This window comes from Agelaius tricolor, unplaced genomic scaffold, assembly GCF_023055355.1.
Source record: "Agelaius tricolor isolate 1412-34295 unplaced genomic scaffold, bAgeTri1.0.p SCAF_2, whole genome shotgun sequence".
Lineage (NCBI taxonomy): Eukaryota > Metazoa > Chordata > Aves > Passeriformes > Icteridae > Agelaius > Agelaius tricolor.
The window spans coordinates 78,656,679-78,945,036 of NW_027269262.1; the positions used below are offsets into that span (position 1 = coordinate 78,656,679).

Below are 288,358 nucleotides of genomic sequence, written 5' to 3' on the forward strand. Positions count from 1 at the left end.
ATGACTGTTTGAAGTGGTCAGATTAGCTGACTATGCACTGTCATCTAGGGAGCAGATGTCTAACCATGACATTTTTTGGTGCACCAGCCAGGAATCGAACCCGGGTTGCAAGGGAGGCAATGCTAGGGGGAGGCAATGCTTACCAAAAAATGTCATGGTTAAACACTGGCACAATGCCAGTGCCTCCATGAGAATACTCTGTCCCTGGTTTCTGCTGTGAGATGTGACCAGGAATAAGCAAAGCAGGCTCCCACTTAGGAAAAAAAAAATTATTAACTAAACTACAAGGGAAAGGGAAAAAAAAAGAAACACACAAGGAAAATGAAAACTTCACAAATACATCTCCTCCTCCTCCCCACCAAATTCCCAACACAATACATCACCCAAATCATCGACTCTTGGTCTGGCACCACCCTTCAGAATATTCAATCCTCAGTTCATCAAGAGGAGAAGGAGTCCTTCTTGTGCCAATGGTGACCTCTTCCTTTCATGTCCAGCGCTCTCACCACTGAACACGGACCAGAGCTGCTTCTAGGGTCAACTTTTAAGGATGCTTCATCTCACTCCAAAAAGGCACAGTCTCAACTTTGGGACATCTGTCCCCCCCATATTTTTCACCCCCTGAGGCTGAGGGGCACCAACACTGAACCCTCTTGGTCCTGAGGCATTGCCTCCCCCTAGATGCAGTCTCTGTATCACAAGGAAACATGGCTCTGTCCATGGCTACACAAAGAGTCCAGCATAAGCTACTCTATCATCTCTTCCACCTGAGTTCTTCTCTATTTCTCTCGTGGCCCATTTCCTCTTATCTCATCTCTATCTCTCTTCTCATTCAGCTCCAGGAGGATTAGCATTTGTAAGGTTTCCATCATCCAAGAAAAGGGTTAAAAATCTGAGGCTCTGTCTGTCCAGAACTCCCACGGCTGCCCTGCCGGACACCTTCTCACACCCCCCCTTCTCCTTCTCGGCTGGCCACTATTAAATTTCAAGGTGGCACAAGCACAGGCACAGGCTCTCTCTCTGTCTCTCCTGGGGCAGGGGAGTGGCTGCCCGATGCCTCTCAGTGCTCCTCCACCCTTCCATCCTGCAGGGGCCTTCCCCTCCCTTCTGTCCAGGGCCCGGCCTACCTCACCCGGCCCCATGGCTGCCCCTGGGCCTACCTCACCCGGCCCCATGGCTGCCCCTGGGCCTACCTCACCCGGCCCCATGGCTGCCCCTGGGCCTACCTCACCCGGCCCCATGGCTGCCCCTGCCCCGCCCAGCCCACAGCCGGGCAGGGCAGCTCTGAACCTTTCCCTGACCGGAACCCAAGAGAGCCTCCCAGGGGAGAGCCCTGCTTTAACCCTGTGTTCTCAGAGGCGGATCCAATGTCCCAATGGCCACATTAGGTGCCAATATTAAAATCTGAACATCCATTGGCCTAACCACAGCATCCCAGAAAACATATTTCCTGTCAAACCACCACAGATTACTATTTGACAAGTCCATACAAAAGGCAGTAGGAGACTTGTACTCAAAGTTCAAGTGGAGTTATGGTGACACAGGATGAGAAACCTTTGGGTATATGGCAGCATCTTTGTAGAAGAGGCATTACAATAATTTGTGCTACCTAAAGTACAGTGTCTGCTTCAACCCCTGCTCTTAAAGGTAAGCATTGCATTTTAATTGTGTGCTTATAAAACTTGAGTTTCAACAGTACTGGAAATTCAGAGCTCCATAGCCAATATGAGAGAGGATACCTAAGTGTAAAACAACAGCCATTTTCCTAGAGGACATTCAGCTTGACAGTTATAGCTGCTCCCTTCTGAGTATTTCAGAATTTTCCTGAGGATTTGCAAGTACAAAGATTATGTAGCTATACATGAAACATTGTCTGTATGGTATAAATTAATTGTATCAATGATTCCTGTGACATCCTTTGACATTCTTAAATTGTCTCTTGCATTAGTGGCTCCTTTTAAAAATTAAGCTATAAATATTTATTTATGTACACGTTTGTAGAGAAATCCAATGGTTTAAAAATCACTCAGCCTCTCTGGAATATTAATGATATTTTTATCTGCACTGTGAGTATACAAAGGGAATTACTGAATTGGCAGGTACTAGTTCTAGTTTTGTAAGTAACACCCGTAAGTGAAAAATAAAAGCCACATCACTCACCAGTTAAAGACATTTAAAAAGGGTGATCTATGAAAACCTTTAATGACAATTTTATTGTAAAAGGTCAATAGTTCACTTTATTTGAAGAGTGGTGTGGTCTAACTGTATTTATGTATGTGACATACAGATGATTTTTCACTTACACAAGTGGTCTAGCTCCAGTTACACACTGGGAAGAAAATAATTGCAACACTTGATTTCTCAGTCTGTCTTGCATTAGACAAACACTTTTGCAAAACATATTGTTTCTGTTTCTCCTGTCTCTAAAATTAATACTTATCTTTAAAAATTAACATTAAAATTAGTATTTGATTCCCAGAATTATTTGAAATTATTAGAGCATTACTCTATAATTTGATAAGAAAAAGGAAACCTCCATGCATTATAGCTATCAGCACAGAAGAAAGGAGTCAATTGCCTCTTCCTAAACCTCAGACTATTCTCATTTGTTTATGTCTATATTAGTACATCAAGTCAGTGTCTCAGGTCTGAAGGCTAAGAGGAACCAAATTCAGATCTCATGTTATTCTCTGAACTACATGGGGCAATTTTCTCAGAGATCCAGACCATGCCAAGGGAACAAGCTGACCATTAAACCAGTAATTCTGGGACAGCATTTGACACATCCCTAGCACTCTAATCATTAGTGAGGGTATGATCAGAAAATGGAGATAAAATTAAGAAAAACACTTTGAAAAACAGTCCAACTGCATGGCCTTTTCATTCCAAACCTCTTCTGGAATGTAATCTCATAGAAGTATGGCAGGCTACACCCACTCATATTTCAGATGCTGCTATGACAAAATGTCTTTTTAATTCTGAAAGTTTTATTTTTCAGCTTCTATGCAGACCTAAAATGCAGACAATTAAGTTCTGATACATCTGAAGTGGATTATTGCATCATTGTGTGAATGAAATGCCTTCCATGGGACTAGTTGTGGAACCAGTTGTGTTCAATACCATACACAGGATATTTGATCTTGAAAAAGATAATGAAAATAATTTATCATTAGGGAAATATAACAGGAAAAATGTGATAAATATTGCACTGATTTAATGCTCCAATTAGCTTAACTGCTACTTGAATTTAATTAAATATTACATTGCTTGAAGATGTCCATGGATGATTTGCAAATGTACATGTACAGAGGAATGGCACTAATTTGAGTGATTAAGGCTTAAAGATTTATTAGAGGATCTTGCAAGATCTACAGTAACCAAAATGAGATCACAGAAGAGGGTAAGTCTTACAAAAACACCTGTCTTTTTAATGAAGCTATTACTGCTGATGCCAGGGTTCATCTTTTAATTTCTGGTTTCTTGCTTCATTCTACACTGTGATATTCATGCATCTCTTGAAATGCCTCACTTCCATGAATAATCTTACATTTCCCCTGGCACTTTGCAGGAAGCAAGGTGCTCTGTTATGTTTAAAATTCTGTGCCCTCTGAAGTGCATGAGAGTTTGACTGCTGTGGGATGTCTTGGAGCATATGCAGGACCATGTGCAGACAAACTGCAATTTAATTGGAAATTATACATTTCATAGCTTAATTGTCTACTTTTCATCCTTTCTTCCAAAATACAAAATTTCATTGCAGACACAATTTGAATACCTTTGTCACGCTGAAGAGGGAAAGAATTAATTAAATCCCGGGTTGTCAGTCAAGTTGAGAACACAATATGGAAATCCCTGTTAAACAGAAGGCAAGTAGCTGTGCTCAAATTGTGATAGAGACTAATGTATCTTGTGAATCAAGATGCCATCTCCAATCTGTAACATAATGAAATGCACAGATTTTTCCCTGCCCCCATTCCCACTCTTTTTGCTCCAGTCTGAAGTGCACTCTGTAATGCATTATTAAGCCAAATTCTGACCCAGTTTCTTAATTATCTGTAAGCTACGGAGAACTTCTAGCAGAATATTAACTAAGGCAAGAGATGTAATACAGACAAACCCATGATGGCATTAGAGAGAATCATTAGCATTTTGCTAAGAAAATCCTTCATTTGTAATATTTAACTTAACCTAACATGCAGAATTTATATTTTAAAGGGGTTAAGCCACTAAAACAACCCAGGGGGAAAAAAAGAAAAGAAGAAAAAAAAGAGAATTAAAAAATAAAATTAAATAGAAATATTTGGAGAAGCATTCCTGGATTCACAAACTCAAAATACTTATAGCATACTGAAACATTTCTGGAACAACAAGATTGTATCCACTGTTCTCAGTGGATACCATGGACAGTTATTACAATCTAATATAACAATATGTACCCTGCTATTTATTTTGGATGATCTGTAAAATGTAACCCGCTATGGCATATACATGTGTACCAAAATTTTGGGGTGTACAGTCAGGATTCAGAACTGTCATAGATGACAGTTTGAACAAACCCTCCAAACACTCTGGTGCCTGGTTAGTATCAAGTAGCTGCAGTTTTATACCTCCCTGCACTGCTGCATATTAGTGCAATATGAAAATTTTTCTTGGTGAAAATACAACCACAGATATACAAAATGAGAAACAAAGAACACATGGACCTCTTCCTACAAAGCTGCAGGAGTACATGAGTTTGAAGACTTGCTGTATCTCTGAAATTAAAGTGTTTGAGTGAATGAAAAACATACTGAAAGAGCAATTTATTTAGTGAGAACAATTTTTAATACAAAACATGTTGCAAAATTATTTGAGGAAAAATACTTTCCCCATCCCAGAATTGGATGATTTGTGGTATGTGCATATAGAAAGTCAAGCTTTAATTGTAAAATTTAGACAGCAGAGAAAGCCTGCAAAATGTATATATAATTTTGTGGAACAGGATGTATTCATTCAGTTCGAAGATCAAATAAAACCCATGCAGTCCCCTTAACATTGAATTAAAGAGTCACCTAACTGCAGAATATGGAATTTTAATATATGTTTTTAAAAATATTTCTTTCATGAATTCACCAATGAAAAAATCCTACTGTTTGAGAAACAATAAGAGTCAGTTAAATACAATGTTTTATTTGTAACAGTGTCAAATGCAGCTCATGAGGGAAGTTGGTTCTTTGCAAAACATCAGATGATTGGAAAGTGCTGATAAACTTCATGTACATTCAAGTACATTGCTTCAATTTGAAGTGTGCTTTTGCTACTGGAGAATCTGAATATATCATTCCTTATGCTAACACTGTGAATTTCCCACTACAACCTTCCAAATATTCCTCTTCTGGGAATTAAGGTGTCCAAAATTTCTCCAAAGTGATGAATAGTAAGACTGAGGCACCTTTCCTTTACAGGTATGGAAAAAACCTCAAAATCAATATTTTGTACTCAAGCATCTAATCCAGCACACAAGCATTGAAACCAAAAGACCAATTTTTAAAGGCGATTTTTGTAAAAGACCACACGTTTTTCCCTTTTCTTTCTAGACTAACCCATGTAATCAGTAAGGCCCAAGCATTCATACCAGACTATCCTCTACAGAGCACAGACACCTTTTCTCATGCATTTGCAGTTCATTTGTGTTTGACTGTAATCAAGCCAGGATTTCATCAGCTGTCCCTCAGCCCAAGGAGAGAGCAACTGTGACCGCCCGTGCTCCAGGGACAAAGCTGGACACCAGGACAATGTTTATCAATGTCAGTATCTCATGGAAACCACCTGTGACACCCCGACCCACAGTGCTTGGCTCTTTCACCTCCTGAAGTGCTTTGATCCAGGAGTGGACTGTGAGGAAATATGCATGGCCTCTTAGGCTGGAACCCATTCTGACTGATACAGCCATGGCTGGACAGACCACCTGAAGGCCCTGATCTTGTCTCTGTTGGGGACAGAGAAATCCATAGTGAAAATAAGCTGGTATCTATTGTTCACATCGTAGCATAATCACCAGTGCTATTATTGTTAAAGGAAAGAGAGCCCCCTCCCCTAAAAGCAAAATCATCTCTTTAGACACAGCAACATTCTGCTGCCTTGTGTCATGACACTCCATGGCTGTTGCTATTTGTCTCACAAAAATGTCCAGTAATAGGGGTTTTGTGCCTTCTCAGGCCTCCACTTCTTCCATCACTTCCATCACAATTGTTCGAGGGCCAGTCAGGATGAGGTTGCTTACTGTCCTGTAATCCACATGGAGAACATTGAGGCCATTGACAGACACGACAAATTGGCAAACCTGAGGAGAAAGCAAGCAGCAAAACGAGTTATGCATTAGACTTTATTTTGTTAGGTCAATTACACAGATGTACTATCAACTCTTGGGCAGACAAAACCTCCAGAACTCTTCACATCATCTGATTTGGTCCTCTTAAAAGCCCCCACATTCTTAGAATTAATCTGGCAAGTTAATTTTCCATAATTTTTTTTGAAACATTACTTCAACATACAAATCAGTGGAATTCAACTTTCCAATCTTTTAACTTTTGAGATTCATCAATCATTTATCAATATCAATCATTTTTTCTTACAGCAATGTTATTTTTTCTTGTATCAGTGATATTTTACAGTATCAATGGTGCTTTGCAAACAATATGGTATCCAGCTAAGGGGTCCCCAGCAGAGGAAGGACAACTGTTGGAGCAAGTCCAAAGGAGGCCACAAAGATGGTTAGAAGGATGCAGCACTTCTTCAATAAGGAACTAAGGCTAAGGGAATTAGCTTTGTTCAGGCTGGAAAAGATGAAATTTCTGGGTGACCTTATTGTGGCCTTCCAGTACCTAAAAGGAGCCTGCAAGGAAGACAGAGAGGGACTATTTTCACAAGGGCCTGGAGTAACAGGTCAAGGGGGAAAGGCTTTAAGATGGAACAGAGTTGGTTTGGATTAGATATCAGGAAGAAATGCTTTACTATGAGCGTGGTGAGGCACTGGCACAGGCTGATCAGAGAAGCTGTGGATGCCCCATCCCTGGAACTGTTTAAGGCCAGGCTGGATGGAGCTTTGAGCAACCTGGCCTTGTGAAAGGTGCCCCTGTTGACAGCAGCGGGAACGAGATGGTGTTTAAGTTTCCTTCCAACCCAAACCATTCAATGATTCTATGAAGACAGCTCTGGCAATTGCAGTCTTTTATCTTTAGTTTGTCTTAAATGCTTTCTTAGAAATCATTTTAGTCAGCTCTTGGTAATCACAGTAAAAATATGCACAATGTTTCCAGGCTCAGGGCAAGGTCTGGATGATGACTTCACTAGATTCAATGCCAAAACCTCCAACGGTGTAACATCAACCAAATGGATCCAAATTTTGAGAAATAATATCATGGAAGATGAAGTCAGTACTAGGACAGATTAAAATGTCACTTCCATGTGATTGGTTTTGATTTCCCTCATCAAGTATGGCTTATTAATTAATTTCAAATATGCTAGTATTTTGTTTGTAAAAGCTATAACAAATTTGGAGGTTTTGTATGATCATAGGACATTTTCAAGCAAAATATTCTTGATAGAAATATACCGACCAACATCACTGTATATCTTAAAACATTGAAACAGAGAAAAAGTCACATCAACATTGTAAAAAATGCAGGAAAATAAAGATAATACTGATTCCTCAAGGATGTTAAGACTTCTCTGTATCTAATCATAACATTACAGTGTTTGGTAAAAAGGTCAAAAAATGTGTGTAGTGTCTAGATCTGTATTTTTAATGATAAAAATATGGAGCCTAAGTGAATAATAATATTGTCCTGATGTTTCAATGGAAACAATAGATTCACTGGAAGGCTATCTTACCCATAAGTCACCTTGAATCTTAGGAAAGAAGCTATGAAACAAGTATCACCAGAAATTTTCATGCTTTATTTTGTATGGACACTCTGGATCAATTGTGGGGTCAATTTTATGAGGTTCATCAAGGCCATGTCCTAGGTCCTGCACTTGGGTCACAGCAACCCCCTGCAGCCCTGCAGGCTGGGGAACAGTGGCTGGAGAGCTGCCCTTGGGAAAGGACCTGGGGGTGCTGGTCAGCAGTGACTGAACATGAGCCAGTGTGGGCCCAGGTGGCCAAGAAGGCCAATGGCATCCTGGCCTGGATCAGAAACAGTGTGGCCAGGGCAGGGATTGTCCCCCTGTACTCAGCACTGGTGAGGCTGCACCCCAAATCCTGTGTCCAGTTCTGGGCCCTTCACTACAAGAAGGACATGGAGGGGCTGGAGTGTGTCCAGAGAAGGGCAACAGAGCTGGGGAAGGGTCTGGAGCACAACTCAGGTGAGGAGCAGCTGAGGGAGCTGGGGGTGTTTGGCCTGGAGAAAAGGAGGCCCAGGGGAGACCTTGTCACTCTCTCCAACTCCCTGAAAGGAGGCTGCAGCCAGGTGGGGTTTGGTCTCTTCCCCCAGGTAACAGTGACAGGGCAAGAGCAAACAGCCTCAGGTTGCACCAGGGGAGGGTTAGTGCCAGGGCTACTTGACACAATGGTGTTCGGTCATAGCTTTGACATGATGATCTCAGTGGTCTTTTCCAAACTATTTGATTCTGTGATATGAGAACAAATTTCTTCACAGAACAAGTGGTCAGACATTTGAACAGGCTGCCCAGGGAAGAGATAGAACCACCGTCCTTGCAAGTGCTAAAAGCCCTGTGTGGATGTGGCACCTGGGAACATGGTTTAGTGGTGAGCACAGCAGTGTCAGGTTAATGGCTGGACTTGATGCTATTAGACCAACCAGTCTTTTCCAACAGTAACAATTCTATCAGTCTATGATTTTTCACTTTTCCTATTTAGGCAGAAGAACAAGGCAGAAATGGGTGTGGGAGAGGTGGGAAGCAGCTCTGGTGTCCTCCAATGCTAGCTCTAAAGCAGATTTTCTCACATGCCAAGTCACTTGACTTTTGTGTGCCAGCAACTTCCCTCTCAAAATGTGTAGTGAAACTCAGTTTGTATTTCTGCAAAATGGATAGAATGTAGCTATCAATTTAAGAAAAATTATAGAGGAAGCGAACCCAATCCAAAAATGTAACGTTTAATTTAAAATGTCACCAATTACTTTAATCTCTGCTCCTTAGAGCCTCTGCAGAGGAAGAGTGGCAGCAGCAGCTCCTGAAGGGATGGTAAACTCTTGCACCTTACTCCTTACCCTCAGAACTCCTCTGCAGAGCTGAAAATCCTGGCAGTAGCCTTACTGGCAGCCTAAATGATACCAAAGTATGGCAATCAGTGATACAACTCCCATGGCAATAAAATTTCCTATATATGAATAGTTCAGCTGCAAGTAGCATTGGGAAAATGATTTAGTTTTTGCATGCAGACAAAGCCTTCTAAATGTGAAGGATTTTTGTTGAAAATGTAACCCGTCATTCCTCTGCAATATGTCCAATTAGTATTTAACTGGCATGTCTATTTAGTTTAAAATGCAGATTATTGCAGTATCTGTAGGTTTCAGCTTCCAGTGGTATTTTCTAATACCTTCTATGGCTTTCCAAGATTGTATCAAGTTTTACTGAATTATAGCTCTGGCTCTAAAATAATATTTGGGTTGATTTAAAACAGACCAGCAGAAACAGCATTGTCTCTTCTGGCTTAAAGCAATTTTTGGAAGTTGAATGACTGATCTTTGTTTTACTGTTGCATATTCTCAGTCTTCTTGACTTACTGGAATCCCAGTGTATGGGACTCATGTTTGGCTAGGTTCAATGGATAAATCTGCATGGCAGGGGCATTCAGGGGCCTTTGGGCAACGCCCCTGAAAGAGGAACAGAGTTTCAGACCAGCCAGTGACCCACACCAGGGCTGCAATGGTGTAAATGCAGATGGTACAGGCACAACGTGAACAGCAGTCTGGATGCCAAGGAGTGAATTTTTTGTGGAAGACAAGAGCTGACACGTCTGCATTCTCAGTGTGTTTGTTTTATCGCATGCCTTTGGCAGCACGATTAACCAGCAATGTGCACAGCTGAGAACAGCCCCCTTCGTGCCCTCCTTTGCAGTGGATCCACATGGCTTATTAATTTCATCATTCCCAGTGGAGAGGATTAGATTCAAGAAGTCCACCCAGGCCAGATGAGATGAGAAATGCAGCGGGGAGGGCAATAGAAAAGCACAGTCTCATCCTAAAGCTGCAGGAAAAGACCCATGAGGAACAAGAGATGGTAGTAAAGAGCCAACTACCCTGGGGCTAGAAAGCTCTCTCCATAGTAATTGCTTGACCAGTGCTCCTGAGGGCTGAGTCTCTGCAAATTCCAGACCTGGCTCCCTCAGGGATGAAGAAATGAGGCACCATTTGCTGTGTCCTCCAATCCTGGTGAGGAGAAAGAGGTTTGCACAGTCCTGAGGCCTTTGTTATGCTGACTGCCCTCAACTCACTCAGTCTTCCTCTCCCCACTCTGATTTCCCATTCACTGCATCCAGCAAGGGGAAATGAAATGCAGTGCTGCTTTGTGCATTTTAGTCGCTATCAATCCTGCCCCAAAAATCCAAAAATGCTCATATTGTGTATTGCTCTACTGAAGTTAGAAAACAAGCAAGAGCAAGTGAGCACCCACTCACCAGCCCTGACTGGTGAGTCAATCCATATTTTATTATCTGAGGAATTTTTTTCAGGAGACTGGTTTACAAAAACACAATGATTTAACATTACATTTATAAAAACACATTTGAAAAAGCTGTAAGTGCTCAGCTCATAGCTGCAGCTGTTAAAGGCTTTGTAACTACAAACATGTAAAGTATTTCTGTTGGTTTCCACACATCAGTGACTATAATAGATGATAAACTACAGTTAAAGGAGCCTCAAAGAACCTTTTATTGTTCATTTCCTCATTGCTCTCCAAGGAGCTTGACAAGAGATAACCATCCCTTTTCATCCCTCAGACTTCAAGAAATGACACAGCCCAGAATAAATTCCGACCATTTTGTTGGTCAGGATGTGGTGATCTAAAAACCACAGAACTAATAATAGATAAATAAAGCCACACTCAAATGAAAAAAAACCCCTCCCTTAACTGATTTCAAATATTTAAGTATTACAGCAGTAAGCATTTATTGTTGAGTATTTCAATTTCCCGCCATTGGAAACAGCAGCTCATGGAAGCAGGGACAGCAGAAAAAGCACCTCTGTCTTTCTGTGAGTTTTCCATCATGCATACAGAAGGTTTAACCAAAACCAGGTGTCCCCCTAAAAAGATAAACTTCAAGTTTGGGCTTACATTTGAACAAAAAGGATCTGGAAGCCTGTAGTTTAAAGAAGTTAGCAAAGATTCGTCATGCCATTTATCATTGGACTGAAGATGGCAAGAAGAGGCGAGAATAATTTGTTACCGTAACATTTGCTGGCCAAAATCGGGATTGTGCTGTACTTGGAACTGTCCAGCCCTTCCTCCCCCTCACTGGTAATTGCTCTTTCCTCCACGGCAATCTTTGGCTGCCTGCCCCTCCTCGGTCCTGCCAAGCTGCCCTGCAGATGTACATCCACACCCCTTGATTTTCCTGCTGGGACAGCTGCCTGCTGCCAAAGCAAGGCCCTGCCCTCGCAGGGGGCTGCCTGCACCAGGGCTGGACAGCTGAGCTGTGTTGATCAGGAGCTGGGCTGAGGATGACTGTGGGATCCTTCTAAGGGATGTCAGAGACTGGCTGCAGGCACGGGTGTGGAACTCTGCAACTGCCTTAAAGCCAATCATGAAACAAAAACATTGCATACCTGTCAGTAATTCTTTGTTAGTTCTGCCTCAGGATGACCTTCATATTTATAAATGCTACAGGAATGGTAGAGGATAGGCAGCTAGCCTAGATCCTTGGATATTCAGATGCTGTTTGCACTGTGAGCTTTAGTTAGCTTTCCCTGCGGAGCCAAGCCTTGCTTGCTGGACTTTTTTGAGTGCAATATACTTAAAAATCCTTTAAAAATGTTCTTTTCTAGGCACACTTTTTAGAAAGGTGTTGTGAAAGTTTATAAAGAGCTGGGAATTCCTAGTGTAGACTTTGACTTAAGTGATCATTGCTGTTTGGGACAGCCCTAAAATGACATTTTAATTTATAGATGCAGTGAGTCCAACTGTTCATCTCTGGTATAAAGTAAGTAACAGCCATGCACAGTCAGCAGATAATATATCTCAAAACAGTAGGATAAGACCATGATTACATGGCCACCTTAAATTGAGATAAATTTTACATACCTGCCCAAATTAAGAGGAATACAACTGCCACCAGGCAGCATGGCTGGGATGGCCAGGGACTGTCCTTTACTCCAGCAGCTGCTGGGGGGTGAGGTGCTCATTCTCAAAGGATTTATCATTTACATTTCAGGGCCAGCATCAGTGTCTGGAATCCACTCTGGTTTTGTTTGTTTGTTTGTTTGTTTGACTGTGGGATTTTAGTGGGTTTTTTGGTGTTTAGTTGGTTAACTGCTCTTTAGGAAAATACAAACACTACTAAAATTGCAGATCAAATAGGTACCAAAGCAATCAATGTTACCAAATAATGCAGGCTTGAAGTTCTCAAATTCAAAGCTAGATTATGCAATGACACAGTAAAGATAGTGGCAAAAATACTGTTTTGCAGCAGTATTGATACTTCACCTCATTCTCTAGGCAGCAATGGGAATATTCAGGGTCTAAAACTGCAAAGCACAAAGTCTATGCCAGTGCACTTGAGTTTTCTCCTTCAACAGCAGCAAGGTAAACCAAACAAAAAGGTTTGATGGGCTGTTTGATAGCAGCTCTGACATCAGCAATTAACAGCATAAAGAGATGTTGAAAACACTGCCACCAATTAATTTCCACTGAAAGTGTGAATATTACTGTACACATGGCAACTGTATGAAGGAAAATTTTTAAAAATGCTGGAGAGAGCATGAAATCCAGTCTTGCACTAATCTTTTTACTCTGGAGTAGCCAGGATTTCACTCCTGGACTCTCTGTGGATCCAAACCAGATTTCTAGCAGCTGACAGCACAAAGCAGGCCCATGTTCTGCAGCAAAGCACATCCCTTTGAGACCAAGGTAGTTCAGAAGTTCTTAGCACATTGCACAGAAACAAGTTGTCCTCATTGGGAAAGCTGTGTCTGAAATGAGACAGGCTCAGTCATCCAGCAGAACACAGACTGGATTTAACCCCTTGCTCTTTTCATCATTTGTATCCACAGTGATTTACATACACTTGGATAGTCTGGGACATGCTTCCTTGAGTACTATTTCTTCTTATCATCTGATGTGAAGCCAAAGTCACACAGATAATTCCCAGTCACACAAACCATTCCCAAAATGTATGAAAAAATGTATTGCCTTCTTTTCAGTTTCTTTAAAAAAAAAAAAAACAACCTTATTAACATCAAATAAAAATTATGAATTAGGCAAATGTAGGAGTTATTTTCAACCTTGGAAAGTTGTTCAGTAATTTTCCTAAGAATAAAAATAAAAGGTTCTAAGTATAACTTCTTTCAGAGATGTTCAAACAAAAGTATATTTGGCTATTTTATAGAGTAGAATTCATACCAGAATTGACAATATAACTATTTCAAAAAGAAAAGTATATCCCAATGGTAATATTTTTGCTTTTCTTCTTGCTAATGAAAATTAAAATTAAATCCATTACAGAGACAGCCTGCTTACATTTCTGTTATACAGATACCCTCAATAATTATAAATAAATGCTTTTTTCATGTCCTACTAATCTGGCAGGGACAAGGATCAGCTGGGAGGCCTGAATAGCTCAAACTCATAATTGTTTCATTATTGAAACAATTCTGAAATTCACTGTGATCTTCCAGAGGAAAGTCCTCCATATGTGGTTAGCAAACCCATCTGTTTTCTGTGTGCATGAGAGACCCACAAGATCCTGATTTCTATTAATTATCAGGCCATGCTCTCAATAAGAACCCTTCCTTATGGGCACCCATGAAATCAGGGCTGAAGGGTTAAAATTTTGCAATTGTCAGTGACCTGGACATGTCATCAGCAGGATACCCAACAAATCAAACTTTTCATTCTTCAGATACTTTTGAAAGCTCTGGGCCAGTTCTACAATTGAAAACATACTGGTTGATTCCTGTGATAAGGCCACAGCTCTCACCTGGGAAGGTTACTAAACTCCTGAAACTGAGAAGGAAAACACAAAGCAAAAATAAAAACAATGCAGCCTTTACCATTGCTTGTTTCAAGAGTCAATACAGCTGCTTTGGCTTTTCCTGTCTTGCTGACAGATTTCAGCAAAATTTGGGCAAGGCTTAGGTGCTACAAGAACATAACATCTGAAACACAGCTTTCCAGCTTTCTGCAAGGAGGAAGGGGACATCCAAGCTTCCCACATTGTAAAAGAAGAGGTATCTTTCTAATGGGATCCTTTCCCCCTTGCATGCCCCTTGCTCCTCTGCAGATGCTGGGAAACATTCCTCCCACTCCTGCCTCCCAAGCACCACTGCCCTCCAAGCAAACAGATGGAATTCAAGATGTCAGTTTTTAAAATCTAATTTAAATATGAAATGTGAAGGAATTGAGAAATGAGTGAAAGTAAAAACTTCCATTTAAGGCTGTTATTTTGTCACAAAGGAACAAAAAACTACACCATTTTCATTGCTGTCACCAGCTAGAAAGGAGCTATTTGTAAGTGGAAAACCACGCAGGTTTGCCTTGCCAGTTGTTAGATCTCTTGAATAAATCTTCCCAAACAATTACCACATCATCACCTTCTACCTGACATACCATATCATGGGTTTGGCTACAAGACCCTTAGTGACAACACCCTTAGTGACAATGAGGTTTTCCTCTCTTTAGAGTGCAAAAAGATAATTTTACTTTTAAAAGAAATGTGGAAAAAAGTGTTTGCTTATTAAAAGCTGGACCAGTAATCTGATTTGGGACCTCTGCTCACAGAGAGGGATACACTCAACCTGAGTTGCCAAGGAATCTGTGGGTTCAGATGTCAAACCCCTTTCAAATGGGAGGAAGGTTCATAGCAGGACTTGGTGGCTGCAGTCCCAAGAGATGCTCCTGTCCTTTGTGCCGGCTCTGGGAGCAGCACACCAAAGCCAGGCACCGCTCCCTTTTCATCCTTTTCATCCTGTGCCAGCAAAAATAAATAAATGAAAGGACTTGTCTCCAGGCAAAGTAAGTTCCTTGATGTGCCTGACACGGATGGAGGAAGGAGGCAATAGACACATATCTGGTTGAAGGCAAAGGGAAAGAGGGAGATGAAAAGGAGGTGAAAATAGGATCAGCCTTCCTGGCAGAGCTTACACAGACCAGTAAACTGCAGCCTTAAGTTTTCAGATAACTTAAAGTCCCAGTGAAATCAATGGCAAAAACAAGTGCAGAGAAATCTGAGGCAGGAGAACAACAGTGGAGGAGAGAGAGCACAGAGCTCAGCTTCTTTTACACACTTACACACACAGCCTGCATTTATACTGATACAGGATTTCTTCTGTTTTAATAGGTCACCCATAAAGCAAAGGAATCCCCATGCTCAGCAAAGAGGCCAGGCTACAGAGATGCTGGATGTGGTACCACAGAAGAGCCTAAGGTCTAAGACTAACTTCTACTCAAAAGTAAACACAGGCAGCACTGAATTTTTTGTTCTCACTCTGCTAAGTTTTACACTGTCACAATGGAATGAGGAAAAGAGATGAAAATCAGAGGTCCTAAAAGTTATGTTTCCACTTAGATTTTTATCTTTGGTATTTTCTTTACAGAGTTCATGCAATCTTGATAGGATTAATAAAGTAAAGCTGGAACCTCACAATTCACAACCAACTGCATGTTGCTGGAAGGTTAAAAAAATCATACCATGGCCTTTCCCCCACAACTGAGGTTACTGGATGGAACAGAATAAATTGCAGATGTGTGTTCAGTTCTGTAAATATCTCCAGCGAAAGTGTAATTGGCTGTGCAGTGGGTGGTGTGGGAGTAGGCAAGTATCCAGGCTTTGCATAAAAAAGATTTTGTCTCTCGGGGGATGTGTTTCATGTTCATTCTGTACAGCAGTGTGAAGCTGACCCACTGTTCCATCAGGGGGCTAGAAACTGGGTATCTGCAGAGCACACTGCAACTCACAGCAGAGAGAATGAACTCCATTTACAGAATTAAAATATAACTTCATCATTCTTGTGCTCCATCTTGATCTGTGACTGCAGAGTGGCGTGGATGGTTTGCCTGAGCAAGGCTTCATTACACATTTTCATTACATATATATGACATATTTCTTTCCATTTTAAAAAAGAGGCTGAATTTTTTATAGTAATCCAAACAAATTTGTCTCCAACTGAAAAAAAAACCCAATGTGAATTAAACAACATAATTCTTAAACTGCATAATACAAAAAAAAAAAAAGAAAAAGCATGTAATATAGTAATATCTATTTTATAACATAATACAGTAAGTCACATAATATAAAAAGTCATAGATTATCAAGGGCTTCATCGTTGGTTCAGACAGCCTCTCCCTTCTTTCCTCCCTTCCAAATGATGGGAATCTCTGGGAATTCAAATCCTTTTTTCTTTACCAGAAAGAGAATTAAACCACTGCTGAGCAAACTCCACAAATGGAGTGGACAAATTAGAGAAGGAAAAGAGCTGACCTAAGAGCCCATGAGAACAACTCTTGCTTTGGAGCACGAGTCTCTTGGGCTGCCCAAGTCTCAGCTCTGCAAGTGGTGGAGTTTTGCTGACAGATCACTGAGCAGGAATTATTCACAAAGGTAAATTAATGCTATCTGTACATATCTGGAGAGTAATAACATAAGAACATAATACCCTGAAACACAAACCATCCATAAATATGGAGTAGGGGAATATAGGTCACTGCTTTCCACGGCCCTAATTGGGAATTGGTGTGTAAAATCACTGACTTAATGTGAGTCCCAGTGAGAAATACCCACAGGTAAAGCTGGACCAGGCTGGGCCACATCAGGAAAGCAAACCAGTGACTGCATGTCTAACTTTATAAGCATTTTTATTGTATAGTGCAATTTGATACCTACCACAGAACAGTTCTGAAAAAGTTAAATAACTCAAATGGCTAAAGATGGCTTTGGGTAAAATACTGCATCAGTCTCAGAAGAACAGAGTCTAAGCTTAGAAATAATGTCTTTTACTGCTTGGGTTGACCTTTCGGGGTCTTTTTTTTTTCTGGTATATCTGTAGCTAAACCATATTTGCTAAAACAAAATTGCACATAATGAATAAAGAACTTTAAAACTATGTATCAGTTTACTTACATGGTCAAATATAATTATGATGAACTGTAGTTCATTTAAGTCCCATATTGAATAAAAACAGTGATGAAGTGCAAGCAAGGGAATTGCAGGGGCAGGCAGATTCATGCAAGGCACCCTCAGCACCCTCTGGTATCCAGCATGTTGTGAGCAGGAACAGTCTGCACTGTTTGAGACAAACAGCTGCTCTCTGTTTGCACAGACAAAAGTGCAATTGTTTTTCCATGTGTTTGGCTAGCTAAACAGAGCCTTGGCTTTAATGCAACATGCTTCCCGAATCATTCCCTTACACCATGAAAGGAAGCCACTCTGTGTCTTGAGCAGCAGCAAGCAAAGAGACGGAGAGAGAAGTGCAGGCAAGAGTCTTTAGAGCAGCAGCTGGGGAGCAGCAGCATCCTTGAGGTGCTCAGGGCAGAGAGCTGAGATAGCCTGGACTTGTAAAAACAACATCATCTGAGGAACTCTCCAAGTAATCAATTGAAATGAGTATGGCAACTAAACCAAGTACTACAAAATGCTTTTCATCCTCAGCTGAGAGCAGAAATAGTTCAAAATGATAGTTTTTTGCTGAACTGGCCTCTAATTCTATGTCTTTCTCACAGACACTTAGGATAACCTTTTCAAGATTTCAGGCATTCTGCTGATCAGTTTTTCAGATGACAGCAGTCTCTTTAGAGAGGCTGGGCTACCTGGGAGTGAGCTGCAATAGCCCATAACAGCTCAAGCATGGGGAGATCCCAGCTGCTCCATCAGGATCTTGCCATTCAATGGCCTATAGACCACACAGGAGCTTGGAAGCTGTAACAAAGCACAAGCACAGCCCTGTTCTACAGTGCTGATGTCTCTCTTTCTGAATGGTTACAGCTGTAAGACTCCAGAAAAAACCCAGAAAACACTTTGATAAAGGCAGGGTTTTCAGATATCTGGGTTATCCTGTCATAAAACACCACTTACTTGAAAAGAAATTTTAAAACTATAATTTATTAAAATAATGTGACTAAATTTAGAAAATTCACTGGTCTCCAATAATGAAGCTGCAGATTTGGGGGTTTTTTGTGTTTGTATTTGCTATTGATGAGAAGGAGCCAACACACAGACACAAGTATAGTGGGTCACTTGTTGCCCAAGACCATTTTTAGGTGACAGGCCTACAAACAAGTTCAGTTCTAAAGTCAACCACACCACTGTGAATGTGGAAAATGGAGCTCTGAGATATTATGAAACTTGCTGTACTCACATAAGGTTTCAGTTGTTGTAAAGAGAAAAAAAAATTATTTTATTGCCCAGTAAAACTCTCTCTGTTAAAAGTGTTTAGGAAAAATCACATAGAGGCATTGGAAACCTAATACTTCTATGCAGGCTAAAATTTGGGTCTGGGATAAGCAAGTAAAACCTTGTTAAACCTGTGTCCTGTAAGTTTGGCAGAGGGGAAGATGTTAAAGGAGAAATTTAAACTCAAAAAGTTGAACTCACTATTTTTATATTTCACCTGGGAATTCCCACTGTCTTAATTTCTTTCTCTATAGTGAGCAACATGGATCCTGTTGTTCAAAAGCAGGTCTGACAATCATGAAAATATTTTTTCTGTGTTTTCTTTTGTGTGTGCAGTTTGCAGTTCACATCCTGCTGGCGTGATGTTTGCGTCAATGTTCCCAACCGCATGGTGGGGGGTCTTTCCCCTCATACCTCAGTGTGTGACTTTTCACACGCCAAGTTTTGATTTCTTCATCATAGAACAGTTCCAGATAGTCACAGCAAGCACCTGGTCTCTAGCACAAGATTAAGGTGGCTGATTTTTTAGTCAATTTTATATCCACTGGCTCAGAAGAACAGAGGCTCATGATCCACTGAAGCAAGCACAGTCCCAGACCCAACTACCTGGGGGTGGCTGTGCACTCTGAGGCTTGTGCACAAGGGTGGGGTTCACTTAACCTTCCAAAACTGCTTCAGAAGTTCTGCAGCCTCAGAAGAAATTTCTTCAAAACAAACTTATACAACTCTGTGGACAAAGAAGCAAGGCAAACCAAGGAAACAAGCAGAAAAAAACTGAAATCCACCAAAAAAAGTAGGAATGTAGGATGAAATTCTGACATGTCAGAAGATAACAGTAGCTTTATTATGGCTTTAAAAGAACTAAAATTTCACAATGAAGAGTCTACTGTTTTATTACTGAAAAATGGAGCAAAACAGGAGAATTTTTGTAAAGATCAGCAGAGACTGGAATGTGGTAACATTGGAAATAGAAAGTGTCTGTCTGCAGAGTACTTACAACCTGGGCAGGGATGGCAGGGTGGGATGTCACAAAGAAAGTATCTGGAGTCAACACAAACACAAATTTCAGGAGGGGGAGAAGGATGGCTTAGAAAGATGAGAGCTGTACAAACTGACATTTGAAACCTGGGGAGCTGTAACTTTGCTGTATGGGAGTCACTGGGCCCAGTCTGCAAAATCTCTGAGACTGGAAAACCTGGATCTTATGCTGTGAACCACACCTCCCACAAGGAAACAAAGAAACTTTAGCAAACTTATCTGTACAGGTGCCAAAACAGATCTACTCATCAAATCTTTTGGTTATGTTTGAGAATATGTCAGATTTTCTGAAATTTTCCATCTCTATTTAAACCCAAATCACTTCACAAAAATTCTGGTGGGAAATGGTCAGTATTGCACAGAGGGTTTGTGACAGGAAAAGAGGAGAATCCAAATCCAAACTGTGACTTCCTTGTGGCCACCATGGGGCAGGTTCACCAGTGGAACAGTGTCTCCAAGAGTTTCTCGACACAGGGGTTCAGCAATGACAGGGCTTCCAACACAGAGAAGGAATAAAATGGACAGAGTAGCTGGTGCAGTGAAGGGGCATTAGAGAGAGATCTAATCCTGCACTGGGACTCCCAATACTGAGGAAAACACTTCCATTATTTCAATCAACCTGAAGACACTGTGCTAATGCAAAGGATGGTCAAGGACATAAAAGACTCTGTTGTTGCACTTGTAGTAGCCTGCAATGAAAGCAAAGGAGAAATTTGCCAAGCCTTGTCTCCTTCTGGCAACTAAACAAAGTTCTGGCAGTGACACACAATGCAGCTTTCAAAACTACCTTCTTCTTCGGTTAGAGAAGCCTCTGCTTTGGTGAGAGGGCTGAATTCACAGAACTCCCAGACAAGAGGATGTGCAATGCAGTTTTCTGCCAAGTCCTCACAGAACCATGTTACTGTGGTAATTTTCATGGCATTAATCCCAGTACAGTAAGATTAACATGGTTCTAGGGTAGGTCCAACCTGTGTAGAACTGGTAAAAAGATTCACTCTAAAAATTTGGGAACTGCTCTTTGAGTTTAATTAAATACACACAGGGAAAGTGGAAACCTTGGGACAGTTAAGGAGGCATCACCACAGCTCATCAACAAACTACATGAGCAAATGATGGCCACAGACAAAGAAGAGAAGGCAGACACAGAACAGGAACACCCAGGCACAGACTCATTCACTGATCAGGAAAGCACAATGAGTGCTATACATGTTAAAAAGTTGTCAAGCACAACCAGTCAAGAACTCATTTTTAATGGCAGAGCTTATTATTTTCACATTCACAAATATTTGACCTCTTCCAACTTCTGTTGAATCATTATGCTACTGACTAGCACAGCCTTACTGACTTTTTCTTTAGGGTCTTTTAGAAAGATTTCCACTAAGGATTAAATAAATAATAATGAAAAAGCTATCCAAACTGTTCATCAAACTGTTCTACATTGTGTTCACTGTTGCTATGCTCTTAACACGTCCTAATGTCCTGGTCCTGCACTTGAGGAGGAACAACCCCATGCAGTAGAGAGTGGGGGCCAACCTGCTGGAAAGCAGCTCTGTAGGGAAGGACCTGGGAGTCCTGGTGGACAACAAACTGTCCGTGAGCCAGCAGCATGTCCTTGTGGCCAAGAAGGCCAGTGGTATCCTGGGGTGCATTAGGAAAAGCATTGGCAGCAGGTCAAGGGAAGTGATCCTGCCTCTTTACTCTGCCCTAGTGAGGCACATCTGGAGGGCTGTGTCCAGTTCTGGGCTCCTCAGTACAAGACAGATGTGGAACTCCTGGAGTGGGTCCAGTGGAGGGCTACAAAGTCAGTCAAGGGTCTGGAGAATCTTGCAATGAAACGTTGAGGGAGCTGAGCCTAAGCCTCAAGAAGAGATGACTGATGAAGCTCATTAATGTCTAGCTAAATGGTGGGTACCAAGAGGATGGGCCAGGCTCTCACCAGTGGTTCCAAGCAATAGGACAAGAGGCAAAAACTGAAGCACAGAAAGGTCTACTTGAACACAAGGAAGGACTTTACTGTGTAGCAATCATGCACTGGAATGGATTGACCAGGGAGGCTGTGGAATCCCCCTTACTGGATGGGCCCAGTCCTGTGCAGTGTGCTCTAGGATGAGCCTGCTTGAGATGGGAGATTACACCAGGTCACCCACTGTGGTACCTTCCAACATGACCCATTCTTTGATACTATGTCATGTAACAACCGCTCTTCTCAAGCATGGTCTCAATGATGTTCGAGGCTAATGCTACCCGACTCGGTTCACTCTCCAATCTCTGTGATGGATAATAGCAGATAAAACCTGAGGTCCTGGTTACTGCTGCATAAAGTGAAAGACAGAGTCAAAACATCTTTGAATTTTCTTTGGTTTTGCAAAACCAGACTGATTTTGTGGTAAAAAATCAAATTTTCTTAAAATTAGATTTTTCTAAAGTCATAGGTGCTTAAATACAGCTTCCACAATTCTGTAGAGGAGAATGGACCATTATATCATAGTTTATAAATAAATACTATCAAAAAATGAAGCACTTACAGACATGTGTTTGAAACTTATATATACATTTATATTCAAGCCCTACACAGTGGCATTCATTGTGAGTAGTGCTAGTGCATGTTTAGCTCTGCTGCTTCTCTATTTATGGACAAGCTATGAAAGCAGTTTGTCAGCAACTTCTTCTGAGTGTTCACATTACCAAATACATCCATTCTCAACTCACTCTAATGTAATTATCGAATTCGGCAGCAAGCTGATAACACAGCTAAAGGAAAATCCCAACCTGCCTCAGTGTTTTCATGCTGTAATTGAAAACAGATGGCAACTTGTGTAATTTATGCCTTTCTACAATCAGTAACATGTAAGTATAAGATAAGAATTCTAAGACTGAATTGCATCTGCTTCAACACCATATGCTAGTGCACAGCATAAATATTTATCCACGCCTACTCCATCTTCTCATTTAAAGCTCAATTCCATGAAAAAATGAAAGTACCCTTCAGATAGCTTCAATTAGCACTGAAGCATCCCTGGAGTGCTTTGAAGGGCTAGAGTCCCAGCATCAAACACTGAGGTATCTTCTCTTTCCTCAACTTCACAGAGAGGGTTAAATGGAGGCATGTACCTTGTGCCTTATTGATACAATATAAATCCCAGCTTTCAAGCTCCCTCTAGGGTGCCTTTAAGAGTCATGAAGAAGTTTCTCACCTACAATATCCAACATATCTCTTTCCCACTATCCTGTAAAAGCTGGAAATTGGACTTGGGATACTTTTTTCCTGGGGGAAGGGTTTTTTTCTTAGGAGTTTTAGACTGATTTATCTTGCTTGCCAAACAGTTATGCAATCCTCATGTTTGAGGTCAGGTTGGCAAGGACCATCTAACGAGTTTTGTGTTTCTCTGTAGCTTGAGGTACATTCAACTTCATGAGAATCTCACTGTTCAAATTTCTTCCAATTGCAGGAATATAAGGCATTGGCAAGTCCTCTGACATCACATCGTTTTGGGCTGGTTTTCACCCTGCTGGACACTTATAATGTGTGCCTTTTAGTCTTCCATGTTACAAGTCTATAATATGCTGTTCTTGTGGCAGTACTTGAATCCTTTGGAGCAATCAGATAGTACAGATGTCCTTTGACTGCATGAAATGGGCTTGATGACCCTGATGAAGTGACATCCCTTGGCTTCTTGATACAGTGGCAACTCAATTACACTTGAGGGTTGGTTCTTATTCTGCTAGTGAAATCATTTGAGAAACTGGACCTGAAATGATCATTTGTGAATGAAGACAACAAATGCACAGGCAGAAAATGTATAAAGCTGATCTGCTCCCTGTGCCAGCTTTTAGAGATCAGGAGAGCAGAACCATGCTGAAAGGGTCCTGGCTGCACATTACAGTTCCCAAGCTGAGATCCAAACAGAAGGTGTGGTACCAGTGACAACATGTGGTCCCTCAAACTCCCTGCTGCTGAAATGAAGAAGAACTAGGCTTGAAAAGCTTAAACAGCCACTGCAATTTGTATGATTTGAGGACCTTAGGTGTCACAGCTATAAATAGTAATTTGCTAAGAATCAATTTAAGGCATCAGACAGCTTTCTATTAACAGTTTGAGTAGGGCACTGATTTCTCCAGCCAGTGGTAAGAACAGATGATCAGCAAAATGAGTGATTAATTTGTCTCTCTCACAAGCCTCATACTTAGCTAGGTCTGCTTGTTCCATCACACTCTGTTGCAGTTATGTCACACTAAATAACAATGTGATGCATAATTTAAGTCACTAGTTTGAAGTCAAGTTGTAACTTTTCAAATAATACTTGCACCTTAAAAGCAGAAATGAACTTACAGAATAAATCACTAAAAAAAGAGAAAAAGAGTTTTGCTGACAATAGCTGGCAGTATTTAGCAGTGTCATCTGCAGAGAACAGATTTTTTCAGCCAGTCAGTAATGAATATTAAAGCAACCTGGGAACTTCAAAATCCTGCTGCTCCTGTCTGCACTGCTGATGACAGCAGACAGCTAAACAGAGCTGCAAATAACTTAGAAGAATGCACCACAACACTGACTCCTTTCATAGCCTTGTGTCACCTCCAGCTCCCACTAGTTAATGCACTTGCAGCAACCACTCTCCTCACAACACTGTCACAGGCAAACACACTTCAGCAAACCGGGTCCAAAAATACTTTAATAAAGCTAATTGACTAGATATTTATTGAATTATTTTCTCAGCTTCACACCTGAAACTTCAGACTGTGAGTGGTAAACCTATTTACCAGCCCCAGAACAGGTATCAAATCCTAAAGCTTATAGCCTCTCACACATCTTCAGCAGATCATGCTGGTAGGGATTTTGTCAGAAATAAATTGTCTTAAAATTCCCCCAGAAGAGGATGTCACACATAAGGAGATGGCAAGTGGTGCCACGCTGAGGAGCACATGTGTGACAGAGCCCAGGTGTCCCAGTGCCATGCCCAGGCACGGCCACTGCCAGCAGCCGGAGCTCTGTCCCCAGCTCACTGAGCTTTCTGCTCAGACTCCCAACTCACAGCACTTCAGAGCAGGCCAAGAGCCCAGACAAGCTCAAACTGAAAGCAAGCCACCACTAAGTGCAGCAGGCAGGTTGAGCCTGCAATGTTTACTGCTTTCTGTGATACATGGTAGAATTTTAAATGCACAAACCAAGGTCCTACAATGACACCATGGGCAGCAGTCCTCTCTCAACAGTATGTCCAGCATAATGCAAAGACAGGAAAATAGTGCTCTCCGAAGCAGGCAAGTGCAAAATCACAAGCTTTACAAATAAAGACGTTCTAAAAACAATTACAGTGGATACATCTCCCTAGGAGGAAAATCCCTGCTGCTACTGCCAAGAACTTTTCTACAAACTGCAACGCCAAGGCTTGGCTCTTCTTCAAATTCTTGCCCTTTTCATCATAGCCAACTTTCCTTGTTAGCGCTTCTTTGGTGCAGCACTCTTCTTGCACACAAAAGCCTCTTGCACCAGCCCACCAGAAGTTACCATGCCCAGCCTGTTTTCAAAGTGCCCTTCCTGCAGTTTCCACACAGGGGAATGTTTAATTTCAAGGAGCTGTCATCTAAAGCCTGTCATTTGATTTCTTTAAATTTGACAGATTGAGGAGTTCTGTAAACAGATGGATTAAGTGACATAGATTTTTTTAAAATTTCAGATACTGCACTATGATTTACATACTTATTGCTATGGGAACATCTAACAAAAGCCCTTATTTTCAAAGAAAAACACCATCTCTTCACTAGGCTAAAGGTATTCAGCATTTCCAAAAATGGGGCAACAATTTTTGTGTCTAAAGAGGAGCTCATCTCATATACAGCTATAAATTTTTATGTGCAATTCTGCTCTGAAAAACCATTTCATGTAAAGATAACAGCTTTGAAAACAATCAGATCTGTCCTTGCGTAAAATCAAGGCAATATATCCCAGTTTTACAACACTACTTGTTCCTCTCAGGACAGTGAACTATTTGTGTTCTTCAATCTTGAATGGTTCAGGTAGACCTCTGCAACACCATGGGATTACACATATGATACCACAGTGTTGGTTTTACAACTCAGGTTTCAGAATTGCTCCACTGTACTGCTAGTTTCTATATTCAAGAATAAAAGCTGCTGTAAAATACTAAGCTCCCAAGTTCAGGATCTAGAATATACACATGAATTAATAAATTATTTTTGAATTTAGGCCCTTTACATTTTAGGCAGGATCATTATTTGAAAATAACACTCTTCATAAAAAAATGTAACTGTATTTTATATTTAGGTGTTGTATAAAACATATTAAAAAACTTCCAGCTCACTCGGAACTCAAGCTTCTTTGCCAGCAGGATGTGTCTGGGTGCTGCATGTACCAACAAGCTCTGCAGCTGCCATTCCCTGTCCCAGGGGTTTTGCCTACCTGTTCTAAAAAAAAAGTTTCAAAGACAGTATGTTCTTGAAAGTTCCATTGAAATAAAGAATCAGCAGCCAGAGAGCAGAAACCCCTGTCCTGCACTTGCTAAGGAGGGTCCCACGGCAGGGCTGGCACCATGCAGCAGGCAGGATGTGCATCCCTGGAGCTGTGGCCTCCAGCTTGGTGGGTGTGAATAGACAGGTGAGAGGCAACTGGGGTGAGTGTGATGGGAATGAGAGATGAATTAGAAGGCTGGACAAAATTCATGGCAAAGTGGGGTACATGAGGAATACACCTGAAACCTTCATCTGTGTTGCTGCTATAAAATAAAGCGTGGCATAAATGGGTAGTTTAATCTTTCTGGCCATTGGAGCAGGTGTAGCAGCTAACTTAATTTTCTTGCTTTTATCAGTACTTAACATAATACTTGGCCTTTATTTTTCTCTTTGTACAAGGCAGAGATTAATTCACAGATATATGCAGGATGTGATCCAAGCCCGCAGGTAAGTCAATGGGCTCTGCATTACAGTGCAAAAGCTAAAAGTGGAATGTGTATTTATTGATTCTTAAATCACTTATGAAGCTATTTCAGCTCTTTATGAAAGTATTATCCATTGTTCTTTCCAAATTGTCTTGAATCTTAACTGCTTTACACTGAACAATAGGCTATGCTAGCTTTACTTTTACTAGGTATGTCTGACTTTGCCTGTTCCTAAAAGGCAAAGTCCAGAAGGTGCATAACAACAGTCACATAAATTGTAAAGAGGGAAGCTAAAATTGTGCAGAGTTGAAAAAACATTGCAATTTTTAAAAAAAATCCATCAAAAAATAACACCACCACCACCACCAAAACCTGAAAACCACATGAATGAAAACCCACCTCAAAAAGGGAAAAGTTCAAGAGAACAACTTGGAAAGGATAATTGAGTCTCATGTGAAAAAGAGACTTCAAGAATCTCAAGGACAGGAGAAAATAAACAGGAGGGGGTTTAAAGACAGCAGAACTCACTGTTCAGAAATGCCTGAAACTGAGACAAAGGCACTCAAAAGAACCTCTCCCTCCCCTAATACAGGCAGCCCAAGACCTTCACTAAGCAGCACAAATTTCCCTGGGAAACCATCCCATTTTGAGAACCCACCTTCATCCCAGCCGCGGCCGCTGGCCCGCTGGGGTCCACAGCCTGGATGTGGCAGGGTTTGCTGCCCCGCACCACAAAGCCCCAGCCCACGGCATCACCAACGATCTGGAAAGAAGAAAGGACATCATCACTTTCAAGCAGCTCCATGAAATTCAAGGGGGCAACCTCTAAATGGTCCAAGATGTCATTTCAACATCTCTGTACTTCCAACACATAGTAGAGTACAGGCTGCTATGTCACTCATAGGAAAGGCTCTACCCAAGTGATTCCTCTTGCTTTTAATGAAGTTTCTTTGTTGAACTAGAAGACTGTAAAAGCAATGCTCCCAATGACTAGGTTCAAGAACATTTTTAAAGAAGGGCTCCAAAAATTTATGTTAGTCAAATTTTCTGTCCCATCATGTAGAAAGACCCTGCTAGAAAAGTTCAGTTTGGGTAGGTGATCTAGTCCTGCAGAGCAGGAACACCAAGTCCAGATGAGTTTGTGTAATACAAATCTTATTGGCTTTATGTAATTTTACACCCCTTTTACGTATCACACTGGCATAAAGACAGAACAAACAAGTGCTGAATCAGACCTGAAATTTGTGGAAGTACTGATAATGGAGTTTGGGATTTTGAAGTATAAATCTCAGCAAATAAAAATAAGCTCTAATTATCCCACCAGAAAATGTCCGTTTGAATTGCCCATATGCATATAACATGCAGAAAATAAAGAAAAACACTGGAGACGTACCGTAAAAGTTTTTCTAACATATGGGGCTCCAGGCATCAAGAGCTCATCAGCAGTCACAGGTCTCTTTAATACTGTGGAGGTACAGAAATGAATATTCAATAAAAACACTCCTCTAGAATTTCTCCTAATAAATCAGATACATTGTTGGGATACATCTTTTTGGCCCCACTTCCCATACATGCTTTCCATTCTTGCTGGCTTGCTTGAAAGCAGTAAAAGAACCAAGGAAAAGCCCACAGAATAACACTGAGTATAAATGCTGAGAACTTTGGAAAACTGGGGCGTTTAGCCAACAGACTTTGTTGTCTGCAATAAGAATCCCCTAAACACTATCACAAAACTCAGAAGTGGCTTTTCCTGTGTCCAGTGTTGAAACAAGTGACCCACTTTCCTGGCACAGAACAGCTTTCCTTCACAGCTCACTGTGTGCTTGTTAGGTGCTCTCTGCTATTTCATCTGAGTTGGGTTTGAATCACAGAATTGAATAGCAAGAAAATCCTGCTTGAGTGAGGAATTATCTCAAGAGACTTCTGCAACTGTAGGCACAGACCTACTACTCCCATCTTATCCAGGGACAGACAAGGTAACCTACAGGTGTCTGGGATTTTAAATGAAAGGAAATACCAGTAAGTTTCTGCAGGTCCCCATTGCCTTCCCATGTAATGGCATAATTTTCCTCCAAACAAATTAAATTTGAAGTTCTGCCAGATCAAATCAATACCATCCTGTGTACCACTTCTTATCTGTCCATAAATGCTTCAAAGACAAAGTACAACATAAAGATATATTCTGTTCCCCCCATTTGCCTGCTTCACCCTTAATATTATGGCTGTTTTTCTTTTAGTGATAAATAATTTTGACGGTGTCTGTCTTTTCAGTCACAAGTGGGAGACAAAATTTCTCACAGATGGTATTTGAAGATGTTCTTGAGTTTCTTAATGACATTCATGGGAGCAGGGAGAATTCTAGCAGACAAACCAATATCTTTGGGGTTTTTTTTAACCTTCCCATGCATTTTGATGAACTGTCATTTAGCCAGTGCTGCACTTTGCAGAGCATGTCTGGTCAATGTGAAAAAACTGAATGATTGTGCTCATTTGACAAGTCAGAATCTGATAAATCATCCATGTACGGCTCTCTTATGTGTCTCTCTTCATTATACGTCCAGAATTTTTTTTTTTTTTTGATGATTGTTTTTCTACATGATTGGTCAAGTCATGACCTGGGTGTTTTTTAAGTGCTTGCCTGCAAGCAAGCTTGTCTGACAACAAATACACCTCTGCATTGTGTTTATCAGCATGTAGTTCAGTAACACACTCTGGGTCTGGTTAGCAGGAAGCTATTTGTGAACAAAGTCTCCTTATAGTGAGCAGAGGATTAAGAATTACTTGTAACATTTACATCTGACAGCTTTATATTAACCTGTGCAAGCTGATGTGTGGATCTGTACTTGTGCTCTGGGAGAAATAGCCCTACATTGTCAGTAATTCTCTAATTCTTAAAAATCAGTCTGTTTATAAGCCCACTGCTGTCTTCTTTCAAATATGAGTCTGTTAAAGCTATTCACAGTTTGAAAATTAGTCCTAGGGGAAAGTTTCTTCTAAAAAATTCATGCAAGGGCAACGTCATCCTATTCTTTTTCTTCCAGTATTGTGTAATCAGCTGCATTAAAATAAACTTGTTCTCACTACTCATGGGCTGACACTTCATATAAAATCAGAACCATAAATGAACAGAATTGTTGGCATACTTTAGATAACACACACATTTATGGATAGCACATGAATGCTATTTTATCTGTCCCAGAAAATTTTCCAGGATGTAATTAATGTACTGGGGAAAAAGAGCTCCCCATACAAAAGCTACCAGAACATTTCTGCAAATTATACCTGAGAGATATTCTGCCAAAACATGATACTGTAGCACCCTTTCTCTAGGGGCAAGCCCCTTGCATGAAGGGGTGAGCATACTGGAAGGTGGTGCTGAGCACCCAACAATAACACATTCTGAGGATGCAATGGCCACTAGAACTGACAGCATCTCCTCTGCTGGGCAGCAGGTCTGCTGGTTATCCTACTGAGTCCTTCCAATTATTTTAGTTCAGAGCTTCATACTGAATTCCCAGCAGAGCTTAAGCAGAGGGAAGGAAATGTGCTGAAAGGAAAGAGAGGGAAAATATCCTTCCCTTTCTGATGGCCACTCTGCTCAGCAGGAATGAAATGCACTTTAGTTCACTCATCTCCAGAGTAAATGGTCGATGTTTTGAACATCATTCACCTCGTGCTTGAGGCACTCTCCTGTAATCACTTCAAATGCCAGCATCCCTCGGAAAGCAAAGATTACACATATCCACTGAAACCTTACCCCGCTGTACAGTACTCCCCACACCACTGGCAGGGACTTGGTGAATTTGAAAAATAAGGAGCTAAAAGGGCAGCAGCAATCCTGTTTGATATTCAGGGCTATTTCTGAGGGAAACAGAGAAGCTGAAACAATATCTATCTTGGTCTGTTTTTCCCTTCCCAGATGTACAGTAAGAAACAATTTTAAGTGAACTGTGGAAGAATGGGTGTGTTTAACCTTCCGGCGTGGGATAGGAAATCCTTTCAAAAGGAAAATAAGCTTCAATACTATTTCTACCTTCTGAAACAGATGAGTGTAAGACTTGAAACAAATTAAAATATTCAAATTGTCTCTGACAGGCTGAAACAATGCTGCCTCAGTTTTTTTTAGAGCCTGCTGTTTTCTGAGGGTGTTATTCCATAGCAGCTCAAGCAGTCACTGGATAGTTAAACTCTCCTCTGACTTGCACCAAAGGAATGTCTCTAGGAGATTTGAAGTGGTTCAGAGCTTGGCAGTGAAGAGGCAAATCTAGGCCTCTGACTGCACGTAGTCCTAAGAGATAAACTGCAGCTCAAACCACAATTATGGACTTGACAGAGATTACTGGAGGCAGACGTCTGGCTTGTGTTCAACAGGACTTCAGGCTAGAAGATGATAATAGTTCCCTCTGGCCTACAAAACCTGTGACACTGTGAATTTTTAATGTATTCTTGGAAACAGAGGCTTAGGCGTGACGATAGGCATTCTTCATGTCACCTTCTCCCCACAGAGATGTCTGCACCCTGGCTGCTGTGCATGGTAAGCCATGCTGGTGCTCACCAGATTTGGGGTTGCAGAGCACAGGGGGACTGCTGCTGAGCGTGGGGCTGCTGCTGAAGTATCCACTGCTGCCACAGCTGCTCATGCTGCTCCTCCGCACTGCCGACACGATCTTTATCTCCTTGGTGGGACTCACTGCAAGCAGAGAGAAAACACAGAGAGAAAGGGAGATAGTAGCAGTTATTAGGCCATTTCCCTGTTTCTTTAAAAAAAAACCAAAACAGCAACAAGCCATGCTTACACTGACAACACTGGGAATGGGTTAGTGTGTCCTACATTGTTAGAAGTCACTGCATGAGAGTAATGCTGTAACTAACAGTATGGCTGAACTGTTCCCATTGCAGTGCCTTCTAAGAGGCATTCCAATATAGGGAACTACATTTTTCCAGTTTTCCTTTCCATTCTTTCAGTTCTTACTAAATATTACTGTACACAAATGCTGCAGGGCTCCTTCCTTCCCCTCACTTTTAATATTCTTGAAAACTCCCCATAGAATGTATGACAAATTGTTTTGAGTCTGGGGGACTTTAACCAGTTCAGTTTGAACACGGACCCCAAATTTTGATCAGCATCTGAAATGCTGTTGATACAGATGCACCCCAGGGAGCTGTAGGTTTGGTAAAATGAGTGAATGGACAATCCCTATGAACAGGGACATATAATACTCAGCCCTACTTTTTTTTAACACTGAAACCCTTTGTCCAAAACCAATTTTTTAATACTCCATGGAGTCACTCTACCGGCAGCAGTATAATTAATGAGTCACCTGAGAGAAAACTGGTGTGTTTCCTGTTGTCATGGTTCTGCTTGCGCAGGCAAAAAGGGCTGTCATGGCTCTCTGGCATCAGGCGAGATTTCTCAGTGAGGAGCTCCATTAATCGCCGCCGCCGGCGGAAATTCATTCTGCACTGGTAGAGCAAGTTGCTGTCCATAAAATGGTGCTTGTTGGACACTAGGGAAAGAGATGGATACAAAGTCTATGCCTGGTAGGCATAGAAAGAAATCCAAGCCTACCCATGTGCAATTTGTGCACTAGAGACCTTGCTGTAAGGATGCAATGCTCAGAGCTCTCCTCTTCCCCTGTGCAGCCTCAGAAAGAGAAGGAAGGTGGCCAACTTCACACAGGTGGCTTCAATATACACCCTTTACAGCAGCAATAGCAAACTAGGAATTGTAGTGGCAAATGCTTTTACATTACTTTGATTAATGATATGCACTTCTTATTGCCCAGTGGAAATAAAAGTACCTCTCTGGGACAGGTTGCATAATGGCCCATCTCTGTGCATGATTCCTCTGTAAGCCTTGCTGCTGCTGGCCCCACAGACCAGACTCAGCTCCTTACAACAAGTTTTGTGTAAATTCATCAGTAAATTCATTTATGTCAAGTTTTGTGTAAATAAATCAGTCTAGGGCAGACCCCAGAGATCTGTCCAACTACCTTGTCCAGAGCTACAGGGCAGCAAAGAATCAAGACCTGTGTATTTCCTCTGTCTTGTTCACCACAGACACTGTGTCCCAGACATTTCCTGCAGGCCACTTCCCCCCTTCGCACGGATACACAAGGTTTGGGAACAGGCACCTGGCCAAAAGTCATTTCTTACATAATGAAGAAAAATCTTAATTGCAACCTGTATTGGCACAGAGAGCAAACCCCAGGCTGCTGGTGTCAGAGCAGGAGCACCAAGTCTACTCTCAGAGTGCAACATCACTATAACATCTACGTCTTCACTCCCACCAATGCTGTGATGAAAAATGCAGTAGTTGGATGGAGCTCTGTGCCAGGTCCTGAAAGTGCTTTGACTCCTGCAGGTCTTGATTGCAGGAAATCTCTCCAGAGTACTCTGCATGTAAAATAGCTGCAGTAGGTGTTTGGCAGCATTTTTCTCCATTTTTACCCAGCTTCTGTGATCACATTCTGCAGAAATAATTTCCCACAGTTGACCTTTTCAATGAAGAATCCAGATTCTGGATTTTCCTTGTTTATAAATTGAATTTCTTGCAATACTGAATTTTAAGAACTGGTGGGCTGTAGATATTTATGTTTAAAGTGTAAAGAACAACACAGGTGTGCACTGAGGTCAGCCAAGTCTAGGATTACTTGTCTCAGTCACTTGGCCTTCTACTGCAGACACAGAACTTTTGCCTTGCTCTTTGCTCTGCCCAATACATGGGGTCCAAAAACCAGCAGAGTCCAAGGTTCTACACAAGAACCAGAGCCTGGAGCCCTGCTGGCTGCTTTCCTTTCATTCACATCCCCAACACAGTCTTCCTTGCCCTCATCCCTTCTGAACACTCCCTATGTATCAGGTTACTCTCTATGGAACTACAGAACTACACCACACATGACAATCTTCCAAAATAGGCTGTATTTACACATAAACTGCTGGTAAGCTGTTTGATGTTTGTGAGCTCCAAGAGGAAAGAGTCCAGTCCAGTCACCTCCAGGGATGTCAAATCACCCAGACAATAAGGAAGATGCCAGTCCTAGATATGGTCCTCAGGGCACTGTCTCCTATGTGGATGCAGAAACTGCCATATGAGGTCAGACCATCTTGCAAAGAAGTGTGTCCCTTGCCTGCCTGGGTCACTGTCAGAGAGACCACTGCCTGTACAAATGGACTTCTACCTTTGGGACAAGGAATAATCAGCACACAAGAACTTTCTGAACTGCACATGCTGGTGCCCAAGCTGCCACACAGGCCACTGCCCCAGTTGCATGGCATAGGCTGTAAGGCATCCCTTAGATTGCCTGGCTCTGTCAAAGATCTTTGGAAGAGCCAGTGCCACTTGGCTTTTGTCTGCTCCCTTTTGATGCTGAATCTGTTGGGTCCTCAGGGATGCAAAATGGCTTTGTTAAGTCAAATTTAGCACCACAAGTACCTCCTAACGGTGTTCTGACACATTAATTATTGCAGGCACACACTGCTGCTGTGCTCCCCATTTTGGATACATATCATATGCAATACTATTAAACAGCTCTTACTAACAACCACTATTTTTGAAGAACGGAAGTAGAGGAGGAGAAATCTGGCAATCTGCCTACATCTCCCAAAGGATTTGCTATCAGAGGCAGAGTTAGTGCGTAGGTGTTTGCAGCTACCAGTTTCATTTTAAGATCACTGACATAATAAGTAAAAGTAGCAATATCTTCAATATCTTACCACATTATTAGAATAAACTAATTTAAAGACAAAAAAAATTTTTGAGGCCATCTCAAACTCAGTCTTAAAAAGGCAAGCTTTACTTATTCAGCACTATTGTGATTCATAATCTTAAATGAAAGAGGACTCCACAAATGCTTCCTTGGAAATAGGGCTGCTGTGGCCAACCACTCGCAATGTAAGAAATATCAGAAGGGTTTCTGAGTCAGGTTAAATATTATGACACCACAGTTTTTAACAAAAATTATTCTGTTGTTTGTATCATTAACTGAAGTGCTCTGACAGTACTCAGAAATTATGATAATCAGAGATAAACACACACTCGTGCTGCAGACATTGTAAGCACTCTGAAATTCAAGAATTACTGACCATGAAACTAGATAATGTAAACCTTTTTATGCCATGATACTGAACACATCTTAGAATAACAATACTTGTTTTGAATTAAATATTGTAATATTTATATAATTAAACTAACAAGGCTTAGGTTTTCCACTGAAGTAATTAATCTCTGCTGTAATTATTTCAGTCCGTAGAAGGATAAATTTTTATACAATAGATGAGTGCAAGTGGAAAAGCTAAGTCCAATGACTGTGTGTTGGAGAAGATTTGTATATGATTTACACAACAAAGAATTTCTAGCCAAAATGCTTAGGACATGTAGCATCAGTATAGAATTTGGTGTGCTTCTTGACTTTCATATTTTAACCTCCTCATTTCTAAGGATAGTTCACATATCATGTGCTTCTAACATCATGAAATTTTTTACATATTTAAAAATAAGCTAAAAATATATACAGGAGCAATATAGCTCAGACTGTCTCCTTGTGCATACATCCTCAAATAAAGTCACCAAAATTATTACTGTGCCTCATGGGGCTTTCTTTTTTTGTTAAATCATCTGAGTTATTCATGATTTGTGATTAAATGTCCAGGCTGTGACTCTGCCTAAGGATGAGTGTATATGGAAAGGTGTGGAAAAAGGAATTTCCACACCATGGATCAGAAGGAAGAAGTTGAGGAGGGGGAGGCAGATGTGTGTGCTGGCTGCCGCTGAAAGCACTCCTCAGGTGCAGTGGCTGGCTTTAAGCAAGAGGAGAAGTGAAACATGCCCAAATCAGAGTTCTGGGACTGTTGGATGCAGAGCACACACAGAGGTTGGGTTTGTTACATGGCAGCTGCTGGGTGAGAGGTACAGGTGCAGTCACGGCTGCTCAGCCCAAGTGCTTCAGCAGCCCACACTGTGCTGCAAGCAGCAGAGAAAAGGGGGAGTGACCAATTTCCAAACCAATGGCACAATGCTGAGAGGGTTGCACAGACTTGCCCAGGAGCAGCTTCTTTAAAGGTAATTTAGAGGTTGTTACCTCTGGATGTTGACTCAGAGGCAGTAGCAGATAAACTTGTGGCAGCTGACAAGGCTCTTGCTCCAGGTATCTCTCATGAAATGTTCTAGAGAGGGATTAACATTACTACTCCTGAATTAGTTCACTGCCCTTCATAGTGCAGCATAGAAAAGCAAACTGGCACCCAATTCAGGTTGTTTTTAAGAGCCAAGCCATGGCTGATGAGTGTCAGGACCCCTACATTATGGATGATGCAAAGAGCAAGGTGGGGTGGCTTCATGTTTCTTGCTCCAGTTTAATTCAGGGCTGTTCAGGTGGCAACATGTTCATGTTGCAATGTGCATCTTATGCAACAGAAAGAAATGCACCGAAGAGAGCAAAGTAAAAATATGGCAGCTGGAAACCTCCAAAACCATCCAAGTATACAAGAGCATTTACTGTCCTGGAAGGAAAGGCACCAACACTAACATATACTCACCAATGTCAAACTTTGGAGGTAGAGTCATAACCCCCCAGCCTGATCTCCCACATACACAGGCCACAAAATTTCTCCCAGAAAAAGAATTTAACAATTATCTTTTAATCTTACAAAAAATTTAGTCTACTCATGCTTTAAAGAATTTATTGACCACTTTATTCTTCCTTTTACAACCTATTCAAGCCTTCAGTCATTTGCCCTGACAGAAAATAAAGTTTCAACTCAAAGCTGAGTTTGTTTAACCTTAGCTGCTAATCCCTGGATTTTGTCATGCCTTCATTAGAAAGTTATGCACGATCTGGTCAAAAATCTTAGCAAAGAAGTTTATGAAGAGGTGAAGCCAACTCTCAAACATATCTTTTATCAGCTAAATCAATGCTACCCCCTAAATTCTGACCTTTTTTAGCCCTTCTGGAGACCTCTTTGGAACTTCTAAAAATCCACATATCAGAACTGCATACCCACAATTACAGCCTCACTCCCCTTTTCTTACTGGGTATTGTTCTTTTTGTACATCCCAGGCCAATCATTATTACTGCACTGTACTGCACAAATAGCATAAAATGGGAATAATTTGTGCCCTGCACAGCACAGCTCCACAGCAAGGAGTGGAGACTTTATTCTCATTTCCTAGATGCATTGCCTTGTAGTTATAATATTAGCTATGCAAAAAAAAAAAAAAAATCTCTTTTGAGGTACTCACAATTTAATTAATAGAGTTCAATTAATTGTTTCCTGTCTCATATATCCTCAGAGTTTGCAAATTTCATTGTCAAGGATTTTAGCTGGTCATTCACCATTTATGTGACTGTTAAGATGAGAAAAATCAGAATATTTATTTTGGATTTCCTCTGTTTGGGAGCATTTAATGTTGCAGCTTTGGTGCTTCTACTTCCTGGCTGCTTCACAGTTTCTGTTCAGATACATAAAATATAAATAGTAACATTCATGCAAATCTTCTTTCAGCTTCTGATTCTGACATAAAATCCCAGGATCTGCATAGAGCTCAAACAACCTTTTCTTTTCCACTTTTTCAAGGAGGCTGATGCACAGCAGAGATAGAAATATTAGCTTTACACTGATTACATAGGACTGAGGGAGCTTTAGAAAGTACAAAAGCCTATTTTAATAAATGGTATGACTCATGCCTGAAAAATCAGGCCATTTTCATAACTGGCTTTTCCCCCAAATCCCTCCCACCACTTCAATTCCCCATGATTTTTAGCGCTGATAATCTGTGTACATCTCCACCGTGATGATTAATGCTTTCTCCCAGCTGAAAGCTGCAGCCCCAGCAGGACACATCCAGTGAGGGACTCCAGCTGCTCTGCACGTCCCCACAACCAGCACTGTCACCAAGCAGGCTCCTGGCTGGAGCCAGGGAACGGCTGCTCCATGTTGAGGGAGCAAGGGAAGGAGATCAAAGTCATGAGGAGCCAGATGAGCAGCTTTTCCCAAGAGAGCAGAGGACACATTGAAGTGTGCGCTTGTTTGTGTGACAGTGTGCCTGTGCTAGGGTTAAGAGGAAGAGGCCATAAACATGAGCAAAGTGCATGGATTTTTCAGTGTGGATATGTCATATTTTTCTCCACTTAAACACAAAAGCAGCACTGATCTCTTTCCAGCAGTGCACAACACATTTCCAAGTCTTTGCATGAGGCAGCAGCCCCAGTCTATTCAAAAGTACACTTTATCTTTTTAATGAGGTAGTTTCTTCTATTAAAATGATGTGAAATGCAGTTTGAAGTTGCAGGAAATCATTCCAGACCTTCACTCTTACTGGCTGCAATAGTCTGTGCCTTCATACAGCTACTCACAGATGACCATATCAGTTTTGACCTCTAGAGTGGCAGGATATTACCCCAAAAGAGCAACATCATGCCAAGAACAAATGCAGGATGATGAGACATACACTGACAGGCTGCAGGGGCTGGCAGGGGCTCGGGGGTTATCTGAAGGAGAGCACAGCTGGAGCTGCTTCCACCTGCACCCAAAGTGTGCCCAGGGAAGGGTCTGGCTCCCCCTCCATGTAATTTTGCTTTCTCCCTCCCCTCTCCAAAGCAGAACGAGTGTTTAAAAGGGAAGGAAACAAATCACCACATAAAATACAAGTTCCTTAAAAAAATACCTCTCTCTATGGATAGCACACAGCTTGCTGAGCCAGCCTCCTCTGTGCCTCAGGCCTTTGGCCAGCATAGTTTTGGTCCCTTGCCAGAGAAACAGTGGAAGTGTGTGTCCACTTTGGCTTTCACAAAGCAGTGGTGAGTCCGCGGGCTTGGCAAACAGCGACGCTGCTGAGAGCTGCAGGGCGGCTGCGCAGTGTTCAGCCAGGCCCAGTGCCCACCCCGACACAGTGCCCACCCCGACACAGTGCCCACCCCGACACACTGCCCACCCCTGACACAGTGCCCACCCCGACACACTGCCCACCCCTGACACAGTGCCCACCCCTGACACAGTGCCCACCCCAGCCCCAGTGCCCACCCCTGACACAGTGCCCACCCCGACACACTGCCCACCCCGACACAGTGCCCACCCCTGACACAGTGCCCACCCCAGCCCCAGTGCCCACCCCTGACACAGTGCCCACCCCAACACAGTGCCCACCCCGACACAGTGCCCACCCCTGACACAGTGCCCACCCCGACACAGTGCCCACCCCAACACAGTGCCCACCCTGACACAGTGCCCACCCCGACACACTGCCCACCCCTGACACAGTGCCCACCCCTGCCACAGTGCCCACCCCAGCCCCAGTGCCCACCCCGACACAGTGCCCACCCCTGACACAGTGCCCACCCCAACACACTGCCCACCCCTGACACAGTGCCCACCCCGACACAGTGCCCACCCCGACACACTGCCCACCCCTGACACAGTGCCCACCCCGACACAGTGCCCACCCCAACACAGTGCCCACCCCAGCCCCAGTGCCCACCCCGACACAGTGCCCACCCTGACACACTGCCCACCCCTGACACAGTGCCCACCCCTGCCACAGTGCCCACCCCAACACAGTGCCCACCCTGACACAGTGCCCACCCCGACACAGTGCCCACCCCAACACAGTGCCCACCCCTGACACACTGCCCACCCCTGCCCCAGTGCCCACCCCGACACAGTGCCCACCCCGACACAGTGCCCACCCCAGCCCCAGTGCCCACCCTGACACAGTGCCCACCCCGACACAGTGCCCACCCCAACACAGTGCCCACCCCTGACACAGTGCCCACCCCAGCTCACAGTGCCCACCCCAGCCCCAGTGCCCACCCCGACACAGTGCCCACCCCTGCCACAGTTCAGCAGCCCCAGTGCCCACCTCTGCAACCGTGCCCACCCAGTTCACAGTTCTGCCAGCCCCCAGCCCCAGTGCCCACCTCTGCCACAGTACCCAGCCACCCCTGGGCTGCCCCTCTCCCACTGCCCTGACACACGTGTGCCTGGAGGAGAGTAACTGGCGCTTTATTCAGCACTGGACAATGCTTTTCCCACTCCACTCAAAGCCTTCCTGTTTTCCTGCTAATCTGGCACTGCAAATGCATTTTAATCATGGCACCTATTCAGATTAGTTTCCTTGTACACATTGATGAATTCCACCTGCTTGGATCTCCCACAAATCCAGGGAGAGAGACTACAGATGTTCAGTCAGCACAGGGCCCTGGATTGGGTCTTGGATTCTCTGCACTGTATAAACACAACACTTGCATTTCCACCTTTTAAGAATGTTTATATGCAACACAGACCATAGATAAGCCCACCTGTGCATGTATTCAACCATCACGTTAAACTCTTGGCAGTGCAGCTGTAGTAAATTGTATTTTTTTCTTATTTGGATTACAAGGAATTCACTTTGAACAGACAATGGATCTAAGCTTGAACTGCTCTTGTTTCCACTGATCCTCTTGTATAAAACTGCAAGGCAGATTCTGGCCCTGCAATACAAAATCCAGAGAGCTGTTCCAGCTCATCCTAATAAGGGTGAAGTCAGTAAGCATGTCCAGAAATAAATAGGTCCAGGAACTGTAAGTGGGTCCAGAAAAAAATGCTGTGCTATAACTGCAGCTGAGCTACAACTAGGGAAGGATTTCAATGAACTGTAGCATATTTATGTAGTCCAAAGAAAGTCTAGACAACTTTTATACTGTCTTTAAAGCATCAGGATTACAGTAAACTGCCAAAAAGTTCCTTGGGAACTGAAATTCAGAGTATCCTGTTTTTATTGAGGGGGTATGTTCTGATCAGTGCATTAACATGTTATTTCTGCTGCCTTAAATTAGGTATGCAGATACATTTTTCTATATACATTTTGTCTTTCCAGCCAGTTTGCCATCTATTTGTAGTATATTTTCAAATACACATTACTTACTCTAGCATGAAAAGCCAGTGTTGAATCACACACATTTAGCAGTCTTTTTGGTTTGTATATGAGGATTTACCATCTTTAATTTAGTAAGTTTACAGAACATAGCCAACTGCTTTTCTTTGCTTCCAAATAAAGTATGGAAAGTACAGTCTGTGGCAAGGGAAGCAGAAGATGAAAAGGCCCATCTGGGTATCTTTTTTTTTTTTTTTTGATGCAGCTGTTAAAAACTGAAACCCATTCTCTGTCAGAAAAATAAAATTCAATAGTTAATATGAAAAGAATTTTTTATATGTTATTTACATAAAGCATGTGGCTCTTTCAAAAACCAAATCCATTCCTGCTGTAGATAAAGACAACAACAGCAAGAGCACAATGAGAAGCTGACATACTAAGGATCTAGGGGTTTATACAATTACAGTCAAAGTGCTTATTCTTTGACTTCTTAAGGGGCAAAATCATGAAAAATATGCAAAGTGGTCTCCAGATTTAGCATAAGCAGCTGAATTACTGTGGCTGAGGTTACTGTCCCTGCACATGGGAACTGTCACACAAACGAGTGAGTGCTTCTGCCTGGCATCAGCACGGGGGCAACAGGATTTAAAAAAACAAAGTTGTATTGCAGGACATCATAGACTAACTGAAGGCTTGTGTTTTACTGAGATAAATCAAGGCATCATCTGTAAAAATGTGATGTTTTATAATTTTTATCATAATGAAAGCTTGCATATATCCAAGAGCTGATGTGATTCAGGTTTTAGATTAACTAAAAAAATGTTTTAAAAAAAATATGTGTTGATTTTGGAGAAGAAAGCATATGATCAATTAAGTCAAGGATTTATGGTATGCTTCAATGATACTTGTAAGCTTCTATCTGCAGTTGATATTTCCAAGAAAGGGGTTCAAAAGAGAAATCTGGAATTAAGGAAGAGTACATTTCACATACATGGCAAGTTTTCACTTTGTAAGTGAATCATAATCAGCTAATCATAACCAGTTGGACATCTAAGGTAAATATAGCAGCACAGACTTCATTATTCACAGCAATTTTAGAAGAGAAGGAAAGCTTTTCAACAAAAGCAAGAGAAATAATACTTTGTTAGATATATAATCCACTTCCACAATTATAACAAACTTTCAATTGCATCATGTGTCTTGATGTTTAAAACAAAATGCACTGATCATCTTCAGAAAGAAAAATCTGCTGTATAAAGGTATAGAGTCCTTGCAAAGAATAGGGACAATTAAATATAGATATAAGACTTTCCTGCAGAGATAGAGACACAGCATGTGTCAACATTTACTGCTCTCACTAAGTCACTGCAAAGTGCTGGTTTTCATCTCAGAAAGTAATTTGCACAGTGAAGTTTGCAGATAAAAGATTAACTCTTGAAAGGAGATAAGCACTTGCTTCTGTGCTAAGCCAGCAGAACACGTCTACCTTGAACTCCCCAAGTCTGATCTAGTGAAATTACCTCAATAAAACTTTATAAAGTTGAAAGATATTTTAAAGGAGGGTGGAGGCCAAAGATGCTGATACCATGTCTAAGACATGTTACCACATATTTCTTACCATCAAAAAATCCTAGCACTGACAAAATCATATAATCATTTAGGTTGAAAAAGACCTCTAAGATCATGAAGCTCAACCATTCACCTGACACTGTCAAGTTCACCACTAACCCAGGTCCTTAAGTGTCACATCTACACATATTTTAGATTCCTGTAGAGATGGTGACTTCATCACTTCCATGGGCAGTTCTAATTCAAGACAAACGTTTCAGAGATGAAATTTTTCCTAAAACCCAACCTAAACTTGCCCTGGTGCAATCTGAAGTCTTTTCCTCTTCCCCTCTCACTTGTTTTCTGGCAGAAGAGACAGACCCTTACCTGGCTGCAGCCTCCTTTCAGGGAGTTGGAGAGAGTGACAAGGTCTCCCCTGAGCCTCCTTTTCTCCAGGTTAAACACCCCCAGCTCCCTCAGCTGCTCCTCACCTGAGTTGTGCTCCAGACCCTTCCCCAGCTCTGTTGCCCTTCTCTGGACACACTCCAGCCCCTCAATGTCCTTCTTCAAGTGAGGAGCCCAGAACTGGGCACAGGATTCCACATGTGGCCTCATCAGTGCTGAGTACAGGGGGACAATCCCTGCCCTGGTCCTGCTCGCCACACTGTATCTGATCCAGGCCAGGATGCCATTGACCTTCTTGGCCATCTGCGCTCAGCTTCTTTTCCAATGGGCACCTTTCCAGTCACTCATCTCCAAGCCTGGAGTGCTGGATGGGGTTCCTTGCATGCGGTTGTTGTGACCCAAGTGCAGGACCCAGCACTTGGCCTTGTTGAACCTCACACCACTGGCCTTGGGCCATCATTCCAGACTGTCCAGATCCCTCTGTAGAGCCCTCCTACCTTCCAGAAGATCAATATTCTCAATCAACTTGGTGTCATCCATAAAGTCACTTTTGCTGCCCTTGATCCCTTGATAAAGATCTCCTTAACAAAGATAATTAAGAGGGCTGGCCCCAATAATGAGTCCTGGCCCCAATACTGAGCCCTGGGGAATACTCCAGGCCTGGCGATCCGACCAATTTTTTGCCCTGTGAAGAGTGCTCCCATCCACACCATGGGAATACAGTTTTTGGAACCCATGGTCTACCTGGACTTCAGTAAAGCCTTTACCAAAGGGTTCCAAAGAAGATAGCTGCTAGGCTGTCATCTCTAAAAGAGACTCTTAGACCCCTCAATCATTCCGGAGAGCAAAGCCTCACCAGACCTATTCTGCTGCTGGTCTGAATCTGGGAATCCACATCCCAACCCCCTGGAGCAGAGTGGACAGCCATTGCAAAATGCTTCTTGCTGAACTGTGCTGTGGTCACTGCTCAGGGAAGATGCTGGGGGCACGTCAGGGAAGAAATCACACCAAGCACACGGACTTGAAGGTCAGCAGCAGCTTGGGAAACCACAACTACAAAAGAGACAGAATGTGATGTGGCATGAGAAGATGAGTTCGGCTGCTCAGGCCCCCATTTCTCACAGGCTCAACGGGCAGCACACACGGTACCATCTGTGGTACAAGGCAATCCCTGTGTGTTTACATCCCACAATATATTGAAAAGTATTAATAAATGAGCTATGGTTTGGTTGCTGCCATGGAAGAAATGCAAATATTTATCTTGCAAGTTGTAGGTGCTATCCTAAGACAGCACTGGTTTCTCTTAACAGTATTAACCAGATTAAAATTTAACTTATTTAGCACTGGAGATTCCAGACTTTAAAAGTTTCTGCAAGGCAAGCAGATGTTTATCCATCCTTCAGGCTTTCATACCCAATGAGTCCTTGGAGGAGGACAGGAAGACTTTGCCTGTCATGTCAGCAGTGCTCTGCTGTTGTGGCTGCAGGTGCAGGGTAAGCTCTTTGGAAAGGGTTATAAGCAAGTATGAGCCAAAAATGACTCCATAAAGAGCTCTGTGAATATCCTCTTTTGTCCTTGGACATCTCAGTATCTCTGTTTTTCAGACTGAGAAAGGGCTGTGACTATGTGTGGGTGCTCACACTGTCCTCCACCTGCCCCCAGACCATCCTTGCTTTGGCCTGATCTACCTGGCAGCTAGCAGAGAAATTCTCCTGATGCATGTGAATTTTGACCACAGTAGCTAATCTGTCCCACCATGCTCATATGGAGAAGAACTAAGAAAGATCCAGTCTCCTGGAGGAAAATTTTATCTATTAACATTACCAAGCTCTACATACCTCACCAGATGGGCTTTTCTACAGCTGAGAAATTTGTTCTGCACACCTTTTGTCCCAGCCTTTATGTGCATCACTAAACTTATAACTCTTCCCACAGTCTTTATTTCTATATCCTGGATGAAGGCCATCAGTGCTCACAAATGCCAGGTAACTACTGGCAACTACAATCCCAACATTAGCCTTCAAGAAATGCAAAATGCAAAATTCCCTGTTACTTATGGGGGCTTTATTCCATATTACATGGGATACCAACACACAGCAAAGGAAATCTGGGTCCTATTTGTGAAAATGGTGGTAATGGTGTTTTGTGGGTTATGATTTCACAGATTCACAGAATATTCTGAGTTGGAAGGGACCCACAAGAATCATTGAGTCCAACTCTTAAGTGAATGGCCCATATGGGGATCAAACCCACAACTTTGCATTATTAGCACCATGCTTCAACCAATGGAGCAAATCTCAGAGATTGGTGTGGGCCAGTGAGATTTTGGCAGGAAGCAATTCAGCACTTAAATACATTTCATCATTTTCATGCATGGCAGGGGAAATATGTATAGTTACATAGGTCCAAAGAGATCAGGAGGATTATTTTAAAGCTGAGAATTTGATGCTTTTGCAACATTTATGCAATTCCTCTTAAACCACTGTTTTCCTTTTAAAATTAGCATCGGTGTTTGTTTCCTGTGTGAAACCTGGTTGGTGTCAGACCAATTAAAGTGAAGAAAAATGTGTCAGGAAGCCATTTTGAATACAGTGCCTCAGCTGCAGAATACAGCTTCTCTGAGTAATTGAAATGAAAGTCAGTATTAGAAAAAAGACATTGCGTAATTCAGCTGTGGCTGGAAAATTACTACTGAGATTGGCAAATTGATGCAACTATTTCTATTACTTTCGGTGGGGTAGGAAATAATTCATAAGAATAATACAGCAAGTTTTATTTTATTCCATATTGTGGATATCAAACAATACTGCTAGAAAAAGATTGCCTTTAGGACAGGAAATGTTTTATTCTCCACTGCTGTTCAGTCAAGAGTCTTTCTGCTGATTCTGCCAACAAGGATGCCAATTAGTGTCCAGTAACATTTTGGTATTGCTGATGAGAGACAAAACAAAGGAAACACAGTATGGTGAAATGAATTTATGGTACTAAGCCACAGAAAAATAGCTTGGATCTAGAACTCTGTAAGATAGGGTGTGGGGAGAGAATACCTTTCCTGCTGTTTTACAATTTATATCCCTAATTCTGTACCAGAAGTTCTCATTTTGAGCTCCCTTCTCAGAGGAAGCCAGCATTACAAGACCTTCAATGTGCACAGATCATATCCAGTTGCTAAGATGAACCCCAAACCAGCTCTATGTTAATTCTGCCAGTACTTTCATAAATATTCCTAACACTATCTAGACAAATGGCTGCAGTGAAATGAATGAAATCCCCTTCCACAAAGGAGAAAGTGTGCACAAAGATGTTCACTCATAGAAGACAAATCTCAAGGACACCATTCAGTTTTACTTTACTCCCAACATCCCCATCAAGTCCTTGTGAAATCCCCACTCAGTTATGTTTGTTTTATTAAAAACTGGGTGAGGAAGATGACAGTACCTTGCAGCAATGACCTGGTGACAAGTGAGAAGACCACTTCCTCAGCAGTCAACTAATTCCCAGAACCCCATCTTTACTTCATGAGTTTCAAATCTCTTTCTAAGGAGGAGCTTTGCACATGCTCTTGCCTACAAGAAAATGGTGGGCAGGGGACAAACCTGCAGAATGGCCAGGGCTATCCCTACAGGAGCAGGGCCAGTGTCACTCAGGAATGACCCCTAAAACCTGGCTTGACGGGGCAAAATTATTTCCCTGCAAATGTGCCCTGCTGAGCATTTGTCTTAGTTAATGAAACAATGGTTGATCTGCAAGAAAAGCCACATCCTGCCTTTCTTAGCTCTGCAAAGATCTCAGTATCTAAGAAAACCACCTTTGCAGCAAATGTTAGGTCCTGACTTTATTTTCTCTGCAAAAAACATCTTTATCAGCATAAATCTCACTTATATTTTTTTTAAACTTTTTTTCTAAGTGTCCTGGTTTGGGAGCCCAGAACAGTAAGGAAAATTTACCACATATGTAATACACAGAAAATGTTCAGGTAAAAATAGGAATGAAATCATGGCTGCTGTAGAGAGGAGGGGTAGCATACCTTTCCTGTCCATCAAGCTCTGAGCAGTTGGCACCCCATAAATCATAGGAAGCACAGGAGTAATTATAGAACTGGAAGTTGATCACTGTAAACATTCAGAAGTAGCTTCTAATAATTGAAGTTAACGTGAACATGATTAGAACCATGACAGAACTGTGCAGGTCACTTACATGCCCACTTTGCTCTATTCATTAAAACCAGGTTTTCTCGTGAAGTAACAAGCAACATAGTCAGTCCAGCACCTTTGTACTAACAGCCTGCTGGTATCATCTGTTTGCTCTCTGTCAGAATTAGGTTTAATGCAACAACACTTGGACCACCAGGATATGATTATTTTCCCATTTTGCACTAAGTAATGTAGGTAACAACTTCTGTCATTCTGTTGTCATCTCCTGGCACCCCTTCATTGCTCCAGAGGTACTGCCACTTCTATGGTGGGAAATGCCTGGTCACAGAAAGGCAACGTGCATTGAGAACAGATAATGACAACACGTAAAATGGGGCCAGGGGTGTTAATTTCTTCACCCTTGTGGCAGTAGAGAGAGAAAATTCTGTCTCCTCCACCCTTAACAGAAGGAGCTTCTTGGTGAAGGTGTATTTGCCAGACACATTAATACTGGACCATGAAGAAATATTTGTATCCTGCCTCAAAGAAGTTATACCACCAGGACAAATACAATAACACTTCAGCCAAAAGTGACGTCCTCCTTCCTGCTAGAACAACTCTGCTACATGCCCAAGGGGTAAAGCTGCTTTTCTAGCATCAGATATGCTCTGTTCTGCCTACAAGTAGGGAGATACACAGACCCTGAAATTTTTATCCTGCATACAGAAATTAGCTTATTTATGGTTCTAATCCCTATTTGATCCTTACAAATCTATTTACCTCAATTATATACATTGCAGATGGCAAGTTCTACAGGTTAATCACTACAAGTGTAGGAGTGTTGGAACCCAGGACATGCCTCTGGCTGTCCTGGATGGCTCGAGCCCCTGCCCAGGGGACTCAGACACCTTGGCATAGAGCCCAGGACACAGGACACCTGTGACTTTGATTTTGATCCAAGGAGCAAATTACCACCTTTATAAGAAGAATTATAAGTCAAGAGAGTTTAAGTAGATTAATAGTTAGTCATGGGGTGAAAAATAGATTTTTGGGGTTTTAGAATGGGGGCTCAGGGTCCCAAGATGGAGGAATTTGGGCATGCCTTGTCCTTCTTTTTTCTTCTCCATAGCCTCCATGTTCTGGGTGATGTTGGCACTTTTGGATTGGTTTAAGATAGAAACTCACTGTCTAACATAGGTGATAGGTATTGGGAAGTTATGGTAAATAATGTACATGTAGTTTTTAGTATAAAAAGATAACCCCACCCCGAGGGCGGGCAGTGTGCCTCAACCCAACGGGCCAGACAGATCTGTGGTGGGTCAGGGAAAGAATGTTATAGATAAGAAATAATAAACAACCTTGAGGACAAGAACAGAAAAATCTTGACTCCTTATTCGACTGCCAGGCTGGGAAAAAGAGGCTTGTACGTATCTCAGGGTCACTCTGACTAGCAAAGATTCTGAGATAGGAGTACTGATTTTCATCCACATCCTTAAGTTGTCATTACACAGTTTCAAATTCCTGCTATATTCTGCATTTGAGGAAGCATTTTCAGAATACAATGCACTTTTGAAAAAGCCATACTTCTACTGAATAAAGTTACTTAGACTCCTATCTGAAATGATTTAGAACCTAAACATATCGTGATCAGAAAGACAAGGGCCCCTCTGTCATATTTTATGAAAAATCCCTTGGCCAGGATTTTTCACCTGAGAAGCTGAGAAGCCTCAGAAAAGAAATGTAAACAATAGTTATCTGATTGCTTGGAATGTGGTTTGGAGGTTGCTTACCTACAGGTGCATCTATGATTGGTTTAATGTGAATTGTTTTAACTTAATGAGCAATCCCAGTCCAGCTATGTTGGGACTCTGGTCAGTCATGAGTTTTTATTATTCATTCTTTGCTAGACATCTTCTGATGTCTCCTTTCTCTTTCTTTAGTATGGTTTTAGTATATCATTTTGATTTAAAATAATACAATATCATAAAATAATAAATCAGCCTTCCAAGAACTTGGAGTCAATTCCCATCTCTCACTCCGCCCTGGGGACCTTCACAGCACCGCTCCGTGTGATCTGAGCTGCAGGCAGGGCTGCAGTGGGCGCAGTTTCCCCGCCTGGCATGGGTTTCTCACCGTGCTGGATGATGCCGTGCTCCAGCAGCCTGCGCCCGAGCTGCTCGGCCTCGCTGCGCGTCGCCGCCTCGCCCTCCTGCACCAGCCACTCCACGAACTCCGACGCCACAAAGCTCCGCTCGTACTTCACTCCTTCCTCTTCCCTGGCTTGCAGAAGGCTGTTTTCAGAGCTCATCAGCCTGGTATGGTGAGGGGGAAAATTGGTTCTTCAGAAAAGCAGTTCCAGATCTATTCTGGCAAATCTCATTTATATCGAGCAAATGCATATGAAGCTTTCACTGACTTACTAAATCTTTCCTCAAGCTATCAATCTACTTAGGAAGTGAATGAAATCTGCTTAGTAAAGAAATTTACACTTAATATCCCTGTGTGAAGTTAATGCTTTCTTGTTTTTTTCCCCTAAAAGAAAATTAGTTTGGGTTTTGCGTTTCCCTATTTTGTGTTTAACATTCTCTAAGAGTTACTGCATAATCAGCTTTGAAAAAAAAAAAAATTAGCCTAAAAGCACCAGAATGTAACTAATGTGTTCAAAGCTTCTTAATTAATATTTACAGTTAGGAGGACTATGCCCCAAAGTCATTTAGATGACTTTGAAAATTCTCACCATAAGCTCTAAAACAGCTGCAGAAAAATTCAAGAGAAGGAAAAAAGGTAGTTCTGTGGATTGGGGGTGGATAAATATTGTGCATCCAACATTTGATGATGCAGCTGCAGTCAGCGAGTTGCACATGAACCTGAATGCATTTTAACATCTGAGGCTCACAGTTGTCTGTGCCCCAGCTGGCTCTGTGTAACACCAGTCAGAGGAACATCATGGGATGTCCCAAAATCTCCTAGCAACTGGCATGTGAGTAGCTGAAGGATATTAATAAAACTCTTCTCTATTCAAGATACCTATGCAAATGACACAGTCTTAAAAAAAAAAAAAGCCTCAATATTTTGTTAATGCAAAAAGCAGTTTTAAAGAAGAAATGAGAATAATTTCTTTGTAATACAGAATTCCACTTTTTGGGGAGAGACTTTTGGGGAGAGACAGTATCCTTATTAACCTAATATTTTTCATAACTATATTATTTATTGTAGGCTAATAATAGGACTAGTGGTAAGACTTTCAGAGTAATAGTTCAAGAACTGTTCTTTCCATGTAAGAGTAACAGGTCCCCTCCCTTCAACAACTATTTTGAAATAAGGGCACATCTGAACTACAACAGTCATATTCTGGAAGTGCTGAATCTTTGCCCTTCTGATGAAGGAATTGAAATTCAAGTAAATCCATACATGAGCCATCTGCTTCTTAAACTGACAGCATATCCAGAGATTATAGAATATAACTTCATCTCCTTTGGAAAGCATCAGAAAAATCTGTGCCATAGGAGCACAGAGAGAAGTTTCATTTGAAGTTACAGTGAAGAGGTTTGACATGGTCCGACCTCTGTTATTTAATCTAAAAGACTCTTCTCTTGACTTGAATGAGCACTAACCTGAGGCCTGAACCTACAGGATCTGACCACCAGGTAGCAGATCATCAAACCAGGCCAAGGCTGCTCAGCCACAGCTGTGTGTCAGTGGCAGCACAAGGAGCTGCTCGTTTGGATGGTGTGTCATTGCCAGCACCTCTGAGCTGAGTAAGAACTGAGAAAGCCACATTAGCTGAAAACAACGTATTGACTCCAGAATTCTTGAAGAGATTCATTATGTTTTAATATTTTAATTTACAAGCATTTTTTCCCACACCATTTTGTCCCACACTCACCACATCTAATACAGACCTACTATGCTCTAAGGGACTATCTTTAAATGTTTCTCATTCACCAGGCTTTCCCCCCCACAGGAAAGAAATGGAAACCCAAGGCTTGTGTCTTTTTGTACCATCTGCTGCATGGCTACCCAGAACTGGCTACCCAGAACTGGTTACCCAGGCTCTGCAGGCACCAAATAAAAAATCCTTAGGATTACGTTAATTGTTCTTTGATGAGACTATAATTAGTTGGCTGCCTCATTGAAATCACAGATAGAAAGGTCCTTGAAAAGGCAGTGCTAATGGTTAGATTTTTACAGAGACACAAAAGAAATCTGGAAAAATATCAAGTGGAAAAACACTCAGTTTGACATTTCACACCCTTCTGCATAAGCCCAGAATAGCACTGCAAAGGATTTGGACTTGTGAACAAACAGACACGACAAATTGCCAGTTTAAGAAGCCCAGACATAGCAATCCATGGACTTACGTCACTCACTGAAGTAAATCACTGTAAGTCCATGGCTGTCAACAAAGCTGTACCAATTTACATCAATCAAAAGCCTGGCCTTTCATTAGGCAGAACTGGAAACTTCCTTTTACTCTTCCATTTTCTCCTTGTTCCAAAAAAACATGAGGCTGTTAATGCCAAAACGTATTATTTGCTAAAACTGGTGTTGTCCTGCATTAAAGGAATGTATTTATCCAAACACCAACATTCAAACTCCTTTTCAAAAGAAATCTTTAACCTTGTTTTTATCAAAATATCTACACCAGAGGATAAAAGCAACTCAACCACTGATGAGTTAAACTGAAAGTGATTCCAAGAATGCAGTCTCAAAATTATCTGAAAGATTTCCTGAAATTAAAACCATAAATCTGCACTTCTTTCACTGTGAAATCTGATTCAAAAATTTCAGTTGATGTCAGCATCATGAAATGACTTATAGCTCCTGTACATGATTGCACCAGAAACAACAATCTTGTGTGTCTGACCAAACCCTACTGAGAATTGCAAACATCATAAAAATAAGATGCCTGCAACAACTTGATTTGTTTTTTAAGCTACAAAAGGTCCGTGCTGGATTTATAAAAGATTTGCAGGGAGAGTTTTGTTGAACAGGAAACATGTTTATCTCATTCAACCTATCTGGGCAGTCCTGTAGAGCTTGAAAGCTGACACCAACCTTAGATCTTATAAACTATTCAACTATTTCAGACAAGACTATAGGAAATCCAGCAGTTTTCATCTCTAGTTATAAACCTGAACCTCAAAGCTTACTCACAGACAGGATTAGCAAAGTTTGCAACGATGTGCAGGGAATCTGAACTGGTTCATGATTTTCAGCGCAAATAAATGGAGAATACAATCAGAGACTGATTTTAAATCTTCCAATCCCACAGGTACAGCTGCTGAGGATGCCCACAGTGGGTGAAGGGGGTCATGCACAAGAAAGGAGAGTTCAGGTTCCAAGGTCATGCAGAAGAGAGATGGGAACGGGAGCTCCTCAGCAGAGGGACAGTCCTGATGTTCCCATGTCCCAGGGCAGAGAACAAGGCATTTACCCAAAACAGCTGTCGGAAGGTAAAGAACCTGCCTAAGACATCCATGCATCAACCTGTTGATCCTCCTAAAGCATTTGGTTCATTTTACCCACTGAGGGTACAAATTTGCATGGACTGGTGTTGGGTAATGTCTGCAATTTTGGCAAGCACAAACTACTTTGGCTTCTGAGCCTAGTGGTAGTCCAGCCCCAATCAGAGAGTGGAAAAGAGCAGAAAATAATTATAATGTCTATCTTAAATTAGCAAAGCCTAGTGAAGATCAACAAACTCTACAAAATTAGACACAGATTTTCAAAATGTGTTGGATTTGGACAGATTTCCTTTGGCATAGCTGCATTTCTCTTGCAATCAGGCCCATAGGCATTTTGATAAACAAGTTGAATGTGCTGGTAAATGACTTAATTCGTTTGTGCACGAATACTTTTCTCTGGTTGCTGCCATTTAGTAATTATTTTAATAGCACTGAATTAATATTTTCTTTCTCAAGACAATCAGCAAACTGATACAACAGATATATTACACAATCACACATTTCACTGCAGAGCTCTTCCTGACTTTCAGCATTAGATTTTGAGTTCAAAGTGTATCCAGTGAAATTCTGGTGTTGCTAATAAAGGTGCATAGGCAAGGGAACTAACAAAATCTGAAATCTCTGTACAGGGGATTTGCTAAAATAAACAAAGTGAAGCCCATATAGCCCAAGTATGCCTTCTTATCTCCCATGAATACAAAATACTTCTGATGATCCATGGAGAATTTTGACTACCTTTGACTGTCACATACTGGTTTTGAAATGAGAGGTATTTTTAATTTATACTATATTTAGCACTATATTTAGGGCTGTTTTTAAAAGTTTCTGAACCCTTCAAATACGTTGCCTAGGAGCAAGCACCTCACAAGGATGCAGTTATATTCAGATACAGGTGCCAAGATAGGAACACTCTCTACAGTTATGAATGTTTTTCTTCTACTACAGAGTTAGACAAACTGGATCACAGACATTGGTTTGGGGATATTTCTCCATTCAGAGAAATGGTGATGGAAGCAGACACTATTAGAACAGAGTTCTTTCTACTATGGCTCCTTTCATGCACAAGACTGACACTAGCCTTGCCAACAATATATTATTTTTCTTATGGATAATTAAAACAGAAATATAGACTAAAAAAAGAACTGTGTACACTCTAATCTGCTTTTCAGACTATGGGTCAGGCTTGTAGATGCTACATGTTTACTGAGTCTAAAGAGCAAATGCTGTGCTTAGTAAGACACAGAAGAGTTTGAAGGTAGCTGATTCATCTCACCTGTCCCAGTGCATAGAATGGGGGATTTTCTCCAGTGATGCATTTTCTTCTGTCTTGTACAATTTATTACATTTTCCCTTTAAATAGTCACAGTCACTGTGTCTTGGGGAATTTTATATGATGGGTGTAACAAAAGGAGTGGCATTTACAACTATTTGTTTATATTTTGGGTTCACTGTTCTTTCACCAAACTGATCTTTAGAGCCAGCTAACCTTGAAAATAATATTTATTATCAGCTTTTAAACTTGTGAGCTTCCTGAGTTCTTTCGTAGAAGGAAACAAATTTCCTTCATCGAGAAAACACAGCATCTCTCCCGGCTGCTGCACGCTTCTGCTCCAAGCAAGCAGAAGAGTGGGTGGTATTCAGTCTAGAGCAATACTTCAAGCTTTTTGGTAAATAACACATCACAACTTTTGCATTAATTTGTAGCATATGCCAATATCCATTTTCTTCTCTCTGCTTGAAAGTACCATGCCAAAATCTCTACATCCTGAATGAAAATGTCTTTAATATTAGGAAGTATGGTTATGATACCTAGTTACTTGATGGAAGTAATCCAGTGGGATATTTAGTATCTCAGTAAAATAATCTGTTCAAATTAGGTAATCAGATGCTCTTGGTTGGGTTAATGGTTTTTTTGAAATTGCTTTTAACATAACTTTTCTGATGTTGAAACTTTGCAGACTGGAACACTGAAGATTCATCTCACCTATGATTTAAAAGCATACCTCCCTGTGAAGATATGGAGTCTCCACAGACATATAGCTGCTTGTTCAATAATGTTTTAGGAATTATAATTATGCTTTTACATATAAAATATTTCTGTAATCATTTGAATTGTTTTGACAAATAATTCTGTAATTATTTTTACAGAATAGATTTCAAGGGCTTCAATTCACATCGAATTCTCATATAGGATGTATTTACAATCTGGGGAATCAGATTTTAAACAAAATGCCTCAAGCAAATGTGGTAGAAAAACAAAAGAAAAATAAGAGAGGGAAGGACTCCCAAATGAAGTAATGCAATTTCCCAGACCCATTCCTGCATGCATTGAAAGCCTCTGATGTTTCAAAAATAAATTAACAGGTATCATTTGCCTCATGTGGCACTATTATCAACATATTAGGAATACTGAATGCAACATACTTTTCATACAGTCTTTGTCCTCTCATGAACACCTTCACCTCATTGTCCAGTGGAAACGTCCCGTCATCTTTCCTGAAGCGGTAGAACAGTTTGACATCCTTGAATTCTTTATGCTCATCACAGACTGAAACATAAAATAATTAAACAAAAAAAAATTCACATACTTGGTAAGTAGCTGAGGATCCATTTAGCAGGTACCACTGCTGAGCTTCAAAGCAAGCATGTGCTGTCTCAGCACACAGCTCTACTCCATTCTAATGAAAGGCTGAAGAAAACATTGAGAGGTAACCAAATTTCTTGGTGAGGGGGAGAAGTGTCCATCAGTTTTGTGAGCATTACTGCAAACATTAAGAGCAAAAAAGCATCCATCCACTTCATACTCAGAAAACCTTTTGATGAAAACAGTCTATTGTCTTGTTTGTTTAACAGGCCACCAGAGTAGAATGCCCAATAATTTAAGGTTTGCCAAACTTCTTAAAGTTATTCCTATCAGTTAGCAGTGCTGTAGGAAACCTGAGACTTCCTAAAGTAACAATTAAAACCAAAGCCTTCTGCCTTCTTAAAACTGTCTCAATTGCTCTGCCATGCCAGCTAGCAAATGGTAGGTACAACATGAGCACACCAAGAAATGCCAGATTAGGTTTGTAGAACCACAGCTGATCATGGGCTCTTGTAAATGCAGAACAGAGCCCCATCAAGGGCATAAACCTATGGGAAAGCTATCCCAAGCAAGCTGCTCCTAGCACAGCTGTCAACCCACAAACATGGGGGACCTTCTGCACCACAGAAGCAGGAACTGGTGTCCCTTCACTTGACAGGGCACTTGAAAGAATGTTCTAAGCATCCTGCAGAACCTGACAAAACCTCTCTGAATTTATCTGCCCAAGCTCACTTCACAAAATATTTTATTAGAGTGCAATACATCAACATTTTCAAGAAACACTTGTTCCATTTCTAATATCTAGACACACATGTATAAATAAAATTTCTTCTACAGTTTTCAGTTGGATGGTAGGGTAGAAAATGCTTGAAGGTTGTTAGAGCTTTCAACAAGCATTCAGCAATAAAATATCTATTGCTCAATTAAATTAAGTCACTCAGGCATCCACGCCACTCTTCACTGACATTTTCTCAATAGAGGATTAAATAGACAGATTTGAATACCCTATAATTACTTTATTCTTTAACTATCTACCGTGAGTCCCAGTTTCCATAACAACCTAGAATTTTCATTTAATAGCTGAGCAGAAGCTGTAGAAGTGGCACTCATTCAATATGTGCATTTCTGACTTTAATTAAGGTGTTGTTCATGTACTGCAGACAGCAGCAGCATTGCTGCACATACAGTGACCTCTGCACAAAGTCAACATTCGACTGTTCATAGTCACTCAATTTTCTCTTTAAAAAGAAACAAATGGTACATTTGCCATTCTGAAATGGGTAATACTAAAGGCTTGAAATTGAGGCCTTGGATCTTCTTTGCTCATGTGCTTCCCAGCCTCTTTGTGCCCTAAAAGGCAACTAAATGCTACCAGTGAATTGGAAGTCTTTTCATCAGCATGAATTGTTATTCAAGAAGCTGAAAGGAACAGATCTCAAATAGACAACAAGTTTAGGAGAAAATTAATCAGGGCACAGCCAGACCACTAACTTTCTTGCAGCTGTACCAGCACTAATGTTTGTGCAGCTGCTGTGAGGGCCAGGGCCAGGGAACTAATCCACGTGAGAAAAATGATTTTTTTTTTTTGCTAGCTGATTTTTCAGATGGGTTTTTCAGCTGGAGAACTGTGCTCTTAGGAGCAGGGAAATGAGAGCTGCAGGAAAGGGGGGACATGATCCAGCTGGGGCTGCTCTGGAGACACAACACAGTCTCCAGTAAGTTTCCCCCCGCCATGGGGAACATCACTCCTCTTCAGGCTCTGATCTCCTTCAGGACACAGGTGACCTTGCACAGCAGGACAGTTCAAGAAATGCTCCATACCTGGCAGGGAAAGGATCCTACCTGTCCTACACTTGGCTGAAGAGCAGGAGTGGGATTTCCCTTTGTCTCACAGCAGTCAATAAATTGAGCTTAGAACTTTTCAGCAGGTGATACTGCACTTACCATGGTGGATAATGCTGTGATCCAGTAACTTCTGCACCAGTTTAATGGCTGTCTCCCTGTCAGAGGCCTCTTTGTGGTCGATCAGCCAGTCAATCAGCTCTTTGGCAACGAAGCAGTTCGGGTACGTTTTGAGGTGGTGTCGCCGATCCTTGATGACCTTTTCCTCGTGCAGTCGGAGCCTGGGGGTCAAATCACCGTGTAAGGATCATTTGCAAAGAGCCTCTGTGACAGCAAGACTGGGATGAGAGCAGAGCAGTGGCACCCACGCCCCGCTCACAGGATGGGCTTTGCAGGTGTTGGGCAGAAAAGTCACACATCCAGTGCTGGCATCTCACAACCAGGGAACCCATAGCACCCATTTGTTACAACTTTAAACCCCATAATTGGAAAAACTTGTTTTCTGCTCAGTGGAAAATTTTAAAAGCTCAAGAACAGCACAGCATATTAACTCCATTAAAATACTTCCCGTAGGTCAATTAAACTGTCAATAATTTGGAATTAATTTTCCCACATTACCACTAATGTGTTCCATATTATTTCATAGTATTGCTGCTGTAGATTTTTTTAAATCTCATTAGTTTTCGCAGTTGTAGCTTCTTGCTTGGTTGCATAACTGCATTTTGCCTCCAACTGCACGAGGATAGCACTTGTGATTTAAAATTCAGGTGTGAAGCTGCTCCAACACAGTGTAATCTATCATTAAAAAGTTGCCTTCTACTCCAAATAAAGGAAACTGATTTCTCGCTTAGGCATGTGTTGACAAATGCTCTCTGCAAAATCTCCCTCATCATCCTGAAAGCAAGTTGGTCCAGACGCTTGGGTCAGAATGCAAGATCCTGATTAAAGTAATACCATGAAGTTTTAGGGTTCTGCATCTTTATGTTTTGTCATTTTTTTCCAAATAAACAAAATAAGGAACATTAGCAATAGATTAGGAGATAGAAATTTTAAACTTGTTTGAAGTTTTATGCTTTCTTGTTCCATTTTAATGAATCAAATCAGAAAATCTGGTTTTGTAATGCCTATACGACAGTTCTGAGGAAATGCAGAAACAACAATGCTTGGGCTCCTATCAAAACCAGAAACATTGCTCTTCATTTCCAAGTGGCCAGGGCCCTACCTTGTAAACACTCTTGCTGGCTGCAGAGTCCTGACTAATGCTGTAATAACTCTAGGAGGTACAAGGGTAATAGCACAGAAAGGTGTTGGCATGAGCCTCAAGAAGCACAGAGCAGCAGTATGAGAAATTTTCCTCTCAGTGAAATTCCAGTATGAAACAATAATTTCTCTTTAAAATCATAAAAAGGGAAAATATTTGGCTGAAATCAATGAAGGAAATTTATTAGGGCATCAGACAAGATTTATGTGGGTTTCTACCTAAAAATAGTAGCAAAGCAATGCTTTGTTCTGCAGCATTTAGCTTTGAAGTACACTGGAATTGCCAATCTGGGATGTAAATTCAAAGCCAGATTTGCAAACATCATTTAAAAAAAGCAAGACTTTTATATTAAAAATACTGATAAATCAGATTAGTATTCTGGAAAGAAATGCTGATAAATATCCCACAGATTGTGAAATTCTCTGAGCTAAAATACTTTTGCTTAAAGCATATTTTCCAGATGTGCTTTAACAACTGTCACTATGCTTAGAAAGAAAAGCATTCACAGTTTTAATTATAAAACATGCAATTATCAGTATGTCTGATGGAGCTTTACAATTAAAATACATTCCAGGTTCTGTTAATGTTCATCTGGTCTTATGTCACACAATAACCTGCAAGAACAAAACTAGAAAAAGAGTGTATCACACAAAGGCAGAGAGCCCAATCCAGCTTTCAGTCAGCAGTGTAAGTCTGAATGGATGGAGCTCATCTGGCAGAAGAGGAAAAATCCCTTCTACAAAATTCTTTGTCCACATGTTGCATAGGAGCATAGGACTGGTCTGACATTTCACAAACATACCAGTAGTCAAGAGCCCCAGAAATGAGCATTTATGTCTTAAATTCCAGCTGCAGGCTCTCCTGCAGTTGGTGGGCTTATAAGTATTTCAATTCCTCTGTCATGTCAAAAGACACAGGTTCCCACTACAATCTTTTGCCTCACTCAGAAAAAGGGTCCCTCTCTACACCTTTTTGTTTATATTTATAAAACTCATAGGCATTTCATTATCTGAATTATTTCCACTCTCTTGCTAAAGTGGATCCAAATTTGCTAAGAGGATACAAAATCATTAATCAAAGAAAACATGACCACATAACCCTTAACAAACCTGAATTTCCACATGAATGTGTGAATTTCTTCTGCAGTCTATGACAATTATGTCCATACTGACTTATGTCCAGGCTTATTTATTTGGAATAACACAAAAGGAATCCAGATTTCCTCTCTGGTGGCGTACGCTGTTCTCTTTGTCAAGGCTCCCTCACCTCTGCAAATCTGCTAAAAATCAAACTCTATGGAGGAGAAGTAGCTCAATAAATTGACACTGTACATAGTTTAAATTACAAATATAGAAGCCTCAGGTAAAGTTATTGAGTATATATTGCAGTGTGCTAATCAAAGGTTCAAGCAGGAATTCAAAAAATGTGTCTGTGCTCAGAGGTATTTTTCAGAAGCCAAGTCAAATGGAATAAAAAGGAATAAAATGTACCAGTGCATACAATTATACACTGGAACCAATACTCAAGTGAAGTGGTAAATTCTTTATCCCTTGGCACTGAGAAGCAGGCTTCTCACCCAAAGTCCTTGATGTTTTCCCTTTAAGTAATGTTAATCGCTTTATGTCAGCTAGTCTGCATGATGACTGGAAAACACCTAACTTAGCATCAAACACATTTTTCTCACTAGAAGAAGTTTTTTCTCAAGAGCTGTTCAAGAGAGTTAGCTGACTGACAAACCCTGACCAGTTTGAGAGGAGAAGGGGGAGAAGACAGGCAAAAAACAAGGGGTGATAGGGGGACACCTTGACTCAACAAACCTTTGGAATACTGACCCACTTTCTGCAGCTTAATAGCTTAACACCAGAAACCAATTTTGTGTGTACCATTACCTCACCCATATATAATTCCATATATTATTCAAGATCACCTGCCAGATTTTGCATGTGAGGCCACAGTCTGCCCTACCTGAGGAAAACATTGTGAGTGAGATCCAGAGCATTTGAGCAATTGCCTGTGAAGCTCAACAGGCATGTGCAAGCCTTTAATATTTACAAATTTATATCCATGGCCCTTACTCATGCTTACAACAAATAAAGGCTGTATTTGCAAGCATGCATGCCAGAATAGTTTTCTTAGGGGCTTGTCTAAACAGGATTTGCTCCTAACTGACAATATGTAAGGAGTCTTGCTGCAAACAGAAGTGTCTTCCCCCTACATAGCATGGAACAAGGTAACTTGGAACACACTGCTCCTGCTTTGCAGTAAATGTGTTCAGAGCTTTCTGGAACAATGTTATTTGTTCAGATGCCATTAGGCAGTTTCATGATAATGGAAACATCTAAATTTTTGCCCAGAAGTGAAGAATGATGCACTAACTTGGGATGAAATTGCTCTTGCAGCTACATGAAACTTGCATTTTGGCTTTCACCAATGGGGGCATTTTTATTTCCACCAGGGGCATTATGCATTCTGAAGTTCCTTGTCTCTTTTCTGAACCAGTGGGGGAGGATTTATGAAACAGTGCCTGCACAATTAGCTTTCCTTTTCAACCCCAGAAAAGGCCAACATGCTGGATGAATACATATCATTAACTGAACCACAGTCCAAATATCTCACCCAGCTACTTCCCTCTATTAAGTCTAGTAGTTTGTGCTTGGCTAACATAGATCTTACAATGCATTATCCAATCTTGAGTTCTACAAGTGAAAAAAACCCAAAAACCTCCTGCTCTTCCAGGTAATTTTATGAATAATTAATCTGCCAGTTCCGACATCCTATATAGTCCCTATGCTTATCCTAGCAGGGCTCAAAAAATGTGCAAGGAACAGGTCCCTGACACTCTAAATAAACAACATGGTATGAATACTTTCATAATGTGCTCCACCCTTTCACCTCTTTTAGCCTTCCTGAGACAATCACACACATGAAATGCACATATAATAGAACCATAGAATTGCAGACACACAAACAGTTTGGGCTGAAAAGAACCTTTGAAGGTTATCTAGTCCAACATGAGCAGGGACATCTTCCATTATATCAACTTGCTCAGAACCCCTCTACGCTGACCTTGAATGTTTCCAGGGATGGGGCATCTGCCACCTCTCTGGGCAACTGTTCCAGGATTTCACCACCCTCATTAAGAAAAATTTCTTCCTTATATCTAGTCTGAATTTACCTCTTCTAATTTAAACCATTACCCCTGTCCTATTGCAACAGGCCCTACTAAAAAGTTGGTCTCCGTCATTCTTCTCAGCCCCTTTTAAATATTGAAAGGCCTCTTTATAAGGTCTCTTCCCCAGGCTGCACAGCCCCAACACTCTCAGTCTATATTTCTGTTTTTACAATGGGTGCTCTATCTCTCTAATCATCTTCAGGGTTCTTCTCTAGACCTGCCCCAACAGGTCCATGTCCTTCCTGTGCTGAGGAGCCCGCAGCTGGACACAGCACTCCAGGTGGGGTCCCACCAGAAGGGAGTAGAGGGCAGAACCAATTCCCTCAAACTGCTGTCCGCAATGCTTTGGATAAAACAATGTGTTTTTTAATGGAAGAACAAAACACCAGTCAGGAGATCACTTAAAATAGAAATCCCTATCAGAATTTACTAATTATTGAACAATTCACACTGATGATGTAATTAGTCACAGCACAAAGCACGTCCTGCCTCAGCATGCTCAACTGCTGCTGAGGAGTTCTGGCATGCTCATGTGCCACTGCTCACGTGTTACTGCTCGTGTGTTACACCTTGCATAGCACCCTTGGCTGCAGTGACTATCCCAGACTGAGCACTGCCAGGCAGCATTCATTGAACTACTACAATTTTAACAAATTTGGGTAAACTGAACAAAACTGTATTAGATACCTTGAAAATTAGCAGCTATATGCAGAGAGGCAAAGCCCCGCACGTGGTTTCTGCCATCTTAAAATTCTTTCATACGTTTCATGTATATATGAAACTTCTGTAAGAGAAGGATTTACTTATTTCCAAGGAAAACTAGTCATGATGTCCTTTGTGAGAAACACACATGGACAAAAGAAGCATCTTGCCAAAGATCAGGACAATTCATGGTGGCCAAAGAGCACTGATTTTTCACACCTCTTCTCAAGGCACATCCTACATCCTCCACTGGTAGGTAGAATTGCCCCTTTCTGTTTGAAATAGAACAGTTTTGTATCCTCCCAGAGGTCACAAAGTTTGGTGTTTCTAACATAAGCATATGACCTGTCGACGGGATGGTAGACAGGCATCTTACTAAAAAATCACATTTTCCAAAGCGTCTCAGTGACTTAGAAGCAGAAGTCCCTGAACTTCAAAACTTACAAGTCAGTTACTGAACTTCAAAACTTACAAGTCAGTTACACACCTGATTCTTTACAAAATAAATGAGTATAAGGTGGCATTTGTGTATATATACACACCCAGGAAAAAACTACTTAAAATGTCCTTTATACTAAACTTTTGCCTTTGCACTGTCAGCAAAAAAATAAAATAGGTCAGTGAGGATATGAACTTTGTACACAGAAGCAATCCTGAAGGTACTCTGTGAATGCAGTGTGTGTTGCTGGGACAAGCATTTCCAGCTGGGCTTGCCAAGTCTCAGCTGAAGTGTCAGCGTTTCCCTGCTGCCTGTTCCTCTTTCTATTTATGCTTCAGCTCTGCAATCACTTCATTCTGTTACTTGATATTCACAGGAGCTAAATTACCCTTTAAAACATGGGGTCTTACTGGAAATAGGATGAAGATATTTCTGGTTTTGGTAGCTGTAGCAGAGCAGGAATTCTGCCATTTCAAATACATTTAGAAAGAGTGTTTTCAGAGCAGCTCCTGATAGCCGTTCACATCACTGTGATAACCTCTCCTTTTTTGCCCAGAGCCATGTATGCAGTCAAAGTGAGAAGATGCCAGAACACAGAGCCATAAACCATCTCTTAGTGCACTGCAGAGGAAATCCTAAAGCTTCCAAAGAAATGACAATTCACCAGTGTCCCTGTGGCTTTAAATAAAATATCGTGGCTGCCTCTTTTATGAAGTCTTTTTTAATACATTTAGAAAGTACTAAGGCCACTAAGCCTGCAACCAAAGGTGCACAAGGACATCCCCAATGTTCATAATATCTTACTAACACTGTCAGGGATCAAAGCAAACTCTGGGGAACAGACACAGGCATTGCTCAGGGTCTGGGATGAAATCAACATGATGTCTCTCAGAGACTCTCTTTCAGCCCACAAATTCAGGCCAGAAATTCAGAGCCACAGCCTTCAGAGTACCCCAGACTGCAGAAGAAATTAAATCTGTGTATTTGTATTGATCTGTCATAAAACTAGAGATCCCTTGTAAAACCTACAGAAGCTGTGAAGTGACTAATCTCCCTGCCTGCCAAGCCATTTCACTTGCATTTCACTTTAAAGCAAAATGTGTTCAAACATTAATATTACATCTAACTGCCTGTGCACTTGAACCTTGAGAGAAAGTCTTGCTGGAAAGCATAAAACTGGGGTTTATAAATAGGAAAACACAGAATACAGGCAAATTTTTTTTCACCTGCCCCTAGTCTTACAAGGAAAGCAGAAGACTGCCTGTCTCAGTCAGGCTGCTCACTTTTGGGGCTGAAGCTGTCACAACTCAGCAAATCACAGCCCTCCCTCTCTAAATGGAAGTCAGACATAATTGTGCTTCTCACTCAGTTATGGATGAGCTGGGATGCACCACAGGACAAATGTATGCAGGCCAAACTCTCTGGGATACTACTGTGTGGATGGATCCCCAAAAGAACTGAAGTACTTTTCACTCAAAACCAAGCCATCTTTGCTAATATCAATCAACTAGGTTTTGCATCCACATTAATTTTCTGTGTCTCCATTGCATGGATATTCTTAGGCTTATTAAATCAATGTGTACTGTGAGGATTAATTTTTGCAAGGATATTTTCCCAAATCTAAACTGAAGTCCACCAAAATTTCAAAGTACAGACCAGAAATCATAGCAGAACTGTTATTATCCTATGACTGGATTAACATGGTAATAAGCTCACCAGCTATTGTTGACTTATGCAAAAATACCTCTCAATAAAGGAATTATTTTATGGATAGCAAACTCAGGAAGATGCAGTGAGGTCTCAAGGGAGGCCACTGAAAATCAATTAAATTTGTGTCAGGGAATGCAGGCCTGTTATCTCAGTAACATGGCTGGAAAAAGAGAATGTTCCTTTGAAGTGCTAAATGGGCTAAACAGGGAAAATACAGGTCAGAGAGCCCAAATCCTACTGCTACAGATATCTCTTCTAGCACTGCCATTCAGGAACCTGGAGAGACAGACCAGCAGCTGGGAAAGAGGATGCTCAGCTACAGGCCTGCATCACTGGAGTCAAGAGGAGGGGTTCCCCAAGGACACAAACAGATGTGGGTCCAGAAAGCCCTGCTGTGTGACAACTCCTCTCCTGGATGCACCTGGCATGCCATGGGGGTAGGGGAACCAAAAAAGTTACAGGCTGATGTCCCTTGTGCAGCAAGGCTGACACCTCTTTTAGCCAGAGGGCAAAGCTGACTTTAACCTTGGTAGGCACTTGCACTGTGTGCAGCAAGTTTCAGAGCACCTGCAAAACAAGAACACCCCTCTCTCAGCACGTCTGGGGAAGAGCAAATCTGTAATGCCCAGAATGCAGCACAGTACTGAACAAGCCTGGAGTGAAACAGCAAAAGGGGTTGTCATGTGCCAGAGATAAACCCATAAATCCATGGGAGAACTGAAATCAGTCAAGTGCCTAATCTTGAGCACAGTTTGGTATTTCTCCCACCCTGTCAATAAATGACAAATAGTTTTGCTGGGACATTATATGGGTAACTCTGAGCTCAAAGTCCCTCCAGGAATGGCTGCTCTCAGCCTGAGAACCACAGATCTGCAGGAGATTTTCTCCCTGATATTCTGCACTTCTCAGAGGAGCGCCAACTGTTTGGACTTCTTTCAGTGGTCCTTGGCAACCCTGCTGAAGGCAAGAATAAAAAACCTGCCTACATCATTAATAAAGTGTCATACTGCAGTAATATCTCAATTGCTTTTCACAATTGTTTTCCATCTCCACACAAAACTCTTATCTAAATTCTGTGCTGAATCATGACTGTCATTAAACATAAATATCCAGTAACTAACAGGTAAGATAATGAGTAATAAAATGCTTTGTGTTACGTACAATTGTTAACAAACTTGATTTTGTACTGGGGCTATGACTCAAAATTTTTTTATTCACTTCCAACAAATATGTAGGTCCATCTTGAAATGAATACAGATGCAATATTATTTCAATATACAATATGTTTCATTAAAACCACCAAACTTTGTTTATCTGCCACATTCTAGATTAATAGCTTCCTATCTTTCATGTTTATTATAACTTCATTTCTAGGATTTATTTTTATTTTGAAGGAAGCTGTGACAGCAGTAAGTGTAAAAGTACTCACTAGAAAAGGCACTTTGCATTGAATTTCTTTAAATTTAAAAAAATCTAACATGTTTTGAAACTGATACACACTTTTTTACCTCCTCCAGCTCACGACACCACAATATGCAGGATGCTACACTGACCAAAGACATGATTCAAGGGAGTTCTTTCCCCTGTCTTCCAGAAGTCTATTGAAATTCAGTGGTTGACCACTAAACTTTAAAACAAAGCTGGAAAACTGCTGCAGATTTTTAAACACTGAAGGTAATGATCCATTTGACTGGATTGCCTAGAGGCAATTAAATTGTTAGAGGATGACCTTCACAGTTCATAACTAGACATGGAGGAACAGGTAAAACTATAAAATGTAAGGCTGTGCACTAACAACAAAATGCTCTGCTGAAAACTGGGAACTCAGAGTCTAAAAGCAACAGAGTAAGAAATAGCTGAATATGCAGTAGTGAAACTTTCACTGGGTACAGGCTGAGACCATGCAGAAATCAAGGGCAAGCTCACATTCTACTAACAGAGATGTTCCCAGAGATTATGGGAAATTCAGTTGTTTATGTCATTGTACCTGTTGCTACAGAACATCTCATTTGTGACATCTCATTCAAGAATGATCAGCTCAAAGAGATGCAATGAAGCTCTACTCTGGTATGAGAAATGATGAGCCAGTCTCATGAGCAGAGAGAAAAAGATACTGGATTGGGAGTCTGGCCTTACCTAGACAAAAAGTGAGAAGAGCAGAATTGCTGTCTGTAACATTTCAGGTGAGTTGAAAGCAGAGAGCAAGAAAAGCTATTCAAGTAATGTTGAGGGATCCTAATGCAAGAATTAGACAAAGTTTTGGAGAAAAGATTTCTAAGTCTCACTTAAGGCAAGAATAATAATAATAATTAATATATCAAAGGATTATGTGTTGTAATATTCTTCAGATGACCTTCCAGTCCTGTGGTTTATAATTACATGATTTACACTGCTATCTCCAAACAACCTTGGGAATACTGTAAGGTGGAAAAATATCAGAGGCTGAACTTTGAATGCACTGTACCAGGATTCAGACTTTTTAAAGTCTGGTTCATGTCAGCAGCAAAAAAGGAAAGTTCAAATGATGCCTATATTCAGACACTTGCTGTTTATATCAAAGCTTTTACTACAAGTGTAAATGCAGATATACAGACATTCTTTGTGTGTTTGACAAAGCTCAGTAGCTGTAAGTATGAGAGATGACCCCATTTTGTGAACATGCTTCCTTGTTTTTGCCACAGGGTGTTCCCTGGTTTCCATTTTTACTGTGCAAGCATCCAATAGTCCTTACCTGGCTGATTGGAAGGATGGGGATTTAACTGGCCAGCCAAGACCAAATTAGTGGCATGTTCTCCTCCAGCATCTGAAGGAAACCGTGCAACCTTTGTGGCATACAACTGTGCCAGGACAGAGCTGGGGATGTGCTGTGAGGAAACCCCATCAGCTGGGTAGCAGCATGCATAGACACCAAGGGTCTGCTCTGCTTCATTGCTAAATCAAAGTGTAGAAGCCAGGAGCAGCTGCAATGGCTGAGGATCCTTCTGCCAGCTGCACAGACCAGCTCTGCATTTTACCCTTGGCTGAAATCTCTACATGTCTGAACTCAGTTGACTTTCCTGCCTCCACGTGCAACATTCACTCATCCTCTTGAGATCCAGATCACCAGGTTTGCAGGGACCTCCAGCTTCTAACCTGAGATCCTGTGAAGTTACTTCAAAGAACATGTCTATATAGTCATAGTCAGCTTGGTCTTCTTAGCCTGGAATTTGTCTAATTTTATATAGTGGCACATATTTATTTTACTTATTGAAATAATATAGAGTATGTAATTATTAAAGTGAATAAATCAAAATAGGTTAGAAGTCTAAATCAAATGGTGTTACAGCCTTTTAGAGTTCCCTTAAGTTGTCTTGTCTTTGAGAGTAAAATATAAGCCAGTATGACCTTTCCAGTCAGCTGGAGGCAACAAAGCAGCATAATCCTAATTAACATTCTGCTCATTTATACATTTTCTTCTTACAGAAAATCCTGTAACATTCAATAAGGTCTCACTGCCAAAAGAAAAAGAAAAAATAAACCACCATGTGCAGATGAAAAAATGAAAAATGTCTCAGAAATCTACTGACTGCCCCAGACTACACTGAGTTCCAAATGAATGCACGCCAATGGTAACAATGATTTTACTCAACAATTTTGCAATATAACACTACTGCATTTACTTTTTAAACACAGAAAGGATTGCTCTCTGACATAAATGTTTTAATGGCAAAAAACCATCCTATGTGCTTTAAATCTCTATCTAGGTCATGCAAACCCATGACAGCAAGAATTACGGTATGTGAATTTAAGGGGATTATTTAATGGGATGAAGTTGCTCACTGCCTAAATTCTGGTAGGCTAATGAAGAACTTCATCATTAGGAAAAATCTATTATTAAAAATCATAGTTAAATACTGAATCTATTTAAAACATTTTCCTTTTGCAAAAATCTAGTCTGGGGATTGTTTTGTTTGATTAGCTCAGCATTTTTCTACATCTCATATATTATGATATGAACAGATACACAGCTGTGGCACAACCACTCTTTATGAATAGCTCCTTCTGCCAGGATGCTATCAAGGATCTTGTCTTGTTTGATTAGGCCTTGTCAAAAGCTCACAAGTATATAAGCTTTGAAAGGATTAATATTACAGAAGCATTCTTCCTTAAGACTAAATGGAAGTTTTCTTTTAAAGTAATAAATAAATCCCTAAGGAGTCCAGAGAAGTTCTGCTGCTCTACTGAACAGCTTGCTCCCATTGCTGGGCCATGTGTTTGCCATTTCTCCTTGTAAGCAATATTCTCTCTCCACACATGCAGAAAGCTCAGTGAACAGGTATTTATGTGATCTGACAATAAATTCAAAATGTGATTTCTTACTGCTTTAATAACTCAGACCATGCATCCTGACCCTTATTCACCAAGTAAAAGCATCAGCTATACACACACATCAGCCCCAGTAGAATACTGCTGGATTTAGATTATAACAACATGGTTATGTTTACAGCATACTCCAAAATTAGTCTTGGGCCTCAACTAGAATCCAAAACACATGTTGCACAGACAGTCTGGAGATACACTTTAGATGGGCAACAGGACAAGAGGAGCCGAGTGGTTCAGACCTGCACGGTGCCTTTACACAAACTCAGATATTCACCTATCATTGGTCTAATGGCCCAACACTGTGTGTTAATCATCCTCAAGATGATTCCTCCCCTCAAGACCAGCCCCGACACCACCTGCATGAAGAAAGGAAGATCTGTTGGAGCTTGGCTCTGGTTGCTCCTCAGGTGGTTTGAACAAGCACAGCTGGGCTGACAGACCACAGGCACTTCTTGCAGCTACCCAGGCAGGTGGAGCATGGCTAGAGCATGTGCCAAGGTTTAGTCCCTTATTTGTGCTGGCTATTAAAGCACACTACAGTGTTCATTAGGTCTTAATTTGAATGTAACCAAAACCAGTTGAATGAGAGAATCACAGAATCAGAAATGTTTATGTTGGAAAATACTTTTAAGATCATCGAGTCCAACCCTTAAACCTGGCAAGTCCACCACTAAACCAGGTCCCTAAGTGCCATGCCTTTTAAATTCCTCCAGGGATGATGACTCCACAACTTCCCTGGGCAGCCTGTTAGAGTGCTTGACAATCACTTCAGTGAAGAAATTTTGCATAATGTTCAAATCTAAACCTCCTCTGGTTCAACCTGAGGCCATTACTTCTTGTCCTATTGCTTGTTACCTGGTAGAAGAGACCAAGCCACCCCAGGTTCAGCCTCCTTTCAGGCAGTTGTAAGGATTGATAAGGTCTCCCCTGAGCCTCCTTTTCTCCAGGCTAAACACCCCCAGCTCCCTCAGCTGCTCCTCACCTGAGCTGTGCTCCAGAACCTTCCCCAGCTCTGTTGCCCTTCTCTGGACACACTCCAGCCCCTCAATGTCCTCCAGTTCTGGTCTGAGGGACCCAGAACTGGACACAGGATTTGAGGTGCAGCCTCACCGGTGCTGAGGGGAACAATCCCTGTCCTGGTCCTGCTGGCCACACAGTATCTATATGATCCAGGCCAGGGTGCCATTGACCTTGGCCACCTGGGCACACACTGGCTCATGTTCAGCAGCTGTTGACCAGCACCCCCAGGTCCTTTTCCAAGGGCAGCTTTCCAGCCACTCAACTCCAACTGGAGCATTGTATGGGGTTGTGAACAAAATGCAGGACCTGACACTTGGCCTTGTTGTATCTCATAAATTGGCCTCAGCCCACTGATCCATCTGGTCCAAACATCTCTGTAAAGCCCTCCTGCCCTCCAGCAGATCAGCACTCCCACACAACTTGGTATCATCTGCAAAGCTGCTGAGGGTGCCCTAGATCCCCTCATCCAGATTGTAGATGAAGACATACAACATTTCAGTCCATATGTAAGTAGGCTGTGCAGATATGAACTGCTGAAATTGCAAAAGGTTTGTGGCCACTGAAGACATGAAACCATTGATCAAGTGACCAATGCCTTTCTGTGCCTTTTCCTACATGTTTTTCATTTTCTGAGAGGGAATACTGATATTTAACATAAAAAGATGTACTGTGTAATTTTCAGCCTGTAAGCAAAATTTCACAATTTCCACTCCACTGGAACTTTTCCTTAGCCACTATATGTTTAAATAAATTCTTCTTTCCATTTTTATTGTGCTGAACAGTTTCAGGATGCCAGTTAAGAATCCTTTCTTTCTTCCTCCTTTGGCCCTATAATATCTTTCTCAAGAGTACTGTTGTTACTGGCCCCATCTAAACTCAGATGTTCCATATTCATCAGAAGAGCAAGCAACACAGGGTACAAACATATTTTGTATGAAATTATGTAGGAAACACTGTTTCAGCTGGTGTTGATTTACAGATTCAACCCAAAAAAGTAATATGAAGTTAGTAATACATTAGTTTGGAGCAGCTCTAGCCACTTGTAGCCCAACAAAGTGAATGCAAGCAATTATCCTTCAGCCACTGGTGTTTGATTCATTACAGTAGGCCCAAAGCATAGCACATGGAAAAATCACCACTTTATAGAAAACTAAGGAGATTGGATTTTCCCCCATGAGGAAATATTTTTAATGGACCTAGGCCTTGCAACATTGTGATAAAGCACAATGGCATATAGAGAAACCAAAAATCTCATTATTTTGTGTGTGTTGAAAGAAATATATTTTTATTTTATTATTATTTATTATTTATTTATATTATTTGTATTATTATTTTTAAATAGGTGGAATAATGGTAGGACACATGCTTGATATAATCATGCCTTTGATTGTAGGACAGGCTACCAGATGAGATGTGCCCCTCCAAGGGAAGAAAATGTTAATAGTTCAAATACCTTTCTCCCTCAACATGTGAATGAAAATCCTCTTTCCACAAGCAAGGTTGGAGCTGCAGGACTATGCACAGAAACCTGTGCACACAAATGAACTCCCAAACTGGTCCCTCCTTTGTGCACAGTGAGGGGATCTGACAGTGTCATGCAGGCAGTGAGAAAGAGGAGCAGGTGGCTGGCCCTGAGATTACTGTTCCTCCTGTAATGCCAACATGCATTTCTGGCACCATGACCTACTGGCCTTGCAGCACATATTACTCTCTACTGTCTCCAATCTTTTCCCTATTCTCACTCTTCAAGGATTGCTATAAAAGTAGCATGTCACAAATATGTGCACTTTGGTTTCTGCACCCCAAGTTCTTGAGGCATGAATCTACAGATCACAAAAAACTTGGAAATCTTGGTGGTGGGAAGAGTTGTGATGTTGGCATTTGATGAATCTCACGTGATCTGAGGTAAAATCCTAGCCTAACTTAGGACATTGAGGTCAAGGGAGTCAGGCTGTCACCTTCACATCTTCCTAAAAATCTCAGTTGAAACAGAGAGATTTCAAAAGTTCTTGGGAGTCATTTGGAAATTGATACATTTCTCATCCTTAAATTTGCTTGAAAAGCTGGACAATGTGAGAGCAGTGGTACAAACTAAGGCAGCTGATTTTGCACTGGAGTAGGTTAGGAGGCATTCTTAGAAGCTCTCCCACCAGTGTCACTGAGTGGATAATTTTCTCTGGTTACCAGCCAATAACAAAAAGCTGATAATATCAGCCACCACAGCTTAAAGAAGACAACACACTATGCCTTCATAAAATATTCAGTTGGAAGGGATCTCTGGAGGTCATCTGGTCCAATCTATACTGAAAGCATAACCAGTTAGTGCAAGTTGCTCAGGGTCATGTCCAGACAAGATTTTAATATTTCAGAGCTTCTCTGGACTCCTATTCCATTTTTTTACTTACCCTCACAGACAATAATTCTTTCTAAATCTCTGATTAGGAAGTCCCTTGCAAATTTTGACTACTGCCTCTTGTACCATCCCTGTGCACTTTGGAAAATTCTCTCCCCCTTTCCCTATATAATCTCATTTTAGTATTTGCAACCAGAAGAATCCCCCGGGCCTTTTCTTCTCTAGGCTGAGCAGATCCATCCCTCAGCACCTCCTTGTATATCACATGTCCTGGCCCAACCCCAGCCTGAGAGCCAGCCCTCCTTGGGGCTTGAGTCTTGTAAGAAGACAACTTTTTGCAGTCTGTTTTAGAGTTGCATAATTTTGCATAAATTAAAGATAAATAAATCTTATTGAAATAAAATAAAGCTTTCAATAAACCTTGCTCTATTTCTTCTGTTCAGTGTGTTTTTAAGAACCCATTTTCATCCCTTCTCTAATTAGACATGTAGTAACATGATACCAATGGCTCCTATTATGGACCCATTTTTCTTGTCACTTATTAAGCTAATTTAATCTCACCTATTTCTACCATTTGCCAAAAGACTTGAAAAGTGTGAGTTTATTATATGTGCTAAGAGTTTTAAAAATAATGTCCAATGCAAGTCTTTATGCTTCCAGACACTCTCAAAATGGTATTTGTACAATCTCTTTTGGGATTTATACATGATAATGCTACTTTGAACTTCTTCCCGTGACAATTTCCCTCTGTTTGCACTGAACAACCAGCAAAATAGCAGTTTAAGCTAAGTTACTTTTTCTACATCTTAGTAAAAATAAATTAATTTCAACTAGAGGAAAGTGTAAGTTAATTATATCCTGTGCATCAGGAAACAATTAACAGCTTTCTATTACATCGCCCTAATTTCTAAGCTATACAATTATATGCTACTGCAGAAAAGGATGTATGATTATCAAGACAAGGATCTTTTCAGAAAAAAATGAAAGGAAATTTTTCCACAGCTGACAATCAGTGCTATAAATAATGCCTAGCTAATATCTTTTCAGAAGTAATTTCCATTATTTGCAATCCTAACTTTGAGTGATGTGTTGGCTGTGTGTTGTCAGATTCTCCTTCCAGAGAGGATGAGCATAAATGTTGGACTGATTCCTCAGATAAACCCTCAAAAAGTCAGCTTCCTGTGAATATTTTGCAATACTCATTGGAATTAAATAAAAAATCATTGTTTTTACTAACCAAATTGTAATTATCTCTTGCATTCACTTTGCCTCTTAAACCAGGGCCAAGACTGGCTTGTACAAACACAAAGGGACAGGCAGGCCTGCTTTAAGCAGCCACAATGCCTTGAAGATACAAGTCACAATGCAAAGAGCAACAGACATGACATACAAACATTTCTTTTTACCTGCCAATAAACCCATTTGGCCCAATACACAGGTAAGGGGTGCAGACACAGAGCCAGTGGGTTGTACAGCTGTTGAGCTGGACACCAACAGAAACACTACAGAAAAACACCCCACAGTACTTAATGTGAGAAGCAATGAAGCAAACCAACACAAAGCTCTGTAACACAAAGTCAAAGGCTACTGTGCTGGATGGCCACCGTACTGCTGGGGATGGGAGAATCTTCCCAAACCAGGTACAGCATAGAAGATTCATACAGGATAAATATCATAGTGCTGCATGAGCAGAACTTTGGTCTCTGCAGACTCTTTGTGCAATGCCCCTTTCAGGACAGCTATACCACTCCCCCAAAAAGTTTAAGTTCTGTTTAAAGCTCTCCTTCCCTATTACTTTCCACCTCAAGTCTTCTATGCACTGTCCTCTACAAACATGATCTTGTTTGAATCTTATCTAGCATTACAGCTTGGAAATACAGCTGCCACAGCTCTTGAGAAGAATAACAGTGTCTGTCTCCCAGATTCCTTCTACTGCCTTCTCCTCTTCTGTCACACCAAACACAGTATTACCATACTTGACTCTGAAGCTCCCATCTTTGCTATCACCATCTCTTAGGTGTGTTGGCTTTTGCTCTGATCAGCCATTTAGTAACTGTTGTTTGATTTTTTACCTTCAAGTGAGCATCTCTGTGTTTGCTGCCTTAATAGAGAAGGCACCCTCACCCAAACAGCCACAGACCCATTTGGATGGAGTCACCCAAATCTTGTCTAGCATTGCTATGATCTCTGCCAAAAACCTGATGTGTAAACAAGGGTCAAGCAGGGCAAGAACGGGGGTGAGAAGGGGCTCATGGCCTGGCAGAGCTGTACTTTTAACTTCAAGAACTGATTCCCTGACAAGACAATCTCACTGTGGGGTCCTCATCCCCTGACCTCAGGCCAGCTGATCTTACCCCTTACACCATCATCGGTGCTAGTTTGACAGGATGACACCCTGGCTGAGCCCCCCAGACTGTTCACCATGGGCTCAGACATGCACCAGTGCAGTGCACCAGCCACACAGCAGAAGCCCCAGTCCAAGGGAATTGGGCTGCTCTTTTCTGCAGCAGTAGCCAGACACATTGAATCAACAGTCCTGTAAAACCCACAGTGTGACCTTCCCCTGGCTTCTCACAGAAACCAGAAAACGCTCATCTGCCTGCAAATCCCTGTCACACAGCTGTGGTAGCCCATGACCCAACCACACAATTGCAAAGAAATGGAGAATTACAGCCTTGTGATGTGGAAACGTGCTTCCATATTCGCTCTGAATTAGCAAGTGCAATCAGAAACAATTTTTAATTATTTGCAACTGCACCTTTGAGGTCTGAACACATTTACTAGATTGAGGCACTGCTAAGATGAAAACTCTTAAAACTGTAAAAGGCTGATAATTAAGGGCAGGGTTGCCTTCTGAAGTAGTGCTGTCACACTGGTGATAAGCTGGTCATGCAAATTGCAGAGTACAAATTTCAAAACACATGAAATGTCAGTATTTCAACGTCTATTCACGTTCATGTACAATACTGTGACAAGAGTGCAGAAGTAAAGGTAAAAGCCTTGAGAGAAAAAAAACATCGTCAAACTTAGTCTCTGTTCCTGTCCAATAACAGCATGTACATTGGGCATTTTAAACTCAACACCATTTTTACAATGTCTTCTACCGGAGTCTGAAATTTTTTAATGGGAATCCAGCAAATTAAACCCTGAGGGGGTGGTCAAGCAAACCCAGCAGTGGCTGCTGCCACCATTCCCTCTCCCTGTACTTGACCATGTGTTTGCACTGCCTCCTTCACCCCAGTGCTGGCACTGGTCTGACTTCACACTGAACCTGTTTAGAAAGTTAAATTTTTCTTATTTGGCTTCAGCTGCTTCAGTTCCCTGAACTTCTGATCCCAGACAAACACCAGTGCGAAGTGCAAGGGAAGTGATAAGAGCGGGGCAGCAGCAGCCTGCAGCTGGATCCGCTCTATCAGTAAACCACAGCCTCAAACCGTGCCTATTCCAGTGACAGGGGGGAAGCCAGCACCCATTTCTCCCCCTGAACTTCTTCAGAGAAAGCTTTTTTGTGGTCATGTGATAAATTGGTTTGTAAAACTGACCCAACTGAAATACCAGCCTTCCAAAAGCTGTGCTGATCACTCCTGCAGCGCAGGTCACCATCTGCTGATGGTCCAGAGGTGCTTAGGCCAGTCCAAAGGACTGAGGAGGGAACCAGAAGGCAAGAACACCTATTTAATTCCAGTGGTTTATGCATTAAAATTGTTTAAAATATATCTCCACACTTGGGAGTTATTTTTCTCTATGCTTTCAGGATGCCACTCTTGGGCTCAAGGTCTGACCTCCCAAACCAGAAATCCCAGTCCTGACAGAATCCCGCCTTGGTGGCTTCACACAGACCATCCCTCACTGTCCAGAACCCACCACTGCTGCAAGACACTACAAACAACCTCAGGCAAGATTTGTGTTGGAAGTGCTTTATTTTTTCTCAGAGCATACAGCAGCTACCCCTGATGGGACCTGATAAACAGCTCAAATTCCTAGGCACTACACAAACAGTAAATTAGAATGACAAGTGGTAGGAAGAGTTCTCTGTCATGGTGCCAGCCTATGGCCACTGCTCCCACAGAAGCAGGGTTCATGCAATAAATGCAAACCTAGATTGATTTTGGCACATTCATTCTGCCTTCCCTGCATGACCATCAATACTGAAACAAGTTTCTTTCACTTTTTCATAGGCAACTCCTCTAACATAAAATAAATAAAAAATATTCTTGCATATGCCATACACATCAAATCGCCTGCCGCTCTCTGCTAACCTGAGACAAAAGTTAATCATTGACTCCATCTGGAATGGAATACATAAAATATACAGCACGAACCACTCATACAACATTTGCCTTCTTATGTACACAGTGAAAGAATGATCACTATTTGCACATGCGTTGTTAACTACTTGATCTCTCAGCTGCACTTGAGGAAAGCTGTTGAGGGCAACAACTGAATTATTAAAAGGCACAGCTACAAGGAAAGAAATAAGGAAACAAAGCCTTACATCTTCATTTCTAGAAAAATTGAATAGCCCAGATTTTACTGGACAACATGAGAAATTGAAATTCCTGGCCCAGAAATCTCTTACATATATGTATATATACAGATGAGGTTTGTCATTAGAATTAGTACCAACAGGCAAGATTGAAACACATGAAAGGGTGAATCAAGAATCAAAGACTCTAGAAAAATGAACATATAAATCTGAGAAACACTTTTTTAAAAAAACATTAAATAATTTATAGTATACACATAATAATTTATAGTATATATACATAATAAAAATATGTAATTGAAATTGTTGTGATAGAGTATAGTTAGTGAGAAACCTGATTTCAGAACACTTCATTTTGCAGCTTTACCAACCTTTACCTTAACATCTTTTCTTTCAGTGTATCACTCAGGTGAAACCTTACAAAGAAAAATGACAATTTTTTGGTTGCTTGATTCTGGAAAACAAATTGATGGAAGTGAAATTATTTGTACAGAGAGTTCTGGAGGAGTCTGCTCCACAGAGATCTGATGATGTAATCTCTGTGTTCTATCCACGCTGAAGAAATTAGCATACAAGGGTCTTCTCAAGTGAGATAACTGAAAACTACTTTTTCAGGGTTAGTTTTAAACCAATTCAGCTCTTGGGAAATGCAACCACTGTTGAAGAACTAAGGAAGTGGCAAGAAAAATGTTCAGGGGGTAGAAAAACAATCATTCCCTGAGGAGGAAGTACAAAATTGGATTGTCTTAGGCAGATTACAAAATCTCATTTTAAGAGATTCTGTCAGTTCTTCAAATGGCATAGATGTTACTTTAACATCTAGGGATGTGACTTGAGAATAAGTGACCTCTAGACAATTATATATCTCAAATCCTTTTAGAGTCTAAGCTTACAACAGAGTCTTAACACTCTTTCAAGCACAGTGATGGCATTTAATAAATTCTGTAACTGCACAGTTCATATAATCCTGTATCACAGCAATGCATTAACACTAAGGGTCTTTTGATATCATTGCTCTAGAAACTATCACTGTTTTGTGTCATGGGCTTTCTGCACCTTACAGTGCTAATGAACTTTTCAATCCTACCACCATGAAAAAAAATGTTGACTGTTTATTGCTTAGAATAAGAAAAAAGCTATGAACCTGTAGGTGCTGCCATCCTTCACAAATTAATGACTCTGAAAGTTATGCACTCCAATGTGGCTTCTGAAAGTGATAAGGTTCCTGAAGTAAAACCTTTGGAGGACGAGTGAAACTGGTTTTGTCTTACAGCTTCAAAATGTGTAGCTGTTTATCATGTAAAACCTTTAACTCTGTGAATCAAAACTCATACACCAACTCTGACAAAAAGGGAAATAAATTTCTGTTGAAACTTTTGTCTCTTCCAAAAGAAAGAAAAATGTCTAAGAAACATGCTTCATATTTCTCTAAGTAGAAAGAAAGACAATCCTGATTATAAAAACTATTCTATCAAAATCGCTGCCTCATCTAAAGAAGTAAATAAAATAAAAGAATAAATAAAACATATTTATTTACCCAACTATTTAACAAAAGTGTGGATAGGGAAAGATTTCTTGTGAAAACTGATGATAAAGAGGGATCCAAAAGTCTGTAGAGACATTAAGTGTCATTGAAGTTACACCTACTACAGAGAACCGTACACCATATACAATGGCAATAATAGGTGTTTAAATATTGCTGCTCAGTCGACTGGAGCCTGAGGATTCCTGAATTACTAGGCACATTTTCTGCAAGAAATGAGGGACTCTTGGGAGATACACAAGATTTTGGTGACAATCTGGCATCAAGAAACAATTAGCAAATGAGGAGATTTCAGACACCCTTACCTCAGAAGACAGGCAACAAGCATCCATATCAAAACATGCCCATTGAAATTGCTTTTGGTGGCCCGAGGGCAAGATCAGCTCTATCCAAGTCAGTGCTCAAACCCAGACATAATACTTTAATCCTTCTGCCAAACACTGCTGAAATGGGCACAACCTGTTGCCTTCAACTGTGAGAGAAATCAGCTTGGAATTGCTCTGCTTCTGATAAAATTCTTAACAACTTCAGTAGTGCCTTTATTAAGCTTCCAAGAATGACTATCAATGTGACACCTCCCTTCAGGCACTCCCAGCAAGGTCAGGGAAGCTCAGGGACATTCACTTGCCCAGGGCTGTACCAGGCAGGGATGTAGCAGGGTGGAGGCCTCCAAGGGCTCTCCCAGTCCTGAGGAATCTGAAGGCCCCGTGATCCTCTCAAACATTTTAAGGACAATGCTGTTGCAACCTCCTGAGAGGAGAGAGCTCACCACTGAACAGCTGTAGGGTCTCTGCAGCAGAACAAAGGGAAGAGCTGAGATTTTGGGTGGCTGGAGCTGTCAGACAGCCAGAGTCTGCAGTTTGTCTCTGCAGGACCACTGGTGCCAAAGCTTACAGCTGGGTCATGACCAGCCCAGCTTTCCCCTTGCTCTTGCCAATCTCTTGCATGGCAACAGACACTGCCAAAGGGTCTGTGCTGGTGTGTCACACTGCTGAAATCTTCAGCTTTCCTTCACAGCTGTCAGCTTCATAATTTAAAGGCTCACCAAGAGCCAAACTTTTAAGTCCTCACTTTAAAAGATATGTTTCTATTAAGCAAAAGTAAGAGTTAGGTATTTGCTCAGACAGCTACTGGGTATAGAGGCAAAGGACACTACTGGATGTAAAAATTTACCATGTTATCTAACATACAGCTCAACATACAGCTCTTATTTCTTTTTCCATAAATCACCCCACCCATGGGCCAGGATTTACATCACAGCCTATGCCAGCAGCCAAGTTCCTGGGCACCCGCTGACATTGCACACATCAGGGCAGAGGCTCCTGACCTTGCAAAGGCAAAACACACATCACAAGCAACCAAGAGACAGGAACAAGGAGAAGGAAAAACTCTTTGTCCTACTCCTTTCCCTCCCCCAGCCACTGTGCACTTGTCTCGGGGGTGGAAGAGGACACAGGGCTTCCATTCCCACCACAGGCACTACCAGTGTGCAAAGTCAGGCTTGCCAAGGTGCTGCTCAGACAACTTTGACCCTCACTGCATCAGATCCCTGCCAGAGAAGGACAGACATGCAACAGCCCATGGGAATGAGAGCTGTGAGGCAACACGTGAGGCCAGAGCGAGACAGGCACTAAGAACTCTGCAAGGAATTTAAAGCAAGCAGCTCTGGTAAGTATTTGAGTTTAGACACACGTGCTGTTTGGTCTAGTACAAGAGTGCTTTAAATACCTCCATTTGGTTGGGTTTGTGTAAGTAATACCATGCTCACAGTTTCACTTTACACTTTTACTCCTCAGTTATGTGCTCATCTTGCGTGCACTTTCACCCAAATACACACATAATCACCTGTCTGGCTGCATCAATCCCACTGGGGAATCTTGCAGTTGTAAGCATCACTAAGAATAGAGTACAGTATGCTGCCTTGAGTGCACGTGTGTGCTGGTTTTCTATCATCTGTTTGCCTGCCCCAAAGGCTGCTGATATAAACTGTCTTTGATCCTGAAAACACTCCACATTTTCATTTTGCATTAACAATTATATGCTTATCTTGGACAGGAAAAGGGAAACTTTAAATGCAGGGTTGGCTAAAACTTGTCTGCCAGCCAGTCTTCTATCACTTATTTGTGGCTTTTATTGCCTGGAAAACTGAAGAATACGAGTCCTTTGCACAGAATATCCCAGAGAAATATCACAGAGAAACAGAATGAAGTTAAGAAAAAATTGGGGGGAAGCAGACAATTTTGGGTGCAGTTTCACAATAGGGTTCCAGCTGACCCAATAGCTCACTGCTATCCAAATGGAAATTTTGTGTCTTGTCTACCACAACCACTTCTTCCTCCTGGCTACACATTCCCAACACCAATTTTCTGTGGCTTCTTGAAGTCAGCAGATCAGAAAATCAACCTACACACCAAATCACCACACTGGATCTGTTTTCAAGAAGTCCAAGAAGTTACCTGAGCAGGCACAAAGAGGTGGGACTACTGCTGGGTAGAAGGAAAAGGGCCAGAAGAGTGGATCTCCCTGCTCAGCAGCAGCCAGACTGACTTGCTCATGAACTCCCAGTCCAAGCAGATCTAAGCCACTTATAGATCCATGAAGGAATGTCCACAGGTAACTTCACAGGATGGGCAATAGTTATTTTGTATCTGCAAATCATCTTTGACTGTGTTTCAATACCATAATAAATAAAATGACAAATGTAATTCTTGATAACAACACAGATGAGTTTATTCTAGGAGCCAGACTTGATAACATTTCCTCAGTTTCTCCTTTGGGAAAGATTGCAAAGCTTTTGCTTTTACATTTAACTATGAGGTATACAGAAAGATTAATGTGATCCTTATAGAAATTTTGTATTAGCCTGAAATCTTCAACTTCCAGTAACATAAATTAGAAACAACAGAATTCTTATCTGACACTTGGATGCTCAACTCTGCAACAAATCCACCATGCAGGACCTGTGCCAGTGTACTCTGTCACCCTAAAGGCTACTTTGAAGCAGAATCTCAAACTTGGAGGAGGCACTGGTGTGTACTGCTGCCAAATCACCAAAATAACATTTACTTGCCAAAGAGGAGTATCACTGGTGTGCATCACAAAGTGGCACTTCTCCTTCCTTTGTGGATGCAAACAGTGTCTGTGCTAGCAGCAATGATGGCATCTGCCAAAGCAGGGAACATTTCTAACACTTTCCAGAGTTTGTCTGGCATCTGAGAAAAAAGTTTTAAAAAATTTAAGAAAAACTACTGAGAAAAGATTTTTATTATCCCCTTCTAGTTACTTATATAACACATTATAGTGAGATTTTTCTTCCTGAATCACAAGATGGTCCATCACCAAACCGACATTATTAAAATTACTTTTTCTCCTCTGCACTGTATAGGTACAGCTGGCACACATAGCCAGCATACACCGCAGAATTAAAAATTAACTGAGTCAGGCATTTTTGTTCAAGGCTCCTGCGCTGCTCACAACTCCAGTCACACAGCACTGTTAATTGCTGCTGGCACTGACAGTAGGGATCCCCATCCATCTGCTGGGACCAGCTGATGCGAAATAAAAACAGTCCCTTGGAGTGAGGCTCAGCTCGGCGGGGTCAGTGCCCGGCGCCGCTGCCAGTGCCGGCCGGGCTGTGCGGGAGCGCTGCCCTGCGCTCGCCCTGGCTCTCCATGGGGTGCTGAGACACTTTACGTCTTATGGTTTCTTTGGGGTTTTTATCGTTAAAGACGCCGCTCTCCTGCAGCGTTTGATGCCTTTAGTGACGCAGCAGCCTCTCCCCAGCCGCCTCCTGCTCCACGCAGGGGAGCGGAGGTGCCGCGGCAGAAGCCCCCGTGCGGTGCTTGCCCTCCCCGGGCTCGCAGCGCCGCTGCGGCCCCTCGTCCTCGTCGCTGCTGGAAGCGGGGCCGGAGCCCGGGGCCGCGATGGAAGCAGGGCAGGTGCTCCGGTGCAAAGAAAGTCCGCGGGGACAGACCCTCGCCCTGTGCCTCCCAAACCTCCCCCTCCCGCCGTCAGCGGGGCTGCTGCTGACCCCGGGTAAAGCGGGGAGGAAGGCACCGCTTACCGGAGCTGCTCGCCGGTGAGCAGGACCTCGGCCATGTGCTCCAGCTCCGCCGCTTTCTGCTGCATGCTGCTCATGCCCTCCTCCATCGCCGCCGGCCTGCGGGCACAGCACCGCCGGCTGAGGGGGGACCGGCACTCGCCGCCCCCGGCCCCGCTGCCCCCGCCGGCAGCTCCGGGGCGCCTCCCGCCCGGCTCCGGAGCTCTCCGGTGGTGGCGGGCAGCGACAGCCACCTCCTGCCGCTCCGGCTCACCTGAGCGCCTCAGGTCACTTTTCCCCTCGGCAGGCTCGGATCCCTCCCGCCGCTTCCCGTGTTATTGTGTCACTGGCAGGCGGAGAAACACATGGCTGCAGCCGCCGCGCCGCAGCCGGGCTCGCCGAGGCAGCAGCGGCCCCCCCCGGCTGTCACACGGCAGGGTCGGCGCTGCCCCCGCGGGAAGGGGCCGGCTCCCCGCCGGGGGCTGCGAGCCAAGCGGCTGCTGCCGCTGCCCGCCCCGCCAGCCCCGGCCCGGGAGGCGGAAAGCGGCCGCGCACGGGGGAGCGCAGCGCTCCCCGCCCGTGGCTCCTTCCCGCGGGTGCAAAGTCCCGCGTCCTCCCTTCAACGCGGGGCTGCTCGGAGGAGCAGTGAGCTCGGGAAAAGCCGATCCGACTGCGCGGGAGGAGATGCGACCGCTGCCCGCTCAGGTAGTGCGGGCTGCGCCTTGGCAGCGATCCTTGGAGATGCAGCGCGGGGCGGGCAGTAGAAAGGGAGCTGGTGATCTGGGGTTTCAACCTCAAAAACTGTTACTGCCCTCCTGCTGTTCACATTTCCGCTTATCTGCCACCCAGGGGTTATTTTCAAACCCTGATCCCCTGCTTACATCAACTCTTTGTCTCCAGGCGACAGAGGATGCAGAATTCTTGCGGGCAGAGGAACATTTTGTCTTGGAAACGGGAAATAAATTGCAAGGTCACGAATACTGTCAACATTTTTGATGGGGGGAAAAAAAATCGCCCTTTTCTTTAAAAAAGTCCAGGAGGAGGCATCTTCTGCAGTGGTCCAAGGATGGTTTTCATTTGCAAACACATGCAATACCTTGATTGCCTACTCATTGCCTTTATAGCTGTCTGAACATACTGAACATACATTTGTGCATGGAAATTGTTTCTGCTAAAGCACTTGCAATACTGTCATCGATTCAGAACCAAAATAATAGAACCACAAGAAAAACTAAGAAGGAATCAAGTGAACCTAGTAGCAATGAGAGTGCAGACAATGGGAAGGTGTTGTTTGCATCACCCATAGTAGAATTGTGGCATTTATTACCAAAGGTGGCTCTGGATGTAAAAGAATGGACTTGGAACCAAGGAGAAAAACACTTGGAAAAGAAATCTACATAGGGTTACTAAGCAGACAGCAGCCACATCCAGCTCAGGAAATTCTCTGTTCTAAAAATAATGGCCTCACAAGGCAAGCACTTGTGTGACATTTCATATGTGCTTTCCCTGCTGCTCCCTACTCATCTGTTTATAGCCACTGAGATGAACACAGGACTAGATGGACCTTTGGTTCAATCCAGTAGAGTCCTTCTAATGAGCACCTTTGTGGGTCTCAAAGAGCACTAGACGTCCATCAATGGCAAAGGGAGAAAAATACAATCTGCCTTTGTTTCATTTAGGCCAGACAGAGGAACACCTTAGGACTGTAAGCACTGCAGCCTGAGATTATTTTCTGTAAATTTGGAAGGCATGCATTTAACCTGAATACTTGCAAACAGCCTCTAATTCCACTCATACTGCAAACATACAAAGTACAGATTCACAGAGCTGGAAACAAAAAGAGAATTGAAACAACCATCTCATCTGACCTTATCTTTAAGACAAAGAACTTACACAGCAATTTTTATCAAGCACTTTATCACATGACTGAAGGAAAGACAATTTCAAGAGAATGTACATTGCAGACCATTTCTGGGTAAATGCTTGGCTCTATCACCTGGCTTTGGCTGATTTCATCCATTCACTGCTGTTAAAAGGAGATACACTGTTCCTCCAGGCTCTGGCAACACAATCTGCAATGTGTCTTATGTTAGTTTTCCCAATTTTAGGTCCTCTGCTTGTTACAATTCAATTCACTAAACAGGCAAAAGGGTAACAGAAAGTGGGGAATTTTCTTCTGAGCTAGTAAGCAGAGCTGTGCAGTTGGCTGCAGGATGCAATGAGTGCCAGAGCTGACACCAAGGTAGAGTGGGCCTTGGCAGCTTGAAACAGGAACAGTAGAGGAGGAAGAGGGAGAAGAAGCTGTCATCATGCAGTGACAAAGTGTCATGACAGGGTGCTTGTGGAACTGCAGCCTGAAATCCATATCCTTCCCTGTGCAGTTTTGCAACTTGCAAAATGCAGGCCACTGCAAATTCCTGTACTGGATTGTTTAATGATTATAGAATTTCATGTTGGCTTTTGCACACTGATATCCCATTTGTAATTTGTTCCATATGTCTACACTGAAATTTCTTACAGTTATCCTCAGAGGAGGGAATTGGCTATCAGTCACTGCAAGCCTGCCATCCCCCAAAAAAGGGTAATGACATAACCTTGAAGGGTCACATTGCAGGTAAGAGCCAGTAAAAAGCTACACAAAATAATCTGGTGGGATTTTTAATCTACAGACTGCTATAGAATATAAGGTCTAACAAAAAAAGTAGGCTGTGTTGACCCTTCCTCCCAAGGGACAGGTCATGAAGACTAAAATGCTCCTCTAAGAGGTGGGACAGCATGTGCAGAGTTTGAAATCCTAACAGCAAGAGAAAGAGAGGCATCCCTCTGAGACAACCTCTGGTAAGTAGATAGATTTTTTTTTTTCAGATATAGGATCAATTTTAGAAGTTGGTGCCTATTTTAGATATGAATATCTGAGTTTTACTTTAGCATGGCTGAAGTTAAGTGAGATGGAGGTGGCCACCATTAAGGCATTCCTCAGCCAAAAGCATGACAGATCTTTGAGCTGGAGCCCTGGGACTCTTCAAAACAAGAGAGTAACAAAAGCTGCATAGGTCTGCTAGAGGGTTGGTATCACAGGTGTGAGGGGTAGCTCAAGTGTCTTCCAGTGACTTTTGATGACATTAGAGGCTCTCTGGCATGCAGGGAGGTATAAGGCAGTACACTTGAACCACCAAGGTCACAACACTCTGTGGAAGCTCATGCATGAATAGGCACATTGTATTAGAGTACTGGGTTTAGGAAACATGTTAGTAAGTTGTATAAACTTTCTTATCTCATTTAGTAAATGCCCAAGTGGTGAAACACTAGATGTTTACATAATGAAATACGAATATTGCTTTCACTGCTTTGAAGACTGTTGTATCTGTGGCCTACATTTTTGACTCGATAAATTAATCTGATAATTTGATATTTTAATTCTTTAGTCTCACTAGTCAATTTTCTGCAAGCTTATTTTAACACCAGACATCCTTATGAAAGAATTACAAGTATTCATGTCTATACTTCTCATTTCTCCTATAACATTGCTCTTGAGTCCCAAATAAAGCTGTTTGGCTTTCCCTTGCTGGGATGACTAGAGCTTTTTAAACAGGAAAATGACACAGATGCAAAAGATGGTGAAGCACTTCAGGGACAAAAGGCATTAACAGGTAAGCTGTTGGATGGTTGTGGTGGTTTTTTTACCTAATATCTTTTGTATAAGAGACAGCATTATGTAAACATGAAATTTAAAAATTCCTTTAGAAAGGAATTTTATAAAAGTCACTCTCTTTACTGAGAAAGACAAGTACAAAATGGTTTTTGGCTTTTAAGTTGACCTTTTATCTAAGTAGCTCTTGCAACACTCATGGAAAATGTGTGAAGGTTTTTTCCTATATTCCCATGCTTACTTGCAAAGAGAGCTCCCTTGTCTTTGTGTTTCAACTGGTTGACTTCCTTAGCACTAGAGGCCTGGGAAGGGGCACCATAGGAACTACCAGGTATTGTCCAATCTCCCCTCCTCTTTTCAGGCTATGTACAATAGTGTTTCCCATACATGGAAGTGCATAGATTACATTCACTGCTGCTCTAAGTATGAACCATTTAAGTTATCTGCTAGGAACTGGTAGTAAGAATCAGTGCTTGTGTGATTCAAAAAATATATCTGGCCAAGCTAATTTTAGTCCTGTGATAAACCACAGGAAAGTTAGTAAGTAGTAAGTTTAAAAAAAAAAAACCCAAACAAACAAACAAACAAAAACCCCCCAAAATAAGGATATGTGTTAAACTTCTCTTTTTCTATTATTGCATCCAAGTTCCTGCAAAAGCCTCCATGGAGATAACAGAAGGAATTTTTCATAGTCTGTCCAACTTTTCAGCACTAGAGTGAGAGTCATATCTGTTTATATTCTCATATTTCATGTGTAACTGACCTGGTAGTTGTTGTAATAGTGAGCTGAAGTGCAGAGAAAAAGGCATTTTGATCCTGAGATATACAGAGACAATCTGAAAAGGGTTTTCTAAGCCTGTCCCTACACAGCTTTTCCATTTTGCATTAAATATTCAAACACTCACTAGGCCAGACAGACGTAGCGAGATTTCTGTGTGGACTGACAGCTAAGGCATGACCAAGAGATGGGTACCTGCTTCAGTGCTTGCTCTAGTGAGCAGGTAAATATTTTATAGAAACAAGCAGCTTCAATAAGATAAAAGATCAGAAATTCGCATCAGAACAGTAACCCAAATAATTCCAGTTGTCAGTATGCTCTGTTCAACCAGCATTTTGCACTACCCAATGCATGCTGCCCCCTATTTCATTATACATGGAATATTTTCTAATTCCTCTTATTTCATATATTCTTTTTCCAATTATTTCAAATTTTGATCATCACAAAATATTTACAAGCCTAAAAGCATGTATAAATCTGTTGGAAACCTCAGGTTTATCTTTGAAGAAGTTTATATGTATTTCCAGTAGTTCTTTTTGTTTGTTTTCTCTTTATTTTATTTCATGCTGCATTTTAACCAATGGCAATTATGAACTTGTACAACTCGAGTTTCATCTATATCACAGGTTTAGTCCAGATCATAGTCCTAGACTTGAGTAATATCCAGCCTAATGCATGGACTGGGAGGTGTGAGTCAGCTGGGAAGTGTGACTAAGAGCTGAAAAGGAACTGCTTTCTAAACCACTTCTCACATGTGAAGACAACACCTTCTAGCTCTGTGGTAAAAGCCAGCTTAAGCCATCCCCCAGCTGCCTCTGCATTAAAGCACTCTGAGGTCTGGCCACAAGATTTAAAATGTTTGCTTAAAGCGCTGTGGCCTGAACTGGAGGTTTGACACTGACTTGTGATCAGCCCTGAACACTCAGGCGTGGGTTGGTTTTCTTGTTCTCTGGGAGACAAGACCTGAGAGTAGAGATTCAGTCTAAGACACTTTAGTATCCTTTGCTATCTATTTCTGCTTCTCAGCACAAGTTCCTGTTGAATATTTCTCTTTCCATGCTGCCCACGACTGAGCACACTCTGCTTTAGGGCACCTGGCTCTTTGTTTCCTAGGGTGAGCACCACAGCCAGGGCTTGGGGTGGGTGTGGATGCAAGCATGCAGCGTGCACATCTCAGGGGACATGTGGTTCTGGCGGCAGCCACAGAGGCAAAAAGTTTGACAGAGTCCAAACAGCTGCACAGAATGAGGCACAGAATCACAGGCCTCCTCACAGGCTGCTCAGGCTTCAACATTGTCTCTGTCCTTCACCACGTCCCAGCCTGTAATTCCTTAGGTGAGGCTGGGGGACACACAGAGACAACATCCCTGCCTGAGGAACACCGCCTGCCGAGCCGCTCCTCCGGCTCACAGGGCTCGCTGGGGCACAGGCAGCAGCACGGCACACTGACAAAGTGCCACCGCTGCTAAGGGACACCGGCAGCGCGACAAACCGATGGCACGGCTCGGCTCCACCGGGATGATCGGCACAGCAGCTTGGGTGAGCCGATGGCACGGCTCGGCTCCACCGGGATGATCAGCAAAGCAGCTGGGGTGAGCCGATGGCACGGCTCGGCTCCACCGGGATAATCAGCACAGCAGCTTGGGTGAGCCGATGGCACGGCTCAGCTCCACCGGGATGATCGGCACAGCAGCTTGGGTGAGCCGATGGCACGGCTCAGCTCCACCGGGATGATCAGCACAGCAGCTACGCTGGGTGAGCAGATGGCATGGCTCGGCTCCACCGGGATGATCGGCACAGCAGCTTGGGAGAGCCGATGGCACGGCTCAGCTCCACCAGGATGATCGGCACAGCAGCTACGCTGGGTGAGCCGATGGCATGGCTCGGCTCCACCGGGATGATCAGCAAAGCAGCTTGGGTGAGCCGATGGCACGGCTCGGCTCCACCGGGATGATCGGCACAGCAGCTGGGGTGAGCCGATGGCACGGCTCGGCTCCACCGGGATAATCAGCACAGCAGCTACGCTGGCTCGCCTGACTCGGGTCCATGTCCCTATAAAGAACTGTGGCCAGTGTTTAATCGCTCTGCCACCCTGTGGCCCTTTCAAGAATTTAAGTATGAAAATGCCAATTAGAAAATTGTGGTGAATCGACGCTCCACAAAAGAAAAAGACTGTTAAATTAAGCTAATTTTATAAAGGTATAATCTTTAGACAATACAATCTTTGCACATAATTAAAAACACAAACATATTTGACTCCATCATTAATTTCCCTCCCCGATGAACACCAAAAATAACTGCCCAATCTAGTAAAAATGAAAAAGTCAGTAAAACACCGGATAATTCAATATTCTTTTTCAGGAAGGCACTTTGCAAGTATTTATCTAGGACTTCCTGGGTTCTCAAAGTATTTCTGGATGTTCTACAGTGCTGAAGCCATGAGATTAACTTAGTAGAACATGATTCTAAAATAAATCAGAATCTACATTGTGCTGAGATATAGCAAAATGATCAGCTATGACCAGTCCCTCTATTGAACTAAAGAGAAAGGATCTTCAGTGCTATTGAGAACCAGAATTCTTCAGTGTAGAAAGAGTTCTTCTGCAGCTCTGCATCAGGGTAACTGGATGCCAAAAACCTGTTGGAAGGAAGCATCAAAGACAGAACTGGGATGAAACAGAACCATATCAAGGTTCTCTCATAAGACCAAATTCAGGTGTCTTTAAATAGATAACTGGTAAACAATATTGCCAAGGGCTGAACTGTAATGGGAACACTGTTCTGCTCTCAACAGCTCAGCAGGAAAAAAATGTAAAAATCAGTCTGTAGTTCTTGAGTCTGAGAAGAAAATTTCACCAAGGTGTACTCCCACAGGGAAGAAGGGCCAAATGAGGATAGAAAAAGTCCAGGAAGCACCAGCAAAGAGGATTGGTGAGAAAAGCATCCCATTAACAACATAAGCAAGACTTGGGCTGGAGAAAACAGAGGGAAAGAAGCTGGAACAGCAGCAATAAGGCCATGATGAGGGAGGAGATGGAAGGAATAAATTTTCTTTGTGAGGTTCCTCAGAGTTTTTTCCGGTATTACACTACCTTCACAGCAACTGTCAGGGAGACAAGACCTTTCCTCCCTATCTGCACTGACTTCTCTCTCTGGAGAGGAGCCCTCCAAATTGCCACTGTTAAAGATGTCAATACAGAAAACTCACCCAGAAGCATCTCAGAAGGCCCACTTAATGCACACCCCCACCATGGAATAGGATCAGCTACACTGGTATTTTTTCTATGACACAATTTGGCAGACCCTGGTGTGCACTCCCCCAGGAATGGAACCTGCATAGAATTTTTAATTAAAGCTTTCAAAGTTTTTAAATGGCCTTTGATGTTTCTCTCATTCAAATCATTAAATTCTGGAGGAAAACTCATTTAGATCTCTGAAGATAGGCTTAAAGGGAAGTATTTTGCCCCATGCCTCACAAAGGATCTCTTCTGAAGCAGTTCATGATGAGAGCAGTCTCATCATCCACTTACCAAGCAATTTCCTGGGTTGAAGCAATTCTGTTAGGTTAGGTCTGTGTCAAAACTGATGACCCAGTCTCTAACACTTAGGCAGGAGAAGGTGAGAAGACAAGAATTTCAGTCCTAAGTGTACAGGCAGTGAACTTTTCTGAGTCAACAGTGACTGTGGATCTGAGATGCCAAAACATCCAGTGAATGGAAAATTACTTGTTCTATCCTGGTTATAGCCTACCACATTATGTCAAATTGTTCAACATCTCAAGACATTGACAGCCCTTTTGATAAACTCACTACTCACAGATTGTAAAAAAAATTGAGATACTCATTTACACAGAGATTACAGTGGAAAAATGGTTGTGCTCTTAACAAACTGGAGTTTAATAACCAGTATGGAGCAGCAGAAGAAAAAAAATAAAGATGGTTAGCATCTTCACAGAAAAATACCAAAAATATAACAGACATGGGATGCTTTAGGCATAGGGCCTAGTACCTGATGAGGGGAGTAGATAGAAATCTTCAGAATAAAATGTTTCCTGCAGAGATGCCTGCAGAGTGTTTCATGTCAGGTTGATGGTTGGGGGCTAAAAAGGGCATGGGATTAGAAGGGCTTCTAAGTATATTGGGGAAGAAGATGTGAAGGGTATAGCCTGCTCATCTAACATTTCAGCATTGGGAAGAAAGTTGACAATGACAAAATCAAGTGAAATGGTAACTCTTGTACAGTTACAGACTGAGATTGCCTTATTCATCATGACTGAGAGTGAAACTACAAGGCCCTACAAGCAGAAGCATGAGAAACACCTAGAACGTAACAGAATCCCACATTTGTTCTGCAGCTCATTCCAGCATTAGATTTGTTGGGCATAATTTTTATGATTTCATTTGTTCATTATGATTTATGTGTTCATTTGTATTGCATTTTATTCTTTCTCATGTCAGGATTCTGCTCCCTTTGTTACATGAGCTTTTCCCATATTGACTTCTTCTCATTGAAGTTTTCATCTTGCCATTTTTCACTGTCATTTTCCTGTGCCACTCTATTCCTTCATTGTATTCTCTCTACAAATAAAATACTTGATGTATTTTCCTGTTTGGGTTTTTAAAAATATTTTGCATAAAATGGCTATAATTTTTGAATTAATTTGATTAATCTATTTATTTATTTTAGATTTATTTATTTTAGATATACAGAAAGTGTAAGGATGTAGTTTGCTGGGATGTATTTGTAGTATATATCCCCAGCAATGTCTTAAAAATTAAAGATAAACTAAAAACCACCCACTCTCTGAGGTTACTGCTATGCAGATAGCATCTAGTCAAGAAGTGAGATGATGGGATAACTTGCCAGATGACATATACTGGTATTTAGGTTGTCAGTAATAATAAGGTCTTCAGACTGAAATTAGCCACAAAATTCTCTATAGAGCATTTTAAAAACTACATTTATTTGCATTTATCTCATGTAACTTCTCAGTATTAATAATAACACCATTTAAAATATCTCTAGCAGCAGATGTTTATGTGATTAAATTTTAGGGACTGCAGTACTGCTGCTAATTTTCCCAACTAGCAAAATCATCTGAGTCTGAATTACAGGCTTTGCTGTGGTAGAAGCACTCTGGAGATCTACCCGGAAAATGATGTACAGGGAGCAAAAGATTTTAATGATGTACTCATGCATGAACTAACACGGCTGCCTGACGTATATTCTAAATTTAAAAGGGTCCCTGTAATTATTACATTATTGACAAAAACAGCTTGCTTTTTCATGGCAATGTGAACAAAGATCACAGCACCTTCCCCCACCCATTGCACCATGGTTTGCACTGTGAGGACATGCTGTGCAGCAATGAATGTCCTGGCTGACTGGCTAGGACTGGGAGAAGCTCTGAATATAGGCTGGGTACCAGCTTGCACAAGTTTACTGCACCTTATCTTTAAATCAGTGTTGCATGACTGATCCTCTGCCTTTGTTTGCAATTATACATGCAGTCCCTGCAAAGAAATAACAACAAAACAGATCTCTAATTGCTGGTTGTCTCATAAGCAATGAGCATCTGGGTTCTTGCTTGTCACAACAGTGTGCAGTGACATTCTCAAAGTCATTTCCAAATTGTCTTGACCATGTTTGAGCTCTGACTATTTGGTGTATGCTCTCCAGCTTTGTCACTGAGTGTTTCTTCTCCAGTATTTCAAGGCCAGAACCAATTATATGTCACCAAGATACTCCAAGCTATTGTGTGGTTTACACGAATATTTAGGCTTGGTTACAGCTGTTTATTTTCTCCTAATTTGAATATATGTGTTTTGCTGATATGTGTATCTCCCTGGTGGCCTGTTAAGATTGACAAGACAGCCTTGGCTGAGGCAGCAATGAGCTCTCTGGTTATTCTAGTAATTGCCTGAAATTCTCTCTGCTTGAGTCTTGGACTCATTAGTTCCTGCCTTGTGGTGCTTTTCTGGCTGACATCATCAGGTATGATGGTTCTACTGGGATACAGTAATACAGATGAACCAAGGTCTACAACATAGAATATGCAAGCCACTGTTTTGCTACTTTATGTTTCGCTGCCAAAAAAAGAAAAAAAAAAGTAAAAAAAATTGAAGTATGTCTCAATAACCATGAAGAGCAAGAGCGTGTGTGCTCTGGTGATTTAGGGGTCTGAACTTATTTAGGATCCTGAGTTATGACTAAAACCTGAATATTGTGATTAATAGAGACAAGCACATCTTTATGAACTTGTTTGACTTTTCTGTGAATCACAGTAATTCTGATTTTCACACATCTCCCAAGTTTCTCAATGTGTTGCATACAAATTTATTCTCTCCTGTTATCCATTACTTTCTGTTCTTTTCATCAGTAAGCCCCTAGTTCTTATATTTAAGACAGACTAGCCAATCATTATCCAGGATAGGTGTGCACCATGGATTTATACAATGGCATAATGATATTTCCTGTTTGGTCTTTTCTCTTTCTTGTTTTCCTAGGAAGGAAATGTAACACAGTCATTGTAGACAGTCATTCTCCCAGTGTCTCACAGGAGTCTGTGATGTGCTGAAAGAGCATTCAGAGCTCTAACCCCAGTCACACCTAGAGCTTTGGTGGTCACCTTCTGTACTGAAACACAATGAGCACATCCTATGGCAGGTATTTCTAGACAATGAGAAACTGTCATTTAAAGAGTGAAAATGTAACACACACGCTAATTTACATATTGTAGATGGCATTCCACCTGAAAAAAGAAATCCTTGAACTAGGGTTATGAGGCTTTAATCAAAATGAGCCTCTCTTATGGAATAATTTCCAAGAACTGTAACTGTGAATTGTGTAATTATCACTGAGCTGATAATGTGTTGCTATATTCAACTTTGGCATTGTGTCAGTTTTTCCAGTGCTGGCTTTTTTTTTTTTTTCTCAGCTACCTCTGTTGTACTTTGAAGAACATCTGTAAATTTCTAGTGTGTACATCTTTGTCATTTGAACACCCCATTTCATGTAGCCCTATTTTCTCACTACATTTTACTGTAGAGCTCCCAAGCACTTGAACTGCAATCACACTGGGAAGTCATACCCCTAACATGCTACCTAATGACTAGAGCCTGACAGTGGTACCGTGCACTGTTATCTCCTGCTTCATCATTCTGTGTTTCAGTTGTGGAGCTTTGGAGTTCTTTCTTTGATTTGTCACAGATGCCTTTCATTAATTTAACAGCTCACATCCCTGATGTTTGAGTTCTGGGAAAGATTAACAGGGCCAAGGACTTCAAAGGCAAGACCATAATAATCTTCAACGATCCTTTTTTTGTTTGCTGACTTCACTCAATGATTGTCAACCACATTCCATTAACACTAATTTCCATTAACATTTGTCAGTTGGAAAACTATGTCAAAGCTTCTCTTGCTTGAGGCTTGACTCCATTGCTGCCCGTCCCCAGCCCAGCTGAGGATGCAGAGGCTATGTGGAGGTTCAGCTTTATGCTGACAGGTGTACACCTTGTTGTACCTCACACTCACAGCTGCATGCCACAGCAGCCACTTGAGGCCTCCAGTGGGCACCTGGGTAGACTGAGAACAGCTGGTGATTAGTTAAGTCAGGATGGCTGAATTTACTGCTTCCTCAACTCTTGCTTCCATTCTCCTACAGGTGAGTTTCACCATGATGTTACATGCTCCTGACCCCTGACAGCTTCAGTCCACCAGACCAGCTCAAACTGAAAACAGAACTCATTTATGCTATAGCAGCTCCAAAGCAAATAAATAACCTGACAGCATCAATATAAAATAGTTTCAGGATCCTACCAAGCTCTCTTGCCATCACATGCATTTCCTTATAAATTGACAGCAACATTGATAGCTCATCATCTCATTTTCTCTGCAATTCAAATTCATTAAATGATTCATCCATGTTTCAAGAAACCAACTTCATGAGTTCCTAGAAAAACCTGTTTTTGTCAGGGCACTGCTCTAAAGCAATTTCAGTGAAAACAGATGCATAATTCCAGCTGTTTCCTGAGAAATGAGACATCTCTATAGATTTATGTCCATGTGTTTGGTGATAGGTCAGTTGGCTTTTTAGAATGGATCAGAGCAGCATTCCCCCAAGTAGGGGTTTCAATGTTATCCAGCCACTGGTTTCTATCAAAATTCCAGGAAATTTACATGCCAAATTTGCTTGACCTTGAACAGCAACTTCCAGAAGGGTAAAGGAGGGACAGATAGAGAAAGATGGCAGGCAGCACAAGCATACACATTTCAGTTCCAAAATATAAATATATATATATATATATATATATATATATAAAGCATCTTCAACCAGAACTACCAGGATAAACAAAACTGATTAGAAAAATTAATAACTACTACAAATGTTCCTGACCACAGATCAATGCCAACTCTTGAATAACACCCAGTGATTTAATTCCTATTGAGTTTCTGTTACATAGCAGATCTCTTAGGGTACAAACTCCATGAACCTATACCTTGGAATCAGTTTCTTGGCTATACCAGAACTTTTTTTTATTTCACAGAATGAAAAGTAGAAAGAAGAAGAAGCAGGTGTGCAAGGTCATTGGAAAATTGCACAAATTAAAGTATAAATTAAAGCCATCACAAATAAGCTTAGTAACTATTTCAAGACTTCTTGGTAAAAAGTGATTTTCTGGTTTACCTGAGAGGTGTGCATGAAGAAATTTACATTAAATCAAAATGTAAGTCTCAAATAAGGCTATACACATATCAGTTTGCACCTATGCATTAGTAGAAACTAACCAAAATTGGAGTGTTTCTGGTTTCCTGTGTGCACAACGATGGTATTTCCACCTTCCAAAAACTGAAATAAAACATGAAAACATGATAGATTTCAAAGTCTTTGAACAAGCCACTGCACATGTGTTGTGACAGAAGTAGCTGCCTAATAACTTCAGCCAAAGTTTTCTCCAAGGCCAGCTGCCCCACTGGCACCACTCAGGCACCACCTTCTGAAGAGAGAAGATGCCTGACTCAGTCACATACAACAACAGCCGGTCTCTGCCAGGCTGAGACTGAACCAAGCCAGCTCCATCCCATCAGCTCCTGCTTCTGGTTCCCACATAATAGGGGTTACAACCTCCTCATCTGGGTCATTTGGTACAGACTTTTACCAAGCACAGAGGTACTCTGCAAGTGGATAGACAAAGGAGCACTGAGTAACTATTTGTTAGCTGATGAACACAGCAGCTAGGGCTAACACACTACCAGGCTGAGTGCTAATATGCCCTGCAGCAAAAAACAGTGAGTGTCTGAGGAGCCAGTTGTCCTGGGCAAGGCAGGGAAGAGGCATCCTGTGCTGCTCCTTGCAGAAGTCTGACTCTCCCTGCTGCTTAGCTGCTGTGTTCTGGGCCTTTGCTTCTGTTCTCTTCTTATGGTTTAAGGACATCAGTAGACTTCCCCTTGAATCTCTGAGCTGCAGACTATTTCCATTGCAATAATCACACGTGCCTGTGGCTTCCACTCATTTGTGTCGTGGCTTCAGCTTGAGCACTTCCTCACAGCTTCCTCTGGCAGACGTAGCCACATCAGGCCACAGCAAAAGCCTGAGCTGAGCCCTGAGTCATGGGGTGACAAACCTCTGTGTGGAGGCTGTGCAAGCCCTTTCCTAAGGGGTCATGTGTGAATGAGAGCCTGCAGGCAGCTGCCCTCGGTCAGACCGTCCCCAGAGGGACAGAAGGACCTGGGGTGAGTGACACCAGTGCGGGGCAGCTGCCTCAGCAGTGCTTTCCCACCCACTGTCACGCCCCACTCTGGTGGCTTGGACCCTCAAACTCCCTCTCTCCACACTTGCTGTCATGCTCTGGTGTCAAGGAAAAACTCTGAGAGTGGCACAGCAATGCTCCAGGCTTGGGACACGAGGCTGGAAAGCTGTCAGATGGAAAAGGGATGTTGGTCAACAGTGACTGAACATGAGCCAGTGTGTGCCCAGGTGGCCAAGAGGGTCAATGGCATCCTGGCCTGGATCAGAAACAGTGTGGCCAGCAGGACCAGGGCAGGGATTGTCCCCCTGTACTCAGCACTGGTGAGGCCACACCTTGAGAGCTGTGTCCAGTTCTGGGCCCCTCACTACAAGAAGGACATTGAGGGGCTGGAGTGTGTCCAGAGAAGGGCAACAGAGCTGGGGAAGGGTCTGGAGCACAACTCAGGTGAGGAGCAGCTGAAGGAGCTGGGGCTATTTAGCCTGAAAAAAAAGGAGTTTCAGTCAAGACCTTATTGCTCACCACCATTCCCTGAAAGGATGCTGTAGCCAGGGAGGAATTGTCCCAGCTAAGAAGGATGAGAGGAAGTGGGCTCATGTTGCACCAGCAGAGGTTTAGATTGGATCGTGGGAAAAATGTCTTTCCAGAAAGGCACTGGAACAGGCTGGCTAGGGAAGTGGTGGAGTCACCATCCCTGAGGTGTTTAAAAGACACGCAGCTGTGGCACTCAGGGACACAGTTTACTGCTGGACTTGCCAGTGCTGGATAAAGGGCTGGACTTTGTGATCTTGGAAGCCTTTTCCATCCTAAACACGTCTTTGATTTAATGTTGCCTCAGAGCTGGGCAGTGACTTCCATATTGGGCCTGGTTTTGCAGTGTTTTGTCATTTTATTTAGTGTTGCGCACTTTGTATATTTTTATTCCATTTTTGGCATAACGAGAGATTTTACTGCAGCACAGCCCGACTCCTGTGCAGGCAGACAGCAATCGGGAGGTTAGTCCCAGATTAGACCCGGCGGAGGAGCAGAGGGAAGCGATTCCTCAGCCGTTCCCGCCCGCCCCGCCGTCCATCCGCCCGTCACTCGCGGAACCAACGCAGACTGCGCGCGCCGCCGCCGCCCGCTCCCCGTTGGCCCGGCCCGGCCTGGGCGGGAGGAGCGGGGCGGGGATGGAGGCCGCGGCGCGGAGTTCGGAGCGGGCCGGAGCCGCCATGCGGAGCCGCGCCGAGGTGGACGCCACGCTGCAGACGGCCAAGCTGAACCCGGCGGAGCTGCTGCCGGTCGTGCACTGCCTCAGCTTCGGCCCGCAGGCCGGCGGCGGCGAGTGCTGCCTGCTGCAGCTGGAGCCGGGGCTCTGCGCCGAGCTGGAGGCGGGGCGCAGGTACGGCGGGCGCGGGGCTGTCCCGGACACGGGCTTGTGTCCGCACTTCTGTGTTCTTCTGATGCGGTGGGCGTAACTGCCCCTTAAATCCCTTAAACCTGTCTCAGTTACACTGGAAACGAAAAGCTATTTCCTTATAAGAAGCGTGTTTTGTTTTTTGGCCTTTTTTTTTGTTGTTGTTGTTTTTTCCTCTGCGTGTGTGGTGTTTTAGTTTTTTTTGTTGGTTTGGGGTTTTTTTGTGGAAAGCTTCCTGATGTGGGACTTCTGAACAAAACTCAGAAAATGCTGGAATAGGCTCCCCAAAAAGTGGTCAGAGCACCAAGGCTGCCACAGCTCAAGAAGGGATTGCACAGCGCTCTCGGGCACCTGGTGTGATCCTTTGGGCAGTCCTGTGCCAGCCCAGGAGCTGGACTCAGTGATCCTTGTGGGTCACATCCAACTCGGGATATTCTATGATCAGAAATACAGGTTTAGAAAAGATACCATGTCTCTAAAAGAATCCTGCTGACTATGAGATTTTCCTGTTAGAACTCTCGAGACCTGATGGATGGCAGGGTGCCATAAGTTAGACAAATTGTCAGGGATGGATGTGCAGTATGGACGTGCAAATTAGCAGGGAAGGATGTGCCCTACTATGCATGGGCACGGTGTAGGATGGTTATGTGATGCCAAACTCTGAACCAAGAGCAGGTTCTACATAAGGTTTTGATACTGTTTTAAATCTCTTCCTTTACTGCAATGCCAGTGACATAAGGAAAATCTTTGAAGTGATACAAAATAAGAAATCCTTCTAAAGAAGGTAGTTCTCTGAGATACATGTTAGTAAGCCCATTCCTATTTCGTGCAATACTGATGAAGTATTATCTGTTAGAGGCCTGAATCATGTTGATCCCTTGGGACACAGCTGAGCTTTGTTCATGCATGCAGGCTTTGGCAAGCAAGAGGAGCATTTAATTGAATTGAATCTGAGCATTCAAGTTAGTGTATGTAGCCTGGGAGGAACTGAATGTTCCCCTGTCGTGCTCCTGCTTTGGTATTATCACGTCCTCATGCAGAATCTTTACTTCATCAAGTATGTGAGCTGAAGAGGGTGCTTTACATTGTCTCTTTGTCCAGAATTGTTCTAGAAGAATTTTTTCTTTCCTGCTTGGAATTACTTGCAAGAAAATAGGTATTAATTATCTGAAGGGCTCTGCACAATAAACACAGTTTCTGTTTGCTTTCTTGTTTCACAGTGGGCCAGCTTCAATCCTCATTAAAGAACAACTCTAGTTTGTTATCTAATTTTTAAGATTAGTGAACTAGTTCACACATTAAGCATCACTTCAGCAGTGTTTTAGGGGGGTTGAGAGAATTGGTGTATGACTATAGGCATTCAACTGTGTTCTGCATGAAAACTTGGAATGCTTGTCTTTTGAGTTCCCACACTAAAAGGAGAAGGAAAAACACAGTCAATTAGATTAATTTACACTTGCATCTTTATGTTTTGGTGAACTGTGACTGCTGCTACCAAACAGAACTGCAAATGTATGAATGTGGGAAAATGTCAAACAAGTTTAATAAGAGTTCATCCTGAAACAGAGGTAAAAATACATCATTATTTCCACATTGGTTTTTTTCCAGCCTAATAATTCGTGGTGAAAAGGATGAACATGCAGTGTTGTGCAGCAAAGACAAAACTTATGACATGAAAATAGCAGATACCTCAAATATGCTGCTGTTTGTTCCTGGTTGCAAAACTCCAGAGGAACTGAAAGCAGATCAGGCATCTTGTAATATTATTCATTCACAGGTATGTCTTTCAGGGTTTTTATTTGTTTGCTTTAATTCTGTGCTTTCTTATTCTCTGTAATTTCTTGTATTTTGTCCAAGATGCATATGTGAAACCCAGCTGACATTCAGTTGCCTAAACATAGACTTTTAATGCCATTTTAGACACCCTGTGGTGTTGCTTAGCCACTATTGCAGGCTGCCACTGGGGAAAGGATGAGTCTCCTGTAGCTTCTTTGTGTATTGACCAGTTCCAGGAGGATGTATTTATAAATGTGCTTTTTATACAGGGCCATGCTACACCTTAGGGTGTCCAAAATGGCTTTAGAGCCTTTCTTCAGGCAGCTGAACTTTCTCTGTAATGTATGATTATTATTTCGGAGAAGTTAAAACTGTGCTTTATTTTCATTGCATAGTAATTACTTGTGGTAGGTATTAAAAGCTTGCAAAGAAAATATAATTTCTCAGTGTTAGCAACTGTTTTTAAAGTAAGCTATTTACAGGTTGATTTTTAGGAGTGCTTTTCCCAAAAGGAAGATTTTACCATGTTGTATCTGAATACTATTTTTTAAATATAGAAATGTATTCTAAGGTGCCTCTTTCAATTAGTGTATCAAAACATTTGTCAAAGTGAATGAGTTTAGAGTTCTCAGTTTAAGAATTCATTGTTCTCTGCCCTCCTGAACCATAGTTAATAAAATTCTATTAAAAATAGCTAGGCAAATATTATTAGTTAGTTATTTTCTGTAATGGACATAATGGCATCATTGAGGAATAATCCTACTTCAACATCAGTTCTTCCATGAGGTCTAATGAGCTAATGTAAAAAGTTAATTCAGGCTGAAGTAGATTAATGAGAAAGTAATATTCTTTCATATACATTTTTTTTTGCTACATTTAATCATTTCACTATTCCTGTGAAGTTGCACATCATAGAAATGTCATTTGCTTAGGAACTATTTAAAAAGCTTTATTTCTAAGAGCTCTCAAAATTATATCAAAAATGTAAGATGGTTCATTAACACTGCAAATTGTGAAACATAGCAGAAGATACTATGTGCACTCAGTACTTTGGGGCTTCACTGCCCTTCACTTGCTGTCTTGGTGCTGATCTTTGTATCACTTTCACAGCTGATACAGCCAAAGCATCTGCCATTTTATTCACCTCAGAGAGCCTATCTCAGGTTATGTGCTTTGGAATATTAATTAGAATTATTTATTTCCTTTTCTATGGAGAGTATCTTCTTATTACCAAAATGATCAGAAAACAACTTGGCAGGAAAAAAGCCTAGCACTTAAGTAAATGCTAACTGACATGAAGCTTGGAACCTTGTCAAGAAGTTGGTGTTTAGCTGAATTTTTTTACCAAGCCAGTTATGTAATAGATTAAAATTGACAGATTTTTGTGTATTAGAATTTGTATACAATTACTTCTATATATAGGTGGTTTTGCTTATAGTTCATTTAAATGGAAAATTATTGTAAAGTTTTATTTGTTGTTTTTATTTTTTTTTTAAATGGAGGACTTCTAAAATACCTCAGGTACTCCAGTAAAGCACTTAGGGTATTTTAAATCACTGTCTAGAGCACTGTTAAAGCCTGCAATTTAAAGCACTGAAGCACTGTTCTGCCTCTGCGATTCTGTTCCCATTTCTGTTGGTTTGGTAAATAGTAGAAATGATGCTGAAAGGCCTCCAGTAGTCTGGCCTCTTCCAAGAATCTTGCAGTAAGTCAAAGCTGTACCCTGTGAAGCATCTCAGGATTATTCTGAAAGTAAAGCTTTGGTAAGTCGGTGTTGTTGAATCAAGAACAGCCAAACTTCCTGTTGCATACTCCTCGTTTTTGTGTTGACTCAGGGAGAGGAACAGAGATGTCTTGTCAGTTGTGTGCAAGTGTAGCTTTCTGTCCTTGTTAATGTCTGCTTTGCTTGAGCTTAGGACTATGATGATTCATTAAAAAGACTATGAAGTAGATCCCAAGCTTGGGAAGAAGTGGGGAAGATAGACACAGGTTAATACAGGAGGTCTTTTATGGCAGTAACACAATTTACTGTTAAGGCAAAAAGCAATTTTGAGGGGAATTGTGCAGAAATATATCCTGTGGTGATTTCCTATCATTTGCAGGCAGAGTTGAGTTGTTACCTTTGTCTTATGCACTACAAAGATATATTTTATCAATCAACTGTGGATTTTTATTCTTCACTGTCTATAGTAATTTTTTTTTTATTAAAAACATTGCAATGATTGTTTTATCTTTAAAGTAAAGTAATTACCCTATTAATAGTTACTTGTTTTCAATGACTGGGTTAACACTGCTTGCTGATAATTTTTGGTGAGCAGCTTTGAATCCAGATGCTACATTAAAATGTTTAAAGAGTTGCTGTTTTCTCTTGTAGATTGCTGGTTTCTCCAAGAACTATTGGGAATTAAGGAGATGTCGACCAAAACTGAAGAAACTGAGGAAGCTTTTAATGGAAGATCCATATGAAGGGCCTGATAGTCAGAAAGATCAGGCTTCAACATTTTCAAAGGTAAATCAGCTGTGTAAATTGCTTTCTTGTAATTGGTAATGAGCAAATTAAAGTGAAGAAACATCCTTAAGTAGAAAAATCCCTTTCCTCACACGATTCACAGTGCTTCTTTGAGTTAGTTTTTTAACCCTTCTATTCTAAATAAGTTGATTGTTGATAGCACTTCCAGTGAGTACAGGTAAGCAACCTTTTCATTAGTTAAAAGAAGGACATGGAAGGAGACTGGGCATTTCCCTTTTCCTATGGGAAGCTGCTTAGAGCAAAACCTTCAGAATTTTTTCTAAAATCCTTGAGAGTGACATGATTATAAGGTCAGAGCACACCCATGTGCAGATTGCTTGCCAATCAGTAATTGGTGATGACAAGGAGAAGAAGGGAGTTGAAGAGAGTAACAGGATTATATAAGGCATGGAATAAGACACACTAAAAGAAGGGAAAACACAAATAAAATCCTATCTTGCTGTCTTAAGGTGTTTTTAGGAAATTCAATTTGGGACCTAAAGAGTAGTAACAGGGAGACCTGGACTGTGCAGCATATGATCTCAGCTGAAGGGCTGATAAAAATTCTGGGGTTTTGTTAACTTGGTTGGTTTTCCTTTTGACTTGAAGACCAAAAAGTAGTTGCTCCCAAGTATTTTATGTTGAGGCTTGATTGAAGCTGACACCACCAAACCATCTGCATGTGCTTGGATGTGCAAACACAGATGTTACTTTTCTCTGGAGAGATATGATGCCTCTCTCTTCTTGGATGATTAACTGATTAGTTACAGGCTGATTTCTGATTAGTTACAGAATCTTGCCCCCAGAGTTGCCTACCTGTGCTGATCTAGGCATAGCAGGACATACAGCAAAATAAGGTACATTAATGACTGGTTTGAGGATTGATCACCATTTATTTTTGAAGGAGAATGCATTTCCTCTATGAGCTTACTGGATAACAACTAGATATATCTGATAAATGTAGACAAGTCTTAACCTTGCCTCCAGTGCAATTCCTAAATGAATCTGAAAGCTCTCCAGGGGAAAGTTCTTTCCTATGGGACAAATTTTCACTAAATCCCAAACAATGTATGTGTAGTAATGATTTCCACTGTTTTGTTTGCTTACAGTTAACATTTATCTTGTGCTGGGAATTAATCAGCCACCTTTAATCTGTTTGAAAACAAATTACTCTTTTGGTTGTTTACTATAATCTGAGTCTCATGATTTTCAGGACTGTATCATACACAGAGAACCCTAGCAGAAGAGCCATAAGGATCTATGGTACTGTAGGGAACCTGTTACATAGTGTTTTGATTTAGTACACTAGAGGAAAGCTTATAAATATATAGGCCAGTACTGAATTTTACTGTGAAATGACAGGGCATACTCAGATGATCACAGACATCTGATAAGAAAGAGTAAGAAACATATTAAATACATTATCTGGAAGTTTCTGGTGTGGACATCTTGCAAGTCAACCCATTCCATTTTATGTTTGCAAGGGCAATGCAGCTGATAAAAGCATCAGAGCTGAGAGCAGTCATGTATTCAGAAAAGCTGTTGGGATTGCTGGGCTGGCCTCAAAGCAGAAACGTGTCCCAAGGACTTCTGTGTAAGGCATCTGAATGGCAGCAATAAACTTCAAACACACATACTGATTTGGGGATATTTTTGCTCTCAATTGCTAGCAGTGTGGGTTTTTTTTAAGTATTGTATGATAGGGTCATCCCTCATTGACATACTGATGGGAGCTTGGCCTGATGATAGGAACAGCATATTCCTATCATCTGACAGAAATAGCATAGCAGGAAGTGGAGGCCTTTCTGTATTTATTAAATGGTTTTTTAACATGTGGATGTTCCAAACTTAGTGTTGGTATGTTCCATTTGTGTTCTCATAGTCTGATAGATCTCAATCCAATACTTAATCCAATGTTTTTCTTTCTGATAGGAAATACTCTTGAGCTATAATCAACACAACTTTAATATTAGAGTTGATTAAAAAGGCTGTACTGTGAATAAAGGAAGTGGTGTCCTATTTCCAGTGCATTGAAGTCTGGTATTTCTTCCATTTACTTCACTCCTCATGATAACTTCTGATCCACCCACACCTTCATAAACCCATCACCACAGCACCTTCCCATCTCACCACAGAACTGTTCTGCAGGGAGTATTTGTGTTCTGGCTGGGTCTGTGCTGTGTGTGTGCCAACTGATTAGCAGACACTAAAACACAACATGTAACTGTTGAGGTCATGCTGGAGGAGGCTTTCCCTCAGTGGAGGTACTAGGTGCAGGTTCTGACTTCTATCCAAAAGTGGTAAGTGATTTTTGCTTTGCCTTTTCTTTGAATCTCACAGATTAAAATATGTGATTTCAGAAAAGCCAGAACACATTCACTTTTTATTCTTGCTGGGATACTTCACTTGCAAGGTCTGCTTGTGCTAGTTTGATGTTCTGGGAATATAGGTATATTACTCAGGCCTGGTACAAAAACTTTCCTGTAGTTAGACTGCCTTTTATATTGAATAACCCTTTGAGAAAATGTTTTAAGTTACAGGAAAAGTTTCAGAGAATGTGGCACACCTTAGAAAATTCAGTCTGGGGGAAAAAACATCTATCTTAAGCTATAATGAAGGAAAGACTTATAATTTAGTATGGTCACTGAAGCAAAGGAGGAGTAATAACCTCTTTTATTTCCTTCTTTTTTCCCTTGTTGCAGTATACAACAGAAGATTTGTTAAATCTGATTCAAGCAAGTGAGGAAGAAATACTCCACCAATTGCAGGTCATAGATGCCTGCAAAATTGAAGGTATTTGTATCTAAAGAATATTCTTACCTATGAGGAAATCACCCTCTTATCTTCCCCAAAATATATGTCTCCATTTTTTAAGGCCTATTCTATATCCTTGTCTTTCAAGGTGCAAGTTACTTCGAAGTTCTAAGACTTGTCTATGTCCTCTACTGCTATGAATCTGATCAGAAGGATGAAGCTGAGCAGGCACTGCCAATCTCTCTCTTTCCAGGATAACTCCTTTGATGCTACAAACACTGGCATCAGAGTATCCCACTCACAGCATTGTTGTTGTTCTATTATTTCTCTAGAGTCCCATAATGATATTATCAGACTTCTAAAGTCCATACCTCTTTGGTGTATTCTCATGGCTGCAGATCTTCACTGACTCCTTCTTCTGCATGCTGTTCTCTCTCAGGTCAGGGCTCCTCCAAGGCTCTCCCTGACTGGCTAACCCACCCCCTTTTATCCCAGTCATCCTCATTGGTCCCAGCTTCAGCCCAATTAAGGACATGGCAGCTGCAGCCCATCAAGGGCAACTGGGACCTCTGGGGCAAAGCCTCTGTACAGATATTCAAATACATTTCCTCTACTATATTTCCCCCTTTTCTTTTACTTGAGTTAACAGTTGTACAGATGTTCAAGTACAATACATACATTTCCCCATGACTCACAGGCCACGTACAACCCACATATTCTCTCATGACTCACAGGCCATGTACAACCCACATAGCTCCTTGCTCAAAGGCCATACTCTTTCACAGCTCCTTGACCCAAAGGCTATGTTCTGTTGCAGCTCTTGGCCGCCACAGCTCCTGGCTGTCTTATCTTCTGCTAACTATCACATCGGTGTCACCAATTGTTGTTGTTCTATTATTTCTAAAGTTCCATAATGATATTATCAGACTTCTCAAGTTCTGTACCTCTTTGGTGTATTCTCATGGCTGCAGATCTTCACTGCACAGACTTCTTCTGCCTGCTGTTCTCTCTCAGGTCAGGGCTCCTCCAAGGCTCTCCCTGACTGGCTAACCTGCCCCCTTTTATCCCAGTTATCTTCATTGGTTACAGCTGCAGCCCAATTAAGGACATCACAGCTGCAGCTCATCAAGGGCAACTGGGACCTCTGGGGCAAAGCCTCTATACAGATATTCAAATACATTTCCTCTACTATATTTCCCCCTTTTACTTGAGTTAACAGTTGTACAGATGTTCAAGTACAACACACATATTTCCCCATGACTCACAGGCCATATACAACACACATAGCTCCTTGCTCAAAGGCCATACTCTTTCACAGCTCCTTGACCCAAAGGCTATGTTCTGTCGCAGCTCTTGGCCGCCACAGCTCCCAGCTGTCTTATCTTCTGCTAACTATCACGTCAGTGTCACCAATTGTTGTTGTTCTATTATTTCTAAAGTCCCATAATGATATTATCAGACTTCTAAAGTCCATACCTCTTTGGTGTATTCTCATGGCTGCAGATCTTCACTGCACAGACTTCTTCTGCATGCTGTTCTCTCTCAGGTCAGGGCTCCTCCAAGGCTCTCCCTGACTGGCTAACCCACCCCCTTTTATCCCAGTCATCTTCATTGGTCCCAGCTTCAGCCCAATTAAGGACATGGCAGCTGCAGCCCATCAAGGGCAACTGGGACCTCTGGGGCAAAGCCTCTATACAGATATTCAAATACATTTCCTCTACTATACAGCATGAATATTTTTTAGCTGGTCACCCTCTTCATGAAGGAGTGGGTACTACTTTCTGTAGTTCTAGAGGCAAAAATAGCTGATTCTTAGGTAACCCCATCCTTTTCATAGTCCTTTCTTCCTCCTGGACTTAGTTTATCTCAGTGTCTTCCTGCCATGTGAGGAAAGGCTTGAGCAAGTGCCTCACTTTGGGACAGGTCCTGTTCATCCTTTACTTGGCCGTGCCCAAACCCTCAGTGGGACACAAGGTGATGGCAATCCTAGAGTCATCTGGATTTCTGGATTTTTGTTAACTTCTTTGGACCTGAGCTGTTGTTTTGCAGGGCCAATGCAGCCCATCCTGTTCGTGCAGTTCTGTTCCTGAACTAAGCATTAGTTCTTCCTCATCTTGGAGTGATATTTTTAGTGTCTTTGTAGCTGTGGCAGTTAAAAAATTACTAAAGAATTACAAACAATTAAGATGATTAAGTTTCATTCTCCTTTACATATGCTTTTATTATGTAGTTCCTTTTCTCAGCTTTTAATCCTGAAAAAAACACAATGCTGCTGCATATTATAAAGGTGTGACCTGAATGTCCAGACTCCAGTAATGTATCTTAATGGCAATAGAATAATGTATCTTAATGGCAATAGAATTAAGGTGTTAATGTTTTTCTTCTAACAGTGTTTTGTGGTGCTCTGTTTGGCAGGATATTGGAGAATTCTAGACTTTGACTATGAGATGAAACTCTTGAATCATGTAACTCAGCTAATAGACTCAGAGTCCTGGCCTTTGAGTAAGGTTCCTCTCTGTGCCTGCCTTGAAGAACTTGGATCTCTAGAACCCAGGTAAACAATTATTTTAGTACTTAAAATTGCCTACATTCATTATTAACTATGTGTAATTACAGTGCTTGTTAACTGTATATTAGAATTATAGTCTTGCAAATCTGGATTCTAGTTACTGTGATATAAATGATACATTTTCTTTGTTTCTAAAAATACTCAAGGGAATTTTTAGACAGGTTAGTAAACTGATTTTAGTGTTTATTGTTAGTATTTTCATTGATCCACAGTAGAAACATTACTGCTGAGTTGTAAATGATGGAAGGAGCATGTACTTAAGTTGTCAGTTGCTCAGCATCTTGAAATAGCTGTTCTGAAGCTATAGCTAGCCAAAAATGTTTGGTTTACCTGTTGTATACTAGCTGAGAGGGGGGTATGTTTTCTGGTGTAGTTCAAAAGTACCATTCAAAGAAAGTCTTAAGTTTACAATATTAGCATTTTCCATTTAATTGCCTCTTGGCTGAAAAAGATATCTGCAGTTAGGCTATAATTTATGACAGAGCTTCAGAAAAGTGCCTATTATTCAGTAAGGGATAATTAATTGCCAAATTTTTGACTTGCATCATAGGATCATTCAGACTGGTAAAAAGCATTAGGATCATTGAGTCCAACCATTACCACACCACTGCCAAGTCCAGGACTGAACCATGTCCCTAAGTGCCACATTGACACGTCTTTTAAACACCTCCAGGGATGGTGACTCCACCACTTCCCTGGGCAGCCTGTTCCAGTGCTTGAGAATGCTTTCCATGAAGAAATCTTTCTTATATCCAATCTAAATATGTCAGGCCATTTCTTCTGATCCTGTCACTTGTTACCTAGGGGGGAAGTACCCCCACTGGCTACAGCCTCCTTTGAGGCACTTGTAGGGAGTGATAAGGTCTCCCCTGGGCCTCTTTTTCTCCAGGCTAAACACCCCCAGCTCCCTCAGCTGCTCCTCACCTGAGCTGTGCTCCACACCCTTCCCCAGCTCTGTTGCCCTTCTCTGGACACACTCCAGCCCCTCAATGTCCTCCAGTTCTGGTCTGAGGGGCCCAGAACTGGACCCAGGATTTGAGGTGCAGCCTCACCGGTGCTGAGGGGAACAATCCCTGCCCTGGTCCTGCTGGCCACACTTGCTGATACAATTCTTTCTCATTGGAAAAAAAAAAAAAAGATATTGCAAGAGTCTATTCCTTATTTCCCTTACACATTTTAGTCTTTGCTAGTTCTAACTAGAAAGTGGAAGAGACCTTTGGGGGGAGATCCTTCTCTCTTCTGTTTTTTACCAGTTTCTTCATTTCACCCACAAAAATGTGTCTCATCATATTCTCTTCAGTTTATTTTCTTCTCCATACCTGTTACCTAATCTTCTTGGTAACTGTTTTGGCAGTGTCCTAGTAAACACTAGTATTAGAACATGTTTTCTGATTTTTTTTTTTTTCCAGAGAGATGATAGAACACATTCTTTTAAGCTATGGCAGGAAATACGTTGATGATGGTAAGTTTGGGAAAGATAACATAGTTTAACTTTGCATAAGAGAAATAGTTATTAGTGAGGAAATGTAGGTTTTTGAAGAACGGCCCAAACAAATGACTCTGCTACAGTGCAAAGGAGAGTGGGAGGAGAGAGCAAACTGGGCTAAAAATCAGTACAATTGTTAAAGGAAATTTCATAGGTAAAAAAGGCTATTAAACTGTACAAGCCAATTGTGAACAGAGGTACTGGAACTGATTTATTAGGTGTGTACAAACCATAATTTCGTGACTAAAGAGAGCTCACTAGTAAAATTTAGATGACATCTCTCTTTAGATACCCTAGAAGATCTCAGATATTTAAGTAATTAATTGAGTATTATGAGTAGTCAGTGGCATGAATTCAGCTTGCCTGGAGTAGGTATCTGCCTGTGATCTCTTGAACTGCACCACAAGATCTGCTGGTTGTAGGGATTAGATTTGCATTGTCCATCTCATACACAGATAAAATACTGCACTGCCGTAATTCAGTCTGAATTCTTCCCCACAGTGGCTTTCATCTCACCTTTGGCTGAAGCAGGAGTTGCACTCAACCTTAAAAAACATAAGGAAGTCATTGGAGTGACAACAGACTCTTGTCTTAATATATTTAGGCAGCTTGCACAAGGAACAAGTCTGAATTACAGAGGTTGCTGAAACAATAAAAGGAAGTGTTTATACCTGATTTGGGTCAGAAATTTTAGCCAGGTCAGTGTGAGACAAAATTAAATCTCATATCTTCATAATCTCATAAGGGTGATTAAAGAAGGGAAAGTTTTGTTTACAAGCCATTCAGAAATAGGAGTGAGAGCTGTAGGAGGAACAGGACACTGAAAGGGGAAAACATGGAGGGCAAACACATTTATTGATACAAATTAATACTGTAGTTGGGACAGTACTGCTGTATTCTGCATAATTTGTTCCTGAGAATGAGAAGATACCATAATTTATCCAAATTAATACCAAGTCAAATTGCTTCCCAAGGGGAAAAAAAAAGGATGCTTGGTGTATAGAAGACTGTAGAACAGAATGGAAATACAAGGCTGTTCTTCTATCAAAAGGCAAGAACCCAAGATAACCTAGTTTTTGCTTCTTGGCAGGGGAGGTTTTCTTTGAAATGCATGAAGATAAAATATGCAGAGCTGTAGCACAAATGCTTTTGCAAAATGCAGTTAAATTCAATCTATCCGAGTTTGAAGAAGTCTGGCAACAGAGTGTCCCTGAGGGGATGACAACAAGGCTTGATCAGCTTCAGGTAAACATGTAAAGAAGGATGGATTATTCTGTGAATAGGCTGTAACTGCCTTGTGTCATATATAGATTTTAGCCATTATTGGGTATTGTGTTGTTTCTGTCAGCTTTTGAGTTCAAGTATGCTTTATGATATCCTCTATGAGCACCAGTAGTCTGGAATCATAATTTAGGTTTCTGTAACTAAGGCACGTTTTACTGTTTGAAGAAAGGTTGCAGCTATAATTTACTACTTGTAAATGTGACTGGAACAGAAGCTGAAGCTATTGTTGAATAGATGGTAGTGACAGCCAGTAGAGTAGCAAACACTACTGGAATCCTTTTGCTCAAAGCAGGCAGAGAGATGTTGGAACCCAATGGATTCTCCCTTCCTTCTTTTCATAAAAGAAATGATAAGTACTGCCTGTAAAACAGTGCTTTTATGATACTTCTTCACTTTGCCTCTGGTAGTGCAGTTCTGGAAGGCTTTGGATCTGCAAAGACCAACTTGCATGGGATGTTGTCAGAAAGAAGGAAGTTTAATTGTTTTGTCAGTACTTTTTATTTCATTTCTGATGCTGTTCTGCAGGGCTTGGCTCTTGTGGATAGAAGTTCAAGACCAGAGACCATCTTTCTGCTGAAAGTGGAAGACTTACCTGAAGACAATCAGGAAAGATTCAACAGCTTATTTGGCATACGGGAAAAGTGGACAGAAGTGGATATTACCCCTTATATACAGTAAGGATGTATTTCTTTTTATTAAAACATAATTAGTACCATATTCTTCTCTTTTTGTATAGCTGGCTTCTGATGAGCCATCACTGCCTCAGTGATACTCTATACTTTGCATTTTAAATTTAGTGGATTCTCTATGAATAGAATACCCACCTCTGGGATCTGTAACTCTTTTTTTGGACTTAAATGTGTGTAAAAAGTTGATCCTACTGGGTTTAATGGGTGATAACTCTCATTTGATTAAAGCAGACAATTCAAAGGCTAAACTTGCTGACATTTACTCTATATTTACAACACTAGAACTATAAAGCAGTAGTGCTTCCTGTACTGCATCTGTTGTTCCTTTGGTAGTTAAGACTTACACTATGCATTATCTGGAATGTCCAGCTGTGATATATGTGAGAAGATGTTGATGCTATCCCAGAGGTAACTGCATCAACCCTTTATGAGTGGCTCTGAATTTACCATGCTATAACTGAATTGTTCAGAGCTAGCTAGATTGAAAACTCTGTTAGAGAACAGTAATAATAAAACTCTGCCTAAAACCCCAAATTCTTTTTCTGAAGTAAGTACTATGTACTATAGTTTTGGCTAGTGTGTAAATGTCAAGATAAGTTCTAAACTTGAGGTAATTTAAAGCATTATGTGACAGTTACAATAGTTCTGGTTTTTTTTCTAACATCCAAATCCAGTTTATTGCTGTAGTTGCAAATGTTTTACAGATTCATTTTGTGTGATAGTATCTCTAAATGCCAATGTCCTGTGCTTTATTTCCTCTGTAGAGACTTGTGTGCAGAGAAGCAGACTGTTGGTGCTCTTCTGACAAAATATGCTCGCTCCTCAATGCTGAATGGTGTTAAAGTTTATAATTCTAGAAGACCCATCTCATAACAAGTATTGTTTGAAGAACTGAGGATACTGAATGTAGTAACAGCGAATGTTACTTGCTGCTGCCTTCTGGGGAAAAGAGTGGCCAACCATCATTATACAGTGTACTTGAGTTTAAGCTAGGCTACTTGAATATGTTGTATTCTCTGCTCAGCCAAGGAGAGTGTGAGGACACTTGTGGCCTCTAAGGAATGATATTCAGCTCACCTTCCTTTGCCAGCATTCTTTGCCAACCTTCCTTTGCCCAACTTCTACTTCTTGAATACACATAATCTGTTTATCCATGTCTGAAATGAATATTAAAAACTTCCTTGATAATAATTCAATCAATTCAATTGAATAGCAAAATAGAAATTTTAATCTTCTGCCCATTAGTGGCTATTCTTAAAGATTAAGGTTTCAATGCAGTGTTCACATTTTGAATAGCACAGAACTCATCAAGCTCATGAACAAATCATTCCCCACTGAGACTACATCAGTCTTGATTTTGAAAATTGGTTCCTTTTAACATCATGTCTATGAACACCATCAGCACCTGACACTTTAATACTTGGCAGAATGGCCTTATATATATTACAAAAAAACCCCTAATTGCAGCGAAGTGTGAATATAAGAGAGAGTAGTTGGATGTTGTGTTACAAATTTCCTATAAACTGTCATTAAAATGTAGCTGAGGTAAAACTAATGCTTTACAGAAGACTACTTGTGCTTTTTTTAAAAAGAAACTACAAAACTTTGTAGTACAATTATTTTTTTAAAACTTTGTTAGGGCAAATGACAGCACATAGAAATTGTGCCTTACAGTTTTGTAATGATAATACTGTTCTATGTAAATTAAAGAGAATGTTTTGATGATACTGCCATGAAGTGGTGTACCTGAGATGGTAATTTTGTAATCATTAAAAAGGATTGTTTGCATGTCAGTAAACTAGAGTTTAATATTAGATCGTTTTCAGATTTATATTTTAAGCTCAACAGTTGTTGGTTATTTGATACAAAAAGCATTTTTTCCATCAGACTCAGATGTGAGGTAGGAAATGCATTGGAACTGCAGCATTCCAGCTGTAGAGTGAGTGGGGAGAGTAGAGAAACTCCTCCTAAACCAGATGTAACTCAAGATGCACACTGTGTGTATACTTGGAATTTGGTACAGTTAAAAAGCTGAATAAAAGCTTCTTCCTGAGCTCTGTTTATTGTTGCCCAGTGCTGCAAGGTGAGTGTCCTGTGCTGCACATTGGTGGTGCAGGGCTGTGGTGTCTGACCAGCTGTGTGATGTAGAAGGGCTCTCTGCTGGGAAGGACTGCCTTGTTTGCTGTCTGGTTCCAGCAGCTCCGGTCCCCCAACAGCACCAGAAGGTTCACTCCCAGCGATCAAGGGTTATCTGAACGGAAAAGCCTTGGAAATTCCTTCCATTGCATCACAGAAGGCCCCTTAGTTGAAATATGCAACGCAATTGATACTTTTATATTTGTTCTCCAAGTTTGTATTTACATAGGTGTTTCTTTGTAAAACAAATAAGAAATTAAGTATTTAATGAATAGAACTTTATTACGGCTATGAGAAGAGTTTGTTTACATTAATTCTGTGTGTGTTATCATTCCATGTGTGCAGTGCTCCTGCTTGATTTTGTTACACATTGAAAATGAAATGACCCTTTCAAACTCCCAGCAGTTTATTCGATGCAAGCATTTATTTTAACCTAAAATAGATGACTCTGAAGTGACTTATAACAATCTTGGTTATGAAGGAACTGTTATCTCGCGTCCCCCTGCTCCCACCAGCAGCGCCACCCGTGAGGCGGCAGGCGGGGCTCGCTGCGGGCGCGCGCCGCTCCCGCCGCCCCTTCCCGCCTTCCGCCCGCCCGCGTCTGCGCGAGCTGCGGCGCCTGCGCACGGGGACACGGCGCGGCCCCTCTCTCGGCTTTTGGGTGGTTCGGGAGGGTTATTTTATTTTTCCTTTTTTTTTTTTTCTATTTCTTCTCTCCGGCCGCCGCCGCCGCCGCTGTAAAAAGCAGCTGCCTTTCTGTAAAATGGAAAACTCCACCAGCCTTTCCCGCTGAAGTGACAGAGCTCAGTCAATCGGGCCGTGACCTCTCACCCGCGGGTCGGAGGTGACTGCCAAGATGGCGGCGGCTGCGGAAGATCCGCGGCGGGCGCGCTGCTGAGGGAGACCCGCGGGGTCGACCCTGCCCCGGGCCCGGCCACCGCCCGGCCCGCTCTACCCTCTGCCAGGCCTTTCCCGGCTCTCAGCGGACGGCGCTGCCCCAGCCGGCGCTCCCGGGAGCGCGGACCCCGGTGCCTGCCCGGCCGTCCTGGCTGCGGCCCTCCTGATTCCGTCGCTCCCGCCGCCACTGCCCGCTCAGCCGGTTGTGTTCCGTAGCTCCCGTGGAGAGGAAGCGCCTCTGGACTGGTTCCGTAAGCCCAGCAGACCCAGGGTCTGCGTGTGCACCCACGGGAGGTTTTGCACAAACGCTGCTTGGTGGTGGTGCTGTAGCGATGGCGCTCATTGGAGCTGAGGATTCCTGACTGCCGGGGGGTCGCACATCGCTGAGGAGATGAGAGATCAAATACGGCGTGACACGGGGGAAAATCGAAGGACCCGCTGAGGGAGGATGATGTTGATGCCAGTCTGACGGTCAGCAGAGCGTGTTTAGTGCTGCGGTTCAGGATGAATAGGAAGAAAGGAGACAAAGGATTTGAAAGCCCAAGACCCTATAAATTATAAGTATCCATTTTTTTAAATTGTTATACTTGAAACCAATGCACACTGAATCAGGCCAAAGGCTGATTAATAATGATTTATTTAAGAAGGAGCTGTTGCTTGTGGTGTAGCTTGCATTCAGAAAAGGTGTGTTGCAGATAAATGTTTGAGTGTGTAAATGGACTTAGTCATGAGCAGCAAGTCTGTCAAACATGCAGTCTCATAAAGATATTTACATTATGCTCTTCAAACTTTGGACGTCTCTTCACGCAGTGTCAGTACTAAAGACCATACTACGATGTTCCTTCCATATGTAATGCTGTGTCAAAAAGCCCTTTTGACTTAAGGGCTTTTTATGTGTAAAAAAAAATGTTTGCCTTTGCAGCAAGCCGCTTTGTTAAGCAAATTGTTGTTTTCACACATTCACTATTTGGCTTGTAGCCAAGCTACAAAGCAGTTGGTGGTGGATTTCAGTACATTTTAATAGATTTCTTGTTATACCTCTTTGATTCTTTTATAAATCTGTTACACAAATGTATTTCTAAGTAGAATCAGTCTTCTCATACACACTTAATGTAAGTAACATATGAATCCATTTTTAGATGTAATTCTCTTGTAAGAATTTTTTTATCTCACCTGAAGCAATGTCAGTTCTTAATGCACAGGATATGTGCAGATAAAGCATGATTTGTCACAAAACTTGAATTATTTCAAGGTTTTGTCTTGAGTCATGAAATGCACTGCTGTAAAGATGACACCCACTACAGAAAATTGTACAGAAATAACTTAGAGGATTTTTAAAAAGTTGGCATTATATTATCTCCTACCTTTTAAATCAGTTTTATTTGCCAGGAGTTCTAATATGTTACTCAAAGTTTAAGCAAATGCATTTGACTAGTATAAAATACCTATCTTGATTCATGTATTAGCATTATTTGAAATTATAAATTCTTATGGCATGCTAATTGTAAAAGCACATACTGTACCTTTTAATGTGTAATACCTGCTTATATAAATGATGTATGAGTGTCAGCTTTCTGCAGGTCTCTGATTGCAAGCCTTATAGCTCATGCCATTTCTGATACTACTCATCACTACAATGTTAGACCTGGACACTGCCATTTGTAATTCTTTATTGTTACATACAAATAGGTGGTGTTCAAAAATTGTGTTATCTTCCTGTATTACTGGTAATGTTCATCCTGGTATGATACTGTGTTTGATTTTTTTGGAGGACTTTCCTGACATTGTGGATAACCTCTATTCATTATGTGGTTTAGACTGCATAAAAGATTGAGACAATCATTAATGATTTTTATAGAAGTATATTCTATTGGCTGTATTTATGTACATATATCCTCTGTGGCTCTCTGTTAAACTGGGTTAAAGTATTATTTTAAATGCTGGCATTTGTGCAAAACCTTACTTTGCTTTTTTGTTTTTCTTCCAGCACAACTCATCAGGTAGTTTGTATCAACAACATAAATTTTCAGAGAAAGTCTGTTGTAGTAAGTATTTCTTAATAAAGTGTGAAGTAGAAATTAAGTGTCTGGATTTTCTTCATACTTTTAGAGGAAAAAACTGCACTCACAAGCTATTTATGCTGTTCAGCTACTTTATATGTTATACTTTCTAATCTGATGCTTCTCATAAGTCTGTCATTGCTTGAGATAAAGTTCTTTCTAATTGTGAGCACTTCTAGAAAAAGATTTCTAAATGAAAGCTGCTGCATTGTAAATATTATGGAGCAATTTGCAGTTCAGAATTCATGCTCACACTGTGTTAGCTGATGTTTGGGATAGACTTACAGAGTTTTCTACCTTGTATATGAGTTCACTTGGGCTTTGAAGAGACTTTCATCATTTCAGGCCTAAAGTCTTCAAGGGTCTTTGTCAATTTACATATCTGGTTAAAAGGATTCTGCTTAGGTTTTAAGAATTCTTGTCTCAAATTCAAGTACCAAAACATAGGGATGCTAATAACTTGAAATCTGGTCAATAGAGGCAGATTTTTTCCAGTAAAACGGGCATGATTGTCAGTCACATTGAATTTTTTGCTTTGTCTGTTTCATTTACAGCTGGAAAAATTCACCTGTTAAATTACATGAAGGAAAGTGTAGAAAATCTAAAGGGCAATTCATTTTCCTTTTTAAATATGAAAATATCATCTTTATACCAGTGATTTTTTTAAATTGTATTAGTAATAATTTTTTTATATCTCTCTACTTTTTAAGTTGTTAAAGATTTTACAGAAGATTTTGATTTGTGTTTTCATAGGGTTATGTGGAACTCACAATATTTCCCACAGTGGCAAACCTGAACAGAATCAAGCTGAACAGTAAACAGTGCCGGATTTACAGAGTGAGAGTCAATGATTTAGAAGCAGCTTTCATCTATAATGATCCCACACTGGAGGTCTGTCACCATGAGTCAAAGCAGTAAGTGGTGTGTTTAAGACTCTGCAGATGGAGTGTTTTCTGTTGCTCTTAAGTATAACCTATTCTCTTTTAAGTCAAATTTTACCTGGTAATTTCCTAATGGTAACCTTTGGTCTGGTCTAATTTTGGGGAAGTATTTTGGCAATAATTTTGACTCTTACACTAGTCTTCTTTAGAGTTTCTTCTGCTCATTTATCTTTGTATTGTTTTGTGAAAGTATCAAAAATTATCCTATAAAGCACTTACTGGGGAAAAAAGGCCTTGGATTTGATCTGTGTGCTCGAGACAGACACTGTGTATTCTTTTTTTCATCAGTTATGCAAGAGCTTCAATAATTCAGTTTGCAAATACGGTGTTCATTTATATAGGACACTGAATTTATTATCAGAGTTATGAAATTTTCTTTGAGTCTTGATACTGAACCACTTGAGTATATTAATTCTGTAATTCTGTTTGCTCTGTGACTTGATGTTTTTGTTGTTGACTCTATTGCTCATTATGTCAAAAATTCAGAATCCTTTATTGTAGGGATTCTAGACTGTTGTGAAGTGCTAGAAAGTAAAGCTATTGGCCTTTCCTAAGGAATCAAACTTTCATTATTTATTGTTGTAGATAACAGTATAAGTCCTAGAACCTGAACTCACTTCAAAATTTGAAAGGCAAAGTTTCAAATTTCTTCAACGTCTCATATTGAAGATTATGTTCAAAATCATGTGGCATTCTGTATGTTCTGGGGAACTGATATGGGAAGGGGCTTTAGCAAAAGATCTTGTAGCCATTTCATTTTTGGTGAGAGCATGATGGGCAAATGTTTTCCCTAGATAATCTCTTTTGATTTGCTGGAACGTTGATATTCTCACACCTTCTTTTGGCTGGCTTGGTTGAATTTACAATTTGCTGAATTGTTGAAAAACTTCTAGTGAAAGTGTTGTTTAACAGCAGCTGATTAAAAAAATCAGTCCTTTAGGCTGCAAAAGACTGGCTGAAATAATCTAGTCCAGGTCCCCTCACATGGGGTCAGGTAGAATCGATTCCACAGGGCTGTGTGCATTTGGGTTTTGAGTATCTTTGGGGATGGAATCTCTGCAGTCTCTCCAGGCAACTCTCTCCACTGCTGATGACCTCCCCAGTAAAAAGCATTCCCTCATATTCTGATAGAATTTCATGTGTTTTAGCTTACATCCACTGACAGGAGCAGACACAGGGGGCATGAACTGAGACATAGGAGGTTCCCTCTGAACATCAAGAAACAGTTTTTACTGTGAGGGTGACTGAACACTGGGATAACTTATTCAGAGAGACTGTGGAGTCTCTATCCTTGGAAATATTCAAGTCATCTGGATGTGCTCCTGAGCACCTGATTGTAGGTGACCCTGTTGGAGCTTAGGGGTTGGACTAGACAACCTTCAGAAATTGCTTCCAACCTCAGCCATTCTGTGATTCTGTAATAACTGGAATCCTGTGTAACTCCTGGAAGATGTGAAAAAGGAGCAGCATTTCAAATTATAAGAGTGAGCACTCCCATTATGTTAAAAAAGGGATTAGGAGAGAGTATTCTGTCATTTTGTGGAGAAGGTGAGGGGTTTTTTGTTCAAACTATTCAAACTTAATGGAAAATCTCTGTATTTTATAATTCTTATGTTATTCATAGTTATGAAAGACAGAGGTCACTAAATATTCATAACAAAAAACTAGTATGCCTCTTTCTGTATCTCAGAAATTAAAGGCAATGTGAGTTACAAAATATTAGATGAAATTAGCTGTATTTTTCCATTAAAATACCTGGTCACAGTTGGGTAGTTTAATACAGTATCTCTGCTCTTTAGGCAGGATTGCAAGTAGAATTACTAGAAATCTAAAAACTCTAGAATTAGTACCTCAAAAAAATCATCAGTGTGTTTTCTCTGCCCTTCTTTACAAAGAGCTGCTTCTAGAAACAGTGGTTTGTGACAGTAGTCTTCAGTCTTTATATCAAATCATACTACTCTAACACTAGTCTTTCTATCTAATCATCTGGTCATCTCTTCCAGGTTCTCATTTGTTATGGCAAGTTTGGTGATGATGTCCTTTGTGCTCTTGCAGCTGAACTAGGTGCAGCAGTTATTTTGAGCGGGACACAGATTAGACATGATGGTTTGTTTCTGATCTTAGAGGGATCATTACCTTTTGCACAGTTTTCTTAAGTAGTCTGTTGAACTAGTAAATGGGAAATTAAGATGGTTCTTGGCAACCTGTTTATTTTAAATATTTTGTTTTCAATCTTTAATTTTCCCTGTGGTGTGTAAAAAGTATAAGTTTGGGTTATAAGATTGTACATACAAACATCTTCTTTTGTTTTGATAATGCTTTTAGTTTCTTAGATGTTGTTTTCTATGAGACTTAAAATCATAGAAATCATTGAAATTAGAAAAGATCCATAAGATCATTGTCATATGTCCCAGCCATCAACCCAGCACCACCATGAGCAGTAAATCATGTCTTCAGGGGCCATGTCCACAAGTTTTTTGAACACTTTCTAGAATGGTGACTCCATCATTTCCCTGGGCAGTCTGTTCCAACCTTTACAGTCTTGTCTATGAAGAAATTTTTTCCTAGCAGGTTATCTGGGGCATAAGTATTTAAAAAATGTATTAATTTAATGGACACTTCTCTACCATTTTATCAAAGTTAAAATAATCTGAAGACTTCTTACTCCCTTAGTTAGCAACAGAATTCTATTTAAAATGAAAAATTCTGTATGGAGTAAAGATTAAAAAACCTGCTACAGTGTCTCTGACTTGAAAGGTTATGTTTGCTGATAGGACGTTAAGAGAAGTGGTTCACTGTTATGTTGTGCAAATTTTGGCATGCAAGAAAACAATTAAAAGAGGATTGAGAAATTCAGCTTTATGTATAACACAATTCTGTCTTCAGAATTCTGGCTTCGCTATGATGTTCTTTGCTACTTCTTGGTGAGATGTGTGAGATCACCTCTTTGTATTCTGAATTGAAATATTCACCTTGTTTTCAGTTGCAACAGTACTATTGTGTTTTAGCATATTTGAGGAAAAAAATGATTGACACGTGTTCTCTGTCTTTTCACATTTTCACTGTTGAAGAAGGTGAAACAATTTTTTTCAGTCATGTATTTTTTCAGTTCCCCTGAATATTAGAAAAACTCTTACTAAAAAAGTAATTAAAATCTGTGAAATTTGTAGGAAAGTTTAGAAGCCATTAGCACGTTAAATATAATTTTAGCTTTGATGCCATTTTCATATCAGAATAGATGGATGAACTTAGATAATGCAGTCACTTCCTTCCTGACTGAGCAAACACCTGAACAAGGGTATAAGGTATGAAATAATCCACAGTGCTTTACTGTGTGTACACAAGATGGCAGAGAATCCCATTTTACTTGTGCTTTTGAGAAGAGTTTCAAATCTTCTGGAGACTGCATGTAGTGTTGGAGAGTGCCTATTTGGGTCATGTTTTGGGGCTGCTGTTTTTGAGTGTTACAGTTGCCTATCCTCCTCATCTTTCTTTTTCTTGTAAATTGTGTTTTGATTCCGTCAGTATAAGAGAAATAAGCTTGCTTTTTCTGGGCTATACTTCTACATTCTATGTAGAAATTCCAGTACATATTCTGAATACTGAGACAACTGCTTGTATCTCAGCCCTATTTATTTAAAACTGACAAAGGAGATATATTTTTTCCTTAATCTTATGGTTGAGATTGTAAACTGTTAAATAGGTGCAGCAAAAGTTTGGGTGCAGTGGTTTGATCTGTGATAAGTGAAGTTTGTGAGGATCCTGTTGTGCCTGCTTATGTGCTTCACCTTTATGAGATAATTAGGATGCCAGGCTGAGGAGCTGTTGCATTTTACTGTTATTATTGTGTAATGGAAGCTATGTTTTTGTATAGCTAGCTAACGTTCACATAATGCTTTCCTGTGTATTGCTGGTTCATTTGTCTTTTTTTTAGCCTGAAGCCTGTAGTATTTAAACATTACAAATATGAAGATGTTCTGATATCCTCTGACTTCACTGTTGCTTTAGTTACAAGCAGCAGTAAGCTGTGAGAGGGAGCAGTGTGGTAGCCTTAAGGGCACGTCTGTCTTGCAGTATTTTTTCTTCTGGGAAGTCAATGATCAAGCCTTTAGACTTCGTACAAAATAGAAAAATTTCTGGTGGACTGAGCATGTGTTGCCTTGCTGCAATAAATAGCCTTTATTTACACTGATATAATGCTTGTCTAATGCTTGAAAATTCATTATAGACTTTGTTAGAAATGAACAAAGTGTCGTGGCCAGGACATAATTCATTTTTACAGTAGTTAGGAGCAGAGAAAGGCTAAGATCTGGAGATTATTCTCTACCATCTTCTCTTATTTTCCAGGGATGGGAAAAAGGCTTGCTTCCAGATCCCATAGCATGGCAGGGGGTCAGGTGTTTTTATGAGTTACCTGGGGTGAGCAATACCATGTGAAACAGTCACCTCTTTTCTCATACATATTGTCATTGGTATTGTTACTGTTACTATTTGTTTCTTATTTCATTGTTGTCTCTTGTAAATTGTTCTTATCTCAATCCATAAACTTTACCTTTTGTGGCTCCAGTTCTCCTCTGCAGCCCACCACAGAGGCAGGGTGGAGAGATAGAGTGGCACGTGGTTTGAAGTAGTTTCAGTGGAAACACTAAATGGGACCATTCCTAGACCATGACACAAAGGTGCACAGCACTTTTGAAAAGAGATGACAAAGCCCTTAAACATGACCAGGAATGAAAATTAGGTTTTTCAGCAAAGGTTCAAATCATTGCCCTAATAATAAATCACCTATCTGTGCATGTATTATATCTTTTACATGGTGTATCATGTATGTACTCCAATATCAAGTGCTTATTCTATATGGGAAGCAAAGTAAAATAGTAATTGAATTACTGGTTATGAAGAGTAATGCATTACAGGCAGAGCAAATAACTTATTTTGCCAAGTTGATGTTAAGTACTGTAGGAAAACAGTGGTTTATAGACTATATGTTTGGCACATACATTTGTAGCACTGGTGCAGCTACTAATATCAATTTAGTAATTTTAAAAAATAAATGTCTGTAGCATTGCTTCTTTACAGTTGCTCAAGCTGCATGGCCTTGGGCTGTAATTGACAGTGTTTGGGGTGAATGCTGATAACAGAATGTATCTCTGTTGGGAAAAGTCCATGAATACATATTTGTTTTTTCATTGTCAATCTACACTTAGCATTAGGAAAATTTATCATTGTTCCTTGGACTGTAACTTCTGGCTTGTGCTCTGTTTTTCTTAAAATGGCCATATGTAGTTTATTGAGAATAGTTCACTCTATGAAAAGATTAATTTGTGGTACTATGCCTTTAATGGATTCCTTTTACAATGAATCACCCATTTGAACTAGAACACCGCACAAAAATAGAAATATAAGAATAGACTTGTTTTCCATAAAATGTTAAGCTCTGGAGTCTCCCTACTTTGCTGTAAAATCATAACCTTTTCCTGTCTGTGAACACAGTGATGTTTAAAGTGTAGCTACAAGCTCATCATAATTCTCAAAGTTTGAACAAATTCTCACTGTGTAGGAAAGGGATCCCTGTCAATAATAGTCAATTTTCAGAAACAGTTTGGAGTAAAATTAAGCACAGTCTAACAGAATGTTACTGTGGTTTTCTGTTGCTAGCTTTTTTTTGATTACTTATAGTTCTTAGTCATGCAGACTCTTTTTAAATTGAGTTTTCCCAGTGGTATTTGTTTGCCTTTATATAAGGTATAGGGTGCCATTTGGAGGACAGCTTAAAGCAACTTTGCTCAGGGAGGTTCTTTGACCCCTCAGTATGACAGATCAACTAAAAGCTGCCTGATTAGAAAAAAAGGACTTACTTTCCCATTTGACACTCTCAGCTGCATCCCTACAGGATCAGATGAACATTCTCCTTAGTGGGTGAGGTAGTAGTGATGTGTGAGTGAGGCTAAGAGGCAGCACATCAGCTGGAGTTTAAGTGGGCTGGAATTGTTTTGGAGCTATACCTGAAGTTATACTTTATTCCAGGGTACAAACTGAACCTTTTCCTTTTAAAACTTGTTGGCATTATATCCTACCTTTAGGTATAGTTAAGTGTGAAAAAGGAAAAGAAAAATATATTTAAACTTGATGTTTGTGAGTTTCTCTACTGAAATGTCCCACTTGCTATTCAGAAGCTTTCAAGCAATGTAGAAAAGTTTACTGCTCCTGAAATTCTCAGCCTTGGTAGTGGTGCCAGGGAATTTGTGCACTATTATTGCCAAAGATGAAGAACTACATGAAAATATGTTCTCAATATATTTTAGAGTTTTAGCAAAATTTTTTATAGCTGTGCAAGACTCGGAATATTAAGCAGGGTATTTGACATACCTAGACATACAGAATGCTGGTGGTGGCATGGTTAATTACACTTTGTTCTTCCATGTAAGGTACTGTAATGTGGGTCGCTTTCTCCATGGATGGTGAATGGAGAATGGTTAGATGAGAGCAAAATCCTGAAATGAGATCATGTCTGCTTTGTGTAGACTTCAGATTCCATGGAAGGTGGAGTCCTCAGCCAAAAGTTAATTTACTCCATTGTAGTGCAGTAATCCTGCACCTGGGTCAGGACAGCGGCCAGTATCAGTACAGGCTGGGGGATGAAGGGATTGCAGGCAGCCCTGCAGAGAAGGACTTAAGGGTGCTGATGGATGAGAGGCTCAGCATGAGCTGGCAGTGTTCATTTGCACCCCACAAAGCCAGCGGTGTCCTGGGCTGTATCACCAGCAGTGTGGGCAGCAGGGTTAGGGAGGGGATTCTGCTCCTCTGCTCTGCTCTGCTAAGATCCCACCTGCAGTGCTGTGTCCAGCTCTGAGGCCCTCAGCACAGAAGATCATGGAGCTGTTGGAGCAGATCCAGAGAAGGCCACCAGGATGGTAAGAGGGATGGAGCACCTGTCTGTGTGGAAAGGCAGAGGCAGTTGGGGTTGTTCAGCCTGGAGAAGATAACAGCTCTAGGAAGATCTTACTGCTACCTTTCAATACTTAGAGGGGGCTTTATAAAAAGGATGGGGCAGACTTTTTAGTAGGGCTTGTTACAGTAGGACAAAGGGTAAAGGTTTTAAACTAAAAGAAGGTAGGTTTGGACCAGGTGCAAGGAAGAACTCTCTTACTGTGAGGGCAGTGAAACCTTGGAACTGGTTTCCCAGGTGGTAGATGCCCCATTCCTGGAAACATTGGAGGTCTGGTTGGACAGGACTCTGAGCCACCTCATCTAGTGCAAGATGTCCCTGTCCTCCCTCAGGAAAGTTGGATTAGATACTTTGGGAGGTCCCTTCCAACCCAGAGTGTTCTGTGGCTCTGTGATTCCATGACTGCTTTTTTGCTTGATTGTGTCCTGCTTGTGCTTGGATTCATCAGCAGTACCTAAATTCTGTGGAAAAGGTGATAAGTTAGTCAAACACTTTCTCTTCTGGTATAGAGTTGTGTAAGCTTTTGAAAAACTGCGTGTACTGGAGAATTAGAATTAAGAAAGATTTTGCTCCCATGCTTTAAACAGTTTAGAAATCCATTTTGAAAAAGTATAAAAACTATCACATAAAACTGTAAAAGCAGGGTTATTTTTGAACTATTTAACAATAGTTAAATATAATCACATTAACTAATAAGGTAACATCCTGCTCATAAGTACTTTAACAGAAGACATATGCTTGTTCCTGCTCATTTCAGCTCATTTCAGTAAAAAGCAATTAAACTAAGTCATAACTGAAGTAATGATCTGACTTTGTAGTGAAGTGAGCAGTTAATGAGCAGCTGATTTGTAGCAGTGTGGGGTTTAGATGGTGGATGCTGCTGCCTATTTCCCAAAGAGCATCTCCTGTGGAAAAGCAGCTTGGATGAGCATTCAGGCAAAGCAGTAAAGTCTACACTCACCACAGCTAGGTCAGCAGAGAGAGGCAGAAGGGCCTTTTGTTTGCTAAATTCCAGCCAAGGTTTATTCCAGCACAACAAATGGGAAATCAGGGACAGAAGACCAAGCCACGTGGTGTGCACAAGGTTAATTAGGGATCAGTGGCCAATGGTCTGAGGGCTCGGGGGTGGTACAGAGGGCAGGACAAAGGGTATTGCCCTACAGGGAAGATGGGGCTGGCCACCAGGGATACCACAACCAAGGAGGAAACAGGGAAAGGAGAAACCACAAGCATTAGGAACACGTGGGGAATGAAAACTGGGCTGGATTGGTGCTGGGAGGCTCCATGGGGAAGTCTTCTCTTTCAGCCTAGGTGCAGGCTCTGTGGTATATTCTTCCAGGGCAAGGCCCTGGGGATTTCCCTGAGGGGTTCAAAGGAATCCACACTGATACATAGTTGCTCAAACCTGATTACAACAATTGTGTTTGCATCTTAAATAAATAACGGTACACTTTAAAAAAGAAGAATGTTTTGAAACTAAGAAGTATAGCACATATTTCTGTGTTTGTGTATTAAGGCCAGAACTCTTAACATATTTTATGTGTTATTTACAAGTGCATTAAAAAACCCCTATTTCTATCCATCAAGCTAAAATCTTACATTTAGAAAAGCAAAATAAGAGCAAGATGGCAATATATGAGGATGCAGATCTTCAAGACAGAGCTTTAGAATAAAGATACAAATTTCATCCAAGATAAAACCCAGAATTTTTAATTTCTATTGTAAATGTAGTTATTCTAAATGTAGTTAATTCTAATTGTAAATGTAAATTCTAAATGTAGTTATTACTCTTATTGGCAAGAAAACAACACTGAGCATTTCTCAATTTATTGGGAGTTATTGATGTTTAAGTCTTTTTGATTACAGATCACTTTTGCAAGAGCCATATTTTAAGTTCTGGTTGTTGAAATCTAATCTTTACTCCTTTTCTCTTCCACTCCTTTAAAAACAAAACAAAACACTTGGTTGTCCATGCACCTTGAAATTCAGTGCATAGAAACACAGTCTTAACAACCACGGTTGTTTTTTGTGGTTCACCACAACTGTTCTTTAAGAATTAACTGGCTATTTCTGACAGGAGGAATCTCAACTATTTCTCCAATGCCTATGCCGCCGCTGTCAGTGCTGTGGACCCGGATGCTGGAAACGGAGAGCTCTGCATTAAGGTTCCCTCAGAGCTGTGGAAGCATGTTGATGGTAAAGAGACCATACTGAAAAATTAATTTAAATTTCAGAGTTGTCAGCTAGTTTGCTTAGGAAGATAGTAGCTTTGAAGAAATAGAAGTAGTGTTACATTATCTTATGAATTTGTGATTACTGTTTCCTTTTTCCTCTCCACTTGAATTCTGAAAAATAATTTCACTTTTTGATTATAGGGAGGAGTGTTGCAAGGCTTCTTGACACTATATACAAACATACTCTTGGGTGGTCATGACCCCAGGAGAATACTTGGGGAAGTGGGAATAATGAAACGTACTGGGGGTTAAATTGTAATTTTGAAGCTGCTTACAATATATATGGTCCAACAAAAAAATAATTTACAAGGATATAGTATTTACATCTTTTTACAAAGCTCTACTAATTTTATGCCACCTCACTTCAAGGAATGGTCACTTTAAAATTGATTTGGTGTGAAAGCAGACTCCAGTATAAACTGGCACACTAGATCCTGGAATAAGGAACCGTTTTAATAAGTTACTCTCCGGTGTTGTGTATTTTCTTACCAGGATCTACTAGTTTCTTGTATTATTTCTTGCCTGGTTTTATTGGTTTTTCCCATGGATTTATGAGACCTCTGAAAGAATAACGCAAGGCTGACTCATGCAGTATTGTCAGATGCACCTTAATGGAAAAGACATTTTTGTTTATTTTAATTTTTGTGTAAGTTCCTGTTGCCTTACACAAGAGGAGCAAGCCTAGAAGGAAAATAGTCAAACATTTATGATTTCACTTTTCAATGTTTGAATGCCAAAATATGGTGACACTTGTTGGATAAATTTCAGCCTATGCTTGGATTGCCAATCTATTCATAGGTGAGATTTCTGTGAACCTAAACCAAAGTGAAGACACTTAATTTACAGGAAAAGTATGAACTATAATAAGAGATTTTAAGCAACTGCAAATGATAATAAAATGTCTTTTAAGAATGTGCCTGCTTCATAGAGTTTTTGGAGAAAATTTTTTCAACAAGATGCCAAGACCATAGTTAGGATACAGTCTATATAAATATGCTTCACTGTTGGGGAATTAGAAGATGAAATGTGACTCCAATTACAGTTTTTATTAATTAGTAAAGATTTTTGTAAATGCATCTCCTGTGAGTTGTGCTTAGGGAGGTCTCAGTTTTGTAAGCTTTGAGCTGTACTTTGTAAGTGGACCGGGAAGTCCATGAGAATGAAGTTATCATAGTCTTTAAAGACCTGGAGTCCAAAACTGAGTTAATATCCTACAATAACTTTCATGTAAGTTGTATATACTTACTCAGTTTTGGTCTTTGTGCTGCAGAGTTAAAAGTCCTGAAGGTGCATATAAACTTTTCTCTGGACCAGCCAAAAGGAGGCCTTCATTTTGTGGTACCCGACATGGAGGGCAACATGGCAGAAAGAGGGGCTCATGTCTTTTCATGTGGCTATCAAAATTCTACAAGGTAAGAAAACTGTCTTTGAATGTTAGATTTGTATTTCCTATTTACTCTCAAAGTGTAGGAAATACAAATAATTTATTTTAATTATTTCAAGTTTAAAAAAATTCTAAAATTTAATTTGTGCTTCAAAGGAGCTTACTGATGTGAAGTAGCATCTAATGACTGGTAATTAGAATGTCTAGTCTTTATAGCTCAGCAATAGGTAAAGACAAAAAAAGCTTGTAAAGCTTTATAAAGTTAATGTATTGTAGAAGTCAGTATGTCAACATTCATATATTCTTAAAGTATTTAGGGATATAGTTTGGAACTTGAAAGAAAAATCATCTGTGAAAAAGAGTATAATTATTAAGTATAATTGATAACCATTTTCCCCTAATCTTCACTTTTCTAGATTTTGGTTTCCTTGTGTGGATTCATATTCTGAGCTGTGTACCTGGAAACTTGAGTATACTGTAGATGCTGCAATGGTGGCTGTTTCAAATGGAGATTTGGTAGAAACTGTATACACCCATGATATGAGAAAGAAGACTTTTCATTACATGTTGACTATTCCAACTGCAGCTTCTAACATCTCCTTGGCAATTGGACCTTTTGAAATCCTTGTTGATCCATACATGCATGAGGTAATCTTCATCAAAGAAGCCTCCTTTTTTTTTCTAAAGAATTACTGATGTTTCATGTTGCAGTCAGTATATATTAGTCCAAGAATGGGTATTTCTAGATCAAACTTCATTAGTACAGTTGTATGATAAAGCTTGTCTTGTAATGCCTGCATTTAAATTTATCTCAGAAAAAAAGCCTTTAAATAAGCAGCAATTCCATTTATGTCTTTATATATGGGGCAAATTTAGTTGAAATTGGGTTTCTTCCCTGAGATATATAATAACTTGATATTTATGTATTTAAATATGTTTGTAGGTCTTGTAACTAATTTTTCTTTGTTTGTAGGTGACTCACTTTTGCTTACCACAACTTCTCCCACTGCTCAAACATACCACATCATACCTTCATGAGGTGTTTGAATTTTATGAGGAGATTCTTACCTGCCGCTATCCTTACTCCTGTTTCAAGACTGTTTTTATAGATGAAGCTTATGTTGAAGTAGCTGCTTATGCCTCCATGAGTATTTTCAGGTTAGTATTTGAGAAAATTGCACCTTTTAAATCCACGGGCCTAGAAGCTCTAGATCCAAGACTGTTGAGAAATATGTGAAACTGGTTATTTTTATAGCCTGAGTGTTGGGCTTCCTAGTTTGAAAAGGCTTGTTTATATCGACATTATGGGGTTTTAACACCATTTCCATTTTTATCTGTTATAAAAATGTTGCATTTACTTTAAGAAAAAACTGGTGGTGATTTTTCTTCTGAATTAGAAATGCCATGCATGAAGTATTTAATCTCAAATTAAGTGCAGAAATATGATTGTGTTTTATTTTTCTCCAGCTGGAATAAAGTATCAGGAATCCAAGAGAATGTCACCAGTTAAACTACTTAGACTCCATACAGAGAGTTGTGTATAGATGATAATAGCAGGAGATCTACCTGAATTAAGATTATTAAAAATTAAAAAATATGTTACTATCTCACTGAAAAAACACTGAAGAAATTATTTTACTTGTTTTGGTTTTTAAGGCAAGGTCTCTTTTATTTCTTTGGAGCCAATGCTCATGTTGTTGCTCATTATTTTCTTTTTGTGGGGACCCAGCACAAATCTCTTGCACAGCGCAATGATTATAGATGAAACTCCACTGACAAGGAGATGCTTGGCACAGGCCCTGGCCCAGCAATTCTTTGGATGTTTCATATCCAGAATGTCCTGGTAAGTATTTTACCACAGTATTCTCCAGAAAATGGGGAGGATCTAGAAGTTCAAAGTTTAATTTGCAAATTGCATTTTATTGAAAAAATAAGTAAAACAGTAATTGTAGAAGAAAGCAAAAATGGGAAAAAATGTAAGAATAATAAGCTCAATAAATGAAAATCCATTAGTATTTTTTGTTGTTTTGAAAGGAGAATGTGAGAGATAATAGCTCCAAAGATTGTATAGATTGAATATATCTTCCTGAATGTTGTAGTGTGCTTTGGTGTCTGAAAATTTTAGAAAGCTAATTCTTTTGCATTATCAATTTCTGTTAGATATTTTGGATGATGAAGTATAGCCTGCATGCAAAGTACTTACAGAGCACAGAACTAATAAGTTTTTCAGGGAGGAGAATGCAGAAATTAGTGTCAAATAGGAAAATACCTGCTAAGGTGGCTATAACTCCATGTCTCAGAAAACCTCCCCAAATGGTTCTTGCAGTTCTCATCAGTATTTATCTTAAATCCTTTTGCATGCAGTTTATTTACTAGGGACAAGTAGCCAATTACTTTTTTTAATGGCAAAAGTCTACGTCCCAGAGCATATTTGTCTTAAAAACAAGGGAAATCAACATGTTCTTAAATTGATGTTTGTACTGTTGTAATTTCTGTGGCTCTCTTCTTTATTTCTAACCTACTTCTATGATGAAGGCAATTTTTGCATCCTTCATGACTCCATTTTCGTATGTTCTTATTCTGTTTACTTCATCATATCCTGTGCACAATGTCATTTTTCTGTTTAAGGTTCTAGTTCATGATCATGATCTAGTTTTAGTTTTTGTCTGTTTTTTCTCTCTTAGAACATAACTTACAGAAGGTGTGTTTAAAAGAGTGTCAAACAAATTGTGAGATAGGTATTTTGTCTACTTGCTGTCCAGGTCTTCTGCACTTCACAGAGTTGTGTACCAGGAAATAAAGATCATATTGATTAGCAGTTGCTTTAACTTTAGTGTCCATTTCCACCTGTTTATTATTATTGTTTCAGCTAAAATAGGTTTTATATTTTAATCTGGATTTCTGTGGTAAAAGTTTAGTTTTCACTGACTTTTCACTTTCATTGGTTCTGTCCAGGTGCCAAGTTCCATAAATTGGTTAACAGCTCATCAGACTTCTGTTGACTTAGAGAAGTTATACAACCTCTTGAAATTTGTGGCTATTTTTGAGTTGGTCAAAAATACCATCCCTTACAAAATATCCTCTGAAGTGATATAATTCATGTTTCTTTCTTATATAGGTCAGATGAATGGGTGCTAAAGGGAATCTCTGGTTACATTTATGGCCTTTGGATGAAAAAAACCTTTGGTGTTAATGAGTATCGCCACTGGATTAAACAGGTAACATCATAGTGTTTTCTGTACCTTTCAGACATTTTGCATCAAAGAAAATACAGCATAAAACCTGAATATAATATAGCTTTGCATTGCAATCTAAAGACCTTTTTAGTAGTAACAAACCTTGGAGCTAAAATATTTTTATCACTTGCTGCAAGGAAGAACACCAAGCATACAAAGCAAAATAGATTTTTGTGACTGACATATGAATAATGAATAATAATTGTTGTTGTCTCTCCATGCAATCAGTTTTCCTCTTTTTGTTTGGACTCCTGAACAAAAAAAAAAGAATCAAAAAAAGATACTACTTTTGGAATACTTAGGATAGAGTATAGGATTCGTAAGAATTTGTATTTGGTGAATTTCTTATACTGTGATGGCTATCCATATAGCTCAGGAAGGCTCCAGTATTAGCTATGATCAGTGGTGGTTCAGGTATCTTTTAGTATCATTAAAGTGCTAAATGAAATAATGAAACAGTACAAAACTCCCTGTCTGAAGGGATTTCTTTTCTTGGAAAACAAATTTCTATCTAGAGCTTACGTTTCTACATGTAATCTTTGAGACAGGTACTTTCTAGTGATAGCAGCAATGACTCCTCATTCTTTGCAAGTAACATTTATTCACAAAAAGATACATATCTTCTTTCTCTCATCACCTTCTCTTACTCTCCCTATTCCAAAAAGTAAATCCTAACTCTGCTTGCTCCATTTACATCCCTTACTCACCTGGGGACCCAGTACCATGTCCTTCTCTGCCTAATGCTCATTTAGTTCACCAGTCTGGTGTTGTCTGTGCTAGAGGTGTGGGTGCTGCAGAGAGCAGCAGAACTGGGTGGAGGTCTTTTGGGAGAGTTTACTGCTGTCTGCAGCAGAAGTTGCTCATGTTGTTCCACATCTGTCCACACTAAACTATAGGTGTCCATGTAGAATTGAGAGGTGCTACTGTCACAGGCTCCAGTTCTGCCCTTTTTCAGTATTACCAATATATGAAGGTGTGCAAGTTGATATGTATCAATAAATCTCAACACATATAAATATTTGGAAGATCTTTAACAGTGCATTGTAGACAGGCATCAGTTTCCATTTCCTGTCCTTAAGCTGACACAATTTGATTCATGTTGACTTTTGGGTGACAAAAGTCACCCTTACGAGCCCTTACAAACATCCTGCCTTAAGGTGTGCTTGTTAACCTGGCATCACACAAGTTCAGACCCAGTACAGAGCTTGGGTCAGACAGATATATTTATTTATTTATATCTATATTTAATATATTATATTTATTTGTGTGTGTGTATCTGTTGTTGTTTTCCACTGCACGAAATACTGATCACATTTATTTCTTTTGGTCAAAAACAACTTATTTATTGAATAAATAAATAATAATAGTCTGGTTATAAGGTAGTTCAGCACTGTTGGGCATTAGCCCCCTGTTCAGCCCCTGAACAAGTATGAAATACTAATTTCTACTGTTTTATTATTGTTTGTCATTTGAGGAACGTCCCTGATTTTAAAATACTTCTCCCTTTGTAAACAAACTTATTAGGAGGTATGACTTGAACAATATTAAAAGTTTTCCTGTCTTCTTTAAATAACTTTTCTGCTCTTCAAAATTATGCTTACTTATGTATTTTGTTCTTAGGAGTTAGATCAAATCGTGGCATACGAACTGAAGACTGGAGGAGTTTTACTGCATCCAATATTCGGAGGAGGAAAAGAGAAAGACAAGTATGTTTATTTAAGCTGCAAGTCATTGCAGGGTATGTTTTTATGGGGCCATTAATATATGCCTTGGGTGTGTTGTGTAGCACAAGGCCAAAGGCTGAAGATCTCGAGCTGCCCAAGGCATGTATTACCAGTCTCATAAAGTACATCTTGAGTATATTCTAACTGTTGGGTTTTTTTTCCTTTCAATTTGAATCTCAAAGGAAATGAAGCATAATGAATGTTTTTAATGCTGTTACGAAACTGCTTTTTAGTAAGAGGATAAGAGACAACATGGAGCCAGAATTTTGATGTGAGCTGTTTCTGGAGTGGTTAGTGATTTTCAGGCTTTTTCATGGTATCATCAGCTTTCTATTTCTTTGCTCTTTTTTCTTTCTGCTCTCAGATACCACCTTGTAGTCTTAGACTGAGATTCCTTAGTATATTGGGGGTAGAAAATTATTAGATCAGTCATCTGTGAAGTACTGTTAGTTACCAGTGTGAACTGGCTGGGTTTTTATTTTCCCAATAATTGTAGCTTCAGTGTGTGTAGCTTAGAATGATTCCCCTCCCCTCTCTTGTAATACTCCAGTACTACCCACTGAGAAGTGCTAAACACTGGTGGTGGAAAATACTGTTACATGTCAGATCAGTAAGTTGATATGGGTTTCAGTGACAAACTTTTGCTGGGTTTTTCTTTTCTTGCATAAATTGATCTCCATTTGACACAGCCTTACAAGAGTCGCTTTTGGAAACACACAAGCAGCATGTGCACAACTGCAAGGTTGAGCCTGTGCAGGTAGACTACTATGTCAACTTCTGTTCTTTACTGCAGCAGAAGCCCTTGTCTTATGAAAATACAACCAAAATTGTCTAGAACAGTGGCTCTTTTGCACTTGATAGTGTGCAAATCCATATTTTGTTAATTTAAAGTTAAAACTCTGGGTTTAGAACTGAATGAATTTTGAAAATCACTACATTCACTGTAATAAGATCAGATGACACTAGAGATAAGGGGCACATTTTTAAATAAGGATATTCACTAAAATCAAAATCTCTTTCTAACTGTTAATTTTACTAGTTGCACTATATTTATTCTAGAATTGGACATGAATAATTGACAAAATTTTGTCCTAGTGCTCTTAAAGTTGTGTTTCCTTGCTGTGATATATTGTTGGAAACTGTTTCTAGTTATTTTACTACTTCATTGTGTTACAGCTTGTTAATAATAACCACAGCATCACTTAAGTATGAATTACAACTTGCTGTTCTTTGTAGATTGCAGAGTTCCCTGGTATGTAAATTATGGATGTGTTCCTGATTCTGAGAGATAATTTGTATTGAAGGAAAGTATTTTCATAATGGGGCCTAGAACATTTTTCTCCAGTATATTCTGTGCATTTCATTTCTTTGTTCTGCTTGTTATGATACAGCTGGCAAATGTATTTGCAGCACAGTGGTTCCAATTAATAATAACATGAAGAAAATTTGTGTTAAGTAATAATCTCATTTTTCGGCTAAATTATAAGTAAAATATAATAAATCATCAAGGGAAATAAAAACCAAAAACCCAACTTCCTTCAGACACACAAATTAATTTGTGTGCAAAACAAAGGTCTCAGATTCTTCCTGTTTATGTCTGGTGTAGTACCAACACTGCACTCCAGAGTACTTATTCTAAAAGTCAAAATCCCAGAGCCTGGGAAAATGCAGGAAAGAAAACTGCAGATTAACTGCTGTGTGGATGAAAGCTTCAGAGCGAAGCTTTGTGTGTAACCTTTTCATTTCCTGTCCTCCTCTCTCAGGCTGTGGTTCTCCTCAGCCTTTGATTGTGCTGGTACCACCCTGCTGTAAAAATTAAAAACTCTACGTTTCATATGGAAGAAGCTTACTAACAGGGTTTATATTGAATGGCTGGACTCTTTTCAGGAGCATGAGCATTATAAAATTCTGTGGAAAAGCTGCTTCACTGTCTACTTTGACAAAGGCTCTAGGTCCATATTGGTAATTTTAACACTGTTTTGGTGCCAGTTCAATAAAATAATGATTGAAGAAAAATATAATCTGAAGAAATGTATTAATATTGAGTGAACTACAAGATGTAACTGTCAAATGCAAACTTGTGTCAGTTTTTTTTGCAGTTAAATAATGTAACCAGTACCAAAATCAATCAACACTTAGTAAATTTAAAAAGAGATCTTGGGATTGTGGGTACTGGCTCAGTTGTAATTTGCAAGAAAAGAATTTTACAAAAGTCAATCAACTGTAAAATTTGAAGCTGGATAGTTTTTATTCTGAGACCAAATTATTATATAATGTCTGAGCCACAACCTCAGTTTCCTCCTTGAATTTCAATTCTTTCATGGTTGCTAATCCTTCCCTACCTCAGAATAGAGAAGTATCCAGAATAACAGAATTGTGATAAGGAGAGCTTCAGCAACTGCTTATCAACTACAAAGAAGGAGTTAACCTACGTACTTCTTTTTCACAAAATTACTGTACCTAAGAAGGGTAATACTTGCTTAAATTTAGAAACACTTCTCTTTTTGTATCTTCTTAAGATGTTTAAGCAGATACTCATGAGCAAAGTCAAGAGATTCTCCCAGTACATAGAAGAATGGAAAAGTTATTAAGGTATTGCAGCTACCTTGATTCTTGCCATCTGAAATATTAAGGGCTGCAGACAAGGAGCTAAATGCTGGTACTGTTTTTCTAGAACACTTGCTAGTGAACCTCAGCAAACCTGGTTTCTTCAGATGTGTGTTACTCATTCATAGAAAACTCAGATGTCCTGTGAAAAATACTAAAAGAAGAAACATAGCTAAGCCACATACAGTTGCCATAGGCTTGGTTCATCAAGAAAATTAAGTCAGACTATTAATAATTTCTTCTTCTCAAATAAGAGTCTCTTTAAAAGGAGGCAGAAAAGTCTTATTCTTCTCAAGGATTAAATATTACCTGCCTAGTCTTCTTTGTCATGTTACCTGATTTAGAAGATACCAAGTTTGCCAAAATATTGAAAGATAAAGTTGCTAACTAAAATAAAAGGAAAGAAACTCCTTAGGCCCATCACATGAAAGTGTTCTGTGAATTGTAAAACTCCTACTTTTCTTGCATTGCAACAATAGTTTATTTAAATACAAAATATTTACTCTATACAGTCACTCTTAAATGGAAGTGGTGCAGGAAGATTGCTGATTCATGAGTAATTTCCAGACTCAGTCACAGGTTCCTTGCTCAATGTGCTGGTGCTCCCATTGTCTCTACAGCCCTACACAGCAGCTATCATGTGCCATTAATCTCTGTACAGTTCTTGCTGTATGCCAGGTACTGTCACCTCTCTGGATAAGTGAGTGGTCCTTTTAAGCGTGCCATGATTTGTAACTAAGGCAGTACAAGAAATCCTAAGTAATTGTTGGTGCAGCTCTAAGCTTGGTTGCTCGGGTACATTTTAAATTTCATTCAATAAAATGCAAAATAGATGGTTTTTTGATTTTTTTTTTTCCAGCCCTGCTTCACATTTACATTTTTCTATCAAACACCCCCATACACTGTCCTGGGAGTATTACACGATGTTCCAGTGTAAAGCACATCTTGTTATGAGACTGATTGAGAACAGAATTAGCATGGAGTTCATGTTACAGGTAGGTATTTAGATGATTATGTGGAATATAAAAAACTCCTTGTCTTCAGTTGCATTTCTGTTCATGAAATAGAGTTCAGAGAAGTAGAGAACAGGTTATCATAGGATTCCATCTATGGTTTCAATTTTAGCAGGACTGCACAAACATTTGGTCATTTGGGTTAGGATTCTTATGCATAACTTACAGTACTTTTTATATGCTGCATATTCTCTTTAATCTTAAGGTGCTTCATTGGATGGGTTATTTTGATTTGTTGTTAACACTGAGAGCCAGTTTTCCTGTCCCTGACTGGTGTTGCTGTGAGCTAACCTAATGAAATTATAAATAATGAGAATCCAGCTCCAGCTCTCTCATTATATGAAGTTTTCAGTGCTAGATGAAACTTAGATGCTGGTATTAGAGAAGCATTTGAATAGAAGATTGTAATTTTATTCTGAAATACTGAACTTGTGCAGAACTGTAGTTTTGCTTCTTTGCTAATTATCTTTTGTGACATACTTTAGAAAGAATAGGGTGCTACAAATAAACAGTTAAAAAATGAGTGATGTTTTCTCATCTGCTTCAGGTTTTTGGGGGGTTGGCGATTTTTGCCTTGATTTGAGGTTATTTTTAGGGAAAACATATATGTTATTGTGCTAGAGCTATTTTAGGTGGTGGTCACTTTGAAAATACTGCAGAGAATCTGATAAATGTTTAATTTCTGAAAAAGAAGATACAGTCAGTGATTTCTTTTACTATAGATAATTGTTGAAAGTTGATGATCTTTTAATGGATTTTGTATATGCATATGTATGTGTAGCTTGGAGGAAGATACATTTGGACTGAAAATTTCTGATATGGTCAAGCAAATAATTTCCTGTAAAGTCTTTATTTTGAAAACCTTTTTTTAAAGCCAGTTATCAGAAAGTGAGTTTATGGACCTTTAGTTGCAATTAAACAGAAATTAAATGGAAAAGCTTATTTTATATGTAAGTATTTAGGGAAAGTAATAACTTTTTATCATTTTAGGTTTTCAACAAGTTGTTGAGTCTGGCCAGTACTGCTTCATCTCAGAAGTTCCAGTCACACATGTGGAGTCAGATGTTGGTTTCCACATCTGGGTTTTTGAAATCTATCTCAAATGTCTCAGGCAAAGACATCCAACCTTTAATAAAGCAGTGGGTGTATCCTTTTTATTCTTGGTCTGGATTGTTAATATGGAAAATGAACTTGCTTTTTTAATTGGCACAATCAAAAGAATGTGAAGAAGGGCATGAAATATTTTTGCATAAAACAGTTAAGTACATTATTCTGTGAATTAGATATATGTGTGAGCCACAAGTTCACAATCTTTTCACAGTCCTTTGAACTGCACTGGCTTTTCTACATGTTCTTTACTAGAAGGGATTTCATTATTTTAAGTTTTCATTTGAAAGAAACACAGGAACTCTGCTGGAATTTAAGGCCAAATTATACTAAAAGGATTCCAGAGGACACTGCCCATAGAAATATGCTGAACTGGGACATGGAAAATACTATAGTCTGGTGCATTTTAATATGTGATTTCCAGTAAATCACCATGAAATAAGTAACCTAAAGCACAGACTATTAGTTTGCAATATACTTTAATAGCTTGGTAGCTTGTGTTAATAGTACAGTTTCAGGTAAAATAAACCCCTGTGTGTTGATTCTTCAAATTTAAGTGATATTAGTCAAGAAACAGGGTTTCTTATTTTGAATTGATATGAGGGGCAATTTGAAGTGACTCCATTTAGCAGGTTTCATTGTTAGTTTTATTTAATGTGACTCCAGGCTAGAGTTGTACGTGACTGCAGCAAAAACATACCTTACTGTTGTAACAGACAACAAAAGAAGGTATTTAATGTGAGCTGACTTAACAACATTCATGCATCTCAATATCTTAACTAAAAAGCACTATATAATTAGTATTTATAGAGTAATTTGAGAGATTAGTATTTTATTTGCATCAGAAGTGTTCATAAAATATAAATACACATTATTCTGATTTACATACCTTGCTGTGCCAAGCGCTTAAGAAAAATAGGAGTTCTGTATTCCCACTGCAGTGACAGCTAAATGCCAGCATTACTATCTGAGCTGGGTGAATCTAACTGCATCTGTTCTGTAAGGAAGAAAGAATTGTACCTCACACATTTGGGGATTATTTTCACCTTTTCCATACTTTGGCCCCAAGGCTGATCCTGGTAACTATAACTTGTATTTAATCCTATGATTGCAACTTCCCTACCATGCTTCAAACACTGTTATTCCTGTGACAGTGGATTTCCTACCATGTAAGATCCTATGATCTTACAGAAGGTCTTCATATTGTTTGGGAGGAGATCTTACTGCTATTAAGAAGTGCTGTATTATGCCATTAGCAAGGGTTGTGTTGATGCTGAGTGTAAACCTTGTGCTGAAAAACCACTAAAAATGTCTTAAACTGTACCTGATGACAAAGTCCCAGAGCTTCATGAAGGCAGCATCCATGAACAGAACCAGTCTGAGATATTTAGCCAAATGGCCAAATTTTGAGAGGAAAGTTAATAACCTCTGTATGAGAAGAAGTGTCTTTGAATATGGAAGCTCTTCCCTTAAATGTTGGGACATGAAGGAACAGATTTTCCTCCCTTGCTTTTGTCTCATATTGTCAGAGACTTGTGAGAGTGTGCATTAGACAAAATGCTTCAGTTTAGGGTTTTAGTTTACTATAAGTCAAGTGTAGTAATGGCTGTGATACAGAAATGAAGGATGACATTATTCACAGGAAAAATTGTCTTGAAGAAATTATTGCCTGGGCAAAAATTTAGAGTGAGATTGTTCCTTTTTATCATTCATATTGTATACTTTCATGTATACCTGAACACAGACACACACACACATACACACGAATGCTCACATGACCCAGTTTGGAAAACTACAATAAAATAATGGAGTTAAATATAGTGTGGGAAGAAAACAGAAACTAATGTCTACATTTTCCCCTTAGTTTTATTTAACTAAAATACATAGTAAAACCATGTTGAAATTACTGAAGTCTTACACAATTACTTTTTCTGAGAGCATGCCAAGGACATTGGATGTGGTGGAGTCCAGAATAGTTTTTCATAATAATTTCCTCGTACTAGTAGTTTTCATTTCATTTCAGTTTTTCTTCATAAGAAACTTGAAAGGGAAGAAAATTTAAGGAATGTAAAACCCCAGAATTTCGTGAATGAACATGAGTGATTTCATTTCCAAATTTTCTTGGAATGGGAAATTCTGGGAATAAAGAAGCATAAAGCAAGTTTTAAGAATTGAGAATTATGGATTTTTGTAACTATTGCATTGTGCACTAGAATTCCTATACTGCTTATTAGGGATCAGAGTGGAGTGGTAAAATTTTATGGTAGCTTTGCATTTAATAGAAAACGGAATGTATTGGAATTGGAAATAAAACAAGATTACACATCTCCTGGGACTCAGAAATATGTGGTAAGGTGCATTTTCCATATTTAACCTACAAGTATGGTGTATACATTAATAAGCATAAATTTAATGTTAATAACAAAATCTTGTGAACTTGAAGGGTCCTCTTAAAGTGACAGTGCAAGAACTTGATGGCTCATTCAACCATACATTGCAGATTGAAGAAAACAGTCTTAAACATGATATACCTTGCCATTCTAAAAGCAGAAGGTAAGAGCTGAAATACTAACTGTAGGTATTTTTACTATGGGTTTATGAAAACATTCAGGGCATTTGATGATAAATATATGCTTCTACTTAATCTTACTGAATAAGATTTACCTGTGATGTAAGTGGAGAATTTCATACTCTTTAAGGACAGCAAGAAACCTTACACAGTTCTTAATTATAAGTAATTTTGTAGAAGTTTTATGAAGACCTAATTTATGTAGAATAAGTTGAATGAAGACTCTAATTAATCAAATTATTCAAAATGTCTTTGAATGGGAATCACAAATTAGAGGGAAGACACATGTAGGCCAGAGGAGTGCCTCAAGTGAAGAGAGTGCTGGGACTGTTGGGTAAACCTAAGGAACAAGAAGAGTGACATACTTCCCTCATAGAGTCTCTCCATCTTCTAATGCATTTTGATAGTTACTTTGAATTCTACTTCTCAAGCTTCTATGTTTATGTGTAATTGTAAAAATAGTGGGAGTAAAAATTACAGAAATGGATACATAGCTCAAATTTGTGAATATGCTTTTGTGTGGTGAAAGGCACGGAGTACTTCTGCATTCTTAAACTTAATTTTTAAACATATATTTGCCAGTCTGGTAAGTAATACTTTTTTTTCCCTCTTTTTTAATAGAAATAAGAAGAAAAAGATTCCACTGATGAATGGAGAAGAGGTGGACATGGACCTTTCTGCTATGGAGTAAGTAGGCTTGTTGGAGTTTCTCAGTGTGAGTCTGAGCCATCTTCCCCTTGTCTAAAGCATGCCATTTTGAAGGATTGGATAATAAAGTTGTACTTTATTATATGACTGACAACTTTCAAGACTATCTCACATTTCTCTGTCTTTACTGAAACTTCTCTGCTGTAGCTAGGAAATGCTGGTGAAGTGTAAAAAGTATGGGTTAACCAATATAATCAGATTTTATAAAAAATCTGGACATGGTATGGTGATAATAAATTTCTTGACTCTAAGACATTTCCAATGGTAACCTTTCAGCTGACTTCATAGGTAAAATGTAAGCAAGAATTTGTTTGAAACAAAGTGAGAGCAATTTTTATTGGATCTTGATGATGACCATTTAACTGCCACTAATACAGACTGGTTCCTGAAATCTGTAGTTACAAAAGAATTCCTCTGGATTAAAATAATGATGAAGTGCTTTGTACTGAAATCCCCACTGATGTTCATTTCAGTTGGAGCTGTTAAGCTCTTTGGAAGCAAATTGTTGCTCAGTGTAAATACCTGGCTTACCATCCTTGACTTGGAGCCAGCAGTACCCTCAGAGACAGTGGAAGTGTTGGCACCTGGTTTTCTGGCTGAGGGAAGTAAATATTCTGCTCTTGAAAGCCAGTGGTGTCTCTTTGAAGAAGGATAGATTGCTTGTCACCTTAAAAGTGTTGCAGATTCTCATAAATTTCACTTCATCTAATACATTATGAGAAAAAAAATTTGTAAGATGTATTTACATTGAGCAAGTCATTGCTATTATTTCCATATGACAGTTGACATATGAATAGTTTAATTATATTGAAGGCTAATTACCCTTAATGTTTGTGACTATTTTTGCTCATTTGTGTACAGGTCCCTGCTGCATTACCCCGAGCTGATACTTCAGTGATCTTAGAATGACCTTTGAACTGGGATAGGATTTTATGCAAGACACTTGCATTTGATCTGATATCCTGATCTGTGGTGTGGTCATTCTGCTGTCCAGTTTGGGCTTCTCTGCTCCAAGCATGTGTGATAATACAGATTCCATTTTCTAAATCTTGTGTATACACTCTTGCACTGTTGTTTCTTCTCTGGCTACTAACTTGGTGGCAATTCTGGATTTTCTACAAACATATACAGAAATACACATCATATGTATAATTATGCTCTTTTCATCAGTCCAAACTCTCTCCTAATGCCTTGTTGTATTTTGATTTTGTGATTTTATATGGAAAAATGAGTAAGAGAATGTATTGCATAATTTGATTTTATGATTTTATATGGAAAAATGAGTAAGAGAATGTATTGCATAATTTGTGCTTGTTGTTCCCATAAATTACTTCTGCAGTCACAGTGCTGTGTGAATAATAAAATATAAAATGTGTGTTTGGGTGGAATACAACTGAGTCATTTTATCTGTGGGATAACTTTAATCCTGATTTTTATCATTTTTGTGGTTACCCTTGTCAGCTTTCAACATCATAGTGATTGTAAAGGAGTTTCACATCTATTGATTAACAAAGTGTATTTACCACCAGATTTTCTTTCTTGGATTTTTTTTTTGTAGTCTTAACCTTTAGATGGTGATAAAGTGCTTATCAGTTAGGAAAATTGTAGCATCCAAGCACATAGAATTAAATATACTGGGATCATACAGTAGTTTACCATAAACAAAGATCTGTAGGTTAAAAATACTAAACAACTGTATTCACTTTGATATACTGGAGGTGTGGACAGATTGCCCTGGGAGGCTGTCGAATTGCCATCCTAGAAGCAGGAGATTGGAGCAGGAGACTTTCAAAAGTTCTCTCTAACCTGTATTTTGTTATGGTTCTTTAAATTTAAATACTTTACAAATAACTCATAACAAGTTAGAATATCTTTAGAATTTCTATAGTCTTGAAATTTTGTAAGCTATTAATGTTTTTTTTGTCTGTCTTAGTGCTGATTCCCCCTTGCTCTGGATAAGAATAGATCCTGATATGTCAGTACTGAGGAAGGTGGAATTTGAGCAGTCTGATTTCATGTGGCAGTATCAGCTGAGATATGAGAGAGATGTGGTGGCACAAGAAGAAGCCATTCTGGCACTGGAGAAGTTCCCTACCCCGGCATCCCGGCTTGCCCTGACTGACATCCTGGAACAGGAGCAGTGCTTCTACCGGGTGAGAATGCTGGCCTGCTTCTGCCTTGCAAAGGTGAGCTTGTGTGCAGTAAGGGAGGAAATCCACTAGACTTTGAAAATGGCTCAAAATGGGTCAAAACTCAGCACAGTTCCTAAACTGGCTTGAGATTTAGCTTCTTAAATATATTTGCCAAGTATTTTTAACATGACTGATTTGAAAGGAAAATTGTATTATTTTAGTCTGTAAATGGAGACTGTAGAAGGCTTTCGTAATTGTCAAAATTGAGATGTCAGACATGAAAACCACAAGGGATTTTTCCAGATTTCATTAAGTAGCCAAAATAAAAGACTTTTGTTTCATTTTTTTCAGAACCAAAGTATATTTTTTATTATTTTAGTGGGAAGTTCCTTGGCCAGTCTGTTGAGAACTCTGAAGTGCTGAAATTCATCTTTTCCTAACTGAACTTCAGATTGCTGCTCTGTATCGTTTCAGATTGAATAGGGTCACAAAAGAAACATCAAGTTGGGATACAATTAAATATTAAAAAGCCAAATAATTGTCTTGAAAAGGGAAGATCTTTTTTTTCCTTATCCATAAAATTAGCAGTAAGAGTGAAAATTAGTAAACCCCTAATTTTATAACAAGTGGGTGGAAACACAGAAGAACAAGAATTTCTAAAATGGCATATTGGTGACTTTTATGCATATGAAGACATATTGATAGACAACCTGGGAATAATTCCGTTCCTGTACAGAAATAAAACCTTCAGCCATATTTTGAAAATGAAAATCCCAGTGTTTTTGACAAACTGTTTTAATATGAGACACTGATATGAAACTGCCAGTGTATGTTCTAGTGTTGGTGCTGCCAGTATCTGACTTAAAATATGCACTTTTTAGAGCAAATTCATTTGTAATATTTGTTTGTATATATTCCACAGGTAAATGTTGTTGCAACATTTAAATGCTATAGTTTTTTCTATCTTTACTGTAACTTCTTTGGAAGTTGGGCTGCAGATAATCATTGCTGGTTTTGTTCAGTTGTAATTGTATGGAGAATCTTGGGTCTGTGGATAAGGTGGTTGACTTGCAGAAAAGAAGATAATAAGGCAAGCAAAAAGTGTGGCTGTGACATGAAATCAAGGTGAAGGAGCATGGCAGAACAAAGTTGTAGATATGGAAGTTTATGGAAGTACCTGGGAGGAAAGTGTAGTACATTCTATTACTGATTCCAACATCAGGACATTAATAAGAATAACTTCCTGTTGTCATTGAGTTTAATTTTCTCAGGTTGTAAATATTCAGGATTTGTATTCTTTACTGAAAAAAGTGAAGTCCCTTGTGATTATTCAGAAGGAGGGTTCTTTTTTGTTGATTTACAGTTTCTAGCTGGGTTGCAGTTACTGTTGTCAAATAGTCTCAGTGTACTCATGTTGATACAGAGAAATGATATGTGACAATGCAATTGTCAAACTGAATTTGCTATACTTTTTTGGTGCACCTCATTGTAGAAAAGGACTTCAGTCTCTCAGCAGTAAAGTATCCAGGTGACATATTAAATCCTCATTGATAAATTAAGGATATGTGTGAACATGTGTGCACACACACTGTGAGTCTCATTCCTGAGTCCTTCAGGACAAATGACAAATACAGAGAAAGGAGAAGATAATGTCACAATCTTAATCCCTGAGGTTCCACAGGCTGATTTCCCAGTTCAGATCCATTGCAGTGTAGGTGATGTGTTATAAACTTTGCAATAGGAGCACTACCATCACAAACTTCTCCCTCCCAAACTTTGAGGAGATTCATGGATGTGCGTGTTAGTTAAACCTTTGCCTACATTTTTATGCTGTACTGAATTGAATGGTGCAGAAATGGAGTGTGCCTCCTGCCTTTTTAAGTGGAAATGCAACACAGGTCATTTGTGCTACTGTATGGAGAATATGCAGTTGCATTTAGTTCAGCATGTGTAATGTCTCAGTAGACTAAGTAGAAAAATCAGATTCTGTCAGTAAAGAGAAAATCAAATGAGTCACAACATATGATAGGACCAAAAAAATACTGAAAAGATGATGGTTTAACTACTGTTGATTTTAATTGAAAATAGTTGTTTATCTGCAGACTTTGTGAAATTAAATGCTTACAATAAGAAGTTAATATTTTAAAATATACACCCTGATGTTAATGGAATGGTGAATATCTTGTAAACATAGGACACTTTGATCTTTTGGGGATTGAGTTTTATTGTATATTGAACTACATATACAAAATATAAATTCTGTATATGTAGTTTTAAGTTCTTTATCATGGTTTCTAAGCCGTCTTTGGGATTAATCTTCCTCTGCAGGAAGAGTTACTGTAGCTTTCAGAAAAAGCTACATCTTCAGAAAAGCCTGCATCTTTAGTTCAAACACTTCAGCCTGTTGCAAGGGGAAGATCAATTGCAGTATTTTCCCTCTCTGACTTTCCCTTGAAGTCTGACTTGGTGGAAAAATGGGTTTTAATTATAAAGCACCACACTTCCCCAAAAGCACTGATGAAGTGGATTGCTGTGCATTTTCAGATAACCTCTTGATTTTTCTTCACTTACTGCATATGTAATAGCCTTTGAAACAAGCTACCTAATCTCAAAAGAAATCCTCAAATTCAAGTTTTTCTTTGTAAGAACAGATTTTTCCTTAGTTTGTGGTGGGTCTGTAATGGGAATTCCTGCATCTTTGTAGGGTGCATTGGTCCCATTTGTTTGTGCACACACACACAGGTGTTCATCAGGCAGATGAACCATCAGCAAGCACAGGTGTTCTGCAGGCTTTCAGTGCTTCTTACAGCAAATGTATGAAAAATAAGATGCTGGGAAGGCACACAAAGCAGTTTTGTCTTTGTGGAACCTTAACTGTCTTACACCAGAGCAGACTACAGCAATAAATTGTTCTCAGTGCACAGTCTTCAATAAATGACAATTAAAGTTAGAGGGGACTGCCTTGCCTTTAACTTTAGGGGTGGTCTTTTATTCTTGGGGTGGCTAAGGCCTGTTTAAAGTCTAGGCTGAGGTTACTGGCAGGGTAAATTTGGGAAGTTGGTATTGCAAAATCCCCTTCCATTACTGGCTTCCGTAGAGTCAGAGAACTTGGCTTAGTAAACACAGAATATTAATCTAAAATATATAAAAGAGAAAATAATTAAGAACAGAAGTTTATCATGGAAGGATAGTTAGTTGCAGATGTCTTCCAAATGGAACAATTTCCATAGTACTTACCTTTAATGTAGATAAGATATATTGGGAATGACAGTGAAAACTTAGCTAATATAAGATAATACACTCATGAAAGTAAGTATCTATTTAAAGGAGAGAATGTTCTTGGCAATTACCCTTTTTGATTATGGGAAATGTGTATTTTTCTACAGCCAAACTAAACTTGCAGTGGTCATGTTAATATGATTTCCTTTCCCCCTACTTATTCAGATTGCAAATTCCATGGTAAGTACATGGACAGGACCACCAGCCATGAAGTCACTCTTTACCCGAATGTTTTGTTGTAAAACTTGTCCAAACATTGTGAAGACCAACAACTTCATGAACTTTCAGAGCTACTTTCTTCAAAAGGTAAAATTTATTTTTTTCAATGAATGTTTTAAAAGAATTGTCAAAAATACAAAAATGTTCCTTCAATTGACAGTTACAGGAATGTGGATAGCATAAACCTGATTTCCTCTTTAATAAAAATCAAAGTAGCTGATTCTTTCTCATATGGCTTCAGTTTGTTCAATCTTATTAAAATCAATTAACAAATTATTGGCTATTTTTATCTGATTAGCTGAAGTTAAATTAGCAGTTTCTTCAGAAGAATGGAGAATTATAAATTATTATATAAATACTTGCAATTATTTGTGAGCTCATTCTTAAATAGGACTGTAAGGACTGTACTTTTGTCTTTTAGGTGAATTCAGCAACTGCCTTTATTTTTTAATAGCAGTTATATCATACTGCAAGTAAAATCTTATAACTCTTAAATTACTGGACATTTTTAGTTCAACACATTGCATAATCCTTCTTGCCCTCCTCTTTCTATTGTCAGCATCCCATATTGCCACTGTTTATTTTGGTGTTAGCACAGGTTTTTTTGCTGTAACCTATGGTTGTTCATTGGATAACAGGATTAATGACAATGTTTTTCTTTCAAGATTCACTTGACTGGGTGATTGAGTTCTTATTTCATAGATTTCATATCAATGATTTTATAGAAGACTCAAATTTTTGATTTTTTCACTGTGTCCAAAACTGTTTCATTCTTCATGTCATTTTTGGACCTTCTTTTTGTATTTTTCTGCTTTTTTGTCATTGTTCAGTCTTTACCACTAAATCTTATATTTTTCTCCCTTTTTAATCCTGTGTGCCAAGTTTGTAAATCTAGAGTAAGATTCTTAAATCTGTGTTGAGTAGAGCCTAGAGATCTGCTTAGCTCACTCTAAAACAACTGCCTATTTAGAATAACAGCTGTCTGGCTAATAGTTCTTCAGGCTTCACTGACCCTGTTGGGTCTGTATATCTCAGTGAAAGTGGAAGCTTAGACATCATGTTCACATGAAAAGTCTAAAATTCAGTGTCTATCTCCAATTCCATCACAATTTTCTGTGTCTCATTGTTTTGCATTTGATACCTTTTTGAGAATGTCTTGACTTGAGAGTCTGTTTTTTGGATATACATTTTTTTTTATGTCTGTATTGTGACTAATTACTGAGCAATAACTATGTAGTTTATTTGATAATCTGAAAATTATAAAGTACATGGTCTGACTGTAAAAATTATGTAAATACAGCTTTTCATACACCTGCTATTGTAAATTTGTTAATTGCTGATTTTCAGGATGTACCTCTTTTCAGGGTGTAACTATCATTTCAATAATGTAAAGAGTGATACTAATTAATTTTATTACACAGACTATGCCTGTTGCCATGGCCCTTCTGAGAGATGTTCACAACCTTTGTCCTAAGGAGGTTTTAATGTTTATTTTGGATTTGATCAAGTATAACGATAACAGGAAGAATAAGGTAAAGACAGTGTTTATTTTAATTTCTCATTGCTTTTCTTTTGGTGAAAAAAGTTTTAGTTAGTACACTGCATGATGTTTGATGCCACTACTGCAAATACCTAGCTCAGAGTTGATGAAAAGGTGATGTGGTAAATGTTAGAGAATGTTCTGTAGTTGACATTTCTATGGCAGCACTTCTTGAATGTTTCAAAGCTCTGTGTGCTTGTTGTTAATGCTTGTCTTATTTGCACACATACTTTTCTTGCTTTACTCTTTTTTGTTCAAAAGACCCAAGTGTTTGGAGAAAATGTAGCATGAAAAGTTCAGCACTGGTTTTTTGATGTTTATTTACCTTGAGAGGAGTATTTGAAAGAGCAAGGAAAGGAAATAATCCTTTTTAACACTATACAGGACTCTAGAATTCTGTGTTCTGAGTATCATTTCTAGCTCACAGAACTAGATTGTCTTCATCTGTTTAAATAACAAGTGAACCACAGGTTTCATCACTAAACTGAGCCACCTGAGTTGGAAATGTTGTCACCCCAAGTTCCTTCCCAAACAGACCACTTCTGAAGGATGATTAAATGACCTTTAAGATCCTGAGATGATACAGAATTCCATCTCTATAGCTAGGAGCCTAGCATAGTCTTCCCAATAAGTATCCAAAGTGAAGTGGAACCAGTCTAATGTGTCTTAAACTTCATTTTTTTGTGTGTGTAGAACACATACTGTAACAAGACACGTGCTGCTTGTTACTGAAAGAAGGATAATTGATGAAGAGAGGTAGAGAGTTGGACACATGAATGCAAGCATCAGTAGTCACATAAAAGGGTGACATGTGCTGACATCTCAGCCTCACCTTTCCATGTGTCCCTTCTACACGTTTAACATCTTCTGCTGGATCTGACAGATGTTGGGTTTGTTTAGGTTAAAGTAACTAATACTCAAAGCTAGTACTTCTTTCTGATTTTTTTAAATTTTATTTTTATATGTATTGCTGCTTATTAACACAACCAACAGATGCAAAAGACAGCATAATGGAAGGGGTGAAACTATGAGCCCAGGTAAGAAGGGTGAATGAAGAAGTAAGATTTTTTTTTTCACTAAGCAGCAGTGAGCTTACTAGTTTGCTTCAGAAGCTCATGAAGTTCCTGGCTGGACTAATGGTATGATTTTCAGCACCATTTTTTTCCTGTTTCGGTTTCTTATGCAGTTTCTCCCATGGTCTTGATTTTAAGATCTGTTCTGTAACAGGGCTTAAACATTTCTTAGCTTTGAAAGGATATATATTGTTATATTTTCTTTCTTCTTCTTCTTCTTTCTATTGGTTTTATGTAGTTTTCAGACAACTACTACCGTGCTGAGCTGATTGATGCCCTAGCCAACTCTGTGACTCCTGCAGTCAGTGTGAACAATGAAGTTCGAACATTGGATAATTTAAATCCTGATGTGCGACTTATTCTTGAGGAAATTACCCGTTTTCTGAATATGGAGAAGCTTCTTCCCAGTTACAGACATACTATCACAGTCAGGTATGGTTTAATGACACTGCTTTTCTTGGGTTTTATGTACCTTTCTGTAGTTAGCTTTTGAGATTTTAGCTCTTAATCTTAAATGTCAAATTCCTTTCAAGTTTCAAAAGCTGATAATGCAAGTTTGTCTTGATTGCTTTACTTTTCAGCATTAATTTTTGTCAGTGTAGATCTTTTGTAGCAGTCATAATTTGATCATCCCATGCCTCTTTAAGAAGGGTATTTGTGAAAGTTTTGCCTTGTAACAATAACTGTAGGGCATGCAACATCATCTGAGCTGTGTTTTCTCTAAGTTATCATGGCTGTACTGAAACCGATCAATGGATTTGACAGAATGGAAAATTTTGTTTGTGTTTCTGCCTAATTCAGAGATAATAAGAGCTGTGTGTTAATGCTGTGAAAGAAATTGTAGCATCTTAATCATGTTAATGTGGATAACATAATTCAGAAGATTTGCAGTACTTGATTTGGAAGAAAGTAATTTTATTTTTCTTGGCTGGTATTCCATAAAGCTGATGTGTATTTTATTCTGCTACCATTTCCAGCTGTTTAAAAGCTATTCGGGTGCTTCAGAAGAATGGCCATGTCCCAAGTGACCCTGCTCTCTTCAAGTCGTACGCAGAGTACGGGCACTTTGTCGACGTCCGGATAGCAGCGCTGGAGGCTGTTGTTGATTACACAAAAGGTACTTTCTACCAAGTACTTTGACATTTTGTAACAATTCTCATACAAATGTAATGCTTACCTCATTAATATTAGGTTGAACTAGTGTCCACCATACAAGAGCTTGTATGGTGACTGGTGTATTAATAAGAAACTGAGGTTTCTATTACTGCTTTGTCCCAGCAGGTACGACTGTTATGAAGATGTGCTGAGTATTGTTTCTCAGTGCTTTGCAAATTGAATCAGATACCAATGTTTTGAAATAATGAGTGGCAGTAAGGGGATTTGGTAATTTGTCTTTAACACTGCAGTGACTTTGATTTAGTTGATTTCAGCCATAATTGCTAGTCAAAGTCACTGATTTTGCTTTACCTTCTTCCTGATATCTTAATTGTGCTTTTTGCATGCATCTTGTGGTTATAAATTTTAGAAACTTAGATTATTGTAGAGATATTTTGGCTGATTCTGTTTTGCCATTCCTCATGCATAGCTTACGTTTGTGAGATGTTTACATTCTTTTAATATTACCTTAATCCTAGTTGACTATTGCAAGTCCATGAAAAAAAAAATCCCTGGACAGTTTCTTAAATGCTCTGTAGTTGATACTCACTCCTGACAGATTTCTCTTGGTAGTTAGAAATTACAGCTTCAGTGATTTGCGTTACATAAAGTTAATTTAGTATTATATTGTCCTGTTCATTTATTTGGGTTAGTCTTTCTTTGTTCAGGAGATTTGTAGTACTTTTGTATTTGGAGGTTTATACCTTTCAAAGTGGCCAAGTCCTTCAGTTCTTCCTCTGTAGCAGACTGGTGGATCTAGATTTCTAATTATTCTGCTTCAGATTTCATGGGTTTGTTTTGTTTTCAGGGTAAAGGAAAGTTTCCTTTGCTTGTTACACAAATAATTGTTTTCTCCTTTTTTTTTAAGGGCTGTATTACTTTGACATTACTCCTGTCTCTCTATCCAGAGACTTCTCAAAGTAGATAAGCAGTGGGAGGTTTTAAGGCAATTGGAATCTTTGAGTGAATGCATTCAGTGGAACTCAGGCATCCAGTCACAGACTGAAAGCAGGCTGTCATTCCAAACAGCTGATAACTGTGAGGGAGGCTGTGCACCCAGCAGGCTCCCTCCTGCAATCCACCAGACACTCTGTATCCTTAATCCACTGGTGATCCTGTGAGTGATGCACTGCTAGAATTCAGTGCTGTGCTAGTGCTGTGCATATCTCTCTCTGGTGGGCTAATTGCTTTTTTCCACCCTTCACAGAATGTTAGTGGAAATATTTGCTGGAGAATAGAAAGCTTACTCATCAGCTCTTTTTCTTTAGAAGAATCTCCTCACTAATTCATCCCACCCTGTGGAAAGACAAACTGATAGAAATAATATTTTCTCATTAAATTCTTGACCTTTTATGGATAATATTTATAGTTAATAACTGGCTTGAATAAGGAAGTGTTTGTACTACAAGGTAATAAAGTGCATATTTAAAACAGCTGATCCACGGGGTGTTATATAAGCAAGACAGTAGGGTAAGTTGCTTGAAACCTACAGGAAGCTAAAACTTGAATGGTGAAAAGTAGTAGATTACTTGAAATCAGTGGTTGAGCTGAACAGTTTTTGACTGAGCTCACTGTGAGATCTGATAATGACAGACTAGACTACTGCTGCACCTGACTGCCTTGTGCCTTGCTAACAGCTTTTCCTAAGATGCAGAGGTAGCAGATGCAAATATCTTATCTTCTATAAAGTTACAACAGTTCACCACACAGCCTGCTATCTAGCTGGTCATCAGTCATTTCTCAAATACAAGCTTCCAGCACTGAGCACAGGAGCTCCTGCTCCTGCTGTAAGACTGGTGGGTTTTTGGTGGAGGGATGATCCAGAAACTCGGCGTGCTAACTGACTTCTTCCTTTAGCCATAGAGAAGTTAGCAGTGCTTGTCTTGCAGAGCCCTAAACCTGGCTTTGGTAGGAGAAATGATTGGCCCTCTATTGCCAAGAGATCTGATTCTTACTGTTTCCAGTTACCTGGTTTCCAGTTCACACTGGATGCAGACCAGCAGCTGTCAATGCCTGTTGCCTGTGCCACAGCTGGCTTTTAATAGTTCTTGTAAAGGAATCTGACAGATTTTGTAATTTCCATAAAAAGGAAAGTCTGTGTTTTCTGGGTGGAACTTTCAGAGTAGGAATAACACTACCTTTTTTTGAGTTACTTGAAAAGAAGTAATTTCTCCATGGAACTGAATAACTTGTTTTCTTTGCCATTAATAGCAAGGGTTTTTTTGAGAAATGGTAACTTTTTAAAATGCTTGAGGCAGCATACAAGGGCTTGGACAGTTTATCTAAAGTGGCTTGAAGTGGACAGAGGTTATTAACTTTTTAAAGTTAACTTGTGAGAGGCTATATTACTATTAATAGTTACTTGTATAGAACAAGGCAGTTGCATACTTAGAAAAGATAACAAACTATTCTAAATAAATAACCATTATCAAATTTGATGGACGTTAATGTTCAGTGTCAAAGATATTCTGCTGCAATTGAGAACTGAGACAACACTGCTTGTAATTTGAAAAAAAAATTGCAAGGGGATTTTTGTTTCAGAAAGCAATCACGTGTGTTTATATCTACCAGAAGTATGAAAATCTACACATGTTGCTTTTCCCACAGCCTTCTCCTAGACAAACTGGCAAGCTACAGACAGGATGGGTGGTCAGTGCAGTGGGTATGAATTCAGGTCATGGGCCACACTCAGAGGGTGGTGATCAGTGGTTTTTACTGAGGCTAGTAGTCTGTCACAAATGGGTCCCCCAGGGAGCATCTTCAGAAATTATGTGGAGAACAGCATTGAAGGCAGCCTCACCAGGTTTATTGATGAGAATGCTGGTGGCAAGGTGGACATGTCAGACGGGAGAGACATCTCACAGAGAGACCTAGACAGGCTGGGAGAGCAGGAGAGCAAGAGCTGGATGAAGTTAAACAAGTGCAAGGTCCTGCACCTGGGACAGCATAACCAAAGAGCCCAGAACAGGCCAGGACCTGTGCTTGGGGAGCAGCATCACTGAAGGGGACCTGGGGGTCTTGGTGGATGAGAAGCTGCCCATGAGTGAGCAGTGTGTGGCTGCAGCAAATCAGATCCTGGGCTGCCTCTGCAGGGGAAATAGTAACGAGACTGAGATGTGATCATCCCACTCTGCTTTGTGCTCAGTCTGCACTTCAAGGTGTGTGTATAGTTGCAGCCCTCACAATTCAAGAAAGTTGTGGGCAGACTGCAGAGGGTCCAAAAAGGAGCCATGGAGATTATCAGAGGGATGCAGGACTTGCTCTGTGTGGGAGGAGTGACAGGGTTACCTCTTTTCTCCCTGGGTAAGAGAAGGCTTAGGGTGGCTTCATCACAATATTCCAGTACTTAGAGTGCAGCTGCAAAGTGGATGGAGTGTCTGTCTCCTCCACATGGAAAGGAGAAGGATTAACAAATACAAGTTGCACCAAGAGATGTTTCATCTTGATACAAGAAAAGAATTTTTTTGCAGTAAGAGCAATCAGTCAGTGGCACAGCTTCACCATGGATGTAGTGGAGTCCCTGTTGCTGGAGATTTTCAAGATGCAGTTGGACAGAGTGCTAGATAATCACATCTAGGCTCCCTTTCCCATGGAAGGCCGCAGCAGATGATCTTGTGAGGTCTCCAAACCAGGCCTGGTATATGGTTCTTCTGGCTAATAAGATTTGTTCTGCCTGAGGTCAGGTTTAATTTATCATTGCTGTCCAAATTGTTTCATAGTTCCTATATAAATTTGAAGAGCAGGTCAAATGCATTAGTAGCAAAGCTGTGGAAGCCTAGAAGGCTTAGTTTACACTATAAGCCAAATAGCAGGGAAGACTTACTTCATTTCTAGCAGAAATAAGTTTAAAACACAATTTATTTTTTTTAATCACAAAAGTGTGGTGTTACCTGGTTTTGTTATCCAGTACAATCAGCCTAAAGGATTAATCTCCCAGACTGTTCATTTTCTAATTAAAAAGCATTTTAAAATCCCTTTTGTCAAAATAATTACATTTTGCTAATGATTGTGACTTCATGTTTGCAGTGTTGCAATTCTTTGCTGTGTGGTAATAAAGTACTATTTTTGTTTCATGCAAAACAACTTTTGTTTGCAGTGTTCTAGCTGCCTTCTGTCCCAAGCCAGGAAGAGCAGCTGTGCATTGAGCTGAGCACAGGAAGTCACTAATCCCTTAAAAGTATGTTCTCTGCATAGTTTTTCAAAGGTTTCTGGTTTTTAAGGCAAATCTGAGATTGTAGTTCTGATGTGCATGGATACAGATTTGCTCTGGCATCATCCAGAACTGTGTAGCCGTGCTCTGAGCAGTGCACTGTGGGAGCTACACACAGTGTACATTCTGCCTCTAAAGAGGGCTTTGTGGAGCCTCACCAGTGTAACCAGCTTTGTTTTGGCTGGGAAGAGCAAGGCTGGCCTGCAAAAGACTCTCTAGCCATCCTCTAAGCAATATTTTAATGTACTTGATTCTCCTAGCCCAGAAAGGGGTCTTATGTTACAGTTGTCCAAAGCATTTTTAAAACTTATAACAGAATGAAGTGCTGGTTCTTATATTATAAATAAATGCCTCTTCTGTTAAAAGCAACTGACTCTAGTGAAATAACAAAAAAAATAATAGGTATTAGAATTAATTGGACTAAAGAAGTTATATTTTAAAATTGTTGACTGAAAACAAACCAAAATAAGGAAGAAAAGTTGAACTTAGGTGTTTAGAGCTAAAAAGACAGTTGGCTAGGGGAAGAAAGAAATACATTGCTAGGACCACAAGATGGAAAGCAATAGAAATGGTTTTGGACCTCTCTATTCAGTAATGATTACTACACTGTCTTCATTGTTTTGAAGAAATGAGAAGAGAATGCTACTGTAAAAATCTTTACAGTTATGCACCTGACAAAAAGATCACAATAAAAATTCTTTCATGTTTTGTGTAATGAGTGATGATGATTTCCTGTGTAGTTTCCTATTTTGCAATATTACTCTCATAATCAAAGAAATTTTGTAATGTAAGTTACATTTCAAACTAACAAGATGACTTTGTTTCCAATTTTCTACAAGCATGTGCTGATAGGTTTCAAAATCCATTTTAGCTGCAAAGTATAATGATTTGTAAAACTAATGAAGGCTACTGAGGGGAGCATGATTGCAGTTTTATATGAGCCCTGTAGTAGTCCTTTTTCTATCCTATGTAAAGATAGTAATCTTTCACAGATTCCTGTGCATGAGAATTGTATATTCTCTGCAGAAGATGTTATGCTTCTGATTCTTGAAAGGATATTAGAATGTGTTTATTTTAGGAAGCACACAATATCTAGATGAGCCTTTGCTCTGATTTTCCCAATCAATGCTCATGCAAATAGTCTGATTGTTATTGAACAACTGAAGCATGTAAGAGTTTTGTAAATGTTTATATTTCCATGTAAAGTAAGACACTTTTTACTTTGAATTTGCTCTATAATTAGTGGAATTCCTCTTTAGTAGCAATGATTCATGCTCTTTATGTGCTAATTCACGAACTCATGGTTGTCTTCATCAAAATCCTTCCAGTTTATATATATTAATAGGCATTTTGTTTTATTTTGCTTTGCAGTTGATAGGAGCTATGAAGAATTACAGTGGCTACTTTCAATGGTTCAAAATGATCCTGTACCCTACATAAGGTGAGTTAATAAAGAGACAGGTATTTTACTAATGCTGAGGCAATTAAGGAAATTCTTCACCTGGAATCACTAGAATAGATCAGATCCTTAAGTGCTTCTTCTCAAAACTGTTTTTCCTTCCTGTTATTTTGCATTAATTGAAACATGTTTAGATGTTTCAACAGTTCACATCTCAAAAATTAGTATATTCTGTTCTTATTCTGCATTATGTTATTTTTGTCTTTTTTTGTTCTACCTTGTGTCAGAGGTCTGAAGTTAGAGATTATTTCCTGATCATAAATAAAGTGTCTAAATATGATGTTGCATATGGCAAAAAATTCTTCATGATATTTAGAAAAGACAGAGGCTGAGACATAGTGCACACAATATTTGGACACCAAGGGGTGTAAAACAATTATCAGACTGTAGATGGGGTGAAAGGATCATGTGAAAATGTGGTGAAATTTCTAGTATTTCTTGTTTCAACTTCATTTTCACACCATTGGTTGGGTATTTCAGTCAACCATGTTCATTACAAACCTGTGAACACCAAGGTTCATAATAATTGTTTTTTTCCCAACACTTTATTGTTATGACTACCATTGAAATATTGAGTTTCAAAGTTAAATAATATTACTTTTACTCTCTCTTTATAGGTGATTTCTTAAAATACCATAGCTGCAAGGTTGTTCGGTTTCATTTCTGTCATTCTTGTTAATGGAAATAAATACAGGTTTAGCTTCAGTTTAAGGAGATTTGATTTTATTTGTATCCTTTTAAAGAGGAGTTTAAATTTTGAATTGAGTGCGATATTTTAGCCTCTTCTAAAAGAAAATGCAAAAAAAAAAGAAGCATCTGCAAGAGTCTTCTGTTCCAAATGTGTCAGACAGCAAGGTGAAAGCTGGCTATACAGAGAAAAATTGTTAAAATAATAGGTAATGCAACAAAGAATTCATTAAATGTTTTCAAGGCCAAGTTTGAAGAAACAAAAATTATCTCCTTTCAGCTCAGTCTGTAAATACTGTAAGCAGCATGGTAAGTTCAGGATCTTCAGGAACCAAAGTAATATAAGAGATGGCAATGTTTGTTTCCAGGAAAATGTGCAAGTCACTGGTTTTGGGCCTGCCATTTTGCATCAGTCATAAACATTTACAGTTATTTAAAAACTCTTTGGTATCAGTATGTAGGGAGTTTATTTGCCAGTGTTACATCTTCCTGGTAAACTTCCAAGTTAATGTGCAAAAAAAGATCATGACTGAACAGAAGAGCTTAATGTAGCCTATAACTGTTAACAGTTATGTCTAAAAACATCCTGCTGCTTTGCACCTTACTTTTTATCTCTGACTTATACTGCTGATGGTAAATGTGTGTCTAATGCATATTGTGGAAAGAAGGAAGAAGAAAGAAGGCATAAAACATTGGTTAAAAATTTGGAAGTAATCCTATAAGTTTAATAAGTTTGTAAGAATATTGCAAACTGAACAGACTTTGTATCTGTAGGGTTTTTCTTTTGGATTTAATAAAGATTATTTTTGTGCTTCTTTCAGGCATAAGATTTTGGATATGCTGACTAAGAATCCACCTTTCACCAAGAATATGGATTCCCCCTTATGTAATGAAGCTTTGGTAGATCAGCTTTGGAAACTGATGAATTCAGGTTAGGGTTTTTGATTTGTTAGTGGTTTTGTTGTGTTAGAGTTTTATTGTGAGGTTTTTTGAAAGAAGTAGTAAAAACTTGCTTCAGAATATGCCAAGAGCTCTCTTAGTTTCAGTAGTTGAAATTGAAAATCCAGTCTCAGAAGCTGAATATCATCTATGTACTTCCAGAACACTCTTAGTGACATAGGCTTCCAAACCTTGTTTTTAATTCTTCAGGTTACTGATGTAGTGTGCTTTGACGTCCTTCTGCACAGAATCATACTTGGAATGTTCAAAATTGTACAAAGCAAGTGTTTCCTCAAATAACAGTGTCTGTGTTACACTTAGAGTTTGCTTTACATTAGATGGTCTCTTTTTGTCCTCTTTTTCTAAACTCTCAGAGAATATGAGAAGACAGCATTGATACAGATAACTTAAATGAGATTTTTAGAAGTGCATTATAGACCTAAAACTCAATTTGCCTTGTGAGATTACGAAAGATCCTAGTGAGAGAAGGGCTTGCACCTTTTCCATTGACTGTTATTCATTACTGAAGCAGTTCTATCCAGTCCTGACAAACTGCCCTTTAACATCTGGCACATTTCCACACAGATTACATATAAACATTTATATAGCTTTTTTAGGTCATTGCAGGCTTTCTGTTCTCTGTGTGTCATTATATTCAGTGTTTAAAAGTTTACAGCTACACTCCAGGGGTTGAAGTGGAGGGACTACTAGTAGTTCAGTTTCATAGGAATTGCCAAGTGTCAGACACTGAAAATAAACAATTTTGATGTTCCCATCAGAGAATTTGTTTTTGCTTTTTCATGAGAGAAGAGTGTGTGCAGTGTTACAAGCATTACCTCTTTTTGCAAGTAACAAATAGGGTATACATGCTTATTAAGGTTCATGGGGCTTTAAGCACCTTTATTTCTGTGCCTCAAGATGACATAATGTTTCAGTTAATTTTCTGTAAGGGATAACTGTAGCATTCCAGGGTGCCTAGAAAAAAATTGTTGATGTGTGACAAGCTAGTAGCCAGCTTTAAAGGTGCATGATTCTAGAATTATGAGTTGCTTTCATTTAACATAAGCACATGTAATGGAGAACAGACTCTAATTGATATATGTAATGGGTTTTTTTCTGTGTAAATCTGAATTAAATTGATAATATCATAATAGTTCTAAAATTAATATTTTTGAATGTGTCATTCTCTGGGGAGTATTTTAATGTTAAAAATGTCCAGATTAATATTCCTGTTGCTTTCATTTGTAACTGGGTATGTGTAGCTGGTAATTTGTAAGGTAATTTGCCCTGGTAAGGGCAAGCTAAGCTTACCCCAAACACTATTTTGGCCCTATAAAACTACTATTTACAGGGATAGATCTTGTAATTTTATTTTGTGCTAAGTCTTGCACAGCCACATTAATATGGCAGTTGGCACATCTGTGTTTTGTTTACCAGATACAGTTCAATTCCTGCTGGGGAACAATATGTTCAATAAACTTGCAATCAGTCAAGAGCTGGGATGAGTTAACACCAGCACTGCTGTATTTGCAGCACTGCACCAGATGTTAAATGTCTTTCTGTTGTGATTGGTGCCAAACGTGCTTAGACCATTTGTCTATGAAGATATTAAAGCAGTACACAGTTTGTAGTGAAAAATAATAAAAAAATAAAGCATTGCTTTATGCAGTAAGAATACATACTTTGAGTATGAACACAAATTAAAATATTGAGTATTCAGTGAAGCTCATGATGTAGTAATGATGTTAAAAAGCATGCTTGTGCATTTCTCTTATCAGTGCAGTTTCCAGAGAGTAAAAACCTTAGTCATGCTTAAAGCTCTTACTATATTTTGTAGAATATCCAGAAATATTTGAAATAATATAATACAATATAATAATATCCACAAATATTTGTGGATATTCCACAAATTTATGGAATATCCGCAAATCCATTGATACAGGAAGCCAGTTTGGTAACAAAGTCTTCTATTTACTTGTCCAGTAAAAAAAACTTAAGAGTGCAACTTGAAAAATAAAGGCATATGGGTGTGGTTATTTTTCTTTTATTTTTCATAACATTATTATAGCATTTACTTTTCCAGTCTTGGTCTACTAAACCTGTCTAACTTAGAACTCAGGAAACTTAAAGCCTTCCTTTTAAACAGGAAAGTTTAAAAAGAAAGCAAGTAAGAGCTAATAAGAGGCAGGAATAATGAAGGAAGTGTATCTTAAGCACAGAAAATGCCATACTCTGGTGGGCCTGGATTACCTAAACTGTTATATTTGTGGGAGAGGAGGAGATTTTATCTCTGTATTAACAATCTCTTTTTTATTTTAGGAACTTCACATGACTGGAGATTACGATGTGGTGCTGTGGACCTCTATTTCACACTCTTTGGCCTCAGCAGACCTTCCTGTTTACCATTACCAGAGCTTGGACTTGTTCTAAACCTGAAAGAAAAGAAGGCTGTACTCAATCCAACAATTATCCCTGAATCAGTTGCAAATAATCAGGAGCCTGTGATCAGTTCTAACAATCATGGGCAGTCAGTAGGATTTCAGAACACCGTAAGCACAAAACATCTGCATCCATCCTATTCAGCTGGCTCCGAGTTCTTGCATGGGTTGCTGATTTAATTTTGTATTGTGTTCAAGCCTCTCATGCTTTACCTAAGCTATCCTCTGACCTCATTGCTCTTTATTCTGTCCACTTGAAAAGCTGGTGTATACCATGACTTTTTATACATTTTTTAACTGTTTTGCATTGCGTATGTAAGCTTTTTACTTGGTTTTTTTTCTAGTCTCATAATTTCTGTTCTTTATGAAACTTTATATATTGCTTATGAGATATGAAATGATTCACAGAAATGTTTGATGCTGTGATGAAAGCTTTTTTCATGAGACTGTTTCTTATAGGCAAGTTATCCAATTTTCCAAAACAAAACCTTTTATCAGTAAATCTATTGCATCTTAAAATACATAGATACTCCTCATTTTAAACAACTTAAAGTGATGTGAAAGTTGAAATTTGAACACATCTGCATTGAACATTTGAATCTGACATTTTGGTTTTGTGCTCTGAAGGATTTGCAACAACTTCTGAAGAATGGCATATATTCAGTTTGGTATCTTTCTGGATTTGGAGGCTTCAGTCCTAACACATATTCCATTGCGTAGTTAGAAAATAAATTTTTATAAACTATTAAGGTCATACTTTCCTCAAGAATAACTGCCACTGCTGCAAGACCAAGTATTTTTCGTTGGACAAATTTAATTGTGAGGGGGGAAAAAAATCAACAGACATGGAAATAATAAGTGATTTTTTTTAACAGTTTAAAAACCAGCATGTGATTAGCATGTTTGAAACTCTTTCCACCCTTTTGAATAGGATGGTTTCTTCTTACTTTATCATAGTTAATGTCTAAGTAGTTTTTATTGAAAAGTATGCTGAGAGTACTAATTAACAGTACCCTGCAGGCCCTTTCCAGCAGGGGGAGAAAATGCTGGTAGAGTCAGATATTGTTAGACTTGTTCTGCATACTTACAGAGCATGTAGTAAGTCCTAATTTGCTGCACCTAATCATTAGAATTAAATAGCAGGAGGCATTTTGTTGGCAGATTTTTAGGCTGCACTTCAGTGAACACCCAAACATTTTTTGCAGCCAGTCTACCAAAAGATTTCTTCTTCTTCTTTTCCTAAACTTTCCTGTCCCTTGTGCTAGCATAGTAGTGGTTGCTGCAACAGTGAGCTGGATCAGGGAGGATCTGGTTGAACAGTACCTTTTTATGAACAGATATTTCAGTTTCCTGAGCCAGTTTGTCACACAGTTGTAAAAGTGCTTGTGGCACCCCAGGACAGAACTGTGTGTGGATGAGGCTGCTTCGTTTAGCAGCGTACTGGCTTGTGCTGGTGTGGAAATACAGCACTGGTATAAGCCTCAGTTTGTATTTCATCCCTTGTATCTTCTCCTATTCCTCATCTTCATTCTCCTACCCCTTACCTTAAGGTTACCATTTTCATTGTAACTTCCCCAAAATTCGGGGAACTGATTTTCCAGTAGTGTAAAACAAAGACTGCCTCTCACATCAGACAAAGTTAATCCAGAAGTGTTTCACAACAGCAGTGCCTTGGACAAAGTAATAGGCATGAAAAAGGGAAATGCATATTTGAGGGGAAAAAAGAGAAAACAGGTGATAGAATTTATCAGATTAACTAGATTCTTTAAACTAGACATACACTGAGAGCATAAATGTGTTAAAATCAGTACTGATAGAGTAGTGCCACTGAAGCTGCTGAGGATGATTGAAGTTACCCACTTCATAAAATGGAGCTTGAATTGTTCAGGGCAAGAGTTTTGGGGCTAGAGTGCCCTTTGTAGGATAGAAGAAGAGCAGTTCAGGGGAACAGTAGAGTTTAGAGTATATATATGCCCTTTAGAGTATATGGTATCTATGCCTGTTATAGTTTTTAGTGAGCTTTTAATTATGTTTGCTTCTGTGGATGCTTTATTTTACCTTCTAAATTTTGTCTGTTGGATTTGTTGAAACACCTATTTCCTATTTTCATCACTATATGTGTAACTTAGTACTCTCCTATTTTTCTACTTCTTTGACCTTGCTCTTTTTATAATCTAAGCAGTAATTTACAAAAGAGTTTTATTCTTTTTTAATAAATATTGTAGTAAAATAAAGAAAAAAATTATAAGTACTTATGATTTGTACTAAGTAAAGTAAGCTTTAGCTTTTAAAACAAACTAAAAGAAGATTTAGCTAAATCCCATGTGTAGATCAGAGGCTATCACAGTTTTTCTACTGAGATTTGTCCTGAGGAGAGTCTGCAAGGCACAGATTTATAGACAGGCTATTCAGAGGCAGCAAATGTTGTTGCACACCAACAGTACCATGATTGTGAGAAGCGACAGAAAAGATGCCAATGCTAGATATGCAGAGGGAGCAGGGATAGAAGTAAAGAGAAACTATGTTTGTAGGAGTGGTTGGCACAAATCCATACAGGGTTTTAGAAAATACTTCTTGCCAGAACTACAGAGAAAACTTTGTTCAAATCACCCACTTTACTCAGAAGAGTTTTCAAGTATCAGGTCGCTTTCTCTGAAACATGGATCTTGCTATCTTCTAATTTTGGTCTTTTAATGCTGCTTCAGGAGGATGATCATCTTATTAAGGAAACAGCATCCAGCATTTCTGGTCATCAGCAGGGGGTGAAGAGGAAGGCTGATATGCCACTCGGGTCTCCATTGGAGCCAGGGCAAATACTAGAGAAGAATGAAGACAGTAAAGTCAAACTCAAAATCAGAGTAAGAAATGGAAATTCAACTTGCACAATGTGTAGGGTGCTCAGAATAACAGCAGTGGCGTCTGCTGGCTTCCCTTGAAGCTGTGTTGAAACAAAAGGCATGCTGTGTATATATATACAGCAGTTGTTTTGCTTACTTTGGCAAAATCATTTCCTATCAGATTCTTTATTGGCTGGCAAGAGCTAAAGTTGACAGATAATGCTCTTGTTCACACAGCTTCACAGTAAATTAGAAAGAAGGAAAGACACTGACCCTTTTTAATTTTACTGAATTTTTATTCTTTTGCAGTGGTAGATATCACTTCCTTTCCCTCTCACCCCCAGTTTACCTCAAAAATAAGATATATTAAATTCTGCTTAGTAACGTTTTTATGAATTATTAGCATCTGCTTATTTTTTTTCCTGATATCTTAGTTCTCAAACTCTCAAGAGGAAGAGGAAATTGATATGGACACAGTTCATGACAGCCAAGCCTTCATTTACCATCATTTGAATATGCTGGAGAGACCATCCACACCAGGTATGAGTAACTTTATAGGCAAGGTGGTTGTATTTTTTTTAACTACGTCAGTTGTGAGGTGTTTTTTGCTACTGCTTATTTCCTTACTTACAGTGTTGGTAAGTGTTAAATGTTACTGGAATTCCAGGAACTGTGGAAAGAGTGCATAAGAATATTTCTTTAGGTTTCAGTAGATGCACAGAGAAGTGTATGCATGTGTATTTTTACACATATCTAAGTAAGACAAGTATAAATCATGCTTATGAAAGTGAAAAGCTAAAGAATGAAGAATGAAGAGCACCAAGTTTAATTAGAATCCCATAAGTAATTAGGTAAAACTTGTTTTGAAATTGGTGTCATTTAAAAAATTGCAATTTTGAAGATTAAAAAAATAGAAAGACTTCTCAGATAAAAAAAATCTCTCAAATATATTAATAACTTAATATATAAGTTTATCTATATATAAGATTTATAACTTAACATTAGCAAATGTTAAAGCCTCAAAGATATTTAGAAGGGCTTTCCAAATTTGAAAGGATTGCATCTGTGAATGAAATTGTTTCATTTCAAGCCCTTCCTTTCTTTTACTACTTCTCTTAGTATCTTTTTTTATACAATACTTGACAAAATTATTCTCAAGGCATAGTGTTTCTTAGAAACTTTAAAACAGGTTGAACTTCCACCTTCTTTGTTTCTCTGTCTCTAGCCAAAAAATTGGTGGTTTGTCTCATTTTCTCAAAATATTTTAACAATGTGTCTGAAGTTCAGTTCCAGAATGTGCCAGTGGAGCAAAGCTGAGGCCATGTGACAACGTACCAAGCATTTTGAGGGATCTTCCATACAGATTCAGAACAAGATTTTAAGGTTGCAGTACTGTATTGTGTAAAAGTGAAGTTTTTGGGTTTAGATTTCAGAGCAATTACCCTCTTGCTTGTTTTTCGGTTTTTATCCAGTGACTGCCTAGTGTAAAACAGAAACAGACCTTAGTGGCAGGATCTGGAATGTTGGTTCCATCTTGAGTGCCCTAAGTGCTGAGCTATGCTCACAGGTGACCTTACCTGCTTTCCCTGTGACCAGGCAGTTTAGTGGCCCCATTTAAGAGAAGGGCTGGTGGAAGCTGCTGCCCTGAGGATCCTGCTGAGGTTGGTGCCTTGGTGCCAGTGGTACAGAAGCTGGAGGGTCATACCCCATTATGAGCCTTGGACATAACATTTTTCCTTCCTTGGCCGATGCTCTAGCCTAAGGGAGTTTATTTCTTTCTTTTGATTTTTATTTTTTTTAATAAAAGGTTACTGCTGTCACTTCTCAGCTAAGAAATTAAGGTCATATGGGGACATTAAAACACAGGGAGGTCTAGTTTCTGGATTCCAGATGGCCTTCAGTTAATGACATGTGCCTACAGCCAACTCCACCAGGACAGCTTTGCTGTTAGGTATCTAGAGTAGCAAAACCCACAGCTTTTTTACTTACTTCAACAGGGTAAAGGCGCAGGCTGCATATAGGTTACTCTCGTGAACTTAGGAGCCTATATCTGCAAAGCTTTAGTTTAAACTTCTCAGAGCTGCTTTGGGTTTTGTTCTCAATGTTATCAACCATCACATTTTCTGTTGTGGCACAGAATAAAGCATCCAGGGCATGCAAGTGCAAAGCTGATCTGCTGAGGATTAGTATTTATAACTCTTACATGATATTTTGGAACAATTTTTTCACTAGATTTTCACATTCTATGGAATATAAAGTCATAAACAAAAGTCTGCCAAATCCATCACAAATTGGGACTTAGGGGACCCTCTGTGCGCCAGCTCTGTGCTCTGGGACTGTTGTGGATTAAGTTTGTGCTGGGGGTCAGGAAGGGTGAAGTCTGACCAAGAGTGGAGCAGTGGCCACTTAAGTGGTGCTTTTATAGACCCCAGCAGACACAAGCTACTTCAAGTCTCACTTGTGTCCTGAATGACCTTCTCACCTCTGTTGTTTAGACATTCAGCACACTGTAATGCATTTTCTTTCACAGGTAATAATGAGACAAATGCTAGGTTTTGCACCAGAATTAATTTTAAATAGTAAGCCTTTGAAAAGCATCATTTTGAAACACTTCAGATTATTTTATTCTTTTATTTGTTTTGTTTGTGTGGTTAGAAACAGTTCCACTTCACATATTTTTTGCTTCTAAAATTTCACCTGTTTCTTATTCGTGGCATTTTTCTTAGAAGCAGAGATATATGCATTACAGACTGAGTACATAAAGATAGTTCAATCTTTAGGAAATGGTATACTGCTGAGAAGAAACAGATGGGGAGGAATAAAAGCATACATAAATAAAATTGTTCACACATTGGAGTGTTCTGTTTTACAAAGGAATCCCAGGGCCTGTGAGGTTTTACAGCAGTGATGGAGGATGGGTGCATTTCAGGGAGTGATTATTGTGGAACAGATTGACAGGAGGCTCTGAAATGGTCTCAGTGTCTTGTTAGTAAATCTGCCTCAGTTCTGACTCCTTGGAAGGAGTGAGCTCTTAGTCCACCCACAGTGCTCCTCCCCCAGCTGTGGGCTCTGTCCCCACGTGTCACATGAGGTGTTAGGTCATCAGCTGAACACAGCATGTGAAAAGCAGCTGCCAGGAGGAAGTTCACGTTGGGTCCTGTAGTATCTGTGGTTTTTTGCTGGATTGTTGTGTTGTTGTTTTTTTTCCATTTCCCAGACCACCCCAAATGATCATTTGGATTTGGTCAAGTTGATGTAACCCCCCTAACACCAGGAAAATATTTTCCTTTAAAAGTCGGGGGTGGGGGAGTGAGGGTGAGAATGTTTTTGCATGGTTCTGCCCATGGATGTGAAAAGTTAAGGCTGAGACAATAACAAAAAGTTTTCTAATACAACACGTGCTGGATTACAGGTTTCAGTGTTATAATTACAGCACCTGTCCCAGTTCATACAGAAAATAATTGGTTTAAATCCTACTAAAGCATCCTGACTATGATAGTAAAACTGTGCACTCTGGCAGTTATAGGGGAATCTAATAATTTTATCAAGAAATTATTAAAACAAACAAAACATTAGTTGTGAATTGTCTAAAGAATGCTGTTGTGACCATTACTCATCTGCCCTTACAGCTGGAAACTTGGTAGCCTCCTTTGAACCTCCAAGGTTGTGCAAGGTTACATTTCTAATGTGAGAACAGATTTTATTTGCTGTTAATCATCAAGAATATTAGGAACACTCCCTTCACTTAAATCTTAAGATAAAAGACTTTCAAGATGAGATTTTCTGTAAGCAACAGATTTGATCTCTCAGGCTGCAAGGTGACTTGTCTTGCTTTGTTGACTTCAGTGAAATCAGATAAAGGTACACTTCTTTAATATTTCACTCATCTGAAAGTACAGTATGTCAGAAGTAACCTTTAAAAGGTTCTGCTGTATCTGTCAGTGGTTATTGATTGGCCTGGTCTTTTCTGCTTCCAAAATAAATGCCTGGCTGTAGGCTGGATGATCTGCCAGTGACAGGTCATTACAGCTCATCACTGATGAACACTTAAGTGAACTTTTTCCAACTAGTTTTGATGGTTTGAAAGTTGATAAAAAGCAGCATCCAATTCTCTCTTTATTTCTGCAAAGGAAAGAAAAATAAAATACAGTGATGCTGTCTTAGTGCACTGGCATTCTTTTTCAGATGACATTCAGGGGCAGTGAGCTTTGAGGACATCCTGAGCATTCAGACTCAGATCAAACAGATTCCTTGGCCATTCTGTTAATTCTTCTGCAGTTTTCTGGGATAGTCAAATTGGAAATTGGTGCTGCTGACTTTGTGGTTGCTCTGTTTACTGTGTAGATGAAACTTTGGAGGTCTAGACCACAGTCATAATGTTGATCAGATTGTGGTCTTGTTTATCACAGTTACTGCACTTTCAGGAAATTATAGTTTATCTGGATTGACTTTTTTCTGAAACATTTTGAAAATGGACATGCTGTATATGCTGCAGTAAATTGTAAACTACTGTAGTTACTATGTTTAAACAGTACTTTTACAGCAGCAGCAGATCCAAGCCTGGCGTGCCAATCACTGCACCTGGAGTTTGGGTGCAGGAGTAAATAGGAATTCAGCCCAAACTGTGTGCAGAGCCCAGTCCTCTGCAGTTAGCTGAGAGTGCACCAGTACCTCAAAGTCCACCCTTTAGTGGCTCTCTGCCAAAAAGTGCTCTGAAAACATCAGCACACAGACAAATATATAAATGAACACTTCTTGGATTCGAAGCCACCACTGACAATGATGGCTTTTTGCTTTCATTCTAAGGAGGTAAAAGTTGTTACAATTGTTCTGATAGAATACCTTTTAATAACATATAGTATTAATACACTTTATTACACTTTATTACTCAAGATGTAACTGTTTCCAAAGTGGTAGCTCATAGGCTTTGAGGTTTGTAGATAAATTTGCCTCACTAAAATAGTATGTGGTTAATAGTACACTTCACAAGGAATGGTGTTTTCCTGTGATTTACTCTAAAGTAAAGAAAGCAACTTTAATAGAAACAAACCCTGCAGATAGTGACAACAGAAATGAGAATTGCATCAGTATGTGGCTGCAGTGTGTCAACTTCCTGATTAAATAAAAAAACCATAATACTGTAGCTGTGACTGTCTCTGAGACAACAACTAATCACTCTCAAATCTAGAGGATGAGTAAGGCTAGCAAGTTTTCAAGTGAACTACCTGAAACTGATAGAGGCACACAAAATATTCTGAATTGGCTTCCTGATTTAGATGTTCTTTCTTTCAAAAACAGGGATTTCACTAGAATGTTCCAGAATACTAAAATAAATGTGGTAAAAATAACACCACAGTTAAGATATTATTTTAGTCTAAAGCAATATAGTTGTTAAATGAAAGTCAGATGAGAAAAGCAAACTTTTTACCAGTAAAAACTGCATTTTAGTTAAAACACCAACTTGTCTATACAATACTTTAGTTTTATCTTTGGTATAGGTATAAGAAATTGTCTATCTGGTTTTAAATCCCACTAAAAAATTGAAATCAAATGAATCTGTAAATTTGAACTAGTTAAAATGTTTATGTTGGTTCCAAATTAACTGATTTGTTTACCATATCTTCAGAAAACCTTTGGCTAGTTTTGTTTTTTTAACTAGACCTTTGTTTTTCACCCTCAAACTTTAATTTTTGTCCCATGGACCTTAAAAGAGCACTCTTCTAGAGAGAAAATTGATAACCTTTTTCAGAGATGTATAATTTGAAAATTCTGGTTCTTTAGACTAATTACAGGACATGGCATTCTGGAAACCTGAAATCATTTATGCTTGGTAACTTTTTCTATGTACTTTGTTGGTGGTTCAACAGATGCATAAACACAGCATTAAATTAAAAAATAGCGTGTCTTGGATGTTTCCAGAGTAACACTAAAAAGAAAAGAAGAAATAAGGAAAAACAGGGTCATTTTGAAACTGTTTTTATGGTATTTTCTGAATGTTTTCTTTTTAGAGAAAATGCTAGTCAGAGATGCAGGTCAGCTGCTCTGCAAAGAGAGTGCATTACCTTTCTCACTGGTGAGGCTTCTGGGGGAGACCCAGGAAGTGTTTCTGCACTTGTATCAATGTCCCCCTCTTCCCAGAGCCTGTCCCTGTCAGGTGCTGCAGCACCAGCCTGTCCTCAGGACCATGGCCTTCAGACTTTGCTATGATGTGTGAACTTGTCTTCTTCCTCTCCTTGTTTCAGTAAATTAGGGTGCAAATGGGATCGTTTCAAACAAGTGTCAATTTGTAAAAATCCTGTATCAGCCAGCTGTTTTACATTTATTGGCCATGCAAAGAAACAGAGGCTGTAAGTTTGTGGCATCCCACTCTCTTCACACAAAATCAGAAGCATAGGAGGGACCATATGAAACGTCTCACAAAAGCCTGTTGGCATGTTAAAGTCTCAAGTTACAGGTTTTCATACTGTAAAAGTTCAAAAACAAAATATGGGAAAAATAGGTGAAACAGTCTACCCAGCAATATAGTTCAATGTTAATGCACCAATGAGCACTAAAACTTAAGTGAACAGGGTGTTAGAATTATCTGACAGCAATTTGTATTATGACAGCAAATGTTACTTTAAAGCTTATCAGGATCCAAGTCCCTTTAATTTACAAGATCTGTGTTTTCATATTTTATTCTCTCTCACAACATCTACAGCATTTGTATTTGTCCCTGGGGCAAATGGTACACAAATATTCTGATCTTTCCCCCATAGGATCATAATCCTGTCTAATTTTAAGCACCTACCCAGCTAGCTGGAACACCACAAACCCAACAATTACATTGGACTCTCCACATCCTAAACAGGAGGAGATCTATGTGGACAGACACATGTATGTGCAATTTCTTCAAAGGAATGCTACTAACCACTTCAGAAGGAGCTCCTGGGCTGGCCCTCCACTTTTTTTGTGTTTGTGTGTTTTGTGAAACCCGGGTTTCAATCCTGCTCCCTGTGCCAGGAAGAAGTGGCTTCCCTGCAGGAGGAGGGAGTGCTCTGTGCCTCTTTGCATCAGTCCTTCTTCCCCTGTTGATAAAAGGATGATTATACTGCCCTGTGAGGCAATTTCTATTTAGCCTTATTTTCCTTAACTACACTTGTCATGTTCCTAGCATAGGCTTTACCCAAGAGACTTAGAGTCACTATTGTGACTCTATGAAGAAATGGTGTGTGTATTCCTATTGCTGGCTCAGTAGAAGCAGATTTTTGTAATGTCATTCTTTCATTTCTTACTGATGTCTTTTCCATATTACCAATGTTTACTGCCTCCCTAAGTGTCAGTAGCCCTTGAGTTGCAGTTGGATCTCATTTCTCCCTTTTCTGAAGGTCTTCTTGCCTCTCTAGGTGGTCACCACCACCCCTTTGGTCCTGTTAGTTTCAACTACTGTTGTATTTGCTCCCTAACTTACCCCAGTCACTGGTGTTTAAATGCTTTAACAAACAGATTTCTTGAATAACACACCTGAAATAAGTAATGAGGTGATAATACAGAGTGTTGCCTTAGCAGAGCTGGTAGTTCACTAAACTGCAGGAAATTAGCACAAGTGGCAGGTCATGTAACAGAGTCAGGAGAGTCTGTTTGGTTGCATCCTCCATCTTCACTTGACACTACTGCTACATCATCCCTGCAGACTTTAACCAGTGTTTTTATACCAGTTCTGGTTAAAATTTTTTAAGTTCAGAGGCTTAGCTTCAGTTTGAGGTTGTTACAAATGTAGTGTCTAGACTTACAGGTTTATTTTCCATACAAAAATAACTCCACAGTTTGGAATTAATGGAGCTGAGAAGTTTTAAGAGTTTGTGTCATGTTGTGTGGGTTTTTTCTTCTATTTGAAGTTAGTTTGATTTTGCCATGTGTATATTAATGTATCATGTGCATGTAGCTTGAGAACATATGAGAATGTCTTCAGGACTTTAGGTCATCTTTTGTACATTTTCCATACAACCAATCAGTGACCTTTAGGCTTTTTGCCAAGACCTTTATTTCTGTGTTTCTGGGAGCTCTGTTTGTGTCACTGCCACAGTTCACCTGTAACTACTGCAGCTTATTTTAACAGCATCAAATACTGCCTGCTTTGGTTTTCTGAGATACAGCCTCCACCCTTTCCTTTTCCAATGCCCTGAGCCAGATACACTCCTTTTTTCACCATTGTGTCATCTGTTTAATGGCTGGTTTTGTATTCTTGCAGCTGCTAAATAAAGTTGTCTAAACAGTGAATGCTTTAGAGGAAGGAGCTCAGGTTATGGGGATAGGTTTAGATATGGGAGGAATTCCTTTTAAAAATAGAATTGGAAATAGTTACATAGTAAAGCAGTCTTGTACCTTTTTGCATCAAATGCAGTATACTTGCACACTTGTCTTCATTGTTGAGAATAGCACCAGACAATGTAAAAAAATGTAGTAGGTATGCATTAAAGTCAGCAAGTGGAAATTGAAATTAGTGTGCATCTCCTCTACCTGCCCTAAGATACATAAAAAAGTAAAGTTGTGAGTTCTAACAATAAATTTTTGCATTGGTAACATGAGCTTACTGCTGCTTAGTTCTGATTAAATAAAATTTAAAGCCTTTTAAAATAGCTTGATATTAGAGATATATATTTCAAGTTTATACAAAACTATTGTACTTCAAACTAGCCTCCTTCAAAACCTCAACAGAATTTTATATTGCACCATATTCCTCTCTTGTGGTTAAGACCAAACATATTTCTAGAAAGACATCATTTTGCTGATTAAGACTTCAGGCAGTAGAAATTCCACCTTGTCCCATAGTAAGTTATTGACTATCCTCACTAAAAAAGAAAAATTGTGTTTCTCTTCTGACTGCTAAACATCTCATATAGATGTAGATTTTGTTTTTTCCAGACATATTTATAAACAAAAAAAACCCAAACAGCTGTATGCATATATATAGGAAAATCTAGAGTTTTTCCTATATATATGCAGGATTGAATCGGTCTTCAGTCTTTCAGGTGAGGCTAGAAAGATTGCATGGAAATTGTTCTCAATACTTGCTTGTCATAGTACAGGTGTCTCCTTAGACTTCCAGGAATCATTACCACAGACAAATCATTCTTGCCTTTAGAGTTATACAACCAACCAACAAAAAGATGTACTGGTAAATAAATGTGTTTTCAAATATACAGAAAAAGATTATTGCACAGGAACATCAAATAACATAATTTCTTGTTATTTAATTGGGATATTTTCACCAAAAACTGGATGGGAAAAAGCCCCATATTTAAAGTAGTAATGAAGAAAATCTTTAAGTAATACTTAGAGGATTAGCTGCCTTCAAAAATCTGCTGGTGCTTTTCTACATATATCTAGTTGTTAAAGCATCCTTGCAATGTCAGTGATTTGATTCAATTTCTGACTAAAGGAATCTGAGTATTCCTACCTTCCAAGTGTTTCCACTCTTCAACAAAGGTATCCTTAGAGTAATGCCCTTTAATCTCTACTATTGGAGCTATTGCAGTCTGTCTGAAATAATGAAATATTAAATTAGCCAAAGAGAGAATGAGAAAGTCATTCCTGAATTGAGATGTCATGGATCATATCTCCTTCCTCAGGCTCAGATACCAGGCTTGCTCAGTATATAACTAGTTCTAGTGTACTTGTGAAATATATAGTGATAAAGATGGTATCATTATCTTTATTGGGATTTGGTTGTGTTTAAGGAAAAAACCCCTTGTTTAATCTTTGAAATAGGCTAAATTGGTTGCAAGAGGCAATTTTTAGAAAAATCAGTTTAGTTTTCCACTATCAAAAGGTTTGTATTTTCTTGCAGGGAGCTTTACCTCCCAACTAAAAAGAGTTCACATCCCAAAAATGCACTTTATTATGCCAGTCTTAGCACTTTATATGAGAATTTTCACAAGCAGTTATATTTGCATTATTCTGTGGTCTTCCTACTCTATTTAGAAATGAATTTCAGGAAGCTAGTATGACTTAAAGTTTCTTAGAGCTCTTTACAGTTCCCAATTGTCTGGGACACTTCTATGCTATTGAGGAAGGAAGGACCATCTCTAAAAATTGTCAGTAGATTGAGAACTTGAATGGCATGTTCAGAACCTTCTCTGAAGCTAAATGGTACAAGCATTGTAACAGATTCCATGGTTTTATGTTTAAATGATAATGTAGGTTTTATCTAATGTTTCAGAATTCCTTATGTTTGGAAACAATGCAAGTTAAACATTTGCTAATCCCACTGTATCCATTCTTTCAGGTAAGGAACAATCTGCAGGGGAGATAAACATGCACCCTGTCTCAGCAGCTCCACTCTCTGTGTTCAGCAAAGAATCCAACTCCTCAAAACACAGCGACCACCATCACCATCACCACCATGAGCACAAGAAAAAGAAGAAGAAACACAAGCATAAGCATAAACATAAACATAAACATGATACTAAAGAAAAGGAAAAGGATCCTTTTGTTTTCTCTAACAGTCCAGCCAGTGCACGATCAATCCGTTCCCCATCACTTTCAGACTGATACTGATGGCTTCTCTGGAGTTCAACTTGAAATACTCTTGGAGTGGTTAGAAGGATGTACATAACTATAGCTTCTATCTTTTTTTATGGAACTAAGAATATGTGAATTGTCTTAGCAATTCAGAAGCTCTGCCACCTTTGAAGCCTTCTTTTTGCATGTGTGGTTGTTGAAATCTGATTCAAAAAATATGGTTTATGATTCTGACTCATTTTGTATTTCACTGTTCTCCACACCTCCCACTCTCTTTTCCATTTTAAACAAAGAAAACAGCCCTTTATGTAAGGGCCCCATGTCCACTGGCAGCCCCCTGCACATCACGCTTACCATGTGTATTGCCAGAATCAATTATGGTTTAATCCTGAAGAATGTTAAAGCACAGTATGTTTTAAGCAGAAGCCAATTGCCAAGCCTTTGGTGACAGACTGTTTCCAGGGCGGTATTGTATAACTAAGTGTAGATCTCCTCAAAAGTCAGTTATTTTCTTTAGTCTTCAGCTGACCTGTATCTTGCTGTAACCATTGCAATGTAATGTCAGACTTCTAAAAGAACAACAGTATGTAGAACATTTGCATTTTTCTGATACTAAAACTCATGAAAAATTTCTGGCTGCTTTTAAGCTGGTGGTATTTATTATGGATATGAGCCTTTTAATATGATTAAATTCTGCAATTGTTTTTGGAATTTTAGCAAAATGCATAATGCATGTTTTGTCCTGTAATTAGGCTTTTAAAAATCCAATAAAGTTTGTGAATTATTTTGACAGAGGCAGGATTTTTTTCTTTAAGCTTACATTGGAATATGTTTTTGAAAGATGCTTGCTAAAATTTTAAAAATTCTGAAAAGTTTAAAAATTAAAATATTGAAAAATACCTATTTCTTCCTCCTGACGGGTGGTTTGTTTGAAAGCAAGATCAGCTCATGAATCCACAGTAGAAATATATCAGATTAAACTAGGTCTGGGAATTGAAATGATGGATGCATTTAAATTTCTTTAGCTGTGTTTTATGCAGTGTACTGTTTACACCTAGGAAGTGTTTTATTTAAAAACTTAATTTTAAAAAAGTTTTAATAATAGCAATAAATAATCTCTGCTACTTTTTATCTCTTCTCTTTATATGTGTAGAGGCAGTGATTTATTTCCATATACTGGTTAGCTTCTGTTGCCCAGAGTTCACATAACGTTCTATAAGACGGTTGTATTTGGATTAAATATTTTTTTAATCAATTTTCACAAATTTTCATGAGAGACTGAATCTTCTTCTTAGAGCAAAGAGAGACAGTTCAAGAGGGACCCAATAAGACTTTTTTTAAGCTATAATCTGTTTCATGAAAGTTAATAAATACTTTTATATTCTATACCTGCTGGTGAATCCTGTAGTTCTTGGAATAAAAAGTTTTATGTAGGCTAGAAAGATGATAGGCTCAGGTACTTTGTAATATGCACATACTTACTTTGTTATTCAAACACCACATCCTTTGAATAGTGCACAGATAGTTGTGCTAATCGTTGCCCTTGGAACCCGTTTGTGCTGGATTCAGACACAACAGGCCTGGGCAGCCCTGCAGCCTCTCCTGATCTGCTGCTTTGCCAGGTCAGGGAAAGCCCTCCTGGGTTTCCTTTTAGCAGTAACTGCGAGCTCCTGGAGCTTAGGTGAGCTAAAGGTGCAAGAGGAACACCCAAGCATGGGCTGGATGAGGTGCTGAGCATGTTTTGGGTACTCACCATGTGTGCAGCTCAGCTCAGCTCAGCACTCCTTGTGAGACAGCGAGTCATAGCTCAATGGAAATATTCTGAGGTGTTTTTCCCTTGGCTAAGCAGTGATGTAACAGTGCCAGGGGTGTTTGTGGGAGACCTGGGCTAATAAGCAATGAAAGCTGGCATTGTTTGGGAGATTGAAGGCAGATGCATTTATGTTTTAAAAATGAGGTCATGGATAATTTATACTGGTGTAGTTTCTACTTTCAGAGATGTGGATTTACACTCTTAGGCTGAGAGAAAAAGTATTGTTCAGTGATACAGGCACAGAACTGAGGCAGAGCTGTAGCACAGGAATTCTGCCATCAGAGGTTTTGCTGTATGACTAATTGAACTATTAAATACATGCTGAGACAATATGGTGAAGATACTGCCAACAGAAAATTGGAAGGTAGGGGAGGGAGGGGGAGAATCTAAACAAACTTCTAATGCAGTTTCTGAGGTTACATCATGTTCCTGGTTCAGAATATCCATTAGTGTATTTGATGGAATACAAAGTTTGAGGTCTGCAGGTGGTGCAACATGGACAGGCTATGTTCACAAACTGGTAAGTGTGCTCAGAAATCAGAATAATTTGGCAGATTGCACAGGTGATTCAAAAAAAGCAAACTGGAATTCAGAAAATGAATGTGAAATACTGAATTCCAGGGAAAAGGAAGTGCATGAAAGCAAGCCATTCTCCCCATCTAGTATGGTGGAGTGAAAAAAAGCATCTGCTTGCACAGAGGTGAGCAGTTTGATACTATTGCAAAAGTAAAAGTCATTTAAGGATTAACAAGAATATTTCAATATAAGATCTGAAAGTAATTGTTCTATTGAGTGCCAGTGATTTGGGGCAAAATATTTTAAGAAGTGGGCAGATGGAAACAAGAGGTAACATTGCATATAAGAAAATACATAAACAGAACTGAGTATTCCTGCTCTAGAACAAATTAAGTCTGAGGGAGGAACTCGCCCTTCACATACCTAAAATATTGCTACAACAAAAAGTGTTTATCAGTTGTTATATTTCCCTTGGGAAGGGAGGTATTACCTTTATTCACAAGAAAAAATATTTTTGTTGAATATTAAGATAAAAAGCATTCCAACAGGCACCCAACGATGAGGTGAAAACTCATTTCTTGTAGGCTTTAAAGCAGCAGATTGGCAAACGTCTGGAGGGGATGTTTATGGGATGTTGCACCCTGCTGCACTGCAGGCACCTCACTGCTATGGTTGTTTTCATGGTTTCTTTAATCTTCCATTTATGTCAGTGAAGTTCTTGTGGTGTCTCCCTGGATGTGAGCAACACTTGCAGAAGGTTTAGGAAACTGAGATCTTTGCTCTCACCAATTGTGTTTTAGGTGGAGTTTTTCTTCTGCTGAAAACCTGATGACTATTTCAAAGTTATAACCTGACATTGATTCAAGTTAAATTTGATATTTGGACAGTGGATTAATCTCTCTGTTCTCTCCACCTTCAAACCTCATAGGTTGCCTGTAACCCATGCAGTTGCTTTTGATCTGATTTTTAGTTAAAACTCCTGCTTTATAGTGCACTCTTCTTAGAACAAAAGTAAAAATATTTTATTTGAGTGGGGTGTTACCCAAATACTGCAAGAATGCACATTATACATATAAGTAGAAATTAATGTGTTGTTGACAATAGGCAAAGCAAACTCGAGAATTTATTTTGGTATAACAGCTTTTAACACGAATTCCTTTATTTTGTTTAATATAAACATTAGAACCCACATAAGTGCATGGCAAATATGTAATGCTAAAATATCTGTATGTGTTTCTAATGCAGACTTTTCATTGGTTTTTTTCTTTATTTCTCAGTATAATTATAGAATAAAATGTCCACAAAGTAAGTATTGCAGATCTTAAATTTGTAGGCATGCTGAAGCATCTAATGAGGAGATAGCTCCTCTCCTTCGGAGTCCAATAAGCAGGAGTTTCAGCAGTGTCCCAGTGCTGTGGAGGGAGGGACAGCAGGATGCTGAAACCTTCATGGAGTCCATGGAGTTTTGGGTGAGCTCAAAACATCTCTGTATCAATAAGCTCTGTCCATAAAGCACTCAGGCTGACACGAGGGCTCCTATCAATGAAAATTGGTGTCTTACACTATTCAGCCTTTGGGAATAAAAGAGCTTCTTAGTTTCAGTTGATTTCATATTCATAGAAATAGAATTTTTTCAAATTCTAATACAAGAAATTTTGAGTCATGTCATTATTTTCAGTTCTTTATGGTAGTTTATTCTCAGAACTTAAGAACCCAGATTTTAATGGAGCATTGGTATTAAACAGCAGCCCTTAAAATACACAAACTAAGTAAAAATGTTTTAGATGAGATTGAAATACTTTTGTATGTTTCCATTTTTATATATTCATTAAAATATATATTCTAAAATATATGTTTACTTTCTGATTTTATAATTTTAAATGACAATAATATATGAGTGTTTGCATATGAATTAAGTCACAGCAGCTAATATTTAAAGTTGCATTATTCCATAGGCATCTGATACCATAAATATACATATTCTAAATGCATTTCTAAGGCTTTCTTTTACTATTATTTTTGTCCTGATAAATCTACAATGTTAGCAATCTTTGTAGATGTAGAAGAGTCAGGATTTCATTTGAACCACTTTGCATTTTACTGAAAAATCCTTCAGTTAGTATGGTGCTTAGGTTGTGGTAACCACCATAAAGTGACAGAGCAAATGAAAGCATATGTAGCTGCATTTCCTTAATCTCTGAATGAAAATGAATCTATGTGGGTATGCTTTGGGCTGGTTTAACAGCTTGTTCTTCCTGCAGCAAGAAGCTCTTTTTCCCCCACAGCTCCTGACCCCACAGCCACATGTAGGATTTTTTTTTGCTATCATGCCACTGGGCTCTTCAGTGGCATGATACAACTCTCTAACCCATGAACAAAATTGGGGTTATTCTTGCACTGTTAGTGAGCTGAAACTTTTGGGCAGAGGCTGAGTAGGCAGCAAGGCTCATGCCTGGCTTGTGAAGTCAAGGGTGGAGTGGGAAGAGGGAGGGAGGGAGGCGTGAGCAGGAACAAAACCCTCTTTGGCAGCAGCAGCCAGTTCATCTGGCTCCACTGCTTCTTGGGACTTTGCTCCGAGAAAATCATACAATGGGGAGAATTCAAGTTTTCACATCTGCGCCTCTTTGGGAGGCTTAATTTTGTCATGAATTGGTTGAATGATTGTTTTGAATCAGATTCATTTTGGACATTTTGGAAGGTTGGAGCGAGATGAGCTTATGACTGGCAGTTACTTTTTTTTATTTGCTGTGTTAAAAAAAAATTGGTCTCAATAATAGAGTGGAAAAGAAACTCACTTCAGAAATTACTCCAAAAGTCATTTCAGGTCAAATAGAGTTTTATTAATTACTTTTGTTATTAATATTACTATTATTATTATTATAAGTAGTAGTAGTAGTAGTAGTAGTAGTACTACTACTACTACTACTACTACTACTACTACTAATAATAATAATAATAATGTGTTTTTCTTTTATCCACAGAATTGAATTTCACAAAAGTTAATCTGAAGCAATTGATTCTGAAAATGCACTTTTCATTTTCTAAATATTCCTATGTTTTGTAAATAAAGCACTCTGTGAAGTGTAAGTAACTGGTTAAATCTCTAAATTTAAAAATTCCCTGAAAAAAGGCAGAGTTTGAAAATGGAGCACAAATGAAAGCATATTGCAAGACCTGATTGATTCTTCCCCTTTTCAAAACCATATTTCTGGGGAAAAAAAGTCTCTTTTGAAACTTGCATGTTTTGTAGCTCATTCCCCACCCAGGAGCTGAATCAAAGCATATGAGGGAAGAAGGTTTCTTAGAAGTTTTGAAACTATTTGACTACAACTTTTCAAGCTGATACTGAGCTCAAGGAAGTTTTCACAATGCTAGTTTTAGTCACTTGATTCCTAGTTTTTCTGTACAGAGAAAAACTTGAGATAGGGAGGAAGAGAAGGGTCTGGGGTGGTCTGTTACCTCAGGGAAGAGAGGCTTGGCAAGATGAAAGGTCTCCCATCAGCTCTGTCACTCACCCTCCTGAGGCAGCTTCTGCTGCTTTTAGGTATCACAGAGCTGCTGCTGTCATCACTTGTTTTCCTCTACTGTTTCTTTGCCTTCAAGTCTTCTTCCAGTTTACAGATGCAATAGATGTCAGAGGGATGTCCAAGGTTCCAGAAGGACAAATCACTCAAAGACAGCCACTAAAGCAGAGGGTTTAAGCTGCTTAGGAGCAGCTATCCTACACTTGAGGGTTTGAGTCTTCTCATGGCTTTTCATGGTCTGTTCCCAGTTCTGTGGCCAGCAGGCTGCTACAGCTTATTTCTCCTCTCTGAGAACAAAACACAGACATTCCTTGTCCCTTGTGGACATTTTACAATTCCAGAGTCTGTGCAAGCATCTTGCTTGTGTTTGAAGCAGTCTGTATAAAAAATGCTTTTCCGTCTCAAATGTCATTTTATAATGTTGGAATTCTGTTTTTATCTGAATAGTTGACTAATTTCAAAATATTGAACACTTTCTGTTGCTTTTATTTTGAAAGTCGGATTTTTACAGAGACATATTTTTTATAGCACGGAAAATCTTCCAGGTGTTCTGTGAAACACAGCACTTAAGTAGGATTAAGACACAAAGTAGGAGAGAGAACAAAAGTTTTTTGTACATCTCTTCATGGAAGAGAAATACAATTACACAGTAGGAGAACTGATAATGGACTTCAAAGAATTGGTTGTTGACTATGGCTATGATGAAGAGATATGAAAACCTCAGAGTAAAATAGTGTGGAAAGGGCAGCTGATAACAGTACTCTTTTTGCAAAAAAATGTTAAAAAATTTAATTGGAGATAAAATCACTTGTGAAATGAAAACAAGAAAGTGGTAATGTATATAACATACAACAGCTGCTTAATTTTTGACTATTGTCCTTGAGTGCTGTATTCCTTAACTGAGAACCTAGCAAGAGCCCCATTTCTTTTTCAGAGTCAAGCAGTGCATCATGACTGAATATCTGTCATCCAACACAATCTAACAGCTTGGAGGTTCACTTTTCATTTTCCTTTAGTGATTTGTGCTATCAGTAATAGAGAAAGCTTCTAAATACGTGATTTACAGCTGTTTTACAAAAATCAAATAGACTTTGAACCTGATTTACCTGTTCTGTAATAATGTATGTGATGTATACTTGAGTTGCACAGAAACACAGTTGGGAATCAAGCTTTGAGCTGTGTTTTTATCAGTATGTGTTTCTGATTGTGGCTGTGAGTTGAGGCAATGACTTGTACCTTTCCCTCGAGTCTGAGATGATTTTGGGTAATTGGTGCCACCATTTGAAGCAGATATTGCAATGCCATTGAGAGCCCCTTCCAGCTTCCTCAGTTTGAGTGCCAGTTTTTCTCATTCATCCACCTTTCTTGTACTTAAATATGATGGAGGCTTCACCCAAGGATGATGGGAGGATTCAGTCTGGGCAGATTTTCAGGCTGAGGTGATCCTGCTCCATGTGCTGGGCTCCTGAAGCAACTCCTGGCAGTTACTTCTCTGCTGCAGAAAAGAGGGAAGCTGTAAATCCTAGAGTGTTTTTTGGTAACTGATATTTAATGTAAAGATGAATTAGTATAAAGCATCCACAATGCTATTACTGTTAAAAGAAGGTGGTGAATTGTTGCATGTGTAATACTTAATATTCTTGGGCCTTTGACATTCATTGGAGGGACATGACCATCTCAGCTTTTTGGATCCCAGAATAATTCAGAATTTTTTAGTTTCTTTTTGTATCTGCAGAGTTCATCTCTGTGAAGGCACCATCTCCCTCTTTCTTCAAATTACTGCTCAGGTCCTCTATTTACATACTAATTACTTCTCTGCCCTTTCAGGGGGGCAAAAAAGCACTTGCAGGCACCTGAGCTGCAGTCACAAGTTCCAGGATTTTTTCTCCAGCACACCTTCTGCATTGTGATTGAAATGTTCATCAACCACACAAATGAGCTGTTTTGGACATTTCATGTGGCAGCAGGTGCTGTAGCAGCACCTTGCCAGGCAAGGAGGGGATGGGCTGGAAGGTGAGCTCTGTGTACCTCTCACTGTGTACCTCTCACCCCATCAACTCTCAAGCCCCTCTTCTCCCCAGCCCCATCCCCCTGCTCTTCTGTCTCCCCTCTTCCTTCTCTCCATTTTCTTTTCCTCTACTATTGTTTCACAATTCCCCAGCTCAGACATTATTTCAAACCTCATTGAGATGAAGAGTTAAACCAGAAGATGGAAGTACCTTTATGCACAGGCCATCAGTACATGCCACCAAACAGTCTCTCATGGCCTTGAGACCCTTACAGAGGTGGTAAAATCTGCACATGCAGTGTGCAGGTGAGGGCACTCTGCTCATTTGCCACTGCCTACTCCCCAGACTTGTTGTTTTGCTTTTTCAGAGGTTTTGACTGTCTCTAGTGTTTTCTATAGCCCAGATGGATGCAGTGTTCTGCCCTTGGCACAGCTCTGGGGTGCTGGAGTGACTGGGGACAGGGAGCAGCACCAGTGCCTGGCATGTCTCTGCTTTCTGGACTGGGGGTCATGCAGAGATCTGTTTGATCAAAATACAGGCAGCAATTCACCTCCATACACTGCTCATGTCTAGCACTGTTTACAGGCTGGGCTAGGAACAGGTGACTGAGCAGCATTTTCAGCCTAGAGGAAAATAGGTCATTTTGTTTAGGATTGGGTATTTTTTCCTTTTTGGAAGGCTACTCTGTTAAACATCTTAAGCATATGAAGTTGACCTAATAATGTACTATGTCCTTTCCATTCAGAGACTGTCGATTTCCTTGTATATATGTAAATAAATAAAATTTATTCTGAGTAATTGCAGGATTTCTATATAAATTGACTTTATATGGCACTGATCATGCCCCTCTGGGTTAATAATGCTCATACTAAGGTTTTATTCTGAAATATAGCAAAACCTTAGAGAAAAGCATAGGGAAATGAGAGGCCCCATTGTGAGCTAATGACCTCTATGAATGAACCAACATGTCAGCACTGTAAAATGAGATACACTTAATAGCTTTTCACAATGGATGCTTGTATACGATACACATCAGCGTACTGTGAAGTGGCTTGTTATGATAAGACCATAATATAGAACTTTTCTGTTGAAATGGTTCTCTCTCCCTACTTCTTGGGAAATATTTGTTCAAATAAATATGTGGGTTAGTGAGGCAACAGATAGTTATTTGTCTCTCAAGTGTGAGTAATGTAATATGAACAAGCATTAATGACCTAACTCTTTAATTCAACAGGAGATCCTTATTTTTCTTACACGCTAACTTATTTCTTAATATTTTGGAATCCATTGCTCAGTGTGTGTTGTGTGTTCCCAGGGGAGCTGAGAGCAAGTTACAAACTCTGGATTAACTCTCAGTTTTGCTCAACTTTATTATCTCTTGACTCTCTCTGGGGCTTCTTCAACTCAATGGCTGGCAACCATGTGTATCTGCTCCCTGCATCATCCACTAACATCTGCCTGAAATACTGAAGGACTCACATTTTTCAGTGGACGTGAGAGGCAAAACTGGCCAAACCATTCACGTGACTTAGAAGTCCTTGCCTGATTTCCAGAGGAGACTCCAGCATGGCAAAACCAAAGCCCTGTGAATTTCTGTGACTTTGCACCTTGATACAAGGCTCAAGCAGTTCACATAATCACTGCCACCAGGGCAGAGGCAGCAGAAGTGAGAGAGCTAAGCAAATGGATCAGGAACTGTGAAAGGGAGCCAGTGACAGGCCATAAAGTCAAAGGAAAATCTGAGAGGCAATAACAACAAGGAAGAAAAGCTGGGCATCAAAGAACAATGGGCAAAGATGACTAGAGAGAATAATTTAGAGCTACGATCCACTGGGTTGTAGCCAGAGGTTCAGGAGTCTTACTGCTCCTGGCCAACAGGTTTCATATCCATTTGCTTAAAGCATGTGTTTTATTCCTCTGTAGTTGTCAGTTACCAAAGGGATGACAGCCTACAGCAGCTGTGGTTGCCAATCTCTTACCTCATGCAAGCCAGACGTGTTCCAGTACTGCTCTTGAACCATGAAGGAGGCAGCACATCACCAGCACACTAGGAATTGCTCTTTGAATTCAGTCTTTTAAAATAATTTTTAAAAAAACAAGCCACAGAGCACTCTCTTTGGAGAATATGAATAAGGCCCATTTGAATGGGCATAAGACCATCTGGGCAACTTTATGCAGTACCTTGGCGTTCAAGTACAATGAGACAATCTCAACACAGTGTCTTGGGTGGGGAATGGGGCTGCAGGAGAAATCTGCTCATGCTCAGATCAGCTCAATCTTTTTCTGGAGAGCTGGATCCTGTTTCTGTGTCTCCATAGACAGAATTGTTATGAGATGCTGCCAGGTCTTTTAGAAAACTTTTAGAAAAGGTTGGCTTTTAACTTCTCTGTTCAGCACTCAGCAGAGCCCAGCTCTGATTAGGAGAACTGCTGAGTCTTGATGGGTTCATGTGAAGGTAACAAGTCTGTGCTGCACATATCCAGTACAGCCAGTCTCTGGTAGTGCCTATTACAAACTGTGGTAGTAGTGCTTTATAAAGCTGTGCATTCTTGAAATTGGCATTCTTGAAGTCTTAAGATACTCTCCTAAATGTAATAGAAATGGTTTGTTAATGTCGCTGTCTCTCATTTGCAAGTGGTGCTGCCTTTACCTGAAAGGAGTGCTGTCAAGATACTTTGGTAGCTGCTTGGACACCACTGCAAGGACATTTTTTGATCATCTTGTCCATAGAGAAGCTTTGAATGGTGCTCCACAATAAAGAAGTCAGGAATTTGCATGCAGTGACTGTGCTGAGCTGCTATGCTGCTGTCAGTATCACTGGCAGCATCTGGAAGATTCAGCTGGTCCTACAGCCCTGATGCACAGCTCTGTAGCATTTGAACAGCAAGGGTGTGTTCTGTGCCCCTTTTTTCTCAGCAGCATTTAGCATTGCTAAATGGATGTGTCTGATAGCAAGCTGGTTCAACATTTCTGATCTGGAACAGCTCTCTGCCTGCGTTTGCTGAGTGGTGTTCATGTGGGAAGCAGATGAAGCAAGGGTGTAAGAACATCTGTTTGTTGCTGTGGTAGATGTTGCCTTAAGCAAGGGTCTACAGCACCAAGACCTGTACAGAAAGCACCTGAACAGGACATATATGAGCCAGAGCAAGAGACATGAATCAGTGTCTGACCACAGGACAGACTGAGTGGCAGTGGAAATCTGTCCTAGTCTGAGTGACCTAGAGTACATTTTGGGTGACATATTTGAAATTCAGGTGATGATGCTGATACCCTAAGAGCATGTTAAAGCTGGCTGTTGCAGAGATATGAATATACTAAAAAGTGCAGGAGAATTGTGGTCCTACATTGGATGCCTTCTACAACACAGAATTGGTTGCCATCTTGATCAGGTCCCCGGTAGCAGAGAAACACAAAACCAGCTGGGAGCTCCTTCTGCATTAGGCAGGAGATTTTCCCTCAGCCACACTTCAAGCTCCCTTCAGCCTTGTGCTGCTAGTTGAACACTGTGTGGCTTCTCAGTACTTGATCACTGTTTTTATTTGACAGGTGACCTTTGAGTCGTCAGTGGCTACTTGCCATCCCTTGTTAAATCCGCCTGGTTTAGGGTCATTGTAAAACTTCAGATGGACTTTTGGTGAATATAATTGGTTTTCTCTTTGGACAACATTCCAAATTTAGCACATCTTCTCCAAAGCTTAGCATAGCACTTTGCTGGAGCTGCATCAAATCCCAGCACTCAGTGTTTAAAACTCAGTGTTAATGCCTGTTGGAGATGATGTTGTAATAGCCTCTGTCACACTTTGAGTGATGGTCTTGTTTTCTTTAAATGTCTCTTACCATCTTGGAGATATCAAATTTTGGAATCAAACACTGACTTTAATGCACGAATGTTCCCCATGGGCCCTGATGTTTTATCCAAGAGTCCCAAACTTTGTATACAATTGCTGCTGTTGATTTCCAGTCTAGGGGACTGTCTCAAACCCTCCCTCCCAAGTTTTGTGTCACCAAAAAAGCTCACATCTCTTTGCAGGTATTCAGAAAGAAGGGCTGGGCATTAGGAGATCATCTGAGTTTGTAGATACTGGAAGAAACCTTGATTAGTGGCTCTTGAGCTGAAGATGTATTAAGTGATTTTATATATTATATTCCTTTTTGAGTGACTGAATGCATCTCTTGACAAAATGAGACATCCCTTTTCTGCTTCTCTCCATTCTGCACAGTTCATGGTCCCCAGGGATGGGAGGAGTTCCTTCAATGAAATACAAACAAAAAAGTCAAGATTCAGTTGCTACATGGGAATAGCAATTAGTATTTTCAATTTTTTAAACCTTTAATATGCTTTAACCCTCTCATTCTTGTTTTCTAGGTGAGGAAATTGTTTTGGCTTTCCTCAGAAAGGCCTGGGTAATCCTATTGCTGAAATATACAATTTCTTTGTGTAATAGAAAGTGCATGAGCTGGGGAGACAGAAAGTGCCAGCTCCTGGATTGTTTTCTCAAACATTTGCAATGGATATGGATTAATTCAGGGAACTTCTTGGTTTTGTCACGAAGGGTGAACTTGGCAATCATGTTGTTGCACCTCCAGCTCAGACGTATTTTGATGGAAGTGAATTTTTTAAATAAAATTCATATCCAAGCTGCTCTGTGGCCCCATGTGGGGGGTAAGATTTAGTATCAGGTAAAGGAAGGAAACCCTGTTCTCAATGAACAGCCCAGCTGTGTGTTACTGTTGGGCCTGTTGCTAATGTTTTTTCTGATGAGGCATGTTTATTTACTTTCACCATGACTGTCCGGAAATCCCATGGCAAGAAATGTCAGAACATTTGCCAAATCACTACTTCACCCATCAAGCTGATTGTTGTGTGTTACTCAGTCTGGTTCACATTAAGGGTTTGCTCCATCCCTGCCTTTGCTCTTTTTGGGTATATTGATTACTTGTGGTGGGTTTTATAACAAACAGCCCTTTTTGAGGGATTACTCCCCCCTTTTCTCCCTGCGCCTGTGGCATATTAGTAAATACAGGACTAATCTTTTCTACTTCAGACACAGTCTATCTAAGGCAGTTCATCCAAAGCAAATCAAAAGCAAACTCCTTCCAGTGGTTGATTATTATATTATAATGTCTTTTGCAAAGCAAACAAAAAAGAAAAAGCCTACCTATAAAATCGAAGGAATGTAATAAAACTGGAAGAGGCTTAATTTCTCCTCCTGACAAGTATCTTGTTTTTCTCTCTATATAAAACTTTTTCAAGAATCACAAGTCCTGCAAGCAGAGGTAGGCTGGTGCTGCTTGAGAGCTGGCCTGTGTAAAGGGAAGGTTTGGCAGCCTGGGGTCTGGCTGGCTGGGGGTGCACACAGCCAAGCCCCCTCACGCCAGCACAGCCAGGGGGCTGAAGTCTCTCCAGGGGTTCCTCCAGAGCACAAGAGGAGATTTGACTGATAAAGACAGGCCTGAAAGGCTGTCTCAGATCTGCTGTCTGCAGTCCCTGTGAAACTCTGCAATGGACAGAGGGGGCCTTTCACAGCCTGGGTTTGGAAGTCTGGCATCCTCCCCAGCCTCTGATTTAACAATTTCATCTTACGTCCAACCTGAGATGAATGGCAAAAGCGTAAGGGATCAGAGAGAGTAGACTGGTGCTTTGCAAGAGAGAGGCAGCACTCTTGGAGCCCTCTTGATGTTGTATTATTGCTGTTATTTATTTGCATAGTTCCACATTAATCCTGCTGGTTTTACCTACTGGTAAAGTATGAGCTGAATTAATAGATGGGTGAAACTCTGCTGGACAGTACGTGCTTCAATAATTAAATTTTAAAAATTATAACTTGTCTTATTTCTACTATGCATGTATTGCATTTATACCTAAATTGGCTTTTTGTGGTGCATTAAGTATTCCTGCATGTCTTGCAGGTAACTTGGGAAGGAAACATAATGGGATTGTGCTCTACTAATCCTTTTAAATGGAGGAAGACACCTTAAAAAGTAATCTCTTAAAGTATATTTGGGCTTAATTTTACTTTTGAAATTCTTATTGGTCCCCTGGAAGATGTGTGAAGACTGACAGTTCAAACAGCAGAATTCTACTTCAGTAGTAATTATGTATTTTCTGAAGGTGGTGCCTTGTTAAAGGTAAAATATGTTTTTTGCAGAAAAATGTTTATATGCTAAAAATTATATGGAAATTACTGTCTGTGTGGCAGGAAGAGAAAGTGGAAGAAGGATGGGTGCTATCACCTGTTAATTTTTGCCAGTCTTCTCTAGGCTTGTTCTATTAAATGTTTTTCTCTGAGGTAATGGATGTAGGGGTGGGATGATAGCAAGAGGCATAGCAGGCTGAACGTGGAGGTGTTTTCACCTTTTGAGCCAAAAGTGATAAGAATCAGCAGTGGTACTGAGAATAATGGATCTGGAACTTTGAGATTAAGAAAAAAATCTGAAACCTGAAATTAGGCTGTGATGAAGAGCTTTTTGGAGTTTTCTAAGCTCAACAGCTCTTCATTAATGCAGTCTGACATATGTTTATTTCAATACTGTGATCCATAACAGCTAACTCCAAATAGAAGCAAGAAACTCAGCTGAGCACAACTTGGCAAGTTGCTGGGGTGTCTGAGTTTTATATGCTCTTCTGGCTACATGGAAGAGATTGCAACAATTTAAACTGGAAATGCTCAAAGCCCTAATGAAAGGTTTCATATTTGAAATGTGGAGCAAGATTATACACTGGGCATAAGCCAGAAAATGAGAGGGAGTAGCTGACATCACCTAGGCTAGATTTGAGCTTTTGTTGGCGTAAAAAAGGTCTGAGAAAAAAGTACATCTCTGTAACAGCAAATTGTGTTGCTTAGGCCACCTACAGGGACTCCTTGCTGCGCTGTTCGTTCCCTGGCATCCATGTCATGAAAGCAGCTGAGAGCTGTCAAGAAATACAGTGCTAGAAGATGTAAAGAAAATAGAGGTGTTCAGCTCTCACCTGCCTCAGGCCTCTTCCTTGGCATCCTCTCACAAGTGCATTGTCTCTCTGTTCCAGTCTCACAGACCCCTGCCCTGTGCATGTGGACTGCCAAAATCAAAAAAGGAATCAAAACAAAACCAATCAACCCTGGAGAAATGGCTTTTAAATTCTTTGTTTAGTGAAAGCTGGCTAAGCAAGTGATCACCACCTTACATTTACTGTACGGGTCCTTGTCTCTGCTGGGATGTTTGGGTGTCCGGTTGAAAACAAATTGACAGAAGTAGCATTGATGGTAAGAGATCCTGCAAGAACTAAAGCAAAACCTCAGGACATACAAATAAATATCCATTTCCTGGTATTCCTAGACACTAACTTGCTGCTGCTTGTGAGCAGCATGGTGCAGCTAAAAACTCTGATCTCATTACTCAGGTCCTGCTTACCCTTTGCAGGGATGGGAAGGGATACAGTGCCATTGACTAGCTTCCTTCATCTAGGCCACTTTTCTGTAGTATTTAATCTCATCATACAGCTAATTAAATATGCAAACACTTATTATAAATTATAATAGCTATCGCTGGGAAAATTCAGCAGAAGATGAGTCTCCAAGTTTTCTGCTGTAAATCTTGATGCATTGGCTCGCTGACACATGGTTAAAACACAGCCATAAATCTCCTTGTGAGACATGTTGTGAGGAAGGAAACACACAGGAGTTTTTCAGCAGAGCAGTTACAAGGAAAAAGCTCGGAGCTCCTTGCTGCTGCCAATCCAGCCCCACTGGTGTCCGAAGTAATTAATGAATTCCTGGCTTTTTACCAAGGCTGGAAAGTGATAAAAAGAAACAATCAAGTTGCTTTTACCTTGATTCCTGTCACTGAAAAGTTCAAACAACCACAAAAGCCTTCAGATGTTTTCACTTGAGTTCAAGTCAAACATTGCAAAGTTTGCAGTTCCCACCCCCCACATTTTGACCTGGAGTATGATATAATCAAACTGTTTGCATCCTTACCTTAAAAGTAGGCGTATAGCTAACATGCCAGCTTTGAAATGCATTTAGGTGCTGCTAAAAATCTGTCCAGGTCCAAAAGCTGCCATTGTTTTCAGGAAATCTGCACTAAGATATTTTCTTACACTTTTTGTATTGTAAAATGCTGACAAAAAGGAGACGGTGTATAGAGATATGCAGCCAGAAGGATAGATGGAGCTGTGGCTTTCTCTTCCCTAATTCATGTATGATTCTACAATTAGTTAATACAGGACTTCTGAATCTGGTGGTCCTGTCCTCCTCCCACTCCACTTCTGGGGATTCCTGAGAATCAGCCCAGAGGCTCAGCTGGATCTGGTGAGTCAGTTTGCTAAACAGCCAGAAATCAGATCCAGCCAAAATCAGGGGGGAAAAAAGTGTTTTGTGCCTTTTGAAGGACTAAACTAAATCCCCTGGGAGCCAAGTGGGAACCAAAGATGGTACAAGAAGGGGGCAGTGGTGCCTGCTGGGGGCTGCCAGCTTCCAGACCTGCAGGGCTATGGGTGAGATCCTGTTCTTGGGCACTAGGAGGGAACAAACCCCACGGGAGTTGAAGCGCTTGGTGTCCAGCACTCAGCAGTACTCAGCAAAAGGCAATTCCATCGTGTGAAGGCCACGGGCACAGAGCTGCAAGCTGGAGGCAGCCATGACGCAGTGGATTTTGTGAGCAGATTTGGAAGGCAGCATGTTTGGCCACTACAAGTGGGAGGCTGTTCCCTGCGTGCAGTGTGGGGATGCAGCTCTATGAATGGAGGCATTAATTGGGAGCGCGGCTGCAGCACCAGCTCAGGAAAGCTGCTTGGTGCTTGCTTGTGTCCCTTCCATTGCATCAAAGCTCGAGCACTTCATGGAATAAAGGCATATGGGACCAATAAAGCAGATTTAAGGAGATGGAGTCCAGGTGGCAAAAGTGTATAATGGGAAGTGACTTATGGGAAAATGTTGCATTCAAAACTCCTCTGTTGGTTTAGGTGACCCTGTAAATCCAGGCCCGGCTTTTATTCAATGGGACTACTCATGAGAGCTGAATTACTTATGTTGCAGGATTGAACCTACTGAAAGGAAGACTTTTCAAGGAGGTCCAAATAAATGTTCTGACTCACGCTTACAGTGTTCTTAGTTTTAGCATGAGCCCAGTTGTGAACACAGACAACCAATTTGCTGTAATTTGTATATTTGGTTGGCATGTGTTTACAGAGGGGAGATCTGGATTTATGTAAAGAACTACTTTGCCCCTGGTTTCCGTATACTTCCCTTAATCTCTCTTCACAAAAGAAGCTCAAACAAAACCCCCATACCCTCCTTCCCCCCACACTTAATGGAAAACTTGAAAGCAAGCCCTGCACAGTGTACCTTTCATATGCACATAGCTACCTTGCAGTGAAATGAGAAACAGCAGAAGAGCTCTGCAATAACCATGACTGAATGTGCAAGGAAAAAATCAAGCCCTTCAGTAGAATACTCCTTCGTTAGATCTTAAAAGCAGAAAAAAGTCCCCTAGAAATAAATCCTCAACATGAGTCTCATATGAAAGAGAATCTTTCCACGTTGAAACCAAATGTTCAAAAGCTCTGTGCTTTGTTGTATTAATGCCCATAATTTATTCTTCTTAGAAACTATCCCTCACAGGCTGTTATAGCACTCAGTGTGGTACATCATAATAAAAACAACTTAGAAGGCAAAAACATTAGAACAAAAACAAAACTCTGAAAGCTTTAGTGAATAAAGGCTTGCAGGGGGGTCCAGAAAAAGGACACAAATGTTGTGAGAAATCAAAAACAGAAGTATAAATTGTAAGCAGAAATATAAACTAAGCTTTGGGAACAAACAAGTCCTTTTAGAATTCTCAAGTAGTTGCATGTAAAATTGATTTGTGCAACCCAAAAACCTTCACTGCAGTCATTCCTCTCTGCAGCATCCAAAGGTAAATAAGCCAGTTCACTCTTGTTTTTTTTTTTCCCAGAATCGAGTACATTTCAGTGCAGGAGGAGCTGTCACTGTGATTGATACCTGCTCAGTCTAGCACTTGTTAGGCCCTAATCCATGTTGCAGTTGGGCTTGTAGTTTCTTCTCACAATGGATTTTCACACAACAAGGACAAGTTGCTAAATCATGTGAAATAGCTTTTAGACCCCATCTGTAGATGATAAGAAATAAGAAAATTTTATTATCATTATTATTATTATTTTTTACTTCTTAAAAATTTATCCAATTTCCCCTGCCCCAAAAAGACTGAGATGTTTATTTTCTCTGGAGATTCAACTTTCTTTTCAGGAAGATGAAAATCCAAGCACTATAGTAATGGTGGCCAACCCCCTGATCTTGAATTACAAATGCTGCATCTACAACCCAGGTCATGTCACAGCTTGGACCAACAGCTTCTTGCTGGCACAGTAGATGGTGGGTAGTCAAAATTCCTGACTGTGCTTCAAAGGCTGATCTTGGTGTATCACCTGCAAATCCATGTGTATTTTCAACCCCTACCCTGCAGTGGGACCCTTGGAAGTCATCGGTCTGTAAGCCTTGTTCTCTAGGGTAAGCCTCTGTTCTCTAGGGTATATTGACTGTGTTTGTTGCTTATGTTTGTTGGCTACTGTCACCTATGGATTGGTGTTAACATCTGGGAGTGTGTAATCATCATATTATTTTTTATTTACTCTTCATAACCCTCATTCCTAATGCAGCATCTCTTGTCAGGCCTTTATAGTCAGGTTTCAACACTGGATTTTCTGTAGCAGGTAAGAGCAGCCTTGAAATTTATCGTGTTCCCTTCTCTATGGATTTTACTAACTTGGTCCCTAGTTACAATTTGTGAGTTACTGTTTAAGAAATTTGTACATCTCATTCAGGACGTAGACTTTGACTTCACTTGTATGTATTGTGCAAGACTAGGAACTTCAAAATAAGGTGGAGTTGTAATTGTGTTAGATTAAAGAGATGTTGTTTGGGATAGGGCATAAGGGATTGTCTTTGGAACAAGAAAATCAGTAGAAGAGAGGGATTGAAAGGTGTAGAGAGCAATGTCTTAGTGATAAGACAGGTAGATAAGGAGCCATGGTGTCAGCCCTCAAGCCAGGGAACAGGATCTTGGCTGATGCTGCTAATGCTCTGTTCTTCCCTGTGGCTCTTTGCTGGCCTTATCCAGGGCTTGGAGTGCCCTGCATGATGGCCAAAGTGATAAAGCTGTGAGCTATCTCAGCTAGTTCTAGCTCGCTCTCTCAGAGGAGAGCTGCAGCCCATGCAGAGTCTTCTCATGTTGATCAGGGAGAACTAAGCCTTAGTTTACAATCTTTATGATTCTTCACACATCCAAACTTTTTCTCCTCATATACATTTATCCCTGGCTACAGTTTATGGCCATTTCTTTTCCATTCTAAATCCCCATGGCAGACACCCTCACAGAGGTGGATCCTGCTGGTGCAGGTTTGTAAAGCTGTGATATTTTATAACTGCTTGTGGCCTGGTATACTGTGGTTAACAGAGCCCAGGACAAGAGGATTAATATTTTGACAGATAATTTTTAGAAGCTCTGGGTCTGATGACTTTTCAGAGGGAAGACATGTTTTTGTTTTAACTGAGGATAAAGGATACTGTAACATTCCCACTGTGGGCAAAGTCTACTGGAAATAAAAAACATTTAATGGCAGGAGAAACATTGTTTAACAGAAGTGGTAAAGCTCTGGAGTTTGAACAAAGCTTTTATGTAGCTGTAATACTGCAAATGAAGGGTTAAGAACAAGAAAATATGCCAAAGCAAAATCAGAGATACAAGACCACATAATCCATTCAGATTGCAGACGGAGTAACTCCAGCCATGCCTAGAAGGTAACTGGACAAAGTATGTTTTTTCCATTAGCTCAGCTCACACTATTATGCTGGTACAGGATTACATATTTCTGCACAGTTCTGGCCACATAAGCTATTTCTTCATGCTCAGATCTGCTTGCTGGAGGTGAAACTGAGCCGGGTCATTGGAGCTGCAGAGAAACTCATAATGAAACAAAATCGCATGAGGTTGTGCTTTGCAGGGGGTGGATGGCTGGATTAGGCAGCACACTAAGTAGTCCCCCGGGATATTTTTCAACTGCAACGCAAGCTCAGTGATCAAATATGGAACAGATTAACAGGAGGAGGGGTTGTATATTTCTTGTAAGTCACAATCTTCTTTTATTCATGGCTATCTGCAGTGCAATTTTTTTGAAGCACTGTTTTTTATGGTTGATTTTAGTGCTTTAATACCCATGGCATATCAAGCTGCCAATATAATTTTCTGATGAATTTATTTGCATTAATACTGTTTAAAATGAGTGCAGTAAGTGCAGAGATTAAAAGAAGTTATGTTTAAAAGGTCTTTGTTTCTGTCTGGCTTATCTGTAAACACAGCTTTTAAAAATAGGATCTTAATGTTAGCTCCATATATATCCATATATAGTTGCTCAATGTGCGGCCTGATTTAATTATATTGCTACTCCCTCTCATTGCATGAGATCAAGAGATGTTCAGATTTCTGATTCTGAGGAGAACAGCTGCTTTAAAGCTGAGCTTGCACAATCTTTTCTCCTATGTGTTCTGAATATTGAAAAATAATTAATATTTTTTATCCTTTTCATTAAACATTAGCTACACATGAAAGCATGAGCCTATGCCCCTTATAGTGAGTACTCTCCTCAATGCATTTGTTGTAAAATCATATTCCTGAATACTGATATCCGAACCCAGTGTACCGGGGAAGTTACCACTTCTGTTTTCATTACTTTGGATGTTCTGCATGATCAAAATAGGACCTTGGTGTCCGAAATGTTTTACTTGTAGCTATACCTGTGCAAGTGTAGCCCTGCCCTGATCTAAGCAACTTGTGCCTTGCTGCTGCCTAAAGCCAAGTCCAGAAAGCAGATCCAATGTCTCTGATCACAGCTCACTGAGGGTATGCTGCAGGGAGAGGCTCTTTGATATTATCACAAGGGCATGTAGTGATAGGGCAAGGAGAAATGGCTTCAAACTGAAAGAGGGCAGGTGCAGATTTGATATTAGGACGGAATTTCTCATTAGGTGAGTTTTAAAGTCCCTTCTGACCTAAACCATTCTATGATTCTGTGAAAATGAAGTGATGGCCACAGCCTGTAAAAGACTGGTGGTGGCACTGCACAGATCACCTTTTAGGGATGCTAAATAACTCCTCATACATACACATTTCAAAATTATGTGGGTTTGGGTAGAAATCCATTCCCAAAGCCTTTCAGGACAGGCAATGGCTTCCGCTTCCGTCAGTGTGTGTCCCTCTGCCCCAGGTCACTGCTCCTGCTTGAACTGAGGTAGTTAATCCTGAGGAAGCAGAACCTAAAGCAATACCCACTGCTCCCCATGACACCGAGGGACAGCAGCATCTGTTTTGCTAAATAGCCTGAATGTGTTTATACAGAGTGAGAGTTGCCTAAGATTTATTTTAATTGAGTATGACTCAAAAGTGAGTAGCTGTATGACCGAGAATGTTGTGGTGTTAAACTGATGTCAAGATTGACCAAAATATTTTTAGAGTGTAATGAATATATTGGGAAATGCTAAATCTTGCCAGTTCCTGCAAGCCATGCTGAATTGAGACTAAGTAGGGAAGCTTGTGCTTGTCTCCAAATACAGGTATATATAAACTCTGTCAATGTGGAGAAATAATTTAGTTTATAATGTAGACATGTCTTTATTCAACAGAACACTTGTAACAGTAAGTTTAAGCCCCTCTGCTGTAGATTCGTTTTCATGGTGTAACAAATAATGAAAAGTGATAAGCTAAAATCAAAGAAAAAAAAGGAAAATTAGATTTAAGTGACATGGGGTTAAAAGGCTGTCAATGGCATGGCAGGCTGCACATTAGCTTCTAAGGCAAGTGAGATGCATCTTTTTTCCCATGGAATTCAAGCAAGTATAGGGAGCACAGTGTTGGGAACAGCCTGCTATGTATGAGGCGGGGATCTGTGCATTTGCTAGTTTGTTTCTTCTTCTCTGGTACTTTTTTGCTCCCTTTGCTCAGATATTTTGTGTTTAGATATTGCAGAATATATGTATATGTTAATTTCCTTGCATTCATTACTTGTAGTACTCTAACTGGATTTGTATCTAAAATTCTTTGAAATTTTAATATTCCTCAAAAACTTGAAATCCGTCTGTTTCTGTGTTCTCTGTGCATTATCAGGTGCTCTGTGCTGTCTTTCCAACAGACACCCTGTTTCATTTATGACAGGACCTATGCAATAGCTCCTCAAAACTTTGATTTTATCCTCCTTCTCAATGTTCCCTCTCTTGAAAGACTTATGTTGAAGGAAGGGGCTGTAGGGAACAGGGAGGATGGTTGGGGAGAATTCACAGTGGGGTTTGGGGTTTTTTGAGGGGTGGGCTGAGATTTATTTCAGCACAAGAAATTTGCTTTCCCAGCATGCTCAACACCACACTTTTTATGGGAGAGAGGCAGGCTGTGTGTGCAACTGTGCTGAGGGAGTGGTGTATGAAAGACAGCCATGACCACACTCCTGGACCTGGCTGGGACTGTGAGCACCTTTTAAAACTCCTTTCCTTTGAAATAAACCTGCTGTTTTAATTCACAAATTTCTATTGTGACCCATGGTAAGTGAGGGCCTCAAAGTCACCCAGAGAAGATGCTCTCCAGAGAGCTCAACCATTGAGTGTGAGCAAGTTGCACACAGTGCTCAGCATACACATAAATCTCTTAAAGATCTGTAACTTGACAAAATTTGTATGGAATTTGGTAGCAATGAATGAATGTATTCATTTGACAAAGGCCATTCTTCCCTGGTCCCCAAAATCTGGTCTGTTGCTCCAGGGTATGTAAGCTTGAGATCTGTTTATGGACAGGACAGATAATTTTGGTTAACATTTGTATAGAAAAGAACACATTCTTTGTTTTAATCTCAAAAATGTTCAGTGTATTTTGCTGCAAACTAAAAATAGATTAAAAACTCCCAACTCCTTTCAGCACAAAATATCAGTGCAAATATAAATTTGTCAGAGCAATAAACAGCAAAAATCAAGGTCCTATAAAGGAAAATTTGGCTAACCTGAGAGTCACACTGCTATTAACTTTCCCTGTAACCTGATAAATAATCACTCTGAGGGCCCATCACTTCACCTGCAGCATTCACTGCCATATCCCAAGATAAAGGTGATAAATTCTGTCTTCACGCCTACACCTCCAGCCCAGCTGGCACGATATTTGGACTTCATGCATACTGTGTATTGACAGCCACTATTTCATACCCATTCAAGTAAGAAGCCTTCAAAATACTTAAAAATCATATTAAATTAAACAATTTTAAAATACATTTATTCATAATAAATTTATTTAATAAAATTTAATAAATTTGATTTAATAAAAGCCACTCCAATACATTAAAAACCCAAGGCCCTGCTGTTGTTATCTGGATGCACAAATTTAAAATTATATGTACTCTAGCAAAGGCGGCCTGAGCTTGGATGTGTTTGGAAGTGCTAGTCAGTGGAGGCTGGCTCAAGGCATGGGATTGGAAATTGGGGTGCTCTGCTTTTGGGGTGCTCTGTAGTTAAATTTCTAAAAGCAGAAAAGGAGCTCCAGATAGCAGATCCTGGTGAAGGACTTTGCAAAGTGAAGAAAGGAATCTTATCCATTGCTGAATAGCTCTATTAAATGATGAGAAAAAGCTCAGCACCACCTTGTTATCTGCACATGACCTCTTCTGAGGCATCTGTGGCACAAAATAAAATAGGAAAAAAGAAGGACAGATTAAGCAAGAGCCCGAGAGTTCTGCATTTGAAAGCAGAGCTTCAGGACAGGGACACTTTCCAAAGAACCATTTCAGGCAAAGGTCACATGTACGCATATAAAATCATTCCTGAAAGCAGCGCCTTTGTCCCCCAGCTATCTCCCAATGGAGCCATTGTGCTGCCGGGGCAGCTGGCACCCTGACTTCAGCCCCGCCGCAGCGGGGCCGGGCCGCGGGGCACCCCCGGAGCCGGCCCGGCCCGGGGCAGCCGCGACCTCCCCGGGACGCTCCCGGCCCCGCGCGTCTGCCGGAGCCGCTGCGGAGCCAGCGCCGAGCGCAGCTTCCACGCCGAGCTTCTGACATGGAGAGAAAAGACCCGCTGGTACGGTAGGAGCATCTGCACTCCCCTTCTGCCCTGCGTGTTTTCCTGGCTTGCCAAAGTAGCCTTAAATAAATATCATTACAAGCAAAGTCAGCTAATGAAGTAGCATGAATGTGGTTTTGCAGAATGTAACTCGGATTGGGATTTGGCAAGTAGGAAGTCCTTCCAAAATGCATTCAGGGGTGATGTTGAAAGTTCCCTGGTTCATAATAAAAGAGAAAATATTATTTAATGCACAGAGAAGAAAATGTATTTTGGAAACCATAGTAGTTCTTGTATAGCTTGTTTTGCCTCCTGAAGAGATCTCCTCTCTTAACCTATTTAATATAAACTGCTTTTCTTATATATTCTTACCTTATAGCAATATCAAAATTGGCATCCAGCACAGACATGAGCAAAGTATCTTGTGTTTTGTTTATATTTACCTCCTACAGTATTAATATTATGCAAGTACATAAATATGAGTCTAGAACTCCTACATTACTTGGCTTTTGATTTATATTAAAATTTCCAGTGTCTGGAGCTTCACTGGTAAAGTTCTGGTCTTGAAGGCAATCTTTCTCAACAAAGTTCCTGTTATGGGTACCTCTCCCTAAGCCTTTTTCTCCAGGGGAACTATATGGATTCCTTTAAGCAGGGTAGTAACACTTCAGGTGTCTGTATTTTTTTCCCATAACTCCCTATACCACAACTGTAAAGTGCTGATTAGAGACACAAATTGGATAAGGAGCAATGAAACACTGCATGCCTCATAGTTCTTCTACTCATAATGGACTCATGATGATTTTGATTATTCTGATTTTGAAGGATTAGTCTTGGGTCCCTCTTTCAAGGTTATTTGCTTCTGATTTGCTTACATTTTGATTGTGATTTGCTTCTAATTTCTGTTGGTCTATGCAAGCTTCCTGTCAGCATGTGTCAGTGCTGTGCACACTGTTCCTTATTGCCACCACATCTGTGATGGAAACTCTGCAAGTGGAACTGGGACACTGACTTGTCCATGAAAAACAAAACAGGGAATTAGGGCATTTCAAGGGTGTCGGTTCTACCTGAAGTTTACAGGAATGCTCCAGCTCCCCACTGGACCTGTGGGGAGGTGGGTAGGAGCTGGCAGAGAGCAGTGGCTGTGCCTGGTGGATAGGGAGAGATACTGGGGGGGTGCCTGTGCCTAAAAAAAAGCAAAGGTGACTGTGCCGCTAGGATTGGCTGCCCATAGAAGACCTGTTGTACCTTTTCAGGGACAGATAGAAACATTTGTAGATTAAGAGCTTCTCATGAAGTGCAAGGTGGGGAAATGTTTCCTCCTAGGAGGGTGGCCTGTATAAGATGTTAAGAAAACAAAATAGTGCTCCATTTGTGTAGTAATATTTATTCTACAAAATCTTAGCTTATTTTAGAGGTTGTAATATGAAGGTTAAACTATAAGTTTAATGTCACTGCGGCAAGGAGGTTTCCAATTATTCATCAAAGATGCCAGCTGAGTTTGAATGCCAGACAGCTGAAGATATGTTAGCTTCATTCTTGGAAGCTGGAGCTGCTCATAGCAGTGCCTGCACTGCAGCCTTTACCAATGGATGCCAAATGAATCCTTTGACATTAGCTGAACTGGAAGTGGAGGTAATGAATATTTGTGAGAGATGAATGAAGTGGTGCATGAGACTGCTCCTGGCAGTGCTGGGGCTAGCAGCAGCTCGTCCAAATGCCCGTGCGCTATTTGTGCTCATTTATGGCACTTCCCCAGATTAATGGACCACTTATGGAAACACATCAAACCTCATATTGCTGACACACCAGTAACACAAACTGTTTTTCAGGTGCTTACAAATCTGACAGCATCCTTGACCTATGACACACCTTGCTGGATGAGGGGTTTTGAGCCTCCCAGCACAGGTCTCCCCATGCCACCCACACCAGCCCAGCTGGGATGCACCCTCCCCTGTGCTCACCACTGGGAGAGATGACAACTGTGTTTGTAGGGAGCCAGACCAAATGATCTCACAGGCTTTCTTTGTCTCAAAACCCAGGAAACTCTGTGTGCTCCACATAGTTAGAATAAAAGAGAACTGTTGCCTTGGTACACAAAAAACCCCATAAATATAGAAATAAATACATATTGGCTCTATCACTTTTGGTGAAATATTTTCCTATTGTGTACAGTTGTTTAAATTCCATGAGATTCGTGGTAAATGGTCTTTTGTTTTAGAAGGCTTCATGTTTCAAAACACTGAAGTAATGAATTGTTTAGAAGTTCTAGTGGATAGTGCTGTATGTGAAAAATTGGATAAAAAGAGATTAAAAATACAAGATAATAGCAGGTATGCTCAGCTCCTGTCCTCTTGCCCTAAGCCAGACAGAACTTTTCTCCTATTGCAGCTGGATTGCATCCATGACTGGGAGATTGTGTCCAGACACCTGCTCTTCTCCAGCTCTTAGCCAGCCATTTTCTTTTCATTTCTTTGTGGGGCTTCATGCCCTCCTTCCATACTGTTTTTCTTGTGAAGTAACTCAGAAGTCTTGTCCAAAAGCTTTCCCCTTTGTTTATCTAACTTTGTCATTTCTTGTAGAGTTTTTTTACTAGGAAACTGTTTTGGGTTGGCCTTGTCTGGCTGCCAGATGCCCTCTCTTATTCCCCCTCCTCAACAGGGCAGGGGGAGAAAACAGGCTGGAAAAGCACATGGACTGAGATAAAGACAGGGAGATCACTTACCCAATTAGTGTCTTGGGCAAAACAGACTCAACTTGGTAAAAATGAATTCAATTTGTTGCCATCTAAAATAGATTTTGGTGGGAAGCAAATTAAAAAATTGAAACAGCACCTTTCTTTCCCCTTTTCCCAATGCTTCATTCCTGGTTTCTCCACCTCTCCCCACCATCCCAGGCAGCACTGGGGGGATGACCAGTCCACAAGAGCCCCTCTCTGCTGCTCCCTCCTGCTCACACATCTCCCTGCCCCGCTCTGGGGCCTTTCCATGGGCCAGGGTCATTCAGGACAAACCTGCTTCTCTAAGGTATTTTCTGGTGGCTGCAGGGGAATCCCTGCTGTGGTCTGGAGCACCTCCTCCCCTCCTTCCTCAGTGACCTTGGTGCCTGCAGAGCTGTTTCTCTTACTTTCCTCTCACTCAGCACTACCTGCACAGCGCTTTTTACCCCCTTCTCTTTTGTTCTTCCCGAGGCGCCGCCATCTTGGCCTCGTGAGGGGCTGGTGAGGGCCTGAGCCCGGCCTGTGGTGGGACAGGCTGTGTCTGCTCCATGGCAGCCCCGGCCTCTCCACATAATGCACTACTGCACATGTTTCTGCATTCTCACCCTCTGTTCTTCTGTTTCCATGTATTTTTTAGGTTAGTTAAAGATTTTAACCTGAAAGCTTTCTAGTTTTGAAGACCTCTCTGGGCTTTGCTGTCACTTGGCTCTTCACCATCCTTGTCCATAACCTAAGCTTTTCTTCCCATGTCATCTGATGTAGAAATCTGCAGAAACACCACTGTTGGGACATGACCAGGGTTGTTCCTGAAGTCCTCCCTCCCACAGCACCCACCTCCCATCCCCCTCACTGAAATGTCACATTTTATTCCCTTCACAGATTTCTGTTCCCTGCTGCTCGCTGTAAATGGCGTGTTCAGCTGAGGCCCTGCCTCTCATACCTGTGGTGCTCAAAGAACTTGGGATATATGGATTGTCCTGGTAATAATGCTTTGTTCATGCAGGCTTCTTGATCTATGCCAAGTTTCAAGCTCTATATTGGCACATGTGGCAGTGGAGGTGGCTGCTGGGACATGGCAGGACGAGCTGCTGAGGCTGCCAGGCCACACATGCACTCAGCCAGCACCAGCCCACTGGTTCCCAGACACATCCATCAGGGAATCGCTCCCGGTTTTACAGAGAGCCCTGTGCAAACCTGGGACAGGATTGGAACATTTCCCTCACCTGTTTTGCAAACAGCATAACAAAGCAGAGGGTAGGAATACAGCCCAGGGACACCTCATCCCACACCCTGAATTTTCAATTAGTTGACTACAGCAGCTGGGGTCTGCAGAATTGCCCCAGATTGTCTATTTAGTCCTTGAGGCAGGAGATTTTGGTGCAGCAGGATGCACCAGCACCCATGACAAATAGCAGTAAAAAGGGCAAAGACACTGAAGTGAATTCCAAGATAGGAGTTACTATCCACAGGACATTTGTGGATTTGAACCTATTGCTGTGTATCTTACCCTGCTGAAAAATATTTTAAGTAGCATTAGCTTTATGTCCCTGGTGCTGTTGATGAATGTCACAGCTTGAAGACCTTTTCTGGCCAGTGACAGGAGAAAGGGAGAATGGAACAAGGGTTTTTGGAGCTGCAACAGGATGGTGGTGAGGAACCTGTGTTGTGGCAGCAGCAAAGGGGGACCAGCCCTGCACCAAATTCAATGTTGGAGCTACCAAAGGGGACAGGGAAACTGATTGCAACTGCAAGGAGTGTAACAGTTGAGTGCCCCTCCAGCTGCACCAGCCCACGGTTTGGTGTGTCAGCCTTGGTCTCAGGGGTGAGTGGGATGGTGGGAACTGGCACTCATCTGTATCAGGACCACTGAAGGATGGTCAGTGCAATACTTAAAGACTTCACAGGCTGTATAAAGAGAAAATATGGACTGGTTCAGCCATCTTTGGAGAAAGAGGAGTATGAGTTTGTGGCTGCAATCTGGTACCTGCACCAGGCGACACTAGAATTGAGGTACGGCTTCCTCAGTCGTTTCAGGCATTCTTCAAAGGCTCTTTGCACACCCACAATGAATTTTGGCTGGGACAATCATCAACATCCATAAACATGAACATGAACATAAACATGTCTATAAACTGGATATCCAGGGGATGAAAATATGGTAATTATGGGGTAAGAGAAAATGTACTGATGAAACAATATTTTGTAAATAATTCAGTTGCCATCACCCATAAATTCCTGTTTTTATTTCTTTCCATGCTGAGGCTGAGCAGCTAAAATGGCAGTGAAGACAGTAGGCAAACCCCAGGAAAGGTCACCCCTCCAGCTTGGAGAGAGGGCATGCTGCAAGATGGGGTGAAATTCCCTTGGAGCTGATGACCCTTCATCTGGAAGAAATGTAAGAAGCCCTTAAGTGCTTTTGGGATCTCCAGAATAACAGGATTCCTTTCCCTGCTCAGGGGAACAGTATTTCTTTGTATATTCCTTGTAAATGACAGGATTGTACCAGAGAATCTAAGTCTCTGCTTACAGGAAACAACCTGAAGGGTCCCAGTCTCAGCTGGCTGCAAGTCCAAAAGCACTGGCCCAGGTCATTTGTGCTTGACTACATAAATTCAGTGCACCTAAAGACACTCCACTGCTTTGACATTCTCTAAAATATAATGGACTTGTGCAGTAGAGTACAACTGAAAGAGCATTAGCAACAGGGCAGAGATCACAAGGATTTTTTCCTCCTTCCAATCCTCACAACAGCAGAAACAAGAAGGAGATTCCCTTTTGGAGTCTCCAAAACTCTGTTCTCCTAATATATTTCATCTCCTTTCACCCTCAACACTAAGATGTCTTTTTCTGCCCTCCAACTGCCCTGCCAAGCCAGCCCAGCATTCCCCACAGATGGCAGGAGCTGGCTGTGACAGTCGTGGGTTATTGGGTACCCTTCATTTACTGTGCTGTCCTAGCAGTTGCTGTTGGCAACATTGAGCCTGGTTTGTGTGTTGAATCTGCCACTTCTCCAAAAGTTTCCTGTGCCTTTCCCCTGTGCCTTCTGTCCTGCAGTCTGACTGTACTTCCACCCGCACTTACACAATGGAGTTTGGAGTTTGCCTTATTTGTTTTACTCATAATGCATCAGAGTAGGAAGCAACAAAACTTTTCCTAGTGTTGCTTTATTTTTACTTCAGTACCTTCCAAAACTATGCTGGGATTATCTGCAGAATCAAGCAGATGCTTCAGCAGGCTTAGACTCCCAGCAAGCAGGAGTATGAACATGAGGTTATAGTCCCACACCCATTTTCAAACCAACTTTTACAGCTTAAGCTACCAGAGAGGCAGTTTGTGCTTCTGTTCTGTATCAGTGCAAGGGGAACTCAGTTAACACAGGGGTAGGGGTGCTCCTCCTCTGATGATTTCAGCTGTCACCTGAACATATTGCTGCTCCTTGCCTCTTTCCATCATCCATCCTGGCTTCTTTGCCCAAAGTGTATTGGGATTTTTTGTTTGTTTGTTTTAAAGGTGATTTAATCATAGTATTCCTCCTCTCCCAAAAGACTGAAATGTTGAGCTTGCACATCTGAGCAGGGACAGCAGGCACTGGAGGCCCTCCCTGCAGCTGGTGAAGGAGATGTCCCTGCTTTCTTCACCACAACAGTAGTTTACTCAAGTCTTTTTTACATGGTTTAGAACACTTTGATGGTGTTGCCATCAAAGTTGTTTGGTTTCAGTGTCTTGGAGAAGGGTTAGCCATGGACAGTGAAAAAATAATAAATTAAATAGTTTTGCAGGCTCTCTGTGGATGCCCAGGAACATCTGTCTCTACCATGGAAATCTTCAACAACTATAATTTTAAGCTGGTTTCAGTCTTGTCTGCTGTGAAAAGGACATTTACCAGGGCAGGGAGCCTTCTCTGAAGGTTGAGCAGAGCAGAGCTGCTGTTGGTCTACAGCAGTCAGCAATCACTAAACCAATGAATTGTGTCTTTCTGAAAGTTTTGTTTTGCTAAATAAAAAGCCAAAATATGAGTTAAACAAAGCTTAACTCAGTAAGATTATTTGCTTTAAAATAATGAAGAAATCTATTAATATTTAAGTGACCTGAGTTTCCCTGCAGTTTATTTGTTTAATCCGTTAGAAAAAATACTTTACTCCTTTCCAAAGTTTTATGCTGAGAAAGTGAAAAAAGTATTTGCCTAAAACCCCCTGATAATCCTTATGCAAACCAATGCAGAGTAGCATATTTTTGATTACTAGCATTTTTCTTCATTATTTTTATATTGCATTCCTGCAGACTTTGAAATTTTTTCAGTTACACATTAGGATATGGGTTTTTAAAACAATCATTCAGCAATGGATCACATTGTTTAGTTGTTGAAATGTTGCCTATACTTTTCTCACCCGTAGAAAACAGGGAGTACTGTTCCAACAGGATGTTTTTCCCTTTGTACTTACATTTGTCATCTTTGCACTCAGCTGAAATCAGAAAAAAAAATGTGACCTTCAACTGAACTTGCGGTGACATGTTTCAACTTAGGAAAATTTGTGATGCTTGGAAAGTGGCCCATCTGTCCGAAATGACCCAAAAGCCAGATGTGATTGTTTTACCCTTTTGTGCTTTGCCATTACAGCGGGCAGCAGCAGATGCCTAGTAAGAAATGCAGGGTGTTTAGTGAATGCTGAGGTGGCAGCGCTCCCCTGGGAGCAGAGGGAATGGGGGACAGCAGAGCTCGTCCCTGCCCCCTCCCCACTCCCCTGCCCACGGATGCTCCTCAGTTACCGGCAGCAGTAGCAGCAGTTTGCAGCTCACTGTGTCTCACTGCTGCCAGGGCTGAGGACCAGGGCAGGAAACTCATCCAACTGTTAAAGGAAGGGAGGTTTTAACCTGTTTTGATTTGCAGTGTATCTCTAGAAATGGTTGGGGTGAGAGGATGGAAGAGATAGCAAGGATTTGCCAGTCTGCTAGGCCTGGTGGTAGACATTAGGTATCTGGATTCTATTTGCTGTGTTTATTTCTGTTCTGAAGGAAAAGGCCAGAAAAGCCAGTTATTTCCAAAGTGTGGAAATATTTCACCCCTCTCAACAGATAGGGAAGCTTTAAAAGATGTGTCTTTCAACTATGAGATAAATGAGATAAATAAATGAGTACATCCAAAAAAGGGCTGCAGATGGGATTAAGTTTATTAACATGTTAGCTGTGTCCCCATTTTATGCAATTTTCCATGAACAAAAGCCTGGACAGTTCCTGTTGTATCTTCTGCCACATAAATATTCATGTGGCCAGTGAATCAGATCAGGCTGTTTAGGCAGCATTTAATAATTGTTTTTCTCTTTAAGAGGACACCTCTTCTTCATCAGCTGTCCTAATTTCTTCAGGATTTCCTTCTCTTTATGTTGGACTGATTGCATTTAGTGGTGTAGACCTGCGGTTCTTATGCAAATAAAATAGATTTGCTTGAGTCAGGCTGATGCTCATGTGGAGTAGGTTAAAGCCCCAGAAGGCCCACAGCTTTTTTTTTTTTTTTTATTATTATTGTCTTTACTGCAGCACTGCCAAGGTCTGTTCTATGTTCATGCATTCATTTTCCATGCCAAAAAAAAGCTTTAGGTGGAAACACACATCACCATAACAGCAGACAATTCTTCAACCTCAGATGCCTCTTATGCATAGAACCAGGAGGAAAATGTGCCCATCTGAAGGTATGTCTCCATTTGTGTGGGAATCCTCTGTTTCCAGCCTGACCCCACTTTGATCTTTCTGAAGTACTGATGCTGCAAAAAAAGTCTCAGCTGCAAGCAAGTTAAGAACAATATTCCTAGTGACATATCTCTTTAAACTGAAAGCAAATAGGATTCTGCTGTTTTGAAAATATCAGGTTTTTTTTTATTAACTAGTAGAAAGCTATTAATTAAAATATTTCTTTTTTGATCCAAGTGCTGAAAACATGAAAAAAAGTATTTCAAACAAACAGAAACTCTTGTTTGCAAAGAAAACAAAGTAAACAGTATTAATTATATCCACATTTTACTTGTAGGGGAGAGACTAGCACTTGGAAATTTTTAATCATATCCAAACCTTGACCTTGAAAATGTGCCAAAATGGAGTTTGAGCTGAGGGTAAATGTAATCAGAGTCAGAGAGATATGTTACAGGGTTATTGTAGAAGTCCTCACAAGAAGTTTTATATACCCAGGAGATTCAAAGCTAGTATTCTACTGAGAAAGGTTTGAAAATGGTAAAGGATGTACATAGAAATTAGAAAAAGAAACTGGAAAGATTATTTGAAGTCTAGAAAACCTGCTTTATACATCTTTAAGTAGCTTTCCCATCCTTGTGGGGGTTTTTTTTGGTCTCTGTTTAGCTTTTTTCACTGTTGTTTGTTTTTGTTTTGGTTGGATGTTTTCCTCATTTAGCTTTAATTCATTATTTTAAAGAGTCTATGGTTTTTGTGGGATGTAATAGGTTGTATCACTTGTAAAATTCAAATAAATTAACAACAATTGTGTGTGGCATATGCAAGGTACCATGCAAGGCCCTTGAAAGCTCCAGACTGCTGTCTGGGGGGTAGGTGGGTGGATTTCACACCACTGAAATCTACAGCTCTTTGAAAAAGACCGATGTAAAGCTGTTAATGGGCACCTGTGACACCCATAGCAAGCACTGGAAAACAAGAGTGAGGACTTGAATACACAGCTTTTATGGGCTGTGCTAAAAACACATATGGGCCCTGTGGCTCCATGTTTCACTCCTTCATATTCTCCCTGAAGATTTTTCATCACTGAACAGCTTTTATTCTGCAGTTGCTAGAATTTTTATATATGACTATCTTAAGAAATACAATTCTAAGTGCATTTTAGTGAAGTGCTTGAGCTGCTTCATAATAGTGTTATTGTCCAGAAACTGAATTGGGCATATGTTAGTTTCTTTAAAGATGAGGAAGGCACAGATATGGAACTGCTGTTAACGCTGTTACTGTCGTGTGTGGCTCTCAGTGAGAGGTGAAATACCCTGCCTTGGAGTGGGTGGTGTATTAGCTGTGGTACTGCTGGGAGAGAGACAAACATCCAAAGCTTTTTCAGGTCACTGAAAACTCCTCTTTCCAGCTGACCTAGGTCTCCTGCTAAAAGACATAACCTGGCATATAAACCTTGTTCTGCTTGTGCCACCACAAATGGTGATTGTGTGTGGAGGGGGCACTTGGGCTGAGACGTCTCCACAGGCAGCTTCTGGAGCTGCAGTGCTGTCACCAAATCCACAACCCTCACTGAACCACTGAAGCTGTTGTATCTGATCTGGGGTGTGAGAAAATTTATTTCTCTACTGCATTATGTCCTCCTTTTTCTCACCAGCCTGTTCACCAGCGTTTCAGTCATCCCAGTGAGTATACAAACATTTTACATAAATAAAGCAGAGACAGGGACTTGGGTCCTCCCCTGGCCAGTGGTTCCTCTTCTGTCTCTGGCTAGGCAGAACCCAGATTCAGCCAGGCATGAACTCACTGTCCCTGTGTTTTGAGCAGGACACGTACATGAGGGTGAGGTGAGGTGAGGAGGGGTGCAACGTGCTGTGCTGGTGGTACTCAGTGAGTTTTGGCTGTATCTGAGTGCTCTTCCTCCAGCCCTATGAACCCTGCAGGCATTATATAGAATGCTCAGAAATGCTGATGGGCCTATATGTGCCTAAGGCACTTGGTGCTTCAGGGGCTGGGCTGCAGCAAACTGCAATTTTGAAGACTTTAATTTGTCCATGATTGTCCCTGAGGGTCTGGCACTGCTTTATGGGTCTTTTTGGCCAAGAAAGTCATCCTCAGCACAGCCCTCCAGGGCACCAGGCACTATGATTTGCATACCATTCCCCTCGGGGCAGTGATGAGCAGACAGATAATTGAAGACTGGTGGTGTTTTGAGAAACTGCGGTGAGGAGGGTGTGCTTTCATGTGAGCACAGCCTGGTTTGTGGGTCTCCCCAGGCTCATGGGGTAGCAGAGGGCATAGCTCCTCAGCAGTCAGTCCTGTGCCTTCGGAAGTTCCATCTGAATGTGAGGAAGAACTTATTTACTGTGAGAGTGACTGGAGCAAGCTGGAACAAGCTGCCCAGAGCGGCTGTGGAGTCTCCTTCTCTGGATATATTCACCATCCTTAGAAGTCTGCCCTAGGGAATCCTGTTTGATTAGGGAGGTTGGACTAGATGACCTCCAGTGGTCCCTTCCAACTTTAACCATTCTCTGAGTCTGTAATTAAAACGTGGTTTAAAGTTCTTTATACACAGAAATCAGCTCTATTTGATATGTTGTGCCTCTCTGACTTTGTTAAGACTCAGGGTGTCTTCAGCAAGGTACTCAACTCTTCCCATGGTCACTCTGACTGTTGGAAGTTCATTTGGTTTCCCAGCGCTTATACCTGAGTACGACTGATGTGGGTACAACTTGAATTTCTATGGTTTGTCCAAAGGTTTTGTTCCTTGAAATTGCTATTTTGTGCACTCAACTGACTGTTTTTCTTGGCCACAACTATACGTGGATGCTGTGTTTAGGAGGATGAGAGTTCTGAGGGACTATAAAGAAGTCCTTCACCTTTCTGTCTTTCATGTTGCTGTCAACCCTACTGGAGGCTTTCACCTGGTCCCCCAGTCACCCCATACATCCAGCATCCAGTGCAAAGTTGACACGAGTAGCTAAAAAGGCTCATTTTATTGCAGTCCACTCCATCCCCAACCTCTGACTCAGCCAGCATACTTGATTTCTCTGCATTCCTTTTCTCATTAGAAAAACTGCAAAAGAAAAATGAGTTTATGTAAGACTGTAAGTACTGCTTTGCTTATATTAACTCTATGGAATAGCCTTTGATACCACTTCCCATAGCATTCTTCTGGAGAAATTGGTTATTCATGAGCTGGATGGGTGCCCTCTTCACTGGATTAAAAAACTGCCTGGATGGCCAGGCCCAGAGAGTGGTGATAGAGTTAAATCCAGTTGGTGTCCAGTCTCCAAGGCTCAGTAGTGGGGTCAGTTATGTTTAATATCTTTAATGATGACCTGGACAAGGGGGTTGAGGGCACCCTCAGTCAGTTTGTTGCCCAGCAGAAAAGGAGCTGGGAGAGCTCATCAGCAGTGGCTGAACATGAGCCAGTGTGTGCCCAGGTGGCCAAGGCAGCCAACGGCATCCTGGTCTGGATCAGAAACAGTGTGGCCAGCAGGGCAGTGACCTGGCACTGGGGAGGCTGCACCTTGAATCCTGGGTTCACTTTGGAGCCCCTCACTTTAAAAAGGAGATTGAGGAGCTGGAGCATGTCCAGAGGAGGGAAACAGAGCTGGAGGAGGGTTTGGAGCACATGATGAGGAGAAACTGAGGGAGCTGGAGCTGTTTAGCCTGAAGAAAAGGAGTCTCAGGGAAGACCTTATCACTATTTACAGCTGCCTGAGAGGAGGCTGCAGCCAGGTGGAGTTTGTTCTCTTCTTCCAAGCAAACGTAACAGGATGAGACAAAATGGCCTCAGGTTGTAGCAAGGGAGGTTTAGACTGGATATTAGGAAAAAATTCTTCACAGAAATTGTTGTCAAACTGCCTAGGGAAGCTGGTGGAGTCACTATCCCTGGAGGTATTTAAAAGACGTTTAGGTGTGGCACTTAAGGACGTGGTTTAGTGGTGGACATGGGTTTGGACTCTGTGATCTTAATGCTTTTTTCCAACCTAAATGTTTCTGCGACTTTGTGAATGTTTGTAACTGGAAATGGAACAGCACGAACCTCTCCTGTGAGGCGCCATCTGGTGCCTCCTTGTAAGCTTTGCAACCCGTGTTAAACAATCAGGCTTGTAATCATACAAGCCTGAAAAGCCAAAGGACAATTTTTATACACAAAAAGTGAGGAAGAGGCATTACATATTCTGATGATCTTGTTAAAATTCCTTTTTAACGTGTTTCATTTAAGCCTTAAAACTTCCACTGAATTGCTGAATTTGTGGGCCAGGAATACATTATTTCAGCTTTAGTCCTTTCTTTTCTGATTAGTAAAATGGCAATTAGTTGCTGAAAAATTAGTTGCCAGTAATCCAACAGTGAAATTTTTCCTGAACAAAATCATTAGACCTTGTTTATGCTAATAAGTTCCTTTTGAATCTGTGGGATAGCTTCAGGCACAATCCTTGTGACAAAAAGAACATTGTGCATCTGACTGTGTTCAGTTCAGAGCTACTAGAAAATGTCTTACATAACACAGATGAGAAAGATTAGCCATTTCAGAGTCATCATCTATAGTTCTAAAGGACATTACAAATGAGCTTAATTAATTTAATATACTTGTAGCATGGACTAGGAAACATAAAATAAGCTCTTCCATTTATGTCACATTGTGAAGTTTACAAGCTCCAGAGATGTTACATGAATGGAAGAATGAAATATGTATGTTTAAATTGGTATAAGTCATTCATAAAGCTGTATTTTTTGGTTTTCTTTGTTAAGGGTTTTTTTCTGAATGGCCATTTTTAACATATGTAGGAGCTCTCCAAAAAAACTGAGGACCTGTGTGTTAGGAAGATATGCAGGAACGGCAAAGGCTGTGAAATTGAGAGCATCTCAGAGACTTCATGTATTGGTTTGAGCACACAAAATTGGCCACCTGATTTGAAAAGTCCATTGTGTTTTGCCTGAGTCCCTTGGTGATCCGAAGGTCCTAGCCTGGAGGAGAGCTTGGAGCTGCTGATTCCCGTATTTTGCTCTGAAACCATGAGCTCCATTAGTTAAGATACATAGGCAACACTGTTAGCAGTTTCATTTGGGACACTTCAGGTTTCCCTTCTGCTGCGCACACACTGCTGCACTTAACCTAGTGTTTGGGCATGAAGTTGTTTGACCACAGGATATACCAGAGGCTAAGGGCAAAGAATTTTATAGTAAAGCCTTTGATGATTACTTTTCTTTAGACCTCAACACAACAGCTTTTTGCTAGAAAAGTAGTGCCTATTGCAACTTTTTTCTTTTTTTTTTCAGCCCAGATAGTGATAAAGTGAACATTAGAAGATGGGTCTTGAATACATAGTCTCAGTTTGTGCAAGGAAAACGAATACAGTGTCCTTGTGTAGGAATTTTCAAGCTAATTACATTGCCTTGAGCCTTGCAATGCAAAGTTGCAGCTGCACAATGGAGCCACTTTTGGTTAAGAGTCTGCATAAAAAAGGATCAGGTCCTAGCAAAGGCTGGCAGGCTGACACTTGGGCAGCAAAGAGAAGGGATTTTTAGACTCTGTCTTGTAAAGCTACACGGTGAGGGAGTTATTTCAGCAGGTAAAAGTTGCCTCTAAACAAAGTTCAAAATTGTATGTGTTTAATACTGCAAAATATTTTAAAGAAAACTGTACTGTGTCTTTCAATGCCAGTATAGAATATGGGACAGGTCCCAAGGGAAGCTCAGTCCACCCGAGGGCTTACAAACCTTGACTCTGTCCCTTTAAATGTAATTGTTAGTAAACACTTTCATGAAAGAAGCTTTCATCAGAGAAAAAAAAGTGGCAAACTACAGTGGTAAATAATTTGCCTTGGCAAATAACATTTAATCCACTGATTTGAACTGTAATTCTGTTCAGCATTATCATTTGCTTTGTAAATAAAAGTGCTTATCCAAACAGCCAAGTTTTCTGTTGTTGATGAAAATGGGGAAATGTGGGGCAGAGGGAACGTGTCACTTCCCTTCCTTTCTGGAAGTCTGGGGTTTCCAGCTATTCAGATGAAACTGCTTGTGTTTCCATCGATACGAGCCTTGCCCCGCCACAGCAGCCCGGGCGAACACGGTTGAAAAATGCCCCCCTGCCCCCTCTCTGAAGGTGTCTCCAGTTTCGAGAGGCCCCTGCTCGGCAGCGCAGTGAGGAACTCGGGGAGCAGCCGCGGAGAGCGAGCCCCAAACCCGCCCGGCCGTGCCAGGGCAGCGGGGCGGGCGCGCCCCGGGTCGAGCCCCTGGGGCTGCCACACCTGACACCGGCCGGGCCACTTTTGGGGGTGGTAGCGGCAGATCTGCAGTGCGCAGCCCCCAGCGAGCTTCCCCCCTCTTTTTCTCAGAGCCAGATGGAGCCGCATTTGGTTTCTCTTTTAAGCATGTTACTTTTGTGAGGAGAATAAAACGAGCAGGAACAGCTCTTGGCCGCAGCGGCACAAGCGAGCCCTGCTCTGCCAGAGGAAACCACATAAAAGCGCGCGGGTGTGCGTTTGGGGGGAGGGCGTAGCGAGCGATGATGCCTGGAGCTTCTTGCACTCGGAGCTGCGATTTGTGAGTGAAACATGATGAAATCACCCCCTGGACAAATCACACGAGCCTGTCAACCTCACCAGGTGGGATTACTCGTAGCTAATAGCCTCAACTCCCCGAGCAAACAGAGCTCTGCGCTCACTATAAAAAAAGGCGACAGTGCGGCGCAGGCTTTTCAAGAATTCCCTGGTATGGCTAAGCAGGGCTGCGTCCACTCGCACCAGGTAGGAGAGGAGAGGAGCGGAGCGTGTTTGCTTTTAGAGGAGGAGTAGCCCGTCTCTCATTCCGAATAAGTTCCTACAAAAAGGAGCGTTTCAGCTCCAGAAAGAGATGTTTTATTCATAAACCCCTTCTGGTCTGTGTTACTCTCCAACGGTGACGCTGTCAGCTGCTGCTCCAGTGATGGGAACTGCAGTGCTAGGGAGCTCCAATGTACTGAGGACCATCTCCGCCCTTTATGCATAATGCTCTTAGTGCAAAAGTCGTGCTTCTTGCACGGTTTGCTTACTTTGCTGTTTTACTTTTGCAGGTTATATCCTTATTTGCTTTTGCCTTTGGAGTAAATGTCTGCATGGGATTTACAGCAAATCGATTTAGGAGATCTGAAGAATGGGATGAGGGCCCGGTCTCAGGTACAGTAACAGACATAAATTGTACATCCCCCTATACCCTTATGTTATAGACTGCGGTTAGAAACCATTCCTACTCTGTAACAGTAGTTTGCTTGTTCCTTTTCCCTGTAGGATATAGAGAAGAATAAATAACTCACTGAGCCCGAGTCAGTTGACCTTTGGGACTCACCTATAGGTCTCCTATTTACTTAAACTTTTGCTCTGTGTGCATGTGACTATGGAAAATTTAGCTTATTTTAGGACTAAGCACTGTCAGTCTCACAGAGACTGGTCTCCTCAGCTCGTGAAGTGTTTGCTGTGTTTTGTACTCTGCACAGCTTCTTTCTAGCGCTAAGAGAAACTCCCTGATGGCTTTAAGGGTGGTGGATTTATTTTGGTAGCACTGAAGCGGTTTCTAGAAACTTGATTAGTGCTTTCAAGAGGCACTGGTGAGAAAAGCTTTTGGGATTTCTGTGGCTCCTGAGGTCATGCTGGTTTGTGAACAGTAGACGGCAGACATCTGACGGCGGAGAGGGCTGGGAGAGGAGAGCAGGTGTTCGTGCAGATGTGCTGTCACCGAGTCCTCTGCTTTTCTTACGCCTGCTACTTTTACTCTTCGGAAGACAGCAAGAACATGCTGCAGGAGGAGCTGTTATTTGTGTTGTGGGGCAGTATAGGGTTCTGTGAGCTCAAGCATAGTCCAAATGGAAAAATGTATAAACCAGACAACTAGTCTTTTTTTATTCAAGAAAAAGCAGGCTTGAGTTGTGTCTCTGTTCCTTTGGCAGGAGAAGGGAAACTCGCGGTCATTGACTTAGAGCTGGTTAATGTAACTGAAGTGAAAGGGTTTCATTTGCAGTGCCTGTCTGTAATGATAGCGTGTGAAGTTTAATTATAAAATTGCTTGCTGTGGCCAGAGTTTCTTGTGTTCCTGGTAATGTATCTGTGTCCTCCTGTCCTCCCTCTTTGAGGAATTGGTGTCTAATCACAGCCACTGTCAGGGCTGCTGGTCACTGAGTAGAGGCATTTTAGGTAATCAAGAAGATAGTGGCTGTTGCTTTTGATCTTTTTAGCAGTAAAAGAAAAATTGCTTGAAAAATAATTTCTAAAAATCTTCTAGGATGTTAACTGTAGAACAGATGTGTAGTGTCTGTAATAGGGATGGGAAGGATTTGCATTTCAAGTGCTCAATACCTGAGTGGCAGTTGCTTTGCTTTCACTGGTGACTGTCTAGGGTAGAGCTCAGCTGGTTTTTCCTAAAGACCCAGAGGTCTGATATTGGGGTCCCATGGCAGCTGATCAGTGCCAACCCTGCTGAGCCAGCCAGCAGTGTTCAACACCTCCAGGGCTGGGAACAGTCGCTGTGTGCTCCTTCCAATAGCAGGAGGATTAGCTCAGCATTCCAGAAAAGTAGGAAGAAACACAGGATCTCTTGAAAAGGGCGGGAGATTGGGTACTTTTGGAAATATATTGAAAATTTGTTTACAGGTGGGACTGACCCAGCACCTGGCATTGAAGTCGTCCAGTCAAGGGTGCAATAATGAGAGACAAAATAATGGAGGATTTTGTCCATTCTGTGTTTATATAGCTTGGTTACTTTTATTGCAGGAGAAATAAATTATAGCAAAACATAAAGGTGTAGAGTCACAGTAAAATATAAACAGTAAAAAGTTACACTGGAGATGTACAGGGTTTTAGCAAACTGAAAGCACTGTGATCAAAGAACCTTAGTCACTCTTAACTGCATGACTTCCAATTATACTTCATTAGAAGAGAAGTCCAGTGAAATATCCAGAAAAAAATGAGTATAAATTCTTTTTCAACATCACTATTCTTTAGCTAATTTGCTCCCAAGTGTCTTGATGTTGAGAATTAATTATTTTATGTTGGCAAAACACTTTCTTTATCAAATATTATTGTAGAAATCAGTTTGTTATTTCTCCAGAGGTATGCCATGATTGTAAGCAAATTTTCATTTTTATCTAGCATGGAACTCTGCTGTGAGCCAAAATTTTCATGGTTTTTTCCTAGTCCCTTGCAAATTCACTCCAAAGTACCACCACAGTGGCTAAACCACGCCTTCTTGTTCTCTTTTTACAGTGTGCAGATGTATGTCTTTATACACTTAACATGTTGAATATTTGTACCCAACAAATTATTTAATTTTAATTAAATTTTTTACTCAAAATAAATTTTTTACTCAAAATTTTAAGATACAGTAAAGAACCAAAGCTCACACTTTTCCTTAACTTTGCCTTTGTAAGTTACTTGCTTTATGAATTTTCTTAGCCATCTTTTAAAGCAATTCAGGGAAAATGGCCTTAGTAATCTCTTGAAGAATGGAAAATGGCCTTAGTAATCTCTTGAAGCATGGTTCTTGATCACAGTAGGATAACTTAATGCTTTAGAAGGAGAAACATTGTGGATTTTCTCTCTTCTCACTGTAGTTTTAAGCATGCAATTAAGAATGGAGTAATGCTTTTCTTCTGTTGGAACACTTGTATTTTTCCCTTACCTGACTTTCCTTACAACCATGGTACAGTTGGATTTAACTCATTGTAAAGATGAAAAGCAAGTTCATAATAGGTGTATCATCTAGCAGAACTAGCACTCCAGATGTTTTGTTAAGTATTTGGTTGTTCCATATGGGATCCAAAATGGCAAGTTTTTACTAGGTAGTCTCCTTTTTGTAATGACTCTGTAAGCATGTCTATATTGTGTAATCATGTTTTAAACACTACTGCAAATAAATTGATTTCATTATTTTTAAACCTTTTAATCAGAATCAAAAGAAATAGTTCGATATGGCACTTTGTAAGATAAATATAACACCTTTAAAATGGAAATGTAACAGCTTTCTTGAACTGAATCACAAAGGCACTATTGCCCTATTCAGCTTTGCTCTCTAACCTATGACATAGAAGACAATTAGATGGCTGTTTTGAACTTAGTGGCAATAGAAGGAATGGATGGAAAACAGTGTGAAAATCTTTATGTATGAAATACTGAAGGAAGAGTCTTCAGGCTGAGGTCCCAGTGCCTGCTGCACTGGCTGCAGGAGCTGTGGAGGGATGCAGGAATTTTGAAAAGAATTTTAAACTGTCTAAGTTTGTTCTATACAAGGGTTTTTGTTAGTTTGAAAGTGCTCACCAGGGAGAGAGCTCCTGATGACATATTTTCAAACTATTCTGCATGCAGCAGTACCTGTGCCATGGCTTTGTGCACGACCTGAAAATCATGGTCTGCCTGCAAAGGCAAGGTCAAGCATGAGAAACAAAGGAGTGATCTTAATGTATTTGGAGAAATTCAGCAAGTTCTCTTTCATGCTGCCATATGGAAAGTGTCCTACATTGACTTAGGACATGTGACTTGAATTTGGGAAGTGATTTGGGATAATTTGCTACATCACTAATGAGGTGGTTGTCAAGAGATGTGAAAAAATTAGACAAGGTAGGTAGGCTAAACCTTTCTTACATTATATGGAAACCCTTCTTGCAGTTATAGGAGATGGAGCTAGAAGGGATTCTGAACAGTGTAGACCTCCATATCCCAAGACCTGGTCAGTTGTTACAGAAGTACTTCTGACAGATCTTCTAGATCCCTAGCTCTTCTTCAAAATCTTCAAGCTCTGAGATTGCACAGCTACTCTGTGGGTGGTTTTTGGTGCAAATGAGCTGTTCTTTACAACAGGTAGGCATTCCTAGAATGCAGTTAATTGTCTCTTACATAATCTGCAGTCAGATTTACACCTTCTCTTTCCTAAACACATGTTGATGTGTTGGTTTTGAGGCTTTTTTTGGCCCTTTGAAAAGGTCTCCCTCTCTGCCCTTTGAGATTAAAAGGATAATGTCCAGGTAAAGGTTTGGTTTATATGCTGGTATGTAGTACCTTCAAGTTTCTAATACCTTTGATTTGCAGCTTACTGGATCTGTGATTAGATATTACCTACCTTCCAAAAAAGAAAGTAGTGGAAGAGATTCAATAACATGAAAATATTTTTTGATAGTAGATTTTCAGAAGCATTTGATAGGAAAGAGCTGTCATCAAAAATAAGGACCACAGCTTCATAACTCTGGAAATTTGAGTGTTAACATGATTTGAAACAATTCTCATGTGATTGATTTCTAGCATAGATTTGTGACCTACTTATGTAAGCAAAGAAAATACTGATCTGTGTATTGCCAGCATAGATGCACACTCTATCTCCTTGGAATTTCAGATGGCCAGAATCCTAATGGCTCACTAAGAGCATGCCTGCAGGGTATGTACCTGTAGAGAGAAACTTCACTGTGTGTATGATGTTTCTCACCCTGAGCACTGCTGACCTGATTGAAATAAAACCCCACAAAACCAGAAAGATGGAATTGTCTGCTACTACCTTTTCCAGCAGTTATAGGGGTGTGCCTTGAACCTGCTATGAGCCACAACTGCAACCATGGTACATTTGGGTTTCTTACCTATGATCTTGCTGCAGCACTGATTTTCTGACAGGTTTACTCCCTGAGGTGGTTTGTGCTAATGTCTAGTCAGTGCCACTCCAAGGCAAATGGTGGAGCAGTAGTGCATGGGATGAGAGCTGGTGACACATCAGCTGCTACAGTGTCACCTCCAAACTCCCCCTTCATCATCTTTTCCATCCATTTCCACAGTGTTCACTTAATGCCATCTTATTTGGGAAGAGATTTCCCTTCAGTTTATGTGGAAACTAAACTCTCAGCTATGTAAAAGTGTAGGGGGAAAAATACATAAGAAAATATCAGAGCAAGTATTTCCCAAAAGTGCCATTGCGTCAGTCCTCTAAAAGTCATACTCCTAATCATGGTGAGGTTTGCCAAACCCAAAACCAAACTATGGCCTAAAAGAAAACAAAACAGAAGACAATTTCAAATACTTAATTTTAATAGGTCTCTCAAGGAACAAAAGGCATTGTGAAATTTTCCTTGGAACACCTCTATATTTAAAGGAAAACATACATTCCTTACTTTATTTCATAAAATACAATTAAGCCTAGAGAACAGCACACAATTTTCCTGCTTCATATAAGCTGTTATGTAGGATTCTCCTACAAGAAAAACTTTTAAAATATATGAAGTGTATAAAATAGTAAGTTTTGAGAAAAGAGCTGACATATATCAGCTTTGACATTAAGGACCCTTACTAATAAATAGATTATTGAAGTCTAATACATTATTCATGATTTGCAGACTGGCAGCCCTCCATTTACTTATATATGTAATAGTTATTGATTTCTTAAATACTTCTGTATTTTTAAAAGTTTTTATAATTTAGTGCTTTGCAAAAGCCCATCAAGAAGTCTTACTTTATTTCTCCATTAATTTATAAAGCATTTTAAAGTTTTCTTTCACACTTCACATTGATTTGACACCTTCCAGTGTAGCAGACCAAGTCCTGCTGTCTGCATGTAGATTAATTGGAGTCCTTTCCTATGTAAACTGTCCAGCCAGCCATGAAAATGTCACTTGGTTTCTGAAAACAAAGGCTTGCTTCTGTGAAATAGCTACAGCTCCTGGAATGGGGCCTTGGAGACTTCAATACATTTCTGCTAATGATCTCTTGATTGTTACAGAGGTAAAGCCAGGGCTGTTTCTTTACAGGATGTTATCACAGCATGCTGCTTCCTCTTATTTTCCCCAAAAGAACAACTTTTTTTGAATTTGTTCTTTTTTTGTTTCGTTTCTTTGAGCAATTCTTCTGCACTCCCTTCCCTTTCCCAGAGCAAGCATCCGAGGTCTTGCTCATTTGAGTGGCTCAGGGCTGAGCTGCCTGTCCCATCGCTTGCCAGCCTGACAGATGTTGCCCTGTTTCTTGTTCCGCACAGTCCTGTCAGATTCCCCCTGGATCAATACCTCTGGCTCCTGCAAAAACAGATGCTTTGAACTTCAAGAGGCAGAGCCTCCTGGCTGCCGCTGTGACAACCTGTGCAAGAGCTACAACAGCTGCTGCTTCGACTTTGATGAGCTGTGCTTAAAGACAGGTATGATGGGTCTCCTTCCCTGCACTGCTAGGCCCTGCTGACACCTGGGTTCTGCCAGTGGTCAGGACCTGCTTGATAAACCAGCACTCCTTGGCATAACCTGCATCTCTTCCTCACCTTGCTTTGGCTGGGCAGGTTCAGCTCAGCCCAAAATGCAGCCCAGGTTTCCTTGCAAGGAGCAGCAGGACTGTGCACCTATTGCTCCTTACTGTGAGGAGCAGAAAAAGCATGGTACTCTTCATACCACACTGAAAAGCAGATCTTCTGACACAAAATTAAAAGCAATAATCAGTGTTCAGGCACCCATCTGACCTCTAGTTTACAATCAAAAGTCATGGTAAAAACTGGATATTGGTCATTTTGTGTCAGCCATCCTTTTTCATCCCCGAAGCTAACTTAATAGTGGAGCAATTCCAGCTCACTTGAGAGAGTGCCTTGGAAGCTGGGATCGTTGAAGGGGTACAGGTCCTCTTGGAGCAGGGGACAGTCAGATTTTGCTACCCATGCCCCAGATCCTGATTTCCAGGTGTTAGGATGCATATTACTGTGCTGGTGGAAACATTTGACTTCAATTCGTTGGACCCTGGGGGATGGAAATATAGCAATAGGTTCATTTTCTGGTTTGGGCTTTTTTTTTTTTTTTTCCATGAGTCATAGGCAAGGAAAACTTCAAAGAGGGACATGAGTTGTATTTTACTTCTTAGCATGGTGCATTTAAATTATTAGTTGTATCCATCTCCTTCAGTGTTTGCACAGTGGTCAGAGTTGACACAGGTGCCTTTTATTTTTGCCATTGAACTTGTTCTTGCTGTATTGAAGTAATATACTTAATAAGCAGCCAGAAGAGAAGTGTAATGTTTAAAAATATCAGTGCCCATGGATGTGCCATGTTTGAAAGTCCTGACTTCCTCAGTTCTGTTTATGATTATATAATTTTCATAGATTGGTACCAAGAAAGAGTGAGCTAATCTAGTATGAAAACCAATTTTGGTTCCAGGCCAAAAATTTCTGAATTTTAGGCTGATGCTCTTCTGCCCCTGCTGTAAATGGCTGCAGAATAAGAGGCTCTTTTTGAGGACTTTCAGCACGATATCTGCTACCAAAGGGCAGAATTTCAGTTCCTTACCCTCCTGTCCACAGCAGACACATATGTTCATATATGCATATGGATACTGTATAGCCCCTGGGGCTGTTGTGCTAGCAATCATATATTCCCACAGGCATTTATTCAGGCAATTATCACATGTGTGATCTGTAAATATTACACACTTATAGGAAAAAGCCCCAAATGAAGCAGAAAAGGGGATAAAAGACGTTACTCTGATGTGTGTTTTTTTTACTGGGTGCATGTTGTCTGAAGTGATTTTTATAGTATCTTGTGTAGGCCTTATTGTGGAAAACCATATGTTTAAAACCATAGGCCCTGTTCCAAAGCAATGTACTACCCTTGAGAGAGCATCTATTTTACACAGGCCAGATCTTAAATTCATTTGCAAAAGAAGAGAAGATGGAGTTCTCAAAGCAGCCATGCCATGCTTTTCCTTGAAGAACAGCTCTTGCTTTTTCATATCCTTGAGGTTGGTGCTGGATCTGCCCTATGGGTGAGGAACTGATGGTGGGAGTAAGGCATCACTTTGCATCGATATAGTCTCTTTTCTACTTTCTTATTTCCTAGGGATTGAACAGGGGACTGTAGTAATTGTGAGGAAAAGCAAATGTTACCCAAGAAACACCGGAATTCTTAGTTTGTGCTTTAGGTTCCACCATTTATCTGTGAAGATCCTTTTTTGTCTTTTCCACATTTTTTCTGGCATTCAGATTGTACAAAGCCTGGAGTACAACACCTGAGGGTAGCAGAAATACTCACACATGTGTTTGTGGAGGAGCCCTCCTGCACTTGCAAGTGATGAAGGTCCTTTTAGTTTCTGGTTGACATACATACTTTAACGACTAGAGTGTTTTCCTTATAGCGTGAATGAATACTTTTTGTTTTGATTGCAATCTCTCATTCTTGCTTACACTGAATATTTTAGCTCGGGGCTGGGAGTGTACCAAAGATCGCTGTGGAGAAACCAGGAATGATGACAATGCTTGTCACTGCTCTGAAGACTGCTTAAGTAGAGGAGATTGTTGTACTAATTACCAAGTCGTTTGCAAAGGTAGGTCTTTGGTCTTTCTACCTCTTATCTTTCCAAGCCCAATAGAAGGCAGGGTAAAGAGTTTTCATCTAAAAGAGGAACTCTCCTTGTTTTGCTTTGATTTTTTCTTTTTTTTTTTTTTTTTTTTTTTTAGGAGGTGGGGGAAGTGGGGAATCGCATTTGTAAATTTCTGGGCACTAGCAGAGGTAAATAATAGGTTGAAGGATGTTATCTTTGCCTGTAGAGGTAATGGTAGGAAGAGAAGAGGTGGAGGTGGGTGAAGAAGAGTTTAAAGCAAAGCTCTAAAGTGTTCAGATGCGTTTTTCTGCATCACAGGGAGTGCAGGGGTATCTAATGATCCGAGAAGGAACGGAGCATTCCTAGATATGTTATCTCTGTCCCAAAGACCTCTCTCCGCCCCCACCACAAAAGCTCCTGCTCAAACCACTTGGCCTAATATCTGCAAGCTCTGTTTCTTGTGGAAGAGGAGTTGCAAGGGCTATTGCTGGGCTTCAGGTGACCATGACACACCATGGCTGCAGAACAGCTGCAGAACAGCCCGCATTGCCTGGTGGGTGGATGGGCTTTGAGGACTTTATTTCCATCCACTGCTCTGCTCTTTTAGAGCGTGGATGCCTGTCTATTGTGTCTGCCATGGACAGCAGGCCTTCTGGTCCTTGGTAATGAGTTCTACTGGTTTTTGCTTTTGTATTTTACCTAGTTCTTAGGTTTTTTCATTCATTAACTTTGCAGGGGCAAGGGTTACAGTTTGAAATTGTTTCACCATTTTTGGACAAATGCATGTGTTCACAAAATTGTAATTGTCCAGATCCATCCATACACTGAAAATGGGTCTTTTTGTTTACTTGGGTTTTGCTGTTGGGAATCCAAATGGAGTGTGTAATTTTCAACAAATCCCTGTAGATTGTCCTTCCCTTTCCCAAATAAACCAGAAGCTGAGACCACTTAAATACTGGTATAGATTTAGGTATAGATTGTAGGTATAAATTGGTATACATATAGGCAGTTTAAATTGGTATAGATATAGGTATAAATTGGTATAGATATAGGCAGTTCCTGCCTTTTTTGTGAGCTTCCTCTCACAGGGGTCAAAACAGAGGAATTAGTGTCTCTAGCTTTAATGTACATAATCTTCATTTAATTGGGTAATAACAAACTATCTCATCAACCCTGGAACTCTGACATGACTAAGCTTTATGTGAGAGCAGTGTTTCCTCTTTATTTGTGCCTTTGCCCATCTGAGGATAGTGTGTTGGGTTTTTTTTCCCCTTGGAAATTGTCCATCCACCTCCTGTCATGGTCAGTTGGAATTACTGCAGCACACGTTTCCAGCATGTCTTTTCTATGATGTTTTTTGTTTCATTCTTTTAATTGAATTGCAGTTCCTCTAATAGTGTGAGGTTCAGAAAATAGGGTTGTTAGTTAATAATTTGTTTTTTTTCAACTGATCTGTAAAAATGCAAGTCATGACCCACTCTATAGACAGCATTCATCAGTGAAAACCTTAAGAAAATAGTTGATTACACAAAGTAATTTTAACTAATGTAGCTCTGAAAGAGTATTTAATGCTTTTTTTAGCTTGAGTCTCACCTGATCCATGAGCTGATCCCCTCTCTAAGCCAGCTGGAAACTATTTAGAGTTGTTTTTCTTCCACAGAATGAATTTTGTTCTATGCCTTTAGCCAGCTGAATTAGCTCATGGAGCCATGAGAACTGATGGTAGGAGGGTGGGAATTCACAGACAGAAGCAGCACTACCTGTTTTTGACGGATCAAAAATAAAAAAAATTAAATAGATGACCACTGTGCCTAAAGCATTACCACTGTCTCCTGCGGTCAAAAGGACACTTTTAACTCCAGTTTTAAGAGCTTCTTGTAGAAGTGCTAGTTTGGATATTTTTGTTGAATAGAATATAACCAGGTCACTTGTTCAGCTTTGTGAAAAGACATTCTCATTACTCATGGGAAGTATGACAAGTCAGTCCATTAACTGGAGCTAGACTTTATTTTTTTACATATATTTTCTGTGAAACCTGTAGCTGTATCCACAAATTTTGTATTTTTTTGTTTTTTGAAACTCCAATGTGACTTTTCTGGTAGGAGAAACCCACTGGGTGGATGATGACTGTGAAGAGATAAAGGCTCCTGAATGTCCACCAGGGTAAGTGTTTGTTTTGCTTGCATCTGGAAAGGCAAATGCAGCAAAGCCAGTGGTCCCCAGCTCTGCCTTGGACCTCTGCCCATCACATTTCTGCACTGGCTCTGTCATGCAGGCTGAATAACTGTGGGTTGGATGCTTTCCTGGGCTTCACTATTTCTAAAGTTAGGCTCATAATACTGTAATGTATTTGCCTTTATTTAAGCTCATAATATTGTCATGCATTTCCCTTTGTGCTGCTGGATGAGTAGTGGTGGATGATATTGAACTCTTGGTCTTCAATCACCTGCTGCTGGGTTTGCCTGCCTCACTTACATGCAGAGGGAAGGTAGCCAGACTCCTCTGAAGTCGGTGGAAAGGCCCAGGCTGTTCTGCTTTCAGTAAAATTCAGGTTAAGCCATACATGAGCACAGTTCATGCCGTTCTTTTTTTTTTTTTTTTAAGTATAATTTTGTACTTTTAGCATTATGCTCTTAAATGAAAGGATTTCTAAACTGCAGTGGGGTACAGACTTAGTGAGGAACTTGAGCATATGAGTAATATGGAGAAAGTAAGTAACTTTTGAAACCATTTGTCTCACTATTATCCCCAAAGGAAAGCATCTGCTCTGGTGCTGTGTTGGGTTGCAGCTCAGCCTGTGCTGTTGGGAGGGTAGTTTGGAGATGCTTCTCCTAGTGACAGTGACAGCTGCTAATCCCTGCAGCAGATGACATTAGAAGTCCAGGTGTGTCCATCCATGGCGTGTATCTGCCTGCTTGGACTTGACTTTCAGTGGCAGTAGTAAATTCAAAAAGTAATAAAGTGATAAGAAATACTGTCATCTTTAGTATGTTAGAATGAACTGTGCCTCACAGAGCATGCTCCAAATGCCCCATGGACTTCTGTTTGAGAAAGAAGACCAACAATCATGAGACGTGGTTTTTAACTAGAGATTGTGTGCTGGACTCAGTACTTGTGCATGGTAAATTTCCTTCTCCATCACCTTCTATAAGCATTTGCCTTTATGGGTTATATCTTTTTAGCTCAGGGAAGATGTCTTTTATGTTGGATATCAGCCCTTTCACTGGCTGTGAGTGAGCACTGGCTGTTACTAAGTGTGAGGATTATCAGTTTCTCATGATCTGTTAAGTGTGTAAAAGACTGTAGGTATATAGTTTATACAATAACTGAACTTCTGGATTTCCTAGAGGCTCAGTGAGCAAGTGGAAATTAAAAAAACTAAAATTTTGAAATGCTGCTTTATATTCCTGCTGTTTTTGTCTTTAGCTTTGTTCGTCCTCCTTTGATCATCTTTTCTGTGGATGGTTTCCGTGCATCATATATGAAGAAGGGGAACAAGGTCATGCCCAATATTGAAAAACTGAGTGAGTACCTGTATTTTCTGTCAATAAATGAAAGACAGTCTCCTGCAGCTCAATTGCTTTCTTTGTTTGTTGAGCAACAGAAGGTTCAGTGTGGAGATGAAATGGCAGAAGTCCCCTTTAAATTAGGTGGTATCTACTGGTGACTTGAAAGCACCCTGAATAATGCAGCACATTATCCCCAGCTGCTGCTTTGGGAAAGGCTGCTCAGAATCAGTGACCTTTATGTGGTTCTGTCAGCAAAGAAGTTCATCTTTAGTACATGATACATATACATGCTTACAGGCTAGTTGGTAGGTGCCCACAAAATTTTCCACTTGGTTCAGAAATGTCAGAAGTATGGATAAGTGGCTGCAGAAGCTGTACTTGGATGCCTGGTAACTGGCTGAAAACATGCCCTGCACTCATCCTCCTGGCAATGGGCATCCCCTTGGGTTTGTGGAGGACTGGGTGCACTGAATATTTGAACCTCTCTGTACAGCATGGTGGTTTGTGTGTGCCTGTACCCTTGAAATGTGTTTGGTTTTTTTCCCCTGTGTAGCCAACTATGGTTGGTTCAATGATCTTGAAAGTCTTTTCCAGCCTAAATGATTCTATGATTGGGGGGTGGTGCTGAGGCCACAAAGCCCAGTGTGAAACTGCAGCTTTGGTGTATTTATTACTTAAAATAAACCTGTGTTTTCTCATGTTGTTTTACTTAAAAAGACACTTCCAATGACTCCAGGTGGAGACTAGCTCAGGAAAAAAAACAATCTATGGGAATATAGCTGGTTCTGTAGTCATCTGGAGGCATTATTTCAGTTGTCAGTTGTGAAGTACAAAGAGTGCATGAATAGATTTACTACTGCCCTTACTGCTGACTGCTGTTAAGCAGCAGAAAGTTCATTCAAATTAGTTAAAATTTAACTAGTTTCTGCATCATTTTGAGTCACAGAAATTACTTTCTCTTGTTTGGTTTTCCATGTCTAAGAGCTTTGCTTCCTCACATTTGCATTTGATTTTTCAGGATCTTGTGGTACACATTCTCCTTATATGCGACCTGTTTACCCTACAAAAACATTCCCCAACTTGTACACCCTTGCTACTGTAAGTCCCTGGGAAGGATTTTTTTATGATAAAATGTTGCACTGTAGTAGAAATATGTGTTATGGGAAGCAAGGTTTAAAAAAAAAAAAAAAAATATATATATATATATTGTGTGTAACTGTTACATTGTCCATGCTTTTTGGTATTTATTTATGTTAAGTATTTTCTTCATTTTGAAGAAAAAGTATTTAAGTATTTTCTTTTATTTTGAAGTGGTGAAATGGATTGTATCTCCCCACTATACACTGTCAACTCACAGCTTTCCTATGCTTTCTTATGCCTGCTTTTGCAGTTATTTGTACTGCTGCATAATTACAGGTCAAAGTTTTCCTAGGGGGAAAAACCCACCCCTGCAATGCTGCCCTGAACACAACCAGCAGTTGTTTCTCTGCTGGAGCAGTCGGAGTCAGGGGGCAGTGTGCAGCTGCTGAGAGAGGAGCCTTCGCTGTGCTGTGGTGGCAGGGCTGGCAGCCAGGCTGTCCCCACACCTGTGTGACACTGATAGTGCTCCAAAAGCTGCCATAGGGGACTCAGCTGAAATTTTTTTCCTTTTTTTTTTTTTTTTTTTTTTTTTTTTTTTTTTTTTTTTTTTTTTTTTTTTTGTGCAGCCACTGCACAAATGTTTAAATGGATGAGACAGGAGCATATGGAGAAAGAATAGGTTGGGAGGGGAGAGGGCCCAGAGAAAGGAATTTTCTGCTCTTCTCTCTGAATTGCTTTTACTGTGGGACAAATTATAGTATAAAGCCATGGCTTTGAGTGATCTACCTCAATTTTTTTTCTTGGAAATAATTTATCTAACAGAAGCAGTCATGAAGATAAAAATAGTATAAAATGGAAATGCTAAGTGTTACTCTTGCAACCAGAGAATGAATTACTGTGTTCAGAAAGGGCATTCATAAGGAAGAACTGAAAGTACAAATAGATCTTGTTTTTATACATATCTACTTTTTCTTTGATGACCTCAAACTAACTTTTAAACAGTGTGAAAAACTTGAAAGTATTGAGTAACAGGAGTTTTTTATTTTTTTTAGCACAATTCAATCATCTCTTACTGCTTTCATTACTACAGCCAGATTTAAATCTACTTATCTGAAAGTAAAAATATTTTCCATTATGTAGTTACAAAGATACTTATTTTAAAATAATTTAGTGGTACTTTCAGATAGCTAGGAAGCACTGCACTTGTGTGCATTAGAGTTTTACTAATTAATCTACTTCTGCACAAAGGGACTCTATCCTGAATCACATGGGATTGTTGGCAATTCGATGTATGACCCAGTGTTTGATGCCAGCTTCAGTCTTCGAGGGCGAGAGAAATTCAATCACAGATGGTGGGGAGGTCAACCAGTAAGTTTCAAATTCCCTCCTACTTTTTTCTTCCTCCCTTTTCTCCCTTCCCCCTGTGCTGTGGAACATAGCCAATAATAATAATTAAAAAAACCATATGTGAACAATTTGTACCTAATCCCTACCCCCTCTCCCCTGGCTCGGCCCTCTGTCTATGAGTTTAATGTAATGTTTTGAGTTGGCTTTTGCTTTTCAGAATAATAAATCCATTGACTATGGAAAGGTCCTTGCACTGATAAGTATAAATTAGACATAGCTAGGACAAAACCCTCACTTGAGGCAGCAGTGTAACACTGTGATTTTGTTACTATGGCATAAGGTTTCCTTTTCGTTATGGGTTTCCTAGGTTTTTGTCCTAGTAATGTTCTTGAGAAGTTTTAGTGTAAATATTTTGTCAGCATAGCATGGCATAATTTCATAATTATTATTAAAGTCCACAAGTAATCACTGTTACCTGATTCCTGTTACACTGTTCCAGAGGCTGTGGAAACTTGAGAATTAATTTCTGCCTTGAGCACAGCAGCAGAGGCTGGTCCAGTCTCTTAGATTAGTGTTGGACTTGGTTTGTCTAGGTCTGAACCCTTAGTCTAGGCAAGGAGATGGAGTCCTTCCAAGTATTCTGTGTTACTACAGCAAAGACAGCCCCTTTGCCTCTGCTGCACTTTCCCCATTGGTGCATGCTGTGTGGCTTGCTTTGTAAGTAAACAAACCAGTAAGTTTTAAGTGCAGGAAGCCAAGGTGCATGCACATTTCATTGCACTGATTGCTTAGGGAACTATGGTTCAAAATGCTCTCTGATGAATTAACCTCACAAAAGAATGAGATGGTAAAGGTGAGGAAATCAGAAGGGGTTTGGGAGCACCATAATCTGTCATTTCTGTTTGCTGAATTGATCGATATCATCCCTCAAATCTCTTAAAACAGAAATATCCCAAGAGGCTAAAGGGAGTTATTCTGACAGTTGTAGGCTTAGCAAGTGTCTGTGTTGTCTGCAAGTCATTTGGTCCTCAACAAATGTGAGACAAGGCAATTTAGAGCGACAGGCAGATGTGTCTGGCTGTAGCTGAGGCAGAATGAGGTATTTGTGCTGTTGTAAAGCCTGCCAGTGAGTGTGGGCACTCCCTTGGCTAGCTATGACCTGGGTTAGCTTTTGGCATGGGTGGTGAGGAGAAGACAGGGTGAGGAACATAGTTATTACCTTTCCAGATGGGAACAAGGAATCAGGATCAAAACTAGGAGCAGCAAAAGAGCAGCAGTGTGTAACCTCTTTATCTCAGCTACAGCCAGAGCCACACTGTTAAAATCTGCTCCAGTCTGGAGTTGAGCTCATGGATAATCCTGTGGCTCAACTGCTGTGTGACAACTCATTAAGCAGTTGGAATTTAATTTTGCATTGCAAATTTAATTCTGCATCTTACCTTAATCATGGTTAGGTAGGAGTTAGTGGAGAACTAATTGTTGGGGCTTGTACAAATGTGTGTACTTTTAAAATACAATATTTTAGAAGTACAATATAAGTCTATGAAGACTTCATCACCTCCTGTGTTGTGTGGGGAACATTGTTAATTCCACACCTATGCTACTCCAGGGAATAAAAGATTTTCTGGATGAAAAATTTCATCTGAGAAGAGTTCAAGAAAGTTATGCAATAGTGGGTGACCTTATGCTGGATGAAATCCTCAGAGGATGGGGTGTGTGTGTGTGTGGGGGTGTTGCATGCCCAAGGAGGGATAATAAAATAAACCAGTTGTTCTGAAAAATTGTTAAAAAGGAAACACACAAATCATGTAATAAACTGGACATGTCTTAGGAAAATTGGAAGCAAATGCACAGAGGAAGGACTATAATTCAATCCCCATACACAATAATATGAGGGAAACACATAAATTGGGCAAATCTGATAGAGTGGCCACAATAGCTGGATAAGGAGGTGATACATCTCTTGCAGAAATATGGTATAAATTATACTCTCTCTGCATGTGCAAGAATTGCACATTTGATAAGAGAACTGCAGATTTTTATAAGAGAGGAAGTTATCTCTGTCTATATATTGGTTAGATACAGTCAGCTTCTAACACCTTTTTATAATTTTCTTTAAATATGACATTGACATAGACTGCCCAAAATAGCTGAGTATTGAATGATGAGACAGTTCAATTCAGGGGGTAGAAAGGGATGCCTGGTCTATGTATCAAAGGAATCCTGTCTGTCATATCACACATTCAGCTGGCTCTTTTTATGTCCTGGGTCTCAAACTGAAGTATTCAAAACCTGCAGAGTGGAATATGGTTTGCACAGGATTGGAAATTACTATTTTTCTGTGCAAGAAGGCAGAAAAAGTGCCTGAGATTCCCAGCTTTGTATTATGGCTAAAATGCCTAGAAGAGAATGTAATTTAACGTTGATAATTTCTGAAATATTTTCTTGCTCCTGGAAACTGGCCTACTGTATATTGTTCTATGAAAATGTAGAGGGGTTTGGTGGTCTTTCCTTCTTTCTTTCTTTAGTTGTTCTAATACTCAGTCTTTTGCTGAAAAACAGCCAGATTACCCCAGACATCAGTGGGATTTGGCAGATGAATATCTGGATGCTTTTACTTCATGAATTATGAGAAATTAATAGCATTAGGAAAGGGAGAAGGGGGAGAAAGTAGCTTGGAAGTGTTTCAGGGTACTCTAGCTGGTTATGGGACTTCCTGATTTAGTATACAATGTTGATTTATTATATAAGCTTAAAACAACCTTGTTTTCAAAACAAAAGTGTTTCATAGGAAACAGCCATAAAACCACTCCTCATACTGCAACAGCATCTCACAGAAATGGTGAGCATCAGGGCCCATGGGGGAAACTAAGTTTACTGCTCATTTTTCATGACACTGACATTCTTGTTTTCATCCCAAGTAACTTTAGGCACTAAATTTAGGCCCCAGCTGTCTTTGGCTTCTGTTAAGCACTAGTTTTCCATGTCTTGGTTTGATGTAGTGAGTTTAAACTTACACTACACATATTGGGGTTTTTTAAAGTGATCTTTCATGATCTTTAGAAATAACCCATTAGCCTCTCCGAGGTCAGAAGAGGCAAGGTATACAACTGCTGGTTAACAGGGACAGAGAGGCTCCTTCACAAGGTAACTAGGCTTGCATTTGAGTTTGGGTCCAAAAGATGTCCTTCACTTCAGAAATATCATCATTATAAAAGTATTGATGGATGTTTAGGGTGCCTTGTATGTAGCTTTAAATTCACTATCAACCTTTTAAAGACTACAACCCTCAAAAAAGGCCTATCTTGAGATGTTAATCCTTAAACATGGCCATGACATTCCTAGGTATCAGACAGCATGTTGTGAAACTATCTTGGTAGTTTTCAAGGTATGCCTGTGGACATTAGCTATCATCACCCTGCATCTTAACTTGATATTCCTGATTCATCCAAATTTATATATCAGTATTTAGAATAAAACCATTATTGGAATTTTGTTGATTTTGTCTGTCTAATAATTATAGACGGAGCTTCAGAATGCTGTCATGTGCCTTTCCATCCTGAACAGGTCTTGCAATCACTTTGTTGATTGGTAGAGGAAGCAGAAGGAGAGATGTCTGTAATTCTGTTTTATAAGTACTTCTTTTTATCCAGCTTGAGCCATGAACAAGCAACAGGACTCTGTCTATTTAATAGCCTTCTTGTACCAAAAATCTTCTGTCTGGGCAAAAAGGCAATGCTTAGTTGCCAAGTCTGGGAGAACATTTCTGTCACGTAAGAAGTGTGGAAGGGGCTACTCCATATTTTACATTGTTGGCAGAACAAATTGCAAATGATGCAGGAATGTTATTAATTCTACATGCTTGTACCAGTCTTGTACACATTTCTTTACTAGGAAATGCTGTGATTTCCTCCTTCCCACCTCTGCCTAGATCTGGGAGGGATTTCTCATTGCTATATCAGCCTTTGATTCATCTGACACATCAAATATGTGTCAGCCTTTGTGAAGTTGTGGGCTCTTGTTTACTCATGGAAGATTAAAACCAGGGAGGTGTCCTACTTTCTCTGCAGGTTTTCAAAGAAAATTCCACAGCTATCTTGAATAACTCTGGATTAAATGCTTGCACACCTGTGTGCAAGTGTGTCTAGCAATAAGAAGAAGGGAAAACCTGGGACTTCCATGTTCCATATGACATCTGACTTATTGCTTAGCCTTGTCTACTTTCATCCATAAGTAATGGAGAAGAATTGTAGTCATTCAACACAAAGGATATAAAAATAAAAGTAATTCAACTTACAGGATATGTTTAATATATATCTAGGAAAGCACGTATACTACTTTTTGGGACACATGCCAGTGTACTAGGTTTGAATTTGTGATTGCATATTTTAATAGGTCTTTCTATATTGGAAAAGCTGGATATTGTTGGTTTGATGGTAGGAAGGTAGAGTGGTTGATCTCATTATTTTTCAAATATTTATTCCCCGTCTCTCTGCTTAAGCAAATTAATTCAGAAATATGTCCTTTATAAAGTTTGCAATACAATTAAGCTTTTCCCCTCTGCAAGCCAGAAGAGGACATTTGACGTGGTTAAACAGCTGACTATAAAATTCTAACATATTAACAGTTAAACCCAACAAAATTATGTATGGCAAATGAATTGCATAAGCTCACAAATGGTACTGACCTTGCAGAACAATAACCCGTATTTACTTCCTAATTTCAGCTGGTTTGAATGGACAAGGTAGAGAGGGCATCTGGCAACCTTTTTCTATCCCACCCTCCTGCATAACTTGTAGACTGCCTTGAAAGACAATTAATTTAACTTAGACAGTGAGAGGTGTTCACTGGTGGTAATACTACAGTAAGAGTTTGCTGCCAACAATTCTACTGATGTTATTATCCTGTAACCAAAGTACTAAATAAACTTGTGTGCTCCCATCAGTTGCTCCAGTCCGTTGCCTAATTTTGCCTATCCACTAAGGGGTCTGAGTAACAAAGGTATCTCTAGTAGAAACAGCTACTGCTAGATGCATCAGCAGTGTCTCAACTCCAAAACATGATGAGTATTTTATTTAGAGCTTGATCAATGCAAATAGAAATTCTTCCACCTCGATATGGCTGCTTCTCTGCATGCTGAAAGACATCCACAAACATATTGCTGAGTAGCAGTTTTAGGTACCATGGTGCTAGTGTTGAATTTTCTTAATCTGGATTTAAATAAATCAAGGGCTGGCTGGTTTGGTTTTTTTTTTTTTTGGGGGGGGGGGGGGTGTTTGTTTGTTTGTTTTTTGTTTTGGGTTTTTTTTTTTTTTTGTTTGGTTTTTTTTCCCTTTCTCTTAAAAAACAAAGGAGAGCAGAGGTCCAGTAGTGATTTGATGTAAGCTTGAGTTGAATCAGGATCTGCCTGCCAAAGTCAGGATGGTGTCTGTTGAGACTCACTCAGATGTTGTAGACAGATAGGGGCCCTTTGATTTGCTGATCTTTGACTTCAACAGATCCTTGTCTTAGCTATTCATCTTATTTCAAGTGCAGCAGACACATGTACTCATCTAAACTGCTAATGCCAATGTAAATGGCTGCATTCCTGAGGTGAAATACTGGCAGGTGCAGCTCTTCCCTCTCTGAAGCCTTTAGGCTGAATGCCTTTAGGCTGCACTTATTGCTTTTAGGACTGCACAACTGGGAGCGAGCTCCATTTATGTGCATTACCCCAGTGCATGCTGTTTTCAGGTGATGTTCATGAAGAACACTCTATGCTCAATGAGAATAAAAATATAGCAACCTTTCTCACAGATGTGCTGGCTACTTGGCGAGATACCAACAATCCAGTTATTCATCTGTCAGCATGACAAGTGTTTTACTTGCCTGGCTGGAGAGTGTCTTTTGGCACGTGTTTAAAATCTCTGCCTAAAACACACAGGGTCAGAGGGGAATTCAGCTGTGTAAGGAGCAGCACAGGATGTCTTCAGCTGCTGAGGGTTGAAATTGGCTGGTCTCATTTAGACAGCCAGGCAGACTGGACAGTTTGGGCCTGTGTGGACCAAAGTACTAGGAATTCAAACTAGAGTTTGCAGATGGTAAAATCCAAACACAGAATTCTCTGGACTTAGCTTGTTGGTACCTTCCCAAAGATATCTGCAAAATTGTTTAGAATATGCAAAATTATTTAGAATATTTAGAATATGCAAAATTATTTAGAATATGCAGGAAAACAAACATTTTCAAAGAAAAATCTGTTGCGGGGAAAATGGTTCTCCAAGTAGAGCAAGACAGAGCATAACAACAGTAGGAGCTGGCACACATTTCATGCTGAATGTGTCTTTGACCACCTTTCTCTGCCAGGACTGGGCTTTTCTCTATGAATAAATCTGCAATGCAAAGGAAATTGCTTTAAGTGTGGGCCCTTTTTCACCTGTGAATACCATGAAGCACTAATGAATATGGAATGAATAACTGCCTTTAATTAGACAGTATCTAGGCTGGTTATATACCCTGATGTGTTGACTTATGTGGCACAAACAAGCATCCTTGCATTGCAATCATACTTCTGACTGCAGTGTGTGGGCTGAGTGACATGGCCACTGGGTTGTAGGCACGCTTCCTTTCCTGCTCCCTTGCATCCTTCTGTCCCATCCCATCAGAGCTAGTATCCTGTGATATTCAAACTTCAGTATCCTGAGATACTGAAAACAATATTCAACTATAACCCCCAAATTCCAACATAAATTCAAAACATTTTTTTTGGTAGTTACTGTGCAGCCACATCATTTTGTGATCGTTGTCACTATGCAACATGTGCTGCTGGTGCAAGGCTGGGGCTGCAGAGGCTGGGGGAGATGTTCTGGGGACTCGTTGTTTGGTGGCAGCTTTTGAGTGTTTGTAAATATGAACCGAGCCTTAAGTCAGATCCTTCAGGAGAAGCACCTGAAAACAAAGAGTGGGCTCCAAACTCGTGGCCATTCTGCTTCTGATCTTGTTGCACATATTTAGTAAAACATCCTTTCTATAGTGTTACTCTGGATGTAGTTTTCACTGGAAAAGAGGTTTCTAGCATTACTAAAAAGTTAGAACAAAATGAAAACAAATGACCTTTTATAGATGTAATCTTAATTTAATTGGACTGAGTCCAGTCAGATTTGGTGGAGTAGAAGATGAGAGGTAAAGGTTGTGTCCAGGGCAATGGAAATGCAAATATGACCAATTTTCCCATAAATAACATTACAATATCCAAATCTAATTGCTTTTAACTATAGCCTCATTGTGCAAATGATCTTTCATTACTGTGCCAAATAAATTTCAATTAAGACTGATGTGTGAATAATTCAGGCATGACTTTTGAATGATGCATGTCCAGATGACAGTTTATAAGTGCCTCTTTGAGCAAGGTACAGGGACTTTGTATTTTTAAAGAGTTGATTTAAAGTAAACAAAAACCTGCAATTATTACATAAGTGAGCTACATTTTGTCTTAAAGCTTCATTAAGTGTATACATTGCAGTATGCATAAGTAATGGGAGGAAATAATCTAGCTCTATACACACTGCCACTTTTGAAATTAGTTTTGAGATAATTTGGATAGTTCCTTGCAAGAGAAATTTAGTTCTGTAGAGCTATAAACCATGTTTGCTTTCCTTGATTGTGAACCTTTCTGATTTTCTAACATTCTCATTCCCCTGCCTTGTGTAGAGTCATAGGATAGAAGAGAGAAAGAGGGTGGTAAGGATAACCAGGAGTATGTGGTATAGCTTTCATTAGAGAAAGATCAAACAAACCTGTGTTTAAAAAGGAATGAATAGAGGGGAATATCATGAATGTTGTATAGAAGTGGAAGAGAAAAGATTAATTACCTGTTTTGGAGTATGAGAATGGTACCCTAACCCCACTGAAAACCAGCAGGTTTTAAACCAAGCAAAATTAAAAATGCACTCACGGAGTGTGTGACTACATTGAAGAACTTTCTACTGCAAACTGATTTATAGCTAGAAAAATGCAAGGGACTTGAAGGATTGGAAAAAGGGTTTGAAAATTTCATGGAGATTTTTTGGCCATTCCCAGCAATCACCCCATCGGGTGAGCTCAAGAAGTTCTTCAACATCTGTGTAGGAAGGTGTCCCTCCCTGCAGTCTTAACACCTCTGTGTCACTCTCTGTGGCCTTTTTTGTGTGCTCTCTTCTAACACTCTTCTGCTGATGGTTACTGATTGTAGGATACTGAGAAGAGGGACATTTATGCAGACGCTGATTAGTGTTAAGGTATGTTCCTTTCTAACTGAGTATCCTCCAAAACCTGAATGCTAAAAGGGTCAGAGGAGTAGTGCTGGGTTTTGAAAACAAAATTAAATACTGAGGAATTCCTGACCATGAAACTTAGTGCTTTTAATTAGAGCAACATAGAGATTTAGGGGTGAAAGTCCACAGCACAGCAGCTAACCCACTGCTGCAGAGTTTGCATAGGTTTGTCACTCCTCGTTTTCAAATTAGGGCTGAGCTGAAAACTGCAATTTTCACTTCTAGGCTCAGGGTAGAAGAATGTGTCCTGAAAACATTTTCTTTTGATTTCAGAAAGTCATTAGAGATCTGAACACATTCTAATCCTCTTATATTTTCCTCATTAGATTTGGATTACTGCAGCCAAGCAAGGGGTGAAAGCTGGCACGTTCTTCTGGTCTATGTAAGTACCTTCTGTTTTCTGGAGGTTTTAAACTAATAATTCAGAATTAATTCAATATAAGTATTTATTAAATTGTTTTCCTTTCTCTAATAATTTGGTAGGTTGGAGACTTTATTTGTAGCCCTCTATTTGTGCAATGTTTCTGATAACCAAAGCTGATGCTACGGTTTGCTGTTTTAGATTCATGCACTGACTTTTAAGAGTTGCATAAAGAAAAGATGTGTGCCTATGTGAAAAATTGCTGTCTTTCATTTCAAAGCGTGTTTTTTTGCTTCCTCAGTATTGCTAGCAATGTTTCTTAGTCCTCTGAGTGTGGATGACTCTTGTTGTCCTCTTATGTTTTTGACATCACCAGTCTAATTTATTTAAAGGTCTGATTCATTCATTTTACAATACAGTCTGGTCCTTTGAGCAAGATACCCAATTTCCCTTTCCTAAGAGGCAGCCTTGAGGATCTCTGCTGTTTGTTCTCTTGTTCAATGATGTCAACTTATTTTCCCTTATTCCCACTAAAATATATCTTTACAACCAAAAATGAATGAATTTTGATAATTTTTGAGGAATTAATGTAGATCAGCTATTACAGCTTCTGGCAGGATTGCAGGAGCAAAGACAATGTTTAAGCTACAAGACTGAAGTAATAAGGGGATTTGACAATTTTTCCTTTGTGATTCCTTTAGAAATAATATGGTTTACTGTTCTAGATATCATAAAGCATGTGGAGGGAATAATAAAACACACCACAAGCTGATGATAGGTTTAGGCTTGCAAGATGAAATCTGACAGAGCTCCACTCTGGTGCTCTACAAACTAAACTATAGCTAAATAGTCTACATAAACACCCTGGCCAATGCATGCTTGGGATACAAAATGTAAAAAAGGTGGCTAAGGATAGGTTGTATGAATGGTACTAGGAAGGGATTGAGGCAGCCAATTTATGTGTGATTGAAATATATATGTCTTAAAGCTGTATTATTTCATTTGGTGCACAGAATATTTTTGGGAGAATTTTCAGGCAGGCTTTTTCAGGAAAACAGAATTTTCAATATATTTTAGTCAGAAATGAGTTAATCGAACTAATGGATTTTCTTTTTTTCATATTGCACAAGTAATAAGAACATAAAAGTTGGACAGTATCCAAAATCATTATTCCAGTTTAAGCTTTTGCCTTATTTGCAAATTTTAGAATAAATTCTTATTTTTATGGTTTTTTACAACCCGAAGTTCTCCATGTAGTTGGAGACTGAGGACTACTGTTTGTCTACACGGCATTAAAAATGAAATTTGCATTTGCAAATGGCTGCTGCCATCTCTATTTCTCTTGCCAGAGGTTTCCAAAGAGTGCTGAATTCAGTTCATTATGGTGACTGATGGTGGTGTCTGATTCCTGCCTTGGGATTCTGCTCCTCAGCTAAGGGATTCTGGACTGACTGTGCCATTGTATTAAAATGACTGTGTGGTCACTGACCTGCAGAGCTTTCCTAAGATGAGATATTTGGAACTTTAACAGTTTCTAGGGTTAGTCATTCTCATAGCATGAACTTGGCCTCAGCAGCCAAGTGAGAATGGCAAGCACTGTACAAACAGTAAAGTGAGATGGGTCTGTTCTGCAGAGTGAGGAGCTGTCAGGGTCCAAGTCCCTGTGCTGCTGGCCTGGTGTTTCAGATGGCTCTGTTCTGATTCACACCAGCCTAGCCCTCAGTGGCTACTGTTAAGGCAATGAAATTTTTCCAGTGTCTGTAAACAGGAAAAAGGAGTACTACCAGAGCAGGGTGGTTTTTTAAACTTGTACTGATGTGAGCAATACAGTAGATTTTACCCATGCCAGCTATCCAATGGCAGCATACATAAAGGTTCATCTGGGTTAAAGCCACCAGAGTGGATCTTTTATTCACTCCTGCTTGAAGAGGTAGATTTACTGCTTTGAGTTCTGACTACATTTGAAAACTTTTATTCATCTTCTTTTGGAGTATGCAAACATTCAGGAGATCTGATGTGATTCTGCTTGCAAATTAAGAATCAGTATTAAGCAACAAAGAAGCAAATTATGCTGTTATGATACATTATATTAATATTAAATTCAGTTCATAGCAAGCATTTTGTTGATGCTTTTTGTATTCTATGATAATAAGGTATATCTTTGTATTTTGTGGTCCAGTGTCATCCCCCATGAGCGCAGAATATTAACAATACTTCAGTGGTTAACCCTTCCAGACAATGAAAGGTAATTCACTTGTTATCTGCTGTTGGATAACTGCTAGTTTGCCTTCTCTTTATAAGTAACTGGAAGAGCAAGCAAAAATTTAATTCTGAAATTTATGTTTGTCTGTTACAAGCCATCACTGATTTAAGGATTTGTTTGGCTTTTGTGTTTAGTGTGAGTTCTTTGGGATTTGGGGGTTTTTTGTTTGTTGGTTTGGGTTTTTTGGGGTTTTTTCATAACAGCTTTTAACCATCAGCAGTTTGATTCTTCCAAATAAATGTATGATATGAATTTATTTCTTATCAAGAAGCATGTAATTACTTGGATTAACTTGCATTGTTCTTATCCTACTGAGCCTAATATGGTTTTAAAACCTTACAGGCAATGGCAGTTGTAGAACTGGACACCAAGCTCTAGGAAAATGTTAAGATTTTAATTATGAGTGGGTTTTACTGCACAAGTTCTCACATGCTGCTGCAAGGCTTAGGCAAGCTGCTGTTGGGATTTCTCCTCCAAGATTTAGAATGAGCATGTGTCCTCAGATGGTACCCCATGTGCCTCCTTGCATGTGTTCTTGGGTTTAACAAAGCTGCAAAACAACTAATCATGCCATGGAAACAGAAAACTGCTAAATAATTGTGGGATTCTGTGATTGAGAAACAGTTCCTTTTGCATAGAGCTAAGTCTCATTGGAAAGCTGACTCAGTTTGACTTGACCTGGCTAGCCTGTGTTTTTGCGGTGTTGTCAAAGGAAAGCTAACCTGAACAAGACCTTTCTTTCTTTCAGGCCTTATGTTTATGCCTTCTACTCTGAGCAACCAGATGCTGCTGGCCACAGATATGGTCCTTTCAACTCAGAGGTTAGCACAGATTTTTTTTCTACAGAAAAAGCAGGTGTCTCTAATACTTTTTTTCCCCTCCCAAAATATTGATGCTGCTCAGGAGTAACATTTTTAGTGAGTTTGTTTTCACCTGTTTCTGCAGTATGCTTCCCCTCTGCCAGAGAAAACAAAGTTGTCTTCTAAAGGATTTATCATGTAAAATTCACTTCTGGGAGAAGGAACTGCCTCTGCCTTTCAGGAGGATATTTCTTGATGTGATACAATAATGCAAATGGAAAGATTTATTTGGTGAAGACAGGAGTATATTTGTGTGCAACAACATAATTTAACTTTCCTCTAACAGTTTATCCTTCTGAAAAGTAATTAAAATATAATACAGAAAATATTGAGATAAAATGTAGAGAAGAAAAAAGCTTTCTTTAAAGCTGACAGCCAGCAGTAGCCAAAGTAATAATTCCAGTCTGTCAGGAAATATAAAAAGCTGCTAGTTCCAGTTTCATATAGGCCCCACAGGGGTTCAGAAAGCTTTTCCAATAATGTTCCCTCAGGACCATACTGTTGAGTTTGGAAAAACTTTTAAAGCACCATAAGGCATTTTAATGAAAAGTTATGTGCAACATTCTGCAGTAGTTTAACCTCTTCTTTGACTTTGTGTAGCTGGCTGGGACTGATGGGCATTGTTTCCCCTGACAACACTGGCCAGGTGACAAGGACTTGGAGATAATGTACTTGTCTGGAATATGTAGGGAGGGAAAGTAAATGCTCTACCCAAATATCCTGCTTTGAGTGGCTGGGATCTGGCATTTCCAATGATGTCTGACATCTTGCAAAGGTCCCCTGGTTTCAGTGCAAATGCATGCCTGCAGATACCCATCACAAGACTGCAGGAGTTTATATGTAAGATTTTCAAAGGGTAAACAAATGTGTGCCATCTTCAAAAAGTGAGGAGTGTATCAGATGCCTACCCTCTGGAAGGCAATGCCAATCTCCTTGAGCAGCCAGGTACCCAGCAGTAGTTTCTTATTTGTTTGGCAACATCTGCTGGCTGTTCTTGACAGTAGAAGAGAGCAAAGAGAAGCATCATTAATATTTTGTAGTATAGTTATTTGGGCTGTTTAAACAGTTTGCAGAGGTTATGAAGTTGCTGTGAGTAGCAGCCCTGTTGGAGCAGTTGGAGCCATGGTCCTAAAGCAGTGGGTGTGAGGAATTATTCCAAATCAGCACTGGAGCACCATGTTGGATAGACAGAAGCAGTCCTTTTTCTGGATAAGCAGGGGTTAAGATCTACCAACACTTTCTAAATTGACAGACATGGATATGTGTCCACGTTGTCCTTTGGCTCAGGAGTTGTGTTTGATTCAGTCAGGCAAGGTACTGGTAATGAGAGCTCTCTGATTTAATGATGTAGTTCTTAATAATGCTTTATAGTTCCTCTTAGTGAAATGTTACAATTACTATATGTGCCTTATGATTGAAAACTAATTTTATTTATCTGGATACAGCCACTTCGAACAGAATGATGGAGCTTTTTCCATGGACTTAAAAGGGGAATATTAAGATGATGGCATTGTAAATGTTCTTTCAATTGGTGGTGTTTAACAAATCTGCTTAGCGTCCAATGTGGCAATCTAGTTTCAGGTTAATTATAAGAGTCTAAAAAGTGAAGTGTAGCAAAGTGTTCATCAAAGGAAAAGTCATTATAAAAGCAAAAAGCCGCCAAAGGCTCTTCCTGTAGGGGGGCTCTTGTGGATGGTTATCTGAAGGTTGATCTCTAATTGCAAGGCAAAGCTTCAGCTCTTGATAAGTGTGAATTAATAGCTTATGAAAGTTCTGCAAATAGATAGTTTCATGTCATTTGTATTAAACACAAGAAGACCATGAAATTGATTTTTAGCAAATTGAGAACAGATGAGTTAGCAGAAGAGCATGTATGGGTTTGCAGTTCAAACAGTGGACCAAACTTTGTGAATGGAAACTTGAGTAAATGAATACAGCTGTGTAAGTACACAGATGCTGAGCTTTGCTAGGGGCCTGGTTTTGGGATAGAAGAGCTAGAGGAAGCATTTTATATTGTTTCTCTTAACACTGGTTTCAGTATTTAGAAGCTATGAAATTTACATCATCTGGAAGAAAGTCCTCAAAAGGATCCCCTCTAGCTAATTCCTTGATACCAAGAGCATGACTTCCCTGTGAAATCATTTTTTTCTTGTACATGACTGGCAGCAGTTAGACATTTGGAGCATTACTGACCATTTTTTTCTTCATGCAAAGGCAGATCAACCAAACAATAAAGTTTGAAAACAAGCTTGTAACAACTCTGTGTTATATTTACAATGGGCTTCTTAATTCTTCTTTTGAAGAGTGAATATTTCATGCTGATTTTTCTTACTGCAATTAGTAGTTTGAGGAATAGTTATTTAGTTATTTACCTTGAAAACCTCCAAATCTTTATTAGAATGAAGGGAATTTTTATTTGAGCTTATTATACCAAATAATGTTCCAAATTTATTTTAAATAAATTTAAATCTTTAATGGCAAAGGTTTAATGGCATCCAGATGGCTCTTAGATCTTCCCAGCACATGCACAGCAGCCTATGTGCAGAGTGTCTTAAAGCAAGAAGCAAAGGGACTTAGATACACTTAAAATTTATTGGTGAATTGCCAGTGTTTTTTATATAAATGGAATTGATATTATAACCAGTCTCCACAAGCGTAACTTTGCATATCCACTAACATGAATTTCAGTGTAAATGGGTTGGTTGTCTGGGTTTTGGGGTTTGGTGGGGTTTTTTTTGTTTTGTTTTGGTTTTTTTGCTTTGGGGTGGGAGCATTTTACGGGTTTTTTTCTTTAAAAATAATTTAGGGGGTATTTCAGTGGGTTCTATTACATTTTCAGGAGCAGTTGTGGGAGTTATAAAATAATATGCTTGCTTTTGATTTACTTCTGCCTTTTTTTTTTCTTTCCCTCTGTGCTTCTGCAGTTGAACTCTGGTAGGTTGGTCCATCCAGGTCAAGAAGCAAAGCTTTGGCTGGCTGGTTACCCTTGTGATGTTACAGTTTCCTTCTGTAAGCGGGGAGGGATTCAGTTCCCTCCTCCATAACTCTGTTCTGACTCTTCTCAAGCAAGACTAAGAATTGGCTGGTTAATAAGAACTTGGCTTTTTTTATTTTTTTCCTAGCTAATTTTTTTTTTTTTACATAAAATATTCTGGAAATATACTACCATAAGAGCTCTGAAATACATCAAAATCTGGCAGTGCTAAGCCATTTCTGCTGCTCCTCTAACATGCTGTCTTGAGACAGTCACCTCAGTGTTGAGACCGCGGTCTCCCGCGCTCGCGTGTTTCTGGCATTGTGGAGCTCTCTCTGAGCCAATTCAGAGACAGTGAAATGAGAGTCCTTTCTTTCCCTGCCGCTCCTCTCATCAGGACTGCACAAAGCTTGAAGTGTTTTAGAAACAGAAAACTCTGGTGCTGCTTTATTAAAATGCCTTTCTGGAGAAAGACGAATGAGACTGGACTAGAATCTCCTTTCCAGCTGCTTGCGTTGGAAGCACTGAAACAGCATGGCAGATGGTAACATCCCCTTCTTCCCCTTCCCTGTTTATGGAGCTCTGTAACCCAACAACTGGGAGAAGCTGCCTAAGTGCATAGAACTTAAATAGCATCATAAATCTCCAACTCTCCCCAGCCCACTCAGCATGCTCCATTGCAGATTGTGGTTTATCTCCTTGTAGGTGTCACCTGTCAGCTCTTCTCACACCATCTCGAGCAGTGCCAAGAGCCTGCGAGTTGTGTCAGCAAGAGTGGGACAGTTTAAGATTACAAGCAAGTTGATTAATGGGAGAGTAGTTTATTCTAGCTAGATCTTAGTTTTTTCCTTCTATGTTTTTTATTTTTCCTCCCATAAGTCTGTCCTAGGTAATTGTGCATTTAGGAATAATACCATTACCCAATCAGATGCCACTCTGAAACAGCTAGGAAATTAAATTCTCAAAATGCACATAAAGCTGGTAATAAGGGAGGTAGCAGCACAGATTTCTCATGCACTGCCACTAATCTGCCCCACCCAGCTAATTTGAAGCTCCATGTTAATTGAGTCTCACCTGCATAGCTCTGATTTGCAGACCCCAAATAGCGGCAAATGGGGTTCTGGTGACTTCAGTGAGGTGCAGGGCGTGGCACACAGTAGTGGTATCTGCTAGTGCTATAGATGAAGAGTACTTGATTTCACTAATTCAGCCAAAACATTGGTGTGGGAAACCTTGCAGAAGTCATTGAGACTGGACAGCCTCTAATACTCACACCTGAACTGTTGTTCAAGTGAAATGTTGCATTTCCATCAGTACTCAACCCTGGACACTCATTAAGTTTTGTGCAGTGAATTTTGCTGTAATTGAAATTAACTTAAATCTCAGTAATGGATTAATATTTGATAACTAATACCCCCTATGTCTTTTCAAACACAGAAGCCCCACCTATCTTTAGAAACATCAATTTAATTTGCTTTTATGCTGTCTGCTCTTGTAACTGCTGTTCTGCTTTCAGTACAATTTGGTGAATTCCTCCTTAAAAAGGGGTAGATCCTAAATTGTCCAAAAGCCTAAACATTTGATAAGGCCATAGCATTTATGCTTCAGGATTATCTGGCACAGATAGCTTTACTATCTGATGTGAGTTGAGACAGGCTTTTTTTCTGAGTCCAGACATCTCTCCCTGCCAGTACAGGAGAGTAGTTATGGCTCCCCTCTTACTCCGCCTAAGAGACCTAAGAGAAAGCTTCCTCCTAAGAGGAGACAGGAAAGACCAGTTGCAGCTCCAAAGAAAAGAAGAAAAGTACATAGAGTGGATCAATATTCTACGGAAACTCGTCGGAAGAAAGTAAGTTCCAAAAATTTATGATGGAAGTGCCTCTTTTTAGGCACTAAGCTGTCTTTATTTTTTTCAATTTGGGAGTTTTCTCCATGCTTCAGGTTGGGATTTTGCAGCCAAAACTTTTATAATTTCACTGAAGGACCCAAAGGAGAGCAGCCAAACCAGACCAAGCCTTCTGGGAGCTGTGTTTTTCTTGTTTCAGACTGTTTGCATTAGGGAAAGTTATCTTTATAATCTTTATTTTTTAAAACCCAGCCATCAGCTGGAGGCAATGTCAGAAAAATCTGGGAAGACACTACTACTGCTGCTAAACTTTCTGAACTATTATGAGTTCTGCAATATGTTGTAGCCTCCCTAACTCCCAGCTCTTGGGAGCCTGGTGATTATTTGAGGTTTTGTGTCTAGTTATGTTTCCACAACATCATGGTTGTGGAAATATCCTGAAAATGTGACTAATAAAAGCTGAAAGGAAAAGAACATTTGTTTTAAAAATACACATTTTAAAGTCATTTTGTGACTTCGGAGGGTAAGGAATTTTTCTTGCAGGATTTCTGAATGGTGTATTTGCAAGAGGTGGTGTGTAAGTCTGTTTTCACAAGGAAAACATCAAATAGAAATTGCTTTATTAGGAAAAAGTGCAAGTGGATGAAAAGAGTATTCCTTAGTGTACTGTCTTTATCCACCTGGCACTAACAATCTACATATTTCTCCTTTAAGCTAGAAACAAAAGCCTTTACACTCCACAGTATCCTACAAGAGGCTATAAACATTCTTCTCAAGAGATTTTTTGTGGGAATGTTTTTTGACTTGTTGTACAATTTATCTTTAAAGAGTTATTTTGAGACACATTATTTAGGTGTAAAAACATGGCAGACAGGGACATGCAAAAAAAAAATCACATAGAACCCCAGGAATTTTCCAGAGAACTTTTAAAATTTTAAGGTTTATTTGAGAGGAGAACTAATAACTACTATGGATGATGTTGCTATTACTCACTAATTTGCCATTCCAAGTGATACCCTTCTGACATGAAATAGAGTAGAAATAATATTCCTAGTGACGTGAACATATGTTGCTCTTTTTTTGCCTTTCTTTCTCTGAATGGAAAGGTCATCCAAACTTACCCCTTTTTCTTAAGAACTTTTTCTTAAGAACTTTTTCTTAAAAGTCAGCTGTGAAAATTTGACACCATTTGACACCACTTCAGAAAAAAACTCCCTACTATTATGTAGTAGTGGCCATCACATCTACAAGTTAATCTTTTGATGCTGTTTGACAGCAATGAAATGCCATACAGAATGGATCCTATCAATTATTTAAAAAAATTAAAAGTAAGATTCTTTCTTTCTTTCTTCCTTCTGATCAGACTTTTGCTATGGGGAAACTTGTGAGAGAATCCAGCTGGATTTTTTATGTTTCAGGTACCACACCCAGCACTTTCACAATGCTACAAAACTCTTTACTGTAGCACCATCCTAGAAATCCATGTATCTTTAAAGATAAAATGGTTCTGTACAGTCTTCCAAAGTCTTGATAATAGGTGAAGAAAGATTTATGCAACAGCTTTGTTAGCCAGTAAATCTTTGAAATCTACATCTGGGAGGAGCTGTAAGAGGAGTTCAGATTGCTGAAGGAAGAGGGTAGCTAAACAGAACTATGACTTGAAATCTTTGAATTATTGTTGCTGTTTATCATCATTATTAATTTTGAAAAGAAGACTCAAGCTTGTTGACAAAAGAAAACATTACTGGGAAATCTATCTGGATTTCCAGCTTTCTTGAGTACATTTTGGATTCCGAGTAAAAGTTGTATTTCTTTATATGATTGACACAATATAAATAGACTTTCATAAAAATGGAATTTCCATTTGTAGAAGAAACTCCTTGTATTGGAGAGTGAAAGAATGCTGAAACAGAAAATTTTCTTTTTTTCTGAACTTGAAGGTTTCAAAGTTTTAACTTTAATGACTACTTAGGCTTTCCTGAATTAAAATATTTCAAAATTTCACCCCTTGTCTGAACCACTTCCATATGTTGCAGAAATTGTTCCTCCTGTTCCCCACTGTGATTCCTTCTCCTGTAAGTCCCTTCTCTGTATTTATAGTGCCACATGGGAGTTGATGTTTCCTGTCTCGTAACCTAGCAGACTCATTTAACATCTCTCCCTTAATGATTCACGCTGAGGGAGAATTTCTGAACCATCTCTTTCTGGGTCACACTAACATGGTGTTTATTTTAGAAAATTCTGCTGAAATCTAATTTTTTTCTCATCCAGAATTTATCATTCTCTTCGTCATTGGAAGGATTTTTTATTGTGAATACTTGTGAATACTTGTGAATACAGCCAAATCAAACAGACAAGTCAGGAAGAAGTTGCCATATAGTGACAACAAATGTTTTGTTCTCAAAATCAAAACAAAATGAGTCTTCTGCCTAAAATCTTACTTTTCCCCTCTCTGTCATGTGGTAAAAAATTTTTCATTTTCTTAAGGCTGAAAACATAGTCCTGTGTCTTGCTTTTTTCAGTTTTTTGGGGGGCTTTGGGTTGGTTTTTTTTTGTTTGTTTGTTTTGTTTCTTTTTTTTTAATATAAAAAAGAAACTTTTAATGAAGAAATCACAGTTCAGTATCTGTCCTCTGGGGCCTGCTGACAATTTTGCCAGGACTGTCATTTGAGCTGTTGGAAACTCTTGGCTTTGAAGCTGAAGAACACTCACTCTGAGCCCCATGTGCTACTCAAGTGACATGCATCTTGTCATCCTGGTGTCAGATGTCCTTTGAAGTGAACTTCATTAAGTGCCTTGGCATGTGAATCCCAAGTCTAAAGCTTCATTTCATGCTCATTTTTTGACTAAACTATTCACATGAAATACTGTTTTCTTTTAAAAGCACTGCTTTCTATCTACAAGAAACGAACTGAACCCCAAAGTCACATGTGTTTTTCTGCTGTCTACACATTGTTTTACCAACTGTACACATGTTCATGGGAGGCCTAGGATCAGCCATAAAGACCCTTTGCTGTCTTGTCAGCATCTCAGCAAGGCTTTCTCACAATGAAATCATGGTGTGGATATACAAAAGGAAATGGTACAATAATTGTAGGAGTAACAGCTCAGCCAAGGCTTTGCCTCTTGACCTGGATGATTTTCCCATCAGAGTTTTGCCAAAGGAGCCCCATTTGTAGAAGTAGAAATATTACAATGACAGAATTAATTTTTTTTCCATCTGAATATTTATACAGATGATGGTGAATCCCCTGAGAGACATTGACAAGACAGTAGGACAGCTAATGGATGGACTGAAACAGTTGAAACTACATCGATGTGTCAATGTCATATTTGTTGGTGATCATGGTAAATTTTAAACCATAATATTTATGAGAAGATAAATGCTTAAGCAATGTAGCTGTAAATATAATAGGTAACCTAATTCAAAGTTCCATTTAAGATATTTTTGCGCTGATATTGTTTTCTGCTAGGTTAACTCTCCCCAAAAAAGCCAGTTGGTGTGGATGGGCCACTCGGCTCACCTGTTAATTGTCATCGAGAGACACTTGTCTTTCATAACAGTGATCTGGGTATTTACTTCTTTACTCAGAGCTTTTCAGATTTTGGTGTTTCTGATATCACATCCAAATGTAGCTCCTCATGCATGTATTGGAGGGCTATAATTTGCCTAGAGTAATCTTCTTGTCAGTTTTTATGGAATAAAAAATTTAGTAGCCTTGTTCTCCTCTACATGATAAGAATAGGACTTTAGATTGGGGTACTTCCATGGCAATTAGTAGGTCAAATTATCCTATTAGAAGAAAGATTGGAATATCTTTCTTATATCTGTAGAATATAAGACTGTGCCCCACTTAGATTGAAAAGTAATCAAAATAATGGAGGAAGGAGGTAAAAAGATATTTCATGGTCAGATGTCATCACCTAAAAGCACAGATGCTATTTGGTTAGTCTTATTCCTTCAAACATTAGAATAGACTTTGCAATATATGAAACAGTAAATATTAGCAAAGATAAAAAGAAAGTTTTATTAAAGGAAAACCTGGGTTTGCATAACTTTTTTAGTGATGCCACCAAAGGTCCTCTTCTTTTTAGGTCTTTATTCCTGACAGTCTCACATGAACTGCTACATCAACAATAAAATGGCATATGCCTCGTCTCTGGATGTGGGTAGAGGAGGGTAAGGGTCAGGAAGGATTTCCAGGGGTGGCAGTTCTGTGCTGAGAACCTCCTGTGGCTGGCAGTACATTCCTCCCCACCACAAATATCTGCAAGAGAAAATTGTTTATCTGCGGCTGCCTTAGAACAGACCACCAACAGACAATACCTTTTGTGTGCTATGCCTCTTAAAATCATTTGTTTAAAAAGAAATAATCCCCAAAGCAGAACATTAAACTAGAAACAGACTTTGATTTTTCCATGAGTTTAGTTTGGAGTTGAGTCAGTGCACACATGTTGTATGTTCCTACAATGCCTAGGCTGGTATTTCTCTTGCATAGGCACTCCTAGTTGGAGTCCCACCAGTGTATTATGTTGCAATTAGATGGCTGTAAAGAACAAGTTTAGTCATCCAGAAGGAAATAATACATAGGGTGTTTGGGGTCTCCTTTTCTTGCTGTTCTGGAAAATGTGTTTATTTTCAGGGTGGATTAATTTTGCATTTCCTTTCTGCAGGGATGGAAGACACAACTTGTGAAAGAACTGAATTTTTAAGCAACTATCTGACTAATGTGGATGATATAATTTTGCTGCCTGGATCTTTAGGGCGAATTCGCCCTAGGTCTAGCAATAACCTAAAGTGTAAGTTAGTTTAATTGTCCCTTTTACATCCTGAGAACTAGACTCTATTCCTTCCTTGAAATGATGCTGTCCACAGAGTATAAATTTGTAGGATGTTGGCAGGAAGTTCAGAGGGAATCCCACTGAAGACAGCTGCTCGCTCCCTTTCCATTTTGTACTTCACAGACCCCACAGTGGTAGAACTGTTCCAGGGAGTGCTTAAAAGTTTTGGGTTAAACACCACTCTTTTATATCATGGAGGAATGGGAGCTCCTCCTTTTTTCCTCCAACTAAAGCTGTATTTGGGTGATCTCAGCACTGCACAGCTTGGATGTAAAAAAAGAAAAGCATCTGGTACATTTTATGAGCTAATAGGAAATAAATGACTTGTTAATTTTGAATTCAGTAGTTTTATCATACTTTTGGCATAGATGAGGATCATGTGGGTTTCTAAACAGCAACAGACTGGAGATGTTGAAGGATATAAGGAAGATTAGCACATGCATCCAGGGCCAATGTTGTCAGGAAAACTTGTTGTTATTTTGAACCATGCTTTTAGAAGTTTACCCTGACTTAGTGTTTGAGATTAACTCATCTTTGACAATAGGCTCAGGGCTCAGGCAGGAGTCCTCTGGTGAAACTAACTCTGTAATTTCAAGCATTTCAGACCAGCTGTCTTCCTTTTGCCTCCAGGGCAGCAGTACTAGGACAGGGCTTTGTGCCAGCACCCTGACTACTCTGGTTCAGCGTACAAGGGCAAACCTGGCTTTGCCAGCAGTTTACCATGCTACCTAGCTACCAGGCAAACTGTGTAACTCATAAATAACCCATAAGTACCTGTGTTTTTTGCACCATATATTTCCAAGAGTGACAACTTTTGATAGAGGGGAAGATCTGACATCTGGGATAGCCAAATTTTCCCTCACAACACTTCAAATATGCTCTGGGTGAGGACAAATTTCATAGAAAGATCCATCTTTGAAGATTAAATACTTCCAGAATAATAGCAAAAATCTTAAGAATGTGGTAAAACATCCATAATACTGTTTTTTTTCCTTTTTTTTACTATAAATTTTTTGCCAGGTAAAAATAAGTTTATAGCAAAATAAATGCATATACAAATCAATATTTGGGTATTTCTGCTCAAGGAATATATGATGAGTGTGTAAAGATTTGTTGAAAATAGTGCACATGTTATTCAAATTTTGTAGACTAGCATGAGACTGAATTCCTACATTACACAGTCTACTGAGAACAAATTTTAGTTCTGAGAAGTCTTTTTTTTTTTTAAAGATCTTTCAATCCTTGTCTTTCCAAATTGCTGAGAAAAATAAGTTTTCCTTAGAGAATGAATGGCAATATGTTTCAAAAAGATCAGCTTGTCTGTGTGACCTCTGAGTCATACCACTGGTTTTCCCACAATAACATTTTCCTCTTTTGGCCTCTGTGTGCAGCTTCCTAGTTTGAATATTTGCAATTGCTTATAAATCAGCAGTTTGAATGTTTGAATGTAGAACAAAGAAGCATGTTTCCTGCCTTTAGAACTGGGGTTTACCTCCTTAAATGGCAAATTACCAAATTCTTTATTCTTTATTGTTCCATAATACTGTCTCAATACTGCAAACACACCTTTGCAATGCAAAAACGTGCAGCTTGTGTTTTGAGATGCAATAGAGCCCATTTCAAGCTCAGCAAGATCATGCCTTAAGCAACCAAAATGATAGCATTTGAACAAGAGATTTTCACTTCCCAAAATGTTGGTTTAGCCTATTTTTCCTCTCATAACTGAAAAATGTTTCCCCCAACCCCCAGAAGAGCACAGTTAGTATGGACTGTTACTGGGTTGGGGCTTTCTACCTCTTGCATGTCCCTTTAATAGCTCAAAATCAAATCCAGAATATTTTACTGTTTCTTTTCACTTTCTCAGCAGTAGCCTGTGAAACTGGTCAAAAAAGTGATCAAAAAATGCTATATATTTATCTTACTCCTTCTAACAGACTGCACTGTTGCATTCAAGTATGCTTTCAAAATTTTTTGAAGGAAAGTCATTGTGTTTGGGGATAATTTTTTATTCTAAAGTAAATTAAAACAGACAAAAGTTTTGAAAGTATGTGTTTGCAGAAAACAAAATAAGTATTATCTAAGGCCCAGATTATAAAACAGTGAGAACACTACCTAAGCAAGTACATGTCAGCAAGCCATCACACATCACATGCAGGACAGCCAGGGAATCAGGCCCATCCAGCATGGGTTTAGGAAAATCAGGTCCTGCTTGACCAACATGGTCTCCTATGGCAAGGTGACCTGCTTCTGTGGATAGTGTTAACCTGGAGTTTTGTAGAGTCTTTGATATTGTCTCCTACATCATTCTCTTGGAGAAACTGTGGCTTGGACTGGTGCACCCTTCAGTGGGTAAAAACTCTCTAGATGGCTGGGCCCAGTGTTCCCGGGCTCTGTATCAGGCCCAGTTGTGTTTAGTAACTTTATTGATGTTCTGAATGAGAGGATCAAGGACACCCTGAATCAGTTTGCAGACAACACCAAGCTGGGCATGAGTGTTGATCTGCTGGAGGGTAGGAGAGCTCTGCAGAAGGATCTGGACAGGCTGGATCAGCAGCCCAAAGCCAGTGCTGTGAGATTCAACAAGGCCAAGTGCTGGGTCTTGCACTTGGGTCACAGCAACCCCCTGCAGCCCTGCAGGCTGGGGGACAGTGGCTGGAGAGCTGCCCTTGGGAAAGCACCTGGGGGTGCTGGTCAGCAGTGACTGAACATGAGCCAGTGTGGGCCCAGGTGGCCAAGAGGGCCAATGGCATCCTGGCCTGGATCAGAAACAGTGTGGCCAGCAGGACCAGGGCAGTGACTGTCCTGGTCCTGTAATTGTCTGTATTTGTCACTGGTGAGGCTGCACCTCAAATCTTGGGTTCATGTTTGGGCCCCTCACTCAAAAAAGGACATTGAGGGGGTGGGGTTTGTCCAGAGAAGGGCAATGGAGCTGGGGAAGGGCAATGGAGCACAAGTCTGAGAGGAACAGGTGAGGGAGCTGGGGGTGTTTGTCTCCTCAAGAAAAGGAGGCTCAGGGGAGACCCTGTCACTCTCTCCAGCTCCCTGAAAGGAGGCTGCAGCCAGGTGGGGGTCGGTGTCTTCCCCCAGGTAACAAAAGACAGGACAAGAGGAAAAGTCCTTGCACCAGGAGAAGTTCAGATTGGATATTAGGAAAAGTTTCTTTATGAAAAAGATGGTCAAGCACTGGAATAGGCCACCCAGGGAAGTGGTGGAGTCACCATCCCTGGAGGTGTTTAAAAGATGGAGCACTTGTCAACATGGTTTAGTGATAGACTTGGCAGTGATGGATTAAGGGTTGGACTTGATCTTAAAGGTCTTTTCCAACCCAAATCATTCTGTGATTCTATGATAAATAGAAAGCACTTTTAGTAAAGGTCAGGGAAATATTAGGAAGTATGCTTACGTAAACCTTGTGTTTTCTTTCGGAAATTTTTAATATTTTCTATTTTTTTTACCTTTGTTTGCAGATGATCCTAAAATGATTGTTGCCAACCTTACAGTAAGTATTTAGGACTGGGAGGTATCTATCTACTTCACTGTTCACTTCTTGATTTGTGGTATTATTCAGAATAGGTTTTTTTTCTCACTCTTTGAGAGAAAAATCAACCAACCATTATTAAAAATAAAGAATGTTAAATGCTGCCCTTCATGAGCACAGATTAATATTAGTCATGTTTTCCACTGTTTGCTGCTCTAGTAGCTTTTATAACCTTTCTGGGCAGTACAGAGACAGAATCTCCTGGACTGTCTTTACTGCCTGAATTGAGTCTATTTATTCATTGCTTCAGAATTGGAAAGTAATCTTTTAGGGTAAACATTTTACTAGCACTTTGAAGATGGTGAAAAAGTGCTTTTGATAGCCTTCAACTCTAATCTTGCCATTAATGGAAGAAAAATTGAAAATGTTTAAAATTAAAAAACCAAAAAACAGAATCCCCCAAGTTTTGTAACCAGATGGCTTTAAATATATCTGCAGATGAGGTGTATTTTTGAGCATTCAGGTTTCCGCTGGAACTTAAACTTTGGTCCAGTTCTAATAAAATTATTCATCTGTGAATTAAGTACGTGTAATATTTTGTTTGATAGTTTCATAAAGACTGTCACGAGAATGAAACTTTCCAAATATATATTCAGATGGCTCCCTGGGCCTTGGCTGCATGTAAATACTGCACAGAAATGACTGGACTAAATACTCTAGGTATACTCTTTGTTTTCCAGACACCATCAGTGATGACCTTAACAGCTTGATTTCTGTAGTCAAAGCTTTTGTGTGCATCTTAAGCTAACTGACAGCGTGCTATTTGTAACCATTTATTTTTCAGTGTAGAAAGCCTGACCAGCACTTCAAGCCTTACCTGAAACAGCACCTGCCTAAACGCTTGCACTATGCTAACAACCGAAGAATTGAGGATGTCCATTTACTGGTGGATCGCAAATGGCACGTGGCAAGGTAAACCCTTGCGTTTGCTGCCATCCTGAGTTCCAGTCTTTTCTTCTGAGGAAATGGGACACTTAGGATTGCCCTGTCTGATAACATCCTGCTCCTCTACCCTGTGAGAAAGAGGAGTTTTGGGAACACAAAATATTTTTAAGTGTGGGAAAAGCAGTTGATGGATAAAAAGTAGAAACCCAGACTGATTCGCTCAAGCAGCTTGGTGGCTTTGACTGATTAGCTCAAATGTGGAAGCTGATAAATTTTTCTAATGAGGTGCAAGCTTAGTCCAACAGGGAAGCAGGGAATATGGGAGGAAGGGGTAGGCTTATGTGGTGAAGGAATGTTAGGGAACAAGAGTTTGAGTGGATGCAGTAGGTGAATGGAAAGAAAACGGAGATATTGGCAGAGTGGGTGAATGTCTGAGAACATGTGGAAGGATGTCACAGGGTGGCCATCAAAGTGCTGTGCTGGCAGTGTATTGCATTTAAAAAGAAATCCACAGAAAGCCAGGATGGTTTAGCTCAGGCAAAAACTCTGTTTTGGGTTGCTCTTAGCCACATGACTCTGAATTTTTGGTTATAGAATATGGGCAGTGTTTATTAGTTAGCTAAAAATTGAATGAGGAAAAACCAGTTGGCACATACACATATAGAGTGAACAGGAGAGGAGTAGCCTTTGTTTATGGGTGGTGCACAGCTTTCTATTTGAATATGCTTTGCCATGTGTTATACAGTATAAGAATGGTGGGCACTTTTTGCATGAATCTGACTCAATGCTTCTTGGAAGATGACACAGCTTTTGGCTCATGATAGACTGTTATGAGCTTTAGATTATGGTAGGATTTTTTGCCCATATTGCTGCCAGGCAAACACAAAGTGTGTTATAAGTGCCTTTTGACATCTGTGCTTATCTTTCCATGAATTATGCAAGGATCACTCTGCCGAAGCAGTGAATGAGAAACCCCGTTTGCTTTCTTGCATAACTCCACTGGCTGCTGGCAGGCTGCCCCGTGGTTGGGGTTGTGTATATTTCAAAGAATCACACTCTGAATTTTAGGTCTATAAAAGCTTAAGTGTTAAGAATTGTACTGGAATGGATGGGATCAACTGCCCAGGCTGATTTACATTTAGTAATTTCTTATTAATTACATCAGTTTTTCTTTGGCTTATTTATTAATTTTCAGAGATCTCATTCACCAGTAATTCATTCATTAGTGTAACTATAATTGGTAGTTACAGGAAAGTGGTAGTTACAGCCTTAATTGCTGCAACTCTAGTAATTTATAAGGCCAAAATCAAACTTTGACTGAGCATTATTTTATTTCAGATGAAGAAATTAATTTGTAGGATAATGTGGTCCTCTGCATGTATTGTCTGCACGTGGCTCTATAAAACTGTATAGAGGTACTCTGGAATAAGCTGGTGATTATAATTCCTGTGATACAATACTTATTTTCCCACATATTTTGTAAAAAACCCCATCTCAATAACAAGCTGATAATTAGCATTCCTGTGGTATAGGACTTATTATCCCAGCTATTTGTCTTCCTGAAGATCTTTCTTTTTTCTGCTACCCATTTTTGTTTATGGGGCTGAAGGCAAACAGGTGAAAGCACTTTATATCATTGTATGACATTTGCAGCATTGTAACATCACAGAAGTGCTTTCTGAGCAGCCTCTGTTGGACTGGAGGTCCAGCACCTCCAGTCTGCAGGAGATTATATGATATGAGGAAATCTTAGAAAATAATAGATACTGACGTTTTATCATTAAAAGAGTTGTTTCTTAGAGGGAGAGTAGAGGGAGAAACCCTGGGGATGCTGTATAAGCCTACAAGTCCCTACTACTGCTGCTCATGAAAGATATTACAATGCACTGCCCTGCAACCTTATCCTACCTGCCCAGAAGAATATTGTCACATCAGCCACTTTTGACGAAAATTTCTAATACTTTTTCAATTTAGGAAAGCCATGGATGTTTACAAGAAACCAACAGGAAAATGTTTCTTTCATGGAGACCATGGCTATGACAACAAGATAAACAGCATGCAGGTATGAGCAATGTCTGGGAGAGTCATTGAAGGTCTCTGAAATGTAAACATTCAGTGAAAACCCCCTAAATTTTAATGCTCTTCTTTCAAATTCTTTCTTTCTTTTTTTTTAAGACTGTCTTTATAGGTTATGGCCCTACCTTCAAGTACAAGACCAAAGTGCCTCCTTTTGAAAACATTGAACTTTACAACGTCATGTGTGGTAAGCTGCCTGCTTGAGAAATTGCAAAAGCAGTAACTTATTTTAATAGGGCTTCATTTAGGCACCCATGAGCTCATTCCCTGACTTCTTCTCAGTGTTTTTTTTTTCCTAGTCCCCCTTTCCCAAGCACTTCTCAGGGGTCTCAGTTTGCTCTGGAGCTAGCTGGTCAATAAAGGGGGTTACTATAGTTTTGATCTTTGCAGCTTGTCAGAGATCAAATGGACACCTCTACAATGTGTGGTGTCCACATCTCAGCTGTCTAGGAAGGAGATTTCTGTTCAGAGACTGCTTCTCCATCTGCAGGTCTCATGCAGCAGTTCAGGTTGATTACTTAGTTTTCTATGGCATTTCCTTGTATGATTATGTTTCCTGAATTTGTACTGAAGCTGTGAAAAAGAATCTGATGATGTAGACAGATGTTCATTAGGGTCTTTTCTTTAGTATTGATTTTCTAGAACAGTGAAACTTTCAAGGTGTGATTCACAATAAAACTTTAAAATTTTTCAAAGATGTAATTCACCTTTTTTCCCCAAACATGAGAAGTTTAACTAGCTAAGGGGTAGTTAGCCCTTATTTAGAAATCACTGTGTTGCAATGTTTAGAACAAGGTCAGCATGTGGACTGTAGGCTTGCACTGGAAGCTGAAGGAGTAGTTATAATAAAATAGTATATAATAACTTTTTACAGTTTAAACTTTTCCAGTGTCTTGATGCAAATTAACATTTTGTCATAAAGCCAAAGATACTATTAGTGCGACATTTACAATTTTATGATTTGGACAAAAAAAATCAGTGTTTTTATTACATTTAAAGCTTTCACTAACATGCTGTGGGATGTAAGCAGTATTACTAAGAAACGTGTTGGCTCAATAGAGTTGCTGCTTGAATATATGTTTGTAGTGTAACCACCATTCATTGTTCCTTGGTATTTTCATAGATCTGCTTGGATTAAAGCCTGCTCCCAATAATGGCACCCACGGAAGTTTAAATCACCTGCTGAGAGCCAATGTTTATAAACCAACTGTGCCAGATGAAGTTGCTAAACCACTGTATCCTGTGGCTATACCTTCTGCATCAGATTTCGATATAGGATGTACATGTGATGATAAGGTAGGTGTGTAGGATCTGTGGAAGCCCTATTAGTGGTAGTTTTGGTAAAGTTGTAGCCACTTTATTTATTTTGAGAGGGTTTGATCTGTAAGAATTTCCCAGGTCCCCCTGTGAAATCTTTATGCCCCCTTGGAAAAATTACTGGTTTTTGTAAAAGCAGAGACAGGAAAATCCTCACTGTCTTATAGCACTAGTTTTGTTTTGTTAGATGCTAGTAAAACAAGATGTTGGAGTGCTCCAGTGGTCCTAATCGCATTCCTTTTTTTCTGTTCTTGAGAAGAACAAGCTGGATGAGCTCAACAAGCGCTTTCATATCAAGGGAACAGAAGGTAAGAGCCTGGTGCCTCAGTTAATGAAAGCTGATTTAATTTTCTTTTGTAAATTACTTTGCATCATTAATACCAGAGCACCTCCTGATGTGGTTTAGGTAATGTGTAGTAAACTGTCTTTTCAAGTACTTGCCAAGGTAGCCACAGACACACGTGAGATTTGTGGGCAAGGTGAAGTGCTGCTCCCTTGAGAAGGTACACAGTAGCTTTTGCTGAACCAGGGCTGAAGTATTGTTCAAAGCAATGCAAGTTTCCATTCCATCACCTCGAGAAGTTTTACGCCCATATGTGAAGGCAGAGACAAGAGGAAAGGAGAGGGTGCATGAGGCAGTACTCTGTTCAGCTACAGGCTGTAAATGGGGAAGAAACCAGACTGTGTTTGTGGGCTGGGTTTTACCATAGTTATCCAGGCTTAGGTTTCACCTAGAAAGGATGCTACAGCTGCTTTGACTATCCCTGAGTGAGTCTTATTGCTTGGCTCTTAGGATGCAGGTTACACAGTGAAAGAAGTGCTCTGCTAGTTCAGGCTGCTCAGTGCAATTCTGTTCCTCTTCAGTGTTCAAGTCAATGTTACTCCCAGGAGAAAGCATTCCCAGTTCTCCTGGCCACTAGTTCCTGCTCTGTGCCAGCACTGACTTCTGTGTGGCTGCACTCTCAGCTGCATCAGGGCTGTGGTCCAGGTTTAAGTGGGGCAAGAGGAGCAGAGGAAAGGGGATGGGAGCTGCTTTTCTGAGCAACTCTACTGACTGAAAGGCTCCCCAAAGCTGAGTTTTCCTTCTCACAGTGGTGGTCGAGTACAGCATAACAATTCACAGCATTTCCCTTACCATACCAATTGTCCAAATTAGCAAATTCTGAAGCTTTCAGTTTAGGCATAGATTTTTTGAGGTCCCTCAAATGACATTGTTAAGATGATAAGGAGATTTGTTTTAATTCCCTTATGAAGGTATTTTCAATTTCTCTGTAGTAAAAGGGCAATGCAGCCTTCCTTTAGTTTCAAAAGGTGACTGTAGTCTTTTTCTTTGTGAGTTAAATTGCCTTTCTGCTGCTTTCATCTTGTTATACTGATTTTCCCAATTAATGAAGAGCTACTCCTCACTGTGGCAATTTATGGCATCTGGAAAAAACACCTTCACTGTTGTAATTCGAATCTCAACATCTTTATTTTGGTTTCTGGTTTTCATCCTTCTTCACTGCAGTAATATAAAAATAGTATTTTTGGTCTATTTTAAGATGTAAGCATTTAAACCAGTTGCATTTGCTCATTTGTCAATTCTCTGTTAAATGGCATGATGTGTCCTTATTTAAACAAGCAGTTCTGCTTCATGCAGGTTTTGTTTTCCTTCATGGTGCACTTTACATCGTGGTGCACCATGTTGATATTCACAGACAGAAGAAAAAGATGACTTCAGCTTCTCTTGAATAAAGCAAGTTTATCATCTTTGTCCTTAGACTAGGAATTTCCTACTTTTTTCCTTGTGCCCTATAAAAACATCTTCTGTTTGTACTCAAGCACTAATAAAACATGCCCTTTTCTTTCAGGTTAAATGCCTATCTGGGAACTGTGTTAGGCCACTTGTTTCTATGTTTTACTTTCCAAAAGCATGCCAAGTGTGTTTGCCAAAAGGTTATCAAATTCAATGGACTGTACAGGACAATGCAAGATTATCCAGGAAATTTATTTTTCTTCTATCCCTTTCAATTTTTTTTTCTTTTTGTAAGCAAGCTTGTCAGAGTTATCTAAGGACATTTAACCATAATATATAACCAAGAAAGAAGGGCTGTTTTTACAGAGCTGAAGGTGTCTTTTTGTAGCCAAAGTTAGAAAAAGGTTTTTTTTTAGTTTGTTTCTTTGATATTATGGACAAAAAATAGCACATCAGTCTTCAGAACAAATCTGTATCAGCCAAGTGGGAAAAACTACTCTTTGAGTGAGTGACCACTTTTGCCCCACTTTTGAGACCAAAAAAAAAAAATAAAAACCAAACATAGGAAGGAGAGAAAGTCCACTGAAGAGTGGCAGGACTGATAGGCTGGGACTGATTTAAAGTGATGAAAAGAAAGTCCTTATCACCTCACGTGTGACTGACAGGTGGGCACAAAGATCGTTAAAGAGTCTCCAGTTTTTGGAAAAAACATCCTCTCTCCACCCTGTGACACAAACAAGCTTTGAAGTGTAGAAGGGATTTTTAATCCCTAAGGGTGTTTGTGAACCTGGAGTGGGGTTCACCAGAACAGCTTAAGACTTCTTGTTCTCTCTCTGCCAAAAGATTTCCTTAGTAGTTACTTGGGGTCAGTATCCCATTAATGATCACTGAAAAATTCAACATCTGATGGAAAGACATCCCCCCCTTTTTTTTTTAATCCTTAAGATTTTCAGTAATAAACATAAATGTAATTTCTTTTGATTTTTAGAGAAGCATCTTTTATATGGACGCCCTGCCGTACTGTACCGCACAAAATACAATATCTTGCATCACCACGACTTTGAAAGTGGCTACAGTGAAACATTCCTGATGCCTCTGTGGACATCCTACACTATTTCCAAACAGGTTAGTGTTCTCTCTACTCTTGAAATGTGCTTTAAAAATCTTGGAAAAAATTTCTTTGGTATCTTTGTTCTTGAAGTCCTAAAATTTCCCTTCCCCAGGAAATTTTTCTGATGGGAAATCTTCCTACCAGAAATTACATCAAAGTACCATTGTAAACCATGCCCAAATTCTTTTATTTCCTTAATGAGAGAACAGTTTTAAGGGGAAGGGTTGTGTATTTCTTCTCCTGTTTTATTTTTAAGTTTTGTTCAATGGGGGTTTGTTTTTTTATGAGCGACTTCATTTGAATTTTCTCCCGTGGGGATTTCTGCTCCCTGAAGAAGGGGCTGTGCAGCAATGCAGGGGCAGGATTGGGTGGTACAGCCAAGTGCTTTATTTTACTGCACGCAAGGCCTTCTGTGTAGTCTGTCAACAGTATGACCTAGTTTCCTTTTATCTGTAAAAGCTGAAAGTACATTTTTTGTTGTCTCCATGTTCCTCAATGCAGGCAGAGGTGTCAGGTGTCCCAGAGCACCTGGCCAGCTGTGTGAGGCCTGACCTCCGCATTTCTCCAGGAAACAGCCAGAGCTGCGCCGCCTACAGAGGCGACAAACAGCTCTCCTATGGATTCCTTTTTCCTCCTCGTAAGTTTACATAGATTTTTAGTACCTAGGGATTTTGTAGTTTTCTTGTTTTGTAGGGAAAACCTTTGGTGTGAACATAACTTCAGGCAAACCCCACCAGATATAAACAGACTAATTTTGATTTCAAACACCAGTAAATAAACGTATTTTTAATTTATAAATCCGAATTAGTCTCTTGCATACTGTAAAAGTTTCTACTATCCTATAGAAACAGTGATAGTAGAAAACCTGTGTAAAACAAGCATCCTCAATTCTCCTGATGTGCTTGCTTTGCTTCAGTATTGGATCCATGATCTTCTGGAATTAGTAAATGTTGAAGGGGCACAACTGTCTCACAGTTTTGAACTTCATTGCTCCGTCTTCCTCACTCAGTGGCTGTAATATTTCATGCTTGATTTCTGAAATGGAATTACAGGTGCAGAGGCTTGCTCAGAACTAGAAGATAATCCCACACTCCTCTACCAAGAAATTCTTGGCATCTTTTATAAAAGACTGCAGAGCTCTCTGCATTTTAAGATAGCAAAAATAGATAAGCTATATGAAAATATTTTGAACTGATTGACAGTTGAAGTAAAGATAAAATTCTTTCTTTCCATGTACAGCTGTCACATTAAAGACAAATTTTGTGTATGGAGTGTGCACTTCTGAATATAACACTCAGATTGCTGTTTAGATGATGGTATTTCCTTTGGTTAATATCTGAAGCCATTTTCAAAAGACTCTATATTCTCTGAAATCCTTATCTTTCATCTTATTAATATTTTTCTGTTTCCCTGTTTTCAGAATTAAGTTCCTCTGCAGAAGCAAAATACGACGCTTTTCTAATAACAAATATCATTCCAATGTATCCTGCCTTCAAAAGTAAGTGCTCTTTCCAAGACTATACTTCTCTTTACCAGCAAGCTTTTTTTTCTAACTTTGTGTTGGATTATGGGATGAATTGATAGGACAAGTTTAGTACATTAAATTCAGTTACCTGTAGCCAGCAGCTAGTACCTGTGGACACCTGTACAGTGCTTGATATGGGCAGGCAAAATGCCACAAGAAAGACTTAAGTTTTAAGAAAGGTTTATTTTCCTTGGTGCTGGGTTAAAGTAAGGGCACATCCATGCTGTAGGTCTGCAGCTGTGCTTTGTGCCACAGTAATTCACTTCCTGTAAGACAATTCAGATTTTCTTGTCTGTAGCCCAAGCTAGTGCAGAACATACTTAGGCAACAACTGGAGCCTGAGAGTGTGCACAAGCCTGGGAGTGTGCCCTTGGTATTTTGTAGTTCAGGGACAAGTGATTACATTTCATTTTTCTATCCATACCCTTGGAGGGAGACTGAACATATTTATTACCTATTAAAAAAAAAAAAAAAGAAAAGAAAACCAATTTATGGAAAATAAGGGATGATTTAAACCTGTCTGAGACTTTCAGTGCTGCAGGGTTATATTACTAACATTTCTTTTGTCTGCACATCCCTTTTCTCTCTAGTCTTGCCAAGAGGTAGGAAAACCATCAGGCTATTCTGGTGGCATTTTTGGCTTGGCAGGGATTGACAAGCCTTGGAAGAATCTCAAGAGCCTGTTGTGAGATTTCCAATTCAGATTTTAGGCAAGAGAGGTTTGGATAAACATCAAAGCCTATGGAGACTTCTCCTTTTTAACCAGAAAAGAGTGTTTTTAACTGAAAAACCTCTGTGTAGGACCAAGTGGTGATGTTTGCTGGAAATCTGAGCAAAAGCACTTGACTGATTAAAGAGTGAAAAATTATTGGGGATTTCCCACTCCTGAATCACTTCATAAAAATGCTCTTAATGTTAATGTTAATCTAAGTATTTGGCTGAAATGCTAATCACAGGAGAACAGCCCACCTCTAGCAGCTCATTTTATCTAGCGGCCTTCTTCCTCACATGTGGGTCACAGATTCCTTACAGAAAAATTCTGGTACTAATGTCATTGCTGGGAAATTACAAACCACTCCATGTGTACAGGTTGCAGTGCTGAGAGCCAAGTATAAGCTCATTATATGGATCTTTTTCCATGACAGGTCAAATAGGATGTGGCAGTGCTATGCTGTGCTGGCTATGGTGGTAGTGCTGCCTGCAGAGGCCACCTCCTCTGCTTCGTGTTTGTAATTCACTGTCCCGTCCCATTCCCACTGGCAATAATTCTGTGTCCACTTTTTCCATAATGAGACTGGCTTAAGCAGTTCCTGCTTTGCTGGAGCTCCAAAAATGATACCCCTGGGCTGCCCCCTCATTGCCCTGGCATTGCTCTCTATGTGGTTGCAGTGGGAAGTGGAGCTGCCATCTTATTTAGATACAAAACTCGAGGCAGTTGGACAAGGGAGATTCTTTCGTTTTTGGACTGTTTTTCTTGATAAAGCACATGCAAAGGAGGAGTGAGCAGCTGCAGGAGTGGTATTGCCAAGTGATTAGGGTGAGGTTCTTGTTAGACAACTACAGGTGGGGCCTTGGGCATCAGCCCCAGCTGGAACTGCATGTGGCACTGAGCAGTGTTAAAACAAGGTGTTCAGGGGGGCTTTCTAAGGCTGTCATTGCCACCAGCTCTAGGGAACCATGGACTTAATGGTCTGAGCTGGCAAGACACAAGTTAAACTCTTGCAAGTGTGAGAAGTTTTGTTTACCCACTCTTCTGTTAGTTAAAATAAAAAGGAAAAGAAGAAAAGAATTATATCACTGGAGGTTCCAGTGTGTTTCCCATCTCTGCAAGAATCTTAACTTTTTGAGGAGGACATGGTGGGAGAAAGTGTATCATGCTCTTCCCAAATGTTGCTGCAAGGACATGACTTTGGTCACCCTTGATGGCACCTAGTTTAAAAGTTAAACATTTTGTATCAAAGGAATATTTTACTGAATGAATTTGTATTTCTCTCTCTTTTAAAATGTTTGGTTTTAGCTTTTAATTACGGTACTGTATCCTTTTTAAGATTAATAAAAACACCCTAAACAAACCACCCCAGCAGTGTTCCCTGTAAGCAGATAACAAAGGCAAAGGCAGTGTTTAAAGAGATATCAAAAACCTGTGAATAGCTGTTTCTACAGCTTGGTGAAGGAGCAGCAGAATCTCTGTGCAAGGCCTATGGCAATGCTGTCCTGGGAGTGGTAGCATGTATTTCCTTCATCACTGGTTGGGGGAAAAGATAACAGAGAACAAAGTCTGAATAGACTTTATTGGCAAAACTGAATGAAGCTGCAGTAACTCTGTAATGCTTAGTCTTTCATTTCCCCTACTGTCATGTGAATAATATCCTCTAGATTTTTGTCTTGAGGAAGAAAAAACTTTATAATCTTGCCATATTTTGACTTATCCAAATGTTGGTGTGTTGTGGGGTTTTTGTTTGGTTGGGTTTTTTCTGTTTGTTTTGGGTTTTGGGGTTTTTTAATTTATTTTGATTGATTGGTTGGTTTGGGTTGTTTTTTTTCCCCACAGAGGTATGGAACTATTTCCAAAGGGTTTTGGTGAAGAGATATGCCACTGAACGAAATGGAGTCAATGTTATAAGTGGACCAATCTTTGACTATGACTATGATGGTTTACATGACACACCTGACAAAATAAAACAGTAAGTGTTTGTCTTTGAATTGCTTTGCAGTTGCTTCTCTTAATGATGGCTTTATCTTAAACAATTAATTAACTGCACATTATTTAATTTTTTGTGAGGAGACATAATTTTCTAGCTCTTTCTAAAGTTATTGGGACTGAATGCCCATGTAGGTAGGACAGTGGTTAAAACAAGCAAATGACAATTCAGCACTTAACTATTCACCTTGACTTTGAAATTGTTTTCATCCTCCAGATGAAGCTCAGTTTGGTTCCACATAGTCTATTGTCTCTAAAATTCTCCTTATTTAAGGACCACTTAAGAGCTGTGCTATTGAGTTACATACTCAAGTCTTTGTTAATTCAGCAATGCATTCTCTCTGTGTCTCTGAACTGAAGAAGCCTTTCAGCACTGCATGAGGTATGTCAGTAGCACAGTGTGAGCTAATTGGATGCTCACCTTCAATAGTGTTATGGAATCAAACAGTGTTCAGGAATCAAACAGTGTTCAGGAATCAAACACATTTCAACAACATATGAGTGTCCTCACACGTAGGAGAGGAAAGACCATGTTGTTTGAGTAACCTTCTTCCAAACAAGTTCATCCTTTGTGGATAAATATTTGCTTTATTCCTCCAGGTTTGTGGAAGGCAGTGCAATCCCTGTTCCAACGCATTACTATGCCATCATAACCAGCTGCTTAGATTTCACTCAGCCAGCTGACAAGTGTGATGGACCACTCTCTGTTCTCTCATACATCCTTCCCCATCGGCCTGACAACGACGAGAGCTGCAATGTAAGTTCAGCTGCACTGCTGCAGCCCTGTGGTAAATGTGTCCCTGAGACATGTGAAAGCCCATTACTATTAGAAGCAAGTGTTCACTAATGTCTTGGATGAGAGAACAGTTGTGCCTCTGTTGAAGTGTCATTAGCTCATTAGACAAGAGCACTCCTCCATGATAGCAGTGAAAGTAAGGAACTATTACTGCACCTAAAATTGTCTGGAAGAACTGACATACAGAAGGTTGGCAGTATTGCTTTTGTCTGTAGGATTCTATATTTTGTCAGTGTAACTTCAGAGCAGACTTGGGGGAGGCTGTATGCATAAACATACTGTGCTGGCACCCAGCCTGATGTTTTTACAGAGGTCAGTTTCCATTTGCAGATACAGTGCAATCTGTCTGCTATAGCAGTCTGGGTGCATCAGTCAGCATGATTACATCCAACCCAGACAGTGTTAAAAGTATATGCTGTAACCTGCCAAGGGTAGAGTGCCAATTCTTGCTGCTTCCAGAACACCTTGATTCAAGAGAAAAGTTTGGCTTCTTATTACAAAGATGGCCAAATACCCTCCTGGTTTCTCTTCTATCTTCCATTAGGATGCAAGATTCTTTACTGTAAGAATCTTGATGAAGGCTTTGGTCTGGCCAGCACTGCAGAAAGTGCACACTTGGCATCTGATTGTGTGGCAGGAGGGTGTTGGGTCCCCCGTGGGCTCTGGCACCCCGTGAGGACAGCAGAGCTCCCAGGCAGCTGTATTTAGCCTTGTCCTTCCGCCTGAACTCGCTCTCCCATTACACAGCTGGGTGGATTCCTGCACACAGACACTTCACTATGGGCTGCCAGGAGACTGTTTCCTGAATGAACGCATTAATGTTATGAATTTTGTATTGGCAAAAAAGTTAAGACTCCTATTCCAGCTACAGGCAGAAATAGTCATTTCAACTCTGTACACAATTCACCTGGAACACTGTTTCTTTCTCACTCATCAAACAACCGTTTCCTGAATGAATGCATTAATGCTATAAATTTTGTATTGGCAAAAAAAGCTAAGACTCCTATTCCAGCTACAAGCAGAAATAGTCATTCCAACTCTGAACACAATTGACCTTGAACACTGTTTCTTTTTCATTCATCAAACATTGCTTGCTTTCAGGGCCCATGCTTTTGGAGCAATATCCCTCTCTCTTGAGCAGGTCTGGCCCTATTTGGATCTCAACTGTTTTGGGCAGAGATGTCTTTCACCAGAAGTCTCTGGAAGTCCTACATATATTGCATTGTGGCTTTTCCCTGGACTGCTTTTCTCTGAATCAAGATCCAGTTAGTGATCTGGAAATTACTATTTTGGTAGTTATTAGTGTCTCTGCCCTGTAACTCTGCCAATATATAATTTTATGACAAAGTAACTTATTTTTTCCTCCTTATATTGTGTGTCATAGCTCTCTTAAACTGCTGAAATCTTTTTAATGAGCTCTTTACAATAATGGTCTCTTTTAATCCTTGATTTCTTACATTTCAAACCAGGCTTCTTTTCTCTGTAGATCATGCTACTTGTAAATGCATATGGTGTACGTATTTACAGTTTGAAAGAATCTTCAGTGCTTCTGCAAGGTCATTAGCAGACATTGGTCCATGCCTTTTATATAGCAAAGAACGACTCCAAAATATTTAAATGTTGCTCTTGAATGAAAATACAGTTAGGCAAATTTTTGCCACTGAAATCCATCATTGATTGGATTCAGCCTTACTTTTGCACACTTATTTATTCAAAGAAGTGATTGCATAAAACCTCACCATACTTCATGGATGAAATGCATGGGATAATGTAGGAATTTTGCCTTAACCTCTCCACCGTTTTCTTTCAAGATTTGAAGAAATATTAGCTTTCCCTCTGCTCTGCTCTAGCTGTACACACATTCTCTTCACACAGCTGTTGAAGAACACCACCACTCTTCTCATCTGAATTTGTTCCTTTTCTAAACTGTGTTTATTCATGGTGAGGTTATGCCCATTTATTCTTGTGTCAACATTTTTCTACGTCTTAAATAGCCTTCTCTGGGTTTTACCCTTGAGATGATTTATGATGATTCTCAAGGCAAATAACTTCTCTCTATTCATGGATGACCCAGGATCTTTTTTGCTCTTTTAAGAGAGGATGAGACTGTTGATAGAATAGACTTCCAATGCATCTTATCCAGTCCAATCTTTTTTTTCACCTGGATCATGAATGAGATTAAGTACTGCAGCTTAGATCTCAAAATGGAAATGTTTTTCTTTCCACTGGACACAACTCCTCTGATACTGCCTATAATTTGCTTTTTCCATAGCTGTGTTATAATGGTAGTTCACACCCATGCACAGCTCAGGTCCTTCTCTTCTGCCTGTCACTTTGGATAACCCAATTTCATTCTGTTCTGGGAGCTCCTGCATCTGCATCCTCCACTGTGCTATTCCACCTTCCCTGCACTGACAGGAGTTCTCAACTGTTGGGGGTTTTGCTAGCAACTGATGACCTTGGCACAAGAAGCGAGTGTGAAAACATTACAAAAAATCCTTTCTAAGACCAAAGCTGAAGGAACCCTAGAGACTACTAGAAAATTCCTCCAGGTCACTGTTTTCTCTTTCAGCAAAACATTTAAATTACTTTTCTTAAGTCAGTTCCTCACCCACCTGTCTATATGCATCATGTTCAGCTTTCCAATTGATATCCAGAGAGATTCTTCTGCAGAATATCTGGTATTTTTTACACTGGGTTTTGTGCTAACCTCCTAATCAATCACCTCTTCCTATTTATCTCCATGTTTTCAATTGTTACTTTTTCCTTCTAAAATTTTCCTTATTTTTGAGGTGGAACTAAGCACTAAAGCTGGAGAAAACCGTCATTTTAAATGTATACACTTCATTCATTGTTACATGGTAATACTGTATTAGTTGATCACTATTTAAAATCCTTACTGCTGGGCCTGAGGCTTCATGGGCCAGTTGTGGACTGGAAAAAATAAAACATAGATCAGTTGATTGATTTTCTGGAGTCATGCAAATGCTGTCTTGCTGGACTAGGTTAAACAAGCCTCCCCATCCTGTGATTTATGCATGTTGCAGATCTTTTGCAAACTGCTTGTATTCAAGAAAAGTGAGCTTTGTAGCTCGCTCATAACTTCCTTTTGAGCTCTGCAGATTTCCTGCTCAGAAGAAAGGCTTGAAGAAAGCAAAAATGTCACAGTGGCTGCCTTTGCACTGGCAGCCCTGCTGAGGCCTGTTTGCAGACCCCTGGTTGTGGCTGAAGGCTGAGCAGGGGCTTCCTGTGGCCACGTGCTGCCAGGAGCATCCCTGGAGCACGGCACTGCAGGCAAAGGGGAGTTAGCAGGACACACTCCCTCCTCTTCCCTCTTAATTTGCATCTCTCTTTTCTTGTTCCAGACCTGATTTTGGTCCTCAGGTTGTTAGTGGTAGGACAGGAAAGCTGTTTTGGGGCTGAGAGCTTTGAACCAAACAGGTGTTGACTGGGTCATGGACGTTTGCTTTAGAGCAGCCAGCTGTGATCTGTCTGGGACTTCATGTCCTCCCTGTGCAAACGATCACCTCACCCTCCTGCCTCTTGTTGGGTGACCCACTTCCTAGTCTGTGGCTCAGCTACTGCACTGGATGGGTCCTGGCACTGCTGGAGTTTAGTCTTGATCCATGAGAGGATCATTTGGTAGGAGGACATTGCTGACTGAGGCAGTCAGGAAAGGGTTCATTTCCAGGAACAGCCACACACATGAAGTCTAAATACCTGAGATATAACCCACTTCCCTAGCAGCAGTGTACAGGTACCAGCCAGAGGGGCCAAAGGGGGAAAAGTCCTGTTTGCTTTGTCCTTTTCCCATGTCTGGGCCCCGTTGTGCTGTCCCTAGGCCTGGGTGCAATGCTCGTGGCACATGCTGCTGGGCTGGTTAAGGCACACAAACAGCAGTGTTTTGCAGGGCTGATTTTCTGATGTGTTTGTGAGTTACCTTAGTTTGTGGATGACTCCAACATGTGCTGGTGCTGGCACAAGGCATGAGGTAGCAGCTATCTCCTAAGAGAACACAACCTGACCCCAAACACTCTGGCAGCATAACCTTCCTGATTATTTTTTTTTCTTTGTATCAGGAAATGCTTGGTTAAATCTTTTTTCTATCAGTGAATAATATGCATATTCCAATCACAAGAGTTTTTAGGTACCTACATAAACCATTGTCCCAACTGTGTAATGAATTGTAAAGGTCCCCTAAAAACTAAAATGGAAATATTAAAATATTACTGTGTTAGATGATGTGATGGTCAATTGAGAATAATGTGTAGGTGTAGAATTCAAAGCCAAACAGCCTAGAGTTTGGCCTTTAGTAAATCAAAAGCGATTAATATGGAGTTCTTTCTGTGAGATAGAAAAATATGGAGTGATCAGTGGATCTTCCAAAAACCTACAGCTGTTCTGAAACACTTGTAGCTTGAGGCTAGCTTTTTCTGGATGATTATGGTCATTGTGTCAACCCCATCATAAAATGGGTACTGAAATAAAACTGCAGGATTCATCTTACATCTTAAGTGTCAAATTTATTTTCTTGGAATTCATTTACCTTATTCACTCTTGAATAAAGCACAGAGATTCTTCTTCAAATCTGGAACAAATATGTAGACAAGTTGCATTTGCTTTTGGAGATGATTTTTGACAAGACTTGTGATAAATATATATATATGTTTTCCCCCCAGAGCTCAGAGGATGAGTCAAAGTGGGTTGAAGATCTTCTTAAGATGCACACTGCGCGTGTCCGTGACATCGAGCAGCTCACTAGCTTGGACTTCTTCCGAAAGACCAGTCGCTCCTACACAGAAATCCTCTCCCTAAAGACATACCTGCATACGTTTGAAAGTGAAATTTAGCTTTCTAACCTTACTCAGTGCATCCTTTTATCAACTGGTGTATATTTTTATATTGTTTTTATATTTATTAATTTGAAGCCAGGACATTAAAAATATTAGTATTTTAATCCTGTATCAAATCTTAAACATTAAACCTTTGTGTCATTTGTTTTGTTTCTCTAATGTTTAATATAGGTATGTCTCTTGGTTGATTTAGTAATGCTTGTAATACTGCATTTTGAGTCCTTACTCTGAGCTTTTAAGTGGTGCTGCAAGGTTTGATGCGTGCATCAAGGAAATATTAATTTCTCATGCTCCTTTACCACACTTGTAGTCCTGTACTGTGTATCAAAATACTGAACATGTAAAATTACACTCATTTACTGATAACTGTGTGACAGAGATATTTAAACACTATAGACAAATAGCATCTTAAATATAATAAACCACACATTCAGTTTTTTTAATGTGTTTTGATTTCCTTTCATAGGGATGTTCAGAGGGGCTTGTGGATAGCTGAGTGCTGACAGATCTCTTACTGGGTAGAGCCCTGCTCAAGAGCTTAGGTTTGCTGGTAAGAGGACTGCCAGGGGCCCAGATGCCCTGCCCTCATACTCAGCAATGAAACCAAAAAATAGACACCCAGAGCAGTCATTACTGGTTAGGTTTTGCCATAGGGTGAGAGCTGGGATGGGAGGATGCTTGCTGTCATGAGCTAGCAGGGATACCCCATGCCTGATGCCACTTGGCCCTGCTCCAGAACTGTGGAAAGGATTTTTTTAAGGAAAACATGTTATGGAGCATAAGTGTTAGTGTACCTAGATGATGGAAAAGACGAATTACTGTTTTGAATGCCTTTGAGGCTGAACCCACTAATGACACTATTGTAAAGCCTTTATTTGGGCTTACACATTTCCCTCTCTCTATGAAAGTTGTGTCTATTTTCTCCTTGAGGACTGCAACTGCTGAAGGGAAGAGGGAAGGCCTGGAAAGCATCTCAGCCATGTACACAGATGAGTAGCCAGGGTCTCCTAAGTAAAATTATTCTAGCACAACATCAACTTGCATCCCTGTAGTATATCCATCTAAGAGAAAATAGTAAATTGGAATTAATCATGTTAACATAGATAATAAAGCTCTCATGACCAGACAAAAATTTATTATTCTGTCTGCCTAATTCTGTTTAATTTAGTAAAGCACAAAGCTTGAATACTTTATAATAACTCCAAAATATTAGGATGGAAATTCTAATAACTGCACAAAGCTATGGGAAACATCCTATTCTTGCAACTTAAAAATTGTCTCTTGTGGTTGTCTGGTAGCACAGAAATATTTTCCTGTAAGCTTTTAGCAGGGCTTCTTGCCATGATAAACTTAATGTTCTTACATGTACTACAAAGGGTATTTCCTTTGGATTTAAAAGAACTTTCTCTTAAGACCTAATTCCTTCAACATGAACTTTAGTGATGATTTAATGTGGTGGTTCATAAACTAAAGACCATTACTGTTTTGCTGTTTTGCTTTGACATTAATCTGTTGCTCTGTTTGTTAGGGTTTTTAATCAAATTGAACAAATTCTGTAATTCTTTTATTTTCTCCCAAAATAACACGAAATTTATACCAAAGGAACATTTAAGCTCTGAAAAATAATATTGTATTCAAAGAAGTTTGCTTCTGAAATGTCATTAGTGATTGAAAATGGTTGGGAGAGACAATTTAACTCTTGGTTTCATTAAACAGTGGTGATTAGTGTATAGGGAAACAAATTTTTTTGACTAAGTTTGTTACTGTGACCGTAAATACTAGTAATTTACTTCTGTCCTACCTACTTCTCTTCAGCCTTTGATTCCACTTTCCTGCATGGTATTGCTGTTTTATTTTACTGCATTAGCAGAAATAACTCTGCTGAGAAATATTTGTGGTGTGGTGACTTCTGCACGTGGCATGGAGTATTTTTCCCATTGAAAGATGCCTTATCAACACAAAAGCTCTAATGCAAAGCTAAGGCCCTGTAAATCCCTCTGAGCAACATGAGCTCTGCAGGAACAACAGGTATTTTAAAGGAAACTTGTAATTTGCCTCCAGTAGTCTTCAGGGTGAATGTTAGCTTAGGGCAGAGGGAAGGAACCCTTCTGCCTTCCAATCCTGTCAGACCATTTTGAAAGGATTAAATACTTCTTGTTTCTATTACATATTGCCTTTTCTTGGTATTTCTCTGGCTTCAGCAAGAGGTCCATTGAGGAGAACAAGCACTGAATTTTTCTGTGGAGCAAACACTATTTTTGAGGATTTGGGTAATAATTGTTTGCACTTGGTGATGTAAATTTGAGGCATGTTCAATGGGTTAGAGGCAGTTCAGTTGAGCAACTGCCACAATGACAAAAGCTGTGGTGTCCTGCACACCTGGCAAAGTCCTTTTGCTCTGGGAAAAATCCTTCAGATGTAGTTGTGCAACTAGAATAACCCTGCTACAGGAAACTGTTACTTTTTTTAACCCCTTTTTTCACAGTCACATATCCTTAACAGATAAGCACTGAAAGCAGGTCAAGTAACCTGACCAACAGAATGGTCGTGATGGAGAAATTATAGCACAAGTCCCCATCCTGTTCTAACAGTACCAGAGTACTTAATGACTTCTGATTATGTTCTGTCCTGGTCAGCTAACAGCTTGATTAGAGACTTTCTACTTGCTGTTTCCCTCTTCTCCATGTCCAGCCTTTAGCCTCTTTTATGGAGTTAGGTACAATATTCAACAGTTTCTGCACTTTTTTGAATGTTGGTTCTGGTTTGCTAACAGCACATCAGTTTGCATTGTGTTATAAATCAATTTCATCTCTAGATGAGCAAGAAAATGAAAATATTTCATTGTCAGGTTTGTGCCATCTTGTGAAGGATTTTCCAGAATTCACATGGATTTAGTGTGAGTAATAACCATGTGTAATTAGGCCAATCTTGCTGTGTCCCTGGAGGCTGCTCCATAGCAGCCCTGCCATGATCCCTTGCTGCTCAGTGCTTTGTGTGCAAACAGTTGGTCAGCTGAACGTGTGAAGATTCTGAGACTTCACAAAATAAAATACACACACATGGCAGGTTTATGAAGTCCCTGTTTCCCTTGCATTTGGTTTCCTCCTATCCATCACTCTGTCAGGTACAAGAGGTGAAATAGCTTTCTAATTCCTGCACACAGCCAGGAAGCAAAAACCTTTTCTAGAAAGCTGAAGGAGGTTCCCTTTGAAGGTGTTGCTAGTTGCAGGAGAGAACAGGAACTCGGGCAGTGTCCGTCTTGGAGAGTGAGGACAGAGTGCAGGACCTGACTGAAGGAAAAAATTTGTACCAGCAGGAACTGATGTTCCAGCAATCCTTCCCTTCAGTCTCACATCCACATCAAACATCTTTAACTACCTTTACATTTGTATGACACTTCTGTGCAGATTACCTTGGCTCCTTTCTGCAGGAGACAGAGGAGATACTCCTTGCAGTGCAATCGAGAAAATTCCCCCTTAATATATTATTTTTTAGAAAACCTGCAAGGCCTTACCAACAGAGGGGCAAATTCACTTGTTCTGCCTTGTGAGAGAGGGATACAGCTGGGCTTTCCCAGAGCAGGAGAGGGTGTGGGTGTTGCAGAGCTGCCGCTTCCTCTCTGCCCCAGTACGGTGCTCTTCCAATGAGTTTGGCACTTAGGGCAGCCGGGTTTTTTTCTGCTGGTTTGGCACAGAAAGACAAATGAAACTTCAAAACACATCTGGGAGGCTGCTGTTACCACAGGCATGGATGAAACTGTGGCATGGAGAGGTTGGATAGTCTGTTTAAGAGCATGCATATAGTATGGCCTGTAAAGCTGGTCACAGCACTCCTCTACAGGGCTTAGTATGTGACATTTTGAAATAATTTTTGGTAGTGCTATCACTGACAGGAGAGCACAAGGTATGTTTTGTAAACCAAAAGCTTCAGAATCATGTGGCTGAAATAAAATTTGAATACAGGGCAAGAGAAGGAAAACTCCCTTTCTTTGAGGGCAATAAATAATGCTGAATTGGTTTTCTATCAATCCTATGCATCAAAATGCTTTTGGAGGCCTGGTTCCTTACCAGAGTCCTTCTGTATCCCAGAGAGATGCCACAGTACCTGTCTGTCCATCCTGTATATGGTCCTAGTCGAGGTCAGTTTTTGACTGGTTTCAATTTCCCTTACTGCAGTCTCAGACCACTGTTGCACTTGACCTAAGAGAAGTGGTACAGTCATGAAAATATAAGTTTGGCCTGACCAGGATAGACCTGCCAGTAAATGATTAATACCACGTTAACTGTACATCTTCCAAATGAAGGAAATGTGTTTGAAATGTTTAAAGTTCAGCCCTTGTTCAAGAGAGGAGAAAAAAGGTTTTTTAAACATTGTGGAAAAATACCTAATCTCGTTTCTTTGCACTTGTTGTGTAAATACAAGATAAGAGCAGTATTCCCAAGGTTACTGCAAACAGCCTGTCACTACAGAGTACAAACTAACATTTACTAAAATGTATGTTGACATAAAAAGCAGCATTGCTTTAACAGTCAGCTGCAGTAAAAAAACCCACCGGTTTCTTTCCCTTTACAAATCAAAAGTTTGGGACGTAATTTATCCAGATCTGCCCTCCCAAAGGAAAATCCCTGCCCTGCTTACAGCATCCCTGGTATGTGCACAGTTGTTGTGGAGCCTTACCTTACTGCGTTACCTTATCTGTTGTTTTCTAAACACAGGAGGGAAAGGCAGAGGGAGGGAGGTCACCCAGGCTTCATCTGCAGGTTTCACCATGGAGACACCAGCAGGCAAAGAAGTTAGTAACTGTGGATTAGCACAGCTGTAACTGATTGACCCTAAAACTGGAATTTACTAGAAAAGAGGTGGGATTATTTGACATCATAAACCCTCAACAGAAAAGGATTAAATCCTTTTCAGGGGATATTTTCATCAATGTTTTTTTTTTCCTGGCTGAGTGCAGTAAATAGGGAATTATTTCTTCTTTTCTACAGGGAGGACTGATATATCAGAAGAGGCTGGATAAGAGAGAACAGGAACTTTGCACACCCCCCCAAATAAATCTCCAGCCCCAATCCCCTTCTGACAGCATCTCCTGGACCTTCAACATGTTCAACCTCTTCTGTCTCCTGAAATGGGAAACTTCTCTTATCTCCTTACACAGCAATTTTTTTTCTGCTGACCTCCCTGTTTTATTTTAGCTTTGATCTGTTAATCATCTGCAAATAGCTTTAGTGTTAGCCTACCAGCTTTTAGCTCTGTCAAGTTTTACACACTTAATCTGAAGAGGATGTGGAAGATCCTGGTATATTCCCATTTTCTTTTCCAGTGCAGTTAAAACCCAGGGCCAGTTTTTCAGATAAAAACCCTCTTCAGAGTATTTAATCTGGTGGCCTTTACCCAGGTAGGTGTCTTTGTCTGAAGGCATTTAATGTCCCTGAGGGTAGAATGCCAAAGCTCTGATGAATCAACCAGAACTTCTCCTCACAGGCCATGACCAGCTAGACTAGTGCTAACAACAGAGAAAATTAGCTGTTCCTAATGTCAGTGTTTCATTTCTGGGGCTAGAAAGTTCAGACCCAATCCAGATGAGCCAGAGTTCAGGTTCTATTGACTGTGACAGATCACCTCTGTTCATTGGCCTGTTTTCACCCAGCACTTCTCTAGGACATTGCTGATGGCTGTGGTTTCACCTGCTCTCTGCTGGATGCACGTTGTCATTTGTACTTGCAGTTTTTTCCATGTTTCTAGTTGGCTTTTGGGATGTGTTTTGGGTGCATGGTCACGGTCTTCTGGGTTGACTGACAGTAACTACATCCTCCTCTTCCTCCTCCATTGTAGTGCCACATGGACAGTTGTCCCTGGTTCCCCATGGCCACAGGCCCCTTGCTGTACTCAGGATTGTAGTACACTTAGTGCATACCTCTGCAGAGTCTAGAGGCAAAGACAGTAGGAAGCAGGTCACAGATGATGTGATACCTTCTCCTGCTTCTCCTGGGCTGTATCTAACCTGTGTGGCTGCAGAGCTGGGGCAGATCTAATCAGTCTTTTCCCATGTGATAAACATTGAATCCCCAAACATTTTTGTTTGGGGGAAAAAAAAAAATTCTAAGATTCTCCTTATTGGTAACACCAGAATAAACACTGATGTTTGAGGATCTAACAACTGACATCATTATGATGATCCTCTTAAAGCAGTAGAGAAAAAAGAAGTCTGCAGGAAAATTGTTCTTTTTGTTTCTCTCCTTTGTTAAAAAAAACCCCCACGTTATATGCAGCATGCTCAGCTGGGCTTGTAGACCTCCACATGGAACTAAGAGTGCACCTCCATGGCTTTCACTTTCTGTGCCACATCTAGTTCTAGCCTTTCTCAAAAGGCTTCCATATGCATTCATGAAACCTTGGAGCCCTCCTGTGGTCAAAATCACAAGCTATTCTTCCAGTTGTAACCCAAAATCTGATGCAGTCAATTCCATTTTAAACTTTATCTTTGGAATATTCCTTAAGAAAGCTTCAATCAGTTAAGGAAGAAAAAAGTTAAGATAGCTTCCTGAGCTTTTTCGTGGGTCAATCTCATTCCAACTCACTCCCCTTGGCCATTATCTGATGCTGTCCACATCTCTTTTCCAAGGTTGAGGTATTGCCTGACAATCTGCCCATTACTTCATCTTTCTTCCCTCCATATTCCTTCTCCCTGTTTGCTGTCCTTTGTGGGCTTCTCCATTTCTGGTTTGATCTAATCAGGCTCTCATCATCAGTCTGTCTCAGAACCCTCCAACTGTCCATTAAATAATGTCATCAACACAAATTTCAAGTTTACTGTCTTCCTTGCTGGAGAAGTATGTGATTCTGAGGGCTTTGGTGTGCTCATTTTTAACGTTGAGCTGAGGTTGTAGAAAAGGTTTTATATTTCCTTCATTTTTTGGCCTTTGTGGAGCCCCTCAGGAAAATTCTGTTTCCACGTGGGAAATTGCTTCTTTTTCAACAGCATTTCATTGTGCATGAGAAGAAAAGGTGTCAGCAATCTTGAGCAGGTTTATGAGGGAATAGGAAAGGGTGAGGTAAAAATGAGGAAGGGAAGGAGGAGGAATGGCCCCTTTGCTTTTGTCTGTATGGGGCAAACGCTGAGTGTTTCTTTCCTGCTGTGTAACTAAAGGGGAGCACCCCAGCTGTGCTATCTCACACCATTCACCGTGGCTGCTCCTGGGCTGCATTGCAGATCCCAGCGTGGTCCACTGGAGATGCTGGATTTGCTACCCAGAGTGGCTGACAGAGAAGGGCTGAGAGCCTCAGCTCTTCCCTCTCTGGCCAGGAATTTGTAAAGGCAGTTGGATATTCATGAGGGTAAATACTTCAAGGCTTGTCATTTGTAAGATAACACAGCACATACCACAGGGGCTTGAAAAGGATTTGAAGTTTCTAGGCTGCACTACTGTTACAACATTTGAAGATACAGATGTTCATGGAAAATCCCACCCAAAATTTCAGCATCAAGTATGCACTGTGTAATTCACCCAAGGGATGGGGCTTTTTGAGCTTTGTTTTTATCATAAGCATTACTTGACAGAAAAATAAGTATCCTAAACTCCATACTCTTAGAGGTTGCATTTGTGAATTTCACCCAAAAGAGTAGTGAGTTTTTGAGATCACAGCAGGTCTAGGAAACCTCCAGTAAGAACTGCAATAAGCAGTTGGGGTTAAGCTGTTGACCTCTCTGCTCCAAGTGAAAGCTAAATCCAGAACTGTAATGATAAAAAATGGCAAGTCTTAATGTGTTCATGGTCAGATTATATCTTCTTATCCTTCTTATCCCTTTTGTGTCAACATCATTCTTACCCTAACAAGCTCGCCTTCCTCACTGGTATTTAAATAATCCACCCACTCCTTTCCAAAATATTTTTTTTAGTTAGTTGGGTTTTTTTTTTGATTTTTGGGTTGTTTTAGTTTTTTTCTTTAACCTGCAAGCACTTTTCTTCTGAATAAGAAAAGAAGCTGTTGCAACTGATTCCTGAAAAAGAGGCTCAATTAATATTTGTATTTATCTTACAGATTTAGATTTATGTGAGCAAATGCCCACATTTATGTCTTGCTTAATTCTAGTTTCATAATATGGATGCCATAGAGAGGACTGTATTTTCCACTCTCATAATTAAACGTACACTAGCAAATAAAGTGTGCACAAAGATAATAATTCTTCAGCAGCTACTGAGTCCATCCCCACATAATTTAGTGTTAATTTTTGCCTAAGGATACAGTCCTAGAGTGGTTTAACAAGCCACCATCTCCAGCCCAAGGTTCAATTTCTTGGTGTGATATTCCTGGGCTTTGGACACAGGCTCTCAGCTGCACTGAGCTGGCTGAAGAAGGCATTGTCTCCTCTCCTGGCAAGGGTTATTGTTTCCTCAGTGCCTGCAGAATTGCTTCCCTCTAATCCATTCCAGGAGGAGGAGGAGCAGTTTATTTCACTAAAGGGTTAAAAAGCTAGAGTTCTATTCTTGTGGCTCATTTACTTGGAAATGGGTTAGGAAGTAACACAGAATATGCCTGGTTAGAAAACAAAAAAGAGTGGCAATTAGTGATAGAGTGACTGAGATGATCTAGTGGGGAGTAAAGATATTTTCATTTGAGACAGATGGAATTAGTTGAGGTGATCCTTCACAGACTCTAACTGTTTAAGTCACAAAGAAGCCTGATTGTTTTAGATTACCTTTACTAATGCTTCAAAGGAATTCAGTCACCCATATTGGTGCAGGCTTGCCCTGTGGTGCTATGTGGCAGCTGAGTCTTTATATTAAAGGATTCTATGATTCTGTGATTCTAACTCTTGCTTAAGAGAGCTTCAGTCCAAAGCAAGAGGACTTTGCATGTGTTGAAATAATAATTTTAAGGCAGTGGCCTAAATACCTAATTGCTCAATTAACAACATGACTTGATTTTTAATGGTGCTGACTGTTTCTCTGGACTCCAATGAAATTTCTTACTTGCTTGTAGGCCTGAAAGTAATGTCCTGACACTGCACAGCTCTATTCAGCAAAGCATTTCAGCAGCTCCTTAAATCCAGATATTTGTTTAATGCAACTGCTGGCAATGCTCTGTGTGTGAAAAATACACTCTTCTCAGGAATGACACATATTTCTGACCCAATGATGTGATTGTGTAATTTGTTTGATCTCCTACCTTCAACAACCTTTGTCTCCATAGACTTATTTCAACTCATATAATCATTGGGTAAAAATCTGGGCCCAACTGGTGCAAGAAATAGAAGTGATGTTCTGCCCAGTGTTCTCTTTTGGAGGGGACTTGCACAGATGCATCAATCGACCTGCTGGTCAGGAGAAAGCAGAAGATGCAAATGGTGGGTGTATATATTGACATCTCTAAGTTTTTGTAAGTCCTATATGTGCCACTTCTGTGAAAGGAAACAACCACCAGCCTTGAGGAGATGTGGACCTGATAGAAATGCAGTTTCTGCGTCTTCCATCACATGAGACACTATTAAGGGAAAATCTTTGTTAGATGATCTTATTCTTGCCTTTGCAAATGTCCCCAATTCACACTTCACTTTGAGCCAAGAGCTGGTTTAACCACTTCTCTGACAGTTTGTTCCCCTTTCCCAAAGGCCTCCTTCTTGGAACTTTTGTTTCTGCATCAAACATTTTCTTTGCTACTTCACACCTCACTTCCAGCTGAAGAGCCTCTCACTGAATCCTCACAAGCCCATTTTGGTCAATGCCATTTTTTCTGTTCATTTTTTTTGCTTTTTCAGTGGGTATATATTCAAGGCTGAAAGAACAGAAGAAGCCATTTTTGCAGCACTTCACTGCAAGTGTCAGTGAATGCCGGATATCTTCTTCAAAATGTTTTTAACATTTGAATGAAAAAGCTCCTGCTATTATCTGATTCATCTGTGTTTTCTTTGATGCCCTCTATTTGCAATGTAAAATGTGGTATTTCCCTCTGAAAGGTGCTTAATCTCTTCCTGCCTTTCATCCTGGTCTTATGCTGAATCATCTCTAGATCATGACTTTCCACTGTGACTTATTTTTTTTGTCCTTCCTGTCTAGGTAGAACATTGTCAAGCCATTTATGAACAAATGTATTGAGGGGAAAAGATTAGTTTTACACTGGGTCCTACTTGTGGTTTAAACTTGGCATTGTCCTGGTTACCCAAGCTGTACAAATTAGTACATTTATAAGTGTAAAACAGTCCCAAGAAGTTCCTTTCAAACCAAAAGGAATTTCAGTGCTCCAGACCTTTCTAGGAAAGATGAGTATTTAATGTCACAGTATAATTTTTTTGCAAGGATACATGATCTCTGACTGTGACAGCAAAACAGATGGAATCATATTAAATAACAGTTTGTTCTTTCTGGCCTGGCCAGTTAGTCAAACTCTAAAGCCTCCAAGGCTGGTTGAATAAAGAAGAACCGGTAATGTTATTCATCTGATACTTCCAATTTCCAGGAAAGTCTCCTGGAATGAGCCTGGCGTTTGAGAAGATGGGTGCAGTGGGACACAGACTGGCTGTGGCACACCCGGTGACTCTGAACAGCCGAACCACCCGGGACATGCCAGGTCAGGGGATGAGCACGGCACATCTGCCACCTGCTGGGACCCAGAGCCTCTGAAAGACAGGGCTGAGGGGCAGCAGAGAGCCAGTCTGTAGTATGGAAGCTTTCTGGACAAATTTCTCAGCTGAAAATAGAGGAAACATGACCTTAAGTAGCTCTAATTATAGTGAAATTAAAAAGTGTTTTTCTAGATAAAGCCGGATGCTAGAAAAGGAGAAAGGCCTTCTCATCATCTCTGCTCTTTCCTAAATCTTTTTTATAGACATGTAACCCTTCACAGAACTACTCCTTGGCAAAATACTGGGGTATTGCACAATGGATATGTTGTACCAACAGCCTTGGCTTTCAACATGTTCCAGTAATTGGAATGTAGGTTCAATCAGTCATATCAAATTTGTGTGTGCGTGTTATCCAACGGGATACTTAAATATGTGTTTAGCTCACATCTCTATACTTAAATCCCTTTGATTTTTGAGGGCACTTGATCATGTGTTAAAATCTGCAAAGTATTTTCCAACATTGGGTTTTCCTTTGGGGGAGAAATGTACTGGGGTGTAGGAAAAAGTATTTACAAACTGTGAATCCTTTCATATCTTTTGGGCTGCCTGCTGTGTCCTACCACAGCTTCACAGTAGGTCCCAGACCTGACTGAAGTCTAAGATAATTCCTGTTACTTTGGTAATAGGAGCCTTTGCATTAAAATCTGTTTGATCTCTTACACCATGGATTATAAGACTGAACTCTTCTGCACAGCGACACCGGCTGTGACTATAAACTACATGTTCCCTTTGGAAAGAAATCACTGCTTCCCATTTTCCAAGTCTGTCTAACCATGTCCTTGGCAAATCACTTAATCATTACTCCAGTTCCTAACCTGTGCTAAAAATAATGTAGATTGATTTTCCAGGAATGGTAATATATAGTTGAAAATAACCTTGATCTTTGTACTTAAGTATTATGTCTGTCATCTATGAATTATACGTATAAAGGTACTTGCTCATTGCATTTCTGTGTAACTTCTGCTTGCTGGAATAGTAATTCTTTGCTCCATTAACTTATTTCAAAATGCATGGGTTTGGGGGTTTCTTGTTTGTTTATTTTTTCTTTAAGTATGCTCACCTGCGATACATGATTATCCAAAACAGCATATAAAAGGAAATGAGAAAACAAAGATGGATCTCTAGGAGTGCCTGCAAAGTAGTAGGGACTAATGTTCAGTGAACTCAGTAGTTCAGGATCTACCAGGTAGTAGGCTTTCAGTAAGAAACAAACAAAGTAAGCAATCTTTGTCTCTTGATGGGATCCTTGGTATTACAAATTATTGAACAATATAAAAATGGACTTTTATTTTGGTTAGATAAACTGCTTTGGTCTGAGGTCCCAGAGTTTGAAAAAAATGTTTCTGCAAAATAAGGAGGGAGAGTCAAAAAGGGCAAAATAGATTTTGGCATTTAAATTCTTATCTTCATATGGGACATTGACCGTCCTGTAGTGTTTTTGCTGGCACTGGTTTAACTCACAAATTTCAAAGAACCTCTTTATCTCTTCTAAACCCACACACTTTACTGGCAAGTGCTTTACAAAATATGGTTTTACCCTGTATTTTAAGTGGTACCTTCATCTCAACTGATTTCTTAGTATAAATGAAACTTTACATGTTGAACCTTGGAAGATTTTTAAGCACTTAACACTTAAAACAGTTCTTAAATAATCTTTAAATGTTGAATTAAAATCTCTCTTTTCAATGATGTAAAAGTTAAAATACATATATAAGAGGTATTAAAGTTGTAAAATGTTAAGTAGCATCTAGGCCAAAGATATAAATATTAAGCTGACATCTTTTTATATACCTGTTAATCTGTTTTGCATGTACAGCTCAGCCTATTTTTGTCCTGTTGTGTTCAAGAGTACCAGTAAACAGAATGTGTTGGGAAAACAAGATGACCTCACAATATGAAAAATCAAGCAACAGCTCATGGGATTTTTTTTCTTAATGCAGAGGCTCAGATCAAGTCCCTTTTGTTTCTCACCTTAGAAAATTAATTGAGAACATTAAAATCCATATTTTTTTCTAAAATTTTTAGTAGAAAAAGTCTTACAGCTAAAATTTTATTAAGCAATGCAAGGTATATTTTAAAGTACTAAGTTTTCATAAGTACTGTTCCTTGAAATAATTCTTAGAGTGAGAAGTAACTGTAGGCCTAGATAGAATTTAAACCTGGAAGTGTGTCTGAACACCCACATATCTTTGTCTTTCTCTGGGAAATGTTGTTGCAGCCACCTTAGCAGACCACAAGGCTGAGATGAGAGAGCTCACAAGAGACCAGTCCTAAGAAGGGAAGAAAACCCCAAGAGGCCAGGGAAGCCCCTGCAGTGGAGCCCACCAGAAGCGTGACTCCTTCAGCAACACAGTGGCTGCAAATAAAAGCTCCATTTCTGTGTAGAAATTTATAAAAATAGGTCTATATACCCAGACCCTCTTGTTTGCAGGGCTTGCACACCCCTCTGAGACCTTTGCCCGACTGTTTTCCAAGGGGGGCAGCAGCAGGAGCAGCCCCTGGGCCAGAGGGGCAGAAAGGCAGGGAGGAGTTGGGTACATGTTTGCCAATTGTCTCTACAGATGCTCTACCAAAATTTGGGAAACCCATCTTGTAGACAAAAGGTAAAAAGGACCTTGCACCCAGCCTGTACGAAATCCACAGTTCCAGGCCACTATTGCTGAGGGAGTGAAGGGCCAGGGAAAGGGCCTCAGCCAGATACAGCCTCAGCTTTGTGGGGTCATACAGTCAATGAATTATTTAGGTTGGAAAAGACCTTTAAAGTCAGTGTGTCAAACACAATGGTCATTTCCCACTATTTCCCCTCTGGGCTGTCCTTTAAGTGTGGCAGAAACAGGCAGCAAAACCCTGTTTTGCAGAAATGCTTCTATGGTTGCATTTCTTCCTTTTCTAGCACCTATCTTAATGTCCTTTGGTGGTTAATTTTTGGGGGGTTTTTTGATCCTGAGGAGGATGTGCCAGGAAAATACTATTTTAAGGCTTCTCACAGATGGAATTTCTTCGTTTCTTTATCTATGAGTAATATTCAATGCAAAAAAAAACTTACCTGGAGAGGGTGGAATTGCAGCAATGGGTGAAAAGGCCTTGGTCTGGTTTTGAGCCTTGTCATGAGGTGATGTTGGCTGTCAGAAGAGTGGATTATATACAGTGCTCTTGGAAGATCTGTGCTTTTTTCTGAAAATAAGTGCATCCAGATGCCAGAGGAGCTTGTGAACTCCATGGCCAGGCTTTACTGGAAGATAAATCATGACACAAAAGTTTCAAGGAAATTTCAGACTAAATTTAAAAAGTCTGTAAACAAATCTCACTCCTGCTCATTGTGTCCTTATGGATAGGTCCTTTCCTTCAAGCCTAGGCTTAATCCTGCCATGCTGTACCAGCTTCTCCAGGTGCATCCAGCCTTGCCAGTCTGCTCTTGGCACCTGGAGGAAGCACCTGGCTGCATGCTCCTCCTTCTGCTCTGTTGAAGGGCTCCTGCTCTGCCAGAGGAGGATGTTCCCTTTGCTCACCACATACCTGCCTACAGGTTTTTCCCTTTCTCAGGATTTTCAGGGAAAATGTCACCTGCCCTCTGCCGTCCCCACAAATGGCTCTGCCTGATCCACAGCACAGCAGAGGTGTTTGCCAGGACCAGGCTGACTGGTAGCATTTCTCCCAGTTGTTCAGCCAAATCCTTTCAAATGGATGTAACATATTCACATTCAACCTGCTGTGAGCCAAGCTCATAGCATCTGTCCCAGCAATTGAAACCACTGCTCTCATGGCCTGACTTCTTGGAAATTATCATAAATGCATTGATCAAGTTACCATAGGAGTTTGGGCTTTGGAGTCATTTTAAAGATGCCTCTTGTAGGGCAGCAGCACTGTTGGCAATGCTCTGTCAAGGGTGGGGTATCAGGCTGCACTTGAGGCAAAATGAACTGGCAGAAAGCCTGCAAAACCCAAGGGTGTCTGTGTAAGGTCCCAGGTCCTGCCAAGTTGGGGAGATAGACATGAAGGGTGAAAGGCACTTCATGCTGGCCCCACGTATGCTGTCCACCTCTGCCTGATCCACTGCTACCCAGGCACTGGCTTGCAGTCCAGAGGCCTGTGCTCATTGTTCAACACATATGGCCCTCCTTAGGTCATACTTGTGTTGATTTTTGGGCTCCTGAGGTGCCCAGAGGTGCTTTGTAACTAAGTCTGTGCTGCTGTGTGTATGGTGCATAGAGGCTGGCAAATCTGTGACATGGGACAGGGATCTCCTACAGAGCATTTCCACCACCTTGCACAGCTGGCAATGTGGCCCTTTCCTCCCCACATGTGTGCTCTGAGACCCTGGGAGCACTCTGTGTCTGACTTGGGGTCTGTGCTTTGGACAGGGCTGTGCATGCAGCCAGGAAAGGTCCAGTTTAGGCCTTCCCTGACCTGCCCTGTCCCCTGGGCCCTGCTGCCTGCCTCAGAGGCACTGCAGTGTTCCTTTGGGTCAGCATTTCTAAACATGTTTAATGTACAACACATTGAATTTCTATTGTTGCATTACTTTTCCCCCGTTCTCCAGTTCTAAATCAAAATGTCCTTATAGAAATTTAAGAACACAGTGAAAATATTCTGACCTTTATCAAAACCAAAACTTCCTAGAACTATGATTCGTCCGTTTTTTACCATCCGACAGTGAATAATTACAACTCTTGGGAGGCCTTTTTCTTCTGATATGCTTAGGAAAAAAATTATCCTCCCTGCTATCATTTCAATGGCCAACCCCCTCCCTCCCCCTCCTTTTGTGTTCCATTGTTTCCTTTCATCTGCCTTTGCTGGTATCTGATACACAGTTGTTATCAGCAGTTCCTTCCTTATTAATGATGATATATGTGGGGTTTGTTTGTTTAATATTTTGTTGCTGGGTGAATTGTGAAGGGGGATTGTTTGTGGAGTTTTTCACAAAAGCTGATTTAATTTCCTCTCAAAGCCAGCTTGTGCTTTTGTTTTGTTTTGCTTTGCTTTTGTTTTTAACTCCATTTGACCTCTTTTGTGCAATGTGAGAATGTTCCTTTTGGGGCACTTAGTAAATTGTGTTTAAATAGTTCCCAATTATCACTCACATTTTTTCCTGTTTAAATTCTTTCCCTGCAATAATTTGGCTCATAATTGTTTTCAGCTTTGTGTAATTTGACTTCTTGAAAGCACTAAGTACATAGACTTGCTGGTGTGGATTTCATCCTGTCTGCATGCAATTAAAGCAAACCAGCTTCTCCAATTCCTTCCTTTGTAACTGTCAGGACAACCCCAGTGCTGGTACTGCCTCCAGCTGGGTCTGTATTTTTATGTAAGAGTTTCTGCAGGTGTTGTTCCATGTCTGTTCCTGTAGGAGCTGGGTGCTCTCTACTCCTCCATGTTGTATTTTCCTTCTTGTCTGGGGGGATTCCCTTCCTTGCTTCTCAAGCTGAAGGTGTTCCTTGATGCTCCCTACCATAATTGAGTGGCCTGCCCTTTTTCCATTACTAGTAAAGAGTACTGAGAGAAGAGTGGAAGATCTATGTTGAAAGCCAAATTAATATTTGTCATGGTTTATGGCAAATTTGGGAACAAACTTCCAAAGGGGTCCTTCTAGAAAGCAGATTCAAGAGGCTCCTCCCCCTACTGGTTAGGGAAAAGATTTTCTTGCAGAAAAGTGCAAACAAACTGTTTATTTAACGAGCAAAGTATTCACAAGTATTAAAAAGAGAATAATATTAAACAATAAAAGCTCTTGCTGTTGGAAGAGATGGCAAACTCAGAAAGTCCTTTTCATGGGATGTAGCTCAGCTCACTCAGTCTCTTACCAATCCCTCCTGTGCTGGAAATGCCATGGCCTGGGCCTCAGTGGGCCACAGGTGTGAGCTCCCAGTGGTTTTTGTGTTTTCAGTCCAGAGCAAGGCCAATCAGCTCCAAGAAAAAGAAAAGCTACAGTCTGGGGAACTGCTCTGTCTCATCTAGCTAAAAAAAAAAACCTAAATAAAAAGGAAAGGAGAGCTCTCTCCTGCAGACAACACAGTTTGGGAGGAGGATGCAGGGGAGCAAGTGAAGTTTCTGAAAACAAACTCTGAGCTTCTTCTCCTCCCTTTGCTCTCAGAACCAGTCTTAAAAGTGTAGAACTTAACATCCAACATAAACAGAGCAGATGACTGGGATACAAGCATCACAAAGTCAATGTTTCTCCTTGCCTAATTGTGGACAAAGTAGAGGAAAAACTGTGAAACTGTGACTTGTTGCTTTTCAAAAGAGAGCTCCAGCTTTTCTCAGCCTTTTGGTGCAGGAGAGCAGGACCTGCCATGAGACTCACCAAGGTGATTATTATCACTGTGCTTTAATGCATTAACCTGGTTTGATTTTGATTTTCTTCCTACCCCCTCTTGATCACGAAGAAGAACCAGAGGATGTGTGGTCTGGAAGGACAGACCCAGGAGGAGGCAGGAAAGGGGTCAGTATGGGAGCCTGTCCCTGTGAGCTGGGGGTGGAGATCGCTGTAGATGTCAAAAAGAGCCACATTCAGTTCACTCTTCCATTTGAGGAGGTCTGCTATTCCTCTGTGCCTCTCTCCAGGCACATCCAACACCTCTCATGGTATGAGCAGACCAGTCTGGAACATCTCCTGTACTCCTGATGATGCTGGTACCCTCTGCAGGAATCCTATGGGAATCCTACAGGATTCCTACAGTGACAGGAAGCAATAAGCATTCCACAGCTTAGTAGTTGTGTCTACGTGTCTTGGGTTCCAGATGTAGTGAATGCTTCAGTAAAATAAATTGACATGTTTTTAAAGAAGAAACCCCAATCTAGAGCTCCATATGGTTGCCTCTGAGTTAGAAGAGAATTTAAATTTGCTCTCCTGGGTATGTTGTGAGCTTATGTCTGTGATATTCCTGAAAGCTAGCACAACATAACATTTATCCAGCTACAAAGTATCTATTTGCTTTTTATTTTTGCCAAGGGACTTGATTGTTTCTTGTGTGCTTTCAGACTTCTTTCCTCAGTCATATTTCACTGTCAAGCATCCAGGATTTTAGTTAATTAATCTTAATTTGATCCATAAAATCTGCATGTTTCATGGGAGAAAAATTTTATTCCAGAAGAGTTACTAATGAAAGTTTCTAACAGCCTTGCACAATGAAAGGAGGCATGGCACAGGGTGGGCAAAAAGCCCCTTTACAACCTTATCAGGATGTTTCCTTCTGTTTGGCTTAAGGCTCTACTGTATGGTGTCTCCAGTTCTACACTCTCTAATTTTCCCTCCTCTGGGAAGGCATTGATCAGTATTGTTACCTGGGTCACCATTTTGGATCTCAAGCACTGCTGCTGTTTACTCCTTCCCCAGAATGCTCACTTTGGTTTATTTACACATTATCAGTAATCCCTGAGGTTTGTCTATTTTTTCCAAACAGTATGATGAAAGTAATTTTCACTCATCTTGCAGTACAAAGTCTACAATATCTTCAAAAGCACAGCTGCTGAAACTATGTATCCTACATTTCCAAAGATTATTTTGTATGGTTTAAACATCATTGCACAGCAAGGGCAATTGTTGTTAGAGTTGCAAGCTGATCTCTCTTGAAGTTTGTTCTTGATTCCAAATTTCTGAATGCAGCTCCCTATGACAAATTTAACAAAATCATTTGTGCATATGATAGAGAAACCTTCAGTGCTTGCTACACACTGGTATAAGTGGCAGTAGCTTCTTAGAAAGTGGGGTAAAAAAAACCCAACTAAACAACTAAAATGAACCACAACAAACTGTGAAAAAAATCAGTCTTGGTTATGACTCTCTCTTTCAGGAAAAACCCTTGGTCCCCAGGTGTCCCCACATCCTGATAGGGCTGGTGCAGGTAGGCAAAATTGGCTCTGAACTATGAATTTCTTTTGCCCATTTGCTCTGGTTTCAGGCAGGGTGAACTGAGCCAATGAAACCCACGATTTCAAGCACATTTTCCTGTGTAAGTAAGAAGATGGTTTAACCACAGCAGCTGCAGGGGTTGAATTGTGGCTCTTGAGTCCCCGACTGCTGACCAAGCCACCTTGGCAGTATCAATGCTGCTGAACTTTTCTCCTGGCATGGAGAGGCAGGCCACCACTGCTATTTCTGGGAAAGATGTGGAATGCTGGGTCAAGGTCCTCCCTGCTGCCTTGGACTGCCTCACACTCGAGGGGAGGACAAGCACGAGGGATGGGGTGGATCCAGTGCCCTGGGGCTGCTGCCCACAGCTTTTTTTGGTGGGCTCAGCCCCAGAGATGTTGGCTCCCTGAGGTGGTCCTTCAGTTGCAGCACCTCTTGGGGTTCAAGGTTATTTATGCAGTTTAAGACACAGGAGGAGCTCAGTGTAAGCATGGTAATACCTCAGCAAAGTGTTTTAACCTCCCAGAGTCAGGGACAGGAGATGTACCTGAAGATCCTGCCTACATTGATGTGGACAGTAAGTCCCTCAGAAGCACTTTAAAATAAGAATTCCCTTTAAGGTCTCTGGTGGAGTGAAAACTAAATGGAGCTTGGGAGTTCATTCCATTGCTTCTATTGTAAAAATTTGTGGCAGGCCTCAGAGGAACTGTTTGTGGGGGAGAAAGTGTGGGGAGATCCCACCAAACACCAAATCAGCTGCTGGGACAAGTTGGAAGAAAGAAACATGCACCCAAAACCTGCCCTGAAACAGCACAAAAACTAGTTTGTAAGTCTGCTTATCTGGGGGGTCATGATGGGCATAGTCAGAGTTGGAAGGAGGTTGGGAGGAGTAAGTAAGGAGAAGAATGCAAGGGGATAGAGGTGAACTAAATATGAGCCACTTAGGGTCCTAGAGACTGATTTATGTAGCTCAATGAGTCCTAAGATACCTGAGGAAATATCATCAGTAAACAGTGCAGTTGACAAATGTGTTTAGGGGCAACCCAAATAAAGCTGGATTTCTTTGCTTCCATGTTTTTCTCTTTTCTTTCTCTATTTTTGGTTTTTCACAGGCTCTCTGAATTTCTCAAGAGCTTCCAAGATGAAATAAAATTAGGTTAGGTCCGGTCTTCTTTCTGTACTTCCTCCAAGCAGGACCTGAGGTATCATGAGTGAAACAGACTTCATACAAAAGCTCCCAGATTCCAAAACCAATCTGTGAAAAAGATTTTTTTAAAAACATATAAATGCTTGTGCACACACACAGCCCTGTCAAGAACATAAAAGCTGGCTCTTTCCTCTCAGAGAGCTGCAAGGCTGCAGAAGGACACGGAGCCATTGCCTCCTGATGTGCCAGCCCAGCTGTGGGAGCTGCTGTGAGCAGTGAGGAACACACTCCTGTGCCAGGGGAGGTGTGCAGTGAGGAACACACTCCTGTGCCCATTGAGGTGAGCAGTGAGGAACACACTCCTGTGTAGGGGAGGTGAGCAGTGAGGAACACACTCCTGTGTAGGGGAGGTGAGCAGTGAGGAACACACTCCTGTGCCAGGGGAGGTGTGCAGTGAGGAACACACTCCTGTGCCCATTGAGGTGAGCAGTGAGGAACACACTCCTGTGCCCATTGAGGTGAGCAGTGAGGAACACACTCCTGTGCCCATTGAGGTGAGCAGTGAGGAACACACTCCTGTGCCAGGGGAGGTGTGCAGTGAGGAACACACTCCTGTGCCCCTTGAGGTGAGCAGTGAGGAACACACTCCTGTGCTCATTGAGGTGTGCAGTGAGGAACACACTCCTGTGCCCATTGAGGTGAGCAGTGAGGAACACACTCCTGTGCTCATTGAGGTGAGCAGTGAGGAACACACTCCTGTGCCCATTGAGGAGCACACTCCTGTGCATGCCATGTGTGTAAGGGAGCTCAGTGTCTGCCCTGCAGCTTCCTGCAGGCTGGCCCTGAGCATGGGAGGGGGCTGTGAGTGCCTCTGGCATCACTGGGCTCACATGTGCTTTGAAGCACTGGAAGCAAAAGAAGAGAGTTGAGAGTTGTTTTTTTTTTCTTTTCCCCTGGAGGGCCTTATGTAGGAAAGACATTCTGTGCTGTTCTTGTGAGCCAGCAAAGGCCTCCTGAAGATAAAGGAAAACCCTGTATCTCTCCTGAGGAAGACACCAAGGTTGTCACCATGGAGACGTGATGAAGGAGATAAAGTTAAGAGATACAGACTCTAGAGATAG

General features: G+C 40.2%; 4 protein-coding genes and 2 long non-coding RNA genes across 14 annotated transcripts; 4 read left to right on the forward strand and 2 right to left on the reverse strand.

The window, feature by feature from the left end:
* Positions 1 to 3,322: 3,322 nt before the first annotated feature.
* DEPTOR (DEP domain containing MTOR interacting protein) lies at positions 3,323 to 82,161 on the reverse strand. Of its 3 annotated transcripts, XM_071421670.1 has the most exons (10): positions 81,666 to 82,158; positions 81,416 to 81,511; positions 56,407 to 56,585; positions 54,303 to 54,426; positions 48,544 to 48,722; positions 31,794 to 31,979; positions 31,028 to 31,162; positions 27,866 to 27,936; positions 27,131 to 27,235; positions 3,323 to 6,322 (listed from the first exon to the last, which is right to left on the reverse strand). In XM_071421670.1, exons 2-10 carry the CDS (start codon positions 81,499 to 81,501, stop codon positions 6,194 to 6,196), a joined length of 1,194 nt encoding a protein of 397 aa, XP_071277771.1. In that variant the 5' UTR covers positions 81,502 to 81,511; positions 81,666 to 82,158; the 3' UTR covers positions 3,323 to 6,193. The 3 variants fall into 3 exon arrangements, with proteins under 3 accessions (XP_071277771.1, XP_071277773.1, XP_071277772.1); XM_071421672.1 differs by lacking the exon at positions 3,323 to 6,322 and adding an exon at positions 18,234 to 21,894 and having other exon boundaries at positions 81,416 to 82,160; XM_071421671.1 differs by lacking the exon at positions 3,323 to 6,322 and adding an exon at positions 23,299 to 23,331 and having other exon boundaries at positions 81,416 to 82,161.
* Positions 45,038 to 48,537, reverse strand: LOC139587393 (uncharacterized). The gene is made up of 2 exons (XR_011678386.1): positions 46,305 to 48,537; positions 45,038 to 45,208 (listed from the first exon to the last, which is right to left on the reverse strand). It is a non-coding gene; the product is annotated as an uncharacterized lncRNA (long non-coding RNA).
* On the forward strand, positions 78,670 to 80,070 carry LOC139587392 (uncharacterized). Its single transcript, XR_011678385.1, has 2 exons — positions 78,670 to 79,020; positions 79,735 to 80,070. It is a non-coding gene; the product is annotated as an uncharacterized lncRNA (long non-coding RNA).
* A 14,409-nt stretch (positions 82,162 to 96,570) lies between the features above and the next one.
* Positions 96,571 to 112,460, forward strand: DSCC1 (DNA replication and sister chromatid cohesion 1). The gene is made up of 9 exons (XM_071421677.1): positions 96,571 to 96,945; positions 98,569 to 98,737; positions 101,111 to 101,245; positions 103,948 to 104,038; positions 106,415 to 106,553; positions 107,978 to 108,030; positions 109,145 to 109,299; positions 109,864 to 110,012; positions 110,792 to 112,460. The coding sequence occupies exons 1-9, from the start codon at positions 96,734 to 96,736 to the stop codon at positions 110,898 to 110,900; spliced, it is 1,212 nt and encodes a 403-aa protein (XP_071277778.1). The 5' UTR covers positions 96,571 to 96,733; the 3' UTR covers positions 110,901 to 112,460.
* Positions 112,461 to 112,781: 321 nt separating this feature from the next.
* TAF2 (TATA-box binding protein associated factor 2) lies at positions 112,782 to 173,451 on the forward strand. Of its 3 annotated transcripts, none has more exons than XM_071421675.1 (26): positions 112,782 to 113,617; positions 115,051 to 115,105; positions 115,874 to 116,034; positions 125,091 to 125,206; positions 126,515 to 126,656; positions 127,045 to 127,276; positions 127,602 to 127,786; positions 128,358 to 128,471; positions 129,747 to 129,846; positions 131,485 to 131,570; positions 135,055 to 135,190; positions 136,199 to 136,353; positions 138,550 to 138,664; positions 138,759 to 138,868; positions 139,506 to 139,571; positions 141,526 to 141,778; positions 145,169 to 145,309; positions 146,644 to 146,754; positions 148,074 to 148,267; positions 148,813 to 148,952; positions 154,572 to 154,641; positions 156,168 to 156,277; positions 158,605 to 158,834; positions 161,429 to 161,581; positions 161,995 to 162,100; positions 171,828 to 173,451. In XM_071421675.1, the coding sequence occupies exons 1-26, from the start codon at positions 113,565 to 113,567 to the stop codon at positions 172,091 to 172,093; spliced, it is 3,600 nt and encodes a 1,199-aa protein (XP_071277776.1). In that variant the 5' UTR covers positions 112,782 to 113,564; the 3' UTR covers positions 172,094 to 173,451. The 3 variants fall into 3 exon arrangements, with proteins under 3 accessions (XP_071277776.1, XP_071277774.1, XP_071277777.1); XM_071421673.1 differs by having other exon boundaries at positions 112,783 to 113,617; positions 125,088 to 125,206; XM_071421676.1 differs by lacking the exon at positions 161,429 to 161,581 and having other exon boundaries at positions 112,785 to 113,617; positions 125,088 to 125,206.
* Positions 173,452 to 195,839: 22,388 nt separating this feature from the next.
* On the forward strand, positions 195,840 to 268,060 carry ENPP2 (ectonucleotide pyrophosphatase/phosphodiesterase 2). 5 transcript variants are annotated; one of them, XM_071421682.1, is made up of 25 exons: positions 195,840 to 196,025; positions 211,475 to 211,577; positions 217,396 to 217,551; positions 219,585 to 219,710; positions 221,810 to 221,870; positions 223,134 to 223,231; positions 224,235 to 224,314; positions 225,545 to 225,664; positions 234,261 to 234,316; positions 236,475 to 236,540; positions 237,307 to 237,379; positions 245,475 to 245,586; positions 246,913 to 247,038; positions 250,548 to 250,579; positions 251,403 to 251,530; positions 253,478 to 253,565; positions 253,679 to 253,766; positions 254,703 to 254,875; positions 255,153 to 255,204; positions 257,620 to 257,756; positions 258,244 to 258,379; positions 259,163 to 259,240; positions 261,819 to 261,951; positions 262,569 to 262,725; positions 267,444 to 268,060. In XM_071421682.1, the coding sequence occupies exons 1-25, from the start codon at positions 196,005 to 196,007 to the stop codon at positions 267,612 to 267,614; spliced, it is 2,571 nt and encodes an 856-aa protein (XP_071277783.1). In that variant the 5' UTR covers positions 195,840 to 196,004; the 3' UTR covers positions 267,615 to 268,060. The 5 variants fall into 5 exon arrangements, with proteins under 5 accessions (XP_071277783.1, XP_071277781.1, XP_071277779.1 ...); XM_071421680.1 differs by lacking the exon at positions 195,840 to 196,025 and adding an exon at positions 210,877 to 211,028; XM_071421678.1 differs by lacking the exon at positions 195,840 to 196,025 and adding an exon at positions 210,916 to 211,169.
* The last annotated feature ends 20,298 nt before the right edge of the window (positions 268,061 to 288,358 follow it).

Excerpts from the sequence above, each read along its gene's own strand:
- DEPTOR (XM_071421670.1), bottom strand. The coding sequence starts at position 81,501 with ATGGAGGAGGGCATGAGCAGCATGCAGCAGAAAGCGGCGGAGCTGGAG. Across the intron at positions 27,937-31,027 it reads GCTCTGCAACCCCAAATCTG|TATTAAAGAGACCTGTGACT; the intron begins GTGAGCACCAGC and ends GTACCTCCACAG. Across the intron at positions 27,236-27,865 it reads ATGTTAGAAAAACTTTTACG|ATCGTTGGTGATGCCGTGGG; the intron begins GTACGTCTCCAG and ends TCTTCTTTCCAG.
- DSCC1 (XM_071421677.1), top strand. The coding sequence starts at position 96,734 with ATGGAGGCCGCGGCGCGGAGTTCGGAGCGGGCCGGAGCCGCCATGCGG. Across the intron at positions 106,554-107,977 it reads CTTGGATCTCTAGAACCCAG|AGAGATGATAGAACACATTC; the intron begins GTAAACAATTAT and ends TTTTTTTTCCAG. Across the intron at positions 108,031-109,144 it reads CAGGAAATACGTTGATGATG|GGGAGGTTTTCTTTGAAATG; the intron begins GTAAGTTTGGGA and ends GCTTCTTGGCAG.
- TAF2 (XM_071421673.1), top strand. The coding sequence starts at position 113,565 with ATGAATAGGAAGAAAGGAGACAAAGGATTTGAAAGCCCAAGACCCTAT. Across the intron at positions 125,207-126,514 it reads GCTGTGGAAGCATGTTGATG|AGTTAAAAGTCCTGAAGGTG; the intron begins GTAAAGAGACCA and ends TTTGTGCTGCAG. Across the intron at positions 145,310-146,643 it reads AGAGCTACTTTCTTCAAAAG|ACTATGCCTGTTGCCATGGC; the intron begins GTAAAATTTATT and ends TTTATTACACAG.
- ENPP2 (XM_071421678.1), top strand. The coding sequence starts at position 210,978 with ATGATGAAATCACCCCCTGGACAAATCACACGAGCCTGTCAACCTCAC. Across the intron at positions 211,170-211,474 it reads GCTGCGTCCACTCGCACCAG|GTTATATCCTTATTTGCTTT; the intron begins GTAGGAGAGGAG and ends TTACTTTTGCAG. Across the intron at positions 253,767-254,702 it reads ACTTTACAACGTCATGTGTG|ATCTGCTTGGATTAAAGCCT; the intron begins GTAAGCTGCCTG and ends GTATTTTCATAG.